The 242,500-nt window shown below is 36.9% G+C and overlaps 3 protein-coding genes and 2 pseudogenes across 6 annotated transcripts in view; 1 reads left to right on the top strand and 4 right to left on the bottom strand.

Moving 5' to 3' along the window:
* Positions 1–28,242, bottom strand: part of USP50 (ubiquitin specific peptidase 50) — a 41,994-nt gene extending 13,752 nt beyond the window's left edge. The window contains exons 1-6 of one of the 3 annotated variants that reach the window (XM_058737748.1): positions 28,006–28,242; positions 26,018–26,212; positions 25,576–25,771; positions 23,743–23,949; positions 22,345–22,487; positions 14,939–15,071 (exon numbers count right to left, since the gene is read on the bottom strand). In XM_058737748.1, coding sequence (XP_058593731.1) covers positions 14,939–15,071; positions 22,345–22,487; positions 23,743–23,949; positions 25,576–25,771; positions 26,018–26,212; positions 28,006–28,091 — 960 coding nt within the window. In that variant the 5' untranslated portion in view covers positions 28,092–28,242. The remainder of the gene's footprint in view (positions 1–14,938; positions 15,072–22,344; positions 22,488–23,742; positions 23,950–25,575; positions 25,772–26,017; positions 26,213–28,005) is intronic. The other 2 variants (XM_058737747.1, XM_058737749.1) reach the window with 2 other exon arrangements.
* LOC131515843 (small ribosomal subunit protein eS6-like) lies at positions 8,058–10,751 on the top strand (annotated as a pseudogene).
* Positions 28,243–39,320: 11,078 nt separating the features above from the next.
* Positions 39,321–163,130, bottom strand: TRPM7 (transient receptor potential cation channel subfamily M member 7). 2 transcript variants are annotated; one of them, XM_058737744.1, is made up of 39 exons: positions 162,999–163,130; positions 141,213–141,292; positions 134,182–134,220; positions 126,046–126,244; positions 122,556–122,769; positions 120,197–120,321; positions 118,367–118,538; positions 116,361–116,535; positions 115,283–115,406; positions 113,849–113,921; positions 111,958–112,058; positions 105,305–105,439; positions 94,325–94,378; positions 89,472–89,612; positions 88,956–89,090; positions 87,240–87,520; positions 85,988–86,216; positions 84,457–84,612; positions 84,236–84,379; positions 82,126–82,254; positions 79,985–80,263; positions 77,608–77,782; positions 75,231–75,357; positions 73,713–73,897; positions 72,899–73,031; positions 71,582–72,297; positions 68,599–68,669; positions 65,204–65,300; positions 62,062–62,132; positions 58,624–58,658; positions 57,103–57,128; positions 54,775–54,825; positions 54,627–54,692; positions 53,772–54,055; positions 53,545–53,627; positions 53,176–53,381; positions 49,854–49,905; positions 49,631–49,737; positions 39,321–40,817 (listed from the first exon to the last, which is right to left on the bottom strand). In XM_058737744.1, exons 1-39 carry the CDS (start codon positions 162,999–163,001, stop codon positions 40,687–40,689), a joined length of 5,604 nt encoding a protein of 1,867 aa, XP_058593727.1. In that variant the 5' UTR covers positions 163,002–163,130; the 3' UTR covers positions 39,321–40,686. The 2 variants fall into 2 exon arrangements, with proteins under 2 accessions (XP_058593727.1, XP_058593728.1); XM_058737745.1 differs by lacking the exon at positions 94,325–94,378.
* A 22,085-nt stretch (positions 163,131–185,215) lies between these two features.
* On the bottom strand, positions 185,216–238,858 carry SPPL2A (signal peptide peptidase like 2A). The gene is made up of 15 exons (XM_058737742.1): positions 238,614–238,858; positions 219,069–219,188; positions 218,571–218,753; positions 217,768–217,857; positions 217,150–217,283; positions 210,385–210,536; positions 206,762–206,858; positions 206,234–206,335; positions 204,971–205,052; positions 204,352–204,426; positions 200,432–200,488; positions 199,644–199,746; positions 197,966–198,043; positions 196,367–196,527; positions 185,216–185,509 (listed from the first exon to the last, which is right to left on the bottom strand). The coding sequence occupies exons 1-15, from the start codon at positions 238,677–238,679 to the stop codon at positions 185,435–185,437; spliced, it is 1,575 nt and encodes a 524-aa protein (XP_058593725.1). The 5' UTR covers positions 238,680–238,858; the 3' UTR covers positions 185,216–185,434.
* LOC131518349 (U6 spliceosomal RNA) lies at positions 226,914–227,014 on the bottom strand (annotated as a pseudogene).
* Positions 238,859–242,500: the final 3,642 nt, after the last annotated feature.

Genomic DNA, 242,500 nt, shown 5'->3' with positions numbered 1-242,500 from the left:
CCCTCCCGGTGCTGCAGGGCCCCTCCTGAAGCGGATCTCCGAAGGAAAAGCGAGCTGAGCCTGCCCCTCCCGCCCCTGTGCACCTTGCCGATCCACCCCAGCTAATACACCAGATCCCCAGCACCACAAGCCTGACAGTGTGCAAGTAGCCCAGACAGGCCACGCCACCCCACAGTGAATCCCACCCCTAGGAGAGGGGAAGAGAAGGTACACACCAGTCTGACTGTGGCCCCAGCGGTGGGCTGGGGGCAGACATCAGGTCTGACTGCAGCCCTGCCCACCAATGCAAGTTATTCAAGACAGCACAGGGGAAGTGCCCTGTAGTTCTGCACCACTCCAGGGACTATCCAAAATGACAAAATGGAAGAATTCCCCTCAAAAGAATCTCCAGGAAATAACGACAGCTAACAAACTGATCAAAAAGGATTTAAACAATATAATAGAAAGTGAATTTAGAATAATAGTCATAAAATTAAACGCTGGGCTTGAAAACAGTATAGAGGACAGCAGAGAATCTATTGCTACAGATATTAAGGGACTAAGAAACAGCCAGGAGGAGCTAAAAAATGCTGTAAATGAGCTGCAAAATAAAATGGAGACAACCACAGCTCGGATTGAAGAGGCAGAGGAGAGAATAGGTGAACTAGAAGATAAAATTATGGAAAAAGAGGAACCTGAGAAAAAGAGAGATAAAAAAATCCAGGAGTATGAGGGGAAAATTAGAGAACAAAGTGATGCACTAAAGAGAAATAATCTACGCATAATTGGTATTCCAGAGGAGGAAGAGAGAGGGAAAAGTGCTAAAGATGTATTTGAAGAAAAAATAGCTGAGAACTTCCCCGATCTGGGGAAGGAAAAAGGCATTGAAATCCAAGAGGCACAGAGAACTCCCTTCAGATGTAACTTGAATCAATCTTCTGCACAACATATCATAGTGAAACTGGCAAAATACAAGGATAAAGAGAAAATTCTGAAAGCAGCTAGGGATAAACGTGCTCTAACATATAAAGGGAGACCGATAAGACTCGTGACGGATCTCTCTACTGAAACTTGGCAGGCCAGAAAGGAATGACAGGAAGTCTTCAATGTGATGAACAGAAAATATATGCAGCGGAGAATCCTTTATCCAGCAAAACTGTCATTTAGAATAGAAGGAGAGATAAAGGTCTTCCCAAACAAACAAAAACTGAAGGAATTTGTCACCACTAAACCAGCACTACAAGAGATCCTAAGGTCGATCCTGTGAGACAAAGTAACAGAGACATCGCTACAAGAGTGAAACCTACAGACATCACAATGACTCTAAAGTCATATCTTTCTATAATAACAATGAATGTAAATGGACTAAATGTGCCAACCAAAAGACATAGGGTATCAGATGGATAAAAAAACAAGACCCATCTATTCGCTGTCTACAAGAGACTCATTTTAGACCTGAGGACACCTTCAGATTGAAAGTGAGGGGATGGAGAACTATCTATCATGCTACTGGAAGTCAAAAGAGAGCTGGAGTAGCCATACTTATATCAGACAAACTAGACTTTAAATTAAAGGCTATAACAAGAGATGAAGATGGGCATTATATAATAATTACAGGGTCTATCCATCAGGAAGTGCTAACAATTATAAATGTCTATGCACCAAATACGGAAGCCCCCAAATATATAAAACAATTACTCACAAACATAAGCAACCTTATTGATAAGAATGTGGTAACTGCAGGGGACTTTAACACCCCACTCACAGCAATGGATAGATCATCTAGACACATGGCCAATAAAGAAACAAGGGCCCTGAATGATACATTGGATTAGATGGACTTGACAGATATATTTAGAACCCTGTATCCCATAGCAACAGAATATACTTTCTTCTCGAGTGCACATGGAACATTCTCCAAGATAGATCACATACTGGGTCACAAAATAGCCCTTCATAAGTATACAAGAATTGAGATCATACCATGCATACTTTCAGACCACAATGCTATGAAGCTTGAAATCAACCACAGGAAAAAGTCTGGAAAACCTCCAAAAGCATGGAGGTTAGGGAACACCCTACTAAAGAATGAATGGGTAAACCAGGCAATTAGAAAAGAAATTTAAAAATATATGGAAGCAAATGAAAATGAAAATACAACAATCCAAATGCTTTGGGATGCAGCAAAGGAAGTCCTGAGAGGAAAATACATTGCAATCCAGGCCTGTCTCAAGAAACAAGAAAAACCCCAAATACAAAATCTAACAGCACACCTAAAGGAAATAGAAGCAGAACAGCAAAGACACCCCAAACCCAGCAGAAGAAGAGAAATAATAAAGATCAGAGCAGAAATAAACAATATAGAATCCTAAAAAACTGTAGAGCAGATCAATGAAACCAAGAGTTGGTTTTTTGAAAAAATAAACAAAATTGATAAACCTCTAGCCAGGCTTCTCAAAAAGAAAAGGGAGATGACCCAAATAGATAACATCACAAGTGAAAATGGAATTATTACAACCAATCCCTCAGAAATACAAGCAATTTTCAGGGAATACTATGAAAAACTATATGCCAACAAACTGGACAACCTGGAAGAAATGGACAAATTCCTAAACACCCACATACTTCCAACACTCAATCAGGAGGAAATAGAAAGCTTGAACAAACCCATAACCAGAGAAGAAATTGAATCAGTCATCAAAAATCTCCCAACAAATAAGAGTCCAGGACCAGATGGCTTCCCAGGGGAGTTCTACCAGACGTTTAAAGCAGAGATAATACCTATCCTTCTCAAGCTATTCCAAAAAATAGAAAGGGAAGGAAAACTTCCAGACTCATTCTATGAAGCAGTATTACTTTGATTCCTAAACCAGACAGAGACCCAGTAAAAACAGAGAACTACAGGCCAATATCCCTGATGAATATGGATGCAAAAATTCTCAATAAGATACTAGCAAATCGAATTCAACAGCATATAAAAAGAATTATTCACCATGATCAAGTGGGAGTCATTCCTGGGCTGCAGGGCTGGTTCAACATTCGCAAATCAATCAACGTGATACATCACATTAATAAAAGAAAAGAAAAGAACCATATGATCCTGTCAATCGATGCAGAAAAAGCATTTGACAAAATTCAGCATGCTTTGTTAATAAAAACCCTCGAGAAAGTCGGGATAGAAGGAATATTCTTAAAGATCATGAAAGCCATTTATGAAAAGCCCACAGCTAACATCATCCTCAATGGGGAAAAACTGAGAGCTTTTCCCTGAGATCAGGAACACGGCAGGGATGTCCACTCTCACCGCTGTTGTTTAACATAGTGTTGGAAGTGCTAGCATCAGCAATGAGACAACAAAAGGAAATCAAAGGCATCAAAATTGGCAAAGATGAAGTCAAGCTTTCACTTTTTGTAGATGACATGATATTATACATGGAAAATTCGAGAGACTCCACCAAAGTCTGCTAGAACTGATGCATGAATTCAGCCAAGTCGCAGGATACAAAATCAATGTACAGAAATCAGTTGCATTCTTATACACTAATAATGAAGCAACAGAAAGACAAATAAAGAAACTGATCCCATTCACAATTGCACCAAGAAGCATAAAATAACCTAGGAATAAACCTAACCAAAGATGTAAAAGATCTGTATGCTGAAAACTATAGAAAGCTTATGAAGGAAATTGAAGAAGATATAAAGAAATGGAAAAACATTCCGTGCTCATGGGTTGGAAGAATAAATATTGGCAAAATGTCAATACTACCGAAAGCTATCTACACATTCAATGCAATCCCAATCAAAATCGCACCAGCATTCTTCTCGAAGCCAGAACAAGCAATCCTAAAATTCATATGGAACCACAAAAGGCCCCGAATAGCCAAAGTAATTTTGAAGAAGAAGACCAAAGCAGGAGGCATCACAATCCCAGACTTTAGCCTCTACTACAAAGCTGTCATCATCAAGACAGCATGGTATTGGCACAAAAACAGGCACATAGACCAATGGAATAGAATAGAAACCCCAGAACTAGACCCACAAAAGGATGGCCAACTCATCTTTGACAAAGCAGGAAAGAACATCCAATGGAAAAAAGACAGTCTCTTTAACAAATGGTGCTGGGAGAACTGGACAGCAACATGCAGAAGGTTGAAACTAGACCACTTTCTCACACCATTCACAAAAATAAACTCAAAATGGATAAAGGACGTGAATGTGAGACAGGAAACCATCAAAACCCTAGAGGAGAAAACAGGAAAAGACCTCTCTGACCTCAGCCGCAGCAATTTCTTACTTGACACATCCCCAAAGGCAAGGGAATTAAAAGCAAAAAAGGAACTCTTGGGACCTCATGAAGATAAAAAGCTTCTGCACAGCAAAGGAAACAATCAACAGAACTAAAAGGCAACCAACGGAATGGGAAAAGGTATTTGCAAATGACATATCGGACAAAGGGCTAGTATCCAAAATCTATACAGAGCTCACCAAACTCCACACCCGAAAAACAAATAATCCAGTGAAGAAATGGGCAGAAAACATGAAGAGACACTTCTCTAAAGAAGACATCTGGATGGCCAACAGGCACATGAAAAGATGCTCAATGTCGCTCCTCATCAGAGAAATACAAATCAGAACCACCCTCAGATATCACCTCACGCCAGTCAGAGGGGCCAAAATGAACAAATCAGGAGACTATAGATGCTGGAGAGGATGTGGAGAAGTAGGAACCCTCTTGCACTGTTGGTGGGAATGCAAACTGGTGCAGCCACTCTGGAAAACAGTGTGGAGGTTCCTCAAAAAATTAAAAATAGACCTACCCTATGACCCAGCAGTAGCACTGCTAGGAATTTACCCAAGGGATACAGGAGTACTGATGCATGGGGGCACTTGTACCCCAATGTTTATAGCAGCACTCTCAACAATAGCCAAATTATGGAAAGAGCCTAAATGTCCATCAACTGATGAATGGATAAAGAAATTGTGGTTTATATACACAATGGAGTACTACGTGGCAATGAGAAAGAATGAAATATGGCCCTTTGTAGCACATGGACGGAACTGGAGAGTGTTATGCTAAGTGAAATAAGCCATACAGAGAAAGACAGATACCACATGTTTTCACTCTTATGTGGATCCTGAGAAACTTAACAGGAACCCATGGGGGAGGGGAAGGAAAAAAGAAAAAAAGAGAGAGGTTAGAGTGGGAGAGAGCCAAAGCATAACAGACTTTTTAAAAAAGGAGAACAAACTGAGGGCTGATGGGGGGTGGGAGGGAAGGGTGGGTGGGTGATGGGTATTGAAGAGGTCATCTTTTGGGATGAGCACTGGGTGTTTAATGGAAACCAATTTGACAATAAATTTCATATATTTAAAAAAAGAGGATAGGGCAAAAGATAGAGGGAAAAAGCATACAGATAGATTTAACTGTACTGGTCATGTTTATTTTTTTTTTTAATTTTTTTTTAACATTTATTTATTTTTGAGACAGATAGAGACAGAGCATGAGCAGGTGAGGGTCATAGAGAGAGGGAGACACAGAATCCGAAACAGGCTCCAGGCTCTGAGCTGTTAGCCCAGAGCCCGATGCGGTGCTCGAACTCACGGACCACGAGATCATGACCTGAGCCAAAGTTGGACACCCAACCGACTGAGCCACCCAGGTGCCCCTGTACTGGTCATGTTTAAATTTATAAGTTAGGTGATAATTTCACAGTTATTCATATTATGCTTAATGACTTCCATATATCTGACATATAGTCCTTTGTATTTATCGAATATCACATAATGACATTCAAAAGAAAAAGAAAGGGATAGAAAATATACAAAGAATATCATCCAAAAGAAAGCTGGCATAGTTTTATCAATATTAGGCTAGATAAATTAGTCTAATATTTCACTTAAAGTGAAATGCATTATTATGAATAGAAGATTCTCCGTATGATAAAACGAACAATTCACTAGATTGCACTAGATACAAAATTGCACACATAGCTTCAAATTATAGAAATTAAACATGACAATTACTAGAAAATTTTGACCAAAATCCAATCTTTTAACACACATCCTTCAGTTATTTTGAAAAAGCAAACAGGGGCGCCTGGGTGGCTTGGTCGGTTAAGCGTCCAACTTCGGCTCAGGTCATGATCTCGCGGTCCGTGAGTTCGAGCCCCGCGTCGGGCTCTGTGTTGACCGCTCAGAGCCTGGAGCCTGTTTCGGATTCTGTGTCTCCCTCTCTCTCTGCCCCTCCCCTGTTCATGCTCTGTCTCTCTCTGTCTCAAAAATAAATAAACGTTAAAAAAAATTTTTTTTAAATAAAAGAAAAAAGAAAAAAAAAAGAAAAAGCAAAAACTTATTAAGAGTATATAATATTTGAACAACACAATTAATAAATTATATCTAAATGAAATATGGAACCCTGAACCTAATTTAAAAAATCCTTTCAAGCACACATAAATCTCGGCCACAAGGCAAATATCAACACATGCCAAGAATAAATAACATTTGGACCACATTTCCTAATAAGAATGCAGTTAAGTTAGAAGTTAGCAACAAAACAATGATTTAAAAAATCATGTTTGTGGGGGTCTGCATGGCTCAGTCAGTTAAGCATCCAACTCTTGATTTCAGTTTAGGTCATGATCTCACAATTCATGAGCTCGAGTCCTACATCGGGCTCTGCGCTGACAGCACTGAGCCTGGTTGGATTCTCTGTCTCTCTTTGCCCCTTGTCCTCTCGTGCTTTCTCTCTTAAATAAATAAACTTAAAAAAAAATCATGTTTGGATGTATCATGTAAATGGATGTCAAAACAAAGTCAGAGTAGCAGGATTTATATCGGACAAACTAGACTTTATTCTTGTATTTTTTTTTTTTATCCTGCTTTGGTAACAGAGTATACTGGCCTCATAGAATGATTGTGAATGTGTTGCCTCTATTCCATTATTTGTAAGATTTTGATAAAAATTGTAGTAATTATTGGTTTAAATGTTTGATAGAATTTGTCAATGAAATCTTGTGGTCTTGGGCTTTTCTCTGCTGGCAGATTCTTGATTCCTAATTCAACTTTCATTCATGCTTTTGGTCTAAGATTTCCTACTTCTTGAATTCAAGATTGATGATTCAATCATGGTAACTTGGACGTTATCTGATTTTTTTTTCACTCTAAGTTATCTGATTTGTTAGTATATAATTGTTTATAGTAATCTGTTATACTATATTTCTGCGGTTCTGCTATATTGTTTTCTCTTCCATTTCTCATTTTGGTGTTTGAGTATTCTCTCTTTTTTTGTCTTAGTTACAGTAGTTAAAGCATTGCCATTTTCCTTATTTTTTATTGTTTGCAAAACTGGTCATTACTTTCAGTGTTATGTTATTGATTATTCTGGTCTATTTTATCTCTGATTTTCCTCTGTTATTTCCCTCCTCTACTAAATTTCAGCTAAGTTTCCTTTTTTTCTAGTTTCTTATGGTGTAACATTCAATTTTTTCTTAATAGAAGCATTTATAGCATAAATTTCACTCTAACATCTGCTTTTGATGCATCCTGTAGGTTTTGGAATATTGTGTTTTCTTTTTCTTTTGTTATAGGACATATTTTGATTTGCAGTTTGATTTCTTATTTGGTCCACTGCTTGTGTAGTATGTTGCTTAATTTTTAAATATTTAATATTTACACTGTAGATATTCCAGCTTTGTTTTATTGTTGATTGTTGCTTTTGTACAAAAGACTGTGGTTGGAAAATACACTTGGTATGATTTTAGACTTTTTTTAAAGTTTATTTATTTAGAGAGACAGCATGAGCAGGGGAGGGGCAGAGAGAGAATCTCAAGCAGGCTTTCCGCTGACCGTGCAGAGCCTGATGTAGGGGCTCCATCTCACAAACCAAGAGATCATACCCTGAGCTGAAATCAAGAGTCAGATGCTTGACTGAGCCACCCAGGTGCCGGATGATTTCAGTCCTTCTTAGGTCTGCAATACTTGTTAGGTCTCTTTTTTATGTGATTTAACCAGGGGTTTCTTCTGTATGTGCTTGAGGAAAAGGTCTTGGATGGAATGTTTTATATATATCTTTTAGAACCATGTATTCTGAGGTATACTTCAGGTAAGAAATGTTCTTGTTGAAAAAAATAGCTTAGGGTACTTGTTTAAACTAAAGTATATCAGGGGCAACTGGGGAGCTCAGTTAAGCACCCAACTTTAGCTCAGGTCACCATCTCACAGTTCCTAGGTTCAAGCCATACATCAGGTTCTGTGCTGACAACTCAGAGTCTGGAAACTGGTTCAGATTCTGTGTCTCCCTCTCTCTCTCTCTCTCTCTCTGCACCTCCCTCGCTCATTCTCTGTGTCTGAAAAATAAAATAAACCTTAAAAAAATTTTAAAAATAAAGTATATCAGAGGGGAAGTGGGGATGGGTGAAACAGGTGAATAAGATTAAGAATATACTCATGATGAGCACTGAGTAATGTTTCGAATTTTTGAATCATATTGTACACCTGTTTATATAAACACAGTATATTTGCTATACTGGGGTTGAAATTAAAAATATTTTAAAAATCATGTATGGAATTTTTTTACTAGTGGATAAAAAAACACTGTGGATAGAAACACTAGTGGATAAAAAAACACCTCTAACTAGTGGATAAAAAAACACTGTGTGTGTGTGTGTGTGTGTGTGTGTGTGTGTGTATTCATTCATCCCCATACATTTGAAGACATAGAAAAGGGACAATTTTATTTTTTAATTCCAGTTAGTTGGGGCACCTGGGTGGCTTAGTTTGTTGAGCATCTGACTTCAGCTCGGGTCATGATCTCATGGTTCACGAGTTCAAGCCCCACGTCGGGCTCTGTGCTGACAGCTCAGAGCCTGGAGCCTGCTTCAGATTCTGTGTCTTTCTCTCTCTCTCTGCCCCTCCCCCACTCATGCTCTGTCTCTTTCAAAAATAAATAAAAACAAATAAATAAATTCAAGTTAGTTAATCTACAGTGTAATATTAGTTTCAGGTGTACAATTTAGTGATTCACAACACCTGGTGCTCATCACAGCAAGGGCAGTAATTAATCCCCATCACCTATTTCAACTATCTCCCCACCCACCTCCCCCCTGTTAACAATCAATTTGTTCTTTATAGTTAAGAGTCTGTTTCAGGGCTCCTAAGTGGCTCAGTAGGTTATCAGTATGAATCTTGATTTTGGATCAGGTCATAATCTCATGGTTCGTGGGTTAGAGCTCCACATCCCCCCAGTCTGCAGCCTGCTTGGGATTCTCTTTCTCTCCCCTTCTTTTTGCCCCTCCCCTGCTCATGCTCTCAAAAATAAACATTTTTTTTAAAAGAGTCTGTTTCTTGGTTTGCTTCTTTTTTCTTCCTACAATCATTTGCTTTGCTTCTTAAATTCCACATTTGAGTGAAATCATATGGTATTTGTCTTTCTCTGACTTATTTCATTTCACATAATATACTCTAGTTTCTTTTTTTTATTTTTGAGAGAGACAGAGCATGAGTAGGGGAGGGGCAGAGAGAGAAGGAGACACAGAATCACAAGCAGGTTCCAACCTCTGAGCTGTCAACACAGACCCCGACACTGGGCTTGAACCCATGAACCATGAGATCATGACCTGAGCTGAAGCTGGACACTTAACCAACTGAGCTATCCAGGTGCCCCAACATACTCTAGTTTCATCCATGTCATTGCAAATGGCAAGATCTAATTCTTTTTGATGGCTGAATAATATTCCAGTGTTTGTGTGTGTGTGTGTGTGTGTGTGTGTGTGTGTGTGTATAATATTTTCTTTCTCCATTCACTAGTCAGTAGACATTTGGACTCTTTCCATAATTACTATTGTAAATAATGCTGCAATCAACATCAAGGGTGTATGTATCCCTTTCAATTAGCATTTTTATGTTAGTATTTTTACATTCTTTGGGTAAATACGTAGTAGCACAATTGCTGGATCATAGGGTAGTTCTATTTTTTTTTTAATTTTTAAAAATTTTTTATTTTTTGAGGAAGAGTGAAAGTGCATGTGACCAGGGGAGGGGCAAAGGAAGGGAGAGAGAGAATGATGAAGACAAACTCCATACCTTTTATGAAAAGTTAATGGCCACAGAAGGTGCTGCTGATGCTCTGGGTGAAGAACGGAAGGGTATGTGGTCCAAATCAGTGGTGGAAATGACAAAGAGAGCTTCTCCATGAAGCAGGGTGTCTTGACCCATGGCTCTGTCTGCCTGCTGCTGAGTAAGGGGCATTCCTGCTACCGACCAAGGAGGACTGGGGGGAAGAAGCGCGAATCTGTTCGGGGTTGCACTGTGGCTACCAATATCAGTGTTCTCAACTTGATCATTGTGGAAAAGAGGGAGAAGGATATTCCTGGACTCACTGATACTACTGTGCCTCATCACCTGGGGCCCAAAAGAGCTCGCAGAATCTGCAAACTTTTCAATCTCTTTAAAGATGACGATGTCCGCCAGTATGCTATAAGGAAGGCCCTTATAAAGATAAGAAACCAAGAACCAAAGCACCCAAGATTCAACGTCTTGTTATTCCACGTGTCCTCTAACACAAACATCGGCATACTGCTTTGAAGAAACACGATACTAAGAAAAATAAGGAAGAGGCTGCAGAAAATGCTAAATTTTTGGCCAAGAGAATGGAGGAGGCCAAAGTAAAACGCCAGGAACAGACTGCCAAGAGACAGAGGCTGTCCTCTCTGAGAGCTTCTACCTCTGAGTCTGAGTCCAGTCAAAAAGGAGATTTTTCTAAGAGTAACAAATAAGAGCAGACATCAAAAACAAAATAAAACGAGTTGGGCACTTAACCGACTGAGCCACCCAGTGTCCCTAATTTTTTGAGGAAACTTCACACAGTTTTCACAGCGGCAGCACCAAGTTTGCATTCCCACCAGTAGTGGTAAATGACCAGTTTTTGGTTTTTTTTTTAATTTTTTTTTTTATCGCTAAGCATACTTTGTTTTTTTTAATTTTTTTAAATATGAAATTTATTGAGCGCCTGAGTGGCTCAGTCGGTTAAATATGAAATTTATTGCCAAATTGGTTTCCATACAATACCCAGTGGTGCCCTCTCAATACCCATCACCCACTTTCCCCTCCCTCCCACCCCCCATCAACCCTCAGTTTGTTCTGTTTTTAAGAGTCTCTTATGGTTTGTCTCCCTCCCTCTCTAACTTTTTTTTCCTTCCCCTCCCCCATGGTCTTCTGTTAAGTTTCTCAGGATCCACATAAGAGTGAAAACATATGGTATCTGTCCTTCTCTGTATGACTTATTTCACTTAGCATAACACTCTCCAGTTCCATCCACGTTGCTACAAAAGGCCACATTTCATTCTTTCTCATTGCCAAGTAGTATTCCATTGTGTATATAAACCACAACTTATTTATCCATTCATCAGTTGATGGACATTTAGGCCCTTTCCATAATTTGGCTATTGTTGAAAGTGCTGCTATAAACATTGGGGTACAAGTGCCCACACCAGCACTCCTGTATCCCTTGGGTAAATTCCTAGCAGTGCTATTGCTGGGTAGTAGGGTAGATCTATTTTTAATTTTTTGAGGAACCTCCACACTGTTTTCCAGAGTGGCCTCACCAGTTTGCATTCCCACCAGCAGTGCAAGAGGGTTCCCATTTCTCCACACCTTGCCAGCATCTATAGTCTCCTGATTTGTTCATTTTGCCCCCTCTGACTAGTGTGAGGTGATATCTGAGTGTGGTTTTGATTTGTATTTCCCTGATGAGGAGTGACGTTGAGCATCTTTTCATGTGCCTGTTGGAAAATGGCCAGTTTTAAACAGAACTTTAAATATCGTGTTAAGGTTAAAAAAAAAAAAAAGCTTTTAGAAGACTCTAGGTAAATGTCTTTGTGATCTTTGGGTAATTCGTGGCATTTTCACTCAATAGAATACTATACAGCAATGAGAACCAACAACTACAGTGTACACAATATGAATGAATTCTGCAGAATTTTTAGTGGAAAGAACCAGACACAAAAAGAGTACCTGCTGTATTATCTTGTTTGTTTTTAAAAATTTTTTTAATCTTTATTTTTGACAGAGAAAATGCGACTGGGGGAGCAACACACAGAGAGGGAGAAGACACATAATCAGAAGCAGGCTCCAGGCTCCGAGCTGTCAGTGCAAAGCCTGACGTGGGGCTGGAACTCAATGACGTGCCAGATTATGACCTGAGCCGAAGTTGGACACTCAGGTGACTGAGCTATCCAGGTGCCCCTACGGTATTTTATTCTTAGCATTGGTGGAGGATAATGTGAATGCTTATTATATTGTCTCTTCTGTGCCTGAAATATTTCAAAATCTCAAAAATAGTCTTTCTAAAAACTTCAAGAGGGTTGAAGGAAGTAAACACTGTTAGCATGTTTGCTACTTTCAAATATTGGGAGGGACATCATGTATAAGAAAGAAAAAGACTTGGGACAAATGGAAGAAATTATGAGGAGAAAGGCAGACTTTTATGAACTATCAGAGGCAACATGAAATAGTGGCAAGATCAGAACTGTCTGGAGCCAGCCCGCCTCGCTTCAGATCTTGGGTCTGTCCTCTTAGGCTGTATGATTGGGGCAGTTTATTTAACCCGACTGTTCTGTTTCCCATCCTGTAAAAGGGGGATAATAATAGTCCTTACCTCACAGGGCTATAGAAGGACTAAAGGATATTTGCAAAGTGTTGAGAACAGTGCCAGGTACATAACAGGCACTATACATTTGTAAAGTAAGTCAAAACAAATCTGACAGATAAAGAGCCTACCTTGCAAAGCAGTAAGCTCTTCAAGGGCTTGTGCAAAGGCTAGAAAAATCTCAATTAAGGATGATGTAGAGGTATCCATTTCTGGTCTAGAGAAGTACTTCTCAAACTTCCATAGGCATTTGAATCACATAGGGATCTTGCTAAAATGCATGTTCTGAGTCACTAAGTCTGGGGTGAGCCTGAGATTCTTTATATCTGAAAGTCACGCTAATGCTGCAGGGCTTCCGAGAACAACAGCTTTAGGAACAGAGCTCTAAACGGCCTTTCCCTGTGGCCGTACATCATAGTTACAAAGATGCTTAGTTCTTACTTCTGATCAGTCATCAATTTCCAGTAAATTCTAAATATATTTGTCTTTCAAAAGCAACTTTTGGCCCCTCAGTTAACAATTTGTATTTTTCTTTAAATGTTTATTTGGGGGGGGGGGGTGCGGATAGGGGCAGAGAGAGAAGGAGACAGAGGATCTGAAGCAGGCTCCAGGCTCTGCACTGACAGCAGTGAGCCTGACACAGGCTTCGAACTCCCGAACCAGGAGATCATGACCCGAGCTAAAGTCAGACGCTCAACTGACTGAGCCACCCAGGAACCCCTTAACTAATAGTAATTTAAACACTGGAAGGCCTACCAATTTATAGGAGGTTTGGGGCAAATCTTTTCATACAAATTTGTATCTTCTCATAATGTTGATAATTATATACTCTTTTACAAATTCAGCTTTCTGACTTTGGATTTTCATAAAGAACAAACACTTATAATGAGAAATTTAAACAGTAAAATATAGGGGAGGCAGTTTCTATATCATTCTGGAATTCACAGTAGAAGCTATATTTGATCTGATAGAGGATGTCACTTTAGATTTCCAGTAGGGAAGTAAAAGAAAGAAAACCACATGTGAGAGCAGGATAGATAAGAAAGAAGGAGACTGTCAAGGCTTAAACTAAGAAAAAAAGGGGTCACGTGGGTGTCTCAGTCAGCTAAGCATCTGACTTTGGCTCAGGTCATGGTCTCGCAGTTCATGGGTTCGAGCCCGGCATTGGTCTCTGTGCTGACAGCTTGGAGCTTGGAGCCTGCTTTGGATTGATTCTGTGTCTCCCTCTCTCTGCCTCTCCCCTACTCGTACTCGTTCTCTCTCTCTCAAAAAATCAATAAACATTTAAAAATATTTTTAAAAAATAAACAAGGATCATTTTTTAAAGGTTGGAGGTATGGTTCTGAGAGGTTAAACAGGTTAAAAAGTGGGATGGACATTTTATAATGTATTAATTCAACAAGCTCAATAGGAGAATTAGATGTCTGTGTATCAGAGGACCCTGGTGAAGCATAGTGGGCTCTGCTGGGAGCTCTTTGATGCGCTCTGGGCCCAGCTGGACCCCCCAGGTTCAAGGGGAAATCAGGGTGTGTACTCAATCACTCTTAATACTGTGATCCAGAAAAGAAACCCAGAGAATGGCTTGGTGCCTGGGGATGGTCGACATTGTAGGAAGCTCTGGATGATTTGGTGTGAATTATACTCCACACTTTCCTTCCTTCAGGGAATCCTTAGTGACAGTTGACTTAGAGCCAAAGGGAACCCCTAGAGTTTCCTGAGGACTGGATAACTATAGACTGGCTATAGAGTGTCTCATGAATATTCAACACAAAGCTGCTGAAACTAACTTCTGCTGCCCCACAGCCCAACCTGCAAGTACCCCCAGATCTGAACTAGCCAATGAGTGGGGGGAAAGCCAGCAGGCAATGGACAGGACATTTTATTCTGTCATTTTTCTACTGTTCTAAGTCAAAGCAAAAAGTTCCAGCCTCTGTATTTTGCTTTAAAAAGAATATAGGAGAAGTGAGGGAAAGATAAGAGTAGGCATTCAAGGGATGCCTGGGTTAAGTGTCCAAATTTAGCTCAGGTCATGATCTCACAGTTTGTGAGTTTGAGCCCCACATCGGGCTCTGTGGTGAAAGCTCAGATGTGCTCAGATTCTGAGTCTCCCTCTCTCTCTCTGCCTCTCCCCGGCTCACTCTTGTGCTTCTCTCTCTCTCTCTCTCTCTCTCTCTCTCTCTCTCTCTCTCTCTCTCTCTCTGTCTCAACAGTAAATGTTAAAAAAATAAAATAAAAAAGAATAGGCATTCGAGTAGATAATTCTATAATTTTCTTTAAATGTTTGTTATTTTTAAATAGTTTCAGTATTTTACTTACCACAACCGCACAGAGGTTATATTTAGGGTGTTTCCGAAAAACTGGACAAATATAAGGACTAAGGTCCAAGTTTGTGAGTGGATAATGAATATCTGTCCTCAGTTTTCTTTTCATTGTACCCAGAATGTCAAATCTGGAGAGAGAATAAATGTGCAAAATACAAAGTAAGTTTGTAAATGACTCATTAGTGAAGTCTACATACCTTGGTAAATTCCAAGTACAGTTAAAAGTAATTTCTTACAAAGGTAATTTGGCACAGACCTGTACATAATTTTCCTTATCTATGTATACTTATAATCTCCACATTCCTTAGTGTCACCAGAACTGACACTGTTTGGGCCAGGGGTATGAGTCAGAGGGTAAGACATCACAGAATCAATCCAGTGAGAAGGCAACAGGGAAAAAGCCAGGCTTGACATCAGGGAGTAGAAATGACTTTGACTGACTCAGCTTTTCCTTATCTTGCTTTTTAGCACATGTTGTCTTGGCAATGCCCTTTTACCAGCTCTGAGGTTTGTTTTTTTAATGTTTATTTTTGAGGGGGGGGAGCATGAGCGTGGAGCATTGGGGGGGGGCGGGTAGTGGTGGCAGACACAGAGGAAAACATAGAATCTGAAGCAAGCTCCACGCTAATCAAGTTGTCAGCACAGAGCCCAACATGGGGCTCAAACCCATGAACCATGAGATCATAACTTGAGCCAAAGTCAGACACTTAAACAACTGAGCCACTCAGGCACCTCTCCAGCTCTGAAGGTTTTTTGTTTTTTGTTTTTAATGTGTATTTATTTTATAGAGAGCACGTGAGCAGGGGAGGAGCAGAGAGAGAGAGAGAGAGAGAGAGAGAGAGAAACACAGAATCAGAAGCAGGCTCCAGTCGCTAAGCTGTCAGCACAGAGCCTGACATGGGGCCCATGTCATCTCGAACTGCGAGATCATGACCTGAGCTGATGTTGGACAATTAACAAACTGAGCCACCCAAGCACCCCTCTGAGGTTTTATTTTTTTTTTTTTTTAAATTTTTTTTCAACGTTTTTTATTTATTTTTGGGACAGAGAGAGACAGAGCATGAACGGGGGAGGGGCAGAGAGAGAGGGAGACACAGAATCGGAAACAGGCTCCAGGCTCCGAGCCATCAGCCCAGAGCCTGACGCGGGGCTCGAACTCACAGACCGCGAGATCGTGACCTGGCTGAAGTCGGACGCTTAACCGACTGCGCCACCCAGGCGCCCCCCCTCTGAGGTTTTAATGTATCTTTAATAAGATAAAATTTTCTGCGAATCTTGTCACATTCTCGAATTGTTATATAGATCAGCAGTTCCCAAATTTGAACTCCTATCATCATCACTGGAGTTTTTTCAAAAATTATGTTTATTTTAGAAAAATGGCTGATTTAGGCCTGGGGCAGGAAAATTACTGCATGACCATGCTTATGTACCATAGCAAAAGAAAGGAAGATTTATACCCATATAAAAACCTATATGCTAATGTTTGTAGCAGCTATATTCATATCTGCCACAAATTGCTATCAGCCCAAACATTCATCAACTGATAAATGAATAAACAGTTGTGATACATTCACGAAAGGGAATACTACACAGCAAGAGAAAGGAAAGATCCACTAACTGATGCCACAACACGAATTAATCTCAGAAACATTATGTTAAGTGAAAGAAGCAGAACTCAAAAACAAACAAAAAAAACCGAAAACCAAAACCAAAAACAAAAAACAAAACCACACATGGTATAACACAGGACATTCTGGAAAAGGCAAAACTATAAAGACAGAAATCTGATCAGATGATTCCAGAGGCTGAGGGTAGGAGAAAGGGTGGATTATAACAAAATGTTTTGGGGTGACAGACATACTCTGTATGTTGGCTGTGATGGTTACATGACTGCATGCATTTGTCAAAATTCATAAAACTGTACACCTAAAATGGATACATTTTATAATTGCAATTATACTTTAATAAACCTAAACTAACTAACGGGCTCAGAGCAACAGGCTTGAGGGTCTCCCACTGGTCAATTTTGTGTGCGTGTTTTTTTAAATATATGAAATTTATTGTCAAATTGGTTTCCATTAAACACCCAGTGCTCATCCCAAAAGATGACCTCTTCAATACCCATCACCTACCCTCCCTTCCCTCCCACCTCCTATCAACCCTCAGTTTGTTCTCCTTTTTTTAAGAGTCTGTTATGCTTTGGCTCTCTCCCACTCTAACCTCTCTCTTTTTTTCTTTTTTCCTTCCCCTCCCCCATGGGTTCCGTTAAGTTTCTCAGGATCCACATAAGAGTGAAAACATGTGGTATCTGTCTTTCTCTGTATGGCTTATTTCACTTAGCATAACACTCTCCAGTTCCGTCCATGTGCTACAAAGGGCCATATTTCATTCTTTCTCATTGCCACGTAGTACTCCATTGTGTATATAAACCACAATTTCTTTATCCATTCATCAGTTGATGGACATTTAGGCTCTTTCCATAATTTGGCTATTGTTGAGAGTGCTGCTATAAACATTGGGGTACAAGTGCCCCCATGCATCAGTACTCCTGTATCCCTTGGGTAAATTCCTAGCAGTGCTACTGCTGGGTCATAGGGTAGGTCTATTTTTAATTTTTTGAGGAACCTCCACACTGTTTTCCAGAGTGGCTGCACCAGTTTGCATTCCCACCAACAGTGGAAGAGGGTTCCTACTTCTCCACATCCTCTCCAGCATCTATAGTCTCCTGATTTGTTCATTTTGGCCCCTCTGACTGGCGTGAGGTGATATCTGAGGGTGGTTCTGATTTGTATTTCTCTGATGAGGAGCGACATTGAGCATCTTTTCATGTGCCTGTTGGCCATCCAGATGTCTTCTTTAGAGAAGTGTCTCTTCATGTTTTCTGCCCATTTCTTCACTGGATTATTTGTTTTTCGGGTGTGGAGTTTGGTGAGCTCTGTATAGATTTTGGATACTAGCCCTTTGTCCGATATGTCATTTGCAAATACCTTTTCCCATTCCGTTGGTTGCCTTTTAGTTCTGTTGATTGTTTCCTTTGCTGTGCAGAAGCTTTTTATCTTCATGAGGTCCCAAGAGTTCCTTTTTTGCTTTTAATTCCCTTGCCTTTGGGGATGTGTCAAGTAAGAAATTGCTGCGGCTGAGGTCAGAGAGGTCTTTTCCTGTTTTCTCCTCTAGGGTTTTGATGGTTTCCTGTCTCACATTCACGTCCTTTATCCATTTTGAGTTTATTTTTGTGAATGGTGTGAGAAAGTGGTCTAGTTTCAACCTTCTGCATGTTGCTGTCCAGTTCTCCCAGCACCATTTGTTAAAGAGACTGTCTTTTTTCCATTGGATGTTCTTTCCTGCTTTGTCAAAGATGAGTTGGCCATCCTTTTGTGGGTCTAGTTCTGGGGTTTCTATTCTATTCCATTGGTCTATGTGCCTGTTTTTGTGCCAATACCATGCTGTCTTGATGATGACAGCTTTGTAGTAGAGGCTAAAGTCTGGGATTGTGATGCCTCCTGCTTTGGTCTTCTTCTTCAAAATTACTTTGGCTATTCGGGGCCTTTTGTGGTTCCATATGAATTTTAGGATTGCTTGTTCTGGCTTCGAGAAGAATGCTGGTGCGATTTTGATTGGGATTGCATTGAATGTGTAGATAGCTTTCGGTAGTATTGACATTTTGCCAATATTTATTCTTCCAACCCATGAGCACGGAATGTTTTTCCATTTCTTTATATCTTCTTCAATTTCCTTCATAAGCTTTCTATAGTTTTCAGCATACAGATCTTTTACATCTTTGGTTAGGTTTATTCCTAGGTTATTTTATGCTTCTTGGTGCAATTGTGAATGGGATCAGTTTCTTTATTTGTCTTTCTGTTGCTTCATTATTAGTGTATAAGAATGCAACTGATTTCTGTACATTGATTTTGTATCCTGCGACTTGGCTGAATTCATGCATCAGTTCTAGCAGACTTTGGTGGAGTCTCTCGAATTTTCCATGTATAATATCATGTCATCTACAAAAAGTGAAAGCTTGACTTCATCTTTGCCAATTTTGATGCCTTTGATTTCCTTTTGTTGTCTCATTGCTGATGCTAGCACTTCCAACACTATGTTAAACAACAGCGGTGAGAGTGGACATCCCTGCCGTGTTCCTGATCTCAGGGAAAAGCTCTCAGTTTTTCCCCATTGAGGATGATGTTAGCTGTGGGCTTTTCATAAATGGCTTTCATGATCTTTAAGAATATTCCTTCTATCCCGACTTTCTCGAGGGTTTTTATTAACAAAGCATGCTGAATTTTGTCAAATGCTTTTTCTGCATCGATTGACAGGATCATATGGTTCTTTTCTTTTCTTTTATTAATGTGATGTATCACGTTGATTGATTTGCGAATGTTGAACCAGCCCTGCAGCCCAGGAATGACTCCCACTTGATCATGGTGAATAATTCTTTTTATATGCTGTTGAATTCGATTTGCTAGTATCTTATTGAGAATTTTTGCATCCATATTCATCAGGGATATTGGCCTGTAGTTCTCTTCTTTTACTGGGTCTCTGTCTGGTGTAGGAATCAAAGTAATACTGCCTTCATAGAATGAGTCTGGAAGTTTTCCTTCCCTTTCTATTTTTTGGAATAGCTTGAGAAGGATAGGTATTATCTCTGCTTTAAACGTCTGGTAGAACTCCCCTGGGAAGCCATCTGGTCCTGGACTCTTATTTGTTGGGAGATTTTTGATGACTGATTCAATTTCTTCTCTGGTTATGGGTTTGTTCAAGCTTTCTATTTCCTCCTGATTGAGTGTTGGAAGTGTGTGGGTGTTTAGGAATTTGTCCATTTCTTCCAGGTTGTCCAGTTTGTTGGCATATAGTTTTTCATAGTATTCCCTGAAAATTGCTTGTATTTCTGAGGGATTGGTTGTAATAATTCCATTTTCACTTGTGATGTTATCTATTTGGGTCATCTCCCTTTTCTTTTTGAGAAGCCTGGCTAGAGGTTTATCAATTTTGTTTATTTTTTCAAAAAACCAACTCTTGGGGCGCCTGGGTGGCGCAGTCGGTTAGGCGTCCGACTTCAGCCAGGTCACGATCTCGCGGTCTGTGAGTTCGAGCCCCGCGTCAGGCTCTGGGCTGATGGCTCGGAGCCTGGAGCCTGTTTCCGATTCTGTGTCTCCCTCTCTCTCTGCCCCTCCCCCGTTCATGCTCTGTCTCTCTCTGTCCCAAAAATAAATAAACGTTAAAAAAAAATTTAAAAAAAAAAAAAAAAAAAAAAAACCAACTCTTGGTTTCATTGATCTGCTCTACAGTTTTTTAGGATTCTATATTGTTTATTTCTGCTCTGATCTTTATTATTTCTCTTCCTCTGCTGGGTTTACCCACTGGTCAATTTTGAAAAATTTAAACATCAAGAAGAATGATGATAGTAATGATATTAAGCACATGGAGTTTGATAATATCCAGGAGTCCAGAGTTATGCTAATTACAGGGTGAAACTATACCTTTAAATGGTGGGATATTATAGTCACTACTGTATCTAAGGATCAAACATAACATCACCAATAGTGGGACAAACTTTGATGATGTGCCTCCTGATGTAATGTGGTAACAAGTATAGAAAGTCACCTGGGCTGAATTCTTGCTTAAAAAAAAAAAAAAGTTTAGCTTGAGCCTCACTTGGATCAGCTGGAGGGAGAAGGCACTAGATTCTTCTCTGGAACCTCTCAGAAATGAATGCAGCCTTACAGACAGTTTGATTTTAGCCTTCTAAGACCCACATTAGACTTCTAACTACAAAACTATAAGGCGACCACTACAAACATTAAAATGCCAAGATTGCTATGAAAATAGAATAGGAGGATCTGAAGCTTACTTCGTTCCCTGGTCCCATTGGAGCAACTTAGTCAGAAAATGACCCGAAGCCTGGCATTATAGACTTTCCACAGTTAATCATAGAGAGGAGGCCACATGGAAAAGGGTAAGAGGGCAGAGTCCCAGTGGGGAACCAAACTTTCCAGAAAACTGACCACACAGGGGAGAGATACCACATGCATGTAGGCAGAGGAGCAGACCCCACAGCAGGCACCCTGGACACAGGGACCTGCACTGGAAAGAGTCACCATAATATCTGGCTTTGAAAACAAAACAAAAAGCCAATCTACTGAATGGGAGAAGGTATTTGTATAGGTAATATGTCCCATAAGGGCTTAGTATCCAAAATATATAAAGAATGGATAACTCAACACCAAAAAACAAATAAGAAAAAACTGAGCCTGGCTGGCTCAGTCAGTGGAACATGCGACTCTTGATCTCAGAGTCGTGAGCTCAAGCCCCACACTGGGGGTAGAATTTACTTAAAGACGAAACAAACAAAAACCAATACTCCAATTAAAAATGGGGAGAGGACCTACATCTCTCCAAAGAAGATATATATCAAAACCACAAGGAGATACCACCTCACACCTGTCAGAATAACTAAAATCAAAAAGATAAGAAACAGTGTTGGCAAGGATGTGGAGAAGAAGGAACCCTCGTACAGTGTTGGTCAGAAGGCAAACTGGCATAAACACTGTGGAAAAAAATTGAAAATAGAATTTTTAATTCTCAAAATTAAAATTAAAATTTAATTTAAAATTTTAAATTTAAAAAAATTTAAGAAACCTTAAAATTCAAAAATTCAAAAAATTAAAAATAGAATTACCATATGGTCCAATAATTTCACTATTGGCTATTTACCCAAGGAATACAAAAACATTAATTTGAAAAAGATACACACACCCCTATATTTATTGCAGCATTATTTATAATAGCTAAGATATGGAAGCAATCCAAGTGTCCATCAATAGATGAATGGATAAAGAAGTTGTATATATCTACAAGGATTATTACTCAACCATAAAAAGGAACAAAATCTTGCCATCTGCAACAACATGGATGGATCTAGAGGGGATAATGCTAAATGAAATAAGTCAGAGAAAGACAAATACCCTATTATTTCCCTCCGTGTAGAATTTAAGGAACAAAACCAACAAAGAAAAAGAGACAAAAAAAACCACAACAGACTCAAATACAGAGAACCAACTGTTACCAGAAAGGAAGTTGGTGGAGGGATGGGTGCAATGGGTCAAGGGGATCAGAAATACTTATCGTGATGAGCACTGACCAACATATAGAATTACTGAATCCTTATATGGTACACCTGAAACTAATCTAACACTGCAGGTTAGAGTTCAATAAAAAAGGTTCAAATGGCAGATTTTATGTTACATATATTTTATCACAAATTTTTAAAAGTTTGTAATGTAATATACTGAATAGCACTGAATCACACAGTTTAAATGATTATATTGCATGGTTGTCAATTCTGTCTCCATAAAGCCTTTCAGAGAAAAAAAAAATCTGTTCACAAAATGTCAAAATCCATACCTTTTTAAGTGAAAGATAATTACTTTTGGTGCTTTGGAAATACTGGCCCTCACTGCTGTTTCTTGCTTGGTTTCACAGAAGGAACAGTGGATTTGGTTATGCCAGGTCAGTGTATCTTGTTGAAAAAAACACTGGAGACAGTCCTGTTGAAGAAAAAAAAGCACTGGGTAACCAAACTGGATGGACCGCAGCCAGGCTCTCTGTTTTCAGAAGGACTTTCCAAGAGTTGTAGAAATGTAATCCTCAGCACTTTCCTCAAAGTCAACATATCCAGGAGGTACCCGTGTCTCAAGCTGCTGCCTGGATAGGTGCAAAATCTACCCGACAAAGGAGATGCTTCTTTCTTGCTTAGTTACTGAAATGGATCCAAGTGCCCATCTCACTTCTAATCTCTGGATCTGCATTTTAACCTTTCTGGTTTATAACAGAATAATACTGACTGTGCAAATTCCACTAAGCAAGTCAGGCAGCTGTTTTATGTGATTCATCTCATCACAAAAGTGATCTGGAGACTGAAAAATTACACTGCCCACTGTTTTGGATAATAAAGACCACAGAACACCCCGAATTAGATCCCATGCCCACCGGGGCCATCCTCAATGGAACCGGCAACCCTGCTCTGCAAACCATTAACCTAAAGAGAAAGATGAGCAGATTCTCTTTTCAGCAGACTTGCCAGCACCTCATTTAGAGTCTTCAAAATCTGTTTCCAGTAATCTTCAGCAGTTTGATCTGAGAACAAAGCCCAGTTCTAAATAAGTGGTAGGATTCTGTTCTCCAATTTGGTATGTGAAAACTTTTAGCAACAAATGTGCTTTCATAATTTAGGTAGAAAAAATATAAATGTGTATTTTTCTGCAAGGGAATGTATTCGTCCCTGCCTTCTAGCTGTCCCCTGCTTTCTATCACTATCCTTCCCCCTACCGTTTACAGATTAATTTTTGGTATTATGGTGAAGAAAATTCAAAAGGTAAACTAAGGCACTATATTCCATTCTATCTTTCCAACATATGCCACACAGCTTCCGTCCAAACACAAGAACTCAAAACCAAGTCAGAATCTTCTATATCTAGTTACCAACCTGGATCTACAGACCTCGAGGGTGAGGAAGGGTCACAAAATTTTTGCAAGAATGTATGAATTCCCTATATGCACCAAGCCATCTCAGCAGACTGAATAAGCCCTACCTGTCATTCCAATTTCACAACGAGGCTGTTTCATTGAGTACATTGGGAAATACAACTGAATTCATGCTAACTTTTGGCTGTATGTCACTTTCCTATCAAATGTTGTCATCATGGGCTTCCAATTTGTTTTAAGTTACAAAGCAGCCCCCATCATAATAGAAAATGTAGGCAACAGCCCTGAGAAGTGGGATCCAGGAGGAACCACACCTACCTGAAGAGAGCACTCATAATCGGATGGAATGGGGAGGCAAAGAATGGTGAAGACTTCATTCTTGTAGGTGCAGTTCTCACACTTCAAACACATGATGCTATAGTTGAGCTGCCCTTCAAACAGCTGGGTGATGATGGAGACCTCATTGGCAATTGTCTTCCTGCAGCACCTTGGAATAGATCCTTTTTCATATGATTTTCGATGGCACTGAGTCAAGGAACAAATTAGCCCTGAATCAACTACTGGTTATTTGAAAAAAAAAAAGTTTTTAATACAATGACTTGATTTTTTTCTATCACAATGATACATTGCTACCAAAAACCACTTAGTTTTGGATTCCAACAATAGAGTAAGCTCTTCTTAAGAGTATCTATTAGGTGTGATTTCTGATCATTCAGTTATTTTCCTCATAAATGACACCTAGCAATGATGACTCCCTACCCCTGGTAAGACACATGGCCGTGCCCCAGAAGCTGACAGCCTACAAAAGTGTGAGACAGGGTCTGGGGGACAGTACTTCTTGGGAAGAGGGTAAGGAAGCTTGCGAACTAGCTTTCAGCCATGCAAACTGACTTAAAGGTAAAATAAAGAAATTGACCTCTTCTCCAGCCCCTTCAGATTATGGCAGCCTGATTTAACTAACCTTACAGCCCAATTTGAATCTAGCTCATACTGAAAAGTAGCATTTCTGGGAGCACAGCCTGACTTGTTAGCAGTTTTAGGGCCGCAGTAGAATATACCTTTGGAAGATGCATTGACTCCACGGCCAGCTTTACTTCGGAGCTGCGCGCGCTGCGCTCCTTTGCCTTGCTGCTTTTATTACGCCCTGCTGCCAAGGTCTTCTACCTGATGGTAATTTAATGTCCCTAATTCCAACTTTGGGCTCGGGAACGAGAATGCTATTTATTTCAGATTGGCTGCAGATGAGGACCTAAGTGATTTTACTGACCACCACCCTCCCCTCTGTCAAAAAAAAAAAAAAAAAAAAAAAGTGCCGCCAGGTATATCTTATTAGAAAAAATGAAAAAAAGGAACTGAGGATTGCAGATGAGAGTGATTAATGGCTATAGTTTGTGATCTCTGATATTAAGTATTTCTTTAATATTAAGGATATTAACTTTGAAGTAAGCTAACGCCGGCACAAGGACACTGCATAAAACCAAGGACCTATCTTTGTGGAGTATGCGTCTCAGATCAAGGCTGAAGGCAGTGGGTCTCACAGATAAGGGCAAAACCCTTCGTTACTGGCGATCTCATGTTTTATTAAATGTATGTCCTGATCCAGTAAATAACTCTGGTTTGGAATGCTTGGCATGAAGATGAAACAGCAGTATTTAGATCTTTTAATTCCGAGCTTAATATTTTCTTGGGTTTGTAGTTACCAAGAACACGTACTTTAAGTTGTAAAGCTCTATATGTTATACCTCATGAGGACTATATTTGTATAAAAATGCAATTTTCACTTTAGAAAACTAGTCTGTGCAGATGTTATTTGCAAAGGGAACCGATTAGCGTTTCCTGCACCTGCTGATCACTGGAAACACCAAGTGAGCTTTACTAAAGGACAGCCCGAGAAGTTTTAATTCAATAACGCTGGAGTGAGGGTCTTAGAATCTGTGGCGTAAAACTCTTCCCAGGTGATTCTGATGATTCACTAAGTTTGGTAAATACAGACCAATTCAAACACTAACTTGAACGTCCCCCTACACATCCCCCAGCACCTGTGCTCAACACAGAGTGGGCAATATTGACAGAAGAAATGAAAGAATGAAAAATGAAAGTTGATGATAGAGCTGAGGTCTACCTTATTTCAAGTCCATTGATGTCACTTACCTTTTTCAGAGATTCATGAAGCTCATTCAGGACATAAATCAAGAATTCCTGGGCATCTTGTTGCGTTTTTTTCATGAATGCTGGGTAGAGGTTGCCAAAAGCTGACCGAAATATTTCTGGTGAGACGCATTCTGAGTCTCCAAGCCACATATCTGTCATCACGTAGGCAAACGCAGTGGCAACCTCACTGCAATCCCTTGGAAGAAGGAAGGAGAATATTTCTGGCTGATTTAATGAAAGGAAAGCACCTAAAAACTCAAGCATACCTGGCATCAGACTGAAAACAAAGCTCTGTTCTTGGTTGAACTTCCGGTCTCTGGGGCTCTGCGGCCTCTACTGACTTGTTTAGCCCTCATTAGGGACTTCAGAGGGCTCCCTCCCTCACCTCCCCTTGGGGGAGCAGGGGGCGGGGGCTGGGCGGCAGGGAACGCAAAAGGCTTACTTTTGAAGAGCAGTAATGTACTTTCCCGAGAGAAAGTATTCCACCAGCGGTGAAATGCTGCAGAGACACTGGAGAATGGCGTTCATGTAACACGTGTTGCCCAAGTTCCGCAGGCCTGTTACTCCCTGGGAATGGGGCTGGTTCTCCTCCACCTCCTTGACTGGAGAGCTGTCATAGTGATCTGTGCACTCTGCGCTGTGTTGGGGCCATGCAGAGAGAAAGGAGAGCATTTTGAGGGTACAAAATATGTGAAAGTGACAACAGACAACAAATCACTCTCAAGCTCATGATACAAAGAAGAGTCCTCAATGAGACTTCTGTCAAATACATTCCCTACCCAGAACAGAAGTACTCAAACTCAAGGTCTAAAATTGCATTACTTATTCTGGAACTCTGAACAGTGCCTGCAGCCAAATAAAGGGAGGTAGAAGATTCTTCCTGAAACCAGATCAAGAGGACAGAAATAACAGCCTTTCAGAGACCTAGAATTGCTTGGCTAAAAATGCACTTTCACTCTGAATATCAAAGTATTTCTTTTTTTTTTTTTTTTTTTTTCTCTCTGGGCCAAATAATTTAATGATTTGTAGTAACAGTAATGGCAATAGATAGTAGTTAATAAAAACAATAGCCATCATGTATTGAGCCTCACCAGTTGTTAATATGCATTTTCCCATTTAATCCTTTCAACAGTTCTATGGGGTAGGTATACTTATTTAAAAAAAATTTTTTTTTAATGTTTATTTATTTTTGAGAGAGAGACAGGGCACCAGCAGGGGAGGGACAGAGCAAGAGGGAGACACAGAATCTGAAGCAGGCTCCAGGCTCTGAGCTGTCAGCATAGAGCCCGATGCGGGGCTCAAACTCACCAGCCATGAGATCATGACCTGAGCCGAGGTCAGACGCTCAACCGAGCCACCCAGGCGCCCCCAGGTGTGCCCTGTTTTTAAATCCTGTTTTACAGAGGAGATATCACATTTAAGTGGTTTAGTCATTTGCCTATGATATAAGTATGTGCAGTGGTATGTGGAGAGAAGGAATACCTATCTACCTACCTACCTACCAACCTACCTGAGTTATTTGGATTTATATATCATATATTAAGAGAGTGTATGTGTAAACATACATATATATGGCATATGTACATATTGAGAGCATATACACATACTAAGGATATCAACATTAAGACCACATATATGTGTGTATAATATGTACATGTGTGTATGTATTCATATAAACACACATATACACAGAGAGAGAAAGAGCATAGGCTTTGTAAAGAACAGATCTTAGTTTAAGTCCTGACTCTGCCAGTTTCTAGTTACACGACGTGAGACACTTATATCTGTGTTTCCTCTGTAAAATAGGATCAATGCTACCATGTAGGGTTGTTGGGAGGATTAGATTAAATGATGTGAGGCACATGGCACAGATTGCATAGTTAATAAATGGCAACCTAAAAATATTTTTGAATAAGTGACTGATGTAGGCTGTTCCTAACAGTAAGTGTATAGAATTCGAGAATTCATGTGCACAGACAGGCCAGCACAGAGGAGAGAACAGGTTCCCAGGGAGTCCTCCTCTCTCCACACAAGCTTCCTTTTGTAATTTGACTATTGCTCACGGCAGCCCAGCATCTTTGTCCTTTATGATTTTTCTTCCCGTGTACAGTATCTAAAATTGGGTCTTCATGAGACAGTTACCTCACCTCAGTACCTCCATTTACAATTCTGCCAGTTAGAAAAGTGTTCACTATTACATGATGTTCATTTCATGTTTATTGACTGGGGTCATCGGAGGCCCTGGACGGCCCCTCTTTAGGAATATCTATTGCCTAGATATTAAACAACATCTTCCCTTCCTTTTGTGGGCCCTCCACTGGGTCAAACCTGGGGGAACCCTTCCAAAGGTGGCATGTATCCCCGACTCCTTTAACATGCCCCGCCCCCCAAATGAATTTAGCCAGAAAGCTATCGTAGGTAGTGGCTCACAGGACATAGTAGATACTGAAGTCATCTGCAGGGCAGGGCCGCTCTGAAGCCATTTTAGTGCATCTACGTTGGACTTTCACTTCCATTCAGGGACTACATCTAATTATTTTAACTTCATTTCTCTGAGCCTGTTACTTTAGCTCTTTTTGTTTGTAATAAATAATTTGTATGTTTCCCTCCCTTTTCAGTAGATGCAAACTGATTTTTATTTGTACTTCAGGTACATTCCAACTTACATTTTCCATACATCATAATCATTTCCATTCACCCTCAGGATTCTAGCATGTTGCCATGAGATACTGTTACTCAGCTGCTTAAAAACTTTAAAAACATTAGATTTCAGAGAATGAACTGAACATATAAGTTCTATTCCCCCATCACTCAGTTTCTCTTTTGTGTGTGTGTGTGTGTAATATATATCTTATATATTATCTCTTGTGTGTGTGTGTGTGTGTGTGTAATATATATAAGATACATCATATATATGTATAAGATAGATCATACATATATATAATATACATACACACATATATTATATATATGTATGATCTATCTTATACACATACACAGAAGATGTGTGTGTGTGTAATATATACCTTATATACCTTATATATTATCTCGTGTGTGTGTATGTAATATATATCTTACATATATATAAGATAGATCATATATATAAGATAGATCATATATAGATCTATCTAAGATAGATATATATAAGATATATATATGATCTAAGATAGATCTATCTAAGATAGATCATATATAAGATATATATATATATATATGATCTATCTTATACACATACACAGAAGATTTACCTCCATATAGTCCATTATGGCAACTCTGCCTCCTTTTGGTGCCCATCCCCATTCCCAGGGATCACATCACTCCTAGATCCCAAGGGAATATTTCTCACCCTGGGAAGGGAGGCAGTTGGACTTTGCTGCTTCTAAAAATGGATAGCATTGGGATAGACTGGAGTCTTTCTTTTTGTGGTCACCAACTACAGTCCAAAGAAGGTGCAGACATACATATACACTCCACTAAGACCACCCAGGGCAAATATAAAGTGTTCATCATAGAAGGATTTATAAACTGAGGGGCAGCAAAGCTCACAATCTTCCAAGCTCTCAACCCATTGTCTTCATAGAGAACCATTCTTAAGAAACCCTTCAGGAGGGGCGCCTGGGTGGCTCAGTCGGTTAAGCATCCAACTTCGGCTCAGGTCATGATCCCTCAGTTTGTGAGTTCAAGCCCCGTGTCGGGCTCTGTGCTGACAGCTCAGAACCTGCAGCCTGTTTCGGATTCTATGTCTCCCTCTCTCTCTCTGACCCTCCCCCGTTCATGCTCTGTCTCTCTCTGTCTCAAAAATAAATAAACGTTAGAAAAAAATTAAAAAAAAAAAAAAAAGAAAGCCTTCAGTAAAGAGGGACCCACCCCCAACTATGCTCTATCTGGATGAAGAGAGGTCAGAGAGTAGGTGCAACCATGCAACCTGGGTAGGGAAGTGGTCTTGCTAGAAAGGGGACCCTCTGGACCTCCAAAGTTGGTACCAGTTTGTTCTTTTTCTGAGCTAACTCAGAATCTGTGAAGAATGGTGAAGAAAGAGCCTTAGGGCCAATCCAGTTTGTCTTTTCTCAATTCTGCATTAAGTAAAATGAATGAAGTGATAAAATAACAACTTTTCAAAAATGTAAATTTCAGGAAAGATAAAGAAGGCTAAGAACCATAACAGATTAAAAATAAACTGGAGGGGCTCCTGCGTGGTTCAGTCAGTTAAGTGTCAGACTCTTGCTTTCAGCCCAGGTCATGAGCTCATGGTTCATGGGATTGAGCCCCGCGTCGGGCTCTGTGCTGACAGCACAAAGCCTACTTGGGATTCATTCTCTCTCCCTCTTTCTCTCCCTCTCTCTCTCTCTCTCTCTCTGCCCCACCCCCACTCGTGCTGTCTCTCAAGTACATAAACATTAAAAAAAAAAAAAAAGAATGATTGTTCTTCAATGTCTGTATATGTATCTTGGCAATGAGAGATGTTGCATTTTATGGCTATTTTATATTTGTGGTCTATTTAAAAGGGGTTCATGAAGTCACCTGAGTGGTGATTCCGCAGGACTTGAATCCTCTCACTCTGCTCCTTTGGTCAGAGTACTTCTCCCAAATACTTCAGTGTCTCCCCATCAGTGGAGTCTTGTTAAAATTTCATTTTATGATTGATGCTTATAGGTAAAAACACAACACATATTCATATGTTGATATTATATCCAAGGACCTTCCTAAACTCAGTCTATAATTTTTATATAGGTTCTTTGGATTTTCTGTAAACATTCAAGTCATCTGCCAAAAATAAGTCTTACGTTTTCCTTCTCAATCCTAATACTTTTTATTTCCTACCTTGTGAACTAATTAGCACCTCCAGTAAAATGCTGAATAGAAGTGGGGATAGTAGGCATCCTTAACTCACTCCTGAACTAAGAAGGAAAGCTCTGAATAATTCACCATTATGTATGATGTTTGCTAACGGCATAGGTTTTTTGGAGAATTGTCATCATGACAGACATTGAGAGTGATCAGGTTCTTCTGTATCTTTTGAGGCAATCATGAGAGTTTTCTTCTTGTAGTCTGCTATGATGGTCACATATTAAACCAATCTTCTGTTCCTCAGATAAACTTACCTTGTTAGTGGTGTAGTATTTTCACAAATTGCTGGATTCTATTTGTTAATCTTTTGTTCAAGACTTTTGTATCTATGCTCATGAATAAAAGGAGTTTTATGTTAGTGTTCTGTGCTGTGTAACAAGTTATCACAAACTTAGTGGTTTAAAACAACACACATTTTATTATCTTAGTTTCTGGAAGTTGGAGTTCAGACATGGCTTAGCTGGAATCACATATTGCATTTTGTTGTCATGTCTCTTTAGGTCCTTCATCCTATAATAGTTCTTATGCATCTCCTTGACTTTCAAGAACTTGATACTTTTCAAAATTTCTGGCTAGTGATTTTGAAGAATATCCCTCAGTTTGAGATATTTCCTAAGATTCATACTACGCATTTCTAATATCACAGAAGTAATGCTGTGCTCTTTTTACTGCATTGTACTAGGTGCTACGCATTTTTGATTTGTCTCAATACTTGTGATATTAGCTGTAATCACTCACAAAAAGTGAGGTCTGCCAAGTTTGTCTACTGTAGTTACTTTTCCCTTTTGTAATCAGTATCTTGTAGAGAGAACTTTGAGACAATGTAAATGATCCATTCCTTATCAAACTTTCACAAACTAGTTTTAACATTAATTGATGTTGCTTGGCTAGATTAATTATAACTATGGTGGTTGCCAAATGGTCGTTTTCTAATGCCATTATTCCAACTGCATTCATCAATTGCTACCCTGCTCTAAAGAGAAGCTTTTTCTTTTCCCTGTTTATTCTTTTAACCAGTGTGGACTCATGAATTCCTACTTTATTCGATGGATTATAATGTTACCATTATTTATTTTTGATATACAAAGTGCCTCAAGATTAGCCAGCAGAGGGCTCTTCAAGATGTTTTCTGTACCTGTTTGACGGGTCCCCATCATTCTTTGAACACTTCCTTACTTTTGGCAAGTGAGATCTTCCAGACTTAACCTGCCCCAGTCCTAGAGTTAGTCATTTCACGAAGAGCCCTGGTTCCTTTTAGAGAATAGTATTTAGAATAGAGATGCAGAAGCTAGATGTACTCATGCTATTGCGGTGTCACAACCCTATCGTCTTCAGTGTTTCCTTATGTGATCAACTCCTCTACATGTAACTCATCTGCTGCTGCTACCCTCCCAACCACATACACCACACATACCTCATCCTCACCCTGCTTTTCTGACACCTCACACAAGGCCTACCTAAATTGATCTCAACTAATGGCTTCTAAACTAAATTGTGAATGGATAAAAGAAGGAAAAAAAGGGATCTGGCTCTGTTATTGCCTGCTTCCTTCTTTGATGGATTACGTTTTTAAAACTTCCCTTCCCCTCAGACTCTTCTTTTTCTTTCTAATTGTCAAGAGATTGCACATTGTTTTTATATTCTTGGATTGTTTCCTTTAAATATTCCAACAAATACTCAAGGAGCCCTTGTTATCTTAATCTATCTGGGTCTAAAGTTGGAATAGCAAGGGATACCATTATTATCCCAACATACTTTTTTTAAATGTTTATTTATTCTGGGGGAGGGGGAGAGAGAGGGAGAGAAAGACAATTCCAAGCAGGCTCCGCGTTGTCAGCTCAGAGCCCAACATGAGGCTGGAACTCACAAACTGAGATCACAACTTGAGCCGAAATCAAGAGTCAGACACCTAACCAACTGAGCTATCCTGGTGCCCCTTAACCTATTTGGTTTTTAAGATCTGGATGGCTTGTCATAACTCTGTGTGAAATTTTATTCGGCTCCTTGAGATCACATACTGAGTCAGGATAGCAAGGGTTACTCATGCTTAAAATTACCTTTTGATCAACTAATATCTGTAACTTTACCCAGCTGGATGAGATCTTTAGTGTGCTTAACTACCATCTTCCCCTGAATCTTCTTTTAATATTTAAAAATGTTTTATTCTAGTTTACTTTAAAATTTTATATCATGTATAAATATTTTCCAGCAAGCATTTGAATTTGTACATTTTATGAACATTTGCTTTTCTCTATATCTTTTATCTCATGTCTTCCCATTTAGATTCTTTCTTTTTGATTGAGTAAATCCTTGATTAACATTTTCCAAGAAAGTGTGAACTTTCTGAGAATGCCATCACATGGCTGGGCTCAATGTCCTCCCTTTCTCCTAATAATATTGCTTTACTGCCTCTTGGATACTATATGACAGATGAAAATTCTTTTGTCAATCTGATTTTTTTCCTTTATAAACATATTATTATTATTATTATTAGCTACTTATTTGCAGAGTTATCAAACTGTGGCCTGAAGTAGGTACTTCTATTTTTTTCCTTTCTAGGTCTTGCATTCTGGAACTCCTATTAAATAGTTGTTATAGCTCATTCATTAGTCCAGAAAATATCTATTGTGCATCAGCTCCATGTTGGTCACTGGGCTAGACGTTTAGTAGTGAATAAAATACAATTCTTTACCTTCATACAGCTTACAATATGTTGATCATTTGGGTTTATTCTGCTTTCAACTCTTCCCACATATCTTGCATTGTTTTAACTTTCTTACACGTGTTACGATTGAGCACTTGTAAAGTTACTTTATTTGAATTATCTTGATGTTTTAGCTTTACATTTGTGCTCACGGCTACTTTTTACATCCTTTGTTCTAATTTCATTCTCAAAGTGAATCCTAAAAGTGCCTTCAAGAGATGAAAATGGAGCATACTTAAGCACTTTGGTGCAAATTATACACATCTACATATCTCATAAGCACGTGCTCATACTTTAACAGAAGAAGCTACAAGATAAGTTCTTTGTAAAGAAAAAATCACTCTCAGAACTTTCTGTATTCTCTGCCATGTCCTCCTTTCTTCATTGGAATTCCCAAGGTTAAAAAGGCAACATGAAGAAACCTATTATTTGAGTACATTTATGTGCTGAGTACTGCACCTTCACAACAATCTGAGATCAATATTATCAAAGAGGTTTGCTCAAGTAGCTGGTCACTCATGGAATAAGGGACAGAGCAAGAACGAAAGTCCAAGTCTATCCAGTTCCATTTTGCATTGCATACACAGCAGCTACAGAATTGGGAGACCCATAGATGTAGGACTTACCAGTACCTCATTTTTATTGCCAGATAATATTCTATCATATGGATTTATCACTATTTTACTTACCTGCTCACATGTTGTACACTTGGGTTATTTTCATTTTTTAGCTATTATCAATAATGCTGATATGAACATTCATGTATAAGGTTTTGTGTAGACATATTTTCATTTTCTTGGACATATACTCAGGTGTAAAACTGCTGTCATATGGTAACTCTAATTAACCTTTTGAGAAGCTTCCACTGTTTTCTTTGCAAAGTGTCAATACTACTTAAATCCCCACCAGCAATATATGGGCATTCCAATTTCTCCACCTGCTCCTTCTCAACACCTGCTGTCATCTTTTTGATTCTAGCTATCCTAGTGGGAGTGAAGTGGCATTCATTCCATTGTAGTTTTGATTCGAATTTCCCTGACGGCTAATAAAGACTTTTTTCGTGTGTTTATTGACCACTCCTATGTCTTTGGAGAAATGTCTACTCAATCCTTTGCCCAGTTTTATTTAATTTTTTTAATTTTTAAATTTTTGTTTATTTTTGAGAGACACAGAGAGACAGAGCACAAGTGGGGGAGGGGCAGAGAGAGCCTGAGACACAGAATCCGAAGCAGGCTCCAGGCTCCAAGCCGTCAGCACAGAGCCCGACGCGGGCTCGAACCCACAGACTGTGAGATCATGACCTGAGCTGAAGTCGGACGCTCAACTGACTGAGCCACCCAGGCGCCCCTCCTTTGCCCAGTTTTATATTGGGATGTCTTTTTATTATTGAATTGTAAGTTCTTTATACAAGTCCTTTATCAGATAGATTACTTGCAAACATTTTCTCCCACCGAGTTGTCTTTTCCTTGTTGATAGTGTACTTTAAAGCACAAAATTTTTAATTTTGATGAAGTTCAATTTTACTTTTTTTCTTTGGTTGCTTTTGCTATTGGTGTCATATCTAAGAAACAATGGCTTACTCCAAGGTCACAAAAGATTTACCCCTACATTTTCTTCTAAGTTTTATGAGTTGGCACTTACATTCAAGTTTGTGATCCATTTTGAAATAACTTTTGTATATGGTGTGAGGCAGAGGCTCAACTTCATTCTTTTGCATGTAGATATCTAGTTGTCCCTGCACAGTTTATTGAAAATTCTTTCCCCTTTGAGTTGTTTTGACACTCTTGTCAAGAATCAATTTACCATATATTATTTATATGTTGTAACACATGGTCTTGATTACTGTAGCTCTCTATGGGGAAGAGTATTTTAATAGCCTTTTTAGGTAATTGTGGATTCTTATTTAAGACAACACTAAAATCGGACAAGTGGTAGTTTCCTAAAGGTCAACTGCAGTATAGAATCTGAAATCTTATAAACTTTTCATACTCTGTTGGATCTTTAGATCATCTGGAAAATATTTGTTGTGAAGATTTCCAAATGTGGACATATTTCATTACACACTATCAAAAGTAACCATTGTTAAGTCAACACTGATTTCATTAGGAAAGTATTGGGAAGCTGTCATGTTACTGGTGTTAATAGGCAAGTTTTACCCAAATTCCAATTTTCTCTTGAAAATTCAAATTTTCGCATTAACAAGTACTATTATTCTTTGGCCAAATCCTCAAGTCTAAATACCCCTGGTTTGCCTGCCAGTCACTCTTTCAAAGTAGAAATGATGCGCAGTGAAAAAGTGCCTAGTTCATTTTCACTTAAGTGTTTTTTCTTCAAACAACCATTGCACTTCATTCTGTAGCAAAAGTTTTATGTGTTTCTCATTTTGCCTACCGATATTAAGGACATGTATTGAAGGGTCAAGATTAAGTAAAAATTAACTTATGACTTCAGCAAAGACATTTAAATGAAATATTCTTTTTTTTTAACTGTGGTGTTAGACTGAAGGACAGGACCACCATGTACAGTTTGGTGCTACAGCTTCAACTTGTGCTAAGACCCATCAATCATTTTGCCTCATCAGTAAAACTTTCAAAACAGAGAAAAAGGCAAGTATTATCTTAGGATTATAGAATATATAGTATTATTTGATCTTGTGGGGCCCCTGAAAGCCCTATGTACATTCAGTGTCTGTGGTCCATTTCCAGAACCACTGACCTCATCAATAGATCCAGGTAACGACCATCAAAAAGACAACCAGAACTGTGTCCCCTCATGGAACTAGACACCACCACCAAGGACTCATTCTCATCAAACACCTAGACTCTGACCAAGCCTTTAACTAACCATTTAAGGCATATTCAAGAGAGAAACACGTAAAATGGCACCTAAGGGAAATAATTAGCAAAATCTTGAATGTGAGAAACATTTTTTTTTAAGATTTATTTTTGAGAGGGACAGTGCAAGTGGGGGAGGAGCAGAGAGAAAGGGAGGCATAGAATCTGAAGCAGCTCCAGGCTCCCAGCTGTGAGCACAGAGCCCAAGGTGGGGCTCAAACTCACAAACCGTGAAATCATGACCTGAGCTGAAGTCGGACGCTTAATGGACTAGAGCCACCCAGGTACTCCTGGAATACTTTTTAGAACAAATGATCAGATTCTTCAAAAAATGAATTGGGGGTGCCTGGGTGGCTCAGTTGGTTGGGCAACCAACTCTTAGTTTCAGCTCACCTGAAACATGATCTCGCAGTTCTTGAGTTTCAGCCCCACGGCGGGGGGGGGGGGGGGGGGGGGGCACCTCTGTGCTGACAGTGTAGGGCCTGCTTTGGGATTCTCTCTCCTCCCCCCTCTGCCCCTCCCCTGCTAGTACACACAAACTCCTTCTCTCCCTCTCAAAATAAATAAATTGAAAAAGAAATGAATTGGTTGGTGGTGGTGGTGGGGAGTGGTTGAAGCCTATATATATCAAGAGACTTTAAAGACAAATAAAGATTAAATTACTTACACACTGCAGTTGTAAAGATAAATCAAACAACTGCAATATATAAATAAATCTTACCTGGGTCCTGACTCAACCAAACCGTAAAAAAATTTTTTTGGAGAACATTTTCTGAAATTGAGGAACTTAATTTTTGAGGCGTGAAGATATCAGTTCTCACACTTTAGAAACATATACCAAGACATTTATAATTAAAATGAAAGAAAAGTTCCATGGATGCAGATTGCCCAGAAATTCCAAGGAAAAGGGGCACCTGGTGGCTCAGTTGGTTGAGCGTCTGACTACGGTTCTATGATCTCATAGCTTGTGAGTTCAAGCCCCACGTCCGGCTCTGTGCTGCCAGCTGAGTCTGCAGCCTGCTTTGGACTGTCTGCCTCTCTCTGCCCTCCCCCACTCACTCTGTCTCTCTCTCTCTAAAATAAACATTAAAAAAGTTTTTCAAAAAAAGAAATCCCAAGGGGGGGGGGGGACACCAGGGAGCTAAATGTAGGGTAGGGCAGCACACGAAAGCAAGCAATGTTATTGTGGAGTGTGTAGCTTTTCTGAATAACCATGTCCTCTCCCTCCCTGCTCTCTGTTCGTTACCACTAAGGCAGAATCATGGACTCCAGTTAGAAATTCTGCTTTGAGGAATTTCCAGAGTGCAGAAGAAAATATATTCCAGAGGTTCAAAACCATAGCTTGGGATTTTCCCTAAAAGGCTCACAGATTGTCTAATATTAGAAATATTCTGTGGTACACATACTTATTGAGCACCTATATTCTATACAGCAAACTCCAACAAGGCACTAAGGGTAACATAAAAATAAATAAGACAGCTCGCGGTTGGTAACAGACCAAGTTTTGAGAGCCACACATTGGTTGGGAGGTTTCACTCCAGTACATAATTACTGAATAATTAATTAAGCGCCAGTTGTGACTATACAGGTACCTTTGTGAAATCTAGCTGGGAAACAATGAGAGCAGAAGGATCATAAAAATGCCCACACATGGATTCATCTTTTTCTGCAAATAATTACTTGATCTCTGAGTGATAAATGACTATTTATTGGGTACACTTGCTTTGATTGTCTGCTTAAACACATAAGATTATATATATCACTGTGATCTATCTTCCTCAAGAGAAAGTTTGGTATTGTAGAAAAACATTTAAAAATTCATGTTTTGTTTTTTTTCAGTATACGTATCACAAATTATGAACTATGCAAGGTGCTGGGTGATATAGTAGTGAAAAATCCTAAAGGTCCTTTCCTCTGTGAAATGTACAATCTAATGGGGTATATATCTATAAAACAACAGCCCAATTTAAGGCTGGGAAACAAGGGTAATTTTTATATTTTTCTTTACATTTTAAAATATTTACAATACAATGAACATGCATTACTTTAAAAATAATGAAGGCTCATAGATCCCCAGATAGATGAAGGCAAATTATCAGAGAACATCTATGTAAGACGTTTTAGGAAGTAATTTGGGGGACACCTGGGTGGCTCAGTTGGTTAAGCATCTGACTCCTGACTCTTGATTTCAGCTCAGGTCATGATCACAGTCCTGAGATCTGGCCTCGTGATGGACTCCGCTCCCTCTCCGTCTGCCCCTCCCCTGCTCATTTGCACTCTCTCTCTCTCAAAAAAAAAAAGTAATTTGGCAAAGAGATGAGCTCTGTTCTCAGCAGAATGACACTGAGAAGAAAATGCTAAAGAGATTATGCAAATGACACTTTCAGACCAGAGTAATAATGACGAAATTCAGTAATCTAAGGAAAGATCATACTTCTTTGGAATGAGAAATGTGGTCTTCGGGTAAACTGTTACTTTCCAGAATTAACAACAAAAAAAGGTTATCGGATAGATTTAGTTTGGAAAAGCAACCAGGAACTGGTACAGAAATCAATCATCACTATGCTTAAAAGTCAACATAACACAAGGCTCAAGAGCATACTCAAAAGCCAGTTTCCCGGGTTTGAATCCTAGTGCTGCTACATTCTAATTATAAGAATCTTAGGAAAGTTACTTTATCTAATGCTTTTATTTTCTAATTGGTAAAACAAGATAATAACCTATATTTCATAAGATTGTTTTAAGGATTAAATGGGTGTAAGTACTTTAATATAAAGCAGTTAGAGTAATGCCTGGCACATACTATGTGCTACATAAACACTGGTTACTATTAACATCTTATGAAAATAATCAACGTAAAACTAAATTTCAAAAGATAACCCATATCTCCATTTTCTTTTTTTTTTAAATTTTTTTTTTTAACATTTTTATTTATTTTTGAGACAGGGAGAGACAGAGCATGAACAGGGGAGGGTCAGAGAGAGGGAGACACAGAATCCGAAACAGGCTCCAGGCTCTGAGCTGTCAGCACAGAGCCCGACGCGGGGCTCGAACTCACAGACCACGAGATCATGACCTGAGCCGAAGTCGGCCGCTTAACCGACTGAGCCACCCAGGCGCCCCCCATATCTCCATTTTCTGACATAACAAGAAACAGACTGAAGAGAGAGAGAGAGAGAGAGAGAGAGAGAGAGAGAGAGAGAGAGAGGAGGAAACCAAGACCACATTAAACAATACACAGGACAGAAGATGAAAGGCGTACAAAATGGTTCATTGAAAAAAGCTGATACTCTGTAATTAAAAAAACACTCTGAAAACATGGATAATTTTTCAGAATGATTGAACTCAGTAAACATCTGTAAACAAGAATAAATTTATTTAATTTCTTTTAAAGATTTAATGATATACAAAATGTATATAGTATAATATCTTTAATACACTTTTTCTTTCTTCCCCTCCCCCCCATTAATATTAAACACTATTTAAACAGCTCATCTCTTCTTGCCTTGTCTGTATCTATGAGATACACTACTGAATACAAGTAAGATTTACACTGCTCCTTCCTAAATAAAAATTAAAATTAGTACCTAGGAAACAAAGAGAAAAAATCAAAGCGTAAAACCTTAGTCAGATGAAAGCTTTTCTTGTTGTTGAGTATTCAACAGTATCTGGGGCAGTTAAAGTACATTTTATTGGCATAAAGTTACATTGCAATCTCCCGACATCACATAATGATAATCCAACTCAATTTCTTAAATAAGTACCACAAACAATACTCATGTTCAGGTGTTCCTACACAATTTTAAATAGAAGCAAGAATTTATGTTTACATTCTGATTTGGTGTACTGTCAATAAGATCTTTGGAGAAGTGTGTAGCTTCCAGGTTGTCACTACAGTTACAGATAGGAAAAAAGCACTTAAACTTTTTTTACAAGGTAACTTCTCTTGAACAACGAGTTAAGTTTCTCCTCTGATATATTTAGGTTAGACCAGTCTACCATGGCTTTCTTCTACTTAACAATGACTTGAAAAAACAATGTTAAAAAAAAAATAACACTAATACTTTTGCACAATTTGGGCTCTATTTAACAAAAAAAAAAATTGGCTCCATCTTTAAATATGGAGCCTAATCCTGATTCATAAAGTCCCTCTTTGAAAATAGTTTTCAGCTCAGACTTCTTGTATCCCTATGGATCTAGAATAACAAATCATCTCCTTTTCCGTGGCCAACAAGCATCTAGTTGGGGACTAGTGACATCATCACTGAACACACTAAAACATACTGAGGAAGACGTCTGCCATTTAACCAAAAGGCTGGGTGATTTCTTCATTTCACTAGCTGAATGGCAGGAAACCAGCTGCCAATAAAATCTACACTGACACTTAACTTTGGTTAATGGTATTGCACCACGAGAGAGGGTGTCACCCTCATCAGAACAAAGTCAAATGAAATCTTCTGCTAAAAGAGCCCTTTAAAAAGTTATAAATACTAATTTTCCTTTACCTTTAAAATTTAACAGCTGCCAGCTGTATCCTATAGGGAGCTCCTGACTGACTAGTTTAATCAGGTCAAAAGAATACCGACCTTTTAACAGTGCCATAATCAGCATATTCATTTGCACACATTTTTCTCTATTACCAAACAATTTCCTCCTGAAGGAAAAATGACAAGGTAACATTTTTGTGAGGTGTAGGCAAAAAAACCCACAATTGATTCAGTAATATTATAACATCAGACGAATAGAATTAGTTGATTCTGATTCTTTGGTGGAATTTCCAGGCTGAAGAGTCAAATCTGAAGGTTCATCCTGAGGAAATATAATTTTATCAGGTGTATAGTCATTCCTCTTCAGATCTATATTCACACCCCCAACAAAAAAAGAAGAAAAAAGTCAGTATTTCTTAGAAATGAAAAGTTAAGAACACTTTCTAAATCAATTTTCCTCTAAATGTGCCACATCTATTTTCTAGGAGGTAGTTTTTAATTAAAAAGTCACAAAATATATACACATAAAAATGAAATCATTCATTCATTCAACATATAAGTATTCTGCTCTGAGCAAGAGTCAATAACTCATGTAAGAGTGGCAACACAGCAATAAGCAAGGCAGACAGGTATGGTTCCTGCTCCCATGGAACTTATATTCTTGTAGATGAAGAAAAATAAATAGAAAAATAACAGAATTATTATTAGTAACAAATGCTCTGAAGCAAACAGTCTGGTGAGAGCCAGACAAGAGATAGTATAAGCTGATTCTTTTATTAGACAAGGCTGGGCTGAAGAGGCACAGGAGGTAATATTTGAGTAAAGACTTCAATATTGAGAAATGACCTATCAAAGCTCTGAGCAGAGGGAAGTTTAACTGCAGACTGTAAAAAGGAAATGAACTTGGTATTTTTGAAGAATGGCAAGAAGACAGCATGGCTTGTACGTAGTGAATGAGGGGAAGACTAGTAGCAAATGGGGTCAAGCAACAGTTAAAGACCAAGGGTTATCAAAATATAGCCAGTGAGCCAATCTCACTTGCTGCCTGTTTTTGTAAATGGTTTTACTGGAATACAGCTATGCTCATTTGTTTACAGATGTTCTGTGGCTATTTCTGCACTACCATCATACAGCCAGGTAGCTGAGACATAGGCCATATGGTCCACAAAGCCTAAAATATTTACTACCTTGTCTTTTACAGCAAAGTTTGTTGACCCCTGATTTATGGGATGCAAGCTATGGTAAGGAGTACAGATTACAATGAAAATCTGGGGGCGACTGGGTGGCTCAGTCGGTTGAGCATCTGACTTTGGCTCAGGTCATGATCTCGCCGTCTGTGAGTTCGAGCCCTGCGTCGGGCTCTGTGCTGACAGCTCAGAGCCTGGAGCCTGCTTCGGATGCTGTGTCTCCCTCTCTCTCTGCCCCTCCCCTGCTCATGCTCTCTCTCTCTCTCTCTCTGTCAAAAATAAATAAACATTAAAAAAAAATTTAAAAAAAGAAAATCTGTTGGAAGGTATTAAGCAATATTAAGGAAGGAACATAATCAAATTTAAGTGTCTATTCTGACTGTCATGTGAAGTCTTGTTAGGGGCATTTGGCAAGAACACATGAAAGAAGTGGTGGCAACAAAGATTAAGAGAAATGGATAAATTCTAGGAAGATTTCAGAGCAGAGCAGACAGTGTTCAAAAGATTGGGAATGCAAGGTGAGAGGAAAAAACCAATTAACTTTTAGGTTTTGGTCTAAGCAACTGAGTAAACACTGGTTTACTCAGGGTAAAGCTGAGCTGGAAATGATGGGTGGGAAATGAGAGTCAAGAGCTGTGGAATGGATATACTACCTATAAAGATACTTTAGGGTAACCCAGTAGAGATGCAAGAAACTGAATATAGAAACAGGAGCTCAGGAAAGACAGTAAGTCTTCATTCAGTTAAATATGGTACTATCAGTATGCAGATTACACTTATAGCTATGGGATAGGATGAAATCATTTTGGGAATTATAGACAATAGTTGCAGAATTGGAAAACAATGCAGTAATGCCAAGTTTAACTTAAAACTAACCACAGTCATGCACATATCCTTATGCTTTTATCTCCATATAAAATAGAGCTCAGAATATGAACTCTCAGCTGAGAATATGAACTGTTCATTTTGAGTGATAGCCTATATTCAACGATCCAAATACATATTTGCTATTGTATGAGTACATTTTGATAAATTTTAAATTTCAAAGACTGTGCCAGTGTGGCCTTAGGGAATGCAAATTAATTTGTAGTTGTATTGTACACCAAGAACAATGGAGAGAAACCCAATTATAATTCAAGTTCTGAAAATGTTAACTTATGGTATAACCATGGACAAATTATCTGACTTCTAAAATGTTCTGGAAAATGACAGATTTGGGTTGGAGTGTTTTTTTTTTTTAATTTTTAAATTTTTTTCTTTTAACGTTTTATTTTTGAGACAGAGAGAGACAGAGCATGAACGGGGGAGGGTCAGAGAGAGAGGGAGACACAGAATCAGAAGCAGGCTCCAGGCTCTGAGCCATCAGCCCAGAGCCCAGACACGGGGCTCGAACTCACGGACCGCGAGATCGTGACCTGAGCTGAAGTCGGACGCTTAACTGACTGAGCCACCCAGGCGCCCCGGGTTGGAATGTTTTTAAGGTCTCTTCCAAGCTACGAAATCCTGACTACATTAGTAATTTAAAAATTAATTTTAAAAATAGATATACTACTTGAAATATTATTAGATCCAAAACCAAATAAACATTATATCTGGGCTACCTATTAATAAATTCACCACTGTTATGTTCTAGTTCTGGCTAAAATGGACTAAGGATATTCAACTCTATCTCTCCCACTGATTAGAAGTGAAAACCCTTCACATAAGCATAAAGTCACTATCTCAGGCTCCTGAAAAGTTAAGAACAGACATATTGAGGAAGGGGATGAAAACCTGAAGAATGGCCTAGCCTAGATTGGTGGTGAGTTTCCTGGGGTTTTTTCCCCCTCTCTTATTTTTCAAGTTTAGACTTACAGATAGCTGGCTTGATCTCAGAAATGTATAGTGAGCATGGAGAGAAAAAGCTCTAAGACTTTCTGACCAGAAGATCAGGAAGGGGGACTCTGTGGGATGGAGAATGTTGAGGGGAATGCCCTCTTTTTGCTCCTCTGGCCCTTACCTACAAGTCCCAGTCATGAAGAGGCACTTTTGAGGTGGTGGCACCTGGGCAAGCACCTACAATTCCAAGAGAAAACCTTTTTCTGGGACTACAAGAACTAAAAATAGGTATCTTTAAGAGCCAAAAAAATTTTTCCCTCTTTTTTCCTTACCATTTAGCATCAGAAATGGACTCAGTTGAAGGAAATGTGTGACAGCATAGGGAAGCCACAATCCTGACTTTCCAGGCAAAGTACCTTATCCATCCCCTGTACCCCCCACCCCTGTCCCGCTCCAACAACAACAAAAAAAAGGCCTTGAAAATCACAAAATATGGAATCATGGAAAGGAGGAAAATGGAGAGAGGGATACCCTAAATTTGTGTATGAAATCCCAAGTTCACCTTTGAGTGGCAAATATGTGAAAAGACAGCATAGGATGGGCTTTGAGGACTAAACTATGTGCTGACCTCCACTCAGTTTCCAGACTTGACCATGTTTGACACAGTGAGGCTGACCTAAGTAATACTGCAAAAGCTTTGAAAACTAAACTGACATTGGAATCACAGCTATAAAAGGTAGACTAGGACTTGTAAATTGAGCTTAAATGAGCTGTCTACTAACACAAATAAACAAAAATCAACATTCTCTAGAGGATTTTTAGTAAGAATGAGAATCTCCTCGTCAAAATATCTAGGACACATTCTAAAATTACCAGATACAAAGAACTAGAAACATCTCAAAGAAAAAGACAAGTGATGCCAACCTTAAGATTCTGATGGAATGATAAAAGACTTTAAACCAGCTATTACAACCATATTCCATGAAGTAGTGCAAACAAACTTGAGATGAATGAAAAAAACAAGTTTTCAGCAGAGAAATAATCAGTATAAAAGAACCAAAAGGAAGTTTATAGGACTGAAAAACATAATTGAAACAACAAATCCAGTGTGCGGGCTTAAAAGCAGAATGAAGAAATGAAGAGTAAGGGAAAAGTCTGTGAACTTGACAGAGCAATAGAAATTATTCAATCTAAACAACAGACAAAAAATAATTTTTAAGGAAATAACCAGAGACTCAAGTCCCTGAGAAACAATATAAACATGTCTAATATTCTTTTTTTTTTTTAATGTTTATTTATTTCTGAGACAGAGAGAGACTGAGCATGAGTGGGGGAGGGGCAAAGAGAGAGGGAGACACAGAATCAGAAGAAGGCTCCAGGCTCTGAGCTGTCAGCACAGAGCCCGACGTGGGGCTCCAACTTACAAACCGTGAGATCATGACCTGAGCCAAAGCCAGTTGCTCAACCGACTGAGCCACCCAGGTGCCCAAAAATGTCTAATATTCTTATTATGTGAGCCTCAAAAAGAGATGAAAAGAGATTGATGCAGAACAAATATTTGAAGAACAGCTAAAAACTTCCTCAATTTTATAAAAATCATAAATTTACAAATTCAAGAAGCTAAGCAAACCTGAACCAAGATAAACTCAGAAAAACCTACAACTAGACATCTCATAATCAAACTGCTGAAAATCCAAATTTTGAAACAAGCTAGATTATAATGATACATCACATATAGGGGAAGAACAATTCAAATGACTGTGGAATTTTCATCAGAGATAACAGAGGCCAGAAAACAGCAAACATTTTCTATGCCCTGAAAGAAATATCAACCTAAAATTCTAGATCCAGTAAAAAATAGCCTTCAAGAATGAAGGCAAAATATACACATTCTTGATAAGAAGAACTAAGAGCAACCACTAAAAAAAAAATAAACATAAAGATAAAACAATACGAAAACAGAGTGGGGGGGGCGGAAAAAGAAGGCATTAATCAGAAAAACAGTACAACAGAAGATCTGTATCTAATCACATCAATAATTATGTAAAATGTAAAGGGTCTGAAACACTAGTTAAAAATGGAAATTGTTAAGTAAAAAAAAAAAACAAAAAAACAAAACCCACAAAAAAACAAATTAAACCTATGACCCAACTATATGCTGTCTGCAAGCAGCCCACTTCAAATATAATTAACATATATATAAGGGGCTCCTGGGTGGCTCAGTCGGTTGAGCGTCTGACTTTGGCTCAGGTCATGATCTCATGGTTCACGGGTTAAGAGTTCCATGTTGGGCTGTGTGCTGACAGCTCAGTCTGGAGCCAGATTTGGATTCTATACCTCCCTCTCTCTCTGCCCCTTCCCTGTTTGCATGCTCCTGCTAAAAAAAAGAAGAAAGAAAGAAAGAAAAAGAAAGAAGAGAGAGAGAGAGAGAGAAAGAAAGAAAGGAAGGAAGGAAGGAAGGAAGGAAGGAAGGAAGGAAGGAAGGAAGGAAGAAAAAAAGAAAGAAAGAAAGAAAGAAAGAATGAAAGAAAGAAAGAAAGAAAGAAAGAGAAAGAAAAAGAAAGGAAGAAAGAAAGAAAGAAAGAAAGAAAGAGAAAGAAAAAGAAAGGAAGAAATTTATTTATAGAAGTAAACTTTTTGTTAGAAAAGGCCTCAAATCAATAATCCAAGTATTTTCCCCCCCAGGTTCATTTCTTATTATTTCTTTTTATTTTATTTTTTGTTAAAATTTACATCCAAATTAGTTAGCATATAGTGCAACAATGATTTCAGGAGTAGATTCCTTAGTGCCTCTTACTCATTTAGCCCATCCCCCCCTCCTACGACCCCTCCCGTAACCCTCGGTTTGTTCTCCATATTTATGAGTCTCTTCTGTTTTGTCCCCCTCCCTGTTTTTATATTATTTTTGTTTCCCTTCCCTTATGTTGATCTGTTTTGTCTCTTAAAGTCCTCATATGAGTGACATCATATGATTTTTGTCTCTCTAATTTCACTTAGCATAATACCCTCCAGTTCCATCCACGTAGTTGCAAATGGCAAGATTTCATTCTTTTTGATTGCTGAGTAATACTCCATTGTATGTATATATACCACATTTTCTTTATCCATTCATCCATCGATGGACATTTGGGGTCTTTCCATACTTTGGCTATTGTGGATAGTGCTGCTATAAACATGGGGGTGCATGTGTCCCCTCGAAACAGCACACCTGTATCCCTTGGATAAATGCCTAGTAGTGCAATTGCTGGGTCTTAGGGTAGTTCTATTTTTAGTTTTTTGAGGAACCTCCATACTGTTTTCCAGAGTGGCTGCACCAGCTTGCATTCCCAAATAATCCAAGTTTTTACTTTAACAAAGAACAAATGACCCAAAGCAAGTAGAAAGACAGAATAAAGAGAATAAATCAACGAAATTGAAAACAGAAAGTAGAGTAAAACAATGTAAAGAAAAGCTGGTTCTCTCAAAGTATCAAAAGAACTAATAAACCTTAGCCAGAATGGCCAAGAAACAAAAAACAAATTATCATAAGAAAGGACTCACGAGATCCCCAGACATTGAACAAATTAGTATATAAATAACCCTATGCCCATAAATTTGACAACTTAAGTAAAACAAACCAATTCCTTGAAAGACACAAAACTCACTAAAACTCAATTTAAAAAATGGATGACCCCTCGGGGGTGCCTGGGTGGCTCAGTCAGTTGAGCGTCCGACTTCGGCTCGGGTCATGATCTCGCAATTCGTGAGTTTGAGCCCCACATCAGGCTCTGTGCTGACAGCTCAGAGCCTGGAGCCTGCTTCAAATTCTCTGTCTCCCTCTCTCTCTGCCCCTCCCGTGGTCTCTGTCTCTCAAAAATGAATAAACATTAAATAAATAAATAATAAAAAAATGGATGACCCCAACAATCCTACATCAATTAACATATTAAACTGTTCCTTAAAAACCATCTGACAAAGAACTTCAGACTGAGAGAGTTTTACTTGACAATTCTATCAAACATTTAAAATGAGAAAAGTATCGATTCTATATAATTTGTTCCTCAAAAAAGAAGAGGTGTGAACATTTCTAACTTATTTTTAAGGTTAATATTATGGTGATACCAAAAGAAGAGAAAGATAGTACAAGGAAAAAAAAATACAAACATAGACCAATATTCTTCATGAACACAGATGCAAAAAGCCTCAACAACATATGAATAAAATGAGTCCAACAATACATAAAAAAAGGTAATATATCATGACAAAATAGTCTGTCCTGAATGCATGACTGGTTCAACATTTCAAAAATCAAGGCAATACAATGTACTATTAACCTATTAAAGAAGAAAACACAAATGACCATATAAACACATGCAAACAAAATATCTGACAAAATTTAATACCCATTCAGGAGAAGCATTTTCAAGAAACAAGAAGTGAAGAAAATTTTCTCAACCTAATAAAGTACATCTAAAAAACTCTTACAAGCTAGCATCATGTTAATGGTGGAAGACCGAAGGCTTTCCCTTTAAGATCAGGAACAAAGCAGATTCTACTTTCACTATTCCTTTCACTATTCAACACTGTATGAGAATTCCTTGCCAGTGCAAAAAGTCAAGAAAAAAGAAATAAAAGGCATATAGGTTGAAAAGGAATATAACTGTCTCTACTATCTATACAGAAAATTCCAGTAAGTTTACAAAACAAAACAAAAACAATTCCTAGAATTACGTTAGTTTAGTTGTAGGATACAAGGTCAACAAAAAACAAAAACAAAAAAACCTCCAAACAATAACAACAAAACTCAAACCAAACAAAAAAATAAACAAAAATTAAAAAAAAAAAAACCCCAAACCAAAGAAAAAACCCAAGGTCAATAAAGAAAGAAAAAAAACAAACACAAAAATTAATGGTCTTTCTGTACATTAACAATCAACAATTAAAAACAGTGGCATTGGGGCATCTGGGTGGCTCAGTCCATTGGGTGTCCGACTTCGGCTCAGGTCTTGCTGTTTGTGAGTTCGAGCTCTGCGTCAGGCTCTGTGCTGACAGCTCAGAGCCTGGAGCCTGCTTATGACTCTGTCTTCCTCATAAATAAACATTAAAAAAAAAAAAAGTAGCATTTACATGCTTACTATGTGCCTGGCACTGTTCTAGGTACTTCACAAATACTAATTCATTTAATTCTAAAAAACAAAACAAAACAAAAAACCTATCTCTATAATGTAGGTATTTTCTGGACCCATGCAACCTGGCTCCTAACTCCAACCTCTTAACTACTGAGTTATCTATCAGTCATAATGACATGGACATTAAAAAATACAGCTCAAGGGTTAAGTCTCAGGCAGAGACTTTTTTTAAAAAATTTTTAATGTTTATTTTTGAGAGAGAGAGAGAGAGAGAGAGAGAGAGAGCGCGCATGAGCAGTGGAAGGGCAGAGAAAGAGAGGAAGACACAGAATCAGAAGCAGGCTCTAGGCTCCAAGCTGTCAGCACAGAGCCCAACGCAGGGCTCAAACTCACAAATTGCGAGATTGTGACCTGAGCCGAAGTTGGATGCTTAACAGCTCAACCGAATGAGCCACCCAGGCACCCCTCAGGAAGCTGTAATTTTTAAAAAGTTTCACAGGGAGGCTGATACACACCAAAGAATGAGAACCACTGGTTTGTGCTATAGCTTAGATTCAATAACCTGTAATTTTTCAAATGTATAAATGAAATTACAATCCTGAGAGAATATATCTGAAGTTCTTGTTCCTGCTTCATGGGAATACTCCTCCAACTCTTTGCCAGGCTAACTTTAAAGTCTATTTAACCTTCAGTTTTAGGCAATCTGTCAGTTCCTCAGGTAGCACTCCCTGACCTCTTACCTGCTTACCTGTTCTATTTCTTCTGTTTGGCATTAACGACAGTCCTACCTGTTAATCCTGTCAGTATCTAAGATTTGACTAAATTCCATTGAGGTCAGGGATCATGTTTGTCTGGTTCACAATTGTACTGTTAACATCTAGCACAATTCTTGGCAGCGAGCAGACACATAATAAATGTATTAAATTAACAAACTTTGTATTTTTAAAAGCAATTAAAGAAAACATAGATCCATTTATTAAATAATGTGTATTTATGCCCTCAGCTTTATGAAGAATTGTAGTAACCAAATGTGCTAACAATTTATACGTTATACTAAGAAAATGTTTACCTGGAAGTTTAAGCTTTCTACAACAAGAATTACAGTGATGTTTTGCTCTAAAGTTTTTTATTGCATCTTCACCTAGATTTGCTGGGCCAAAAACCATATCACAGGATCTGTGGAATTGGTAGTTAAAAAAAGAAAAAAGAAAAAAAAAAGACAGTTTATGCAAATAGAAATGTAGAATTTGAAATTATAAAAATATCTTCATGAAATTATTAAAACTTATTACCTCTTTTCTTCTGCTTTTATCACAGATGGATCAGTCAAATTTTCACCCACACCTTTATATGTATATATAAAAAAAGATAATTTATATCGTATAATTGATACAAACATTGACATTTGCATAATAAAAATAGTTATGAGAGATTTTATAGCATCAATTATTATGCAATGTTAAATTATTCAAGAGTATAGGTTTTCTCTCTTGGTATTTCGTAACTTGTGACCTTAACACTGCACCTAGGACAAACTACAGCTCCCGCACCAGGAATAAAAGTTAATTGTCAGAGTTGGGAGATAGGCAGGTGGACTCCTGATGGCACTTCCTTTTGATGCAACAGGGACAAAGCTGGAAAACAAACAGTTTATGTGAACAGTTTACATGATCTCCCCCTTTTTCACCTTATTAGCAAAGAACATTTTGGAACACGAAGGCATAATTTATAGGCCATTTTTAAAGTGTTTCCCATTTTTAAAAATCATATACTACCACATTTATCTTCTTGCAAAATATTCAGGTTACATAAAGAATAAGATTGTGAACATCTTCCTTTACTTCCATTCCTCCCCAGAGGTACTAAAAGTGTAATTAAATATTTTCAGTCTTTCTTATCTATTTACTCATATAAAAGAATACCTATTGACCTACTACTCATCAGATTGGTAAAGATTAAGAATATTTAGTACTGGAGAGTCCGCAGAGAAATGGGAACTCATATACAGTGTTAAGTATGTGTTCCTATGACCTTTTGGAAAAATAACCCAGTGGCTGTTAAAATTGCATTCATGTCTTCTTACTAAGCCAATTCAGAAATCTACTTAATGGAAATGAAAGTAGCAGTACATGAGTATATTTGTTGCAGCACTGTTTACAGTAGCAAAAAAAAAAAGAAAAAAAGGGGGGGTAAATCATGCCACCCCTCCATACTATAGGTTATCATGCATGCATCTATTAAAAGCAGTAACTCAGATTTATCAGTAATGACCCAAAAGATGTCCATGATATATTGTTAGGTAGACAAAAACAAATCTCACACACACACTCTCTCACACACACACACACACACACACACACACACACACACACACGAGGCATCATCCCAGTTGGAGGAAAATCACAACACAAAAGATTAAAAATAAGGAAAAAAAACCCCTCTATTTGTGTACAGTATTTGTCTTCACCAAAGTTAGAGAAATAATAAAATGGGAAGACTTTTTAATATATTTCCATATTGTTTGTTTGTGGTAATCGTGTAAAATATTTTTTTAATGTTTATTTTTGAAAGAGAGAATGCGAGTGAGCAGAGGATGGGTAGAGAGAGAAGGAGAAAGAATCCCAAGCAGGCTCTACACTATCCATGCAGAGCCCGTGGGGCTCAAACTCATGAACCATGAAATCATGACTTGAGCCAAAATCAAGAGTCAGATGCTCAACCAACTGAGCCACCCAGGCACCCCTTGTGTAAAACAGCTCTATGAAAAATGGCTCCAGGAACACATTAATGTAATAATGTAATGTAAAGAACATTAAAACTACTTTGTTTACTGAAAATAAGTCCCATCTTTTATTTTCATTTATTTAAAGTTTATTTTTGAGAAAGAGGGAGAGAGAGAGAGAGAGAGAGTCAGGTGCTAGCAGAGGAGGGACAGAGAGAGAGGGAGACTGAATCAGAAGCAGGCTCCAGGCTCTGAGCTGTCAGCACAGAGCCCGACGTGGGGCTCAAACTCACAGACTGCGAGATCATGACCTGAGCCCAAGTTGGAGGTTTAACCAACTAAGCTACCTAGGCGCCCTTATTTTCATTTATTTATTTTTTTTAAATAAGCTCTATGTTCAACATGGGGCTTGAACTCACGACCGTGAGATCAAGAGTTGCATGCCCTACTGACTGAGCCAGCCAGGCACCCCAACTCCCATCTTTTAAATTAGGAATTCAGATAAAATCTGTTTGGCTTTACCTCCTATGCATGTTTGAAGATAATTAAATGACACTATTTAAGAATATACTTAAAGATCTTTTTTACTTAGTTGGATTGACCTAATAATACATATCAGTTTTCACTTTATATACTATTAAATCATTTATGTAAAATGATGAACTACTGAAAAAAGGGTAGCTATTTTTACAGATTTTCTTTCTTCAGCTTGATTCCATGCCATTTGCTTTTCAGCAAAATCCTTTATATCTGTGACTATATGTAACAAAAAAAGTCATCAAGTGATAAACATTCTAAATAACTGTTCTTATGTATAGATTTTGAAATCTGGTCTATGTTGACATTTGAAATTAAGGCTGCTCTTTCGGGAAAAAAATCATGGAATTTATAATAAGAAAGTACAACTCAGAGCGGGCAACCTGATCAGTTTTATTTTCCTCTGACCCTGCAGACAGACAATACTCTAAGCAAATGTGCCCTCTCCAAGCCACAATTTCCATTTTTTTCTTTTCCACATATGACAGATTCTGTCTACAAAAATGGTTATGATCAGTTTTTCCTTCCTTGTATAGATGCTACTCCACCCACCAAGTGCTGGAATCCATTCCCCACTTCTTGAACTGGGCTATCTTTATTATCTGCCTTGATCAGTAAAATGTGGAGGAAGAGATCTGGGCCAGTTCTGGAACTAATCTTAAGAGTTTCTGCTTTTTCTCTGGAGGAAGCTAGCTGCTATGTAAAAATCTAACTACCTGAAACTACCATGTTATGACAAAGGTCACAGATAACTAGCCACATGGAGAGATCACTTGGTGGAGAACTGAGGGATTCAGATGTCAGTGAACAGAAACCTCAGACATTTGACTCTAGTCATGTTGTTTATGCTTATTCTCCAGCCATTTGAACCTTCTGAGGAGACAGCAGAGATAAGCCATCCCCACCATGTGCCATCCAAATTCCTGAACCAAAGAACTGGAAACAAATAAAATGATAGTTTTAATCCCTAAGTATTTAGGTAGTTTAGTTCACAATAATAGATAACATAAACACCAAGAACAGGAACACATGCTACTGTTTTAAATAAACAGTATAGTTTTAAAAGACTAAAACTACATATACATCTAAGAGTAGAATAGTGGATTGCATGTGTTTCTGCTCATCAAAAAAATATATATATTATGTAAGTAATAATCAAGGAAGCAAAATCCCACTATTCAGGGCCCTGATGGCTATATGCTATGGCTGTTATTGACTTGCTTTTTTAACAGCTTTTACTAACCTGAGGTTTTACCTATCTATAAGTTAGAAGATGACCGTATATCATTCATAACACATGAACAGGTGAGAACCTACTGTACAATTTTAATTTAGCAATACTTTAATAAATTTACCTTGTAAATCAAGTACCAATAGCTCCCCTCTTGTATATTCATACGTCCAGTGGCTAAAGGCCAGCATGATTTCTTCCAGTGTATTAGTTGGTATAATCTCATCACCATTATTATTGTTGTATTTTCTAAATTCTCCAGTCATACATTCTTCCACAGCAAACCACTGTCCTGCTGAATGGCAATACAGCAGGAAAACTTCAAGGAACCTTATGAAAAACAGTTATAGATATTACTAGTAGTTTTGTTAATAAAATTCTAATTGAGCTTTTAAATGGGTAAATAATTAAATATTCAGCATTAATAACGAAGGTCAAAAGACAGTGGTATCCAGATAAAACTGCAAGATCTCAGAAAAATTTCAAGATTTACCTTGGAGAATATGGTATGGATTTGGGTTTCATTTGGTTGAAGGCAAATGTGAGCTTTTGTGCTGCTCTCTGTTGCTGAATTTCCTACAGAACAACAACAAAAAAATACACCAAAAAAATCCCCTTGCTGAACACTGACACTAAGAGGTTTTTTGGTTTAACATACTTTAGAAGACAAAACATGAACTCCAAATAATGTTCTACTGTTATGCATTCACTAGCACTTACTCTGAGACAGAGATGCAGAACTGTATCTTCCTTATAAATACTTGACCATGTGTTGACCACCTCAGGAAGAAAAGATTTGATAATATAAAGATGACCTGATTTGAGGATATCATGTTCTGACCAGGTACACTGTACTTTGACAGCTCTCCGTAAACCTCCTCCCATCTCCTCTTTACTTAAAAATTCTATTTTGGCACAGAGGCCAAGCTGTGACCAAGAAGACATGCTGTTATTCAGTATACTGGGTGAACTCTCTTCCAAGCGATACACTGTGACAGGCTCACCTGCAAGATGAACGGACACAATTTAAGGTCAAATTATGACCCTTTAAAATGACAAAGTAGAATAAAAATTGGCAGATATCTTGTTAAGATTAAGTAAGAAACAGAAAATGAACTGGACAAAGTTGTAATTTTATAAACAAGTTTAAGGGCAACAAATGCTCAGAAATCAAGAATCTACTAATATTTCTAAATTTATGTATATTAGTAATAATAAGCATTTTTGAAATTATGATCATTTTCAAGAAAAACTTTAAGAAAGCAACTGTTCCACAAAATTTGTGATGTCAACTTATCTATGCTTTCTATACTAAACAATGGGTTAAGATCCTTTCTTAATTAGAATACACTATTACTTCTGGATATGCCGAAAATACAGAAATCTAATATTTCTGATCACTCCTTCTTCTATTTAAACTATACCTGACTCTTGCTAATTAAAATTTATATGAAATTGACACTTCTCAACGTGACCCTTCCTTCTATTACCACCCATGTTCTACATCACAGCTAAAAATCACACTATTAATAAAAGGTTTATTTTCTCCTTCATTTCTTTACTATTTGGATTTACCTCTTGGAGGCACAGGTGTAAATGGAATGCTCTGGGATAATCTCATCAAATTATTTCTTTCCACAGCTGCACAAAAATGAGAGAAAAATAATGAAATCCTTTCTAAAAGCTCAAAATATTGTTAGATTTTGTTTTTAATAATACTGACCTGAGTAATAGTAATTTGTATCCATAACTGGTTTAAATGGAGAAGCGAGACCTAAAATGGCAAATAAACAAATGAAACCCTTTTAAAAGTACTAATGTGGTATAAAAATTTTTGCTCATTCTCATATAATCATCCTAAGTTCCCTTTATATAAGCTCTCTTCACTGAACAGAAAAAACAAATAGTAAAATACACTCATCATGTGCTTGCTCTATTATCCTTTTTCATTGTGCCAGATTAGTCCTAACTGTGCACTCAGATACCTGGAAGGGAAAAAGCACGTGACATTTCACACTCTCCTGTCATAAGCTGCGCTTTTCCCACACCCTCCACCCCCACTCAAAAAGGAAAAGATCTTTTAGTTTAGGAGCTGGAGCTTGTAACCAAGTAACCATTTTAGTGGGCTGACCATAAGAAGATGAACTTCTGGAATGTGAAACATACCCAAAAGCCCTTCCTCCATATTTAAATGTATTTGAGGATTTGACTTTTTAACTGTAATGAGAAGACTGGAGAATCAATTGAATTTGCCATGTGTTAAGTTTACAGAATATTAATGAAAAAGACCTTACTGTCTTGAGAAGAAAATCAGTCAATAGTTTTAATACTATGTAGGAAGTATAAAATATACACATTATATATATATATATTATAGGACTATATATACACATGTATATATGATGTATATATGTATGTATATATGTATATATGATGTATATATACATCATAGGACTATAGAGGAGGGGTACTAAATGCCTTCTGCTTGCAGAAAGGTTGAAGGATGTCTCAGAGAAAGGGAAGGGTTTTGAAAAAGAATAGTCTGGAAGACAGTGGTGTGGTCAGTGCAACATTTTCAGACACGGAACTGTTAAAGCACATGCTACACTTGAGAAACTGCAAGTTTTTTAGTATGAACAGAAACAGCAGTTTTCAAAACTAATTTTATACACATAAATATACATCACGTATAATAGATATAAATAAATTTACAATAAACATATATCAGAATCACCTGTGGGGTTTTTTTCACTGTGCACCTACCCAGATTTCACTTCAAAAAATTCTGTAGGTGTGTGTCAGCGTAAAGTGATTCTCCGTAAGTACTTGGACATGTAACCAGGACTGCAAACTAACGAGCAAGAGTACAGGCACGCCTGTAGGAGGTAAAGCTACAGAATCAGGGAATACCAAATAGTTAGGAGCCAAATATGCCATGCTAAGAAAGGACACGATTTTACCCAATGACAGTGAGGAAAATGTAAAGCAGAGGAGGATCAGTTTGGTGGAAGAATAGAAGACAGACTAGAAGGGAGATTAAGTGGCACAACTCTAAAAACCTATGGGACAGTAACAACTAAATGTGAACACATACATACCCTACCACCTACAAATTCCAGTCCTAAGTACATGCCCAATAAAAAACAAATACATATGTTTACCAAACAACATGAACAAGACTACTCATAATGGCACTCATGGTTCATAATAATCATACAATGGAAGCTACTGAAATGCCTATCAAATAACAGAATGGATACATTCAATAGATTCATATAAGGAAATACTATATAGTAATGAGAATGTGCAAACTACCACTATACACAAAAATATTGATGAATCTTATAAACATGTGTTAGGAGGAAAAAGCCAGACACAAAGTACATACTTTATGATTCCATTTATATATTCCATAAACAGAGACAAAACTATACATGTGTTATTCAGGGGCAGAGGTTAAAACACAAGGACACGAGGAGCTGGGATACTGGCAATATTCTGTTTTGTGACCTGGGTGCTGATTACAGGGGCATAGTTGCTTAGGGAGAATTCACTGAGAGGCTTATCTCTACCTTTTTTGTATGCATGTTATATATACTTCAATAAAAGGTTTAAAAAATGATGAAGTGTGAACTGAAAGCAGCAGAATAATGTATAGTGGAAGATGGAGTCTTAATATTTAAGAAGTAAATACAACAGGACTTTGTGAGTGCAAGGTCAAGGGGGTCAAGAATAACTCCTCAGATTTTACCTAGTAGACTGAAAGAGTATCATTCACTAAAACAGGGTATACAAGGGAAAGAGCAGACTAGGTCACAGGGACGAAGGGGGGTAGGATGACAGTAAAGATGTATCATTCACATGGTGAGTTCATGTATATGTGAAACTACTATATTGAAGAGAAACTAGCTGAACAAAGAACTTTTTACCACCTTGGCTCTTTCAAACACGAAGTCTGAAGTTTCTTAGCTAGAATAATGTGGTATTTGCTATAATATAACATCATATATAATCCTCATTTTTTTGCATTAAATCTACCATATGGACTCACCATTTAACGTTCCTTCTTCAGATGGCCTAAAGAAAACACAAAAAATACAAGTTGTGACACAATCTTTGTTTTGGCTACCAACACTTTGTAAAATTATGATTATTTAATATAACGTGATTAAAGTAATTCTGAGATCCAGATTCGCTTTTGTTTGAATATATGCCATTTCCCTTAAAGCCAATGCCAAATTCATATATGGATATAAATATATGTTTAATCTGTACTAAAAATCTCTTTCCAGCTCTTACCTTCTACCTAATATAAATATTTTATTATAGGAAGTATTTTGACCCTAGCATCATCCCTTTGCTGTTGATAAACTACTCTTTTCTCAGCACCCAAAAAGTGCTGACCAACTCCACCTTTCTGGGTACTTCTATGGCTCAACATTCTGTAAGACAAGGTTCTCTTGTTAGCTGAGTTAACATCAACTTCAGGTACCTATTCTGTATTTACATCCTATGGTTTTGGTTATAAAACACAGTATACTCTGAAGAGATCTGATTACAGCTTGATCTTCCAAGTGCCATACAAGGCCCAGAGCACCCAAAGAACTTGAACACTGCATACCCATGTGGCACCTGGTTTATTTTCTTCTCTATATATTCACATATATTTCTGATGCACAGAAAGCAATAGGGGAAACACTGTGGTTCCTTCTCAAATAGTCCATATCAGAAGGTAACTCTCCCATGCTGTGCTGACTGCTCAGAGCTCAGAGCCTGGAGCCTGTTTCCGATTCTCTTCCTGTGTCTCCCTCTCTTCTGCAACACCCACCCCCGGCCCCCCCACTCACTTTCTGTCTTTCTTTCCTTCAAAAATAAACAAACATAAAAAAAAAGATGACTTTTTTTGTAAACGTCCTCTGGAATCCTAGAATATAGTAATCATAGCATCGCCATAATGATAGTATAACTATATAAAATTGTAATTTTATTTATTTATTTATTTATTTATTTATTTATTTATTTATTTTTAATATATGAAATTTATTGTCAAATTGGTTTCCATACAACACCCAGTGCTCATCCCAAAAGGTGCCCTCCTCAATACCCATTAAAATTGTAATTTTAAATGTATATATTAACTCATAGTAAATGAGTTCCCCCCAATCTCTTCTATGTAAAGACAAGAGATGTTAAAATAAATAATCATCACTCACAGATAAAAGAGTGTTTTATTTATTTATTTATTTATTTTTTATTTTTTTTTTTATTTTCAACGTTTTTTATTTATTTTTGGGACAGAGAGAGACAGAGCATGAACAGGGGAGGGGCAGAGAGAGAGAGGGAGACACAGAATCGGAAACAGGCTCCAGGCTCCGAGCCATCAGCCCAGAGCCTGACGCGGGGCTCGAACTCACGGACCGCGAGATCGTGACCTGGCTGAAGTCGGACGCTTAACCGACTGCGCCACCCAGGCGCCCCTAAAAGAGTGTTTTAAAAGATGGTACAAAGAACAGAAAAAAACCCCAATAACTATGATACTTTTCAGGTTAACAATGAGAAAAGGCTTACTTACATTTCTCTGTTTGATGGTCTATCTTGTAACCAATCCTTTAGTCAAAAACAAACACAAACAAAAATTAAAGAAAAAAATCTCTCTAGAAGAAGCATAACTGTTTGTTTAACCCTGTTTTGTTTCCTATAGTCTGAAAAATTAATGTGAAGTCCTTATTTTATACAACTAAAAAAATAATAAATGGATATAATTACCATAAGACCATTCCACAAGGTAGAATAAAGAATTTCATGAGTGCTATTTCCTACAACATAATTACACTCTGGCTAGTTTCTTTACTTCTGATGACAACTTTATATTCTTATACATTTGTTTCTATGACTCTAAATAGTATGTGCTCATTGAAAAAGAAAAACACAACGAAGTAGAAAGAGTAAAATTAAAATCATGCATACTATAAACAAATCACTAAAAACATATAAGCATATCTCACTGAAGTCTTTTTCTGTATACGTGCATATTGTTTTTATTCTGTATTTTTTCCATTTAATTATAACTCTATAATTATATTCTCATCCAGTTTAGTAATTCTCTGTTTGGCTGTGCCTAATCTATGTTATTATAACCCCCACTGAGTTACTTTTTATTCTAGATTTTTATCTAATTTTTCAGGACTTTCTGAGTAGTATCTTTTCTTTTTTTCATATTTGTAATACCTTCTCTTTTATGGTTTTAGTCACCTTAATCATATTATTTTATAACTTGTAACCAGTAATTCTACTATCTCAAGTTGGTAGAGGTTTATTAATACTGTTTGTGTAACTTGAATCCCAGAAGTTCTGTAATTTCGCACTGTCAGGTCATCTTCAGTGGAACTTACTTTGTGGCAAAACTGTGCAGGGTGTGTCCTTCCAAAAAGGAGGAATTGTTACTGTGAAACTGTGTTCACTAACCCCCTTTCCTCACTGAAATAATTTTTTTAATAACATGACTTTCCATAATATAATCTATCTCCTTATAGCAGAATGTAAATAAAATGTTCTTGATGATCCAGGCTAATTATGAATACTGATTTCTATACTTGACTATAAAGGACCAATTTTTCTACTTTCTCCCAAGTTATTTATCTTGATGCCAGAGTATGCTTTTAAAGAGTATTTGTGGGGAACCTGGGTGGCTCAGTCGGTTAAGTGTCCGACTTCGACTCAGGTCATGATGTCACAGTTTGTGAGTTCGAGCCTCGCATCAGGCTCTGTGCTGACAGCTCGGAGCCTGAAGCCTTCTTCGGATTCTGTATTTTCCTCTCTCTCTGGCCCTCCCCAACTCATGCTCTATCTCTCTCTCAATAATAAATAAACTTTAAAAAAAAATTTAAAGAGTATTTGTAAAATCAAATACTACCTCAATTGGCTGGGAATGACTACATACAACCAGTTTCAATACAAACAGAGATTCCTACCTTTCTTTTGAATAAATTTTTCTGTAAAATTTCCTAACTATTATGCAGATAGTAATCTCTCTGACAATGGCCACAGCAACACTTTTTTTAGATGCATCTTCTGAGACAAGGGAAATAAAAGCAAAAATAAACTACTGGGACTACATCAGAAAGTTTCTGCACAGTGAAGGAAACAATCAACAAAACTAAAAGGCAACCTACAGAATAGAAGAATATGTTTGCAAAAAACATATCTGATAAAGGGTTAGCATCCAAAATATATAAAGAACTTATACAACTCAATACCCAAACAACAAATAATCCAATTAAAAGATGGGCAAAAGACATAAACAGATTTCTCCAAAGAAGACATCCAGATGGCAAACAGACACATGAAAAGAGGCTCAACATCACTCATCAGGGAAATACAAATCAAACCTACAATGACATAGCATCTCACATCTATAAGAATGGTCAAAATCAAAAACAGAAGAAACAACCAGTGCTGGTGAAGATGTAGAGAAAAAAGAACACTCTTCCACCACTGGTGGGAATGAAAACTGGTAGAGCCACTGTGGAAAATAGTTTGGAGGTTCCTCAAAAAGTTAAAAACAGAACTAACCTATGATTCAGTAATTGCACTACTGGGTATCTACCCAAAAATACAAAAACACTAACTCAAAGGAATACATGCACTCCTGTGTTTATTGCAGCATTATTTATAACAGCCAAACAATGGAAGGAGCTCAAGTGTCTAGTGATAGATGAATGCATGAAGAAGATGAGGTATAAATATAAATATAAATATAAATATAAATATAAATATAAATATACCACAGAATATTATTTAGCAATAAAAAAGAACAAAACTGCCACTCTGGAAAACAGTATGGAGGTTCCCCAAAAAATTAAAAATAGAACTACCCTACAACCCAGCAATTGCACTATTAGGTATTTATCCAAGGGATACAGGTGTGCTGTTTCAAAGGGGCACGTGCATCCCAATGTTTATAGGAGCACTATCAACAATAGCCAAAGTATGGAAAGAGCCCAAATGTCCATCAATGGAGGAATGGATAAAGAAGATGTTTTATATATATACATATACATATACATATACATATACATACACACATACAATGGAGTACTCAGCAATCAAAAAGAATGAAATCCTGCCATTTGCAACTATGTGGATGGAACTGGAGGGTATTATGCTAAGTGAAATTAGTCAGAGAAAGACACATATCTTATGACTTCATGCATATGAGAAATTTAAGACACAGAACAGATGAACACAAGAAAGGGAAGCAAAAATAATATAAAAACAAGGAGGGGGAGAAAACATAAGAGACTCTTAAATATGGAGAACAGAGGGTTACTGGTGGGGTTGTGGGGGGGGATGCGCTAAATGGGTAAGGGGCATTAAAGAATCCACTCCTGAAATCATTGTTGCACTATATGCTAACTAACTTGGATGTAAAATAAAAAAATAAAATAAAATAAAAAAAGAATAAAACCTTGCCATTTGCAACTACATGGATGGAACTAGAGTGTAGTATGCTAAGTGAAATAAGTCAGTCAGAGAAAGACAAATACCATTATGATTTGTTTCACTCATATGTGGAACAAAACAAATGAGCAAAGGAAAAACAAAACAAAACAGAGAGAGAGAGAGACAAACCAAGAAACAGATTCAACTATAGAGAACAAACTGATGGTTACCAGATGGAAGGTAGTGGGAGGATAGGGTAACTAGGGGGTGGGGATTAAAGACTACATTTATCATGATGAAAAACATAACATGATAAAAACAAAAAAAACATAGACACACATATACATACATACAAACAAATTCTTAACTATTCACACTACAGGAAGAAACTCTTTTCAAAGAATAAATTGCTAATATTCTAAGAATAAATGCACTAATGTCAGTTTTCTAAGGTAAAAATTTTTGAAAGCTAAATAGAACCTCAAATAAAATATCACCATCTTTTTTTAGTTCTTCTTTAATAAATATATATTTTAAAATACACATTTGTTAACTGAAATGTACAAACCGGTAGTAAAGCTGCTTTGGAATCTACTTCATGAGTTTCTTCTGTGGATGGCCTTCTATTGCTAGTTTCCACTTAAAGAAAATTAAAAAAAAAATTAGTTATACAACTAAAATGTTTTCAAACACGAAGTGTTTCAACACACAGTGTAACTTTCATAAACTAACTTATCCTCTCCCCAACACTGCTGAACATTAATAGTTAACATGAGGCCCACAGGCCTCTTGGCAGGACACCAAAATTATTCAATTTATTTTTGTAAAAAAGCAGTAAGAAATAAGAGTCTGAAGGAAAAAGTCTTAGTCTTCCTATTTCCAAATTTCTTGTGTATTCATTCTATCATGTATATTTTTTGTGTATGTGTGTACAATCACCATTTTTTTTAACCACAAAAAGTAGAATAATATATATTTTAGGGTTTTTGTTGTTGGTTTAACTTTAAGCTTGGAGATCTTTCCAGTCACAGAAAATTTCTCTATTCTATTTTGATGCTACACTGAACTTCATACTATGGCTGTACAGTAATTGTAGAGAATAACAACCAAACTCCTAACGGACATTTGGTATGATTTCAATCTCTTGCCATTCTAACATTGCAATTAATCATCTTATACATATTAATAGTCTTATACATACACTGTTTTACAATAATGGAAAAAATAGTTCATCTTTTCTGCCACGACTTAAAATGGCACCTGTCATATTTTGTTATTTTATCCTAAATAAATTTTAGAATTAAGCCTATTTTAAAAAAGTCAGGATGTTAAATTATTTTTTAAATTTTTTTTTAATGTTTATTCATTTTTGAGAGAGGGAGACAGAGTGCTATCAGGGGTGGGGCAGAGAGAGAGGGAGACACAACCTGAAGCAGGCTCCAGGTTCCAAGCTGTCAGCACAGAGCTTGACACAGAACTCGAACTCATGAACCATGAGATCATGATCTGAGCCAAAGCCGGATGCTTAACTGACTGAACCACCCAGGTGCCCCAAGGATGTTAAATTTTAAAGTAACTTATAATTCACAACTTTATGACACAGTAAAGAAAAACCTCAGAATGAATGAATGGTGATGGGAAATCTTAGAATGAAATTTGTATTCTAAAGTGTAGAGGCCAAAAAAACCAGACTGAAGTACATTAGAAGAGTCTGGGCAAAACTTTTTCTAGATGATGAAACTGATAGCATTACGTATCTGAATATCTTGAAGAAATGTAGCCCAACAGCAGAGAATCTACTGTTGATCTAGCCAAAATTATAACTATATGGTGGGAAAGAATAAATGTGTGTGCATGGGCATGCGTGTGTTTGTGTCTTCTGGGAACAGGAAGAAGAGGAAAAGTTTGATCCTTGTCTTCTTTAGTGGGAGGTCAATAATTATTGTTTAAAACTGAAATATGAGGATGCAAAATTAGAAGCGTGTTAACTTCAGAAATAACATCCATGTTACTGAAAATAATTTTTTTTCTTCTGTCCTAACCATTCTACCATATCTTTTTATTTTATTTTTCAGTGAGAATACTAAACAGGGACGCCTGGGTGGCTCAGATATCTGACTTTGGCCCAGGTCATGATCTCATGGTTGGTGAGTTTGAGCCCGCGTCGGGCTTTGCGGATAGCTCAGAGCCTGGAGCCTGCTTCGAATTCTGTGTCTCCCTCTCTCTCTGACCCTCCCTGGCTCATGCTCTCTCCCAAAAAAATAAAATAAAATAAATAAATAAATTTTTAAAAAGAGGATATTAAATAGGAATGAAAACAGCCAGAATCCTTGCCTTGGTTCCCCATCTGGCTTTCAACATATCATTATGAAAGAGAATATCTGTGATAACTTTCTGTAGATAACCCTTTATTCAGATTAAGGATACTCTATTCTAACTTTAGGAAGAGTTTTAATTATGAATGGATACTGAATTTCATCAAATGCCTTTTCTGCAGCTACTGAGATGAACAAATGATTCTTCTCTGTTACTATCATGCATCAATTATATATATATATATATATATATATATATATATATATACACACACACACACACACACACACATATATATATTCCCCTCCACCCCCAGGTAAGCTCTACACCCAACCCGGGCTTGAACTCACAACCCTGAGATCAAGAGTCACATGCTCTACTGACTGAGCCAGCCAGGTGCCCCTCATCAATTATATTTTTGATGTTAATGTTAAACCAACTTGCACTCCTGGAATATATCCAACGTGATACTGCTGTATACAAAAAGAGAATGAAAGGGGAGATGATGGTGACGGGGACATGGTAGTGATGTTTTTCTTAAGGAATCTTATAAAGGCTACATGTACATTAATGAAACGTTGACTAATAAATTTATACGCATATATAACCAACTCATAAAAAAGTATGTTATGGAAACATCCCCAGTCCATTTAATTCTCAAGTTAAAAATTGAAGGTGCAGAGCAAAATGTATGGTATGTTACTTTCTGTGTAAAAAATAAAAGGAAAGACTACTGTCACATACTATGTGTGTGAAACTCTACAGGATAAATAAAAGTAACAGTGGTTACATACAGGGCTGGAATGAGAGGGAGACTTATTTTCAAAGTGCTTGTATGTGTATGTATTTCAATTTTGAACCAAATAAATGTATTAACTACTAGAAAAAAATTTTTTTTAAGTTTATTTATTTATTTTTTGAGATACAGTTGAGTGGGGGAGGGGCAGAGAGAGAGGGAGAGAGGAATCCCAAGCAGGCTCCACACCGCCAGCATGGAACCTGATGTGGGGCTCAAACTCATGAACCTAGAGATCATGACCTGAGCTGAACCAAGAGTCAGACATTTAACCAACTGAGCCACCCAAGCACCCCTGTATTAGCTATTTTAAAAGTTAAATTAAAAAAATATGTTGACTAAATGATAATACTGATTAAAATAGATTTATAAAAAGCAAGTCTTTATATTTCATCTTTAGAACTAAACAATTTGTAAAAAATATCAGAATACTAGAATCGTGTGTTTTATTCAAGGTTGCAGCAACAATGACGGACCAGAATCGTCATTCTCTGACTCCCAAAACATTCACTGCTTAGGTGTGTGACATACGTAATAATACATTTAAAGCTTAAGTGAATATGTTTGGTAACATAATTCACATAGTCAGAGAACTTACCTTGTTCTGAAGGAAGAGGAATAGAAGTTTTGTGACATTCAGTAAATCCAGCATGAGAACTCACGTGTTTCAAAGTGTTTTCAGAAGGAATATCATTCTGCATATTACACATATACATAATTTAAAAATAATCAAACTGAATTTCAAATAAATGTTCTAAGTAGTTAGTATAAGAGACTCTGTTTCTATTTAGCTCAATATACTTTAATCTACCTAGTCACCAAAGGGTATACTACAGGTTACAGTTAATTTTCTTCAATGACCTTCTCAAAAAACTGCATCAAAATATCCTACTTGCTTATTGTTCATAAATCCATCTGAATGGATCCTTTTTCATAGTAATGTGATTTCATTAAAAACTTGGGAGAAAATAAAATATTTATCAGTTCACCCAAAAAAGAAAAAGCTATTTTACACTAATATTGATAGATTATAACAATTTGGAAGGTGGAAGAGTGGTTTTTTTTGGAAACCTCAGTAGGTTTCTTGTTGATTATATGAGCTGTTCATATAACCAAAGATCTATCTGCTCATTATTTGTCACATTTCAATTTTTTCCAAATTTGTTTTGACTTATCTATGATTTCCATTTTTTTGGTACTTCTATCTCTTCCCATCCTTCGTTTAATATCACCTCTTCCTCATATGTTTAGAAAGCCCTCCTGGTTTTACTGACTTGGTATTACTATTTTCTTAAGTTTATGATTTGAGCTTTTACATTTAAAGCTAGAATTCATCTGGGCTTATGAAGTGACATGAGAACATAAACAGGCTTTTCCAAATGTCTACTCAATTATCCAATTTGTATTTAATGACAAGGCATTTCCCTTATTGTCAATTTCTAATCCAACTCTTCTTATTAAATTCTTATTTGTAAACAAGTTACTTTGTAGTCACTAAAATGTTTAGCTAAATATTCATGTTTCAACTGTTCTACCTGTGTAATATTTTATAGTCTAATTCTCCCTCATTTTCTTCTTTTTACCTATATATTTTCCCAGATGAACTAACAAACTGCATTAAAATAATGTGAGGACAACCCAATACATTCACACTGTTTTCTCTTTTCAACTATAAACAATTCACATTATGCAACTTTAAAATATTTCCAAACCTCTACCACCTCTCAGAAAGAATGAATTTAAAAATGTTACTACCAAAATAAACTATTACTTTCATTTAAAAAATTACTTGTATCTCAAGAAAAGTAAGTTTTTCTACCTTTGATGCTCTGCACTCTTCATATACAGCTGATTTATACAGCCAAGTGAGAGGGCTAACATTTTTTCTGTAGTTACAGAGCAACTCCAATTTCCTTTCTGATTTTAGTTGTTTCTTTTGGAACCAGTTCTAGCTATTTATTTGCTTAAGTATTTTCCATCTATGACACAAGTTCCAGTATAGGATTGATGGTGGGCTTCAAGGTATTTGTAAAACTCCATATACCTTAATAGATAAAATTTTGTATATGTCCATTTTTTGGGGAAGAGGGTCTACAGTTTTCATTTGATTTTCAAAGGGGTATATAACACACAAAAGTTCAAGAACTCAAAGTCTCAGACCATCATGGGCTAGAACTCATTATTCTATTATTACAGTCTGAGTTCTTTTCCTCTAAGTTAATTACTCAAAATTGTTTAATTCAAAACACACCCACAGAAACTTGTAATTTCTTCTTACTTTTACCAGGAAGTTACCTGCTCACTTCAAAATTTTCAGCGCACTCTTGCTTTAAGTTCATTTAAACTCATTGTTAAAAGGCAAAATCTGTGGGGGAAACCTTGCCAGGTACCCTTTCCCATTAAGAAATATCCATTTATTCTAAATGACTTCTTATGTATATCAAGTGCTTCTTTATAGCAAAACGATGCCACCAGAATGTGCTGATGTAATTTTTTTTCAACTGCCATTGTGGTACTTATGAAGATAGTTTAAAAGTTCAGTGATACATATTAGACAATGACAGCCTAAGTCAGAGTAATTGTTACTTGGATTGAAAGAAACAGATAACTAAAAAAATATTTAGGAAACAAAACAAGTTAGACTTGGCTGTTGATTGGAAGAGAGACAGAGCAGTGCAGTTTTGCTCTCTAAACTAAAATGCTGATGTTATTAACAGAGGCAGGAAATACAGAAGAACAAATATATCTGCTGAGCAAGAAGATGATGAATTTGAGTTTCTGACTGCTGAGTTTGACAACTATAAGAGTTCCAACTAGTTAGCTCTAACCTTTTACTGTGGTGTCATGTCAATGCTCTAGTCAGAATCTCTCCAAAGATTTACTTTCCCTACATCTCTTCCCAGCCTTCAGTTTTCCTGTCTAAAATCCAAATGCAGATATGGCTATAATAAAATTCATGCTATTTTCAACTCTATAGCTAAGAAATCATATTCTTGGTTTCCTCTTGACTCCTTAATCACTTTACAAAATAGTTACTCTAAACCTTCTCTTTCTCAAGTACTCCCTTGTGGTTTCCATTAGTCTTACTGGAAAAACAAATGCCTTAAAAGATTCAACAAACTCCCCAGATTACTTTTTTATTCTCTTTAAGTTTTAAAAAAACTTTGTGTGATTTATATACAATGAAGCACACAGATTCTTAAAGAGTAAGTTAGAGAAAAGTTTTAGCATTCTTTCTCTCCAACCCAAAATATTTGTGTGACAATTCTCTTCTATCAGTCAGTCCTCCCATCTGAAAAAAGTTATACTTTTTATCTTAAGATTATCATCTAAGTGATCGATTTCACTCCATCTAGGTCTTTTTGCTTTTTTAAATTATAATTCCCAGTCAGTTCTTCCTCCCTGTAAGAAACTCAAAGATAAAACAAGAGATACAACTTAAAAAAAAACCACTGGTTTCCCTACTGGTTCCTTTCCCTCATTTTAAGACTCTATCATTATGGGTATTTATGAAAGCAACAGTTAAGAAGTAACTTTTCACTCACTGTTCTATACATTTAAACAGTTACTCAACAAATATTTATTGAGTATCTTACACCTGCACATAACAGTGTAGTTAGGTATATTCAGCTTTTTACTGATTGCTAGATTCCTTGACAGACATGGTTATGTTCTAATAAACGTCTGGGCCTGGGAAAGAGTTGAGCTCTGTATTTAGTGAATGAGAAACGTATAGGGAGAAGCATGTAGAAAAAGAGAAATGTTAAATTGGTGTTTTTATGTTCATTAATATAAGTGCAAACTATTTGTATACTTTTCAAATTCGATTGTTTCTTCTTTTTAAATGATGTATGATTTAAATATTTGGGATCATCATGTTGGTGATGGTCTCTGCTAAAACTGCATTTTTATTGGAACACTTAATTCAATTTTGAACTAAACCCCCAAATAGCAAAATAAAGTTGAATTGTGCTGTAATAAAGATTTACTTACAGATAACATTTCTTTTATTTTGTTTGATGTTTCTTTGAACTTCTGTAAATAATCTATGCTATCTCTGTGTCCTTAAAGAGAAAAAAAAAAAGATTACAACAAAAATATTTACTTTTTATCAAAATAACGTCATTGCTTAAAGTCTATATAAACAAGTGATTCATATTGCTTTCCAAGTAGTTTTGAGGGCTCTGAAGTTTCCTATAGATCTTTTGATAAATACTAAAAATATCTGTCAAGAAGCTGGAGAAGATGAGTAATTCAGTTTACAGTAACAGCAAAAGCCTAAGAGCCTTCTAAAAGAATCCAACATGTGATATGAATTGCTTGAAATTTAAAAAGAGGGAAGCGATCATTTCTACTATTAATAAATATAAAAATACATGGGGTGCTTGGGGGGCTCAGTCGGTTAAGCATCCAACTCTTGGTTTCGGCTCAGGTCATGATCTCATGGTTCGTGAGTTCGAGACCCACACCAGGCTCTGCACTAACAGCACAGAGCCTGCCTGGGATTCTCACTCTCCTTCTCTCTGCCGCTTCTCTGCTCTGTCTCTCAAAATAAATAAACTTAAAAAAGAAAGTTAAAAAAAAAAAAAAAACTACATATATGTTATACATATATATCCAAACTATATATACACAAATCATATATAAATATATAGATAACTAAGTATATCCATCCCAGTGGTAATATACTAACAGACTAAAAATGTGCTTTTACAGAATACATTGGGATAGATTTTATGTAGGCAAAGTTGTCTCTATAAATCCAGAGTAAACTGTATATAACCTAGCAGTAGAGATCAGTATGGTCTGTACCTAGATAACTTACAGGGTTGGCCTCCATGTGGAGATTTTACATGGACATATCATATTCATTGACTAATCTCAATACATGTTCCACGACTAGGTAAATTTCTAAGCTGGGAAAGCTCAAATAAGTATTAAGACAAGGTTAGGATGCCACCCGATGAAAAAATTCAAACCTGAAGAGACAGAGGGCATCACTCATGCCTCAGAACACTCTGGTCATGTCCACAAACGACCCAAGTTATTTTTTTAAGAAATTTTTTAAAAATACTTTAATAATCTAACAGGAAGACTCTTAGAACACTATATTCTCCCAAATGCAAGGAAACGTTAGCTCTATGAAGTGTTCCCTCTTCATCTTTTCCTTCCATATGATACACTGTCAACATTTAAATATGCTTAGGTCTCTCCATCATTAAAAATAAAACAAGTAAGGGGCGCCTGGGTGGCTCAGTCAGTTGAGTGTCTGACTTCAGCTCAGGTCATGATCTCACGGTTTGGTTTAAGCCACACATCAGGCTCTATGCTGACAGCTTGGAGCCTGCTTCGGATTCTGTGTCTCCCATTCTCTCTGCTCCTCCCCTGCTCACGCTGCCTCTCTCTCTCAAATAAACATTAAAAATAATTAAAAATAAACAAAACAAATAAAAAACCTTACACAAAAACCACATTATGAGTTCTTTCTTTTTATATTTATAGTAAGTTTGTTTTTTTTTTTAATCTTCTTTTTTAATGTTTATTTTTTGAACGAGAGACACAGAGCGTGAGCAGGGGACGGGCAGAGAGAGAGGGAGACACAGAATTCAAAGTAGGCTCCAGGCTCTGAGCTGTCAACACAGCCTGGCGCGGGGTTCAAACCCACGGGCTGTGAGATCATGACATGAGCTGAAGTCGGACACTCAACCAACTGAGCCACCCAGGCGCCCTGCCTTAATAGTAAGCTTTTAATTGCCCATCCCATCTGTAGTCTCCCTCTTTACATTTCCTCCTCTCATTCACACTTTATTTCAATATAATCTGGCTTCTGCCTCAACTGCTTCACTGAAACAGATTTCACAAAGGTCATTAATTTATTATTACTGCCAAAATAAATACATTTTCAGTCCTTATTTTACTTCAGCTAGCTGATGTGTTAAGAATGAGTCATTCCTGGGGCGCCTGGGTGGCTCAGTCGGTTAAGCGTCTGACTTCAGCTCAGGTCATGATCTCACGGTCCGTGAGTTCGAGCCCCGCAGCGGGCTCTGTGCTGACAGCTCAGAGCCTGGAGCCTGCTTCAAATTCTGTGTCTCCCTCTCTCTCTGACCCTCCCCCGTTCATGCTCTGTCTCTGTCTCAAAAATAAAAAATAAAAACATTTAAAAAAAAAAAAAAAAAAGAATGAGTCATTCCTTTCTGAAATGCTCTTCTCTCTGGGTATATAAATGGGTCGACCATAAATCTTCCACTTTCCAAGCAGAGTCCTGGTTTTCCCTATTGCCCTAATGTAATTTACTGTACCCTGTCACTCTCAAAAGTGTACTAGTTGGGCTGAAAAATTATATGGTCACCCTATTTATAAGACACTGATCTTTTCCAGTTATTTCTATCTAGCCTCCTCTGTACCTTTCTATTATTCCCCTAATATTTAACGTTTATGAATAACTCAGGTTCTGTCAACTAGTTAACTGAATTCAATAGAAGAGTCTCAAATTCAAAAGAGCCCAAGTAAGTTTTACATACAACTGTTATTATAGTAAATTCACCAAAGAAGAATGTGCCAATAGAACTATTACAGCTCAATTTCAACCTATTTCCCCGACTTGATTCCTTTTAGAAATTTTAGAACTATACTCTATGAAAAGTAGTCCACTTATCATACAAGTTCATAGTTTTATTAATTAGCTACTTATTTTTATTTCTAAGGTGATAATTATAATTTTTAATGTTTATTTATATTTGAGAGAGACAGAGCATGAACGGGGGGAAGGGCAGAGAGAGAGGGAGACACAGAATCTGAAGCAGGCTCCAGTCTCCGAGCTGTCAGCACAGAGCCCAATGCGGTTCAAACTCATGAACCGTGAGATCATGACCTGAGCTGAAGTCAGAGGCCCAACCAGCTGAGCCACCCAGACACCCCAGGTGATAATTAAAAAATAAATAATATTTATATACAAATGTTAGTTTGCCAAACTTACCTACAAATGCTCCAAATTCTACATTATCTCCTTCTGCAGCTTTAGAGCAAATAGTTTCTTGATCTTTGGTTATAGTTTCTGAGTGGCTTTTACAACTTGGCTGGGAAGGTGTACTAACAAAAAATTTGGTTGGTGGGGATGACAGATGTGGTATGCTATTAGATGAACTGCCTAATTTTTGATTTTTACTGAACATTTTTAACATTTCTACCCCATGTGGTCTCTGTCGCAGTTCTGGAGGAGAAATAGCACTTGGGAATAAGGCACCACAAGAGGAACCAGCCTCTGGGAAACTGAATTCTTTTCTCTGGGGTATTACAGGTAAATCCTGACCAAATATGTTACATTGGGTATCTTTTTCATCTTTCATAAAAATATTACAAAGAAAAGGATTAGTACTTTCAAGACCACCTTGAGGAAGAGAGGAGCTAAGTGTATTTACAACACTATGCTTTTTCCATACAGAAGGTCTTATAGGACCATCATCAATAAGGTTTTGAGCCAAATGTTTGGAAATACTCAATTCTCGTGTGATTTCATTGTGAACTTTGCTAGCTTCTGAAGCTTTCTGGGCAGTGAGTGTTTTTAATGTATCTACAGTCAGGGCTGAAAGATCTTGCAAATGGCCAATTTGAGAATCTAATGACTGTAATGATCTTTTTATATAGTTGACACGATCTCCAACTTCTTTAATTTGAATGCACATCTGCTCCACCCTGTAGGAGAAACACAGGCTTTTTATAAATGTTAAAAATTAATGTTTGAGAGATTCTTTCTGTAATCTCAATAAATGCCAATGGTAAAAAGAAATTTTACATGTACTCACACAAGGTAAGATATAAAATATGATTATTTATTTATAAAAGGCACACTTAATGTTTAAGAAGGATCCACTGCTAATTCTATTATAGTAAAATGCAAGATTTCATAAAACATTTTTGTTCCATAGGCTATTTATTATGATTTCTGCACATTAAAGTAACACACACACAAATATGTATAAAGCTACATATATAAAGAACTAACATTACCATCTGCTTCCAGAATGTAGCAAAGCCAATGGGAAAAAAAAATGCTTTAAAACAATAAGGATAGTTTCACTTTTCTCCACTGACTCTTCACTGTCCTCTATAACAAGGTCAAAAAATAACAAGAAATTGACTTACACTAAGTATTAGAAGAACTGAATTGTCTTCCAATATGTAAAACTATTATTAAGTTTACTTATTTGACAAACATAAATTGAACAATGGGCATGTAGAAGACATAAAAAAAACCCACTCTGACATATCAATTATAATTAAAAAGCTTCTGAACCTTTCAAAAGTGACACGAATTCTCTCTTCACTCCCAGAATGGAATTTGTCATCTTTTTCATTAAAATACATCTCAACACACTGCTCTTCAAAGTCATGTAGTTTCTTTTGATCTTCTTCTGTTAAAAAAAGTTCTAAGCAGGGAAAAGAACAAAAAAATCAATGAAGACTATCAAGATATCAAATTGCAGTCATGGGTCTTATGAATTATTCAGGGTTCATAAGACTATATCCATCACCTATATACTTATTCTCTTTTTACTGTAGTGTTTCTAAAGCACTGGACAGATATTTCCTTTTTTTTTTTTTCTTTAGCAGAATAGTTTCAGGTACCTCGTCCTCTTCTGATTTTCATTTTCCTATTAAATACTCTTAACCCTATCTATCTTTCTCTTTATACCTCCCCCTCATTTATGTAGGTAGAGGAATTTAAGAACCAATTTAGTAGAGCAGAAAACCATTGTAAAATTAAAAGCAAAGTTTGGTATGATTAGTCTCATGTAGTATACAGAATAAAAGTATTATTGTTCACAGAGCAGCAAAAACGGTTTATAGAACAGCAAATGTTATGGTTTCCATTATCATTTTAATGAAAACAAACAGACATACCACACTCAAAAGGAAGTTTAGTACTAAATTCAGTTTTATAGACATTGTAGTATACTCAAAATTCTTTTATGTTCAGACATATTCAACAGAAGTTTTTATAGTAACATTAGCCAATTAAGTCTTCTGAACAAAGTTAACACTTAGCCTTCAGTGTAGTACTGATAAGTGATAAAACACAAATATTTGCCTTAATATATTTTACTTACTTGGTCCATCTGAAGTCTTATCTTTTTTTCTTCTTTTACATATGCAGCAGAACAGAGAAACTATATGGCTGAGAATGATAAGTGGTGGAGGCAGAACTGGTTTCTCATGATAAGCCATAATAAAATGATAACGCTGGTACTTCCATACAATATTGGAAATTGCCTTTACTTGTAAATACACATTACTTGAATAACAAAGGAAAAAAAATAAAACAAACACAGTTAATCATACTTTAAAGTTTTAAATACTAGATATTTTATTATAATTCTGTTCTAAACAAGGATTCCAAAGAGTACTCTACCATACATAAACTAAAAGGCAAATGAGAAACTGGAAAAAATACATGCAGTAAGCATAAGGCACAAGTTTGATACTGTTGAAGGTCTTAATTATAAACTCCCAGAAAAATGAGCAGAAAATATGATCCTAAAATTTTAAAATTATATATAAATGACAAAACCATAAGAAAATAATAAATCTTAGAAGCAAAGTAAGCGCAAATAAAAACAATATACTTTTATGTACTATCAAACTAGCAACCATTAAAGATAACAATACCTAGTGTTGGCAGAGATTTGAGGATGCAAGTCTACTTTAGTTTAAATGCAGAAAGTCCTAAAAATGCATATATCAAACAGCTCTACTTTTAGGAAAACATACTTAAGGATGGATAAAAATTTAACCATATGGCTTTTGAGAACAAAAAAATTATAGACAAACTCAACAATGTAACATATTGGTTGAAAAATTAGGGTCTATCATGGAATATCAGATATTCCTGAAACTGGAGTGGGGTGCCTGGGTAGCTTCATCAGTTAAACGTCCCACTCTTGATTTTAGCTCAGGTCGTGATCTAACTGCTTGTGAGTTTAAGTCCCATATCTGGCTTTGCACTGACAGCTCAGAGCCTGCTTGGATTTTCTCTGTCTCTTTCTGTCTCTCCCCCGCTCACTGTCTCTCAAAATAAATAAATAAACATTAAAAAAAAACTGGAGAGGGGTATTTATTAATGTTGAATAATAGTCATGTTTTGCTTAATTAAAAACAGTATACAAAATATAAGAACATTATTTCTGAACAGAAAAGTATTCACAAATATTCATAAAAAATAACAGAAAGAGGTACACCAAAAAATATAAATGAGATTACTGATGAATTTTCTATTTGCCTTTCTGTTTTATATACTAAATGTATATAAATATACTTGTGTATAATTAAATGTGTATAAAATATATTTTATATATACTTTTATATATATATAATATATATATTATAAAATATAAATGTGTATAAATATACTTGGCAACATAGTAAAACTACCAAATCAAGGTTAAATTTATAAAAGAACTGCATGTTGATTTGAAAAAGCATGCCTTCCTATTCGTAATTTTCAAAGATAATTTTAATAGTTTAAGCTCTACGAAGTTTTTGTATTTGAAATTTTGTACATATCCTTCAAAATGAAAACTATATATTAAATGATCTCATTATAATAAGCAACTGCATAAAATTCTTACTTGAAAAATGCAATAAGAAGATTGACCATAATGATATACTGTACAAAGAGGTAGACCGCTTGAAGAAATGGAGTCAACCATGTCCCAGGACCACAGATTTGAGAGATAGTGGAATCATTTGCACACACTTTGGAAAGAAGAAAACAGTTTAGATATAGTATTCACACCAGTAACTATTTTAAATTACTATTTACATACTTTTGAAGGAAGTTTCGATTATGTAGAATCTGTTTCAGATTCTAGTAAAAGCTTCTGGGCAAGCAGTTGGAACACAAACTTAAAAATATTCCAACATAGGGGCACCTGAGTGACTCAGTTGGTTAAGCGTCCCGCTCTTGATTTCTACTCAGGTCATGATCCCACAGTCCTGAGATGGAGCCCCCCCATCAGGTTCTGTGCTGCATGTGGGCCTGCTTAAGACCCTCCCTCCCACTCCTGCCCTTCCCTGGCTTGCGCTCATGTTCTCTCTCTCAGTCTCTTTCTCACAAAATCCAAAACAGAAAAATTTTGTGAGGGATGTGGGTATCTGTTCTACCACCCTAATCTAGATGAGACGGTATACAGTTGTATTATGTATGAAATTCAAGGCAGGGTTTAGTTCAAGGAACATTACGTAGAATAAAATTCCCAGATTTAGCCACACTATAGCATTTCTGTAAGAAAAATAACAACTATAAAAGGGTATGGTAAACTCATAGTAAATTTACAAACATGAAGATTACTGAGTTTATCTTACTATGTCACAAAAGAAGGTTGAAAGAGTGGTTTAAGTGCCTCTCAAATAGATAATGATTAGATTTTAATTCCTTGGTTTTCATCAACCTCACCAGGAATGTTTCTGAAACCAGAACACAGCTGAATAAAAACAAGGAAGGGAAGGGCTTTAGTACCCACCAGGGTATTAAAAGAATAAAGCAAAATAATTTAAGTAGGGTAAGCATTAGAATTAAATAATCATGAATTAGTGACAAATTTTATATAAATGCTTATAATTAGCATTTGTTTAGTAATCATTTAAAAATATATACACCACTGAAACACTCAAATGCACAACGTTCTTTTGGTCTTAAAAAGCATTATGACTCTTGGGGTGCCTGGGTGGCTCAGTCACTTAAGACTCTGACTCTTAATTTCGGCTCAGGTCACTATCTCATGGTTCGTGTGTTTGAGGCCCGACTTGGACTCTGCTGACAGCAAGAGGAGCCTGCTTGGGATCCTCTCTCTGCCCCTCCCATTGCGTGTGTGTGCGCACGCGCTCTCTCTCTCTCTCAACATTTTTTTAAAAAAAAGCTTTAGGAATCTATTTCCATTCTATTCACATTAGTTTGACAAAGCAAGTACCCAAGGAAGAGAATGAAGGAGACTAAAAAGCTATATCCAATACTTTATAATACTAAACTAGAACTACATCAGAAAAAAAGCAGAAAATGAAAACCTGAAAAGGGCATTAAACAGGAAAGCATTAAACATAAAATTTGACCAGACTGGTAAAACCTCACAGTTTTAAGCAAAATCTGGTAACAACCATCCTCTAAATAAATAGGTGCCTAGGGAGCAACACAGGTATGGAGTGAGGGAGGAATAAAGATGAGAGAGACTATAAAAGAGATCAAGAGCAAAACTAACAAAACAAAGATCCTATAATGCAAAATAAAGATTCTATAATGCAAATGGGGAGGTCTGTAGAACATCCCTGAAAGCTGGCAGCATCACCTATGTTCACAAGCTATCTAGCCTCATGAGCTAAAACAATTTTAAAAAGTTTATTACCTGTGCAGTTGAATTTTGTAATTCAAGAGTTTATCCACTACCATATTTGGATTAGTTCTAATCCTATTACCCTCACCCCAACTGTTTCGGAGATAAGCAGGATGAAGCCAATGTGAGCTAATGAGTTTGAAAGAACAGGTACAATAGGGGGTTTCTGGGAAAGGGACATTTTACCCTTAAGAGAACCAAAGAAAACACTCTCTTTCCTCTACTAGTGACAGTCTTCCAATCATAAAGGAAACCTGTATGAATCAGACATTGTGATTACAGAGCAGTGGGATAATAAAGAACAAATGTTAACAGCTATGAATTAACAAACTCCAAAGACCACTACTTCTGAATTCTGTGTCACATGAGCTAATATATGTCCTTATTTTGTAAGCCAGGTTAGGCCAGATTTCCATTTATGGCTGAAAAAGTTCTAAAAATACTTTTTTCCAATTAATTTTTGTAGTTTTTTTCCTCCCCCTGGGCTAAACTAATGTATTTTGAGAGGGATTAGGTTAGTAATATTTTGACTTGTGAAAATATGTAATATTACTGTAATGCAATCTAACTTTAAAACATAAAATAACCAAAAGATGAATTTGTAAACATAAACCCTTACCATCAATTTCATATGCGTAAACTTCACCAAAAATCATCCAGTATGGATGAAAAACTATATCTTTAGCAAGAGTCCAAGAAGGTGCTTCACGAGGATAAAGTATTGCTTTTCTGGGAACACCAAAACTAAGTAATACAAGAGCCATAATCACTACAATGTAGAACATATTGGCTACCTGTTAAAAAATGAACAACGTTAAAATATATGGGAATTTAAAAACAATGACAATTATTCATGTTAAAATAGTTTTTAACGTTGTAATAGACAACTAGAATCTTTTGTATTTCTTTTTATTTCTAGTATTAGCATTCAGGAAAAATCTCATCACTACATAAACCTTAATGTCAAGGAGATTATGTAAAAATTGATTTGTGAAGCTAGACAGGTTCAGATCATTTTCTATACAATGAACCATATCCCTGGTTCCAACTGGAGTCTGCTTATCTTGAGTCCATGAAGATTTAAAGAGGTATAGACACATGGGCAGATTCAGGGAATCAATTTCCATATGTGCTCTTTCTTAAAATTGTTGTATTGTTATACTGGAGGTTCAGACTCGCTCTTCTACCTCCCTTTGATATTTGTTCTTTGCCCACTTCATATACAAAAAGGTGTTTGTTCTCACCCATCTTGAACTCCACACCATGGTGCCTTATCCTACACTGTGAAAACCTCCTAGGAGCTAAGTAAAACAATAAACTGAATTATCAGCATGGGTGTTGAAAAAATAAATGAAACTAATAAATGGTTAAAAAATCCTTTTACAAATCAGGTAGTCTGCAATTCTTTAATTTCAACAAAGTTGAAAAAGAGCCTAATTGAACTATCACCTAATAAATCAATAAAAAAAAATTTACTGTTAAATCACAATGTGAATTTTGGTATCATTAGTCAAGAATTCTAAGAATTAAGTGAAATCATTATTCAAGAATTCTAAGAGTTAATTTCTATCCACTTATCTAAGTGTACAAGTGCTCAGTATTTACATCTAAAAAAGTGAATACTGTCTTACTCCAACAACATAGTATTCATCCACAAATAATAATCTACAGGGGGAAGACCCACACAGATTAAGAGACTACATTTACAATAAATCTGTACTTTAATCTACTACAATAAATCAACCTAAATAATTATTATGACATTTGCATATATTTGCAATAAATTAACAATAATTCTGTATCTCCCCCTCTCTCTGCCTTTCCCATGCTCATGCTGTCTCTCAATAATAAATGTTAAAAAAAAATTTTTAATAAAATAAAATATAGTTAGATATAAATATTCTGTATAAGAGGAACATGGGCCCCATAAAATTATACAGCAAATAAACCTGATCTAGCAGAAAAAGATAAAAAAAACTCCCCTAAAAAAATCATGTTGGAGATGTGATCTGTAGGATAAACCTAACTTAGTCAAAAAAGCTAAGGATGTCAGTGTAGATAAGGGTAGTCATTTCTGGCAGAAAGAAGAACATAAGCTATAGTACCATGATAGGGACTACATTAAAAAAATCAGAGAAAAGCCTGTATGACTACAGCATAGTTAAGAGATCAAAAACTGGTTAAGAGATGAGACTTAGACCTCTGTGATGGGTATTGAAGAGGGCATCTTTTGGGATGAGCACTGGGTGTTGTATGGAAACCAATCTGACAATAAATTTCATGTATTAAAAAAAAAAAAAAAAGAGATGAGACTTAGAAAGCAAGGAAGATGTTTCTATTGGAAGAAACAAGGTAAAAAGTACATAAGATCTCTATCATTTCTTAAAACTGCATGTGAATCTATAATTAACTCAAAATTAAAAGTAAAAAAAGAAAAGCAAGAAGTCATACTGGGCAGGGTTTAAGGATTTCATTAAGTATAATGATCTCTAGGGGTAATGAAAAAGCTTTAGATTTTTTACAAAGTGGGTATGACATATTCAGATATGCATTTTGAAATTACTCTAGCTATAATATAGATTAAAGATAGGCCACAGTGGTTATGAGTAAATAGATTTTACTACATTACTGCAGGTGCCAGATGATGGACTGGTTTAGGGTAGTAGTAGTAGTAGTAAAGACGAAAAGAACTTCAACAATGGTAGCTAATAAACTTGTATTTTTCATTCTGATCTCAAATGCTTCTAGAAAGTAGCATTTAAAAACTAAAACATTTTAAGATAAAACAAAAAGAATGTGGTTTTCATAATCTTATCCCATCACATATTTTCTTCAAAAGTTAATATCTGGAGGAATGGCTGATTCGAAGTATGAAGCAAATAAAAATGAAGTAACATTCTCTAATTCAAGCAAAACTATGTTAGTAACAGGTTTTTATGATTTTAAGAAAACATATCAATAAACCCATGAATATTATTAGATGCCTCTCAACTTACCATTTTTCCAATCATCATTACATAAGGTCCTGCCTGTTGATTTACAGCTAGAAAGTCTAGCAAACGCACATACCAAAATATTATGTTAAGACAGTAAATTAATCTTCCAGCAACAAAAACATGATTATCATATGCATTCTCAAAGTTCCATTTTGCTCCAAATCTTAGTCCAAATCCAATGAAGAAAGAAATTATAGCAATTGTATCACTGATATTGAAGTAATCACTAAACCACACTTTAATCTTCTGGCTTATTTTCCCAGCTTCAGACATAAAGATCTAAGGATAAAAAAAAAAAAAAAAAAAAATCTAATTAAGCTGTTTAAGAAATCAGTTTCCTCCTATTAAAACATATACCAGCATTCAATTATAATATCACAGTAGAATTTTATATATTTTAATATTTCAAAGTATTTTTTTAAATTGAAGTACAGTTAACACATGTTACATTAGCTTCATGTATACAACATAGTGATTCAACAACTCTATACCTTATGCTATGTTCACAAGTGTAGCTACCATCTGTCACCACACAATGCTGTTACAATACCAATGACTATATTCCAACTATGCTGTACATTTCAGCCCCATGACTTATTCATTCCATAACTACAAGTTAGTACCTCCTACTCCCCTTCACTCGTTTTGCCAATCTCTCCTCTCCTCCTCCTCCACCATCACTTTGTTCTCTGTATTTACAGGTCTGTTTGTGTGTTTGCTTGTTTGGTATTTTTTTTGTTGTTGGATCTCATATATAAGTGAAATTATACAGTATTTCTCACATGGCATTTGGCAAAATATGTTTGATTATCTTGGCATCTGATGATGTATTTGACCCCTAAAACAATTCAGTAAGATATCAGAGACAGATACTACTTGTCCTCATTCCACATACATATATGTGTGTGTATATATAAACCCATATAAGTATGTATATATACCCACAAATAAATGACCTATTCAATCAAGGTCATCTTACTAATAATTTGAAAATCTCAAATTAGAACACAGTTCTCTAGAAAGTGAGATACTTCTGAAAGTTGTTTTATTTTTCATCGAAACAACAAAAGAATATCCTAGTAGAATCTTCCAAAGGTGTCTTCTTTGCAGAAAGTAAACAACTCAGTGGTTTAAGTACCTGTACTTATCTCTTCCCTTAAATATAAAAATTAAAAAAAAATTTTTTTGGGTGGGGAATGGTAATATATTTACAGCTTTAAAATTATAGTGTATATAAAAATAAGTACTGAAGGGGCGCCTGGGTGGCTCAGTCGGTTAGGTGTCTGACTTTGGCTCAGGTCATGATCTCATGGTTCATGAGTTTGAGCCCCACATCGGGCTCTCTGCTGTCAGCACGGAGCCTGCTTCAGATTCTGAGTGCCCTCCCTCTCTATGCTCCTTCCTGGCTTGTGCTTGCTCTCTCTCTCTCTTCTCAAAAGTAAATAAACATTAAAAAAGTAAGTATTGAAAAGTCTCCCATCCACTCTTGGTTCCTCAGCCAATTAACTTCCCTTCCGACTAGAGGCAACCACTGTTATTATAATTAAAAAATCCTTACAGAACTATTTTATGAATGTGCACTTAAAAAAATTCTTTGCAACTTACTTTTTTCATTTAACAATTTAATTTTTTCAAACATGTTTGTAAAACAACAGATTCCATAAATATATAAAACATGAACTCATGATCCTCAGATCAAGAGTCAGACACTTGGGGCGCCTGGGTGGCTCAGTCAGTTAAGTGGCCGACTTCGGCTCAGGTCATGATCTCGCGGTCTGTGAGTTCGAGCCCCGCGTCGGGCTCTGTGCTGACTGCTCAGAGCCTGGAGCCTGTTTCAGGCTCTGTGTCTCCCTCTCTCTCTGACCCTCCCCCGTTCATGCTCTGTCTCTCTCTCAAAAAAAAAAAAAAAAAAAAAAAAAAGAGTCAGACACTTAATCAACTGAGCCAGCCAGGCACCCCCACTGATTTCTATTCTTACGCCACAATTTTTAGAACAGTAAAAATAAACATGTTCTATAATGTCATCACCTACTGAAATGATAACACATACACATACCCATACCCATATTCATACCAAAAAAACAAACAAAACACCTTCCACACATATAGTAAGTTACTGGTAGGAAAAACTAAAGACATACCTCACGGACTTTCTCAATAGCATAGGTAAAAATATAAGCAATAACAATCCATTCTTGAACTGAAGGTAATCGTTCCATTTGTACAAGAACCACAAATGTATAAAGCATCAGAAATCCTAAGTATGCCAGCTAATTAAAAAAAATACAAAATATAAATAGTATTATGAAGTAAAATGTTTTACTATAAAAATTTTCAAACACACAGAAAAAGAGACTAAATGAACCCCTGTGAACTATCTCCCAGCTTCAATCATTAAAGTTTTAGAAGTAACTCTTCAGTGTATACACTGCTTTTATCAATCAAAATACAAATGGTTCCCAGAATATAACTGTGTTGTTCTAGAACTTTGATGACTTTTCAGTACTTCACACAGGAGAAATTATACAAGATTTATGTTCTCAGCATAGTTCATATAATTCCATTTAACTTATACCTATATATTAAATATATTATAGAAATTCATCACTATCGTCATCAAGAAACACATACTACCTGCTTCCTTCTTCCCCCAATCAAACAGCATTCCCAGAAATACAACTGGTATTTTCCTAACTCCCAGTCACTGTGGATTTGAATCCCAAGAAATGAAAACAGGTAAGAAAACCATTTTCCTGGGGCACAGGGGTGGCTCAGTTGGTTAAGCATCCCACTCTTGATTTTGGCTCAGGTCATGATCTCATAGTTCATGGGATTGAGTCCTACATTGGGCTCTGCACTGACCTGATGGCATGGGCCTACTTGGGATTCTCTCTCTCCCTCTCTCTGCCTTTCCCTGCTAGCATGTCACTCTCTCTTTCTTGCTCTCTCAAAATAAACAAATTAAGAACAAAAAAAAGCATCTTCCCTAGGTAAGGGATCATCCCACTTGTGATACTCTTAACAGAAAAGATTGAAAAGATTGGGGTAAAGTGATAAGATCTATGTATAACAACATCTGAAGAGTCATTTCATTTCAGAGGAAACCCAAGACTTAGTTGACCCTTAAACAACTGTATTCAAGAATCCTCACATCACTCTCCTTGCCTCTCCAAGTGTTAAAATAAGCCATATTCATGATTAAAGATATGGCAGGGTAGGGAAGTAAACTCCAATAAATAAGAAGAAAGAGATATCTCTATTTGGCCACCAGGGCTATCCATTTTTAAATAGTCACTCACATGAATGCAAACGTGATGAAAGTGAAAAACAATAAAATAATAACAAAATACACAATTTAAGAATTTTTCTGGGGGGCGCCTGGGTGGCTCAGTCAATTAAGCATCCAACTTCAGCTCAGGTCATGATTTGCAGTCTGTGAGTTTGAGCCCTCTGTCGGGCTCTGTGCTGAGGGGTCAAGGCCTGGAGACTGCTTCATTCTGTGTCTCCCTCTCTCTGCCCCTCTCCCACTCATACTCTGTGTGTCTCTCTCTCAAAAATAAATAAACATTAAAAAAAAATTTTTTTAAAGAATTTTTCTGGGAAGGGGAATAAAAACTCATTCACTCAACCCATGGTTAAAAGTTGGGACTAATCTCATATATTTCTTGAGGTGAGTCTCTCCCCCATGGACATATTTACCTGGGAGAAAAAACTGTTCTTTCAGAAAGCAAGAGAAAAGCCAATTATGTGTCAGATGATAAAACATGTACTATAGTATGATTAAGGAAATAAGCCGATAAATAAAACGATATGAATGACCTAGATTACTTCTACCTTCAAATTAACACTGCAAAAAGGTTCATTTCAAAAAGTCTACACATTCTCTGCAAAATCCTAAAGCACAAAGACATGTCTTTCTGACATACTGACACAGTGTCTCTTCTGGTTAACTTTTGCCAATGTTTTTGGTGGACAATTAGTATTTGATACCCACTTACAAAGGCATATGGTTATCACATTTTTGCTTAGAAAATTTCTAGTTTCAATTTGATCTAAGATTTGTTAGTGTTTATCATTTTTTATGATGGCAAATGAGATAAAACTAAGTTAAACATGTGCTCTTTTAAATGGAAAATGGCTTGTCAGTAATCTAAGTTATGTCAAAGTTAATACGGACTTTAGACCAAAGGTCCCCTAAAGCCTATCCTTTAAAACCGTTATGCTCATACAGCTTAAAAACATACAACATACCGTATTAAACCAGAATTTTACAATTGGTGCATGATAAAAGGCATAAAACTTTCGTGTAATGGGAAGCTTTTTTGATTTTATTTGTATCTCCATTTCATTCTTTCCTTCATTGCTGTCCAATATTCTTACTTCTTTAAACACTTCCTAAAATAAAAATAACACTTATCATATATTTATTCACAAAAAATTTATATTTACTTAAAAACAGTTTTCCTCCTTACCATGGGAATCTCTTCTGCTATGTTCTGAAAGTTGTTTTCGCTATCTTCCATTGTCATTTGATGGGCATCTTGAGATTGTGGAATATGAGACATTTCTGCCTTTGTTTTATATTCTAGCATTAATATGGCAGGTGGAACTAAAATGCTTAATATGACCTAAAAATTTAGAAACATGTAAGTTTACATTTTAAAATTAATGACCTTCAAGAATAAAAAGCTATTAAATATCTTGATTATTAGTTAGCCAGTTTGCCCCTGTTAGCATAGGGGAAAAAAAACTCAAAAACATGACTTTTTACTTACATATTATATTTAAAGAGGCCCAGGTTGAATTATTTTAAGGAGTAACAAAACATGTCAGTATTATGATTATGATGATATAGAAAAGACTTAATAATTATTATAGAATAATTATTATAGATGTGTCCTTTTAAAAAAAACCGTTCATAATTTGTTCAGAAAACACATTTTTGTTTAAATAAAATTAAAGCCTTATGAAATTGCTATGTGCATAATTTTATCCTAAATCTCAATGCAAGTGTTCCATGTCATAACATGATTATTCAGCTTGTGCCTCTATAAACAAACAAGTTTATTTGTAAAATTTTATGTATTATTGCAAAATCCTAAAACACAAAGAAATTATAATTGTGTATCAGGTTTTCTATTGGTTAATCTTTCACCATTATTTTTATTAGATGATCAGTATTTGTTACCCACTTACAATGGTTAAACTACTTGCCTGATTTCTGCCTTCTACATTTCTGTACCTTATTTAAGATATAAGATAACGAAAAGGAAAAGTTTAAAGTAGTATCTCTCACTGTGACGAACCCAAAGTACCAGTCAACATTTTATCCAAATTCTTAACCATAAAAACTAGGTACATCCAATATACTTCAGGTAAATTAAAAGTAACAAATTATTAAGTTAGTAGACAGGTCCTGAACTTGAGAATTTGAAATTATCTTTTCATAAAGAAGCAACTTTTTTTCATGCCTGCTCAGGGCTATAAACACCAACACTTCCATTTGTTGCCCTCATGCCTCTGGCTCAGAGAGAGGCAATAATCATTATACGTTACACTTGAAAAGGATTCAGAGTGAAGAATAGGGAGGAAAAAAGAGGCCATTTCAATTTTTTTAAATTTTTTTTTTTTTTTTTTTTTTTTTAACGTTTATTTATTTTTGAGACAGAGAGAGAGAGACAGAGCATGAACGGGGGAGGAGCAGAGAGAGAGGGAGACACAGAATCGGAAGCAGGCTCCAGGCTCTGGGCCATCAGCCCAGAGCCCGACGCGGGGCTCGAACTCACGGACCGCGAGATCGTGACCTGGCTGAAGTCGGACGCTTAACCGACTGCGCCACCCAGGCGCCCCAAAAGAGGCCATTTCATGCCACTTGAGATAAAACGCCAACACTGCCACCTCCACCATCCTCATAAATCGGGGCATTTTACTATATATCTGGGCTAATTCCTCTGTTCTTTTTATCTAATCACACACTATATACCAAATTGTTTCTAAATATACCTTGTACCAGGAATTTTTCCTCATATTCAGCCTTCCCATCCACATATCAGATAACAACATTTGCGTACAGGTGTGGGCTACAAAGGGTCTAAGTCTTGAAGAAACTGCCAACTTGAGGCAGGTAGAGTTACTCCAGTTTTTCAGTTCATAAGTGAGCAATTTCATAGCCATGGTTTCATCTTGTCTGAAGGACTGTTCCAATAATTCAACTGCGAGTTGACCAAAATCACTATCAAAAGATAAAAACCAAAACATTCATACTACCAAACTGCAGTTTTAAACATTATTCTTAAATAATTTCGTAACATGTTCCCATTTTTAATATTTTCACAAACACAATCAGGGAACTGTAAGGCATTAGAATCACAGCCCTATGTTTTCAGATATCTACTACTACGTGGATATCACAAAATATTAAAATATGTCATATTAAGAACAAGTCTGTAAAGGTAACTCTAGAGCACTTTCTCCTCATCTTGGAAATAAACCTGCAGCTTCACAGGAAACCCAAACTGACAATGTTCAGATGCTCTGTTCAAAAAGTCATATCTATATAGTATTTCAAACATAGAAAAGGGTTGATAGCCAGTAGAAAGACTAATGTGAACAGGGACTAACCTAATCATGAAAACACCTGAACCTTAGATACTCAGTAAGTAATTCTAAGATCACTTCTTGTTATTTTCAGTACAACTCTGACTCTCTTCCAAAGACAGTCCATTTTGGCAGAGGGAGGTCCTATTTTCTATCATAAAGTTTACTACAAAGTATCTTTTCAGCTTAATATTCTATTATTCCTCTAAGTGTAAACTTCTGTGAACTGTTTTACTCTTCAATATATGTAGTTCCACCTCTGAAATGCCCTTCCAGTTGAATTCATTTCCTTAGAACACAGTTCAAACCTCACTTTCTTCCTTTCCTTACCACTTCAAATGAAACTTTTCCTAATCGAATTAATTGCTAGTATGTGCAATTAATAAGATGACTTATGGATTTCTTTCTTGCCAAAATATTTAACTCTTGAATTTAAACAATATAATAAACCTCTTTTTACATGCATAAGCAGCAATGTTTCCTTCTGAATTAAAAAAAAATAATATATTTTAATTGTACCAATTATATATGTATATATATATATATATATATATATATATATATATACATATATACCCACATAGTGCATGACACTATAACCTCCATTTAAATATGATCTTGATGTATTTTTTAAATGAAATGATAAAATCTAACTTACTTAGAATACTGTTTCAATTCTTCCGAAGTATCATCTACGAGATCACTCTGCTTTGCTTCATATGCCATTGAACGATAGATCTTACAGGCAACTAATGCTTTAGCCATTGATTCTTCACCATGCTGCCATAAAAAACGGGCCATGACCTGCCTCTTCATAAGGCAAGCCCAAATTAACAGTTCATTAAGTGGATAAGGAAAGCGCTTGGTTTCCGGATCATCAATGTCTACGATTTCATCTTTGGCTCTTTTTTTCTTTCCTTCTTCCACAGCTGTATCAATCTTCAAGGGAAAACAAATGTCTAAGATTCATTATAATAAGGCCATATGACGTTAATCTCAGAATTTTATAAAATCTCCTTTGTACTGTTCAACTTCATACAACTGCACAAATCAAAATAGTATAAATTTTATATACTTGATTTTATTATAGCTCAAATTTTACCAAAATGTTATTTCAAAAAAAAAAAAAAAAGGTATTTGCATCAATAGACACTTTTCCAAAGAAGACATCCAGATGGCTAACATATATATAAAAAAAAAAAAATGCTCAACATCACTCATCATCAGGGAAATATATATCAAAACCACACTGAGATATTACCTCACACCTGTCAGAATGGTTAAAATTAACAACTCAGGCAACAACAGATATTGGCGAGGATGCAGAGAAAGGGGTAAGCTTTTACACTGCTGGTGGGAATGCAAACTGGTGCAGCCACTCTTGAAAACAGTATGGAAGTTCCTCACAAAATTAAAAATAGAACTATCCTACCACCCAGCAATTGCAGAATGAGGTATTTATCTAAAGGATACAAAAATGCTGATCTGAAAGGGGCACATGTACCCCAATGTATACAGCAACACTTTTGAGAATAGCCAAAAGTACGGAAAAAGTCCAAATGTCCATCAACTGATGAATGGATAAAGAAGACATGGTGTATATATATTCAATGGAATACTACTTAGCGATGAAAAAGAATGAAATCTTGCCATTTGCAATAATGTGGCTGGAATGAGGGTAATATGCTAAGCTAAATAAGTCAGTCAGAGAAAGGCATGTCATATGATTTCATTCATTGGTGGAATTTAAGATACAAAACAGATGAACATAAGGGAAGGGAAGCAAAAATAAGATAAAAACAGAGAGGGAGACAAACCATAAGAGACTCCTAAAATATAGAGAATAAACTGAGGGTTGCTGGCAGGATGTTGGGCGAGGGAAAGGGCTAAAGGGGCAAGGGGCATTAAGGAGGACACTGGATGGGATGAGCACTGGGTGTTATAAGTAAGTGATGAATCAACAAATTCTATTCCTGAATGAACAAATAATTAAAAAATGTCTTTGTAATAAAGTTTTCCAAAATTAAAGTGCCTAAATATTTCAATATCTGATAAAACATAATTTTAATGAAAGACAAGTTTGGATAAGACACATTGTCTTGCATGTTGTTAATCAAGTTAAAGTGGAATAAAAGGAGGCAGTTTAGCATTTATCAAAATATTTAAAAATTTTTATTATCACAGCTAAATACAAAAACTTAATAGAATTGTTAACTCATACTGAATATCTTTTTGTATATGGGAAAATAAATAATCAAAAATGTATCTACAAACATAAGTTGATTCTTACTAAAACAAGCAATTTTTTATTTCATAAATACTAGTAAATTAGAAAGAACAAAATTCAGAAAGGGTAGTATTTATGCAAACATACCTTTGGTCGATAGGGTTGTGCTGTTTTAATGAAATGATTGTGTCTCATTTTTTCCTTTTTATCTGCCCTATTGCCAAAAGATTCATGACTCTTGCGCAACTGAGGAGTACTGCTGGAGGTATTTCGGCCAGACCTCTGAAAATGTAAGCTTATTCGTTTTTACAGACTTAAATATACTAATATGCTATAAAAATTCAATAATCAATCCAAATATATATATATACACACACACACACACACATGTATATGTGTATATATACACACACACACATAAATGTATAAATATATACATATACACATACATACATAAATGTGTGTGTATATGTATACAAAAATGATTTTAGATTTCGATTACAAAATATTTCTATGTATCTTAGTTGAAAAAAACCATTTTTAAGACGATGTTACTTCACTGTTCTTATATTTGGTAGTTTTAAACTTTTAAAGTGTATGAATTTTTAACTTACAAAGGGTATAAAGTACACATATAAACCACCCCTCCAAAATATTACATACCCGATTATTTCCACCAAGACTATTATAAATTAATCGAAAACGTTTCCGAGTGTAGGTGCATCTGTAAGTTCCTCCCATAAGATATTCAATAACGAGTCCTATATCAATTAGGGTGATCTTATATCCTGGAGGAAGATTTCCCTGGAAACAAAACATTAGTTTTAATTTTTTTTTTATGTTTATTATTTTTGAGAGAGAGAGAGCAAGCAGGGAAGGGACAGAGAGAGACGGAGACGCACAGAATCGGAGGCAGGCTCCAGGCTCTGAGCTGTCAGCAGGGAGCCCGATGCAGGGCTCGAACTCACAGACCACGAGATCATGACCTGAGCTGTAGTCGGCCACCCAAATGACTGAGCCACAAAAGCGCCCCAAAAACATTAGTTTTAAATAAACAAGATATTTCTCAATATTTCCATTCATGCCTATAAAGACACCTACTCTCCAAAATGACAAATGTTTACTTGTTACAGGAAGCTGGGGTTGGTTGCAGCTATCTTTGCAGGAGAAGGGAGTAACTTGGTCCTCCATTTCCTCTGTAAGAAGAGATAATTCTGAAGTTCTGAAGTCATAAGGTATGCTCAGGACAGAAGTATGGCTTGCAGCAGCAGATCCTTTATCTTTCCACTGCTCTAATACTTCACACATAGAGGCAAAGGAACTTCTAAGAGCCAAGTATTCCATTTTCACTGTGGCACATACCATAAATTGCATTTTCCTGCAAAAATAATGCTATAATTGCTACTTATGTTTCCAAATAAGCCCATAAGTACTTATAAGTATTTTTTAGCCAAAATTATATTGGCTATATTATAGGTTACACAAGTTTTTATAGCCTCATTGAAGATTTAAACTACCACTTGTAACACTGTTTAGAACTAAGACTTCATTTCCCTAGGATATCAATTTACAAATAAACTCCTGGAACAGGAGCCATTTGTGAGTTTGGAAACACTGCCTGTTCAGAATCAAATATTTGGTTAATCTCATTAAATAATCTTAAAAGGGCTTAATCATAAGATGATTTACATATATCAACTAATTCTGCCCTTCTACCATCACCATTCTTTCAATTTTCTTAATTATCACCTCATGAACTTAGTACTTTAAAAAACGTTTATACCGTGGGGCACCTGGGTGGCTCAGTCGGTTAAGTGTCCGACTTCGGCTCAAGTCATGATCTCACAGTTTGTGAGTTTGACCCCCACATCAGGCTCCGTGCTGACAGCTCAGAGTCTGAAGCCTGCTTTGGATTTTGTGTCTCCCTCTCTCTCTGCCCCTCCCCCACTCATTCTCCCTCTCTCTCTCAAAAATAAACATTAAAAAAATGTTTATACCTTTTATAATTTGGTTTCATCTGTGAAGTTTTACATTTCTAGATACTTATATTCTTTAATCTCCGATTTAAGAATAAAAAGTATTTTCATCTTAGGTGTAAGATTTTTGTTTTTGTCTTGAGCAACCTCAAAATATACTTTATGAGCAAGGATGTCATATACGATATTTTTATTTTTATTTGTGAAGAGAGAGCATGCAAGTGCATGAGGGAAGGGCAGAGAGAGAGAGAGAGACAGAGAGAGAGAGAGAATCTGAAGTAGACTCCATGCCCAGCACAAGCCCAACAATGGGACTGATCTCACCACCTGAAATTATGACTTGAGCTGAAATCAAGAGTTGGACTTTTTTTTTTTTAATGTTTATTTATTTAGTTTTGAGAGAAACAGAGCATGCAAGTGGGAGAGGGGCTGAGAGAGAAAGAGAGAATCCCAAGCAGGCTCTATACTGTCACCACAGAGCCCAATGCAGGGCTCAAACTCACTAACCATGTGATCATGACCTGAGCCGAAATCAAGAGTGGTATGCTTAACCGACTGAACCACCTAGGCACCTCTGTCGAATTAAAAAAAATAAAACTAAAGGGGTGATCAGCTCAGGTCATGATTGCATGGGTTGTGGGATGGACCCTGAGTATTCTCTCCCCCTCTCTCTCTGCCCCTTCCCCACCTGCACTTTCTTTCTCTCAAAATAAATAAATAAACTCAAATTAATAAATAAAAAATTTGACAAGGGTGCCTGGGTAGCCAGCTCAGTTGGTTAAGTGTCTGACTCTTAATTTCAGCTCAGGTCATATCTCACAGTTCACAAGACTGAGCCCCCATAGGGCTCTATGCTGAACATGGAGCCTGCTTGGGATTCTCTCTCTCCCTCTCTCTCCTGCTCTGCTCTCTCTCTCTCTCTCTCGAAATAAATAAACAAACATTAAAACATTAAAAACATAAAAACTTCACAAATGCCATTAGGATATGGTCCCATTTAAATGGGAAATAAAGTTACAGGAAATGCGAGTTATCTAAAAAAACAATAAGCAGTTTCTCAAACTATACAAATACTACTTATAACACTCAAGTTATTAATTTGAATTGAAAATAGTCAATTATGGGGCGCCTGGGTGGCGCAGTCGGTTAAGCGTCCGACTTCAGCCAGGTCACGATCTCGCGGTCTGTGAGTTCGAGCCCCGCGTCAAGCTCTGGGCTGATGGCTCGGAGCCTGGAGCCTGTTTCTGATTCTGTGTCTCCCTCTCTCTCTGCCCCTCCCCGTTCATGCTCTGTCTCTCTCTGTCCCAAAAATAAATAAAAAACGTTGAAAAAAAAATTAAAAAAAAAAAAAAAAAAAGAAAATAGTCAATTATTGCCTTTAGGATTTTTCACTTACAGAAATAAAAAAATTTGGCTTATTTAGTATAGCCACCAAGCTAAAGGTAGTGTATACTAAATCTCATATTTGTTTCTAGAATTAACAACTACAGTTCTTTCTGCTAACCCACGTAAGTAAATCATAACGCAAATGTGTTTTAGAAACTGCTGGACTGGCACCTGGGTAGCTCAGTTGGTTAAGCGTCCAACTTCAGCTCAGGTCATGATCTCTCAGCTCATGAGTTTGAGCCCCTCGTCCAGCTCTATACTGACAGCTCAGAGCCTGGAACCTGCTTCACATTCTGTGACTCTGAATCTGTCTCTCTCTGCCCCTCCCCAGCTCATGCTCTGTCTCTCTCTGTCTCTCAAATAAACATTAGAAACCCGTGGACTAAAGGTCTCTCCCATCACTCAAGCGTCTAGGAAGAAAAAAAAAAAAGCTTTAATTATTTAAACAACAAAACAAAAAAACAATGTGAAATGTCCAGAATAGGCAAATCCAGACATACAGAAATTAGATTAACAGTTGCCAAGAGCAGGGGCAGAGGAGTAGAGAAAGTAGAATAAGGAGTAGAGAAAGAAACAGGAATGGAGAGGGACTGCTAATGGGTTAGTCTAAAATTAGACTGTAGGAGTGACTGGGTGGCTCAGTTGGTTAAGCAGCTGACTCCTGGTTTCAGCTCAGGTCATGATCTCACAGTTTGTGAGTTCGAGCCCCCACTGGTCTCTGTGCTGACAGCACAAAGTCTGCTTGTGATTCTCTCCCTCTCTCTCTACCCCTTCCCCACTCATGCTCGGGCTGCCTCTCTCAAAATAAATAAATAAACTTTTAAAAAATTTAAAAAAAAATTTGTAGTCACAGTAGCACAACTCTGAATATACTAAAATCCAATGAACACTCTGAATGAATTTTATGACATGCAAAATTTTTTAATAAAGTTATAAGGGAAAACACCTGGAAAAAATTGAATTAAAGAAAAAATATTTTTAAGTATAATAAAGTCTAAGTTTTTCCCATGGGAAGCTAGTTTAGTATTAAATAAGTGACAAAACACAAAAAAAATCAAAACAGAAAATGACATTTCTATTTTAATTTTTCAGTTATTTAATAGTACACTTACATATACTAACAAGTAAAAGTTTGAAGAATTCTAGAAAGCATTTTAGTTCAGAAACTACAAAAATATTTCAGTTAATTAAATGAATACCTTTTCACCTAGGAAAATAAAACTACTGGATACCAATATTTTATTTTATTTTATTTTATTTTATTTTATTTTATTTTATTTTATTTTATTTTTTATTTAAAAAAATTTTTTTTCAACGTTTTTTATTTATTTTTGGGACAGAGAGAGACAGAGCATGAACGGGGGAGGGGCAGAGAGAGAGGGAGACACAGAATTGGAAACAGGCTCCAGGCTCCGAGCCATCAGCCCAGAGCCTGACGCGGGGCTCAAACTCACAGACCGCGAGATTGTGACCTGGCTGAAGTCGGACGCTTAATCGACTGCGCCACCCAGGCGCCCCTGGACACCAATATTTTAAATGACTATAAAGTTTTTAATAGATGTCTAAAACTATTAATTTACAAAGAATCCCAATAGAAGAGAAGGGAAATATTAGTACATCCAGTTTAGTCCCCACAGAATGGCTTTAAACCACATGACAGTGCTACATATTCCACCATGACCAATACTGAATATGAAAAGAGAAACCATGCACACATGAACGCAAACATTTCAGCACTTTTGGCAAACTCTGCCATGAAGATCATCATCCAGTGTTTCCCTCAATGTCTTTATTCAAAGTCCTCTAAGGCCCAGGAAACACATTTCTTCTGAACACAGACAAAGAAGATACATTTTATCAATAATCTTCCTTTATGGACCAATGAGCATTATGAAATTCATCACAGTCTATCTCAGATGACTAGAAGCTCACAAAACTTGGTCTGAATATAATTAACTTTCCTTTTTGTTGATTTCTGGTACACTATTCTCTTTACTTTTGTTACCACAAATGTAGCCCTTATTTTACCTTGTTCTAAAAAGTGTCACTTTATTGCTATTTTTGAGATGGACATTACTTAAATGTGTTTTAGGAACAGATGAAATGTAACCAAATTTTTAAATTGCATTTTCAAAAACAAAAATAATCTCTTACCTGTTTGACATCCCGAACAAGATGAAAAAGCATTGGATTAGTTGGACCTTGTTTCTTTAAGGAGAAAAAATCAGAGCGAACTATTACTTTCTTCTAAAATAATTTAACAACTTCTCTTTTTGTTACTTACTGAACTTTATCAACCTTCTTGCCCAAATCATATTTTCAGTTAAATAAATTCTGTTCATAAAATGGAGCAAAGAAAAAGATATAATCATTTTGTATTGTCATATTTACCTTCATTAAGATGTGTAATTTGTTGTTTTACTTATGCAGAACACAAATTTATAATCATGAAAACATTTAAGTGTCACAATTATATCTTTAATCTACATTTCTTTAATTGGTAATGGAGCTTTACACTCTTCTTATTAAAATGTACCTTGTTTCTGCCACTAAATCAAGTTGCATCAATACTTTAAATATTTTGGATAATAAACTTCAAAAATTTATATATGTCATCTTAATTTCCACCTAAGGAAGTTAAAACGGAATACTTACATCCATAAATACCTTATTATCTTACTTCCACTTACGTATACTATTAGACTAAACACAAATGTCATTTTTACAGTAATCTTATGTTGATGGTGTCCTGTATTTTGAAAAAAAACCCAGTGTGTATGTCCCCCATCAAGGCTGAGGTAAATGGACCAAAAATGTATCCTAAACTTTTTAGACAGTGGTCTGATCCATCTGAAACCTACTACAGTGAATTCTAGGCAGCATCACAAATCAAGACACTTATTTTCAATATTTTAAATCTATTGTTTAAAAGAAATATCAAATCAAATTTTCCTCCCATCACTGTGTTATTAATTTTTAAGAGGTTATTATAGTAATCAACTCAATCTACTTAAACATTTTGACCACATATACTTGGTAATAGATTTTCAAATCTCAGTGGGTAAACCTCTTATTTCTTTACAAATACTTTCTCTTTTAATTATTTTTCAAATGTTTATTTATTTTGAGAGAGAGAGAGCATGAGTGAGGAAGGGGCAGAAAGAGGGGGGAAGGGAGAGAATCCCAAGCAAGCTCTGTGCTGTCACGTTTGTGTAGCGCTCAAACCCACGAACTGTGAGATCATGACCTCAGCTGAATACATGGGTCAGACGCTTAACTGACTGAGCCAATTAGGTGCCCCCCAAAATATTTTCATTTCAAAATTCTGTATAATATCTAAAGATGACTGTAACTAATATTGTGTATATTGTGTATTTAGCCTTACTTTGCTCTTTCTTTTTACAATATATTTTAAATTTTATTTATTTATTTAGAAAGAGAGAGACAACAGGGGAGGGGCAGAGAGAGAGGGAGAGGGAGAGGGAGAGAGAGAGAGAGAGAGAGAGAGAGGAAGAGGAAGAGAGAGAGAGGTAGAGAATGAATCCCAAACAGGCTCCGCACTGTTAGTGCAGAGCCTGATGCAGGGCTCGAACTCATAACCATGAGATCATGACCTGAGCCAAAGTCAGACACTGAACTGACTAAGCCACTCAGGTGCCCTCTTTTTACTATTTAATCTATCCACTCAGAACCTAAGTTTTCTCTGGCAATTCTTCCTTGTATGTTAATTTTTTAAAAATAAATACAAAGTATTTCATATTTTTAGGTATTAGCAAGTTTCATTATATTTTCTCTAACAGTATATAATCACATAGACATGCAATATTTAGAATTCTATTTTATCTTAATCCATTACTGTTTATTCATTATATTAATTTCTTAGTATAAAGGAAATATATTTTAATACAGCAGTTTTCAAAGTGTGTCCAGTTTCCCCTGATGGCCCCCAAGACTCTTTCAAAAGGTCCATGAGATCAAAAATATTTTCAGAATCATGTTAAGATATTTGCATTTTTTCATTCTCACTCTTTCAGTGATTAGTGTTTTCCAGAGGCTTCTTGATGTATGATATCATAAGATTAAATTCAAAAGCAAATATAAGAATCCAGTTGTCTTCTATGAAGCCTGATACTAAAGAGAATTGTAAAACAGTATATGTATTCTATTCTCTTCACTTTTTTTTCTCGAAAAATGTTTTTTGTGTTAACGTGACAGATTATTATTGTTACCTAAACACAAACTAATATTTTAAAAATTTCTTGGTTTTACATTCTGTAATATGGTAAGTATCGAGACACATAAACAAACCCTTTTAAGAACAGCTCTTTTGGGGCGCCTGGGTGGCTCAGTCAGTTAAGCGGCTGACTTCGGCTCGGGTCATAATCTCGCGGTCCGTGAGTTCGAGCCCCGCATCAGGCTCTGTGCTGACAGCTCAGAGCCTGGAGCCTGTTTCAGATTCTGTGTCTCCCTCTCTCTCTGACCCTCCCCCGTTCATGCTCTGTCTCTCTCTGTCTCAAAAATAAATAAAAACGTTAAAAAAAAAAAAAAAAAAAAAGAACAGCTCTTTTAAGTCCCCAATAATTTTTATGTAATAGGACACTGATACCCCAAAAGTTTGAGAGCCACTACTTTATCATATTATATAATCCCTTAACGTTAAAAAAATTTTTGTCAGTAACTGATGCTGAAAAGTTTATCTTAAAAATTTGAATTATACATTAAAAAAATTACTTGCCTTGCTAATGGGATCAATTTTTATTTTTATTGTTTTATATCTGGTTTATATTTCAAGGATAAACCTTACTTCAGCACAATGAATAATCCTTTTAATTTTTATATTTGTTCACTAGAAACAGAAGGTCATCAAAGTTCAATGTAACTGTGCTAGACATTATTAAAGATAAAAAATGGGGGAAAAATAAGGATATAATCCTTATTCAAAAAAAAATTTATAATCCACAGGGGAAGATACAATTGTCCTCAACTAACTACCTCAATGAGCTTCATGGAGGCAGCAGCATGGCATTTGAACTATGTTCTTAATAATGAATAAAATTCCAGTAAGTAGAGAGTAGCTGAGAGAAAAACACACTGCAGTGTGTAAACAAGAACTGCTTTTTTGTTAAGTTTATGTTTTTGAGGAACAGTAGGAAGACAACGTAACAAACATTTATGGAAAGGTACGGGTGGGAATAAAAGGCCAAGTGAAAGAGCTATGACAAAATTTCAAAAGCTGGAGAGCTTTGAAAATCAAGCAAAGAGTTTGGGTATTATTTTATACACACTGGGAGCTATTAAAAGTTTTTTATTTAAATTTTACTTAAATGTTAGTTAGCATACCTTGCAAAATTGGTTTCAGGAGAATTCAGTGATTCATCACAAGTGCCCTCCTTAGTACCCATCACTCATCTAGCCCATCTCCCACCCACCTCCCTCTGTCAACCTATAGTTTGTTCTCTATCATTAAGAGTCTCTTGTGGTTTGTTCCCTCTCTTCTCTTCCCTTCCCCTTCCCTTTTATTCATGTTTTGTTTCTTAAATTCCACACATAAGTGAAATCATATGGTATTTGTCTTTCTCTGACTTATTTTGCTTAGCATTAACACATTCTAGCTCCATCCACATCATTGCAAATGGCAAGACTTCACTCTTTTAGATGGCTGAGTAATATACCATTATATATGTGTGTGTGTGTGTGTGTGTGTGTGTGTATATACATATACACACACACACACACCACATCTTATCTATTCATCAGTTGATGAGCATTTGGGCTCTCTTCATAGTTTGGCTATTGTTGATAATGCTGCTGTAAACACTGAGAGGCATGTACCTCCTTTGAATCTGTAGTTTGTATCACTTGGGTAAATACCTAATAGTGCAATTGCTGGATTGTAGGGTAATTTTATTTTTAGTTTCTTCCATCCTTGCCAACATCTGTTGTTTCCTGAGTGGTAATTTTAGCCATTTTGACAGGTGTGAGGTGGTATCTCATCCTGGTTTTGATTTGCATTTCCCTGAAGATGAGTGATGTTGAGTATCTTTTCAGGTGTAGGTTGGCCATCTGGATGTCTTCTCCGGAAAAGTGTCTATTCATGTCTTATGCCCATTTCTTCACTGGATTATTTGTCTTTCGTGTGTTGAGTTTGATAAGCTCTTTAAATATTTTGGATACTACCCTTTATCAGATATGTCATTTGCAAATATCTTCGCCCATTCCATAGGCTATCTTTTAGTTTTGTTGACAGTTTCCTTCACTGTGCAGAAGATTTTTATCTTGATGAAGTCCCAATAGTTCATGTGTGCTTTTGTTTCTTCTGCCTTCAGCAACATGTCTATTAAGAAGCTGCACCAGTCGAGGTCAAAGAGGTTGCTGCCTGTGTTCTCTTCTAGGATTTTGATAGGTTCCTGTCTCACATTTAGGTCTTCCATCAATTTGAATTTATTTCTGTGTATGGTATAAGAAAGTGGTCCAGTTTCATTTTTCTGCCTATCCCCATCCAGTTTTCCCAACACCATTTGTTGAAGAGACTCTTTTTTTTCCATTGGTTATTATTTTCTGCTTTGTTAAAGATGAGTTGACTATATGGTTGGGGAGTCCATCTGTGGGTTTTCTACCCTGTTCTGTTGATCTGTGTGTCTGTTTTTGTGCCAGTACCAAACTGTCCTGATGACTATAGTTTTTTGTTTTTTTGTTTCTGTTTTTGTTTTTGAGAAAAAGAGAGAGATGGCGCAAGTGAGCAAAGGGAAGAGAGAGACAGGGTGCCGGTGGGGTGGGGGCGGGAGCGGAGCTCATGTTTTTTTTATCTGAGGCAGGGCTTGTGCTCACCAGAAGCAAGGCTCAAGCTCACCCGATGCAGGACTCAAACTCACGAACCGTGAAATGATGACCTGAGCTAAAGTCAGATGCTTAATGCCTAAGCCACCCAGGATCCAGCCTAAAGCTTTGTAATAAAGCTTGAAATCTGGAATCATGATTTGTTTTTTTTCTTTTTCAGTATTGCTTTGGCTATTTGGGGTCTTTTGTGGCTCCTTACACGTTTTAGGATTGTTGTAGCTCTGTGAAAAATGCTGGTGGTATTTTGATGGGGATAGCATTGAATATGAAGACTGCTTTGGGTAGTATAGACATTTTAACAATGTTTGTTTTCCAAACCATGAGCATGGAATGCTTTTCCATTTCTTTGTGTCCTCTTCAATTTCCTTCATAAGTGTTCTATAGTTTTCAGAGTATACATCTTTTACTTCCTTAGGTTTATACCTAAGTATCTTATTGTTTTGGGTACAATTGCAAATGGAATCAATTCCTTTATTTCTTTTCCTGCTGCTTTGTTATTGGTGTATAGAAATGCAACAGATTTCTGCCCATTGATTTTATATACTGCAACTATGCTGAATTCATGTGTTAGTTCTAGCAATTTTTTGCTAGAGCAACTAGCAAATTGCTAGAGCAATTTTTTGGTGGAGTCTTTGGGTTTTCTACATAGAGTATAACATCGTCTGCAAATAAATAGTGAAAGTTTGACTTCTTCCTTGCCAATATGGATGCCTTTTATTTTTGTTGTCTGATTGCTCAGACTACGATTTCCAGTACTATATTAAATAGTAATGATGAGAATGGACATCCCTCTCTTGTTCCAGACCAGAGAGGAAAACCTCTCAGTTTTCCCCACTTGACGGTATTAGCTGTGGGTCTTTTATATACAGCCTTTATGATAGTCCATCTATACCTACTTAGTTTTTAACAAGAATGGATGCTATATTTTGTCAGATGATTTTTCTGCATCTATTGACAGGCTCATATGGCTCTTACCCTCTCTTTTATTAATGTGGGGTATGTATCAGATTGATTGATTTGCAAACACTGAACTACCCCTGTAGCCCAGGAATAAATCCCACTTGATCACAGTGAGTAATTCTTTTCATGTACTGTTGGATTTGATTCGCTAGTACCTTTTTTTTTTGTTTTTACAATTGCTAGTATCTTGTTGAGAATGTTTGCATCCATGTTCATCAGGGTATTGTTTGTAACTCTCCTTTTTAGTGGGGTCTTCATCTGATTTTTGAATTAAGGCAATGCTGGCTTCAATGAGTTTGGAAGTTTTCCTTCCATTTCTATTTTTAGAACAGTTTGAGAAGAATAGGTGTTAACTCTTCTTTAAATGTCTGGTAGAATTCCCCTGGGAAGTCATCTGGCCCAGGACTCATTTGTTGGGAGATTTTTGATTACTGATTCAATTTCTTTGCTGGATATGGGTCTGTTCAAACTTTCTAGGCATATCATTTTCATAATATTCTCTTATAACTGTATTTCTGTGGTGCTGATTGTGATCTCTCCTCTTTCACTTGTGATTTTATCTATTTGGGTCCTTTATCTTTTCTTTTGGTAAGTCTGGCTAAGGGTTTATCAATTTTGTTAATTCTTTCAAAGAACCAGCTCTTGGTTTTGATTTTTTTGTGTGTTTGTTTCTATATCTTTTATTTCTGCTCTAATCTTCATTATTTCCCTTATTCTGCTGCTGCTGGCTTTAGACTTTATTTGCTGTTCCTTTTCTAGCTCCTTTAGGCGTAGGTTAGGTTATGTATCTGGGGCCTTTCCTGTGTCTTGAGATAGGCCGGAATTGCACTATACTTCCCTTTTTGGACTACATTTGCTACATCCCAAAGGTTTTGGACCACTGGGTTTTCATTTTCATTTGTTTTCATGTATTTTTTTAAATTTCTTCTTTAATTTCATTCTTTAGTAGGATATTCTTTAATGTCCATGTATTTGAAGGCTTTCCAAATTTTTTTGCGTGGTTTACTTCAAGTTTCATAGAGTTGTGACCTGAAAATATGCATGGTATTATCTCAATATTTTTGTACCTGATGAGGGCTGATTTGTGACCCAATACATTATCTGTTTTTGGAGAATATTCCACGTGCACTCAAAAAGAATGTGTATCCTATTGCTTTAAGATGAAATATTCTGGGGCACCTGGGTGGCTCAGTCAGTTAAGCGTCCAACTTCGGCTCAGGTCATGATCTCGCGGTCCGTGAGTTCAAGCCCCGCGTCAGGCTCTGTGCTGACTGCTCAGAGCTTGGAGCCTGTTTCAGATTCTGTGTCTCCCTCTCTCTGACCCTCCCCCATTCATGCTCTCTGTCTCAAAAATAAATAAACGTTAAAAAAAATTAAAAAAAAAAAAAGATGAAATATTCTGAATGTATCCGGTAAGTCCATCTGGTCCAGTATCATTCAAAGCCATTGTTTCTTTGTTGATTTTCTGCTTAGATGACCTGTCCATTGTTGTATATGGGATGCTAAAGTCCCCAACTATCACTGTATTATTACCAATGAGTTTATTATTAATTGATTTATATACTTCGGGTGGGTCCAAGTTGGGGCATAAATATTTATAACTGTTAGATCTTCTTAATGGATAGAACCCTTAATTATGATATAATGCCCTTCTTCATCTCTTTACAATTTGTTTTAAAATGTAGTTTGTCTGATTTAATTATGAATACTGTGGCTTTCTTTTGACATCCATTAACATGATAGACAGTTCTCCATCCCCTCACTTTCAATCTGCAGGTGTCTTTAGGTCTAAAATGAGTCTCTTGTAGGCAGCATATAGATGTATCTTGTTTTTTTTATCCATTCTGATACCCTACATCTTTTGATTCTCCAGAGAATTTAGTCAGAGTGATTACTGAAAGATATGAATTTAGTATCATAGTGTTACCTGTAGAGTTGGTGTTTTTGGTGATGCTCTCTGGTCCTTTCTACTCTTTGTTGCTTTTAGTCTTTTTTCTCCCCCCTCCACTCAAAGAGTCCTCCCTTAAAATTTTCTATAGGGCAGGTTTAGTGGTCATAAACTCCTTTAGTTTTTGTCTGGGAGACTCTTTATCTCTCCTTCTATTCTGAATGACAGCCTTGCTGGATACAGTATTCTTGGCTGTGTATTTTTCCGATTCAGCATGTTGAAAATACATTGTCACTCCTTTCTGGCCTAAGTTTTGTGGACAGATAATGCTGTGAACGTGATTTGTCTTCCCTTATAGGTTAAGGACTTTTTCCCCCATGCTGCTTTCAGGTTTCTTTCCTTGTGTGTGTATTTTGAGAATTTGACTATGGTATGTCTTGGCAATGGCTGGCTTTTGTTGAATTTAATGAGAGTTCTCCATGCTTCTTGGATTTTGATGTCTGTGTCCTTCCCCAGATTAGGGTAAGTTTTCAGCTACAATTTGCTACACAAACTTTCTGCCCCTTTTTCTCTCTCTTCATGTTCTGGGACTCCTATGATACAAATGTTATTACATTTAGTAAATTGCTGAGGTCCCTAAGTCTGCCTTCATGATCCCTGACCTTTGTTTCCCTCTTCTTTACAGCTTCATTATTTTCCACAATTTTATCTTCTGTATCACTAATTCCCCCTCTGCCTTGTCCATCCTCATTTTTATGGCCTCTATTTGGATCTGCATCTTGGTTATAGCAGTTTTTAAAACATTTATTTATTTTGAGAGAGAAAAAGAGCATGTGAGCAAGCAGGGAAGGGGCAGAGAGAGGGAGATAGAGAATCCCAAGCAGGCTCCATGCTGTAAGCACAGCCTGACATGGGGCTCAACCCTACAATCCACAAGATCATGACTTGAGCTGAAATCAGGAGTCATATGCTTAACTGACTGAGCCACCCAGGCACCTTGTTGCTATAGCATTTTTAATTTCAGTCCGTGTAGATTTCGGGTCTTTTATCTCTGCAGAAATGGATTCTCTAGTGTCTTCTATTCTATAGAAGCTATATAGTGTCTTCTATTCTATAGAAGCTATTCTATATAGCTTTTATTCCCCAAGCCCAGCTAATATCCTTATAATCATTTAAAAAAATTTTTAATGTTTATTTATGAGAAAGAGAGACAGAGCGCGAGGTGGGGAGGGGCAGAGAGAGAGAGAGAGAGAGAGAGACAGAATCCAAAACAGGCTCCAGGCTCTGAGCTGTCAGCACAAGAGCCCGATGTGGAGCTCGAACTCAGGACCGCAAAATCATGACCTGAGCTGAAGTTGGACGCTTAACCAACTGAGCCAACCAGGCACCCCTAAATTCTAGTTCAGACATCTTACTGCATTGATTAAATCCTTGGCTGTCATATCTTCCTGTTCTTTCTTTTGAGGTGAATTCCTCTATCTTGTCATTTTTGATGACAAAAAACAGTAATAACAGAATCAAATAAAAATTTAAAAAGTAAAAAAAAAAAAAATCACATAATGGAAGCTAGATCCTAGGTGTGTTTTGGTCTGCTTGTTAAAAGAAGCTTGGAAGACAAAAGAGAAAAGAAGAGAGAAAAAAATATATAATAAAAAAAAAAACAATAAAAAGGCCGCCTAGGGTGCTCAATCAGTTGAGAGTCCAACTTATTTCAGGTATGGCTGTGTTTCAAAACCCCACATTTTAGAGACCCCTATGGCTCAAAGCCATCCTCTGGGGAACGGTCTTGCTGTGCTATGTCTGGGGCCGGCTTGTCCCGGAAAATGGTTGCACCACGGTGCATTGGCACCAGCTCGAGTTTATGGTAAATAACAATACACAGCTGGTACCAGGGTTTACTGCCCTCAGCCACATCTCTGTTCCTATACAGGTGATTGAGGTGGCTTGATGGTGACCACTGGGTGTTTTGCTTGTGGAGAGGCCATATCACCTCTACCAAACGCACTCCAAGCAGGGGAACTGCTTCTCCCCATGCGACCTAGGGGATCCTCAGACTGGACAGCCTGCTCCCAGGTCTCCACCCTGCTTCCTCACTGGAGTAGCACCAGAGGCTGACCTCTGAAACTTCAGACTCTGTGCTCCGCTGTTTATAAAAGACTGGCAGTAATGAAACCCTCTCCTTTTTCCCCCATTAGTGGTTTCAGGGAGCAGTTTTTTCTTGTGCAGTCCTCTGTGCATGTTTTCACTCCTTCTCTTTAGACGCTTTTATAGCGAGTGCTTTCTTGCACAAACCCAATACACTGCTCTCTCTCCCTCTGTCTTTCTCCTCCCTGGGAAAACAGCTCCCTCCCATGTGAAGCACCACGGCTCTTCTATCCCCCAATTCACCTCTCCACACCATGTACCTGCCGTGTTCTCTCCCTCAAATTATTCAGATTGTTCTGTTACCCTCAGATCAATTTTCTAGATATTCAAATGGTTTGATGTCGATCTAGCTGTGTTCGAGGGACAAGACAAGCCCAGCGTCTCCTTACTACTCTGCCATTTTAAACCCCCCTCCCCCACCCCCACGGATCTATCAAAAATTTTTAAATTGAAGAAAGACATGGTAAAATATATGATTATAAGAATAATTAGTTTAAAGAACTAATTTGAAGAAAGGATAAGAAGATTAGACTACTGAAGTAGTATGACTGCTATAAAGACAAGGTACAAAGACATTAGGAATGAAAAGGAGATAAATAAGTAGAAACTGATGAATGGACAGACAGCTTTGCAGAGAAGTCAGATTTAGAAAGCTAGGATTTGGTAATAGTGCACTTCAAAGTATAGCTCAATTAAAGCTGGCAACATGGAAAACCAATAAGATGGCAGTATTTACTCTCTCCAATGCTAGACATGTGAAATTTCAAAATGAAATGATTTCAAAAGGCTTTGTAAGGGGGATAGTTTTCAGGAGCTCTTTAGAAAACAATGAAAAATGGTATGTAACCTAAAAGGGGGACACCACAAGGTCAAAATCATGAAAAACAAAAAGGATAAACAAAAAAACAATGTGTAATTTCTCTATTACAAAAAGGCATCAATAAAAATTTAGTGTAACAAATGACGACCAAGAAAAAAGAAAAAGAAGGAAATACAATTATTCTGTAATTAAGCTGATCCTAGAGTTTTAAAAAGGGGCGAGGATAAGGAAAAGACAGGCTTATTAACACTTTACCTTTTCCCTATGTTGCCACGATGACAGGGAAAATCTCCAGAAACAAGGAAATGGTTTCAGATTGTCATATAGCACACTAAGACTTACAGGACACTAAGACTGGCTGCAATTTTTTCAAGTAATCAAGCAAATCATTAAAGGTTTTAGCAGAATTGGATATGTTTAAGTAAAATGACATTTCCCAAAGATAACAAAGCTTAGTCAACAAAGAATTTTAACACACACTTACTGTGTTGTAAAGTTCTTCCAGTCTAGGAATGGTAAGGAATTTATGCATGCTTACTCCATTTTCAATAAGTAGTTTTACAAATGCAACTCTATCCATTACAAGAGCATCAAGCATAGCTTGTTCCAAGGATCCAACCTAAAATATCAAAATTAGTGAATATATTTCACACATTCTAATTATACAAATAATTCTTAATGCAAGTCCTAGGATTTATACTTATTTGTTCTTGAATAGTTTTGGAACAAACTAAAAAGGTACAAAATAGTAAAAGGCTAGAACTTAAGGTATAAAGGGAATAGAAGAAAAGACCTCTCTATACTAGCATTCCCCAAAGAATACTCCATAAGCACTATTTCTGCAGGAGAGAAGTGTTACATATTGGGGGGGGGGGGGGGGGGAGAAAGAATCCATCATCAAGTAAATTTGGGGAAAAAAATCTTAGAGCAATGGTTCTCAATGTTTAGGAAAGGTTTTTTGAACAGATCATTTCACTATTTGGGGGCCATTACTAACATTCAAAGGATACCAGATATCATGCACTACGCCAGACAATTTCACTCAGAAAGGACTGGCCGATATCTCACACAACTTTGTTATGCTGTTGGACTTTCATGTGTGAAAATGCAATAATTCTGCTTTACATATAAACACAAAGTATTGTCATAGTTTGTTTTGCAATGAAGTTTCCAGAAATACAACATCATATTAGTTACATAAGATGGTACTTAGTTTTCTTTAGAACTTTAACAGAAATTATTCACCATTAGAGAAAAATTACATCTCCTAATAGCAATATAATTTGTGCCATTTGAGTTTAATGTAAACCATGTACGTCAGCCAGTATTTTTAAGCTGCCCCTTTTAAGTTTTTAGGGACTCTTTATAGACTTCAACAGACTCTGAATCAAATGCTGTTAAATTAGTGGAGACACAAATATAGAAATTTCAAGTATCATTAATAGGGTATTATATTTTATTTAAGAAACAATTTTTAAAAATCATTTATTTTTAAGAGAGAGACAATGTAAGCAGGGGAGGAAGAGAGAAAGAGGGAGACACAGAATCCAAAGCAGACTCCAGGCTCTGAGCTGTCAGCAAACAGCTCGAACTCACAAACCGAGAGATCATGACCTAAGCCGAAGTCAGACATTTAAACAACTCAGCAACCCAGGCGCCTCATAAAGGGTATTTTATTAATAGAACACTAATATATTTAATATTAATGCATTTAACATTAATATATTTTATATGTATATTAAGATATTTTAAATATCTCATATTATTGCCTCTGTATATTTTTAATATTTTAGTACCATATGATAAAATAAAACTTTGTGGGGAAAATCAGTATCAAAATTATTGGCTGTTTTTTGGGTTTTTTTTTTAACCTGTTGTTTTTCAATTTATTCTGATTCTGTCTGCATAAGTTTACTAGATAAATGTACAACTTCTCTACAGCAGCTTCTATTACCATTTCTCCAATCTGTCCTCTATTTCCATCTCTTAGCAAAGGATCTGGTCACCAAGATCTTCTTAAGGATACTAACTAAATGCACACTTCATACATGATGGGATTTCAACATGGAAGATATGTTTTCTGCAGTTTTTAAGTATATTTATTTATTTTTTGAGGGTAAGTGCACAAGCAAAGGAGGGGGGGGCGGGGAGAGAGAGAGAATTCCAAGTAGGCTCCAGGCCATCAGCATGGAGCCAAACATGGGGCTTGATCCCATGAACCGAGAGATCATGGCCTGTGTGGAAATCAAGAATAAGATGCTCAACCAACTGAACCACCCAGGTGCCCATGTTTTCTGCAATATTTTTTATCACTCAGCTCTATGTCACAACAAGGGAAATATTTTGACATTGCACTTAAAAATAAGGCCGAACTAATTAATAACACTGTAAAACTTATTCAATTTCTCCTATTAATAGCCACTGATTTATCAAGGCATGCTATTCTTATTTTAGGATTCTTTCTCTTATCACATACAAATAATTCTCATATGTTATTACTTATTCTAACTACTTTTGCTCTAATTCCTATTTGTTCCTCTTCTTTGCTCTTTCCTTGTCCTGTAGTTGTCAATGGGTATTTTTCTGCTCCCCACGGAATTTAAATTACCAACAACATTTCCATATTAGCGTGTACTCACAACTGCAGCATTTTACACGGATTCTACATAAAATAAGTGCAAGCATATAATTATTTATTATGCTATTTATGTTTCCATTCTTAAGTATCGTCACATTGAAATACCTATTTTTATTATAAATGACTTTCATTTGTCTTTATACAATATGGCATTATATTGTTTTTTTTCTTTAGCATTTATTTATTTTGAGAAACAGAGCACAAGCAAGGGAGGGGCAGACGGAAGAAGAGAGAGAATCCCAAGTAGGCTCTACAATGCCAGCTCAGAGCCCAACACAGAGCTCCATCTCATGAACCGTGAGATCATGACCTGAGCCAAAACCAAGAGTTGGATGGTTAAATGACTAAGCCACCCAGGCTCCCCAATATATTTTTATTTGTATAGTAAGTACTTGATAAAATTTTTTTTCGTGTAATAAAAAGGGCATAATGAAACTTATGTTTTAAAAAAGAAGTGTTCTATCTGAATTGAGTTTATAACCACTGCCCAAAACAACAATAAAGCCTTACGAAATTTTCACATCTGAAGAAAAAAAGGTTTAGTTAAAGAAAAAGTATTTGCTTTGTTCCGCATTTCTTCATACACTCCATGCGTAACTCTTAACAACGAAGAGGAAAAACAAAAAACAATAGTGCTGCAAACTCTAGTATAAAGTAAAGCACAAAATCAAATAGGTAACATTGTGTTTAATGAATCCATGAGATAAACCATATATACACAGAAGATGATGGCTTTTTCCAAGTCTTTACACTTGAGATAAAAAAATTCAATGAAGCTATTCAAGGGACTAAAAGGTTGGTTTACTGTTAAAGAGTTTTACCACAGCTGATCAACATTAATTTCTTCCTCTGAAGTCCTGTAAGAATGGAAGTGACTAAATACTTTTTTATTATTTATAGGAAATACATCTCCATGGTTTAAAAAAACGATCAAATACCAAAAATGGCATAAAATGAAACTTTCTCTCTTCTGCCCATCTTTATACAAACATATCTCATAGTAATAGTTTCCAGAAAGGTTCTATGACTACACAGTGCATGCAGATATGCCTGAATGTGTGTACATCCAAAAACAGAATTTGCTACAAAGAAGCTCATGCTGTGCATACTTTTCTCCACTTTGCTGTTTACGTTTCATAGAAAAGATTTAGCTCATCCTCTGTAAAAGCTGGATAAAAATTCAATGTAGGGATGAACATTCAATTTGCCAAATTTCCTATTGATTCAGACATATAACAAAAATTTATCAAGCATTTACTATGTGCCAGGCTGTGAATATAGGAGGTAAACAAAAATAGTCTTTCTTCTATAAAATTTACTATCCAGGAGTAGAGAGAGAAATAAATAGCTAAGATATATAAATGATTTCTCACATAGTGATAAATACTAAAGAAAAAAAATGGCAGAGAAGAACACAGAAAATGCTGTCATAGGGGACTTCTATTAAAATAGGGTAGACAATAAAAAGCCTACTTGAGGAGATGTTTGGTTAGAAACTAGAAAAAGAGGGGTGCCTGGCTAGCTCAACCGGGGGAGGATGCAACTCTTAATCTTGGGGCTGTGAGTTTGAGCCACATTGGGTGTAGAAATTACTTAATAAATAAAACTTAAAAAAAAAAAAAAGGGAAACCAGAAAAAGAAAACGAAGCAAGTCTAGGCAGGCATATAAGGGAATAGGATTCCAGACCAAAAAAACCCCACAAGTACAAAGACAGGAATATTATTGGTATGTTTTAAAAACAGTAAGAAGACCAATATGGTTACATAAAAGAGTGCAAAGGGAATAGTGGTAACATGTAAAGTAAGAGAGGCAGTAATGGTGCAAATGATGTGAAACCCTATAAGCCATCATAAGGGCTCTGGACTGTGCTCTGCATAAATGTGATATGATCCATCTTCTGTGTAATAGGAGAGGAAGAATGAGAGTAAGGAAACAAACAGGATGCTACTAAAACAATAAAGAAGAAGGGTGACAGTAGATTGAACCACGATGATAAAAAAATTGCATATTTTAAAGTAAATATGAAAACATTTACAAATGTTATTGAACTGGAATATATGAAAAAGAGAAAAGTAAAAAATGACACTAAGGCTTCTTATCTCAAAAACTGGGAAAAGGTTGTTGCCGTTTGGTTAAAATGAGAAAGACCACTGAAGGAACTAGTCTAAACATCTGATATAACACTATATTGAATTATCTTGTACATATAGGAATATTTCTTTTTTTTCCTTTCTTTTTTAATCTTTTGACCCCCTTCACCCATTTTGTTCCACTTCCCCACCCCCTCACCTCTAGCAACCACCAATCTGTTTATATATTCCACATATAAAAGAGACCATATGGTATTTATATTTCACCTAGCATAATGATGTCAAGATCCATCTATGTTGCTGCAAATGGCAAGATTTCATTCTTTCTTATGGCTGAATAATATTCCATGTATTCCATACAATTACCTTATCCATTCATCCATCAAGCCAGGAAACAATGAACAAAATGGCAATTAGTACATACCTATAATAATTACTTTAAATGTAAATGTACTAAATGCTCCAATCAAAATGCATACAGTGGTTGAATGGATTTAAAAAAACAAGACTCATCATCTCTATGATGTCTACAAGAGACTCACTTTAGATGTAAAGTCATACACTAAAAGCGAAGAAACAGAATTAAGATATTCCATGCAAATGGAAACCAAAAGACAGAATAGGTATACTTATCTCAGACAAAACAGATTTTAAAACAAAGACTGTAATAAAAGATAAAAAGGAAGGGGTCAATCCACAAAAAGATATAACATTTGTAAATATTTATACATCCAACATAGGAGAACCTAAATATGTAACACAATTATTACAGACACAAGGGATTAAGAGACATCAATAATGATAGGATACTTTAATACACCCCCCATTATATCAATGGACAGATCATCCAGACAGAAAAATCAATAAAAAAAAATTGGCTTTCGAGGCGCCTGAGTGGCTTGGTTGAGCGTTCAACTTCGGCTCAGGCCATGATCTCATGGTTCATGGGTTCAAGCCCCACGTTGGGCTCTGTGCTGACAGCTCAGAGCCTGGAGCCTGGAGCCTGCTTCAGATTCTGTGTCTCCCTCCTCTCTCTGCCCCTCCCCTGCTTATGCTCTGTCTCTCTCTGCCTCTCTCTCTCGAAAATAAATAAATGTTAAAAAAAATTTTTAAAAAAATAAAAAATTGGCCTTCAATGGACTTAATAGATATATACAGAACATCCTATCCAAAAGCAACAGAACACACATGTCAAGTGTATATGGAACATTTTCCAGGATTGATAACATGGCAGGCCATAAAACAAGTTTTGATAAAATTATGAGGACTGATAATCATCAAGCATCTTTTCCAACCACAATGGTATTAACTAGAAATTAATTACATGAAAAAAATTGGGAAATTCACAAGTATGTGACGATTAAACAACATGCTACTGAACAATGAATGAGTCAAAGAAGAAACAAAAAAAATCTTGAGACAAATAAAATTGGAAATACAATAAACCATCATTTGTAGAATGCAACAAAAGCAGTTCTAAGAGGAAAGCTGATAGCAATAGATGCCTACCTCAAAAACTTCTAAAAGTCTCAAACTTAACTTTATACCTCAAGGAATTAGAAAAAGAATAAACAAAACCCAAAGTTAATAGCAGGAAGGAAGTAACAAAGATTAGAATAGAAATAATGAAACATAAACTAAAATGACAATAGAGAAGGTCAATGAAATCAATGAAACCTAAGAGCTAGTTGTTTGAAAAGATAAACAAAAAGCTGAGAAATCTTTGGCTGCACCCATCAAAAACAAAAAAAAAAAAAAGAAGAGGACTCAAAATCAGAAAATAGGTGATGCTACAACTGATACCAGAGAAATATAAATGATTTTAAAAGACTACTATGAACAATTACACACTAAAAAATTGGACAACCTAGAAGAAATGGGAAAACTCAATCTACTAAGGCTAAATGATGATGAAATGGAAAATATGAACAGACCAATTACAAGTAAGAAGATTGAATCAGTAATCAAAAACCTACCAAAAAACAGAAGAGCAGGACCAGACAGCTTTCTGGTGAATTCTACCAACAATCAAATCCTTCTTAATCTCTTCCAAAAAAATAAGGAGTGAATTCTTCCAAACTCATTTTATGAGGCTAGCATTATCCTGACAACACAAGAAAATTACAGGCCAATATCCCTAATAAACAAAGATGTATAATAGGGCACCATATCTAAGATTTCTTTCAGTTCTAGGATTTTTAGTGATGTATACCCTATAACAAAGGTTTTATCATGAGCAAAACAGAACTTAGGAAATCCTAAATGGATCTGCATGTCGTAGAAATGTTTAGCTAAACCAATCTTGCATTTTTGGCAGACAGGTAAAATATCAATTCAGATCACATTTCCAGCAACTACTTTGTTATTATGCAGTTTAAGTGAATTACATTGTGTATATATTTACATACCAGCCACTGCTGTCCATAAACAAACACATGATTTTTGGCAATGTCAACTCTATCCCATGCCAGTGTAAGGATAAGCTGGTCAAATGCTGATGCATTAGTGCCTAATTGAATAAAGAAAACAGTTAATAAGTTCAATTAATTTATCTCCATTAAAATGTGAACACTTATGAACCTTTCCCATTTCCTTTTAATTAACTTACACAGTTCATGTCAGCCACTGCTCAGAGGTAGCCGGTCTCAGAGAGAGAAGGTTACCCCAGGGCTTAGGACTTTTATTTTCCAACTATAGAAAACACACAGCCTCATTTACTGCAAACACTTCAGAATGCAATAGGAATAAAACAAAAATTACCTGTTTCTATCACAAAGATAGTACTATGTTAGAATTATGAAAAATATCCTTACAGGTGCTTTCCTGTACGTATATAAATTCATACACATACTTTTAATTGTTCATGCAAAAGTACATCCTACGATACAAAGTATTCAGTAGCCTACTTTATGTGTCTTAATATCATACCCTTAGTTCCTTATAATAGTACATACAGATTAACCTCATATACACATTAACAATACTTTTTAAAGGTGAGCTAAACTTGATTCAACAATAACACTAGTGGGAATTCAGGTTATTTTGAATTTTTTGGTGAATATATTTTTAGGTACATGTTTGTTTAAATAGGATGACTGTAGAAGCCAAAATGCTGGGAAGAAGAATACATACTTTCAAACTTTTAATATACTGCCAAAATATGTCCCAAAAAGGTTATAAGAACCTTTCAATGGTATAAGAATACCCAGGAGAGTAAAATGCTTCTTTTATTAATATTTACTTTAATTATAATATTGACCATCTTTCCACATTTTTCCCAAGCATTTATATTATTCTGCTAACATTTTTACTTAAATTCAGACTCCTTTTCCCATGAGGTATTCATCACCTTACTATTAATTTATAACAACTCTTTGTGGTCTCTCCACAATCCTATTCCTTAATTTCCTCATCTATAAAATGAAGAAATAATAGGAAATCTGTCTCTTAGGGTTGTTATAAGATTAAATGATAAAGAACGTAAACCACTAAAACACAATGGCTAGCATAAAGAAAATTATATGACAAATATTGAGTTCTCTTTTTATTTTTTATATGTAGGCAATCCCATTTATTGATTTTTCCCTTTACAGTTTCTGAATTTCCTACTACTTATTATGTCTTTTTCCCAAGATGTAAATAGGTTATATTTTATTACAGTATTTTTCAAATGTTTAATCTATTGGCAATTTATTATGGTCTAATGTTTGGGAAATTCTTGTGAATGCTTAGTGCTCTTTTACTCTGCTCTGGCCACTTCACTGCATACCTGTGACTTTCAAGTACCCATCCAGATGAGACACGGTTTTAGCTTCTAATTTTTAGGAAGATTTTTCACCGTAATTGTTTGTTTTATGAGTTGGATGTCTTTGGCAAGATATGTGAGAGGACAACAGTTCAATGTGATGTGTATTAACTCTTTAGTCCTCAAATATACCACTAGTTTTCTTTCCAAACTTCCTTTCAGAATGAAAACAGCATGTTTAAGAACATACTAATTTCTATCAACCAATACCTTATTACCTTTAAACATTTATTTTTCAGTCAATTAAAAATGTGACACATTCTTAACAGGATAATTAAATGGGTCTGGTGGCATACACCTTTCTAAAAATTAAAAAATTTTAAAAATTTCTGCAAGACAAAAACAAAAGCTCATTTGCTGACAAAGCTAGCACTGTTACCTTCCACAAAGAATAATTACTGAAAAATTCCCCCAAATTCAGCCAAATTAAAAGTCCTACCTTATATAAATAGGCTATGAATAAGATCTTACAAATAAAAAAATTTAAATCTTACCTTTCAGTAATGCAGTAAGTATTGCTACATCTATATCCTCATGTTCATCTGATCCAATATGGAAAACCGTGATCTATTTAAAGATCAATTCATAATATTATGCCTTTACATTTTCAAAGCTAAGGCATAAGGTATACAAAACAGAAACTAATTTCAAACCATATAAGAGATACCGTTTTTTGGGGTTTTGGTCAGAAATTAACTTCATTTCAACAAAAGACCCCCACAAAATTAAAAAATTTTCTCATCTACCAAATAAAAATGGCAAATATACTCAAAATGTTTAGTTTAATATTATATTCACTTTCTGACCTATTTTAGGTCCTTTACTACAATAAGCAACTTATGGCCTGAGAATATAGATTACATATCTGAGTAAATCTTGACATTATTTCTACAGAATGAACATTTAATTCAAGTAATATATATGTGTGTTCTTGAATGAGAAATGTTTTATTTATTCAATTTTTAATTTTTTTTTTAATGTTTATTTATCTTCAAGAGAGAGGAAGACATAGAGCTCAAGCAGGGAAGGGGCAGAGAGAGAGGGAGACACAGAATCTGAAGCAGGCTCCAGGCTCCGAGCTGTGAGCACAGAGCCCAACGTGGGGCTTGAACTCACGAACTGCGAGATCATGACCTGAGCTGAAGTCAGACGCTCAACCGACTGAGCCACTCAGGTGCCCCGATAAATGTCTTATTTAATCCTTGTACTGGAAATGTCTCTGAATTATCTGAAGTGAAACACCACTTGAGAGATTTTTATTTAATAACATTTTTCATAAAGTAAAAGATTATTATAATCCCATATAATTTTTTCCTTTCAACTAACTTTATTGTGTATAAAAATGAAATACATGAAACGAAACAGATCAAACCATGTTATCATCTACCTATTATAGTTGTTAAAAATTTTATCTCTGAAAACTTAAGCCCATGTTTAGATGAATGAAATTAAGCAACACTGATCTTTAATTTGAGCACTGAGTCAGAGTAAAATAAAATCTTTTCTAAATATTTTTTTTTAAGACTTTTTTTTCAGTAATCTCTAGACCCAATGTGGGATCAAATTTACAACCCTCAGATCAAGAGTTGCATGCTCTACCGACCAAGCCAACCAAGAGCTCCTACAGATATATTTTGGAGAAACCATTAACAACTCTTGACAGTTCTTGCTTGATTCTAGATATAATCTGTGGAGGTCTAGTTATTAAACTTTTCCCAAAACAGAAATGCAAATGTATGTCTCAATACCATACAGAAACCATAGTCCTTCTATGATATCCCTCCATTTGAACAAAATAATAAATGACATCTTTGCATGGTTAAAAAATATTTTAAAATTTTAAATCCAAATTTAAAACAAAAGTATTTCACCAATTTATAATGTATTTTGAATGAAATAAAGAGGGTTATTCTGCAAAATCTACTTACAAGCTCCTTTCTTTTCATGCATTCCATCAGTGTTTGAAATAAATGAACTGCTTCACTTTGGCCAAAGTTAAATGTTTTTTTGATCGTTGAAATAATATCAGGCTCTGCTGCATCAGGAAGATTGCTGGAGTGAAAGGAAACATAACTTAATTCACTGATTTCAATTTCTATTATTTGTAGAATCTAATATGAAGTATAGATGAATCTATGTTAAGACCTTTAACATACTGTATTAATATTAAGTACTTCACCCTGAGTGAAATATCCTCCTTCATGAGACTCCCAACTGCAAGCCATATGGGGGGAAAAACGGGAGTTATTTTTCTCTTTGTATTATTTAATTGTTTTACAAGGCATGTGTTGCTATAACAGTACTCACATTTATAAGATACTGTATAAAGATAATTATAAGATATTATTATGTATTAAGCAATACTTTGCCAAGATATCTTAAACACGACCGACCACATTCACATTTTCTCATTATATGGCTCAAAAATATAATGACATAAAACATTATAAAATACAAAAATGAAAATTCATAGTGAAAGTCTCCCACTATCTTCCATCTGCCCAGTTCCATCTCAACTGCTTTCCTCTTTCCATGTATATACTTTGGTAATCTTCCAAAATCTAGTACGGATACCAACCTTTCTCAGCCACAAACTGTTATGTAGATATACCATAATTTGTTTATCTAGTCCTCTTGATACACATTCTATTTTGTTCCAATCTTTTACTTTTACAAAAAACATTGTAATGAGTAACTTTTTATAATCTGTGTATATCACACGTGTAAAAGTACACGTATACCAACAATTCCTAGAAATGGAACAAAGGGGTCAAAAGATACATGCCTCTGTATGTTTGATAGATCTTACAAAATTGTCCTCTATGAAGACTGTTATATTTTAATTCATTCCCATAATGTATAAGACAAGCTATTTCCTCAAACCTTAAAGGTATTATTAAACTTTAAATTTTCATGTTCATAAAATACTGAAATTAATCCAATATTCTAAAAACCATAAGTCTCTTTACATAGTTATTAAAATCTTTTTTGCAATCACATACTTACCCTCCTTCTTCTGTTTGTTTATGAATATAAGCCAGTAGATCTGCAGCTCTGCCTGTTCCTTCACAAACAACGACTGGAACAGGAGGACTTTCCTGAAGGTATTCTAAAACTGTGAGGATGACATTTGGTCCACCCTCAAATATAAGTGCCACCACAGGGACACCTTGTCCAATTCCTTAACAAAGTAAAAGATTGCAAGATATCAGGCAAAACATAGAGCAATTTAATCTTATTTTTTTACTTAATCAAAACCAAAACAAAAATAAGCCAAAATATAATTTCTTATACGACTGTGCTGACTTCACTTTATGTACTCAACATGATACCAAATCTTGCATAAGTTAAACACCGAATACATTACTTTTTCATTAAATTAAAATCTGTTCTAAATGACAAAATTAGAAATACAATACTTCTATGATTAGGCATGCACTAGAATTTAGATTCACTGAAAAGTAAAATTTATTTTGTATATTTCACTAATTGGAACTCTTGACAAATAATTTATAACACCAATTTGTTTTTCTTTTTAAGATTTTTAAAATTTTTAAGTAATCTCTACACACAACATGGGGCCTGACCTCACAACCCTGAGATCAAGAGTTGCATGCCCCACCCACTGGGCCAGCCAAGACACCCCTAGTTTGCTTTCTAATACTGTGGGAGTTGAACTTCTAATGTATATTTGTTTTTATTCGTTTTTAAAATGTGTATTTCTGATTTCAAATGCAATGAGACATTAACATAAAAATTAATGAGTCAGGACTACCTAAATGTAACTGATAAAAAAAAAAATCCAAGACCTCTACAAGAGTAACAGAAAAGATTTAGTGAAGAATACCAATTTTTGTTTTTACAATAACTTGCAGTGAAAGAATCCCAATACACATAAATGTAGGATTCTAAAACATTCCTGAATTTTAGGAGAGGATATGACTCCAACATAATTTGAATGCACCCTTCTATAATTTTGTATTTCTATTTCACTTTGTCACAAAGCCCACCTTCTTGGTGTCTTAGGACTATAAAATTTCTTCTTTTTGAAAGAGAAATCTAGAAGTTGAATCAGAAAGTATGACCATGGTTGGAAAGGCAGACCAGTGTCAAGAATATCAATTTTTAAGACACAGCTACCAAAGAGTTATACCTATTCATGTTATAAACTTTAAACAAGATGAATCTTACTTTGCAATAAAGTATCTTTTTTTCCTTTTTTCCTCTTCAATCTTGAATTTCAAGTCATGTATTAGAATACATCACACATTAAGAATATTTCTGAATTCCTTGGGCTGCAAGGGGATTACAACAGCAACAGAGCTTCCAATGAACCTTTGTGGCTTTGGCTGCAATATGTGAATACCCTATTTGGGCTCAGACTTCCTATTTGGCCTAAGATCAGTCCTTTTTTTTTAAATTTTTTTTTTAAAAAAAATTTTTTTTTAACGTTTATTTATTTTTGAGACAGAGAGAGAGACAGAGCATGAACGGGGGAGGAGCAGAGAGAGAGGGAGACACAGAATCGGAAGCAGGCTCCAGGTTCTGGGCCATCAGCCCAGAGCCCGACGCGGGGCTCGAACTCACGGACCGCGAGATCGTGACCTGGCTGAAGTCGGATGCTTAACCGACTGCGCCACCCAGGCGCCCCTTTAAATTTTTTTTTAATCTTTACTTATTTTTGAGAGAGAGAGAGACGGAGAAGGAGTGTGAGCAGGGGAGGAATAGAGAGAGAGGGAGACACTCAATCTGAAGCAGGCTCCAGGCTCTAAGCTGTCAGCACAAAGCCCAAAGCAGGGCTCAAACTCATGAACCATGAGATCATGATCTGAGCCAAAGTCAGACGCTTAACTGACTGAACCACCCAGTCGCCCCTAAGATCAGTCATTTTGGTTGTTCTGTATGTTGTCTTGCTACAAAAGGAAATAAACCCTCCGAAGAACCTTTTTAGAATCTTTTTAGAATCTAGCCTAGAATGATCTCAACAATAACAAACTTATAAATTCCCTTACTAGCATGAATTCTTTGCTGATTAATAGTTTTTTCAAGTTCTCTTCTCAGTCTGACTTCTGCCCCATACTTTCCAACAGTGCCATCATCCACCAATATGAAATGGGAATGTAGATTATTCAGAACATTCAATTTGCTCAGAGGGTTCAACAATGTTTGATAAGGAGCAACCACCTAAACAACAGCAAACATGAGTTAGTGGGCAGGATTAATTATAATATAAAGAAAAAATAACTTTGAAATAACCTATAAAGGCAAGTAAGAGGTAAAATTCTATTTACAATATAGTAACAAATAGAAAATGTCAAAAAAAAAAAAAAAGGTGTCAAAAAGCACAAGCTTTTCTTTTTTAGGTTCATGGTTTTTTTTTTCTCCCAACACTTTTTTTTCCAAATTTTTATTTAAATTCTACTTAGTTAACATACAGTGCAATACTGGTTTCAGGAGTAGAATTCAGTGATTCATCAATTACATACAACACCCAGTGAAAAAGTACAAGCTTTTAAGCAACTGAAAATTAACCAACAATGGGTTGAACCATACAACTGTATTTCATCTCATTTCAGAATATGTATTATTTTTTAAAAGTTTATTTCTTTATTTATTTATTTTGAGGGGAGAGGAGAGACAGAAAGGGAGAGAGAGAATCCCAAGTAGGCTCCAGGCTGTCAGCACAGAGCCCAACGTGGGACTACATCCCATGAACCTTGAGATCACGACCTGAGCCAAAACCAAGAATCAGACGCTTAACCAACTAAGCCACCCAGACGCCCCTAGAATATATACTATTTTATTATTACATGCAAAGGAAACCGAAAATAAATAAGTAGTGTGAATAAACTGTTAAGTTATTAGTGAATAAAGAGCAATATACAAAGGACACTGAATTAGAGCAATCAAATGTTATATTGCTATTTTTCTAGCCCTAAGTAGAATCTTTAAATTTGATAATAGAAATATAATCACACTTGAAAGTGATCATTATAATTCAGTAATTCTTTTTTAGTAGTCTCTTGACAAATAGTTATAACCAATTCACATGTCCTTAACCTATTCAAATAAAACACTAGCAACTGATTACTACTCTTAGTGACAATAAAATTAATTCTTAATGTCATTACAAATTTAATTTCAAAGACTGGCATCATTTGGAAGAGTTGTGAAATAGCTATACAAAATAGAAACCGAAACATACTAATAATATTATACAGGGCACCTGGGTGGCCCAGTCATTTAAGCATCTGACTTCAGTTCAGGTCATGATCTCATGGTTCGTGGGTTCGAGCCCCACTGTCAGGCTTTGTGCTGACAGCTCGGAGCCTGAAGCCTGCTTCAGATTCTGTGTCTCCTTCTCTCTCTCCCCTCCCCCACTCAAACTCTGTCTCTCAAAAAAATAAGTAGTAAACATTAAAATTTTTTTTTTAAATAATATAATGCCAATTACTTATATCTATGAATGCATTTTTGAAAGGATAGTAAGAAAACCTCAAGAAATTAACTTAAAAAACAATTTTTTTAATGTTTATTTTTGAGGGGGGGTAAGGGGCAAAGAGAGAGGGAGAGACGGAGAATGTGAAGCAGGCTCCAGGTTCTGAGCTGTCAGCACAGAGCCCAATGTGGGGCTTGAACCCATGAGCCATGAGATCATGACCTAAGCCGAAGTCAGATGCTTAACTGACTGAGCCACCCAGGCACCCCAAGAAAATACTTTTTAAACATAATTTGAAAAGTATAGTATGATCATGAATGGTTTAAGTTGACTTGCACTATTCTTACTCTAATTTTGTTTATACAGAAGTTCAAACATAAGAAGTTTTTTAAATCATTCTTACATCTCTCCCAACAAGATCATTTCTGTTTTCAATCACTCCCCATGGAGCTATTCCAATAGTGCAAATCTTTCGAGATGATCTGGAAGCATGTTCTTTGAGGGCATCACCAACATGTTTTGCCACACCTGTTTATACAAAATTTATTTCACTTTATTTGAAAGTAGTTATTGTTTTCAGAATAATCCTGTGCTCAATCTATGACACTATAATTGGTGATATTTTTCTTTATACAAAGATAAAAAGCAACGAGGTCCAAAAGACAAACTGATGAAAGAAAACACAAGGACCAAAAAGAAAACAAACAAAAGAATCCCACAAGGTCAAATCACTACAACTGCCTGAAACACACGTAAAAATAACTTTTACCATGTTGTTAGGCCTAGTCCTCTCTTAGATTCCTCATGTAAGTAACTGTAGTTTGTTATTGTTCTACATATCATCTAAAAAAAAAAATGAAGAGTATGGCTCAGGACCATAAGCAACATACACACACACACACACACACACACACACACACCAAGCAACTACAAAAGTTGTCCAACTGAATCAAAAATAAGGAAAAAAGTAGAAAAGATAATTCAAAAGAGCATATCACTCCTCATTATCACTTGTTATTGGCTGAACTGGATCTTTCCCAAAATTCTTATGTTGAAATCCTAATCCCAGCACCTCAGAATGTGACTGTATTTGGAGACAGGTCCTTTAAAGAGACTATACACTGTAAATGAGGCCCTAACCCAATCTGTCTGGTGTCCTTTTATGGAAAGGAAATTTTGGACCCAGAAAGAGATACCAGGAATGCACATGCACAGAGAAGAGGAAACAGTGAGAAAGTGACCATCTACAAGCCAAGGAGAGAAGCCTCGGGAGGAGCCAAACCTGCTAACAACTTGATCTTGGGATCTCCAAAACTGTGAGAAAATTTATTTTGCTTAAGCCACCCAGCCTGTGGTATTTTGTTATGGAAGCCCTAGAAAACCAGTGCATCACTCAATTTGATTTTTATAATGCATTAGATCTCCTTCTTCATCTGGATTATGGAAATAGCCTCTTCACTGGTCTTCCAACTGCTGCATTGCCTGTGCATAGTCTATTTTCAAAACATCATCCAAATGATCTTTGTTCTTGTCAACTCTCTGCTTAAACCTTCCCTTCTTACTCAGAGTAAATGTGAAAGTGCTTGCTTGTAATGGCCTATAAGGTTTTATATAATGATGTGCGTTTGCCCCTGCTATTCACCACTCTACCCCAACTCACCCCATCCCATCACCCACCATACCCCCATACCTTTCCAACCTCATCATCTAGCCTTCCTTATTCATTCTACTTACCTACACTGTACCCTTCTTACCATTCTTCCAACAAACTAGCAGTTTCTTTTCTTTTAAATACTCTGTCCCACACTATTCTTATCTTGCTCCCTCATTTCCTTCAATTTCTACTCAGATGTCACCTTATTAATGAAGCCCCCTCCACCATCCTTCACCATCCTTCCTCTATATTTCATATGTCTCCATAGCACTTATCATCTAACATGTAATAACATATTTAGTTATCTGTTTGTTATCTGCATCTCCCCTGCTAAAATATAAGCTCCACAAAGGTAAATATTTTCTTTGCTTTGTGGAATGGTAGATCTTTAGCATCCAGAAGAATGCCTGACATACAATGAGATTCAAAAACCAGCTGCTGATAATGAATTAAATGTCTGCAAACAGTAATAATTATATTTTACTTTGGACACTAAAGTTAATCTGCCATTTTTAGATCTAACTTATATATGTGGTAAAGAAGACTTGGAATGAAAAATTATAGTATATTAAAAATTAATTTTGAAAGCTACTTCTTACCACTGCCTAGGCAATGGACTGCCATCCTGGGTTCAATTTACCAGTAGTCAGAGAGTGACAGGAGTAACACTTGGCTCTATAGTAGGGGTCAACAACCTTTTTCTGGTAAAAGGTCAAATAATAAACATTTTAGGGTTTGCAAGGTAAACAGTCTCTGTCACATCTATTCACCTCTGTTGTTGTAGCGCAAATGTAACTATAGATAATTCAAAAACAAATGAGTGTAGCTGTGCTCCAATAAATCTTTATTTACAAAAACAATGAGTGGGTTGGATTTGGTGCCTGGGATCATAGTTTGTTAATACCTGCTCTACAGTTATTATTTTTAAGACTAAATGAAAATCAAATACTTCTACAATTACCATTTATACTTAGGAACTATATAAATTATTTAACAGAAAAAAATGAATATACTCATATTTGGTGTTGACTATTATTTAAAATATCTAATTAATATTATGAAACATTTATAAACACACTAAATAAAATTGGTATAATCATCACATTACCTGTATTTACTCCTCCAGTTAAAATCCAGGCTCCGGTTGTAACTGCAGCTTTAATAAGACCCTTTCCAAGCAGCTGCTTGATTCGTGGATGAAGCTCAAATTTCTGCATGCCTCCATGCACAGAGATAACAAGTTTGGGTAATTCCATTTGCCATTCTTTAAGCAGAAGTTGTAGAATGACTTCAGGTTTGGTGTCATATGATAGTCTCACATACTAAAAAAAGATTTTTAAAAGGACAAAATAACTGAATATGTTCATAGGTTTCATAATTCTACATTATACAACTTAAAAAAATGTTATTTAGATCAGATTATTATTAAATAGATTTGACAGGTTGCTTTTAATGTACTTAACACTCCTAGGAATAAACAATAACAAATGATTTTAAAGTTGGAAAATCATTCTGTAAGAGCTATAGAAGCAGTGGTACTCAAATTTTTAACCTTTAAAACAAATATTTTCCTCTTTCTGTTTATATAAACTCAATTACTCTTTATCTATGCACAGTATTTAATGGTTTGGTGTAACTATGAGTATGCAGTAGTGGGAACTGCTAAGGCTAGCTACAGTGATGATAAAAGGGAAAAAGAGAAAAGAATAATGAAAAAAAATGGAAGCTTCTACAACTCTTGCTATAAACAGAGGCAAATACTGTATTAACTTTGAAAATTATGCCAATGATCCAGTCTATTTATAACAGAATTTTGAATATGCAGTAAAATAACAAAAATATTTTTTTACTCAATATTTCAAGGTGTTCAAATGGATTCACAAGTTTAATTTTTGAAAAATTCTATAGAAAATAAGCTGTCCCATCTGTGGTATAATTTACTCTTGTTTGAAAGGTTAAGAAAATTATCTTTGTCTTAAGTGACATCATAAAACTTACTTGCTATGACCACTCTAATTCATTTTCTCTAATGTGTTTGTATGATTTACTGCATAAGAAATCTGAAATATTCATATGTTGGAAGAAAAACATTAAAAAAAAGGTTTTTTAAAAATGTTTATTTATTTTTGAGAGAGAAAGAGAAACAGTGCAAGCAGAAGAGGGGCAGAAAGTAAGGGAGACACAGAATCCCAAGTAGGCTCCAGGCTCCGAGCTGTCAGCAGAGGGCCTGACACAGGGCTCAAATTCACGGACCACAAAATCATGACCTGAGCCCAAGCTAGACACATAACCAACTGAGCCACCCAAGCACCCCAGAAGAAAAACATTTTTAATCATCTCTAAGAAAGGTTCCTTGCAAAACAATATATTGCCCACTGCTTTACAGAGCTCAAATACCAATGAAAAATATTCTAAAATATCAAAATCCAAAATGTCAGAATTCTACAAAAATGAGAACACTCTAGAGAATGCAATGAGATTTGTTCTATACGAGGTCTTCCCACATTAGTTTTAAGTCATTATTATATTTGGGTACATAAAATTGTGTTTAGAAAACAAATTAAAAAAAAATTATTTAAGGAATAAATAAGGAATTCCACTTTGGACAATGGTAGACTAGACTGTCTTGAATTAACTCTGCCCCTAGGAACAGAGAAGCTAGAAAATAAATAACGCTTTTTTTAAGTTTATTTAGGGAGAGAAAGCGCAAGTAGGGGAGGGGCAGAGAGAGTGAAAACCCCAAGCAGACTCTGCACCATCAGCACAGAGTCTGAGAAAGGGCTTGAACTCATGACTTGCAAGATCATGACCTGAGCCAAAGTCTGCACTTAAATGACTGAGCCAGGAGCGCCTGGGTGCCTCAGTCGGTTGAGCGTCCGACTTCAGCTCAGGTCACGATCTCACAGTTGATGAGCTCGAGCCCCACATCAGGCTCTGTGCTGACAGCTCAGAGCCCAGAGCCTGCTTCAGATTCTGTGTCTCCCTCTCTCTCCACCTCTCCCAGCTCATGCTCTGTCTCTCTCTCTCTCAAAAATAAAGATAAACATTAAAAAAATTAAAAAAAAAAAAATGACTGAGCCACCCAGGCATCCCATAAATAACAGGTCTGAAAGCATCAGAAAGCTACCAAGGCCATGAAAAACTGGGATCCAGATCCGAAAGAATAGGAAAACTTGGAGAGATGAATCCACCTTTAGCACTGCTTTTCCCAGCAAGGCAGGGAGTTAGAACAAAGAACAACCTGAAGGGTGAAATGTTGGTGAATCTAAACAAATAATAATTATGTTTGGGGGGTTTAAAATTATGCCAACAAAAGCACATAAGTCATGAGAGAAATAAATGCAGTTAAAAAGTATTCTGAAGGTCCTTGCACTGTCCAAAAAGTAGTAAAAGGACTAACTTACAATAAATTAAAATGCATTTTGTAGTGTTTACTATAAGATTAATCTATAGAAAGGGGCACCTGAGTGGCTCAGTTGGTTAAGCACCCAACTCTTGATTTTGGCTCAGGTCATGATCTCACAATTCATGAGTTCAAGCCCCGCACTGGAACTGTCAGCACAGAGCCTCCTTGGGATTCTCTCTCTCCCTCTCTCTCTCTCTCTCTGCCTTACCCCTGCTCATTCTCTCCCTCTCTCTCAAAACAACCAAACAACCAAACAAACATATAAAAGATTTAATCTACAGAAAAACAATGTATCAATAACATGCTAATAAAGAAGGAAATAATAAAAAAAATACTTAATCCAAAGCATATAAGAAAGAAAAGGGAATAAAGAAAAAGTGCAACAGTAAACTAAATTTAAAAATTATGTGCTTCTTAAAAAGAAACCTCTTGGGGCGCCTGGGTGGCTCAGTCGGTTAAGCGTCCGACTTCGGCTCAGGTCATGATCTCACGGTCCGTGAGTTCGAGCCTCGCGTCGGGCTCTGTGCTGACAGCTCAGAGCCTGGAACCTGTTTCAGAATCTGTGTCTCCCTCTCTCTCTGGCCCTCCCCCGCTCATGCTCTGTCTCTCTCTGTCTCAAAAATAAATAAACGTCAAAAAAAATTAAAAAAAAAAAAAAAAAAAGAAACCTCTTAAACATAAGGAAAGGTTAAAAGTAAAAGGGAAGAAAAAAAAACTTAGCTATGCTGATTTAAGAAAAACCAGACACTGGAGGCACCTGGATGCCCCAGGTGATGATCTTGCAATTCACGAGTTTGAGCCCTGCATTGGGCTCTGTGCTGACAGCTCAGAGTCCGGAGCCTGCCTCAGATTCTGTGTCTCCCTCTCTCTCTGCCCACCTCCCACCCCCAGCTCGTGCTCTGTCTCTCCCTCTCTCTCTCAAAAATAAAAACATTAAAAAAAAGAAAAACCAGACTTTGTCAAAAAAAAAGATGAGATTAAAAGACATTTCATAATGATAAAAGGTTCAATTCACCAAAAAGATATGATACTTCTATATTTATATGCACCTATACAAATAACTTCAAAATACATAACAAAATGGCTGAGACTAATTTCCTGACTTACTGTTACATAAATCTTCAGACAACAAATGTATATTATTTAGATAACAAGATAAATGAAATTTTAAAAAATCAAGTATGTGACATACCTTAGCTCTATAGGAATGAGAACCGCCTTGAAAATTTATGACTCCATAAGCATCTGTTGGGCTCTGTTCTGTATGCTTTTCCACAGACCATTCTTCTAATGTCTGATTAAAATGGTCACCCAATTTCACATCTGAGTATTTCATGGCAAGACTTGCAGTAAAACAAGCATGTTGCTTGACCAAACGACCACAAAAACACCTGAAGTAAAGAAATTTTTAAAAGATCTTTCAAAAAAATTAGTCAATGGAAAACTGAATTAAAATGAACGAACCAATGAAGAGTATAAAAATAATTTAACTTTTTAATTTTACAATACCAATAAGTTAATACCTTCAACATAGCATGAAAATAGTATAAATACATTTGCTTTGATGATGTAGTCCTCTAACTTCAGTGTGGGACACCTAAAAAATGTAGTATAACCACATAATAGAACAGTATTCAGCAGCAGAAAGGAATGAACCACTAATAAACACAATATGGATGATCTCAAAATTATCATGCTGCACGAAAGAATCCAGATGCCAAACAAAACATATTTCTATGATTTCATGTATATAAAGAATTCAAGAAAATACAAACTAACCAATACAGTGATAACACTGGTGACCCAGGGCCAGGAGCAGAAAGAGCAATTGTATTCTACCTAGAAGCAATTATTGGACACTACTACATAGGAAGGCGGAACCCAGTGGAGCCCGTCAGTCTCAATGATTTGATAAAAAAATCTTAACTGCAGTTTGTAGAAACCAAAGGAGCTAGATTTGTAGGGCAAAAAACAAAGAGAGGAGTGAGCTACATGAGAGAGTTCCCGATTTTTGCAGAACGGTTTCCTTGAACGTGAATAAGAATAAACTACCCAAAGCAAACAAGAACTACAAGACAACAGTAGGCCAAATAACTCCGGAAGTTCATAAAGGGCAGGGAACAGTTTGTGTGTCACCAGCCAGAGTACAGATCTCAATCAATATACAAGACCTATAAAAGGGTCATCAGAAGAGTAATGCCTAGTAGAAGGGCTAAATTAGACCTAGACCCACATGTGCCATGACAAACTAGAAAAGCAAGACTTGAAATGATCAAACTGATTCAAAGTAACTTAATTCCCTGCTAAAACAAGCCCAAAACTCCCTAACAGAAAATGACAAAATCCAGCACCCTAAGACATAAAGTTCATAACGCATAGCATCCATCAAAAATTACAAAGCATGCGCAGCACCTGGGTGGCTCAGTTGGTTAAGCATCTGACTCCTGATTTCGGCTCAGGTTATGATCTCGTGGTTTGTGGCACTGAACTCTGTGTTGGGCTCCAAGCTGACAGCATGGATCATGATTGTTATACTCTCCACTCTATCTGCCCCTCCCCTGGCTTGATCTCTCTCTCTCTCTCTCTGAAAACATTTTTTTTAATTACGAAGCATGCAAAGAAGTAGGAAAATAAGTGGGAAACAAATCACTACATGAAGACCCAAAATTGTACAGACATGGTTGAATTAGCAGAAACTGAAACAACTACTATAAATAAACTCCATTAAAAATATGCTCTGGGAGGTGACCAGAATGAAAACATGACCACAACCAGGGAGGAACTGGAAAAAAAAATTTTTTTGAGAGAGAGAGAGAGAGAGAGAGCATGTGCTCGCGCGCACACACACACACACACACACACACACACACACACGAGTTGAGGAGGGTCAGAGGAAGAGAAAGAGAGAATCTTCAGTAGGCTCCATGCCCACTAGAGCCTAACTCGGGGCTTGATCTCATGACCGTGGGATCATGACCTGAGTTGAAATCAAGAGTAGGATGTTAACCAACTGAGCCATCAAGGCACCCATGTAAAACACTTTTTTAAAAAAGGCCGAACCGGGGCGCCTGGGTGGCTCAGTCAACGGTTGGGCGGCCGACTTCAGCTCAGGTCATGATCTTGCGGTCCGTGAGTTCTAGCCCCGCGTCGGGCTCTGTGCTGACAGCTCAGAGCCTAGAGCCTGCTTCATATTCTGTGTCTCCCTCTCTCTGACCCTCCCCTGTTCATGCTCTGTCTCTCCCTGTCTCAAAAATAAATAAACGTTAAAAAAAATAAAAAATTTAAAAAAAAAAAAAAAAAAAAAAAAAAGGCCAAACCAGGGGCACCTGAGTGGCTCAGTTAGTTAAGTATCTTACTCTTGATCTCAGCTCAGGTCTTGATCTCAGGGTTGTGAGTTCAAACCCTGCACTGGGTTTCATGCTGGACATGAAGCCTACTAAAAATTAAATTAAATTAAATTAAATTAAATTAAACATGCAACTATAACATCTAAAAATAATATCTGAGCAATCCCTAACAAAATAACACCACCATTCTTCACAGAGCTAGAACAAACAATCCGAAAATTTGCATGGAACCAGAAAAGACCCCGAACAGCCAAAGCAATCTTGAAAAAGAAAACCAAAGCTGGAGGCATCACAGTGCCAGACTTCAAGATGTATTACAAAGCTGTAATCATCAAGACAGTATGGTATTGGCACATAAACAGACACTCAGATCAATGGAACACAATAGAGAACTCAGAAATGGACCCACAAAAGTATGGCCAACTAATCTTTGAGAAAGCAGGAAAGAACACCCAATGGAATAGAGACAGTCTCTTCAGCAAATGGTTCTAGGAAAACTGGAGAGCGACATGCAGAAAAATTAACCTGGACCACTTTCTTACACCATAATACACAAAATAAAATGGATGGATGAGAGACCTAAATGTAAGACAGGAGGCCATCAAAATCCAAGAGGAGAAAGCAGGCAAAAACCTCTTTGATCTCAGTCACAGCAACTTCTTATGCCACACATCTCCGGGGGCAAAAATGGAACTACTGGGACCTCATCAAAATAAAAAGCTTCTACACAGCGAAGGAAACAATCAGCAAAACTAAAAGGCAACTGACGGAATGAGAGAAGATACTTGCAAGTGACCTATCAGATAAAGGGTTAGTATCTAAAATCTATAAAGAACTTATCAAACTCAACACCCCCAAAAACCAAATAATCCACTGAAGAAATGGGCAAAAGACATGAATGTCTTCTCCAAAGAAGACATCCAGATGGCCAACCGACACATGAAAATGCTCAACATCACTCATCATCAGGGAAATACAAATCAAAACCACAATGGGACACCACCTCACACCTGTCCGAATGGCTAACATTAACAATTCAGGCAACAACAGATGTTGGCAAGGATGCGGAAAAAGAGGATCTCTTTTGCACTGCTGGTGGGAATGCAAACTGGTGCAGTCACTCTGGAAAACAGTATGGAAGTTCCTCAAAAAACTAAAAAATAGAACTACACTACAACCTGGCAATTGCGCTACTAGGTATTTATCCAAGGGATACAGGTGTGCTGTTTCAAAGGAAAACATGCACCCCAAAGTTTATAGCAGTACTATCAACAATGGCCAAAGTATGGAAAGAGCCCAAATGCCCATTAACAGATGAATGGATAAAGATATGGTATATATATACAATAGAGCAATCAAAAAGAATGAAATCTTGCCATCTGCAACTACATGGATGGAACTGGAGGGTATTATGCTAAGCGAAATTAGTCAGAGAAAGACAAATATCATATGACTTCATGCATATGAGGAATTTAAGATACAAAACAGATGAACATAAGGGAAGCAAAAATAATATTAAAAACAGGGAGGAGGACAAAACATAAGAGACTCTTAAACATAGAGAACAGAGTGTTGCTGGAGGGGTTGTGGGAGGGCAGGAGCGCTAAATGGGTAAAGGGCATTAAGGAATCTATTCCTGAAATCACTGTTGCACTATATGCTAACTTGGATGTAAATTAAAAATTAAATAAACTAATTAATAAATAATAAAATAAAAATAATATCTGAAATGAAAATGCCATAGGGTAAGATTTATAACATATAAGACACCACAAAGAAAAAAACCCCGTAAACTTGAAGAAATAGCAAAAGACTCTATCCAAACTGAAACAATGACAGAAAAGACTGGAGGGGAACAAAAGGAATAGAACATTAGCAACCTGTGGAACAATATTAAGTATCTCAACACACACACATAATCCAAGGCCCAGAAATGAGGGAGTGGAAATAAAAATTTGAAAACACTAGGCAAAAATCTGAAAACTATTTGAAAGACAAATTTGAGCAGTTCAATAACAACTAAGGAAAACAAGCTTAAAGAAATCACACTAGGGCACTGCTGAAAGCCAGTGATAGAGAAAATCTTAAAAGTAGAAAAGTAGCAAAAAAAAAAAAAAAAGAAAGAAAAGTAGCAGAGTACAAGTGTCACAATATGTGCCAAAGAACAAAGCTAATTATGACAGCAGACATCCTATAAAAAAATCATGCAATCCACAGTCACTGTGGTACAGCATCTTTTTTTTTTAAGTTTTATTTATGTAATCTCTAAACCCAACGTGGGGCTCAAATTCACAACCCCAAGATTAAGAGTCGCATGCTGTTCCAAGTGAGCCAGCCAGGTACCCCAACTTGTTTGCAAAGCATCTTTAAAGTAATAAAAGGAAAAAAAAACAAAACTCCTTATCAAATCAGAATCCTGTAAGACTGGAACAAAACTATCAGCCAACCAAAGTGACTGAATAGACATTTACAGAACACTCCACCAGCAAAAGAATAAAAACTCTACTTGAGTGCACAGGAAGTATTCACCAAGATTAACCATATTCTGGGCCACAAAATAAGTCTCAATAAACTAAAATAAGGATGGAAATCATATAAAGTATGTTCTCAGACTAGTGAAATTAAACTAGAAACCAATAGGGGCGCCTGGGTGGCTCAGTCGGTTAAGCGGCTGACTTCGGCTCAGGTCACGATCTCGCGGTCCGTGAGTTCGAGCCCCGCGTCGGGCTCTGTGCTGTCCGCTCGGAGCCCGGAGCCTGTTTCAGATTCTGTGTCTCCCTCTCTCTGACCCTCCCCCATTCATGCTCTGTCTCTCTCTGTCTCAAAAATAAATAAACATTAAAAAAAAATTTTTTTTAAACTAGAAACCAATAAAAGAAACATACTGGGAAAATCCTCAAGTTTTTGGAAATTAAATGACACACTTTTTATTAACTCATGGATCAAAGAAAGTCACAAAGAAACTAGAAAATATTTGAAAAAATGAAAATAGAAATAATACCAAAATATGCGGGATCTAACTGTACAGTGTTTAGTATAAAAGCTAGTGTATTTATATGCATACTTTGCACTATAAAAATATATAGGATAAAAATTTGTAATATATAAATTAGAAAACAAGATCTGCAAGCAATACTAATCTAAACTTCCACCTTAAAAAACTAAAAAGGGCAAATTAAACCCAAAGTAAGCAGATAGGAAGAAATAATAAAGAGAACATAATGAAATATGAAAAGAAAAGAAAAACCAATGAAACAAAAAGACCAACAAAATTCAACATCTATTCACTAGAAACATTTTCAGCAAACTAGGAAAAGAGACAACTTCTTCAACACAGATATCCTCATACTTACTAAGCATTGGCCATGAGTACTACTCACTACATCCTGAGTCCTGTGAGTCCTTCTAGCTAATCACCAAACCTCAAGGTCATCCTGGGGACACTTGACAAAAGTAGACAAAATATATGAGATAACTGTTTTTAACTACTGAACAAGAGGTACTGAGACTTCAATCCCTGACATGAAGAAAAATATATGAGGTGAGTCCCATAAATGCACCACACTGGGGCAGTTTCTCAACCATTATGCACTGAGATAATGCCCAGGTAAAAAATGGCAGTGTCAAGAGCTGAGGAAGGAAGCAACAAACAGAATTCCAGACTGCTGAAACAGCTAGAATTTGTAGCAGGGTACAAGAGAAGAGAGAACTATAAAGAGGGAGAAAAGAAACTTGCATGAGGAGTCACCATGGGTTCTTGGCCATACACTGAGCTGGATCTGTGTTAGTCAAGACTTTGACACCAGCAGAAATCACTTGCTGTGGGTCTGAGAACGGAATCATAAAGAGCTGGGAAACACTGCAGTTTTAGCTCAGAGTGAAAAGCCATACTGGGCATACTGGGAATCCTGGGCATTCAGCTGAGACCCTAAAAAGGTTATACCTTAGGAGTACAGTCCACATTCTAAGACTAAGTTCAAAATAAATATAGAACTGCCCTAACAAAGAATAAAATCAAGCCTGATAGGACAAAATAATCTGCCAATAATTTAATCACCTGTCAAAACAAAATTCAAATTCTTCAAAGGAAGACAACATAGCCCAGAACTCCTGAGGTGGATCATGCAAACACAGAGCATATAATAAAAATTACTATATATATTAAAAAGCAAAAAAAGTGACTTGCAATCAAGAAAAAAGTAAATTCAATAATTCAACAGAAACAGACCCTAAATGACACCTGATGTTGGAATTAGTAAAAAAAATTTTAATGCAGATGTTATAAATATGTTCAAAGACTTCTATAAATAGAAGATGATGTGATAACAAGGATACAGACAGGGCATCTCAGTAGTGACTTAGAAACTGTAATAAAGAATCAAAAATTTTAGAACTGAAAAATATAATACACAAAAAGTTCACTGGATGGGCCCAACAGCATTATTGGTGACTGCAGAAATAATTAGTGAAAGAAAATATACAAAGCTATAGTAATCAAAGAAAAAAAAGATTAGTGAATTTTAAGACATATCAATACAAATGTTCTACTTTAATCCGCATTTTAATTATGAATTTTAATTATTTAATTAAAATAAAATTTTAATTACAAAAAAAGTAGGGCCTCAGTAACCCATGGAAAATATCATACAATCTAACAAAGGTATAACTGGAGTCTCAGAGGGAAGAAAGAGAGAATGGGGCAGAAAAATATTTTAAGAAACAATGACTAAAAACTTCCCAATCCAGTGATAGATATGAACTTGCAAATATTACTGCAGAGTATATACAAAGAGAACCACTCTTAGGCACATTGTATACCTGCTTCTGGAAACTAAAGATACAGAAAAAAAATCTTTAAACTAGCAGAGGGAAAAAAGATGGCATTACATACAGAATAACTACACTAGTGACAACTGACGTCTCACCAAAAACAAAAGCCAGAAGACAAAATAACGTTATCTTTAAAGTGCTGGAATGGGAAAATGGTCAACTCAGCATTCTACATCTAGAGAAAATATCCTTCAAAAATGAATTAAAAAAAAAACCCTGAAAAATATGAAAATACATTTTCAGATAAACCAGTTTGAGAAAATTCACCTCCACTACCTGCATTATATCAAACACTAAAGGAAGCTCCTCAGTCTGAGTGGAAAGATACCAGATGGAACCTCACATATAAAGGAAGGAATGTATAAGACTGGAAATGGTAAAACAACTCAATATATCTAAAATGAATTCACTGTGTACTTTTCTTCCTAGCCTACCTACCAGAGACCTTCTATTATTACTCTTCTAACCCTTCATCAGATCTTAATGAACAACATTACTATTTACTTAGAGAAGTTAGAAATTTAGGTACTATCTTCAAATCTTCCTTTCTCTACACATTCATCAAATCCTATTGAGCTTATCTCATTCATCCCTTCAAATATGTCTACCTCTCTTCATCATCATAGCCACTATATTAATTCAAGCTCTGATTTATTCCAAAATTACTCCAAAACTTTCCAAACTACTTTTTTCTCCCAATAATCTCCTCAAAATGCCAACTGCTTTTACCAAAGAAGAAAAAAAAGAAAACAAAATCAAAACTATGTGGCACAGTATATAGTTTAAATGATCTGGTCCCTACTTATTTCTCCAGCTCACATCTTTCCAATATCCATATTACATTCTACATTCTACAGTTTCCTGACAGAACCATAATCTCTTTCACTGTCAGGCTTTTCCACATCCTATTCTCTCTGCCTAAATCACTTTTGCTCAATCTTTACCCAACTAATTCACATCCAGCTTTAGAACTCTGCTCATGTAGTTTCATTGGAGTTTCACACCTTATCCTTTCTCTCCCAACTCTGAGTAAAGTAACCCTCAAACATAATAACCTGTGAGTTTTATCCCTTTTTATTCTAACTGATGCTTTTAATAGATTTGTTTTATTTTTCAAAATTTGTGCAACAGAGTTATGTTATTAAACTCACCTGACAAGTTGCTGACAAATTTGACATCCTGGAAGGCATCTATAAAACAAGGTAAATTATTTATTTCTTAAGAGTTAAAAAAAAATAGTTTAAACTATATAAAATCTATGTAATAGTACAAAACAAAGGAAAATTACATACTTAGTTTAATTTTTCAGTACATATCATAGGTCATTTATACCTTGATATATATATTCAAATAACTATTTTTTTAACTCACATATAGTTTCCACTTTTTTTTTTTTTTAATTTTAGAAAGAGAGAAAGCACCAGTGGGGGAGAGAGTCAGAGAGGGGGAGAGAGAGAATCTTAAGCAGGCTCCACCCTCAGCGTGGAGCCCGATGCAGGACTCAATCCCACAACCCTGGGATCAGGACCCGAACTGAAATCAAGACTCAGATGCTCAACTGACTGAGCCACCCACGCGTCCCTCCACATTTTTTAAATTGTAGTTGACATACAATGTTAGTTTCAGATATACAACATAGTGATTCAACAATTCCATACATTAGTCAGTGATCCCCAAGATAAGTACAGTCACTATCTGCCACCATACAATGTTATTATAGTATTATTAACTATATTCCTTATGCTGTACTTTCCTCTCATTATTTATTTTACAACTTAAGTTTGTACCTCTTACTTCCCTTCACCTATTTTACCCAATGCCTCACCCTCCTAATATTTAAAATAGCTTCCATTATTTTAAATACAATTAGTTGTGACAAAAACCAGAAACTATAAGAGAAAAAGACTGATAGATTTAACTACATAAAAATACACTTTGTTACGTGGCAAAAATATGTCACTCATAAAGTCTAAAAAGAAACTGAGGAAAAAATAATTGCAGGCAAAAGGTTAGTTTCCCTACTATATAAAGAGTTTCACCAAATCTACATAAAAAAGGAAAATATATGGATACTTCATGGTAAAAACACATATGAAAAGGTATTTGATTAGAAAAGATTTTTTAACCTTTAAGACAGTATCTTGGAAAGAACAGAGATATGTAGACTCATGTTGGTGGGAGTACTGATACAATCTCTATGGAGGGCAATTTGGTAATACCCATCAAAATGAAAAAAATGTAAACTCCTTCTCAAATTCTAATACCAATACTAAAAGTATAGGCTAAAAAATATTTGTAGCAATATACAAGGTTGTTCATTCATTACAGCATTTTTTTCCCTAATACAAAAAGAAAAACAGAATAGCTAAAATGTTCGTTAACAAGGGACTACTAAAACAAATTATAATCCAGATAAATAATTTAAAAGGATGAAACAATTAAGAAAAGTGGTTACTGGCAAGATAATAAACACAGTGGGTTAAATGGTATGTAATTAAAAGGGGAGAGGAAGGAGTAAATACACATCGGCTAGGACATGCAAAGACCATGCAAAGACAGTATCTGGCTATCTCTGAAAGGTATTCCAAGAATTAGTAACATTGGTTTTCTTTAGAAAAGGGAACTTATAGTTAAGGCACAGTGGTAGAAAGGACCCTTTCACTTATAAATTTTGATATCTTATAAACCCATGTATTAAACCTATTTATATGAACAACTGGGTGGCTCAGTAAGTTAGGCATCCGACTTTGGCTCAGGTCATGATCTCACTGTTCATGGGCTCGAGCCCATGTCAGGCTCTGTGCTGACAGCTCAGAGTCTGGAGCCTGCTTCAGATTCTGTGTCTGTCTCTCCCCCACTTGCACTGTCTCTCACTCTCTCTCAAAAATCAATATTAAAAAAAAATTTTTTTTAATTAAACCTATTCATAAAAAAACTAATTTTAAAACTCAACTAATGTAGGGATGCCTGGATGGCTCAGTCGGTTAAGCGTCTGACTTTGGCTCAGGTCATGATCTCGCAGTTTGTGAGTTCAAGCTCCGCATCAGGCTCTGTAAGGACAAGCTCAGAGCCTGAAGCCTACTTCGGATTCTGTGTCTCCCTTTCTGTCTCTCTCCCTCTCGAAAATAAAAATAAAAAATAATAAATAAATAAATAAATAAATAAATAAACAAATAAACAAACCTTAAACAAAATTTCAACTAATATAGAAGGAAATGACCAGCTATCACTGTTTGAAAATTATGCCTCATATGGATGGCTAAAGCCAAAGATACTTAATAACAAAATGAGACTTAACACCTAATGAGTACTTTTATTGTTTCTACTGCAAAATGAAATTAATGAATTTATAGGAAATAAACTCCATATTAATAATATAATCTACTTTTTTAATAAATCAAAAACAATTTCCTCCCAAAGAAAGAACAATGTCTTACTTTGAAATGACACACTGAACTAAGGAGATCTAAATTCTAATCCCACCTTTATGAATTATTAGTCATGTGACCTGGGAAATGTCACTTCTCTCTGGTTAAGAAATGTAGTATTACATTGTAACAAAACATCTATAATAATTAGAAAGAAATTCAAATTGATTCAAAAAATAATGACTGAAAGAGACATTAAGATGATCTGTTTTGGGGTGCCTGAGTGGCTTAGTCAGTTAAGCATCCAACTCTTGATTTCGGCACAGGTTGTGATCTCATGGTCATGAAAATACAGCCCTGTGTCAGAGATTCTCTCTCCCCCTCTCTCTTTGCCCTTACCCTGCACATATGCATATACTCTCTCTCTCTCAAAAAAGAAAAAAATAATAATGTTTTAATTATCTAAAAGACATTTACAGAACCTACAAAAAATTGAATATAAAAAGATAAAAAATGTTTTCTCAAAAATCAAATAAATGCAAATTTAAAACATACACTATTTTCTACTTAACACTTTTTCTTGAAGATAATGAAAAATGTTACTCTAATCAATATTTAATAAAGTAAGCATTCTTGTCACTACTGGTAATAATATATATTGCTTTAATCCTTTTAGAAAGTCTTTTGGCATTACATACCCTAAGAGGGGGAAAAAACCTTAAATACAGGGGTGCCTGGGTGGCTCAGTCAGTTGAGCGTCCAACTTTGGCTCAGGTCATGATCTCACGGTTTGTGAGTTCAAGCCCCACTTCGGGCTCTGTGCTGACAGCTTGGGGCCTGGAGCCTGCTTTGGATTCTGTGTCTCCCTCTCTCTCTGCTCCTCCCCTACTCACACACTGTCTCTCTCTCAAAAATAAATAAAGATTTAAAAAAATTAAAGGAAAATAAAATTGACAAAACTTGTTTATTCTGATTTGTGGTAAGAAAAGAAATTAAAAAAAAAAAAACCTTAAATACAAAAAAAGTTTTATCCTCTAAGGTCTTCATTATGGCCTAATTTTACTTTATAATGGCTAAGAATTGAAAACCACCCAAATCTGCCCAACAGTGGAACAGGTATGCGAATTATGGCATATACACTAACAGAATATTAGTATTACCATTCTTATAAAATATCTGCAATATCAAAAAATATATTACTATAACATTTTGTTAAAGAGCATATACCATATTTTACAGACTAAATGTAGCAGTATTTTAAAACAAAACCTACTGAAGAAATATTAAAAGTAAATGAACCAAAATGTTATTAATAATGACTGCCTTGACATATTGAAACTCTGAGTACTGAACCAACTTTCTGATTCTCAAAAGTTTTCAAAATTTATCATGTACATGGCTCTTCTAACAGATATTTGTTTAAGAGAGACATATATTCAAAAAAGAGTTTTCTCACTGTCAAAGAGAAATGTTGAATTCAAACAGCAGGTTTATGAAATGTAACAAACAGAAGGTTTAGAAATATTAAAAGTAAATGCACCAAAATGTTATTAATAATGACTGCTTTGACATATTGAAACTCTGAGTACTGAACCAACTTTCTGATTCTCAAGTTTTCAAAATTTATCATGTACATGGCTTTTCTAACAGAAATTTGTTTAAGAGAGACATATATTCAAAATAGAGTTTTCTCACTGTCAAAGAGAAATGTTGAATTCAAACAGCAGGTTTATGAAATGTAACAAACAGAAGGTTTAGAAATTCCATTCAACAAATATTTACTAAATACCCACTATGAACAATAACAGTGACAGATGCTATAATTTAAAATACACCAGTTAATAAAAAATTACCCATTTCCCTATTTTTCTAAAACGTTTTATTATTGATGTATAGTTGACATACCATTGTTATATAAGTTTCAGGTATACGACATAGTGACCAACTATACTGAAAATGCATACCACAATAAATTGTTCCATTATTATAATATTACTGACTATACTCCTTATGCTGTACTTTTTTTTATCTCTGTGACTTATTCATTTTATTCATTTATTTCATGCATCTCCCCACCACACCCCTCACCCTCCACCCCATCTACTCTGGAAACTACCAATTTGTTCTCTGTATTTATGAGTCTATTTTTATCTGTTCTGGTTTTCAGAGTCCATATATGAGTAAAATCATACGGTATTTGTCTTTCTCTGTCTTACTTATTTCTCTTAGCATAATACCCTCAAGGTCCATCCATGTTGTTACAAAGAGCAAGATTCCATTCTTCTTTATGACTAAGTAATATTCCACTGTATGTGTATACACACACCACACACCCACACCCACACCCACACACACAGTATCTTCTTTATTTATCTATTGATGAACACTTATGATGCTTCCACAGCTGGGCTACTGTAAATAAGGCTGCAAGAAATACAGGAGTGCATATATCTTTTTTAATCAGTGTTTTTGTTTTCTTTGGGTACTAAGTAGTGGAATTCCTGATCAAATGGTATTCCTATTTTTAATTTTTGACGACCACCACACTTTTTCATGGTCACTGTATCAAATTACATTCGCACAAATAGTGCAAAATGGTTCCCTTTTCTCCACATCTTTGCCACCACTTTTTATTTTTTGTCATTCTGATACTAGCCATTCTGACTAGTAGGAGATGAGGATAGCTCATTGATTTTTTTTTTTCTTTCCATTGAGGCTTTGATTTTCATTTCCCTGATGATTAGTGATGTTGAGCATCTTTTCATGTATCTGTTGGCCATCTGTATGTCTTCTCTGGGACAATGTCTATTTGGGTCTTCTGCCTGATTTTAATCAGACCATTTTTTTTTGCTGTTGAGTTACAGACGTTTTTTATACACTTAGGACACTAACCTCTTACCAGATACATCATTTGCAAATATCTTCTCCCACTCAGTAAGTTGCCTTTTGTTTTATTAATGGCTTCCTTTGATGTGGAAAAGCCTTTCATTTTTGTATAATCCTAATAGCTTATTACTGCTTTTGTTTCCCTTGCTTGAGGAGACATTTCCATAAAAATGTTGCTAAGGCATATATCCAAGAGATTACTTGCTTATTTTCTTCTAGGAGTTTAATGATTTCAGGTCTCACATATAAGTCTTTAATCCATTTTGAGTTTATTTTTGTTTATGGTATAAGAAAGCAGTCCAGTTTTATTCTTTGCATGTAGCTGTCCATTTTTCTCAACACTATTTGTTGAAGAAATGGCTTTTTTCCCCACTGTATATTTTTGCTATCTTTCTCACAGATTAATTGACCATATAAGCATGGGTTATTTCCGGGCTCTCTATCCTGTTCCATTAACCTCTATTTTTGTGCCAGTACCATACTGTCTTGATTACTATAGTTTTGTAGTATATCTTGAAATCTGGGATTGTGCTAACCTTCAGCTTTGTTCTTCTTTCTCAAGATTGCTTTGGCTATATAGGGTCTTCTGTGGTTTCATATAAATTTTAGGTTGATTTATTATAGTTCTGAATTTGGCTATGTTTTGATAAGCGTCATATATCAAATGGAAGTAAAAGTTGCAGAGAAGTTAACTGAGCAGAGAAGAAGGTTTGGCAGGAGATGAGAAAGGTAAGAAGACTCAAAATTCTTTCTCAACTAATTTTTCCTAAGTGCCTGTAAAGAGAGGTTCTCTGTATGCTAGGAACTTCTCTGCATGACAGGAAATAACTCTATCTTTGATTTGCCCTTTTAAACTTTTTTCTATTTTTATGCCTCAAAAAAAAAAAATTAAGAAAAATGTTACTTCAGTAAATACCTCAATAGGTCAACTTTTTCTTGAATTTTAACTAGCACCTTTACTTTAAAATTTTTCTATTACCAAAACCATTTTAAAGACCAAAAAGTCAATTAGAGATGCCTATAACCTCTGACAACAGGTTTTCTAGGAGATGCTGAGTTCTATCTATATTTTGGCAAACAAATACAGCAACTATTAGGTTTGCATTGGTTTCTTTTTTTTTTTTTTTTTTTTTTTTTTTTTTTTTTGCATTGGTTTCTTTAGCATGAACCACAGTGTTGGGTACTCAAAAGATGTTTAATAAATACATACATATTTTTAAGTTCTCATTATCAGTGAATCAGTTAAAAATGAGTCTTAACTGCCCTATCTTTGTAACATACTAGTATGATCTGGGGGAGTACAGGGATGGGGGAATACTCTGAAGAAGTAAACATCATTAAGAACTCCAGGGTGCCTGTGTGGCTCAGTTGTTAAGCATGTGACTTCAGCTCAGGTCAGGATCTCATCGTTTGTGAGTTAGAGTTGCACACATCAGGTGAGCTTGAGCCCTGCACTGGGTGAGCACAAGCCCTGCTTTGGGGTAAAACATGAGCCCCGCTTTGGCTGAGCCCCAGTTCTCTGTGTCTCTCTCTGCCCCTCATGGGATCCTCTGCCCCTTGCTCACTAGCCCCCTCTCTATCTCTCAAAAATACAAAAAATAAGAACTCCAGAATACTGATATTGTGCTAAGGATATCTCCTTCTCTCAATCTTAAATAATTAACAGCATGCACAAAAGTTAACAATAATTATAACTATTTTACTAATTTTGGCTTTTATCTGTACTGACAGCTCAGAGCCTGGAGGCTGGAGCCTACTTCTGATTCTGTGTCTCCCCCTCTCTCTCTGCCCCACCCTTGCTCACGCTGTCTCTCTCTCAAAAATAAATAAGCATTAAAAATAATAATAATTTGGTTTTTAATAAGTAAACTCCAATATAATTTACAGCTAAATTTCTAGAAGAACCCAAGAAACAAAGGTATGCTTACCTGTGAGGGTCTTTGGAACTTGGTATAATATATACACATTCCCTCTTCGTCAAAGTGCTTTCTATCCAGGATTTCTGGGACTGAAACAAAAAGTTTTAAAAGATGGTTTATAAATTAACCCACCAATACTAAAGTAAAATAATGTAATGATAAATACATAAAAACAAATAATTCCATACTATTTAATTTTTTTCCCAATCTACTAAATATTTACCATAAGTATATAGTAAAGGCTTACTGAAGATAGCATACCTAAAATATCAGAATGAGTCCATTCAAGTCCATTGTTATTTGGATGACTAAATCAACATGCTGTGAAGATACTATTGCTTCATATAATGTGAGGAGGAAAATCAAGTTTGAGATTCCCACTATGGGGCAAAAACCTCAAGAGGGGGCAGTATGATCCTGGGAAATGGATCATTTAAAAGCCAATTAAAAGTGACCGTCAGAAAAAGATATCAAACAAATCCTAAAAGAAAAATATCAGGAAAAATTGAGACTAAACTTCAACAGAGATAGGGCAAGTTATTACATGATTACAGATGTCTGATTCACCAGATTGCTGTAACAATCTTAAATCTGAATAACCAAATCAATAGTCTCAAAATAAATAAAGTGAAAATTTAACAGGGAAAATAAGACAAATTTAGGATCACAGTGGAAAATTAAAAAATTCCATCAATTACTGTAAAATTTGAAATAATTTTTAAAATTTAAAAGATATTTTATTTTGGAGAAAGAGGGAGTATGAGTGGGGGAGAGGGGCAGAGGGAAAGAAAGAGAGTATCTTAAGCAGGCTCCACATACAGCATGGAGCCCGATGCGGGGATCAATCCCACAAACCATGAGATCATGACCTGAGCCTAAATCAAGAGTCAGATGCTTGACCAATTAAGCCACCCACACACCCCTAAACAATTTTTTTTAATTAATTTTTTATATCACTACTTAAGCTTCTCCCTGGATCCTTAGACTCTTAGACTCTGGGTCGTTATCCTGCTACTGGCGACTGATTACAAAAGGATGAGGCATTATGTACTGGGACAGACAAAACTCTATAAATTATAATAGATTAAAGACCATTGGTTCCATCCTCCATGTAATATATCAGTATTAACAGGACAGTACAAAAAGGAAGAGCCCATGTTCTAAAAGGAAACCTCTAGGAGAAGAAACATAAGACAAAATTATGATGGGTGAAGTTTTGCAGGTGCCTCTCAAATCCTTCAGGGACCCTAATGATAAAACTTACTCTGTCCCCCAAAGCTAATTCTGGTACCAAAATTCTGTCTCTCCATCCAAAATGTCCATCTCCTAGGTCAATGGTTCTTTATTTAAATATACTCACTTAGGTAGGAGCAAATTATACCATAATCTCCTGGTTATAAAAAAACACAGGATGACCACTAGAAGTCAGGACACTGAATCAGCAAAATATCTTACATTCTAAAACTCACTTAGCATAATCCCTCCACCATTGCCTAACTACTCCATAACTATTCCATAATATAACTAGACAAAAACAAAACAATGACCTCTAGTTTCACTTTAAAACCCTGACCACAGGGGCACCTGGGTGTCTCAGTTGGTTAGGCGACTGACTTTGGCTCAGGTCATGATCTCACAGTTCATGAGTTCGAGCCCCACGTCGGGCTCTGTGATGACAGCTCAGAGCCTGGAGCCTACTTCAGATTCTGTGTCTTCCCCTCTCTCTACCCCTCCCCTGCTCATGCTCTGTATCTGTCTCTCAATAATAAATAAACATTAAAAAAAAAAACAAACCCTGACCACAAACCTCAAATGCTCCTTAATGATGCCCAATAATCGCACAATATTTCTCTGGTCCATTTTCTCATTCTCCTGTATGATTTCACAGTATTTCCTTCTTTCCTCAAACCTCTTACCCTCCTTTCCCATTCTTGATCTCAAAAGATGACCTCACTTCCCATTTAACTGAGCAAATTTAAGCAACAAGAACATGTACAATTTCCATCACATCTAGCCACTAATGAGCCCATATATTCTGCTTTCCTTCCTGTGACTATGTTTACTTCTATTTAAGTCCAACTACTCCTCTTGCATCCTAGGTCCCACACACCTCACGAAGTAAAGGTCACTCTCTACCAATTAATTTTTTTTTGTCCTTTATTAACTCATTCCCATCAACATGCAACATGCTACCAACTCTCATTTTAAAAAACAAACACAACAAACTTTTGTTTGACCCCACCTTCTCCTCAAGTTAACATTCCATATTTCTGCCTCCACCTACAGTACAGATCACAGGTAAAAGTTTTTCCCTCTTTTCTTTTCCTCCCATGCTTTCTAAACCCCACTCCAGTCAGACTTCCAAGCCAACCATTCTTTCTCTAAATCCAAAAATCAATTTTCAGGACTAATCTTCATTGATATATCAGCAGCATTTAACAAAGCTGATCATTCTCACCTACTTAAAACATCTTCATGAGTTAGTTTGGTTTTCTTCTCTTCACTGCTCACTCCTTCTACCTCCTTTGCTGATTCCTCCCTTTTTCTCCCCAATCTTTGGAGTTCTTTTCCCCAATTATATTCACTCACATCCAGTTTATTATCAATAACTAGATGACTCCCAAATTCATATTTCTACACTAGCTCCTTCCCTAAACTCCATGCTCATATATTCAACTGCCTACTCAACAGCTTTACTCTGATGTCCAAGAGGCATCTCAAACTTAAGATGGGGTATCTGGGTGCCTGAGTTGGGTAAGTGTCCGTCTCTTGATTTCAGCTCAGGTCATGATCTCATGGTTCATGAGATCAAGCCCCGTGTCAGGCTCTGTGCTGATAGCATGGAACTTGCTGGGCATTCTCTCTCTACCTCTGTCTCTGGCCCTCCCCTGTGTGCATGCTCTCTCAAAATAAACAAACAAACAAGACGGCCTAAACTGAACTCACCTTTCATTGAAACACTTATTTCTTATATAGTCTTCCCCATCTCAGTAAATGGCAACTCTATTCTTCCAGTTCTATTTTTTAAGGCAAAAATCTCAGTGACATTCTTGATTTCCTCTTTATCTACTTCCCCTATAAAACCCCATGAGCAAAATCTGTCAGCTTGCCTTCAAAACACATCCAGAATCCAGCCACTTCTCACATCTTCACTGCTACTATTGTGATCCAAGCCATTACCACCTTTTGCCTGGCTTACCAGAAATCACTCTATCACCCTTGCTACTTTACAGTCTATTCCTCAAGAGAGATAATCTTTTAAAAATATGTCATTATGTCACTTCTCTCTCAAGACTCTCCAATGCCTTCACGTCTTACTCAAGAGTGTTATAAAAGCCAAAGTCCTTACAATAGCCTTTAAGGTCCTAGTGCTTTGCATCTCTGCATCCTGCTTCATTACTTTGATTCTATCACCTCCTTCAAGTATTTGAGCAAATGTCACTTTCTCAGTGAGGCTTACACTATTTAAAAATGCAATTTCCAACACCATCCCTCACAGTCTTATGGAACTACAGAGTAATAGGGCCATCATCCCCAGGATCACATTTAAAGCACTGTCCTGAGAACCAAAAGATCTGGCCATGTCAGTTTAAACTACCAGTATATTATTCCTAATCTAGACCTTTCTCCCACTCCACAACCATACACTGAAACTAAGGCAGAGCACATGTAACTGAAAAGACAAGACATTTCATGGAATTTCTGCTTGTAACTTAAAAAAAATATTTGGTAGTGCTACTCTAACATGATGATGTGAGGCTGAACTTCTACCAAAACCAACTTAACCTGCTGCTTGAAACTCATGAAATTTTCATTATGCTATTATTAAGAAACGCAGGATTCAGGAGTAGTGCTGAAATTACATTGTGATTTGCTTATTTAAAGTCTGCATCTCTTAGGGGCGCCTGGGTGGCTCAGTTGGTTAAGCATCTGACAGGCTCAGGTCATGATCATGCCTCGTGAGTTCGAGCCCCACATCGGGCTCTGCTGACAGCTCAGAGTCTGGAGCCTGCTTTGGACTCTGTGTCTCCCTTACTCTCTGCACCTCCCCCGCCTCTCTCAAAAATAAACATTAAAAATATATATAAAGTTTGCATCTCTTAGACAAATTGGAAATGGTTTGTAAAAAAAGAAAAGGCAGGTTAGTGATTGTACTTATTGCTATACGCTTATTGCTTGTTCACTTATTAATATAATTCAGATACAGATAATATGGGAAAGTTTGGTCATTTTAAACATAAACTTACTATCACCCAGCAATTCCACTCTGAAGTATCTTTCCAAGAAAAAGAAAAACATGTCCACACACAGACTTGTATCTGAATGTTCACAGAAGCAATATTCGTAAGAGGCAACAAAATAAAATATCCATATAATAGTATACTACTTAGTAAGAGGGACAAGCTAAGGATAACATGCAACATTGCTACACCTCAAAAACATTACACTAAGTGAAAAAAGGCACATAAGATTATGTAACTGCATTTGCATGAAATTTCTAGAAAAAGACAAAAACATAGGAACTGTTAAGTTTAGTAAATGCCTGGGGCTAAGAGTAACAGCAGTGATAAACTGCAAACACATACCAGGAAACTTTGGGAGAGGACAGAAGTGTGCTAAAACTGTATTGTGGTGGTTACAAAACTAAATTTACTAAAAGCCATCAAACTTGTATACTTACAGAGGGCAAATTTTAGAGTATGTGCATTATACCACAATAAAGCTACTTGAAAGGCAGGGGAGGGTTAAGAAACATATAAAAACAGAATGAAGAGAACAAATGTATGTTTAATGAGAGTTCCAGAAGGAGAAAAGGGAAAGAATGTGCAAAGGCAATGTTTAAAGAAATGATAAGAATTTCCCAAAACTGATGAAAAACGATTTGCAGATTCTGAAAACCCAACATGAAGATAAAGAAAAAAGTTATTAAAAGACAATAAATTCAGAATAAGTTAGAGGTAAAATATTCCAGCAATGATCTTCTATTACGGTTACAAGTTTATAAAACACCTCAAGCCATATGTTTTCAAATACAAAGTGGTTGTTTTGCTGTGTTTTGCTTTGTTTTTAGTAATCTCTATACCCAACATGGGGCTCCAATTCACAAACTCCAGATCAAGAGTCACATGCTTTTCTGACTGAGCCAGCCAGGCATCCCTGACAGTGGTGTTTACAATTTGCTTTGTATAACAAATGAAGATCAAAGGAGTACAAACCCATGGGGGCAGGGGTCTTTCTAGGCTCAACTAGAAATAAAGACACCCCCCCCCCAAAGACTCTCATAATCCCATAGCTACATTTGGCATGGCCTCTTATAAAAATAGATTGGGGTGGGGCGCCTGGGTGGCTCAGGGTGTTAAGTGATGGACTCTTGATTTCGACTCAGTTCATGATGTCATGGTAGTGAGATCAAGTCCCAAGTTAAGTACTGCATAAGCCCAGGGCCTGCTTAGGGTTCTCTCCTTCTGCCCTTCTCCCACTCACACATGAGCACTCACTCGCTCTCCAAATAAGTGAACATTAAAAAAAGGGGGGGGGGGGTGTGCCTGGGTGGCTCAGTCAGTTGAGCATGTGACTTCGGCTCAGGTCATGATCTCACAGTTTGTGAGTTCAAGTCCCACATGGAGCTCCACACTGACAGTATGGAGCCTGCTTGGGAATCTCTCTCCCTCTCTCACTGCCCCTCCCCCACTCATGCTCTCTCACACTCAAAATAAATAAACTTAAAAAAAAAAACAAAAACACTGGAGTCACAGACTACCAACAAGGCAGCATCAACTATTCCTGTTTGGTGGGAGTCTCTGGATCAAACATGCAACAGACAGCTTAAGTGCAAGGTGACAAGATACACAATGAGCAGGTACAGGATCTGCCCTTGCCTCATAAACCTCAAAAGCCAGTATCTCTTGTTAACAGCTTCATAGATGACAAGGTCCCCCACAAAGGAAATGCCCAGTACAGGAGTCACTGAACAAAGGGAAACCCAAAGCTATGACTTACTTTTCTATTAGCCAATATTTTTGGTTTCCCAATTCACATAAATTTACCCATATGTCACATAAAAAATGTTGCCTAAAAACACAGTTGACATTGTATCTTTTGTAAACCCTTTGCCCAAAGTGCATATAACAAGAGGTAACTTTAATTAGTAGATAGTGCGTTTTTCAGGCACTGTTCTAAATGTTTTATATGCGTTAACTCATCCTATTCTCACAGTAATCCTATGAATTGGGTGCTATTAGTATTCCCTCATTATAGATGCACAAACTAGTTAGACACAGAAGTTAAGAAACTGCCCAAAGTCACATAGCTAATTGTTTGCCCTGACTCCAAAGCCTCTACTAACTTTTCAAGAGAAATTTAAGATAAGCATTTCAAGATCACTTGATGATACGCTTTAAATAAGCCACTGAGTAAAAATACATTAATTACTTTAAAAGGGGAATGCCTAGGTTTAATTTTGTGTATAATTTTCTGAACAAGGATTGCTTCTTGGCCCTTTGACTAAGATCAAGGGTAATTTTCTGAACATGGGGGGGGGGGGGCGGTGAAGAACAGAAGGGCTAACATACTTCTCCCAAAAGGTATTGTTAATTACTAACTACTGCTAACCAGTATTAGCTTTCCCCCTATTCTGTTCCTAGCCTGCCTAAAGCAACTTCAGCTATAGTTATTCAAACAGGGTTGGGATAGGGGCAGATTCCAACAATTTGGACTGCTCTACAGCAATGAACTAATGGCCCAGTTAAGTCTAAATGCTGGTTTGCAAAACTTTGGATATGTACCCATTGAAATACTCACAAAAATGAGTCACAGGTATATACTTTTCATAGCTATGCCTTCCTAACTAAATGTTAATAAAAATATTTCACATTTTTATTTAAGAGACGGTTCTATATGGAAAATAAGGAATCCCAAGTAGAATTTAACATTAAGAAATGATCAGAGCTCTGGATAGGAAGATTAATTAATTAGGGAGACAAATAAAAGTAAACTAGAGCCACCAGTATTTGTGGGAGGGGCAATAGGGTTCTGGACTAGTAAAGGAATGGATACAAGAGACAATTTCCAAATCCTTTACTTTAGCATGATGCCTTCGGGGTTTGTTTTTTTTTTTTTTAATTTTTTTAATGTTTATTTTTGAGAGAGAGAGAGTGACCACTAGTGGGGGAGGGGCAGAGAGAGAGAAGAAGACACAGAATCCAAAGCAGGCTCCAGGCTGTCAGCAGAGAGCCCTACGTGGGGCTGGAACTCACAAACCTCAAGATCTTGACCTGAGGTGAAGTTGGGCGCTTAACTGACGAGCCATCTAGGCTTCCCTGCACGATGCCTTTTTTAACAAAACTACAGAATGATTATTAATATAGTCCTGGTTTCCCATCTTTTCTTCAAATTCACTTCTACCATTATTTTTCAACAAACGTGTGCAACTTACTGGGTCCCTAATGAACACCTCTTCTCTTAAACTGATGTTCCTTCAATTTCAACGTTTTTTTTTTTTTTATTTATTTTTGGGACAGAGAGAGACAGAGCATGAACAGGGGAGGGGCAGAGAGAGAGGGAGACACAGAATCGGAAACAGGCTCCAGGCTCCGAGCCATCAGCCCAGAGCCTGACGCGGGGCTCGAACTCACGGACCGCGAGATCGTGACCTGGCTGAAGTCGGACGCTTAACCGACTGCGCCACCCAGGCGCCCCCCTTCAATTTCAGACTTAGAGAAGTATGGCTATACTCTAAATGGGGCATCAGCAAATAGTGATGGTAAATGTTTTAGGCTTTTAGACCACATACTGTATCTGTCATATATTGTTTTGTTTTTTAAACTTTAAAAAATGTAAAAACTGGGGCGCCTGGGTGGCTCAGTCAGTTAAGCATCTGACTTGGGCTCAGGTCATGATCTCACCATTCACGAGTTTAAGCTCCGTGTCAGGCTTGATGCTTATAGCTCAGAGCCTGGAGCCAGCTTCAGATTCTGTGTCTCCCTCTCTCTCTGCCCCTCCCCCACTTGCACTCTGTCTCTCAAAAATAAACATTAAAAAAAATTTTTTTTTAACGTAAGAACCATTCTTACCTCAAAGCCATACAAAACAGGCCTTGGCCACATTTGGCCCACATGGCATAGTATACCAAGCTATACTCTGAATCCCACAAAAATATGGACTTACACATTCCTACTGAGTCCATTCAATCCAAAAAGCATGTGCCAAGCCCTTCAAATTATTCTCCTACAGTGTTTCTTGGACATTAATATCCCTTCTACCCAGTTCTACAATCCCAATAGATCCTCGTATTAAGAGTTGCTTTTCAATGAGGGGGAAGAAAAAAAGGTGGGACTGAAGAATTTTAAATGTTCATTAACAAAGTTATTTTTCCTGTAGGAATTTCAAAAGAAAAAAACACTTAAAATAATCATATATTTATAGATATTGTATCATCTATAAATATATATAAATCATATATAAGTCCTATATAAATAAAATAAATGAAATAAATAAAAAAATACAATAAATCATATACAAATTGTATATATATAAAACAATAAACCCTAAACATCACTGAGCAAAAAAATCTAGTACTTTGAGTACATATACTAGTTTTTTTCCAGAAATAATGGTCTTTTCCAATCACCATCAACCTAAGACACTTCAGCCACTTTTAGTATTCATTTTGTAACTACTCAAAATAGGAGTGCTACTGAATTTTAGGACACAACACAAATCTTGCTCACAAATTAGTTTCATTTTATCATTCTTTTTCTAAACAGATAGCCAGGGGCACCTGGGTAGCTCAGTTGGTTGAAAGACCACTCTTGATTTGGGCTCAGGTCATCCCAGGGACATGGGGATCGAGCCCCACGTCGGTTCCACACTCAACATGGAATCTGCTTAAGATTCTCTCTCTCCCTCTCCCCCACTCATGCACACACTCTTTCTCTCTCTGAAATAAAAAAAAATAAAAAATAAAAAAATAAACAGCCAGTGCTGTCCTTTCAAAACCTCAAACTTTCCATAGTAGTTTCTAATTGGCATATCCATCCAAAACTTTAGTGAAACTGTTTACTAAGTAACTTAAATCGTGTCACTCTTGATGCTCACAAATTTTTACCAAATTTTGTGTCTGTAGGGACATCAATGACATTAGCATGTTTCAAGACTATCTCTTATAGCTTCCCCTAACTTTAATATTCACCAATTCTATTTCAAGGGCTTGCGGTCTTCTCACTTTGTGTAGCTGTCAAATGTAAATATATGCTCTCCACACAAAGCATTCCTGTGCATGGCCCTCATTTATTACATTAGGGACTGGCCTCATACACCTGAGAGTCACATACCCCCAGGTGATGGTTATAAATCCCTCCCAACGATAGGTTTATGCAAGTTTTGGAATTCTGAGTTTCTTCCCTGCCATCACATACCCAATGAAATGTGCATGGATTTTAAACATATATTTATTTCTATTTTTATACTTCTCTTCTCCTTGTTTTGCTGGGCTGCATTACTGAATTTTACCAAGAGGTGGCACACTATGAACACAAACCAGAAAATTCCTAAACTTAAATGTTTTAGGTAAAGTAAAAACTAACTATAATCACAGAATGTTAGCACTAGAAATTAACTTAAAAATCACTTCGTGATCTTCAGTAGTGAAAGAGCAGAAATTCTGGAGTCTGAGTAACTGGAGTTAGAATTATAGCTTTGTTGTTTACTATCCATGCAACCTTAGGCAAGTTTCTGACGTTGTAACCTAATAACAATACCTATCTTATAATGTCGCTCTGAAGATAAAACAAAATGATCCACGCAAGGCGTTTCAGCAGAATGCCTAACACACTATCAAATCTCAACAATGCTTCAAAATTCCTTAAGTTATAAATTCTTCCTGTCTACCAGCAATAAGGGGCACACATACATTATAAATAAACCCTCTAACCTCATCCACTGTCTCCATAAATTAGTACCAGCATATCTCCTTCCCACCTACATGCTAATGGTAAAAATTGGGGGAAAAAATTAAAGACTGCTTTTTTCTACTTCAAGATAACAATTGGAAATCAATCTACTTTTAAAACTAAATACACTCTATGATTCTATATATTAATATTAAAAAGGAGCTGCTAGCTATGTTAGCTCTAGCAGACTAACCCTCCCACAAATAACAGCCATAAACTTTGGACAAAATAAAAACAAAAACAAGCAAACAAACAAAAAAAAAACCAACTAGTTTACATACTAAAGACCCAAAAGCAGGCAGAAATTGAATGGAGTCTATTAAAAATGAAAGGACAGCACTGAATGAGTTTTCCAGTTTTTAAGGCTTTTCTGGTAACAGGCCCCACTCCATACCTACTGAACAGCTAAGACTCCAATAGAAATCCCAGAGTCTTACTGGCTTAAAAAAAACAAAATATCAAGCTCAAGGTGACAAAAGCAGTTGGAAAGCAATGGGAAAAGTCCTTCAAAGGAGAAAGTCACATAAAGGGTGCCCCAACCTATGGCCGACCCATGAAAAATGTATACACAGTACAGACTCCAAGCAGCCCAATTAAGAATAAAAGAACTGAACGGACACTTTGGCTGCCCACCATGAGACAGAGTATGGAATCTGAGTACAGTCAAGTAAATCAACTACTATCTTAATCTATTCTGAGTGCCATAACAAATACCATAAGCTAGGTGGCTTAAGCAACCAAAATTCACTTTCTCACAGTTATAGAAACTGTAATCCAACATCAATCAAGGTTCCAACAGGGTCCGTGTCTGATAAAGACTCTCTCCTTGGGCTGCAGACAACTATCTTCTCACTGTGTCTTCACATGGTACAGGGCAAGCTCTCTGGTGTCTCTTCTTATAAGGGCCTTACCCTCATGACCTCATCTAACCCTAATTACCTCCCAAAGACCCCATGTCCAAATGCCATCACACTGGAGGTTAGGGCTTTAACAAAGAATTTAGGGGAGAGTGGCACAAACACTGAGTTCATAACAACTACTTTAAAAAGAATCAAGTCTTCAGAAGGGGTATAACAGAACTCAGGAGTCTAAAAGGTAACATTCACAGTGTCTATTACACAATTCAAAACGACTAGACTTAAGAAAAAATAGGAAAATGTGACCCACACTCAAAAAAAAATTAAAAAGGGGTTTACATATTAATAAAATGCATATACTTAAAAATTAAATGACGTTACAGACCTAGAAATTGAGTTATGTGAAAAATTTGTACACAGGTCAATATGCTTGCCAACAATGGCACAGACAGTGACAAAGAAAAATTAAGGCTAGCCTAAAGCAAAATGTTGAAATAGGCTGGCACTCTGACTTCCTCTATCTTTCTCCCTCTATCTAGAGCCCAACTCATTTGACCTGCTGGCATTCTTAAAGGCCGTTACTCTAGAGTTCTGCTCTTATTCTTAATTGGCTGCCAACTACTTAACTAATTCACTAATAATTAGGTATCACTGGTAATTCAGATGTGAATTCTCTGAGAGGATCTTAAAGACACTACTGAAAAGTCTCTGTGGAATAACAAACAGTTGAAGTTTTATATATTAAAAAAATTAAACTGAATCAAATTCCGACTATAACTATGTTTGTAAAGAGAGTCTTATTACATCCAACCTTATTTTCTATTTTGCTTTCCTGCTGACCTCATGGAGATTGCTACTCTGGTTGTTTAACAGTCCAATATTACCCTAGACTTATGGAACAGAAAATGTTTGATGAAGAACTGTGAGCAGTTGCCATCATGCTATATCTTGGGAGTCTACGGTACTAAATAAATGAAGACAAGGCACAATTGAGTCTAAAATGTGGCCAACCTGAATCTAGCTCAAAGAGTAGTAATTTTTTCCTTATGTATTCTAGAAAGAGTCTTACCTAGAGTAATTCATTTTAATATAAAGAATTATTAATAAAATGAAAAGGGATCGACACTCATCAAGATAAAAAAGATAATAAGCATGTTGGCCAAGGGCCACCTGGATGGCTCAGTTGGTTAAGCATCGAACTTCAGCTCAGGACATAATATCATGGTTTGTGGGTTTGAGCCCATATGGGGCTTTGCACTGACAGTGTGAGGAGCCTGCCTGGGATTCTCTCTCTCTTCCTTTCTTTCGGCCACCACTGCCCATCACCCCCATGAACTTAAAAAAAAAAATAAGCATGTTGGCCAAAAAAACTTTTAATTTTTTGTTATTTTTTTTAAAGAGAGCGAGAGAGAGCACGAATGGGGAAGAAGGGCAGAGGGAGAGGGAGCAGAGAAAATCTCAACTAGGCTCCACACTCAGCACAGAGCCTGACATGGGGCTCAATCCCACAACCCTGGGTTCATGACCTGAGCTGAAAGCAAGAGCTGGATGCTCAACCAACTGAGCCACCCAGGTGCCTTCACATTTTTAATTGTTTATGCTAAGTTATTTTACCTAGACACCTAAGAGTGCTAAAAAAACAAAATAAATATACCGACACAGGAACAGACAAACAGAACAATGGAACAAGTTGCTTGGAAACAAAAACTTACCTTGAAGGAAACTTTTGTTGTGTGATGGAGAGAACAATATGAATTAGGGGAAGATATGATTTATTCTGTGTATATGAACTATCACACTAAATCCAAAAATGAATACTACATGGGGGCGCCTGGGTGGCGCAGTCAGTTAAGCGTCCGACTTCAGCCAGGTCACGATCTCACGGTCCGTGAGTTCGAGCCCCGCGTCAGGCTCTGGGCTGATGGCTCGGAGCCTGGAGCCTGTTTCCGATTCTGTGTCTCCCTCTCTCTCTGCCTCTCCCCCGTTCATGCTCTGTCTCTCTCTGTCCCAAAAATAAATAAAAAACGTTGAAAAAAAATTAAAAAAAAAAATGAATACTACATGGATTAAAGTCAAAATGTGAGAAGCAAAACTTTAAAATTTCTACCAAAAAAAAAAAAATAGAATAACTTTATGACCTCAGGAAAAAAAAAGGCACATGCTATAAAGAAAATACTGATACGGGCACCTGGCTGGCTCAGTTGGAAGAGCATGAGACTCTTGGTCTCAGAGCTGTGAGTTTGAGCCCCCCATTGAGTGAAGAAATTATTTAAATAAACTTTTTTTTTTTAAAAAAGGAGAAAATACAGATAAATTATAACACTAACATTAAAAACCAATGTACATCAGGGCACCTGGGTGGCTCAGTCAGTTGAGCATCTGACTCCAGGTTAGGTCATGGTCTTGTGGTTGGTGGGTTCAAGCCAACGTCAGGCTCCGTGCTGACGGCTCAGAGCCTGGAGCCTGCTTCAGACTGCTTCAGATTCTGTGTCTCCCTCTCTCTGTGTCCCTTCACCATTGCGCTTGGTCCCCCCATCTCTCTCTCTCTCTCAAAAATAATAAACATCTGGGTCGCCTGGGTGGCTCAGTTGGTTGGGCATCTGACTTCGGCTCAGGTCATGATATTGTGGTCTGTGACTTCTAGCTCTGCATTGGGCTCTGTGCTGACAGTTCTGAGCCTGGAGCCTGCTTCAGATTCTGATTCTGTGTCTCCCTCTCTCACTGCCCCTCCCCCACTCACTCCCTCAAAAAAAAAAATGAATAAACGTTAAAATTTTTTTAAAATATAAACATTAAAAAAAATGTACATCAACAACCTAAAATAAGTAAATAGCTTACCATTAACCAAGTAAAAAGTTAAGAAATTTTTACTCTACTAGCCTTTTCTACAGGCTAGAAAAGATATTTGTAGCCATAAAGTACCACCCAAAAATATGCAGAATACATAAAGAACTTCTACAAGTAAATAAGAAAAAAATAATCCAATAGAAAAATGAGCAAAGACTATAAATAGGCAATTCATCAGAGACAAGTAAACCATAGCCAAAAACTCATAACCTGAAATAATACTCAGTATTAGTGGTCAGTAACATGCAAATTAAAACAATGAGGAACTACTTCACATTCATGAGTCTGGCAAAATAAAAGAACCTAATCAATGAAGTGTGGCAAAGATGTTGGCAGAATTGGAAATTCTCATATACTTTATAGGGAGTATAAACCACACAACTACTTTGGTCAACACTTTGGCAATTATCTCTAAAGTTGAAAATGCACCCACCCTACGATTTACCAATTCTACTTCTAGATATATGCATCTTAGAAAAATTCTCACACTTGTACATTACATTAGATGATACATACATGCACCATTATTTGTAAAAAAAAAAAAAAAAAAAAAAAAAAAAAACCCAAATGCCAAACAACAGTAAAATGGACAGATACTATATTCTATAATGGAATAGTAAACAGCAGTTAAAAGAGGTAAACTAAAAAGCTGCTCTGAGCATGCACGGGGAGGATATCTTACAGAGAAGTAGTAATGTTAACTTTGAATGAGAACAAAGATAAAAAAAAAAGTAAATAAAAACAAAATGAAAGTGGTGAACTAGACCTTACCTGTATCATTAATATGAATAAACCTCCAAAACCTAATGTTGATTTAAAAAACAAACAAATTCCATGGGGCACCTGGGTAGCTCAGTTGGCTGGGCCTCTGACTTCGGCTCAGGTCATGATCTCACTGTCTGTTGGGTTCAAGCCCCGCATCAGGCTTTGTGCTGTCAGCTCAAAGCCTGGAGCCTGCTTCAGATTCTGTGTGTCCCTCTCTCTCTGCCCCTCCCCTGCTCACACACTGTTTCTCTCTTTCTCTCAAAAATAAATACAGACTTAAAAAAAATTTTTTTTTAAAGTCCATAAAGGGGCACCTGGGTGGCTCAGTCAGTTGAGCATCCAACTTCAGCTCAGGTCATGGTCTTGCAGTTCATGAGTTCGAGTCCCACAGTGGGCTCTGTGCTAACAGCTCAGAGCCTGAAGGCTGCCTCAGATTCTGTGTGTGTGTCTCTCTGTCCCCTTCCCCTGCTCATGCTCTAAATAAATGTTAAAAAAAATTTTTTTTAAAAAGTCCATAAAAAGATGTACGTAATTACATATATATAAAACTACCAGGAACTACTATGTGTTATAATTCTATAATACAGAGAGAGACAATACTACATATATACAACATATATAAGATATATAATATATATTTACAACTACAAAAAGCAAGCAAAGGAACAACAGGAGATAGTTATGTCTGCAGAAGTGGAAAGTGGAATGGGATTTTGATGAAGTACTTGGAAGTTTCAATTTTACCTCCAATATTTTATTTCTCAAGCTGGGCGGTAAGTACATAGACTGCTATTACATTACGATCACACTTTTATCGATCTGAATTCCACAACAAAAAACAATTACCAAAGAATTCAAATTATATACATTTATTTAAAAATATTATGTACCTGTAATCAAACAGTACAATTTAAATTCTTCACTTTTATTCCTGTCTCCTTGTTACCTAATATTTTTGCCAAAGCAACAGAATCTGTTGAATTAAATGGATCCATCACATTAATCTAATTCAATGACCACTGATATACTTTCAGATGATGCCACAAAAGTTAATCTGAAAAAGACAAATCTAAAGAAAACATTAGGACATTCTCTATTACACAACTCCAGCCTTCATATTGTGAGTAAACCCTACCAATCTATTCTCTATCTCTGAGTATTTGTTAATACACTTATGTTAGATTTTCACAGTTTTTATGAAAGAGTTCTACCCATCACAGAAATCTACTTAAGGAATTTCCAATCTACTAAGGATTCCTTCTGACTAGTAAATCTCTGCACTTCGACAATGTATACAATGTATATGATGCATACAACTGAATTCTGAATAATTTATCTTAAGGATATTACATAGAAATTTGGTAATAAAGAAAATTCTAAGTTTTACAGCATATGAAGAAAAAATATGGTAAATAAATTTTTTTAAGGTAACACATTCTTCATGACCTTAACTTTTGAAGTACCTGGGTGACTCAGTCAGTTAAGCATCCAACTCCTGACTTCCACTTAGATCATGGTCTCATGGTTTGTGAGTTCAAGCCCCACATCAGGCTCTGCAATGACAGTGCAGAGCCTGCTTGGGATTCTCATTCTCTCTCTCTCTCTCTCTCTCTCTCTCTCCCTCTGTCCCTACCTTGCTCGTGCGTTTTCTCTCTCAAAATAAATAAACTTTAAAAAAAATTTTTTAATATTAAAAAAAATGACCTTAACTTTTTAATTAACATAACACTTGCCATCTTAGATCTCACAAATATACATGTCTCTGAGTATCAAGGTCCTTCTCCAAGTGCATAATTTGGTGAGTCAATTATCTACTGTACCACTTACTGGCCTAATGACCTTTGGTTGAGTGATTTTGCCTCTCTGTTCCTTCCATAAATAATGGAGAAAAAGTGCCTACTTCAAGAATTTTTTTTGAGAGTAATAACATGCAATAATATATGTAAAACATTTAGAACAATGACCACAGCTAAATGCTACTACATGTTAGCTAATATTATGAAAATCGGTCTAAAGCCTGTTACACACGTTTCTAAATCAAGAGTACCTTCTGGGTATTAGGTATTGTAAATTATACTCTTAAAGACAAGGAAGACCACTGGTTTATATACCCAAGGGTAATTTATAGACCTATAATTCTAGTCTAGTTAATGTTTATCCAATCTCCTTACAGTAATAATCTGCTTCTCAGATAACTTTCCTTCTATTCATTCCCAGCATACTACCAAATTGTCAGAGGAAAATAGGTAACTAAGCCTACTAACTTTCACTTTGCACATATTTTTCAATCAGTGAACTGTGGGCTCAGGTTGCTATATTCCTAATAATGATGTGGCTCAAAAGTGTTTTTCCATGAGGAGCTGGGTTTCTAAAAGTAGTGGTTTCCAGCAGTCTGGTAGCTAGATAGTTGAGGTGTTTAGTAACATTTTTTCATGATGCAAAGAGGGACAAATAGTGTCTCACAAACTTTAATCCTAGTATTCTCCTGATATCAAGTAAAGATTATCATCTTCTTTTTACAGACAGAGAGGGTAACAGCAGTGCTCCTAAAAGAGTATGATTTGGCAGAGATGCTTATGTGAAGAGCCAAGTCTACCAACTTCAAAAAAACTGCCTACCACCATACATCAAAAGCGTCCCAACTCTTGATGGTGGCTCCGGTCGTGATCGTGCCATAGTGAGATCATGCCCTGTGTTGGGCTCCAGGCTGAGCATGCAGCCTGCTTGGGATTCTCTCTCTTCCTCTCTCTCTAACCCTCCCTTGCTTGCTCTTTCTCAAAATAAGTAAGTAAACTTAAAAAAAATAAAAATGACATATATCTAAGTTCTTTTATATTAACACACATTAAGTGACTCAGTTAATATCCCTACAGATAGCCAAATAATGCTCATTCTAAACCAATCTCAACTACTCTGAATTTGGGTACCTCCAGGTACCAAATTTAAAGCAAGCATTTAAGAAGCAGTTGTGAAAGGAAGGAAGGAAGGAAGTCAGAAAGAAAGAAGGAAAGGAAGAGAAAGAAAGAAAGAAGGAAAGAAAGAAAGAAAGAGAAAAAAAGAAAGAAAAGAAACTAAAATGTAATCATATACTGAAAGGTTACTACAAAAAATAAGAAAAAAGAAAAACCTAGAAAGAAATAACAGATCAATAGCAATAATCATCAATGGCTACTACTAAAACTATGTAAGTGTCTAACCAAGAAATTCACAACTGATCAGGCAGCTAACACCACCAAACCCACTGATCAATCCTAACAAGAGAAAGAAAAGAAAAGAAAAAAGAAAAAAGAAAAACAATCAGAAAGCATGTGCTTCTTAATGTGATGCAATACAAGATACATAGCACGATCTGTGAAGCACTCTTGCCAAAATATCATACCACAATCTGATCAAGTCTTTAGATTAAGCACAGGAAATAGAGAAACAAGTTACATCACACTGTATGGATGTATCGAACAAAATCCAAGCTGTGGGAAATTCTACAGGACAAATGATCTGGATTTTTCTTATTAAATAAATGGTAAGTGATAAGACCAAAAAAAAAAAAAAAAAAAAAGGAGGGGTTACTAGAGACTGAAAGACTTATTTATCAACCAAATGCTATATGGAATTCTTTGGATTCTGAATTAAACAAGCCAACTGAAGAAAAACATGAACCAATCAGGGAAATAAGCTGAATATTTAATTATATTAAAGAATTGCTCATTTTCCAGGTGTGTTAATAGTACTATGGATGTATTAAGAGTCCTTATCTTTTTAGAGATACACAGAATGAAGCATTTATAGATATGTCCAAGATTTGCTTTTAAGTGATCCTATTTAAGGGGGAATGGGAGTGATAATAGAGGAAACAAAATACACATTTCAAACTGTCAAAACTGTCATTGATATATGGTGATTGATTTTCCTATCACATTTCTGTATGTGTGAAATATTCCATATTAGAATGTTAAAGAGAGAGAGAATATCAGAGCACTAGACCAAAAATATCTGATTGGTGGAACTCTCAAACTTTTGCAAGTGCTTGTGCGTCAACAGACTTTTATAAAAATCAAAACCAAAAATGTACATTTTAAGTACTGCCTTTGAGTATTAATTTGCATATTTTAAGTAATGACTTCAACTATAACACATTTTCATTTTATGTCGCGTTCTTATTACTGACATTTGCCAATACACACATACTTTACTCCGCAAAGTAACCAAGTTCTGAATATTCTATCTCCTAAACATCTCAATCTGTTCCATCTTCTACTACTTCATTTCAAACCATTGACATTTGGTCGGAGTCTTGCTACTGCCTCCTCATGGGTCTCTCTTTTCAATTTAAACACACACCATTCACCTTCCATATTGTTTCCTTAAGTGGATCCCATACATCTCCAGCATGAAATCCAAACTTCTTCACATGACATACATTGCCCTCAGAAATCTGGTCCTTGTCTGTCTCTAGAATACTCCCACCAGCATCCCATACTCCACTCATTCATATCTACATAGAGTATTTGTACAGTAGTTCCCTGAATAAACTAAGGATTTTCTTCCCTCTAACCCTCAATTCCCTTGGACTAAAACCACCAATTCAATGCCCCTTCTATCTCCAGTTTAATTCCAATTCCTACTGCCTCTACAAGGCTCTAGTACTATCAGCTTTTGGGCAAACCCACCCAGACTTTCCTTTCTCTCCTTGATTACCCCGTATTTTCAAAGTAATCTATGCAATGGTATCACACTATCCTCCTAGTTTTTGCCTATCTGTACTGCCTTCAAAACTATTAAGGTATCACAGTGTGTGCAATACAGTAGACACTGTTTATGATGTATGCACCTTCCACTGACAACTAGATCTTTTATAAATAACTAGAATGTAAGCTGTTTGAAAGTGGAAAACTTGTCTAGCACATATTTGCCGCTCCAGTGCCTATGACAGTGCTTGGAATATATTACCCACTAAATAAGCGATTACCAAATGAATAAAACAAATTATTTCCAATAGCCACGGCAGATAATTTTGTACAAAATTTGATTCCACTCCAGGTTTTTAACTTGTGTTTCTTGGTATTTTGTTTTATATTATTTTATGGTTAGCTATTAGTTTTAAAGCTTTTTAAAATGCAGAAAAATTTTGTATGCTTTCTTTTAGTGTCAAAGAAGAAACTGATTACCAGAAAGAAACAAATGCTTTAAATAAGAATTTACAGGGGCACCTTGGTGGCTCAGTCGGTTAAGCGTCTGACTTCAGCTCAGGTCATGGTCTTGCCGTCTGTGGGTTCGAGCCCCGCGTCGGGCTCTGTGCTGACCGCTCAGAGCCTGGAGCCTGTTTCAGATTCTGTGTCTCCCTCTCTCTGCCCCTCCCCCGTTCATGCTCTGTCTCTCTCTGTCTCAAAAATAAATAAAGGTTAAAAAAAATTTTTTTAAATAAGAATTTACAGTAAGAATTATACAGTGTAGATACAAGATACTTCAGTGAATTTTCAGGTCACAGTGCTGACCTAAAATTTGAGGGGGCTCAACAGATTATTATTGGACAACCTCAGTTTTCAGTTTTCACTATAATTTAATTGGAAATTTAAAAAGAAAAAAAATTCCAGAACTCAATAGCAGTCAGGACTCAAGTATGTAAAAACTAAAATCAGATCCTAAATTTCAAATTTTTAAAGTGAGAATTTCTCTCTGTAAAATCAACAGGAATGTTAGCATGTACAACCAACAATGAGTTCACGTTATGTGCCAAGGATGGTGCACAACTTATGTATACCAACATACCGTCTGGGGGAGCACATCTGCTATAAAAAGACTGGACATAAATGGAAAGAGAGCAGGAAAAGGAGAAACTCAGACCACATCTTAATTTTTGGAAGCTGGGTTTCAAAGCATGCAAACAAGACATTAAGAGGCTGAGTTTGAGAAGAGCATCTAAGGTAAGACTAAGAAATTATAAATTTTCACTAGAAAGTCATTAGAAACAAAGGTGTCTGGTTGTATGAATAAAATATTAGGAAACAATGCCTTTGAAGGTGATGAATCATCTCAATTTCCATTTTCTAAGGTATCTAAATGTTTTTTAAGATACTGAAATGATAATGTTCAAATTTATACTATTTACCATAAAAAGAAAAACTAGACACATCACCGAAGATTCAGAACTAATGGTTTGCTTTTTTTCATACAAAAGGAACTCTCATTCAACCCCCCCCCAAAACATATTCTCTTAAAAATCCATGTAAGTAACAAGTTAAAAAATCTGGCATCAGTAAAGAAACTTAAACCCTTCTTTCAAAATTAGGAAAAAAAGTAAAACGACGTTTTTATTGACTTTACATTACCAAAGAAGGTGGAAAACAGTGTAAGGTGCATTATTTATTCAAAGTATAACTATATTCGTGGTTTCACTTTTGTATGGCACCTAAATTAACTTCTGCTGAAAAGTAAACCTGCCAGACTCCAGCAGAGGGAGAGTTGTTTGCACGAAACCAACAAGTTCAAGTACTGACCAGAAAAACACCTCGCTCTTCAAGTCCCTGTAAATTACTTTCTTCGTAAAAAATCTTCAAATTTGATCCCTGGCCTTAACAACAACAACAACAACAACAACAACAACAACAACAACAGGCTCTAACGAAAGCTGCAATGCACCGCATCCCTCTCGCCACTCTGCACCGTAGGTTTAAAACACAACTAACCCTTCTCTAGAGCAACAGATGGGGTTGTTAGATATAAATCCAGACAACACATCGCCTCGATACCTCCAGCAGCGCCCCCCAATAAAAATGTTTAATTCTTGCTAAAGAAAACTGCAAACCAGATCCACCGTCAATACCGTCAAACCCCTCCTCTTTGGCTCCAAAAGGGAAACGTACCTGTGGAGTATCTACTGCGCAGCAAACAAGGCACAGTTCCAATCCCGCGTCCTCTATCCCTTTTTTGTTCCCTCCCAGCCCTCCTTCCCTTTCCAAGCAGAACTTTAGCAGAGCATTTGGCTCCCTTATCTGCTAGCAACTGGCGCCAGGAGGAAGGCGCTCCCGGGAGATGCGGAGGTTGAGCCCTGCGTCTGGCGCGCTGCGGCCGCTCTGCTCATCCAGGTACTCCCTGGCTCGCGCTTCTGCCGCCTCGAGCGGTCCCTGGTCGGAGCCAGGGCTCCGCTGTGGGGATTCCCGCGGCGAGCCGTCGGGCGAGATTTGCTACCTGCTTCCTGCCCCTCACCCCCGAACGAACTGAACTCCTGTCCCGCCGGGGCAAGTCCGGAAGGCAATAGGGGTTCCTTAGCCCCAGGCAGCATGGCCCCGGACACACACTGGCCGGTCGGGTCCCCCCCCCCCCTCCCTTCCGCAACCCCCAGGACTATTCCCCCGCCGGGGCCTGCGTGGGTCCAGTACCATTCTCCTCACGGGGCGGACTCCGGAAGGGCAGCAACTCCACCTCCTCCTCCTCCGCGGCCTGTAGCCATCTATCGGGAAGCGTCTCCGGAGGCGGCAGCAGAGGCCGCCGGACGAGGACAGCCCAGGGAAACCTTCTCAGAACTAACTCAGCTCCGGCACTAGCAGCAGAAGCTGAGTCTTTCATAATTGTGCGACCAACTCCTCCGGGGGACTGGCCACAGGGACGCGCCCGCGCCCGCCTCCGCCGGCGACGGGGCTGAAGACAGACCACGTGAGGGGCGCGTCGTGTGCGTCGCCGCCCGCGGGCTGGGTCACGTGAAGGGCGCGCGCTCCCTCACTTCCAGACTGCCTCTCTGCGCGCCGCGCGCACGCGTTGGGCACGGGAGCTTCTAGCTCCAGCGCTGTGGGTTTCCCGGGAAGGGTCGGCTGTTCTCCCAGGGTCTCCAGTGTATACTTGGGCGGGACTCGCACAAACATCTGTGTCCCCTCCCGGGATGGAACTGAAGGAAGCAATAGTGGAGGATTAAGGTTCTGGGCCTCCGGGATCCTGCCTGGAGTTGCGGCGTAGTCTCATCACCGCTAGCGGGGCCTGGCCTCCCCCCCTGCGCTAACAGGGCTTGGCCACTGCCTGTGCTCTGCTGCGTTTCCGAGCCCCTTCCCTTTGCGTTAGACAGGGGCCTTACTCTCCTCGTCCAAAATGCCAAATCATGTTCTCTCTCCAATTTACCCTGTTTCTGCCAGAAAAAATTCTCCCATATTTAACTGTGGGCTGCATCCTTTCCCTCCGGAGATGTCGCCCACAGACAACTCATACAGCACGTGCCTTAACCAAAGACTGCAGGTTGCTCCTGGGTCTAATACCTCTCTGCCTTTTCTTTTCCTTTGCTAACACACCAGCCAAGGTTTGACAATTATCGATAGTTTACTAAGTTGTTTTTTACACATGATTCTTCTCCCGAGGAAAAAATTGGTCCATCTGATCCTCTATTACCTGATTTTATCACACCTCTTTTTTAAAAACAGCTTTATTGAGGAATAATTGACATACAATAACCTACACATATTTATTTATTTTTTTTTCAACGTTTTTTATTTATTTTTGGGACAGAGAGAGACAGAGCATGAACGGGGGAGGGGCAGAGAGAGAGGGAGACACAGAATCGGAAACATGCTCCAGGCTCCGAGCCATCAGCCCAGAGCCTGACGCGGGGCTCGAACTCACGGACCGCAAGATCGTGACCTGGCTGAAGTCGGACGCTTAACCGACTGCGCCACCCAGGCGCCCCTAACCTACACATATTTAAATGTACATTTGGGCAAGTGTTGACATATGTATGCACTTACGAAATCACTATGACAAGCCAGTGAACAAACTCATTACCCCTCAAGGTTCCTCCGCAGTTTGTAACTATAGATTCGTTTGCATATTTCATGGTTTTATATAATGGAATCATACAACATGTACCTTTTTTTTGGTCTGGCTCCTTTCACTCAGCATAACTATAACTTAAACATTATGATCATGTTTATATATGTATGTTATGTATTATGAACATAATCTTCAACAGAATTAATCTGCCCATTGTTTTACCTAATACGCTTTGGCAGTTCTTGTGAGCAGTCTTCAAGTACTGTGTATTCCTTCCCCATCTGGCAGGTCCAGCAGGACCAAGGTTTAAAAAAAAACAAACAAACACTCATATGTGTCATACCTTTCCTACTAGATTATCAGCCGCTTGGGGCAGGGATTTTGGCTAATTTATGCATACATTCAATAAATGTTTATTTTCTAGATGTCAGCTGGGCCTACTCACTTACTGCCTGAATCAAGTTTATAATCTAGAAAGTGGAGAAAAACCAGAAAATCAAAATACAGTGAGATGAGAGTGCTTTGTTTTCCTCAGTCTCCGTGACTCTGGCCCTTTTTTGCACCCACAAATGCTTCATCCCTTGCTTGGATGATGTAGAAAGGTAATAATAGCTCCATGGCACTTGATCTCCAGAGCTCTTGCTAAATTGGAGCATTTAGTTCACAGTTAGAAATGAGAAATATAATTCATCTTTAATTGAACTAATGAAAATAAAGTCCTTAATTTACAGGTTATCAGAAGCCCTGAAGTTCAACATGCTGATTTGCAGTAAGTAATCAATTCTGGAGGACGAGTTAATTCTTTAAAAAAAAAAAAAAAAAGTACTGGGGCGCCTGGGTGGCGCAGTCGGTTAAGCGTCCGACTTCAGCCAGGTCACGATCTCACGGTCCGTGAGTTCGAGCCCCGCGTCAGGCTCTGGGCTGATGGCTCGGAGCCTGGAGCCTATTTCCGATTCTGTGTCTCCCTCTCTCTCTGCCCCTCCCCCGTTCATGCTCTGTCTCTCTCTGTCCCAAAAAAAAAAAAAAAAAAAGTTGAAAAAAAAATTAAAAAAAAAAAAGTACTTAGGGGGTTCTGTGTGGCTCATCTGACTTGGGCTCAGGTCATGATCTGACAGTTTATGAGTTCAAACCCTGCATCAGGCTAGCTGCTGTCAGTGAGGAGCCCACTTTGGATCCTCTGTCCCCCTCTCTTTCTGTCCCTCCCCCTCTCGGACTCTCCCTCTCTCAACAATAAATAAACATTAAAAAAAAAAAAATACTGAGTTCCTAAGACTATATTAAGAATAGTCCTCTTTAATGTTCAGTGATGAATAAAGATGGATGTGTTCAGTATTTAAGAAAATGTTCATTAAATGCTCTCTTTCTGTCTCACTTCTTTCCCATAGGGGCTCTGTTTCCATTTTGGTCAATGACATCTCTAATTCCCACTCTCAATGAATCATATACTGATTCTCCTTCCTATCCTTGCCCAGTTATTTGCAACAATTCAACAAACATTTACTACTACACTCTTTTTAAAGCACTAAGTGAAGTGTTATACGTGATTTTAAAAAAATGGAAAAGCATGGTACCATACCAACTCTTAGATTTTTTATTTGTGTATTTAGAATGTTTTTCTGGGGCACCTGGGTGGCTGAGTCAGTTGGGCAACTGACTTCGGCTCAGGTCATGATCTTGTGGTTCACCAGTTTGAGCCCTGCATTGGGCTCTGAGCTGACAGCTCAGAACCTGGACCCTGCTTCAGATTCTGTCTCCCTCTCCCTCTGTCCCTCCCCCACTCGCACACTGTCTCTGTCTCTCTCAAAAATAAATAAACATTTAAAAATAAATAAATAAAAGGGTCACCTGGGTGCCTGGGTGTCTGAGTCGATTAAGTATCCGACTTTGGCTCAGGTCATGACCTCATGGTGTGAGATGGAGCCCCACGCTGGGCTCTGTACTGACAGCTCAGAGTCTGGAGCCTACTTGTGATTCTGTGTCTCCCTCTCTCTCTTCCCCTCCCCAGCTCGCACTCTTCTCTCTCTCTCAAAACTAAATAAACATTTAAAAAATTAAAATAAATAAACAAGGGGCGCCTGGGTGGCTCAGTCGTTTGGGTGTCTGACTTCAGCTCAGGTCATGATCTCGCAGTCTGTGAGTTCGAGCCCCGCATCGGGCTCTGGGCTGACAGCTCAGAGCCTGTAGCCTGTTTCAGATTCTGTGTCTCCCTCTCTCTCTGACCCTCCCCTGCTCATGCTCTGTCTCTCTCTGTCTCAAAAATAAATAAATGTTAAAAAAAATTTTTTTTAATAAAATAAATAAATAAAATGTTTTACTTTGAGATAATTGTAGAATTATAGGAAGTTGCAAAGAAATGCACAAAGAAGTACAAATAAATTTCCCCAATATCCCTTTCCCCTCCCCCCAGCATCTCATATAACCACAGCACAATATCAAAACCAAGAAATTGACATTGGCAAAATCCACAGAGTTTATGCAGATTTCACCAGTTATACGTGCACTCATTTGTGTATATGTTTGTGTGTAGCTCTATACAATTTTGTCACATGTGTAGCCTGGACTAACCACCCAAACAATCAAGATGCCCAGCTATCACCATGAGATCCCTCATGTCACCTCTTTTACAGCCACACCCCTTCCATCTCACTCCTAACCTCTGACACCCACCAATCTGTAACTCTAGCCCCATAATTATGTCATTCACAATTGTTACCTAAATGGAATCATGCGGGGCGCCTGGGTGGCTCAGTCGGTTAAATGTCTGACTTCGGCTCAGGTCACGATCTCGTGGTCTGTGAGTTCGAGCCCCGCGTCGGGCTCTGGGCTGATGGCTCAGAGCCTGGAGCCTGCTCCGATTCTGTGTCTCCCTCTCTCTCTGCCCCTCCTCCGTTCATGCTCTGTCTCAAAAATAAATAAAAACGTTAAAAAAATTTTTTTCTAAATGGAATCATGCAATATATATCCCCTTGTGGCTAGACTCACTAAGCATAATTCCCTGGAGATCCATCCAAGCTGCTGCTTGCACCAGCAGTTTATTCTTTTTCACTGCCGAACAGTACCTCATGCCATGGATGGACCACAGTTTGTCCATTTACCTTTTGAAGGACATTTGGGTCTCTACAACCAAAGCTGCTATGAATATTTGTGTACAAGTTCCTCTATGAAAATAAGTCTTCATTTCTCTGAGATAAATGCAATTGGCAGGCTCTTCATAAGTCCATTTTTAGTTTTTAAAGGAACTGGTTATATTTTGAAGATAGAGTCCAAGGATCACCTGACAGACAGGATGTGGGTGTGAGAGAAAAGAGAGCGGTCAAGGATAGTTTGAAATGAGCTCATATGTAGAACAGCGGTAGAACATAGTAGCAGCTCATTAAATGTTGGCTACACAAATGACCGCAAACACAACGCAAACGAAATGAGAAAATCCATGAGACACCATAAGCTACAGACATTGCCTTAGAAGGCATTAAGAGTCACTCTTGGGAACTTAGTGCATGGAAATCCCTTTGATTATTTCCATGAAACTGAAAAAGAAGAGTCCCACTTCCTCTTAGAATATAGAAAGCCACAAGAGAATGTCACATCCATTCTAATGAGAAAAAGGCAAATAAACCACAAAACTATGATTTTTAAAACTCATCAGAGAACTGAGGTCATCATAGGCAACAGAAAGAACTGAATTCCAAAGAATTGCAGGTGTCTCCTAGGAAAGACAAGACAAATGATGTTGCTTTGGGTGAGTGAAAGTGTCTGTGGGCCGGAGAGAGTTTACCACCACCTACCCCTTCCCCCTACCCTCCCACCCCCACCCCTAGTTCTTTCCCTGAAGGAAGATTGGAGGCAGTCAATCCTCAGGTTTTCAGCTGTCAGTCTAGTACATGCATTCTCAATGTCAAAAGGGGTGATATTATCTACTTCAAGGAAGTGAAAACTGATTCTTAGGGCAGGGGGTGAAAAATATTACTCTTTTTACATATAAAGCACAGGTGTACACATAGTACATAAATAAACATTACAGTTTCATGAAGGGAAGGATATAATTAGGAAAAACATGTCTAAAAAAGACTCCATAGTGGAGTGATAATAAAAAAAAGGGAGGGTGAGAATGATCTAGATACAGAGATAGATACAAGCCTAACTCATAATGAAGATAAATGTTATAATCGCTGTGGTAGCCAACCTCCAACGGGGCCCTCAATGTTCTTCACTTGCTGGTATTCTCATCCTTGTGTAATCTCCCATATTGAATAGGACTGACCTATGTGGCCGATGGAATATAGTGGAAATGGCAATGTGTCAGACTTCCAAGCCTTGGTCATAAAAGACATTTTGGCTTCCACCTTGTCAGGAGGACAACTGCCATGTCAGGAGGACACTCAAGTAGTTCTTGAAGATGTACAAGGGATGAGGAAATGATACCTCCTGCAACAACCAAAATTAACTTGCCAGCCATGTGGGTAAGCCATCCTGAGAATGTATCCTTTAACCCCAGATAAGATGTCAGATGACTGCATCCCCAACTGACATATCCTCATGAAAAACTGTGAGATAGAGTCACTGCTAAGCCATTCCCAAATTCCTGATTCTTGGGAACTTTGAGAAATGATAAGTGTTTTTTGTTCTTTCAAGTTATTAATTTGGGGGTTATCTATTATGCAGTAATATATAACTGATAAAAAATGTTATACAAATAAGGCACTATGCAGTGGTAGAATCTAATCACCAGCTGGGAATATTTGCAAAGCTTGGGGGCCCTAGAATATGAATTGAGTATTGTGGGAAGAATTGGAAAGGTGTATGTAGAAGTATAGTAAGGTGTTCTAGATAAAGAGAATCCTCAAACAGAGGCAGAGAGGTACAACCATGTCATATCAACCTTTTTAAGTGATAAAAGGCTTGGACTCCAGTAATATAAACCCAAACAGCGTCTTCCTTAGAATTAATTTAGTAAGAATGGTCCTTAAGTCTCTTCTGTATTTAAAACCCTTCAGTGGCTCTTATTGCTCTTATAACAGGTCCCAATACCTTAGTATCTGATCCCATCTTATTTTTCCAGTTTTATCTCTAGTTACTTCTCCTAGCCCACTTCCCATACCCTTCAAACGTACCTTATCAGTACTCAACTTGTAAATTCCTTCTTTCAAGATTTTTTTTTTAATTTCCTCCCTACAGCACACTGAATCTGAGTTAGGTGCTCCTTCTATATGCTCCCATTGTACACTATATTCCTTGTAATAGCATTTCTCTCCCTGTATTCTAATTACCAACTTACATGCCAATCCCCTCACCTCCTGCCAACAAATGTTCAAGGAACCTAATCTTATCCGTCTTATTTACCAGTGTATCCGGGCTCAATGACACATATGGAGGAATCATCCAATAATATTTGTTGAAGAAAAAAATAAACCTACTGATAGGCCAGATTCTACAGATATACCGCAGTCCTTTGATTCAAGCATGCAGAGTTTTATCAGATTAAGACAAAGTGCTATTCTTACATAGGAAAGGGTTACAGGAAGTGGAGCAGAACATGGAAGTCTGTGTTCTCACAGCATATTTAATTCATCAGCCATCCATTTACCCATCACATTTGTTGAACATCTTCTGTGGAGTACACAGTGTGTGCTAGGTTACTTCTTAGGTGGCTCAGGCCTTGTGCTACTGTTTGTAACTCTTTCTTTAAATGTTTCATTCTAGGAGAACTTGGGTGGCTCCATCGGTTAAGTATCAGACTCTTGATTTCAGCTCGGGTCATGATCTCCTGGTTGGTGAGACCAAGCCCAGTGTTGCTCTCTGCACTCACAGTGTGGAGCCTGCTTGAGATTCTCTCTCCTCTCTCTCTCCACCTCTCCCCGCCTCTCAAAGTAACGAAATAAAACTTTAAAAAAATGTTTTATTCTAAAACTGACTACACTGGCCTTAGTTTCTGAGTGTCCAATACCCTAGTCACATGGTCTGTTGAAACAACTGAGATATCCTCTAAGAAGCTAGAAATAAGAAGGACAAAAAGAAGATGGAAGTAAGAGAAATATAAAATTAAATTACTCTTATGAAATCAATTTCCTAGACATCAATTCCCTTAATACTATCCATATCCTTGTCTTCATTTATCACCATGGATATATAAATATACCTCAGTTTGAGGACCACTGCCTTAGAATACTAACTCTGATTACCCCCATGATGATTAAGTTTGGGTGTCAACTTGACTGGGACATGGAGTGCCCAGATTAAACACAATTTCTAAGGGAGGATCTGTGAGGGTGTTTCTGCACGAGATTAGCATTTGAATTGGTATACTGAGTAAAGCAGATGGCTCTCCCCAGTGTGGATGCGGCTTCTTCCAATCTATGGAGGACCCAAATAGAACAAAAAGGCAGAAGAAGGCAGAATTTATTCTCTGCCTGACTGATGAGCTGGGACATCAGTCATCTCCTGTTCTTCACTGCAAATACGTCACCAGCCCTCTGGTTCTCACAGCTATACCACCAACTTTCCTGAGTCTCCAGCTTACAAACAGCAAATAGTTGGATTTCTCAAACTCCATAATTTCATGAGCCAATCATATATATATCAGTTATGTTCTCTGCAGAATCTGGACTAATACAACCCATCTTCCATCTTACTGCTTCAATCTACTGATATATACACAATTTTATTGTACGGAATTACAATAGTGTGGTCAACAAAAGGTTTTCAAGTAAAAAAAATTTTCTTATGATAAAATGGTATCAGAAGTGAATAATTGGGGGCGCTTGAGTGGCTCAGTCGGTTGAGTGTCCGACTTCAGCTCAGGTCATGATCTCACGGTTCATGAGTTTGGACTCCACATCGGTCTCTGTGCTGACAGCTCACAACCTGGAGCCTGCTTCCGATTCTGTGTCTGCCTCTCTCTCTCTGCCCCTCCCCCACACGTGCTCTGTCTCTCTCTGCCACTCAAAAATAAAGAAAACTAATAAAATAAAGAAAAAAAGAAATGAATAATTGAAATTTGAAATTAAAACACAATACCATTTACATTAGTACCGAAAAATGACACACTTTGGTATGAATCTAACAAAATATATATAAGATTCATATGAAGAAAACTACAAAATTCTGAGGAAAGAAATCAAATAAACTCTAAATAAATAGAAAGATACTCTATCTACGTGGGTAAGAAAGCTCAGTATTGTCAAGATATCAGTTCTTCTCAATTTGATCTATAAATTCAACATAATTCCAATCAAAATCTCAGTAAGTTACTTTGTGGAGTACCAACTCCACAAATACCAACAAGCCATTTCTAAAGTTTACATGGAGAGGCAAAATACTGAAAACAGCCAGCACAGTATTAAAGGAGAACAAAGTGGAGGGCTGACATGATACTACCTAACTTCAAGACTTATTACTAAGCTACAATAATAAAGACAATTTCTTCTTTGTTTTTGTAATTTAAATTTGTTAACAAATATATACAATACTTGGTGTTGCATTCACATTTAGAAACTTTCAGAAGCACATTTCACTGATTTAAATGCAAACATCTGCAGTGGGGATATTCTAAATATTAGCAGATTTTCTGAGGTTTTAGGGTATTTAACAATAAAGAGGCTTAATTTTAACCTAGAAAAAATATTTCTAGAATATTCTGAGTTTATTGTAAGTTGTACTATATCTGAAGTAACAATAAGTAGTACAACTTCTGAATGATTAGTATCTGTGACGCTCATCAAGTTTTATGACTTCCCAGAATTCTTTTATTTAATGTTTATTTATTTATTTATTTATTTTAATGTTTATTTATTTTTGAGAGAGAGAGACAGAGCACGAGCGGGGGAGGGGCAGAGAGAGAGGGAGACACAGAATCCGAAACAGGCTCCAGGCTCTGAACCATCAGCACACAGACTGACGCGGGGCTCGAACTCACGGACCGCGAGATCATGACCTGAGCCGAAGTCGGACGCCCAACCCACTGAGCCACCCAGGCGCCCCTGTTTATTTATTTTTGAATGAGAGAGAGACAGAGCTTGAGCAGAGGAGGGGCAGAGAGGAGGGAGGCACAGAATCCGAAGCAGGCTCCAAGGTCTGAGCTGTCAGCACAGAGCCCCACGTCGGGCTTGAACTCATGAGCCGTGAGATCATGACCTGAGACCAAGTCATGCTTAACCAACTGAGCCACCCAGGCACCCCCCTATAATTCTTTAATACATGTTTTATAAACCTTGACATCCACACAAATATAGAGGTTTACATTCAGATGAATAAAGCAGGTTTACAATAAAACAATTTGAAAGCATCGAAGTCTTTACCTCCCTACATTGAATGGCTAGCTAACATTTGTGGAATGGTATCTATTATCCAGTTGTTGTTCTTGATACACTTAACATGTATTAAGTCCTCTCAACTCCATCAGCTAGGTATCCTTATTATTGTCCTTCTTGTAGAGAGGAGGAAACTGAGGCACAGGACAGAGCCAGGAATACAACCAACACAGTCTAATTCCAGAGTTTATGCCCTTAACCTTTTTCTGTATTACCCTTTGTGACAATGAAAACAAAAACAAAAACTGAGAAATTGGTCACTAATAATCGAGAACAGATTATACTTGATTCAGTCTTTCACAAAAACTTTTCCTCAATCTATTTAATGAGCTAATTAAAGATCTTTGTTTTCTTCACTAGGTCCAAATAGCTGGCTTATATAAATGTTTCCACAGTAATCACGCTTTGACCTTTCCCTGAATGGATTTGCCACCAGAATAAGTCCCTGGGCAACTGAGAAAGAGACACTGTATCTCAAAACTGAAGAGGAACAACTTAGAATGCTGGCAACATGAATATAATTCAAATCAATTAAAGCATCAAAACAAAAAGACAGCCAATATATGAAATGTTTATTTTTTGTAAATTTTCCCTGTCACCTAAATTAGACACTTATAAATTTGGAAAATCCTTTGTTTATGTAAGCAGAGAGTGATTAATCCAGTTCCAACAAATTGTGTTGTACTTTGTATAGAGGATTAATGGATTTTCTTCCTGAGGCTTTCTTTCAAAAAAATTAACCTGGTTTGTAAGAGGAAAGCTTATATAATGGCAAACAAAAATACCTGGAATATTTCAAATATTAATCTCTAACCCCAATAGCTTAGTACAGTGCCTGGCATATCATTGGTATTCAGTAAATAGTTCTTGAATTATTGAGAGGATGAAAATTGGGCTTCTTGAACTTTATTACATGCAAATATGTCAATTAGCTACATAATATACAAGTTAATACATATTTTTTGTACCTTTTCTTTGGCCCTAGTTTATTTTTTTATTTTTTTAAATGTTTATTTTTGAGAGAGAGAGAGAGAGAAAACGTGAGTGAGGGAAGGGAGAGAGAAGGGGGACTGAGGGGAAGCAGGCCTTCCCTTCTGAAAGCAGTAAGCCCGATGCAGGGTTTGAACTCATGAACTGCAAGATCAAGACTTGAGATGAAGTCGGATGCTCAGTTAACTGAGCCACCCAGGCGTCCCTGGCCGTAGTTTATTTTTAAAAGAAAAAAAAAAATCTCTTCCTAAAGCTTTAAAACCCTACCCCAAGAGACTGTATTTGGGCAGAAACTAGAACCAATTACCAGTAGCCATAGAGAGAAATTCCCCCTTGAGTTGAACAAAGCCTTTGTGTTGATGAGGAATGTTCTTGCTGGGACTGTATAAACTGCTCTGAAGTGTATATAAGTCTATAATGAACGGATGACTATCTGGGTAGAGTTTAGAGGGGTCTGAGACTAAATGTATCCAGCTATAATGAACAGTGGTAATTTTCTTAAAACTAATTTTGATGTTGGAGCTACCCCTAAATCATTTGATTCAACTATTTCCTGGGAAAATAAAAACAAACAAACAAAAAGCACCCCAAACCAAAAACTATGAGGTTTATGTAAAAAATTAATCTTTCAAACAAACAAACAAACAAACAAACCACAAAAAAACCCTAATCTCTGAATTTCAGCCTTAGGCAGAGACTTACTTAATCACATAAAACTGAGAGATGAACAATCAGGTTTTACACATTAGTGACTTTGGATTTCAGAGATTATGAGACTGTGTTGTAGATTTTAATTTTCATGGTTAATGTTTAAATTATTAATTGGTGGTTCTATTAGTGAATTGCTATCCATTTGCATAGACATATCAATGTTTCTGAGCAAACCCAAGTAGTAAGATATATAAAAAGATAAGTCTGTTCAAACTCGATTATCTAGTTTGAAACAGCTGTTTGCTTTGATATTTATTCTGGTTTCTTAAAAAAAAAAAAGGTTTTATTTACATAGGATATTGGTAAAAAATTGAAAACAAGGAATCTCAAGAAAAAAATCTCATTTTCTGATACTGGATATCATTATTTCTGTCCTATATTAGCATTGCTAACATATATATCCTAATTTAATAGCAATTAAGATTTTAGCATTTCAAACTCTCAACAATAGCCAAATTATGGAAAGAGCCTAAATGTCCATCAATTGACGAATGGGTAAAGAAATTGTTGTTTATATACACAATGGAATACTACGTGGCAATGAGAAAGAATGAAATATGGCCTTTTGTAGCAACGTGGATGGAATTGGAGAGTGTTATGCTAAGTGAAATAAGTCAGGCAGAGAAAGACAGATACCATATGTTTTCACTCTTATGTGGATCCTGAGAAACTTAACAGAAGTCCATTGGGGAGGGGAAGAAAAAAAAAAAAAAAAGAGGTTAGAGAGGGAGGGAGCCAAAGAAGAGACTCTTAAAAACTGAGAACAAACTGAGGGTTGATGGGGGGTGGGAGGGAGGGGAGGGTGGGTGATGGGTATTGAGGAGGGCATCTTTTGGGATGAGCACTGGGTGTTGTATGGAAACCAATTTGACAATAAATTTCATATTAAAAAAAAGATTTTAGCATTTTAAGATCATTATAGGAAGTTCCTGAAATGGAAGTTAAATGTCATTAAAATGGAATTACTCTAAGTATATATGTCTGTTTATGTGTGTCAGTATGTGTATACTTGCCGCACTATTCTTAGGAGATTTTCATCTTGTTTCATGAAAGTCTCAAAGGGATAACACACAGGTAGCTAATCTTAACCTACTATACTTTAAGATCATAAAAGCCAATTATAGTATACATAAGACCCTAAGTAAAACTAAAACATGTAAAAACATAAAATAACTAGGGAAACCAGCTATTCACTGTATTAATTGACTCTGTGCTTTGAAAAAGATTTAAATATAACATAGGTGTGTAATACCAAATGATTATAAATATACAGCTGAAGAGTAAAAATATGAGGAGAGATGCACATGAAAGGAAATTGAACATACACCTAATTTTGCTCCCTCGCAATATTACATGAAACAGTTCTCCAAAGAAAAATGAAAATTTTTGATAAAAAATGTCATGCAGGTGGTGTGTGTGTGTGTGGGGATTTCATTCCTACACAAGAGTAGAAACAAACACCCATCACCCAGCTTCAATGATTATCAAGATTTTGCTGCATTTGCTTAATCTTCTTCCTTTTTCTTATTGTTTAGCAGAAGCTGATTTAACTTTTTTCTTTCTTTCTTTTTTTTTAATATTTATTTAATTTGGAGAGAGTGCAAGTTGGGGAGGGGCAGAGAGAGAAGGGTACAGAGGATTCCAAGCAGGCTCTGCTGACAGGCTGACAGCAGTGAGCCGATGCAGGCAGGGCTCGAACTCACGAACTTCGAGATCATGACCTGAACCAAAGTCAGACACTCAACTGACTGAGCCACCCAGGTGCCCCAAAGCTGATTTCACTTAAAGCGGATCATGGACATGATTTAATTTAAAGCAGCTCATGGATATCATATCATTTTGCTCCTCTATATTTCAACATACATCTCTTTTGAAAAATGGACTTCATGACATTATCATATCTAAAAAAAATAAACAATAATTATTTGGTACTGTCTTTTATCTGGTTCATTACCAAATTTTCCTAGCGGGTTCACAAATGTCTTGTTTAGTTGGTTTGCTGAATTGGGATCTAAACAAGGTTTACACAGGGATTTGGGTATCATGTCACAGAAATTTCTTTTAATTTACAGCAGCTCCTCCTTCCTCACTTTTCTCCTCTATGCTATTGATTTATTACAAGAATCAATTCAGTTGTCTTTTAGAATGTTGCATATTCTGTATATATAAGTTTGCTCCCTTGAGTGTCATTTAACTTGTTTCTTCATCCTCCATATTTCCCATAGTTAGAAGTTCATGCTCTAAATTTGATTAGATTCCAGGTTATTATTTTTGGCAAGAACACTTCACAGTGCTTTGTGCTTCATAGTGTATTGAAAGGCTTATAATGTCTGGTTGTCCCACTTTTAGTAATGTTGAGATTTATCTATGATTTCAGGTGCTGACAGCTTACACCTTCCTTTTATCTAATGGTTTCATACACTGATGATCATTGCCTAAACCAATTATTTCATTCAGGGTTGCAAAATGGTTATTTTCTAATCCTGTCATTCATGAAGAATCACAGATCTGCTTCCCTACTTCATGTAGCTGGGCAAGTGTCCCTCCCTGACTCTGGTAGAAAAGTGGAGTTTTGATCCTTGGAGAGAGTAAAACAGGAGGTCTCTGGCCTTGAGGATCCAGTCACAATTGAAGGCATGCATAGGTAACATACTGGAAATGGTATTTGAATGAATGTTTACATAACGAATGCTAAGACTGTCAACTCTTTCCCCAACCACACGACTCCAGGAGATTGGAAGAGATTGTTCTTCAGGAATCTGATCATCCCAAGAGAAATACTTAAAGATACTAACCTCAGGCTTTCCCAACAGCAAAGCCAGACAATGCTGGCTCATCCTACAATGTACCTTTCATTTAATAAGCCCCTCTTATGTGCTCAGAGTATCCAATGGGTTTTTAGTTTCTCTTAAACATGAGCAGAAAAACAAAGATTACCTTTCCTCTGAAGAAAACTTCTAATTTTTAACATACAGGATGGAGTTGAAAGAAAGCAATGGCTATACACAGATAACAGTTCCAAAAACAAGGAAGCAAACAAACAAAAAACCAAATAAATAAAAGCCCTATCCATTCATATTTTCAGAAATAAGAGAATATATGGCACCAATGAGACAGCAATTGGATGCTATAAAAAATAAAGTGTCAGAAAGCAAAAAAAGAGCTCTTGGAAATTAAAAACATGTTAGCAGAAATAAAAAATTCAAGAAAAGTTTAGAAGATAATGTTAAGGAAATCTTCCAGATAAGGGGCAAAAAGATAAGAGATAGAATATTAGAGAGGAAAGGTAAGACAAATAGAAGATTAGTACGGAAGGTGCAACATCGAAATATCAGGGCTTCCAGAAAGAAAGAACAGAGAAAATGAAGGGGAGATAGTAAGAATGAAATTATTTTAAAATATTTTCCAAAATTGAAGGATAGAGGTTGCTAAACTGAAAGAGCTCATTGAGTGATCAGTATAATGGATAAAAATATACCCATACTGGGAATAAATATAAAAAAAATACACACACACATCATGTATGTTCTAAGAATACTTTGGAATTCACTTACACTACAAAGTGTCCATTATTTATCTGAAATTCAAATTTAAATGGGCATCCTGTACTGTATCTGGGAATCCTACATTGACTTTGTCATTACCAGTATTGGCAATTCTTCATAATTATAATTTGTAACAATCCACTCAGATCACCACTGCTCATCTATTCAACTTCTGATATTCCAAACCCAACAATCACTCAACAATATAGGGACAAAATGCATTTATCCTAACACTTTTTCACTGTCATTCATCACCCACTCAAATCTTCATGTCCTTCCTTACCCAGCTTAAATTTCAAAGGTAATAAGTTAAATTCACTCCTTCACATACATCCTATATTCCCTTCTTCCTCTTTAAACTTCTTGAATTTGCTTGGTTAAGTCACAAAGTGTGGTCCCTAGGCCAACAGTACCTATGTCACCTGGGAACTTGTTAGAAATGGGCATTTTTGGTTGGGTCCTACCTCAGACATGAATTTAAAACTCTGGGACCGCAGCCAAGCAATCTGTGGTTCAACAAGGCTTCCGGTTGAGTCTGATACATGGGGTCTCACATTTTAGCATGTGAAAGATGACCTGTAAAGCGTGTTAAAAAACCAGATTGCTGTACCCAATCCTCGGAGTTTCTCTTTCAGTATAGAGTGGAGACAAAAATCTCACATTTTTAACAAGTTTCAAATGATGCTGTTGCAGAACCAGGAACTGCACATTGAGGTCCTGCCCCTATAACAATCATTCTCTCACCTTTTAAAGATAACTTTTTCCTTTCTCTTCAAACTTTCAGGGCACCTGGGTGGCTCAGTGGGTTAAGTATCTGACTCTTGCTTTCAGTTCAGGTCATGATCTCATGGTTTGTGGTGAGCCCGGGTGGCACTCCATGCTGAGAGTGAGGCGCCTACTTGGGATTTTCTTTCTCTCTCTCCCTCTCTGTCCCTCCCCAGCTCATGCTGTCTTGTGTGCATGCTCTCTCAAAATAAATAAATAAACTTAAAAACAAGCAAACTTTCTTCATCTCCTGAAACTGACTCTCAGCTGATGACCCTGATCAGGACTTTGCTTGCAGAATATAAAAGCACTCAAAATAGAAATTCTCATGCTCCCACCAATCACAAATACCTCTCTACCTGCATCTGTATTCATATACACCACCTAATCTCCAGTTTCTGGAGAGGAACCCCCCATGTTCCTATCTAATGCAAGCCCTTCCACTTGGGCAGTAGATCCTATCACCCCTGGCCTACTTGAGATAAATTGACTTCATTCTCTGACTTCTTTCCTACATCATCAAAATTTCCCTTTCTACTGGATCCCCATCAACATTCAAACATGCTGTTATTTCTGCCTCTGTCAAACCACCCTTCCCCAAATCCAAACTTCTTGACCCCATTTCTCTTCTTTCTTTTAGAATAAAATTCCAGAAGGGAATCATCTGTACTTGTTTTTTCTACATGTATCTTTCCATTCCAAACTGTGAGTCCTAAACTGAGACTTGAAGGGTCTACACTGATTGTGTGTGGAAGGTGGGACTGTGCACCGAAGTTTCCTACAAAGAGGAGGGCAGGAATGGAGAAGAAAACGATGGGAGATTAAGCTAGATAGGCACAGGGGCTACACTAGTCAAGCTCTAAAAATCACAGTAAGGAATCTAGACTGTTCTGAGACAAATTTGGTGTTGTTAAAGGTTTTTTTTAAAGCACTTGAGTTGCATGATCACATATCCATTTAGGAAAGAGCACTGGCTTATGATGTAGAAGAGTGATTGATAGCAAAATTAGCATTTGCAAGACCAGTTAAGAGTTTGTTCACAGTATAGACGGATTAAATTGAGTTCACGGCAGTGGCGATGGTGAATACGAGGATTGAGAGACATTTGGAAGACGGAATGGAGACGACTTGGCAATTGCATTGGTCTATTTTATTTGCACTGATCAGGGCTGGAGTGGATTTTGTATAGGAATTAATTGGTGAGGCTTTAATTGAAAAATGTTCCAAACACATAAATTTGTGGATGAAGCATTTTTCATTTGTAAAAAAAAATTACTTGGTTTTCCATAGCTAGCAGGGCCTATTTATAGGTAAACATTACTTAGAATCTGATTGTTACCTTTCCCACTTAATCTAGAGAAAAAATCCTCTGATCCAAATTGAAGTTTTTAATAGAATGACATGTCAAACCATACACTTTCATCTGCAACTAAGACTGTTAAGAACTCTTAAGAGAGCTGGTGAGAAATCAGTACCTTACTACGGTTTACAAAGATCTCTCTCCAGAATTCTGCTAAGTTTGGCTATTGCTGCCAGAGCAGTGTCTATTCTGAGAACTCACATGCAGGCAGTTGAAATTTCCAAAACTTTTTTGCTAAGATAGTTTGTTATCATTAATGTTGCCTAGAATTGGTCATTGTTTTCAATTGCTGGTATTAATGCTTTTCATGATACATTATTTTTACCTTTATTTTTTTTTAAGTTTATTTTGAGAGAGAGGGAGAGAGAGAGAGAGAGAGAGAGAACGAGCAGGGGAGGAGGAGCAGAGAGAAAATCCCAAGCAGGCTTCAACTCTTCAAGACCATGAGATCATGACCTGAGCTGAAATCAAGAGTTGGGACCTTAACTGACTGAGCCACCCAAGTGCCGCTGGAGTCTAGGTTTTATGCCTTTGCCTTATTTTAATTTGTTGTGGGTCATTTGGGTAGGGGCCACAAGAAATATTAAAGTTGAGAACTACTGATCTAGACTCTTAGGGTTACAGAAATGGAAATGATGTGAATATAAAATTTAGTCCTACTCCTATTTTCTAACAAAACAAAATGAACTTCAGGCTAATAAACATAATTTTTAAAGAACATAAATTAATTTTATTTAAAGACAAAAACTTGAGTTGGTTATTTTTCACTCCCACTATACACATTAAACTGTTTATAAGGCTAACTACCTAAAGAAAATATGAATAATTTATTATTTAACCATATGTTAGTATGAATACCTATTAAGAGTCAATAGACTTTCGTGATTTGTATTTTGAATCTTAACAGAAGCATATCATAGAAAATGCAAAAGGTGTTAAGAGTATACAGTGAAAAATAGATCTCCCTCTTAACCCCTGTGCCCTAGCCATCTTACTTGCCCTCTTCGTAGAGACAGCCACTCTTTCCAGTTTCTTATGCATCTTTCCAGACACATGGATATTTGGGCATATGGGATGAAACAAGGTTCCTCTGCGCAGGGCATGGAGAGGAATGGATTTCCTCAACATGTGGTCAAGACAAACACATTAGAGATCTGTATCTGAGCCAACCACATCTGAGTTAAAAGAATAGTACGATGGCAGCGGGCATCTTAGTAATTTGTGACACAAATGCCATCAATGTTCATTTCAACAGGTAGGATTCCTTGGTTAAAAAAAAAGTCTATAATGCATTTATTCAATAAATACTTATGAAGGGGTATTATGTATCAGTACAAATTTGCAATAAATGACACTTATGGAATCTAGATTTTATGGACAATTTGTCAGACTTAAATAACTATACAATTTCATAAGTGATGATTACCATTTATACTTTATGTGAACACGATCTGGTATACTTTTATTTCATTTTCAATTATTTTCACCATTAAAAATAAAACAAATTTAAATTCTATTTTAAAATATAATTTATTGAACACCATAATGAATTCAATACATTATAAAATTGTTTTTCTTGTCAGTATTGGCACATAATGAAGTTTTAAAGCATTGCTAAATTAACACTTGAAAAAATTTTAAATTTTAAATCTGTTCCATAAAAAAAATAAAGACCAGTAGTGTTATAAAACTATTAATTTGCACCAACTTACATATCAAAGTGTTAAAAAAAGAATTCCACACTCAAACCATCATCATAGAAGTAAAAATTCTATCATATGCATTTTTAAAAACGTTCTCATTTGAACAAAATACAAGAGAAGATATCAAATAGGCAAAAACTTTACAATGATTTGTCCTACTGGGAAATTTTACAGGCTAAGCAGATAAACTTTAGATTAAAAAAAAAAAAAATCCATACTCCAAAGGAATAGAAGTTTACAGTATTTTTTATGTAATTTTCTAATCAAAGAAACATGACATTAAATATTCTACATTTGTTTCCTCTTTGTTGCCTCTTAATTGACAATGAGGACTATTCTAAAAATTTAGTTTAAAAATACTTTTTCCACCAATGAACATTTTCATAGATGCAAAGGCTGTCCTTAAGTAAGGGAACATTAAACAAGGAAATTTATATATATGGTCTTCACTATAATATGGCCTGTTTATTACTCTGTCAATCATTTTTACTCTGAAATTTTAGTAACCCAAACGATGAGTACTGCACAATTTCTTTCAAATTCCAAAAGGCTGAGTAATTGATTTAGGTCACTGGAATTTACAGAGTATCTTTCTTCCAGGAAGCAAAATGTACTTATATTCAGTATTTCGGTTTCATTTATATTACCCTCTCCATCCCCCTTTAGAATTGTCCTCTGAGATAAATAGAGCACTGAAAATAAAAAGTTTAAAACTGTAGAATAGGTTATTTGGCATCATCTTGAATAAATTCAACTTTTTTCCTTATTAATGGGAAAATATAAAACCTTTCAAACCAGTGCATTCTACCTGTCTGAAATGCAATTCCTGTGTTTTTGAAATCTCATTGGTGGAGATCAGCCTGAAATTCTAGAAATCAAGCCTAACTAAAATTAGTTCAAATGTCTTTAGTCAAAAAAACAAAAAAACAACTGTTTGCTTATACCTATGGCAGAAATCAAAAGAGCAAAGAAAAACTAGAAAGTTCATTTGTATTTACTCTAAATTTACCATTTCACCAAAATCTCTACGGACATGAAACTAAAATCTATACATGCCAACAGCAGAATTCTCTTCCTTCAAAAGTAAATCACAGATTCTACAAAGGTATTGCTAATCTAAAAAAATCTACAAAAACACAATGTATTAGAATATCAAGGTCTTTCACCATTAACCTCACATTTATCTTTGCTGGTCTAAATTAAAGTAAAAATCACCTACCGTACAATTTGAGATATTACTTTGTTTGATACGCTACAAAATGTTCACAGGGAATTTCTAAAAAGTATTTTTTTTCTTGCAATATATCTCACTGTTGTAAAGACATGTTCAGGAAAAAACCAACTCTATTTCCCGACAAGTTATAGGTGGTGGGAAGATGAGAGAGGAAGAAAGGACACGCGTGGCCTTTTAAGGAGCAATTTTCATCTCTCATCCTTCCTTAATTTTGATTTCCAAAATAAAATATTTCCAGCTAGGTTGCTAGAGAGGGTCTTAGAATATAACATAAAGTTGACATCGAGAATGGAGAAACTTGGAGAATTTCACTCTGTTTCTTATTTTTATTAATCAATAGGATCTCAATAGCAAACTAGAACAAAGTTTTACTTCTTTGATAACTTACGGTTGGATAAAGTTGAATTTGTATCAAATAACTAAGATTTAAGATTTCTAGATGTAAAATGCTCTTCATAAAATGTGGTTGAGGCTTTAAAGTATCAGAAAGTTGGGATGAGTACAGATAATTTTACTAAAAAAGCTCTATTTTGGCAAACATCTTATTGATATTATAAATGAAAATATAGCCGGAGCTTTAAAATGGCACTTAATCTGTTCTATCAGAGTCTGCCAAATAAATTAGATTCTTTGGAAAAAATTCAAACTTGATATTATGGAGGCAAAATTAAGATTAACTCTTACTTGTCAGATACTTACCTGTCATATTGCCATAAACCAAAGGACCCATAAGCATACTAAGTGGAAAGAGGGGCTCATTGTCAAGGGAGCTGCTCTACCTACAGTTTACTCAGCAAAAATTAATTAAACAAAAGCAACTAATTGCCTCAAATGTTAAATTTACTTCAAACATAAATGCTTTAAAAAGCATTAGCTTTATCTTTTAATCAGAGAAATGGTCTAAGGATGAAAGATCAGACTTGTTCACAATTTTGTACATTACTTGCAGGGAAATGCAAAATCCTGTTGTTGCAGTCACTCATCATTTGGGAATTTTTTTTTAAATGTTTATTTATTTTTAAGAGAGACAGACAGAGAGCACAAGTGGAGGAGGGGGAGAGAGAGAGGCAGACACAGAATCTGAAGCAGGCTCCAGGATCTGAGCAGTCAGCACAGAGCCAGACATGGGGCTTGAAACATGAAACGTGAGATCATGACTTGAGCTGAAGTTGGACGCTCAACTGACTGAGCCACCCAGGCACCCCTGGGAATTTCTCAAAGAAAATAAACGACAGTAGAAAGATACTTTGACTTCTGACTCCCAGGATAATGTTCAAGGCCACATTTGAGATTTGGCAAAGAATGAGAAAGATATTTTTCAAGTTGGAAGGTACCACCAGGTACCAGAGTGATTAATTGGTCTAAATTACTCATTTTGCAGATGAGAAAACTGAGATTACAAGGGTTTTAAGCTAAGACAATTTACTCAAATTCTTTTATTGTCATTAAATTGAGACTAACCCAGCCTCCTGTCTTTTGTGTCCAATTCTTTCCTCTGGAGCACACTTTGTATATTAGTAAGTCATCCTCCATCAAAATATTAAAAAATTAACAGTACTTTCCTATGGGGAAAAGAGTGGGAATTAGGGGGAAAAAAAGGTGGTGGATGAGGGGGTAAGAAGAGATGGTTAGGGATGTTACACTCACACAATGAGCCACATGTGTTAATATAAAAGTTGACTAAAAAATACTTTACAAAATGTCAAGCCTTAACACCAAAAGAACCAAATTCCAGAGGTAAGAAATACCATGGTGAAATTGAATGTTAGTGTAGAAATTTAAGCTACCTCTTCAAGAAAAACAGACCACTGAAAACTGAAGACTAGTTCTATATATTATGTTTCTTTATATCTGGAAAAATATTTTAATATAATACATAGGCAGACTAAAGTAATTCAGATTTTCAAGTTTAAAAAAAGACTGGGATTTTTAAAAAAACCTTATGCTACAAAAATACGCATTTATAGATATTCCCAAATCCTATTTTTCTAACCTCTGCAGTGAAAAGATCCAAAATTTCATCGCTGAACTGCCTTCTAGCATGATCTTAAACAGTTATTTCTATAGAGCATAAAGTTAATGTAATTCTTTACAGTAAAATCTGTTCATAAACTCACCTTGACAGAAATACTTTTATCTATCATTAAGAGTTGAAAGAAACAGATTTTAGTAGAGGGGTGGGTCAAGACAGTTTTTTAGAAAAATATACTGTGTATAATAGATCTTGAAAATTACACAGACCATACGCTTTTATTTAATGTGAAGGCACAACTTTAACATAGTTAAAAGCAAATGTATTTCAACTATTTGATGTAATTGTCAGTACCAGATCTTTAAAAATATATATTTGCAAGCATATCATTGAAGCTTCTTTCAGACTGTCAATTCAAAAATCAATTTCAAAAGTCAAACTCTATTTGTAGAAAATCAATTGACAGGTCTACAAAATATTATTGTTGGACATTCTGTTCACCAGCAGCCACAGGGCTTTCTTCATTTGTTGCATAGTCCAGGTGGCCCATCACCTAGGCACAAATAAAACAAGTTAGGAAATGCAAATTTTCAATTTGCCCTCAATATTCACTAATTTGGCAAAAGGATTCCCACTTTTTAAAAAGGACACAGAGTACTCCCTGGGACTGAGCACTCCTTTTGGAGCAATGTAGTGGCTCAACATCCATGCTCTAAGAATAAGATCAGGGTGACAGAGAAAGCCTCATCATTTGACTCGGAGCCAACCTGATGAACTCTTTCTTTAGATCTTCTACTATTTCCATTTCCCAATATGAATTGCCCTTCATGGCAATGGGAACTCTACCACAAAAGGAAGATATTCCTGATGCTTAATCTAGGACACTATTCCGGGCAGTGTTCACTCCTAAAGGTAAAAAAACTAAAAATGACCCCACAAGTCACTTTGAGAATACCTGCTGGTTTGGGGACAGTGTAACTTGGTTGATGCCTTGAACTGACTGTAAGACAATTTAAGAATGATACTTGAGGGGTGCCTGGGTGGCTCACTTGGTTAAGCATCTGACTTCGGCTCCGGTCGTGATCTCACAGTTCATGAGTTCGAGCCCTGCACTGGGCTCTGTGCTAACAGCTCGAAGTCTGGAGCCTGCTTCAGATTCTGTGTCTGCCTCCCTCTCTGCCCCTCCCTCACTCGCACTCTGTGTGCCTCTCTCCCTCAAAAACAAATAAAACACTAAAAAAAAAGAATGGTACATGAAATTATGGAAACATTGTATGACAAACATTTCTACTAAAAACAAATATACTGAAGGTACTTAAAAGGTCAAATGAGTATCTGAAAATAAAATCAAGACTACATTTGCTATAGACTACTTTAGAGGAATTACCAGTTAAACTTTTCTCAAACGATCACTTCAGCTATGTTCCATATTCCTAAATAAATCTTTTCATATTTGGGAATGAAAGAAGAAGAAACTGCTTACATGTTTTCAGTTTCTTCTTCAGATAAACTTGCTTAAAAATAGAAAGAAAGTACCCACTGTCTTTGTGAAGATTGTCAAAGATTTTTAGATTAGTGATTAATTTTCGGTATTGTGATGCACATTTTCCCTTCTTTATCAAGAATTAGAAGAAAGACCAGCAAGATAAATATTCCTATTTTTGTAAAAGGATTCTAAAAGCTTCAGTGTTTTTTGGAAAAGGAAGCAGAAGGTGGAGTCATTTCCAAACGGGGTCTCTGAACTTGCCAGACAAGAAGAACACAATATGAGCTGAAGCTTCTGCTGACAATTGTCTCAAGTAACAGAGACAGCTTATAAAACCCAAACCTGCCAGTACTCTACAAGTCATCTCAAGGCCAAAGCAGTTTTGAGGTCCTTTATTTGCCAAAGATATTCCCTACATTAAGACAGTTACATGTTCGTAGCACTTCGAGGGGGGGAAGGTCCAATCAAGAAAGGTTAACATATTTACCAAACATTTCACTAGATGAAACATAAGATGAAGTTGTTGAACTGTTGATTTTAGTCATAGTTCAAATGAGAGACAGAAAGGAGAAGCATGTAAGATATATTTAGGCTCCTTTTCTTCTAGCAATTTAGAAGCTCTGAGGATAAGAGGTTGGAGCTGTGGGGAAAGAGAACTAAGTGGCCTCAGCAGAATGGGTGCTGGGGAAATCCTCTTTCTTCCCCAAGACCTGCTTACCCTGGCAATTGTACCCTAATGACAGCCTATACGTTACCACACACCTCTTCTTTCCTAAACCTCAGTTACCTCACTGGCACTATAATCTAATTCCTTACTACATAAGCAATGTATTAGATTAAAAGAAAAACTTTCAAAATCAACTTATTAAGAAGTAAACATCTGTACTCTTTATTTACTTTTCTTTACTGACTTTTCAATGAAAGCAAAGCAATACAGAAACATAAAGCATGACCTTGAAATAGGTTTGTATGTATGTATGTACGTATTTATTTATTTTAATGTGACTTCTTTTTGAGAGAGACAGAGTACAAGTAGGGGAGGAGCAGAGAGAGTGAGGGAAACACAGAATCCAAAGCAGGCTCCAGGCTCTGAGCTGTCAGCAAAGAGCCTGATATGGGGCTTGAACTTACAAAACCGTGAGATCATGACCCAAGCCAAAGCCAGATGCTTAACTGACTGAGGTACCCAGGTCCCCCAGATAGGTTTTTATTTTTAAAAAACTTTGGGGGGGTGCACCTGGGTGGCTCAGTCGATTGGGCATCTGACTTCAGCTCAGGTCATGATCTTGTGGTTTGTGGGTTTAAGCCCTGCGTTAGGCTCTGTGCTGACAGCTCGGAGCCCGGAGCCTGCTTCAGATTCTGTCTCTGTCTCTCTGCCCCTCCCCTGTTCATGCTCACTCATGCTCTCTCTCAAATATAAAATAAAAAACAAAAAAATATTTTTTTTTTAATTTTTTATGTAGGCTTCACACCCAGTGAGGAGTCCAGTGTGGGACCTGAACTCATGACCCTGAGATCAAGACCTGAGCTGAGATCAAGTTGGATGTCTAACCAACTGAACTACCCAGGCACCCCAAAATAGGTTTTTAAAAACATAACAAAAATTAATATAGATAATAAAATTAACTGGCAAAATTGGTATAGTTCTTCATAATATTTGTAAATAAGCAAGGTCGATTTGGAAAGCTGACCATTGGGTCAGCTTGCCTGGCATTTACTGATAGTTCTGCCTATCTATAAGTGAACCAGACTCCAGAAACACTCTAATAAAACTATCATTAAAGGGGGAGAGGTAACCGGAGAGTTGTTGATACTAAAGCAGTGTTGTTCTAAGTATCTCTGTATTCGGACTTGTCAGTTACAGCTTGTGACTTCTAAAAATAATTAGAAGCACTAGTGACATTTAACAGAGACAAACCCACTGTTTACTGGATATCAACAAACCGAACACTTACTTCCTATCCAGAGTCAAAGAGCCCATTGGAGATTGCTGCATAACTCTAACTCCACTGATTTAGAAACAAACAAAAAAATCCCCTAAAATGATGATTTCTTTTAGTTGTTCTTTATGCCAAAGTAATTATGCCACTGCTTGATTTTTCTCTCTAGAGAAAAAACACCTTTATTTATTCTACACTAATTAGAACTTAAGACTTTGAGTACAATCACATGGAATTGAATACTGTAACTCTTTTTTTTTTTTTTTTTTTTTTTTTTTTTCAACGTTTATTTATTTTTGGGACAGAGAGAGACAGAGCATGAACGGGGGAGGGACAAAGAGAGAGGGAGGCACAGAATCGGAAACAGGCTCCAGGCTCTGAGCCATCAGCCCAGAGCCTGACGCGGGGCTCGAACTCACGGACCGTGAGATCGTGACCTGGCTGAAGTCGGACGCTTAACCGACTGCGCCACCCAGGCGCCCCTGAATACTGTAACTCTTGAAGCATTCATGAGTTGAAGCATTAAAAAAAAAGCTGAAGTATTTTCTTGAAGCATTCAAGAAAAAAGTTCATAGTAAATAATAGTGTAAGTGGCTTTGAATTATAGGAAAATAATATACAATTAAGATCTCCAAATTAGTAATATTTTAGTGAAATCCTATAGAAATGTTACTTCTTTTGATCAGAGAAATTAATGGAAAGGGCTGAAAGACTCTAAGTAAAATACTAAAGTACTTCCAGGAAGTCTCAGTTTTAGAAATAAATGGAGTATAATTTCCCCTTTGGAAAAAAGTATAAAAAGGCTAACCATGACATTTAAAAAATCTCCAGTGCACATATGTGGATCTTGAGAAACTTAACAGAAAAGCATGGGGGAAGGGAAGGGGAAAAAAAGTTAGAGAGGGACAGAGAAAAACCATAAGAGACTCTTAAATACAGAGAACAAACTGAGGGTTGATGGGGGGTGGGTGAGAGGGGAAAGTGGGTGATGGGCACTGAAGGAGGGCACTTGGGGTGAGCACTGGGTGTTGTATGTAAACCAATTTGACAGTAAATCATATATTAAAAAAAAAAAAAAAAAAAACAACCCAGTGCCAAGGCCTGCTTTTTACCACCACTCTTTTTTTTTTTTTTTAATTTTTAAAAATGTTTATTCACTTCTGAGAAAGAGAGAGAGAGGGACAGAGACAGAGACAGCATGAGCAAGGGAGGGGCAGAGAGAGAGGGAGACAGAATCTGCAGCAGGCTCCAGGCTCTGAGCTGTCAGCACAGAACCCAACACAGGGCTTGAACTCACAAACCATGAGATCATGATCTGAGCTGAAGTCAGATGCTTAACCGACTGAGCCATCCAGGTGCCCTGATTTACCACCACTATTCTTGAACCCACTCTAGTATCAGGTATTGGAATGAACTAAATGATTAATAGCATAAACAAGTATGTCACCACCTTAGATTCTGGCTTTATTTTATATTACCCGTTTTGTATTTGATTATGTCACAAAGTAGCAAAAACTGTTGGCACTTGCAAAAAGAAATGATTATATATAAAGACTGTAAAGGTACTAGTCTAATTTAACGTTTAAAAGTGTCTCACTTTTAAACACAACAAACTTATAATAATTTTGGCAATTTTATGAGGGCTGCTAAAACACAAACTTACACACATACACACAAAAGTGACTAAAGGTCAGTGGATTAAGGACTGAACATTACAGATGCTTTTCATGAAGAATTTCAATAACACTAATGGAGAATTTATAGTGTATAAAAGACTGTTATCAGCAGTGTGGGTTCCTAATACCTATGAGATAATAACTCACTGAGGAAGGTATACATAAATATCTACACTGTGAAGCAAATATTAATAAGTATTTAAAACACAAAATCCATAAAAAATATGGGGAAAGGTGAATCTAATTTCAAGTGGAGAACTCTTGAGTATCTGCTTGGAGAAGGAAGATTTTGAGTTGGGAATACTATAAGAGATATTCTGGAAACCATCTGGCAATGCTATGAAAATAATGGAGGCAGAGGGAGAGAAGGGAAAAGGTTATGACACTGCTAGCCTGAGAGATGAACCAGGAACTACCTAAGGGTTGATTTCAGGGCTGACCCTCAGGTGTATCTTACACTGGGTCAATACCTTGTCTCCCCCTGTTTTACCAGACTTTTTGAGGTTCCAGGTTGTACTTTCAAAGCCTCTGCCTAGCCTTACCTGATCTCATCCACTTGCCTACCAAGCCCTGGGTAGGCATAGCCCTGGGCTAACCCACCACTATGGATTAGATTTTCCCACCTGCCTGTAGATCCAACCTCATTTCATGGATGAGGAGACAGTCATAAGAGATGATGTGACTTGGCAGAACTGATTCCAAGGCCTATAATATACTGTTTCCCACAAATGTCAACATTCAAGCTAAATTAATTTTGAGTTTAGCTACTTTTTTTTTTTTAAATAGGAAACTGCTGTATATATATACGTATATATATATATATATATACATATATATATGTGTATATATATATATGTATATATATACGTATATATATATATTTAAAAAAATTTTTAAATGTTTATTTATTTTTGAGGGACAGAGAGAGGCAGCGCGCAAGTGGGGAAGGGGCAGAGAGAGAGGGAGACACAGAATCCAAAGCAGGCTCCAGGCTCCGAACTGTCAGCACAGAGCCCGAAGCGGGGCTCGAAACCACGAGCTGTGAGATCGTGACCTGAACCGAAGTCAGACGCTTAACCAACTGAGCCACGTAGGTGCCCCTGAACTGCTGTATATTTTAAAGTTTATTTATTTTGAGAGAGAGAGAGAGAGAGCGCAAGTGAGCGAGCGAGAGAGTGAGAGAGAGACAGCAGGAGGAGCAGACAGAGAGGGAGGGAAAAGAGAATCCCAAGCAGGTTCCACACTGTAAACGCAGAGTCCAATGTGGGGTTTGAACTCATGAACCATGAAATCACGACCTGAGCCAAACCAAGAGTCAGACACCTAACTGACTGAGCCACCCAGGTGCCCCTAATTTTACGTTTAAAGGCTGGACAAAAGTAGTGAGACATTTTCTTTTTCACAATAATGGGGATAACTTTGTGAAGGCATTACATACTATAAGTTTCAAAAATGCTGGTTTTCTAAAAAAATGCTGGTTTTCTAAAAAAATAGATTCTCTCCTGGCAGCAGTCTGTAATATTCTGCAACTAGCTTGCCTAAAATGTCAGCATGTGCCTTTTCTTCATATTTTAAAGTCTAGTGTACAGTGGGAAAATGACCACATTTAACAGATTTCTTTTTCCTCTGAGGCTTGTGATGGCTATCAAATCTTTTTGCAAACTGAGTTAAACGAACTAGATTTAACAAACACCTTAAGTTTTAATATTCAAACTGGGAAAACAGAAATCTAGTTAATGAACTGAAAAGTAACAGCCAAGCAACAAATAAACCAAAACAGAAAACCCAATTCCTATAAATAATAGCAGCAAATACACAGTGTTTATGATATGCCAGGCCCTATTCTAGGCAATGTGCATATTGACAACAACCAACCCTCTGAAATAGGATGATTATTATTCTTTTTTACACTGGAGGAAACTGAGGCACCAAGAAGCTAAGTAACTTGTCTTAGGCCATGTAGCTAATAATGAACAAAATCAGAGTTCAAACTTCGGTAATCTGGTACCAGACTCCACACTTTCATTACTAGGTGCTATTTTATATTCTGAATATCTTTACTTAATAGAATGATGACATCACACTCCAAAAGTGAGAAGTGTATAATCAAAGTTGTCTTACTCTTTTTTCTCTTAATCTTTTTTCTTAAAAAAAAATCTTTTTTTAAGTTTATTTTTAAGAGAGAGAGAGACAGACAGAAAGTGTGAGGAGGGCAGGGGCAGAGACAGAGGGGGACAGAGGATCTGAAGCAGGCTCTGTGCTGACAGCAGACAGCCCGATGTGGGCTTGAACTCACAAACTGTAAGATCGTGACCTGAGCCGAAGGCAGATGCTTAACCAACTGAGCCATCCAGGCATCCTTTTTTCTTTTTTAATATAGTTAAACAGTAAAACAAAGTTAACAAGCTGCCTCCCTGTCCACCCCTCTCCACCCCTGCAATTTGTTTTACCTTTTTGGGTATGTTAAAGTGAATTTTCCTACAACCAATTGTCTTATTTAGCTTCTATGTTATATGATTAAGGCCCTGGAGTCTGCCCTGCTGGGGTTATTTACTACTGCTTTGTGTCAGCTCTAGTGGTCTTCCCCTTCATAGGTAGTTACTGTGAAGCAGAATTCTAATTTTTTTCAAGATCACTATTTTTAAGAATGAGAATGAAACTTGAATGGTCTAAGGCAGAGGAGTTGTTCATAGGGAATATAAATGCATCCCTTGGTTGAATTCCTTCCTTTTTTTTTTTTTTTTAATTTTTTTTCAACGTTTTTTATTTATTTTTGGGACAGAGAGAGACAGAGCATGAACAGGGGAGGGGCAGAGAGAGAGGGAGACACAGAATCGGAAACAGGCTCCAGGCTCTGAGCCATCAGCCCAGAGCCTGACGCGGGGCTCGAACTCACGGACCGCGAGATCGTGACCTGGCTGAAGTCGGACGCTTAACCGACTGCGCCACCCAGGCGCCCCTTGAATTCCTTCCTTACCTATCATCCTCTTTCCCCTCAATAAACATCATAGAGAGAAAGGAGGAAAGGTAATAAACCAGAGAGAAAGTGAGCTGTATTTTCAAAGAAACACAATGTTATTACATTTACGTATATGACATCTTTAAAATTCAACTATTTATAGTGTGAGTTGGCATAAAAAGATCTCCACACAAAATGTTCAAAGTAGTTGGCCCTAAAGGAAGGGTGGGGCAGGTGGAATAGTTAGAAAAGGATGTTCTATGTTTACTTTAGACACTTTTGTATTACTTGTTTAAAGAATGTAAACATGCATTACTTTGTAATTAAAACACACACACAAAAAAAGAAAGTAAAAACAGGATTAGGGTGTATGTAAAAATTTTAGTTCATTAATTGCCACTAATAATATTAACCTATTAATCATTATAATAGAACAAGGATAATCAGAAATCCTTCAATGAACATTTTTTCACATCAACTTTGTCCAAATGTTTAATCACTTTCCGGACAATCCCTTGAAGAGAAATTACTGGGTCAAAGGAAATGGTAAAATACAGTACATGTGTTTGAGAGTATTACATAGCCATTAAAATGATTTTTTTAATAAGGAATTTAAAAATGAAATAACACGCAGTGAAAAAAACAAAACAGAGAACTCTTTGGAGTATGGTATCATCTACCCACATATGCATTTATCCAAGAAGGCACACGAGGAAACTCACATAAATCTTAAGAGCGCCCACCCTCGAGGTGGTGGAATTATAGGTGGACTTCCTTTTCTTGTGTTTTTCTGTATTTTCAAAATTTCCTGTAATAATCACACATTTTTAAAATAAAATGCTCTAAAAGCTGTATTAAAGGGGAAGGAAAATTTTATAAGTAAAAATGCTGGTGATGAAAATAACAAGACACATACTTCATTCTGTAAGACAGTTATATGTGTTCTCATTAACAGTTCCGAATTTAAATTCTAACCTAAAAATTTAATGTCAACCCTAATCAAAATCTCCTTATGTTGCTCATCTTCTCTGTCCTGCTCTACCTCATAACCAGTGAATCAGATAGAAACTTCTTGCTCACAGTTCTGTCCCGAGCTGCTGCTTCTCCCTCTGTGTTCTCACTCGGTGCTTCCAAATTTCTGTCTCTAGCTAGGTCTGTTTCCTGCACATCAGGAGACATTCATTCATTTGCCTATTATTTCTCTCTTCTTGTTGGTCCTATAGGTGCTCTGAAATGTCCAATATTGAATTCATCACCATTTTCCTCAAACCTGTTGCCCTTCTTTATCTCTGTGAATGGTATCACATCTACCTACTCAGTTACCTAAGGCAGAAATCCTGATTCCATTTCCTTCTCTTCTCCCTATACTGACACTATCACTGTATTCCATTAATTATGACTCTAAATTTCTCTGGACTTCGTCCTCTTCTTTTGATCTCACTACTGTATTGATTCTGGCTACTATTGCCCCTGATTATAATAGCTGCTTTAAGTTTTGCTCCCTTCTTCAATCCATTTTGTAGATTTCTTAAAACCCTTAAATGGTCTATGTTCTCAAGAGTTCAAAGACCTCTTTGAAGGTCTTTGGCTTATAAGACCTTATGGGCTGTCACCCCTGTTTCCTTCTCCAGTTTTCATTTCCTACTGTTACTCAACATTATAGTCATCCTAAATTTCACTCAGTTTCTAGAATGTGCCATGCTCTCTTCCCTCTGAGCCTTTCAAGACATGGTTCCTTCCACATGGAACACACGGCTCAGGCTTCAAGTTTCAACACATAAATTTAACATTCTTTAAGCCTTCTCTAAATCACCTTTGATTCTGTCACAAAACCACAAGCACTGGGTATCCCATTGCTAGCTTTCATGGCACCCTATATAACAAATAAATACATTTATCATACTTTGTTAGTGACTATCTGCATCCTCCACAAGCATCTCACTTTCAAGAGGCCATGAGAGTAAGACTGTTTCGAACTTGTTCATCTTTTATCACCAGCACCTAAAATAGTACCTGGCTCACAGAACTGCTCAATTAACATTTGCTATATGAAAATAAAACTATTCTAAGAAAATGGTTATGAAGAGCACTTTCTGGGATGTGGCTTTCAAAGGCTAGAAGTAGAGTGTATGTTGTAGGACATACTTTAATTTTTAAAAATCTATAAAAACAAAAAATTGTGTGGGTGTCTTCTTCATGTAAAAGTTACATGCTATTTTACTGGCTTAGTCAAGGGCCTTGTAGCCATAATTCCATGCGCATAAACATAAGTTGAGACAAAGGCATTGTGAGGTAGGCAGGGCAAGTATTATTATTTTAACCAAATTTCAAAGGAATTACAAGATTTACGCAAAAGAATTCTAGACCACTGTTTCTTCAAATTATAGTAGTCTAACTTAATGAGTTAATCACCTCTTGTTAAATAAAGATGATACCGTAGACCAACTGCAAGATGGATATGAACTTTGAACTGTTTACCTACTAACAGAATTGCAGCCACCCACCCAAAGTATCTCTATTTTTGTTCATGTGACCACTAACACACATGTATGAGGGTGGATGGAGGATGGTAGTTTGTTGTAATAGGCAAAGCAGAGCTAACTGCCTCATGAAAAAAATCAATGTGATGACCCTGACCTTAGTAAGCTAGAGTTTCCCAATCCCCTTTAATTTCAATGGAAACAAATTTTACTGGAATATCAAGAACATTTAGAAAAAGGAGAAACGGGCTTAACTGTAATGAAGAAAAAATGCAAACATAACAGGTTCTGATACCATGATTTCCTCTGCTCCAGGAATTTTACAGAAAGGTCTGTCTTGATCCATTAATCTGAAATGGGTACCCTATTGAATTTAGTTAGACCCTTTTAGGTACTAAAGAGAATAGAATTTTTATCTGCAAAACCTTAGGAATCTATCTATATAAATAAATAGCTAATATCAGACTCAAAAATTCCGTACTTATAGTTTTATTTTTCATGAAGCCTACTTTCCTGTGCAGATTTGAAAACTTATGTTGAAATGCTGTTGTGGTTTTCCCTGATGCCCTCCCACTGCTTCTTGGTAGTCTCACCTGGAGTCACCAGGATTTTGGCATCAGATGAGATGAAAACTGATGATGCAGCAGGTGGACAGTAAGGGAGTAATGGTGGAAAAAACTTGGGACATCCTGACAGATCCAAGGTAACTTCTGGGCACATAAAAGCTTTGATGTATATATATATATATGTATATATATATATACATATATATATATACATATATATATATATAGGCAGTTCCCAGCCAAAGTTAGTCACTGAATTACGTCCTAAGATAACTTGGTAACCAAGATAGAAGCAGCACATACCTGATAGCCGTTACCTTTCCAGAACTTTTTCATTTCCTTACGTCTCCAAGCAACAACTGAGGCAGTAATAAGTGTGCAAGGAACTAAATAGAGGAGAGCAGGTTGCCCCTTTTTCATCAGCACCAGAACCACAAATGTAAGTATCATGCCAACAGAATAGGCTATAAGAAGAATACCAATTATCAGTCATTTCTACATGCTACCAAAGGCAGATTTTGACTCCCTCACTGAAGTGGTGGTTTTCAAATATTTCTAAGGATATTTTTGCCCTATGACTTTTTTCCTAATTTCATCATTTTCCTAGACAGCAATTAGGAGAGACATTCTACAGAGCTTTTGAAAATTTGGAAACTAGTTAGTATTTCAATTATAATTACCCTAATCATCAATCATTGATAAAGACAGTAATTCAAGAGTCTCAATTAGTCACTGTTAAGGATGGTAAGTCATTGCACATTTTGGATAACTAAAATCTGTACCAAGGGGTACTAAAAGTTGCTTTGAAAAATCTTCCTAATTTTAATTATATACTTCCTGGGCTTCAACAAGTGCATACCAAACACCATCAGATCTTTCCTTAATGACTGAGGGTCTCATCATGAACATGGGATCTCAGAACATTGGAGCTAGAAGAGCCTTGACAGACAATTCAGTCTACCTCCTGATTTTATAGATGAGGCAATGGAGGACCAGGGAAGTTAAGTGAACTTCCCAAAATTATACAGCACAATGGACAGAGAACACTGTAATCTGCTTTTCATTGAGTGTTCTTTTATTCTATCACACTGACTGGTGCTGGACTTTAATATGTTAATGCCCTTAGACAGTATCATTCTTAAAATCCTTAGACTGCTTTTCTTATTTCTTTATGTTTTTTTTCTTTTCGTCATCATTTCATTCACTTAGCTGTTCTTTCTTGCCGTCAGGTACCTGTTTCTAGTAATACCCTTCTCTATTGCTAGTGTACATTCTTAAGTTACTGCATGTAACTCCACTATGGAATTGAAAACCTTGTTAGCACAGTATGTAAATGGCTCTGGTACAGGCTGCTTACCTAAGAATAAAGAACTTTGGTGTACGAACTTTGAGATACCTGTTTGATATGCTTAGAAGTATTTTTTGGCTTACTTCCTATTCTTGTCTGTTCTCAATAATGGAAATAAAGGGATAAATGACAATTACTTCTGCTGTCCTAGGTTAGATGTTATTGTGCCATAAATTCATTTATATACATACACATTTATTCATATAGTATTTTAAGAAAATCTAATATTATACAATTTATTGATTACTGATGTGCCATATGCTCTAATAAAGCATGTAAAATATGCTTATATCTAATAAGCTAATAAAACTAATAAAGCATATAAAATATGCTTATATCTAATATAAAACCTACTGATTTACTTTCATATATAATTTTTTTAAACCTCAAAAACTTTATGATATAGGTATTAAAGTATTATTCCTTTTTGATGGAAAAACTTGTCTTATTAGTTAATGATGAAGAATTAGAATCCCGGACTCCTTATTTTGACACCTCTACCTTTTCCTACAGACAATATAATTCAAACATAATAGAAAAAAACAGAAGTTTACCAATTGTGGAGGAAACATAGTATATAGAAGAAGAACCAGTCTGAACATCAAATCTTCTACAGTATGCAACCAACAGTCCTAAAAAACAAAAAATAAATTAAAAAAAACAAGAAAACCCAAACTCCACATTATTTTCTTAAAACAGTAACAGCAACACAAATTTAACTGCAACAGCACACACTGCATTATATTTAACCTTCATTTTTATGCCATGAGAACATTAAAGTACCCACAAATTCTGGACAAAATTATAAATGCTGATTTTTTTTTAACTTAATGCCATTTTTAAACATTTTTCCAAGCCATTAAACAATCTTTAAAAACATGATTTTTTATTAGCTGCTTAACATTCTATGATATGGAGAAAATTTTTTATTATATTTCTGTGGTATCAGTTGTATTGTCTCCTCTTTCATTTAGAATTTTAATGATGTAGGTTCTCTATTTCTTAGTCTAATTGAAGGTCTGTCATTATTAGCTTTTTAAAGGACCAACTCTTAGTTTCATTAATCTTTTCTACTGTTTTCCTGTTCTCTATTTTTGCTGTATTTTATTATTTCCTTCTTTCTGCTAACTTTGGGCTTAGTTTGTTCTTCTTTTTCTAGTTCCTTACATGTAAAGTTAGGCTGCTTATTTGAGGTTTTTCTATTTTCTTGATCTATGTGCTTATCACTATAAACTTCCTGCTTAAAATGCTTTTGTTGTATCTCATATATTTTGGAATGCTGTTTCTCTTATTATTTTTTTTAAAGTATTTTTTAATTTCTCTTTTAATTTTTTCTTTGATGCTTTAGTTGTTCAAACTATTTTGTTTAATTTCTATGTACTAGTGAATTTTCCAGTTTTCCTCCTGTTACTGATTTCTAGTTTCATGCCACTGTGGTCAGAAAATATACTTGGTATGTAATTTCAATCTTCTTAAACTTGCTAAGATTTGCTCTGTGGCCTAACATGTGATCTATCCTAGAAAATGAACTAAGAGAGTTGCTGCACTGGACTCTGCCATACCAACTCACACGGCAGAGCTGTTAGCTTCTCTCTATCTGGCTTTACTATGTAAACTAAAAGTCTTTTTCAGAAGCAGCCGTACTTTTTACCCTTCACAGGCACTTAGTACAGAGAGACTGCAAGAAAAGCGAGGAAGGACAATCTCTCAGCTGATTAGCAAAGACTTCTAAGTCTTTTACTTCTAAGCTACATTATTAATGGGCTGGGATTAAGTTTACACTGTAGGTTGCCCAGTGAGGAGAATATGCAGACCTGCAACAACTATCAAAGAAGACAGACCATATGCTCTATTTTTTTGGTATTATAATGCCATATAACTATTATTTTAAAATAGAAGTAATAGAAATTACAATACACTTCATATTATTAAATTCAACTTTTGAAGAGTTTTATTATAAACTTTCTTGGGGAAGTAGGTCAAACTGATTCTAGGTGCTTCCTCTAAGAAACTTTTTTTGAGCCATGGGAGATATCTTTGGTTGTTACCATTTGGGCTTTTTCTTCTACCCCTTGAAATGCCTTTTTTTTTTTTTTCCTATCTTGGTCATTGACCCAGCTCTAGCCATAGCTACAAATACTTAATACAGAGTGGGTAACTTTCAATAGATAGTAAATGTTGGCGATTTTAAACCATCAGTATATTTGTACTGAAATTGTTACTATTGCTTACCTGGTACAATAATGTCTCCAAAACCCAGTATTGAAACTGGCATGAGGCACACACTCATTACTGAGAAATAGGCCAGCTTTGGTACCCTGATGACTACCGGTAACTGTAATTATGGGGGGGAAAAAAAAGGCACCAATAAACTTCTTAGGAATATTTACCCACATCTCTTAGAAAGGAAAGGATATGAGAGTAATTGTTTTAAAACTTTTAAATAGACATTTTAGAAGAACTTGAAATCAGAGAACATAAACTATACATATATACTCTGAATCTAAAGAAAGGTTGAAAGAAATAGATACACAAGTTTGGAAAAATGAAACCCAACACACATAAGGGTTGACAGTATTAATCTAGTATCCCCGCATCTAACCTTTTTTTTTCCCTTTTTACCAAAAATCGGACTGAGGCCTTGACATAGATTTTTAAAAATTTTTTATTATTTTTTTTTTTGCAATCTGGATTTTTTCCCCCAAAGAAGAATCTTGTCTCAGAGGGTATGATTTAAAGTCCAATGAACATATCTGAAATACAATCCTTACTTTCTCATGGGGAGCTGAGGGTTGAGCAGTGGCTTCCACCAAGTTTCCATCATTCTAGGATGAAACCCAAGTCAATAGGTATTTAATAATTTAGAATAACTAAGAAAAGGGCTATATTTTGTGAGAAATAAAGTTTTACAATACCTTAACATGCACTACATGACCAATGAATTATACAGGAAGGCAAAATTATTAACTGGACACACATATATACGCTGGCAGCCATTTCTATTTAATTGCCATCCCTACCTTTTCATTATTTCCAAAAGGTCCAGCTGCAAGTTCAACCATGATGCTCTCGCCATTCTAAAATTGAGGAGGAAGATGAAAGAAATTGCCCAATCACTTAAAGAGAACAATCTACCAGTATTCAAAAATAATTTGACCCCATGGCTAATGGCCTACAGAAAACTGATGAAAAATGGGCTGTAGAACACTTTTTTCCTAAAAGAGTCTAGCAAAAATTGGAGCCACCTAAAACAAAATTCACCTAGCATATGGCTTCACACTATTAGAGCTCAACAATGATCAGAAACTAGCAGATAAACTACACACAGATTATTCAAGTGAAGCTTTGGGCAGTGATCTGTACTGACAACTAACAGCTACTAGCATTTTTAATAGGCTATAAATTTTAAGTGCTTGTAGTTACATTATGTCATATATTATGTGCCCTTAGTCATTTTTAGCAATAACAATGAATAGAGACACAAGAAATATTAAAATCTGATTTGTAATAAATATTGGTAACTTTCTTTGAATAAAAAAGACTTTTGACATTCTGCCTACTTGCCATAATAACAATGAAGCCAAACTTGAAAAGACCCAGTCCTAAAGAACTTGAGAAGCATCTTAAGCTTGTCTCCTGTCCAGTTTCAGCCTTGCCAGCTTTTTATGTCCCAATCAAAACATTAACCTTAGCTGAATTTCATCCATGGTATCTGGCTAAGGCCTTTTTATGTGGGCTGTGCGAGGAGTTCCTTAATAGTTCCTTCCTGATAGCCAAGTCTGTTGTGAAAGGGAAACATTTGGAGGTAGCAAATTAAGACTGCTAGAAGCATCCATCTATACTTTACATTATGATGAGTATATCACCAAATAGGTAGTGGGAAGATAAATAAATGCTGCATAAGGAGAATTTGATCAACTAGTTATAATATTTTCCATGTGGGTGGGGAACACTGGAGAAATCACTTTAGTGTTTTTAAGAGGACTTCACTGATACCTGAGCTGAGTAGAAAGGATACAATCTCTAGCTACAGAAATCTTTTCCTCATGTTAAGCTTCAGGTTACAGAAGGGTTAAGTGTCACAGGAGTTTAGGAAAATAGACTAATATTAAATACAGTTCCTTATAGCAAATTACCATAATGTGATTTAATTTCTAGACAGAGTACATTTTGGTTCATTTTCTGTTATTTTAAACACTTAAGTAAAGACCATCACTGACATCCTCTCCTACATTCAAAGATATCTAAGTAGTATTTGTAAGATACTATACCAAGTTATAGGGTGGGTGGAAAAAAAATGAAGACAGGTTCTTATAGCCGGCCTGTTCAGCTTACTCATTAAAACTCTACTAACACCAGAGTTGAAAAATAGGTTTCAAATGCCCAATGTTTAATCCTTAAAATTTTCAGTTAAAAAAAAACCTCAAAAATCAGAAATTATACATGTAATCTTTATTTTGAGTTACCTACTAAGGTAAGGTCTACAGCCTTAATAAAAACAAGCAAACCAAACTCAGAAGAAGGTGTTAAAGTAAATCTACACTAGTGAACTTCAAAGAGCACTTCTAATTTTTTACACCAGGTCAGATTACTAGAAATCACATTCCTGATCAGTGGGAACTAATATGGAAAAAAAAGAAGATGAAAAATTCTCTAGGCAGAGAATAAACAGAGAGGGCTCATAGACACCTTTATTATTATCCTGTATCTTTAAAATTCTGAGACTCCAGTATTAAAACTGAATGGAAAAAAATTTTAAGGGTTTAGTTACAGTTCATATCTATATCCACTGTGTAATAAACGTGTCATATGCTAGGATTAGCTGCTGATTTATGAGAATGGCTTTGTACAGAAAATGCTTTACTTTCATTATGAGACCCCTTTAGAGTGACTTACAAAAACATTTTTTTGAACCGAATAAATTGATACAAGATGGGATAGCTATAGATAGAACTTAAAAAAATGCTTTCGGGTGCCTGGATGGCTCAGTTAGTTAAGTGTCCAACTCTTGGTTTCAGCTCAGGTAATGATCTAATGGTTCATGGGTTCAAGCCCCACACTGGGCTCTGTGCTGGCAGTGCAGAGCCTGCTTGGGATTCTCTGTCTCCCTCTTTCTGCCCTTCCCTCATACTCTGTCTCTCTCTCTCTCTCAAAAATAAATGTTAAGGGGCGCCTGGGTGGCTCAGTTGGTTGAGCGTCCGACTTCGGCTCAGGTCACGATCTCGCGGTATGTGAGTTCGAGCCCCGCATCGGGCTCTGTGCTGACTGCTCAGAGCCTGGAGCCTGTTTCAGATTCTGTGTCTCCCTCTCTCTCTGACCCTCCCCCGTTCATGCTCTGTCTCTCTCTATCTCAAAAATAAATAAATGTTAAAAAAAAAATTAAAAAAAAAAAATAAATGTTAAAACAATGCTTTCATTAATTGACATTTTTTGTTATAATCCATAATACTAATTCTATGCTTTAAAAAGGTTACTTCTGCTCAACAAAGTCACTGAGTCAAATGGCTCATCATTAAGGCACAGAAAGATTCTAGTTAAAATGGTCCAGTTAGGGGCGCCTGGGTGGCGCAGTCGGTTAAGCGTCCGACTTCAGCCAGGTCACGATCTCGCGGTCCGTGAGTTCGAGCCCCGCATCAGGCTCTGGGCTGATGGCTCGGAGCCTGGAGCCTGTTTCCGATTCTGTGTCTCCCTCTCTCTCTGCCCCTCCCCCGTTCATGCTCTGTCTCTCTCTGTCCCAAAAATAAATAAAAAACGTTGAAAAAAAAAATTAAAAAAAAAAAAAATGGTCCAGTTAGCTCTAATTTGGGGCAGTTAACTATGTTTACTACCTACTTGCATTTTAGCTCCCAACAGGGCACATGTTTGTGCCACATATTTATGCTATTATAGCAAATAGTAAAAGTGCAATTTTACAGTGATTTCACAGATGACAGGGGCTAAAGAATAAAGAACTAATGGGAAAAAACATAGTGATTATAATATCAGATATTGAATATGGGAGAATGACAAAGGATAAAGAGATGATATAAAGTTACAAAATAAGACTCAACATAAAATGGGGATATTGGGAGAACTGAGCAATAAAATACTCACAAGATAGGAATTGAGATAAGGCAGAAAATCATGACAAGTAATGAAGGACTACCACACTCACCCAACACCTCTCCCTTATTCTGGGAACGGCAATGCCATTTTATGGAAGAGCTAGTGGCAGGGCTGGTTTAGGTGAACCAGGAGCTGTCAGCTGCTGATTCTAACCTCATAGAAAAAGCCAGTCTACGACAGTGAACAAATGGACAGAAATGGAAAGGGAGAGTATATGCCCCTGGGTCTAGTTTCTCCTGAGGCCCAGCCCCACCCTGGCCTCTGGTGGATAGAGGAGGGGCTTTGGATAGAGGAGGGGTCCTTTCTGATATAGAAAGGTTACAGTGGGTTCTGTCAGTTCTGCCCAAAAGAATTCTACTGACGGAAGAGGAAGGCTGGAATGCTAGCCAACACTCCCTCATGGAACGGATTAGGAAACAGAAGCACAAAGTGCTGAGTGACCTGCCAGGGTAACAAGGTTACAGAGCCTCACATTAGGTGCTCTTTCTTAGTCTCAAATTAGGGGTACAGAAAGGAAAGCAGCAATGACACATTTTCATTCTTTTTGCTGTTTATATTATCTATGGCAAACACTTATTGTTTTATAATAAGAAAAGTTACTTTAAAATGAGTAGGAAGAAAATTTATGTTCTCATGATTACCCAGGAGATACTTTTCATTTAGAATAACTTAAAGGCTTAAAAAAATCCCCTAGTAAAAGGCCAATTTCAATGACAATTTTTTGAAAGAGAATTAGAATGCACTCAATGGTAAATACCTGCAAAATCAACAATCTAACAGCAGGTTTAAGATTCTCATCTTTTAGCATGTTTCTCATGGATTTCAAATATCATACCTTTGTGATGAATGGTGTTATGAAAACAAAAAATACATCATAGAGGAGGAGAAGGCCTAGCAGTATCACACATGACTGTTGAAAAAAAAAACAAATGTAAAGGTCAAATTTTCAATATCTAAATTAAGAGATTATACTATTTTGCAAGTACAAATAGACACGTGAAATTACATTTGAACACTAGTTTTTGAAATGTATTTAACAGTTATTACTATTTATACTTTTATTCTACCTATCACATTAAAAATTTTATCTTCTTTATCCTATTCTTTAAAAAAAAATGAATCACTAAGTCAAAAAAATGCTCTTCGTTGATATTTTGTCTATAAGGATTTTGTGAAACTGACATATTATACAAATGATTAAAAATATTTTAGCTACCAAATCGGTGGTTGGCTGAGGCTGGCTATTAGGACTGATAGCAAAAGGGCAGAACAGAGCTTTTGAAGAGATGAGAAATGTTGTATAATTAAGACGGTGGCTACAAAATCATTCATTTGCAAAACTTTAATAAACTGTACACTTACAATGGGTGCATTTTATTGTATGTAAATTATACATTAATAAAGTTTTTTTAAAAAGAAAAAATTATTTTAGCTAGCAAAGTAGTATACTTTACCTTGAAGTTGGGTAACTTCAGTGTTTTAATTAAATTCAGACAGAAAGCAATCCCCAAGATATCCTGTAAAATCCAAGCCCACCTAAAATCAAAAGAAGTTACTTTAATTGGTTTATGTAGTTATTTTTAGATGGGACTTTTCAAAAGAAATAGATCACTAAAGTGATATCATCCAACTGCTATGATTTGACTATTTGATTACTAAACAGCAATTATAATGACCAAAAAACCTCTCATATGCTCCATATTTATCAGTTTACTGTCCTAGAATAACGAATACCACTATACTAAGAAAAAGTTGAAAGGCTACCTCAGAATATATATCAGATATAGTGCATACTTATCTTTAACATTTGAACTTATACACAGGTCCCTTTTAGAAAGGTAGCTCAAAACAAAGGATATTAGTGTTAATATGCATCCAGAGAGCTACAATCTAAAGGAAATAAGATCTATGTAACAGACTCTACAAGGAATTGATATGCATAATTATCAACTGAAGCTGCCTAAAATTGTATACGCTTTGCTTCCAAATTTTAGGCTATAAGTGGTTCTGGGCTTTAATAATTTTATTAATAAACCATTAAAAAGTTAAAATTTTTTCTGGTTATCCTTCCTGCAAATGGACAGATATCTGTGTATTTCCTCTCTTACATAAAAGATGGCATACTCTAGATATCCTTTTCTCACTTAAAAATACACCCTTAGGGGGCGCCTGGGTGGCTCAGTTGGTTAAGCATCCCGACTCCTGATTTGGGCTCAGTCGTGATCTCACAGTTCATGAGTTCAAGCCCCACACTGGGCTCTGTGCTGATAGCACGGAGACTGCTTGGGATTCTCTGTCTCCTCTCTCTTTGCACCTCCTTCGCTTTCTTTCTCTTTTTCTCTCAAAAATAAATAAATAAATAACCATAAAAAAAAAAAATACACCCTGGAAATCACTGCAAATCAATTCATAGAGACCTTCATCCTTAACAGCTGCATTGTACTTGTGTGGGTATACCATACCTAGGTATATTTTTGAAGCCTATTTCAGCTTAGATGTTTAAATCATAATACATATTTCCTTCTCTATATGACCTTGAATCCATTAGCATAAGATCTGTTTATTTAAGTATTTATTTAGCTTGTTTCAAGACTATGGTATTCTGGGATAAAAGCAAAAAAAAAAAAAAATCCATACTAACCAAAATGCATAATTATCATGCAAGATATAAAATAATGTATTCTTAATCTAAGAGCAAATACACTGAGTAGTCATACCTATCTTCATTTCTAAATACAGCCCAAACAACAGATATTGCTACGCATAGTCCAGAGAGAAAGATAAGTCTCACTTCAATGCTTTTGCCACGAAATGTAATCCTAAAAAACAGATCAAAATAGGTTAGTTTACTCTGTAGATGAATTACAATGTTCATGTAATATGAGAAATGGCAAATGTTAACCACAGTCACAAGAAAGTTATTAAAATATCAATTTAAGTTTTAAGTACAACAAATGATACATCAAAAAATCTTTTATCAGTTCAACAGAACTGTCTGTGGTGATGGAAATTTTTCAGATCTGTGCTGTCCAATATAGTAGCTACATGTGGTTATTAGCATTTGAAATGTGGCTAACGAGACTGAGGAACTGAATTTTTAAATTTATTTAATTTTAATTAACTTAACTTTAAACAGCCACATGTATATTGGATTGCACAGGTTTAAAACAGCACTCCTACTTTTCCCTGTATCATTTTAAATTACAAATACCAACATTATAGAATTCCTTGTAAGAGATACATACGCGCATTGTCCACAGGGTATCTTACGAATTAGTGCAGCAAGACAGTTGTACAGACTCATTGCTGAGGCTATGCAGAAAATTGCTATCATAACATAAACTAGAAAAAAAAAAACAAGACACTAAGTTATATGAGAACAAAAGGAAATGTGATAAGAAAATATTTATACAAGCAATATTAAGGTTTAGCTTTCTTACTGAAACACGATACTTTCAATGCAGTGACCATACTATAATTTGAATAGGTTACTAAACTGAAAATATTTACATCTTGAGTTTCATTGAAGAGTGGGTAGGATTGCTCAAGGGCTGAAGCTGTCTCTACGGTTTCTATCATTCAATGATTCAAACTAACATGTCTGTTAAAGATGTTTACAAAGTGAGTTGTAGATATTTCTAAGTATTTAAATGTAAGGAATGGACAAATTAAGAAAACAATATATGGTGCCTGGGTGGCTCAGGTGGTTGAATGTCTGACTTTGGCTCAGGTCATGATCTCTCAGGGTTGTGATTTTGAGGCCCACATTGGGCTCTGTGCTGTCAGTGCAAAGCCTGCTTTGGATCTACTCTCTCTTTAAAAAATAAACATAGTATATGTATAAATATAGTATAAATAGTATAATAGTTTAAATAGTATAAAAATAGTATAAATGTTTTTAAAAATAGTATAAATAGTATACTATTTATAGTATAAATGTTTTTAAATAGTATAAATGTTTTTAAAAATGCAGGTTAAGGATGAGAACTGACACCTACCTTAGACATTAACCATGCTATCTATATTTTCCTACGGTGGAATTTATCTCTAATAACTTGATCTGTGGTAAAACCAAATCCATTTAAACAAACTCTGTTATGCTATGAAACTAAGGTAGTTAAAATTCACAATTATTTTTCTATATTAGCTATAGTTATTTGACAATTATTTAAAATTACATTTAATCTCCTTATTCCTAAACAGGGGAAGAAATGATTGTACTTTAAAATAAAATATTCACTTTCTTAGCTTTCTCAAAATTTCACAATGGAAATACAAATTTTACCTGAATTTTTCAAGTTCCACTAAATTTCAGAAAATTATAACTCTGTGTAGGTGAGAAAGAGAGTAATCTAGAGACAGTAAATCAATCTTTCTTCTTTTTTTCTTTTTTTTTTTAAATTTTTTTTCCAACGTTTTTTATTTATTTTTGGGACAGAGAGAGACAGAGCATGAACGGGGGAGGGTCAGAGAGAGGGAGACACAGAATCGGAAACAGGCTCCAGGCTCCGAGCTATCAGCCCAGAGCCTGACGCGGGGCTCAAACTCACGGACCGCGAGATCGTGACCTGGCTGAAGTCGGACGCTTAACCGACTGCGCCACCCAGGCGCCCCTCTTTCTTCTTCTTTTTAACCAATACAGCTTCTATTGCATCTTTAGAATGTCACAAAAAAGCCTGAAAAATCACCTGGCATCTTGCTGTTTCTGTAGCTGGACAACTTAGATCTTGTTCACGAGTCTGCAAAACTATTCCTTTTTTAGAAACACAGCTACCATTCCCCAATTTTCTGATATCCTTGTTTTCAACCATTGGCCCCTTTCTAATTGGTGAACTTGGACAAATTACTTTTTTAGTTCCTTGTTACTTGTTATTACTAGTTACATATGGTAATGTAAGCAGTAAGAAAGACAGTAAAAAATTGCCAAGTTATGTTTGGCAAATCATACACCAAAGGTTGCCCACCCAAGTTTTAAAACATAGGCAGAAATCATGCTCTTGAGACCCAGAGTTTTAGGTATTATATTCAATGCCTACTATACTAAGAAAATGATTAGGCATGGGAAAGAATCTGGTTAATATAACAATCTTTAGTCACTTTCTTGAACATGACTTAACATTAAATGGTAAGGGGAAACCTCACAATTTGATACATTTCATATATTAAAAATGGCAGCAACTTTAGCCAAAAGGAACCATAAGGAACCAAAATAAAAATAAATTTTGCAATATCACATAGATTTAGTCAGTCATAATTAAATCCCATGTCCTGGAATAAACCATGAGATTTAACGATCTCCCTCTTACATTAAAAATTACATTTATAGGGGTGCCTTGGGTGGCTAAGTCAGTTGACCGTCTGACTTGATTTCAGCTCAGGTTATGATCCCAGGGTCCTGGGATTAAGCCCCATGGTAGGCTCTACACTAAGTGTGGAGCTGCTCTCTCTCTCTCTCTCCCTCCCCCGCTCTGCCTGTCTCCCCGTTTGCGTTCTCTGTCTCAAATAAAATTAAAAAATTAAAAAAATTATTTATAAACAAGGCTTTTTAAATACCAATAAGTTTAAAGAAATTTCTCACCAAAAATGAAAACATGCTTTAGGGTAGGGTAGAGGAATCCCTTTTCAAAGATCACTAATTAACTGACTTTGGGTCAGACGCAAACTGAAGGCTGTGTATTAAATTAGAAATATAAGCTGCACAATGACAATGTAATAGAAATAACTTTCCTAACATCTATTCTCCCAGCAACAGATTGAAATAGGAGTGACATTGAAATAATTAATTTTTCTTTCATGTTTTAATGTTTATGGGGGGGGGGGGTGGCGGAGGTAGATAGACAGGGAGAGAGAATCCCAAGAAGGCTCCATGCTCAGTGCAGGTTTGATCCCACAAATCGCAAGTTCATGACCTGAGCTGAAATCAAGAGCCAGATGCCCAACTTACTGAGCCACCCAAGCACCCTGAAATAATTCTTTTTTCTAATTGGAAATATATGTCATAGTAGACAGGAGAAATTAGACAATAAGCTGAAACTAACCTCAGTTTTCTAGTCCAGAAAACTGTACTAATATTCTCTAAATAAGCACTACAGTCTGTAGCAGTTTTTACGAAGGGTTTTTGCCAATTCTTATCAGGCACACTGCCCTATATCCTGGTCCCCTCCTCTTTGTGCTGTACATCAGCCAGAGATGGCAAATTTCCATTCTTTCAGGCTACTAGCAAGATAGTTCAGGGGATGGGCAAGACCATACAGTTCCTACCCCTACCTTCTTAAAGGAAAAGTATCAGTTACTATCTAGACCACAGGCAAGTCCTTGCATGTTTGTATGTCTTTAGATGTAGTATAATCCTGACTGTTTATACAAGCAAAACAAAATATGAGCAACACATCTTGATTTGCAAGCTGACAAAAGAACAAACTACACTTTGGGAGTGAGCAGAGGCAAATCAATTAGCAATTTGAATAAACTTCAAATTCAGTTTAATAAACTTTTAATAAAGTTCAAAAAATAAAGTTTTAGTGTGCTGCTTAGATACTGGGCTATAAAGCTTTATGTGCAGAGAGGGAAACTTAGGGGTCACAGCAATTCTTTCAAGTCATATGAAGTAGTGTTCTTATCTGAAGATGTAGTATATTTTCTTTTTTTTTTTTCTTTTTTTTTTTTTTAAGATGTAGTATATTTTCAATCTGAGTATTTTTTATCCCAGAGTAATGGAGATCCTAACACTTCTGATAGTTTAAAAAGTTAGTATCACTTTTTAATTATTTGCTTAAGCTTTCCAGGTAGAATACCTTAAAGGAAATCTGGTGAAGTAAATGAAAAAATTGTATGCTGAAAGTAGCAAATATAAAATAGGACTTCTTACCCAACCATTTGTAGAAGAAATAAAGTAAGACCATCATAACACAGCAGATGACCACAAATATTACAACTGTTAGAGGACTAAAAGTTAAATATTCTTCCTTCTTTCTCCTCATTTCTCTATCTTCAGTGTTTGTCACGGCCTTCATGTTCTCCCTGCATAAACATACACAGGAACTTGAGAAAATCTCTGCCAGGTACAGTTATTTTTAAAATTGACCTCCAATACCAACTTAAATTTGTTTCTGACTACAAAGTAATATACTTTAAAAAACTGCACACCAAACAAATAGAAAATACTTAATCTAGCAAGTAAAAGGTCCCTATAAACTCTATGCTCCAGAGACGATCTATTATTAATCACTAACTTCTGAAACAACACTTTTTTCTTTTCTGGAAGCAAAATTATTGACACAGATGATATTTATCACATAAACAAATTAATGTTTGTAGATGTTTATACTATCTAATTTGAAAACTATATTGATGTAATAAATTTCTGATGATAACCAATTCTTTTAACATACTTATTACCAAGTTACAGACAGTAAAGTACTTCTAAAATTAGCTTCTCTTACAGGTAAACATTAAATTCTTCTTTCAATCAACTCAGTATTTACTGTATACCTGTTCTGTGCTCATCAGGATATTACAAAGCATTCAAAAGAAGTTCAAGACATAGCTTTCTCCTACCTTAACATAGCAACAACCCTTGCTAAGCCACACAGCTAATAAAAGCAGAGATAAAAGTTGAAGAGGGGTCAGTAGTGTCCTTTGTTGAGCAGTCTCTGTTCTGTCATCTTATTGTCTCATCTCAGTTACATGGAGCCCTCTATATACTTTTTTACTTCTACTCCCTTCAGCTCTGATCAACTAAACTCTCATTTCCTTTGCTTACACCCTGACCCTTCTCATCAGGTCTGGCTCAATACAAACTTCAGGTTAAAAAAAGTTTACTTCTATCAAATTGTCCACTTGCCAGACTGCTTATTTACCAACATACCACTTTCTTATTAGAAAACTGTTGACTAGTATGGTCACTACATTGAGTATTTGTGACTCAAGGGAGGCTGCCTGGGAAAAGAGCAGGGAAAGGGTCTGGGGACAGCCACACCAGCACATTCTGGCAACTGCAGAGCTGGATGTGAAGGTATCAACAGAAGTATCAATAAAAGTGGTATCTGAGTGGTAAAAGGTGCCAACCTTTGGTATCTGTCATTGCAAACAGATACACTTAAAGCTATTTTTATCACAGTGAAAGATATATATATTCATATATAGCACAATGAAAGATTTATATATTCCTATTCAGTAAACCAGTAGAACACTTTAAAGGAAAAGATAAATATGGCAAAGTAAAAAGCACCAGGCAATTTTTGGAAAGGAAACATATACTAGATTTATATCATATAAAATACAACAATTCATCTTTTAAAACACTATATTCCTAAGTAGCTTAAGAGCTATGTATAATGAAAAGCTAAGCTTTTTTTCATGCCATCTTGAGTTTATGGAGCTTGAGAACCAATGATTTCATTATAATAAGACTTTAATTCTCAGTTTTAAACTGAACCAAGGCATCTTTCCCTTCTGCATAAGGTACATCTTTCATTTGGCAGGTAATTCTGACTTACGAATTCCTGTTCTGGTAAATTTTCCCTTTCCTAAGTTTTATTCTCTTTCCCCTTCTCTTTTAACTCTTTTTACTTGCTAAATGACAGTCCATATGTTCATTTTTAAAAATTAAGATCTCATTGACATATAATATTAATTTCAGGTATACAACATAATGACTTGGTATTTGCATACATAACCAAATGGTCACAATAGGTATAGTTAACATCCGTCACCACAGTCACATTTTTTTTCTTGTGATAAGAACTTTTAAGATCTACTCTCTTAGCAACTTTCAAATACACAATACAGTCTTACCAATTATAGTCACCATGCTGTACATCACATCCCCAAGAGTTACTTATTTTATAACCAGAAGTTTGTACCTTTTGATAACCCTCATTCATTTTGCCACCCTCACTCCCTGCCTCTGGGAACCATCAATCTGACTCTCTGAGTCTCTGAGTTCCTTTTTTGTTTGCTTCCACATATCAGTGACATTATACAGTATTTGTCTTTCTCTGTCTGACTTATTTTACTTATAGCACAGTGCATTCAAAGCCCATCCATGTTGTTGCAAATGGTGCTAATGTTCTTAATCATTCTACTTTTTACAAAACATTTTTCCTTTTGTCACTGATTCATCTTCTCTTTCTTGTATTATAAGGTCAGGCCCCTCACCCACACCCACACATACACTTAGTTCTATCTTTATTTTACTCTTCGAATCAGCCATCTCAATTTCAAAATTCATAATCTCGAAAGAGAGAATTAAAAAAAAAATTTTAGTGTTTATTTATTTTTCAGACACAGAGAGACAGAACATGAGCAGGGGAGAGGCAGAGACAGAAGGAGACACAGAATCTGAAATAGGCTCCAGGCTCTGAGCTGTTAGCACAGAGCCTGACACAGGGCTTGAACTCATGAACCATGAGATCGTGACCTGAGCTGAAGTTGGACGCTTAACCGACTGAGCCACCCAGGCGCTCTTTGAAAGGGAATTTTAAAAGCAGCAAGAGAAAACATTTATGTACAAGGGAAACCTCATAAGGGTATAGGCTGAATTTTCAACAGAAACCTTATACAGGCCAGAAAAGGGTGGCATGATATATTCAAAGTACTGAAAGGAAAAAATGTGCAACCAAGAATACTCTATCCAGCAAGGCTATAATTCAGAATAGAAGGAGAGATAAGGAAGTTCCCAGACAAACAAAAGTTAAAAGAATTCATCACCACCAAACCTGCTCTACAAGAAATGTTAAAGGGGACTCTTGGAGTGGAAAGGAAAGACCATAAGTGGGAGTAAAAAAAAGTAGGAAGCACAAAAGCAGTACAAAATAAGTATATCCAAAAAAATCAGTCAAGGGACCCACAAAATCAAAAGATGTAAAGTATGCTATCATATACTTAAAACCCGGGAGGTGGGGACAGGAGTAAAGAATGGGTTCAAATGTAAGTGACCATCAAGTTAACACTAACTGCTATATGCAGATTTACATATAAACCTAATGGTAACCACAAATCAAAAACCTTGTAAAACATATGCAAAAAACAAAAAGAAAGCTGGGGCACCTGGATGGCTCAGTCGATTAAGTGTCTGACTCTTGGTTTTGGCTTGGGTCATGGTATTACAGTTTCATGGGGTCAAGTCCCACATTAGGTTCTGTGCTGCCAGCACACAGCCTGCTTGGAATTCTCTGTCTCCCTCTCTCTCTGCCCCTCTCCACTCACGCTGTGTCTGTCTCTCTCAAAATAAATAAATTAATTAAAAAAATAAATAAAAAGAAAGGAATCCAAGTATCTCACAAAGAAAGCCAACTAATTGTCAGAGAAGAGAGCAAGGAAAGAAACAGAAAAGAACCAAAAAAAAATCATAAAAAGAATAACAAAATGACAATAAGTACATATCTATCAATAATTACTTTGAATGTAAATAGACAAAGTGTTTCAATCAAAAGATAGAGGGTGACAGAATGGATAAAAAAAAGAAGAGCCATCTGTATGCTGCCTAACAAGAGACTCATTTCAGACCTGCAGACACATGCAGATTGAAAGTGAAAGGAAGGAAAAGCATTTATCATGCACATGGGTATGAAAAGAAAGCTGAAGTAGCAATACTTATATCAGAAAAAATAGACTTTATTATTTTTTAATGTATATTTATTCTGAGAGAGAGAGTGGAGGAGGGGCAGAGGCTGGATGGGGCAGGGAGAGACAGAAAGAAAGAAGAGAGAAAGACAGATAAAGAGAGGGAATCCCACGCAGGCTCCATGCCCAGGGCTGGGACTCAATCCCATGACTGTGAGATCACGACCTAAACCAAAATCCAGAGTCAGACACATAACTGATTGAGCCACCCAGGTACCCTAGAAACAAATAAACTTTAAAAACTGTAACAAGAGACAAAGAAGGACACTATATAATAATAAAGGGGACCATCCATTGAGAAGATATAACAGTTGTACATATTTATGCACCCAACATGGAAACACCCAAATACATAAAACAGTTAATAACAAACAAAAAGGAAAGAAATGAGAGTAATACAATAATAATAGGGAACTTTAACAACCCACTTGCATCAAAGGACTGATCATCCAAACAGGAAATCAACAAGGAAATGGTGACTTTGAATGACGCATTGAGCCAGGTGGATTTAACAGATATATTCAGAACTTTCCATCTTAAAACAGCAGAATACACATTCTTTTCAAGTGCACATGGAACATTCTCCACAACAGACCACATATAAGACCACAAAACAAGCCTCAATAATTAAAAAAGATAAAAGTCATACCAAGCATCTTTTCTGACCACAATGCTATGAAACTGGAAATCAACCACAAGAAAAAAGCTGGGAAGACCACAAGTTAACATGGAGGTTAAATAATATGCTACTAAACAATGAATAGGTCAACCAAAAAAATCAAACAAGAAATAAAAAATTACATGGAAACAAATGAAAATAGAAACAAAAAGGCACAAAATCTTTGGGATGCAGCAAAAAAAGTTTTCAGGGAAGTTTATAGCAATACAGGCCTATCTGAAGAAGCAAGAAAAAAATCTCAAACAAATAACCTAACCTTACACCTAAAGGAGCTAGAAAAAGAAGAAACAAAGAAACTCAAAACCAGCAGAAGGAAGGAAATAACAAATAACAGAATAGAAATAAAGGAAACAGCAACTAAAAAACACAAAACAATAGAACAGATAAATGAAACCAGGAACTGGTTCTTTGAAAAGACCAACAAAATTGATAAACCTTTAGCCAAACTCATAAAAAAAAAGAGAGAGAGAGAGAGAGAGAGAGAGAGAGAGAGAGAGGACTCAAACAAAATCACAAATGAAAGAGGAGAAATAACAACCAACACCACGGAAATACAAAGAATTACAAGAGAATATTATAAAAAATTAAATGGCAACAAACTGGACAACTGAGAAGAAACGGATAAATTCCTAGAAACATACAATCTCCCATAACTGAATCAGCAATAGAAACTTTGAACAGACTGAGGACCAGCAATGAAATTGAATCAGTAATCAAAAAACTCCCAACAAACAAAAGTCCAGGACCAGACAGCTTCACAGCTGAATTCTACCAAACATTTTCTTTTTTTTTTTTTTTTTTTTTTTTTAATTTTTTTTCAACGTTTTTTATTTATTTTTGGGACAGAGAGAGACAGAGCATGAACGGGGGAGGGGCAGAGAGAGAGGGAGACACAGAATCAGAAACAGGCTCCAGGCTCCGAGCCATCAGCCCAGAGCCTGACGCGGGGCTCGAACTCACGGACCGCGAGATCGTGACCTGGCTGAAGTCGGACGCTTAACCGACTGCGCCACCCAGGCGCCCCTCTACCAAACATTTAAAGAGAAGTGAGTATCTATTCTCAAACTATTCCAAAAAATAAGAGGAAGGAAAGCTTCAAAACTCATTCTATGAGGCCAGGAGTACCAAAACCAGACAAAGCCACCCCCACAAAAAAAGAGAACTGTAAGTCAATATGTCTGATGAACATAGATGCAAAAATCCTCAACAAAATATTAGCAAACCAAATCCAACAATAAATTTAAAAAAATTCATTAACCACAATAAACTGGGATTTTTGTTCAGAATGCAAGGGTGGTTTAATATTCAGAAATCAATCAGTGTGATACATCACAGTAATAAGACAAAGGGTAAGGGGCGCCTGGGTGGCTCAGTTGATTGAGCGTCTGACTCTTGATTTTGGCTCAGGTCATGATCTCGCGGTTTGTTGGATTGAGCCCTGTGTTGGGCTCTGCACTGACAGTGCAGAGCCTGCTTGGAATGCTCTCTTTCTCCCTCTCTTGGCCCCTCCCCTGCTCATGTGAGCGTATGTAAGCACATGTGCGTGCACACACGTTCACTCTCTCTCTCAAAATAAATAAACGTTAAAAAAAAAAAAAGAAATTACAAATAAACTTCACTTAGTTGCAAATAAGTCCTTTTTAATGGAACCTACAGACCAATTCACAAGATGAGTATACTGTCCTTTACGCATAAAATAATATGATCGAAGCACATTTTTAAATTCAGAGTTGTAAATATGAACTGATCCTTTTAAACAATGTTGCCTGTTTTAACCCAGAGCCAAAGAAACACAACTGTAAGAAGGCTGGTTTCAGGTTGTTACTAAACAGGAAAATCTAAATTTTATGCACATTTAGAATTTCTATATTTAAGTAAAATGTGAACATGCTTCATATCCTTAGAATTCCTAAAGCATTAAACAGAATGATGAAGTCACACTGTAATGACTGAACTCAGGAAGAGCTGAAACCCCCAGCCCTACCTTCTCTTGCTTATTTTCTTTCAATCTAAATAAATAGGCACATTAGGACACTAAGTGTCTTCATCTTTTCTGTGAGAGATAATTAAACATTTTAATTTTAAAAAGCCTTTGATGTAATTTCGATGTTATCCTACCAGCAGAAGGGTTAGAGGAAGCTATGACTCCCTTCTTCTCAGTGAAAAGTTAAATGTCCTACAGGAGGACAAACCTGCAATCTTATCTCATTAGCACTATATTCTGAGGTCAGGTAAATTTTAAATGTTGTTAACATGATTGAAATGATTATCAAACAATAATTTTTTTAATCATCTATCTCAAAAACACTGAAGTTTAGTTAAACTTACAATTCAATTAGACCACTCCAATAGCCTCCTAATGCCACAGTGAACACAGCAATTACAAAAATAACTACCATAGTATAGTCAAAGTTGGGCCACGATGGAGAATACATTTTCACAGTAATGTTATCTCCAAGAGTCTGAAAGGCAAAATAACAGTTAAAACATCAGAATTAGTTTTCTTTCTACTACAGCCTATGGCAGCAATACTCTCATTTCACTCTGAAAATGATACTATACGTTACAAAATCCACAACACTAGAACCATTTTTGACAACATAATGTATTCTCTTGTCATAACTATGAGGCTATACTTCGGTTTATTAAATCTTGAAAGTTCAGTGTTCCACACAATCACATCTTGTCAGGGATTTAAAACTACGATAAAGGATATAACAGAGATTATTAAAAAAGTCAAAACAAATCACTGTCTTTTCTAAAGTCAGGGCTCTGAAGCACCTTGTGCTCACTGGGAGATAAACATTTCCCAAATAAAGACCTGATTGGCCTTTATAGCTTCTTGTTAGCAAATGGAGCATATATAATTTAAATTTATTATCAATAGTTAAAAGTAAAGAATTGTACTATGTATAAACTTTGTATAATACATAATTACTAATGTACCTGCTTCATATCTTTAAAATCTTTGTAGTTTATAAATGCAATCACTATTTTCACATCATGAAATTCAGATTTGTTCCCTGAGGGAGGAAACTGAAAGAAAAAAACATATTATGAAAACTTATGAGCTACTAGTATATTTACAGAATAAAATACACATTATTCCATTAAATATAAACATTATATCTTTTTTTTAGTTATAAAACAAAGTTTCATATGTTCTTTCTTGATATAATAGTAAGAGTTCTCAAACTGGAATCCTTTTAGCATAAACTTAAACTGACTTATATGTAGGTATATCATGTGTGTGTGTGTGTGTGTGTGTGTGTACACACATACACAGACATGTTTGTACCTAACGAATATGTTAGGACAAAGTCTTGTTCAATTTAGGAATAGAAAAGAAATTACAGGGGCGCGGGGTGGCTCAGTTGGTTAAGCGTCTGACTTCATCTCAGGTCATGATATCACGGCTCGTGGGTTCAAGCCCCACGTCAGGCTCTGTGCTGACAGCTCAGAGCCTGAAGCCTGCTTTCAGATTCTGTCTCCTTCTCTCTCTGCAGCTCCCTTGCTCGTACTCTCTCACTCTCTCAAAAAATAAGTAAACATTAAAAAAATTAAAAAAAAAAAAGAAATTACAAAGTTTTCCAGTTCAATGCCTATCATTGCCAGAATATTTATTTTAAAATAACCCTATAATGGGATTATTCAAAACTTGGCCCATAAATTACATACCAAAAAGATAGTTCAATTCCTGTGAAATTTGATACCATGAGTTCAAGAGTTACTTAAGTTTTACAACTTACTAGGACACTGTTATTGGCAACCAATAATGCTTCAGCACCTCCTGTTTTTGCAATTCTGGCTTTTTCAAGAAAATGGCAGGTTCCCCACTGTACCACAACTGCTTTGCTCTTTATTCCTTCAGGTGGAATATCAGAAAGATTGCACAATGGTGTGGTAGTCAGATTCATCAAACTGATGGAAGTCTGAAAAGATGAAATGTCTTTAACATGATAAAGATCATATTTCATAATAAATGCATTCAGTGACAAAGTATCAATATTGGTTTAATACCAGGTTCTTTTAAATTAGAAATATTTTATGACAACCAGGCTTTGAGTTAAGTATTTTAAAATTCCCTAACTTGTTTTTCCCACAGACAGAAAAACATGTAAGGCAAAGCAAAAAAAAATAATTAATCATCATATATTACAGCTAGTTCACACACTAAAATATAATACTCATTCTTGCCTTTCAATAATTCTATGTTTACAAATAAATATTAACTGTGATTTACTTACTGCATTTTCTAGGGTACTTGGAAGATCTGTCCAATGAGGGTTATAGAGCATGCAGTAGTCCTTAGACGGTACAGGTTTGCCATTTCCAGACGCATGCAGGATTGCTTCCTGAGCAGCTGTCTAGGACACGAACAATAATTTTTACACTGGTAATAATCTGGTTTGCCAACAACAAAACACTTTAATAATGCTATTTATACATAAGGTTTGACAGTACTTCCTTAAGAGGGAAGATCTTCCAATGAATTTATTTCTTATTTGAGGAAACACTTAAGTTATACACATTTGCCCAGAACACATTCTTTTAAGGAAAATAAGTCACTTTCTTACGGGGACACAATTATGACCTTGCTATAAGAGCTATATCCCGGGGCGCCTGGGTGGCGCAGTCGGTTAAGCGTCCGACTTCAGCCAGGTCACGATCTCGCGGTCCGTGAGTTCGAGCCCCGCGTCAGGCTCTGGGCTGATGGCTCAGAGCCTGGAGCCTGTTTCCGATTCTGTGTCTCCCTCTCTCTCTGCCCCTCCCCCGTTCATGCTCTGTCTCTGTCTGTCCCAAAAATAAATAAAAAAAAAAAAAAAAAAAAAAAAAAAAGAGCTATATCCCACAGAGGATTCTTGTTGTGTGATAACTTCAAACTCCCTTCACACCCTAAAACTTTCTTTCTCAATCTCTTATGAGTTATTACTTCATTGTTTTTTTAAAGTTTCCTTTTTTTTATTTTGAGAGAGAGGGAGAGAGAGGGAGACGGTGGGAGGGGCAGAGAGAGAAGGAGACAGAATCCCAAGCAGGCTCCGTGTTGTTAGCAGAGCCCAATGCGGGGCTTGAACCCACAAACTGTGAGATCACAACCTGAGCCAAAGTCAAGAGTAGGACACTTAACTGACTGAGCCACCCAAGCACCCCAACTTCAGTGTTTATGTAGTGCATTTAATATTCCTCAACCTGCCTTGGATGTCCACTCTCACCATTGTTACTTAACACAGTACTGGAAGTCTTAGCCTCAGCAATCAGACAACAAAAAGAAATAAAAGGCATCCAGATCGGCAAGAAAGAAGTCAAACTTTTGCTATTAGTAGATGACATGATACTCTATGTAGGAAACCCGAAAGGCTAGACCAAAATATTGCTAGAACTGATACACAAATTCTGTAAAGTCTCAGGATACAAAATCAATGTACAGAAATCTGTTGCATTTCTATACACCAATAATGAAACAGCAGAGAGAGAAATCAAGAAAGTGATCTCATTTACAATTATACCAAAAACCTAGGAAATAATCTAACCAAAGAGGTAAAAGATCTGTAGTCCAAAAACTATAAACACTTATGAAAGAAACTGAAGATAACACAAAGAAATGGAAAAACATTCCATGCTCATGGACAGGAAGAACAAATACTGTTAAAATGTCTACACTGCCCAAAGCAATGTACATATTCAGTGCAGTCCCTATCAAAATAACCACCAGTATTTTTCACAGAGCTACAACAAACAATCTTAAAATTTGTATGGAATCACAAAAGACCCTGAATAGCCAAAGCAATCCTGAAAAAGAAAAGCAAAGCTGGAGGCATCACAATTGCAGACTTCAAGCTATATTACAAAGCTGTAGTCATCAAGACAGTATGGTATTGGCACAAAAACAGACACATAGATCAATGGAACAGAATAGAAAACCTAGAAATGAACCCACAACTATATGGTTAATTCATCTTCGATAAAGCAGGAAAGAATATCCAGTGAAAGTCTCTTCAACAAATGGTGTTGGGAAAACTGGACAGAGACATGCAGAAGAATGAAACTCGACCACTTTTCTTACACCATACATGAAACTAAATTCAAAATGGATGAAAGACCTAAATGTGAGGTAGAGAACTGTCAAAATCCTAGATGAGAACACAGGCAGCAACCTCTTTGATCTCAGCCACAGCAACTTCTTACTAGACATGTCTCTGGAGGGAAGGGAAACAAAAGCAAATATGAACTATTGGGACCTCATCAAGACAAAACTTCCGCATAGCGAACAATCAACAAAACTAAAAGGAAACCTCTGGAATGAGAGAAGATCTTTGCAAATGACACATCTGATAAAGGGTTAGTATCCAAAATCTATAAAGAGCTTACCAAATGCAACATACAAAAACCGAATAATCCTGTGAAGAAATGGACAGAAGACATGAATAGACATTTTTCCAAAAAAGACATACAGATATCCAAGAGACAAATGAAAAGATGTTCAACATCACTCATCATTGGGAATATATAAATCAAAACTACAATAAGATACTACTTCACACCTGTCAGAATGGCTAAAATTTAACAACTCAGGGAACAACAGGTATTAGCGAGGATGCAGAGAAAGGAAATCACTTTTGCACTGCTGGTGGGAATGCAAACTGGTGTGGCCACTCTGGAAAACAGTATGGAGGTTCCACAAAAAGTGAAAAACAGAACTACTATGCGACTCAGCAACTGCACTACTAGGTATTTATCCAAAGGATACAAAGACACTGATTTAAAGGGGCACATGTACCTTGATGTTTACAGCAGCACTCTCAACAATAGCCAAATTATGGAAAGATCCCAAATGTCCACTGACTGATAAATGGATAAAGAAAATGTGGCATATATACATATATATGTATGTACATATATGTGTATATCCATATATGTATTATATATGTATATGTATGTACGCATATACATATATACATACATATATATGCATGTATGTACACACATACATACATACATACATACATACACACCATGGAATATTACTCAGCCATAAAAAAGAATTGAATCTTGCCATTTGCAACAACAAATGATGGACCTAGAGAGTATAATGCTAAGCAAAATACATCAGAGAAAGAATAATACTGTATGATTTCACTCTTATGTTGAATTTAAGAAACAAAACAGATGAACATGGGGAAAGAAAAAAAAAGAGGGAGGCAAACCATAAGAGAAACTGTTAACTATAGAGAACAAACTGAGGGCTGCTAGAGGCAGACGGGTGGGGGATGGGCTAAATAGGTGATGGGAATTAAGGAGGGCACTTGTTATGATGAGCACTGGATATTACATGTAAGTGATGAATCACTAAATTCTCCTGAAACTAATAATACACTGTATGTTACCTACCTAGAATTTAAATAAAAACTTGAAACATAAAAAAAAAAAGAAATACCTCAACCTGTCCTAACTTCCATATTCTACCAGTAAAAAAAAAAAAAAAAAAAAAAAAGTACATTATTATTTCTAAGTGCTACCTGTGAAAGAAATTCTGAGAAACTACAACTCTCAAGTCTTCAAGATTCTGCAACTGCCTATTCAAAAAGACCAATCCAGAGTTCAAAGAGAGGAAAAAAGAAGAAATGAAAAAATGTTCTGTCCTTTGCCTCATTTCCCACTACCTGGGAAAAAAGGCAGAGAAGAGCCAAGAAGTAACTGAAAAGAATAACTAATGCAGATGGGGTGGGAGTGGAGAGTATGAAATGAAGAAACACTCTGAGATAATTAGAATACCACACCACATCACAATTCCCTTCGAACCTGAACTGATCCAAATCCTTCCTCTGTCCTCCTCTGAACAAATCTTTCTCTAAATCTTCTTAAAATTTTTAAAAATAATGTTTATTTTTATTGTAATTTTTGAGAGAGTGTGTGCATGCACACGCACGAGCAGGTGAGAGGCAGAAGAGAGGGAAAGACAGAATCCCAAGCAGGCTCTGCGCTGTCAGCAGAGCCCAACGCAGGACTCAATCCCACAAACCTTGAGACCATGACCTGAGCCGAAACCAACAGCTGGACGCTTAACCAACTGAGGCACCAGCCACCCCTGAACAAATCTTTCTCTAAAACGTACAAGAAAAAAGTCTGCTTGGCAAATAAAGATAATGTACCAAGGCTCTACCACTAAGGCATGCATTAGGCTGAACTACATAAAATTGCTATTTGACCATTTTTGTATAAAATTGGTAATTTCGTCACAGGTCAATCTAAATTTATACAGTACAAAAATACTCTAATCCATGCTCTCCTACCTAAAATCTCCTCTGAACATTTGGGATTAGAAGGACTTCTGGCATATTTGGGACTTCATTAGCTTATGGATCTAAGCAAGTGTAGGGAATTTATAAAACATACTATCACATTACACGGAATAATGAAGACAAGGAAATTATTTGTGGAAAAAAGAAATGTTGTTTTCATTCAGCTGTTTCCATGTTGGTCATGAATGGATTTATTCGACAGCAGAGGTGAACCAATATCCTAAATTCTTACTATACACTAAACTATTTGTAGGTTACAAACTATACAAACTAAACAGTATATTTAGGTTTTTGCACACATATCTGATCTACTATTACTGTTTTACTAGTGAGGACTCTGAGACTTAGAGAAGTCACTAACATAACTTACATAAGTTATACAGCAGAATAATCAATTCTAACTATAGAGAGTAACCCTGCAGATAATCGTGAGGGATGATTAAGTTTAGGTTAAACATTTTTTTAAAAGAATTCATAAGTGAATTGGGTACTTCTTTTTAAAAAAAATTTTTTTAATGTTTATTCAGTTTTGAGAGAGAGAGAAAGAGACACAGTGTGAGCAGGGGAGGGGCAGAAGAGAGGGAGACATAGAATTCGAAGCAGGCTCCAGGCCCCGAGCTGTCAGCACAGAGCCTGACACAGGGCTTGAACTCACAAGCTGTGAGATCATGACCTGAGCTGAAGTTGAATGTTTAAGTGACTGAGCCACCAAGGGGCCCTGAATTGGGTACTTTTTAATGAATCCAACAAAACAGCACATGATGTCCTAGGATGTCCTGGATTAGTGATGTTGAGTTTGATTATTTGATTAATGTAGTAACTGCAGGATTTCTCTAGTATAAAGTTATGTATTTCTTTCTCTTTGTGACTGGTTAGAAAGTAATCTGTAGCACCATGTAAACAGTTCAACAACCTCTCACCTAGTTTTAGCCTCCATGATAATCCATGCTTGAATTAAATTTTACATATTACATTGGGGGTTGAGAAATGGTCATTGTTTTTTAATACTGTAATTCCTTCTGCATTTATTAGCTAGTATTCTTTAAAAAAGAGCTTTACTCTCTCCTTCTACTACCTTTTGCTTGGTATCACTAGAGGTTCACTGATTTTTAAAAATTTAATATAATAGAAGCATTTGTTTGATGTTCAAATTGTCCCAAATTTGGTCATCAGGGCCTCTTGCAGCTGGCTCTTTGTATCCTTTGACAAGACCCCATTAGTCTTTGAGGACTTCCTTATTTTTTGGCACAAGATGTCCTAGGCTGACTTTATTCTTTACCTGCCACAGGTCCCAAACCAGTCATACTACTAAGCTCCTTGTGGAGAAGAATGGTATTTAGATAAAGATTTGGGTTCTAATTATACACAAAGCTGAAGTGGTGCAGCCTTTAAATAGACAATTGGTAGTATCTATAAAAAATTTTAATACATAGAATCCTGATTCATATCCTACAGATATATTATAGAGAGCGCAGAAATAAGCCCACGTGTATATGGTCAATTAATCTATGATAAAGGAGGCAAGAACATACAATGGGGAAAAGATAGTCTCTTCAACAAATGGTGCTGGGATTACATGGACAACAACAAATGGGCAACTACATGCAAAAGAATGAAACTGGCCATCTTTCTTCCTTTCTTTAACAAATACCTGTTTATTTAAGTAATCTCTATACCCTACGTGGGAGTTGAACTCATGACCCTGAGATCATGAGTCACATGCTCTTCCGACTGCGCCAGCCAGGCACCCCCAGACCACTTTCTTGTATCATACACAAACATAAACTCAGAATGATTAAAGACCTAAATGTGAGACCTGAAACAATAAAACTAGAAGAAAACACAGGCAGTAATTTCGTCATCAGTTACAGAAATATTTTTCTACATACATGGCATTTTGGAATTTTGTTTGTTTGTTTATTTATTGGGTATGTGAGAGAGTGAAAGCAGGGGAGGGGCAGAGAATCTCAAGCAGGCTCTGCACTGTCAGCACAGAGCCCCATGCAGGGCCTGATCCCACCAACCATGAAATCATGACCTGAAACAAAATCAAGGGTCAGTCACCCAACCACTGAGCCACCCAGGCACCCTGTCATTTATAAGCTTCAACATTCTCAACTTTAACATACAGTTGTTATGAAGATTAAGTTGGATGATGCAATTATTTGCACATTAAGCTCTTAGTAAATGGTAACTAATAGTAATAACTATTCCCAACTATTAGTGGGAAGTGGGGATAAGAGGTGATAGCTAAAGGAAATGGGGTTCCTTTCTTTTTCAAAAAGATTTTTTAGATCAGCTTTAGGGTCACAGCAAAACTGTGCAGGAGTACAGAGTACCCACATACCCATGCCACACACATGTACAGCCTCCCATTATCAACATCTGCACCAGAGGGGTACATTTGTTACAATAAATAAACATACAATGACACATCATTTACATTTAGGATTTACTCTTGGTGTTGTACATTCTACACATTTTGACAAATGTATGCTATGTATCCACCATTACAGTATCCTATGCAATATGGAATAGTTTCACTGCCCTAAACATCCTGTGTGTTCCACCTATTTGGTTTCTTTCTGAGGTGATGTAAATGTTTTAAAATGGACAGTATTAATGACTGCACATATCTGTGAATACACTAAAAGCCACTGCATTGTACACTTCAAATAGGTGAACTGCACAGTATGTGAATTATAGCTCAATAAAGCTGCCCTTCTCCAGAGAAACACTACACAAGAAATTACAGTCTTACCAGGAAGATTGAAAACAAACCTGAAACAGATAAGCAAAAACATAATGTGATTAGTCAGTCTCTAATAAAAGCTTTAGTGTTCCTATGGTGTTAAAGATGTAAATTCTTGGGCCCTATTCCAGATCTACTGAATCAGAAACCCCCAGGCAGTTTATTTTTACAAGCCCTTCTGGAGATTCTTTTACTTGTAAAAGTTTGAGAACCATAGCTACAGGAGCAGTGCTTAAGATTTATTATACACACATATCACTTAGCAATCATATTAAATGGCAGATTTTGATTCAGTAGGTCTGGGTGGAGTGTGAGTTCTACATTTTTAACAAGCTTCCAGGTGATGCTGATGCTGCTGGTATATGGACCACACCTTGCTTAGCAAGGCTCTAAGAGAACAGAGTAGTGGAAACCACATTACTGTCAGTCAATTAGTAGGGAAGCATAAAGAAAAAGGCTTGAAACTCAGTATCCCCTTAAGCATTACAAACACCAAATTAGGTGAGACTTGTGGTCCACCCACATGCTACTGGTGTTAGATCGCTTGACAAAAACCCTACCCCTACGGTGTAAGGGCAGAATACCTTCCTTCACATCTTCCAAGTTACAGACATGGTGCTAAACACTGAATTTTCCTTTGTCATCAACTGTGGTCTGGCCTTCTATGACTTTATTCATTCAACCTTTAAAAATTATGCTTGCATTTTTTTTTTTTTTTAAGAACAGAAATTATCTTACAATTCTGAAGGTTACAAGTTGCACACAGATCTCATTGGGCTAAAATCTGAGTATTGACAGAGCTGCATTCCTTCCTGGAGCTCCTAGGGACAAATTCCTTTCCTTGCTTTTTCCAGCTTCTAAAGACTGCCCAAGTCAGTTGGATCATGGCTCCTTTTCTCTGTCTTCAAAGCCAGCAATTTTGTTCTCTCTGATCGTTCTTCTATAGTCACATCTCCCTGACTCTCTTCTTCTACCTCCCTCTTAGTTTTTTTTTAAATTTGTTTTTAAAATTTACATTTAAGTTAGTTAGCACATAGTGCAAAAAAGTGTGGACGAATTTGCATGTCATCCTTGTGCAGGGGCTGTGCTAATCTTCTCTGCATCGTCCCAACTTTAGTGTATGTGCTGCCGAAGCGAGCGCTGTATTTGCATTTTCAATCAGTAATAAAAACATTCTCTTAGTAAAAAGCTGAGTATCAAGAGCTTGAAGGGATTTAGACAAAATATTCTAGTGTCTTCATTTCGTGGCTCAAACAGGTCCCCAACGACCAAAGTGAAGTGGTCTCGGGGGCCAAGATTAGAACTGGGCTCTCCAACACCCAGACCAGCAGTCTTCAACTCTGCTACCACTTCAGGTTCCCTCATGCAGTTACATCCCCAAGCACCTCTTGGCGCCCAACTATCACTCTCCAGCTTTAACACTGGTCACCGGGATGCCCGCATTAGCTGTTAACTCCCTCTTCCGTGATACTGGTATGGGTCTTCTACCACCACTCAAGCTCCTCTAATTCCCCATTAGTTCCTCCCACATTCTAAATATCTGAAACTCTACGTCATTTCCTTATAGTCTTCCAAATAACCCCAGTTCTGGGGCTCTGGGCTTCATGGAATTCCTTTTCCTACGACAACTTCTTACTGTTCGCCCTGTATGTTCCCTCTTCACATCAGTTCCTACAAGTACTGGTTGTGGACTCAAGCTTTCTTCAGGGCAATCAAGTCATCTATTTTATACCACTGTTGCTCTATATTCACATCTTACTTGATCCTTACCACAAGGTAAGTAAGTTTACTAGCCCATGGTATGAACTGGTGGTCCCTTTTTGGACTCAAATTTGTCTCCAATAAAACTTCATGGGATTCTCTGTTGCTCACGAACAGTTCCTATTACTTTATCCAGAACACCTGACTTCAAGCATATTCACTATCATCTTTTCAAACCAAAAACTAGTGATGTTTAAGTGTATCTTGATGTTACAGTTACCTATTCCTTTGCTTATTTAAATAGCTTTGGCTATGACAAGTGTCAAATGATTACCAAAGGTCTAAAAAAGAACAACTACAATGATGTATATACTATACTCACATCCTTGCACATGTATTAGATCCCCATTTTCTGAGACCAATCAGACCTTCAACAAAGGGATATGTATAGGAGCTTTTATTTCATCAGTATACTTACAGCAAGTCAGTCTCGCACTGACCTTCATGTCCCTGTCTCTTGGGAGTACATCCATGCTTTACATTCTAGTCTCTAGGTAGTTCCAACCACGGGCATTTGAATTCCTAGCCTCTGTTCCAACAGCCTCCTGATGCTGACTCACCAGCCCAGTATTAACCTACTGAGAATAGGCCTGCTCTACTCCTGTCCAAGCTAATAGCGCAGTTCAAGGATTCTTCTTCGACCCTGGTTCCCAGGTTTTATGTCTTCCACCTTTCTTTCTTCTTCAAAAGATATCTTCTAGCATTGAATCTATTTTCGAAACTTAAGTCTTCACATATGCCTTTGGAAAAAACAATTCTAGCTAAAAATTTATCTAACATACTACCACCTACCCTATATACATGTCATTCTTTGGGTCTGCCAGAGCTCTGTACCTTGGCCCATTGTCACCTGATCAAGTATAGCTCTGAATAATACAATGTTAATCTTTTCCCATGTGTATATTTAATTCCCTTAAAAAGCCTCAACATACTTGTCAAGCATGGTTCTTTTTTCCTGGAGATTATGCTCAGTATTCTGTGCAGCAATTTCTTTCCCTTTATTATAGATCAGTGCTTCTTGAACTTTAATATTCTTTTTTTGAAAACTTTTTTTTTTAATGTTTACTTATTTTTGAGAGAGAAACAGACAGCATGAGTGGGGAAGGGACAGAGAAAAAGGGAGAAAGAATCTGAAGCAGGCTCCAGGCTCTGAGCTGTCAGCACAGAGCCCATCACGGGGCTCAAACTCACAAACTGTGAGATCATGACCTGAGCTGAAGTCAGCCGCTCAACCAACTGACTTTTTAAAAAAATTTGTTTAATGTTTATTTATTTTTGAGAGAGAGACAGAGAGCATGAGAAGGGCAGAGGCAGAGAAAGACGGGGACACAGAATCCATCTCAAGTCGGCTCCAGGCTCTGAGCTGTCAGCACAGAGCCCAACACAGGGCTCAAAATCTAGAGCTGTGAGATCATGACCTGAATAGAAGTTGGACTCTTAACTGACTGAGCCACCCAGGCACCCCTTAAACTTGAATGTTCTTATTAAAATGCAGATTCTGATCCAACAGCTCTTAGGTGGAGCTTGTAATCATGCATTTTGAACAAGCTTCCAGGTGATGCTCTGATACTGGTCCACAGAGTACATGGGTATATACTTCATCATGAATAGCAGTGAAACTCACAAGTCTTCCAGACATTACTGAGATCCTCCTAGGAATTTTCTCAAGAGGTGAGTCACACTGTACCTGCAGTCTGCTGTTATAGCCAGTGTTCATATTTTGGCCAGTAGTTCCCCCATCTCACCCAAGAGTTCCTTCAAAACTCTTCAGTATATGCATCACTGGGTCCCAGCTTCCCCATCCCTTTCTACATCTGTCAATTAAACCAGGTTCATGTTATTTGTATTGTTATCCATTAGATATATGCAACCCTTCAGTTTCAAGGGGCAGTGTGTGAATGTAACTGTAATTCTCTCTCCAATTAACCCCCTGGCAATCTTCCTACATAAAATCTACAAATTAAATTATTTCTGTATTTTTAGACACCAAATACAAGAACTGGGGCTTAGGAGCAAATTTTGTTAATAAATAGAATTTATCTATAATGAAAATGAGTAATTAAAGAAAAAAAAAGCTACATTCCTAAACCAGAAGATATAAAGTTGCAATGTAATCACTGAACGGTAAATGCAATAGGAGCAACAGTCACCTATCACCCTTAAATCACTGCAATGTAGCGGGTATCCCTTTCTTTATAAACATCTTTCTCTTTACACAGTTACATAGTTAATAGCAATACAATAAAAGAGCTGAAAGGGGTCTCTACAGGAAAGATAGAGTTGAGGTTGTGTGTCTTGAATGATACATTCCAAAGTTAGGCCTAAATAACTTTCTAATCATTCACCATTATATATTTTCTATGCCTGTTTTCTCCCTGTTAAGTTATGTAATCAACAACCTACATCGTTTCCATTCCTACTTCCAGGATTCAAAGTTTAAGGAAATGATACACTGGAAGTGACTAGACCCATACCCATAAAGATTAAGCGTAATCTTAACTACTTATTTAGTGGCCCAGTGGGTGCTAGGACATTAAATAGGTATTCACAGGAACTCAGAGGAGTCTATGGGCCATGGTAAAAGTAGAGCCAGCATCATTCCTTGCACTCAGAGAATCTGGGGATATGTAATGTTTAGGGGAAGAGGTATTAGGTATGGGAGACATTTATTTGATACTTTGCAGTCTATGAGATGCTAGGGGAGACAGCAGAGAATGAGTCCAGTAGAGTTTCTCCTTCATGGGGATTATATTTTACTGGTTACCTAGATCTATCCTTCTGCTTGGTTTTCCCTAAGTAATCTTAGTACCTAGTGATATAACTCAACTGTTACAGAATTTATGATTTACACTAGAATTCACAAGTTCAAGTAACTACAAGGCCAGGCAGGTAATATAAGTGCATAAAAAGTTGATCTAAGGCCATAGTGCATATTAACATTTGGCAAATTCTGACCTAAAAACAAAAATTTTTAACAAAACTTTAGTATCTGGGGATAAGGGTCTGTACCTGGAGACTTTATGGTCTAGAATTTTGTAAACAGACCCAATCTCAGGTGATTTTTAATCAAAAAGGCGATCAAATATATAATAAATATGACTTCTATCTTTAAGCCCTTTCTTATGAATAAATTTACAAATTTATCTGATTAGTCTTCTGATGTATTTTTGATTTACAAGAAAACATTAATGACCAACTTAGTGGAAAAATATCAAGGAATGTCTAGAAATCCTGGTTTCTACTTGTCTTTTTCAGGCCTTTCTGTATGAACTAGGACAAGTCATACCTTCTTGAACCTTCTCAGGATTATTTTGAGAGGAGATGCATGTGTAGATGTTACATTTTCACAGCCATCAGTGACTTAGAAAGTAAAGAGTGGGATGCAGAATCCTCAGAGATAGCTCAGAGGAAAGAAGGCAAAAAGAAAAAAAAAGTTGTGAAGAATCTAAAAGAAAATGTCTAATATCGGGCTAATATCGGGCTACCATAACAAAATACCACAGACTGGGTGGCTTAAATAACAGAAATTTATTTTCTCACAGTCTGGAACCTAGAAGTTCAAGATCAAGGTGCCAGCATAGCTGATTTCTGGTAAGGGCTCATTTCCTAGCTTGTAGATGGCTGCCTTCTCACTGTGTCTTTACATGACTGGGAAAGAGAGCAAGGCAACAATCCCATCATAAGGGCCCCACACTGATACCGCATCTAAACTTAATTATCCCCCAAAGGCCCCATCTCCAAATACCATCACACTGGGGGGTCAGGGCTTCAACGTAAGAATCTGGGGCACAAAATCCAGTCCACAGCATTTTGCCTCAGGGCCCCCAAATTCATTTCCTTCTTACAGGCAAAAAAATACTCATTTCATCCCAACAGCCCCCAAAGTCTTAACTCAGTCCAGCATCAACTCTATAGTCCGAAGTTTCATCTAATATCATTTAAGTCAAATATGGGTGAAAATTAAGATACAGTTCATTCTAAGGCAACATTCCTCTCCAGCTATGGAACCAGACAAGTTATATGCTTCTTCTTCTTCTTTTTTTTTTTTTAATGTTTATTTATTTCTGAGACAGAGAGAGAGCATGAGTGGGGGAGGGGCAAAGAGAGAGAGGCACACACAGAATCTGAAGCAGGCTCCAGACTCTGAGCTGTCAGCACAGAGCCTGACGTGGGGCTCGAACTCACAAACCGTGAGATCATGACCTGAGCCGAAGTCAGTCGCTCAACTGACTGAGCCACCCAGGCGCCCCAAGTTATATGCTTCTAAAACATAATGTAGACATTAGCATTCCAAAAGGGAGAAATCAGAAGGAAGAAAGTAGTGACAGGACTCAAGCAAGTCCAAAAACTAGCAAGACAAATTCCATTAGGTTTTAAGGCTCACGAATAATCCTTTCTGGCTCAATGTCCCACCTTACAGGCCCACTGGGGTGGGAGCATCACCTCCATGGCCCTGTGGAGTCTGGTCCTCAAGGCTTCCAAAAGAAGCCATAAGGGCTGTTGAGACTGAGACAGTGGCCTGATGGTATGTGAATTGCCTTTGGGGTCATTTCTCCTTCTTGAAGAACAATCCACGTTCACAACCACAGAGCTCCATCATCCCATTTTGTCAAATCCAAGAAGTCCAACAGCCTTTCTTCATTTTGTCCAAAGTCTGTATTTAGTTCAAACTGGCAGTATGTTTGCTCAAAAATCCTGAAACTCTTTATCAGATGGTTTTCTAGCCACACAGTATTCTTTGCAGAACAAGCTTCATTTTTTGCAATATGGATGGGCTGAGAAATTTTCCAAATCTTCAAATTCTAGTTATTTTTTCCTTAACAATTCCTTCTTTAATTCTTCTCTCTCCATTTGCATTTTACTATAAGCAGTCAGGAGGAATCACACTGCTCCATTAACACTTTGATTAGAAGTCTCCTCAGCTAAATATCTAACTGCACTGCTCACAATTCTTCCTTCTACAAAACACCACAACACAGTTCAAAGTTCTTTGCCATTTTATAACAAGGATTGCATTTCCTCCAGTTTCTAACACCACATTCCTCATTTTTGAGACTCTACCAAATTGTCATATTTCTAGCAAGCATCTCAAACCTCTTCTAGCCTCTACCCTGTTACAAAGCTGCTGACACAGGTTTAGGTATTAGTGAAGTACCCCACTCCTGGTACCCAAATCTATCTTAGCTTGGGCTGCTATAACAAAATACCAGAGTTGGTACCTTGAACAGAAATTTATTTTTCTCACAGTTCTAGATACTAGAAGTCCAAGGTAAAGGTGCTTTCTGGTAAGAGCTTTCTTTTTGGCTTGTAGACAGACACTTTTTTGCTGTGTCATCACATGGTGTGTGTGTGTGTGTTGGGGGGTGAGTATTAGGGGAGAGAGAGAGAACAAGCTCTCGGTTGTCTTTTACTTACAAGGCGCCAATCCTTCACAAGGGATCTACCCTCTGACTTCATCTAAACCTACTTATCTCCCAGAGGCCCATTTCCAAATACCATCACACTGGGGGGTCAGGGCTTCAACATATGTTTTGGGAGTGGTGGAGAAGGGATACAATTCAGTCTACAACATAACAGCTCAGCATGTCTCTGATAACTTGGGTAGCAGAACATACTTCTTTTCCTCAGGAGCATGAGAGAGGAGGGCAGAAAAGAAAGAATTAAAGAAGATTCTTTGACTTGGTGTAGTATACCAAAGGAATGCAGATTTCAGCAAGACATTTCTCTGCTGGGGATCCTGATTATCACTTCACTGTAATAGGTTCAAGATGTAGCTATGTAATACTTCAAATTCTTTGAAGTAATGAAAAAATGAACAGAACTTTTGTAAAAACATGGAAAGGATTCAGGATTCTTCAGAGAACTCTGAAGCAATTTTAGAAAACAGATCCAGGCTAAACTTTTCTGATTTTCTTTGAAACATAACTCTGTGACTGAGTCCAAACACTGTGAAATAAAGGCCTAATAGTTGTGGCTAGGGATGGGGCTTGGGCTGGGGAAGCATGACTGCGAAACAGAATCATGGCAAGGCCAAGAGAGAACGAACTACCTACCACACACTCTTCATTTCTAGACTTAACAGGTTTAAGGGTTTAGAAATCACCAAAACATCAGATGTACTGAAGCCTGAGTTTCACATACACAGTGAGGTCACAATGATGTAAAGAGGACAAGATGAGGAGGGTAGGCTACATGATGGCGAAAGGCCTTTCCAATACTAAATCCTCTGTGTTTTCTACAAGGATGCGGCAGTGGATTCTGGAGATTATGTGCTGCTATTTTGTGCTGCTTGTGGATGAGGATAGTGGCCCTGTTCTTACATAACTAGAGGGAAAGTTGGTAGCAGTGCCAGCTGCAAGAGCCCAGAAAAGAGAAATGAAATAATTAAACTGGCATCACTAATTCAAATGAACTCAGAGAGGCCACCTAGAGCTGTAAGATTAAGGAAGAGTAATAAACTAGGGCTTCAGGGAGAAAATGGTAAGAAGAAAAAAAATCTGTAAGACTTCAGACAGTGTTGGAGGAAAGGAACTAGGTATCCAGTAAGTAAGCAGAAAGGAGAGAGAGTGCTCCTGCTGTGGAAAAGTATACCAGATTTGAGTTCCTCAGAAAAGGAAAGAGATTGTTTCAGGAAATTAAAGGAAGAAAGGGTCAAGAAGAAAACAAATCCACTGAAAAAGGCTTTACATATCAAAAAGATCTCACCAATGGATGCAAAAATCCTCAAGGAGATACTAGCCAACCGGATCCAACAATATATTAAAAGAATTATTCACCACGACCAAGTGGGATTTATACCAAGGATGCAGGGCTGGTTTAACATCCAGAAAACAATCAATGTGATATATCACACCAATAAAAGGACAAGAACCACATGATCCTCTCAACAGATGCAGAGAAAGCATTTGACAAAATAGAGCATCCTTTCTTGATAAAAACACTCAAGAAAGTAGGGCAAGATGGATCATACCTCGAGATCATAAAAGCCAAATATGAAAGACCCACCGCTAACATCATCCTCAATGAGGAAAAACTGAGAGCTTTCCCCCTAAGGTCAGGAACAAGACAGGGATGTCCACTCTCACCACTGTTACTCAACATAGTATCTGAAGTCCTAGCCTCAGCAGTCAGACAACACAAAGGAATAAAAGGCATCCAAATCGACAAGGAGGAAGTCAAAACTTTCACTCTTCACAGATGACATGATACTCTATTTGGAAAACCCGAAAGATTTCACCAAAAAACTGCTAGAACTGATCCATGAATTCAGAAAGTCGCAGACTATAAAATCAATGCACAGAAATCGGTTGCATTCCTATCCCCCAATAATGAAGCAACAGAAAGAGAAATCAGGAGAATCAATCCCATTTACAACAGCACCAAAAACCATAAAACACCTAGGAATAAACCTAACCAAAGAGATGAAAAATCTCAACACTGAAAACTATAGAAAGCTTATGAATGAAATTGAAGAAGACACACAAAAAAATGGAAAAATATTCCATGCTCCTGGATTGGAAGAACAAATATTGTTAAAATGTCGATACTACCCAAAGCAATCTATATATTCAAAGCAATCTCTATCAAAGTAACACCAGCATTCTTTACAGAGCTAGAACAAATGATCCTAAAATTTGTATAGTACCAGCAAAACATCCCGAATAGCCGAAGCCATCCAAAAAAGAAAACCAAAGCTGGAGGCATCACAGTCCCTACTTCAAGATGATTACAAAGCTGTAATCATCAAGACAGCATGGTACTGGCACAAAAACAGACACACAGATCAACGGAACAGACTAGAGAACCCAGAAATGGACCCACAAATGTATGGCCAACTAATCTTTGACAAAGCAGAACGAATATCCAATGGAATAAAGACAGTCTCTTCAGCAAATGGTGTTGGGAAAATTGGACAGCAACATGCAGAAAAATGAACCTGGACCATTTTCTTACACCATACACAAAAATAAACTCAAAATGGATGAAAGACCTAGAGGTAAGCCAGGAAGCCATCAAAGTCCTAGAGGAGAAAGCAGGCAAAAACCTTTTTGACCTCGGCCACACAGGGGGCACATGCATCCCAATTTTTATAGCAATGCTATTGACAATAGCCAAAGCATGGAAAGAGCCCAAATGTCCATTGACAGACATACATACATACATAGACACACACACACACTGGAGTATTACTCAGCAATCAAAAAGAATGAAATCTTGCCGTTTGCAACTATGTGGATGAAACTAGAGGATATCATGCTAGGTGAAATTAGTCAGAGAAAGACAAATATCATATGACTTCACACATATGAGGAATTTAAGATACAAAACAGATGAACATAAAGGAAGGGAAGCAAAAATAATATAAAAACAAGGAGGGGGACAAACATAATAGACTCTTAAATACAAAGAACAAACTGAGGGTTGTTGGAGGGGTAGGGGTAGGGACCCAAAGGGTAAGGGACATTAAGGAAGACACTTGTTGGGATGAGCACTGGGTGTTTTATACATAGGGGACGAATCACTGAAATCTACTCCTGAAATTATTGCACTATATGCTAACTAACTTGGATGTAAAATAATAAATAAATTAATTACATTAAAAAAAAAACTATCTTTGGTGAAGGATCAGTTTTGTTTCTGCGGTTATGAGTGCTTCTCTCCATGTTTCAAGGACTGATCCTGCGGTAAAAATACAATAAAAATAAATAAATAGAAACAGGAGGGGCGCCTGGGTGGCTCAGTCGGTTGAGTGTCTGACTTCAGCTCAGGTCATGATCTCACACTCCCTGAGTTCAAGCTCCGCATCGGGCTCTGTGCTGAAAGATCAGAGCCTAGAGCCTGCTTCGGATTCTGTGTCTCCCCCCTCTCTCTGCCCCTCCCCTGCTCATGCTCTGCCTCTCTCTGTCTCAAAAATACATAAAAACATTAGAAAAAAAAAAAAACCAGAAACAGGAAATAAAAATAGATGTACAAAATAATACAACAAAGGATGCCTTTTTGCTCATTTTGCTGTTTGGGGGTGAGCAGGGAGAGGAGATTATGATGATTAGATTATGGAAGTCCAAACTATTTTTATTCCTACAAATTATTGCCTGAATATCTAGCATATCTTTATCCTCTGCTTCTTCCTCCTATAATTCTTTCCCTTGTCCTCCCCACATAGATACAAAATCCTGGAAGAAAAGAAATATACCAAGTCCTGGTTTATGATAAATTTTCACTGCAACATTACTTACATTTTTTTTAAGTTTCCTAATATAGCCTTGTAAAAATTCTTTAAGCTCTAATTATCTTACATAAACATTCTAAAATGAAAAAAAAAAAGATTTTGTCAGTATATTCGCAGTCACTGGCACAGAGCCTGGCATATAATAGATGCACATTAAATATCTGCGGAGGAAAAGACAGTTGCCGCGTCCCACAACAGCCCTGAAAAAATTGTAGGCTAGCTACAATTTAGAATAGGGACGACCTTTAGATTTGTTAAGCCCTTGAAATTACACAAAAATTCTGCTGTCATCTTTTAGTGAGAGGGCTCAGGGGCTTTTGATAAGAATTTCAATGTGAGTTATAAGCAATTGATATATTATTAAATTAATTATAGTGTTGACAAAAGATTAGTGGGAATGTGATATATAAGGTATATTCCTAAAATTAGCTGAAGTGGCTCAAATGAAAATTTGCAAGAGTGCAAAAACACGCAGACAAGTTGTATATCTAGGTTATAGTTTTATGTGTATTTACATACTACCTGAATTATCTTTTAGACATACCATATATGGCAAACTACACCTCAAAGCTTCAGACTAACACCGCCACTTTATTGTTCTTTTTAAATTTTTTTTTCAACGTTTTTTATTTATTTTTGGGACAGAGAGAGACACAGCATGAACGGGGGAGGGGCAGAGAGAGAGGGAGACACAGACTCGGAAACAGGCTCCAGGCTCCGAGCCATCAGCCCAGAGCCCGAAGCGGGGCTCGAACTCACGGACCGCGAGATCGTGACCTGGCTGAAGTCGGACGCTTAACCGACTGCGCCACCCAGGCGCCCCTTTATTGTTCTTTTTATATTACACTTCCCCTCCACCTCACAAAGACAATTTTTAGATACATTATCTTCCATGTTCCTCATGTTGCCTAGCAAAGTTATGAATACACCAAAGGCACTTAACTATTTTACATTCTGATTTTGGTTTTTTAATAAATGTTAAAGATACTTTTGTATTAAATATATTCACTAATAGTAATTCTTTAAACAGCAGAGGATGCAAAATACACTGTATCAGAGAAGTTACATATTCTAATGGAAAGAATTAGACAGGCACACACTATACCAATTCTGTGTCGATAAAGCTCCCAGAAGTTTCCAACCTGAAAATCCCTAAGTCAAATTTCCAAGAAATATAAAAACTGAAACACCAAACACCAAACACCCCGTCCACCCACCCAGCAATCAAATGAGGCGTAGCAGGAACTACAAGAGGAGGAAGACAAAAAAAAAAAAAAAAAAAAAAAAATCATCTGTATTCGAGCAATTAAACTAAAGTGCAGTCTTTGAACCGCTGAACACCCCGGGAGCACGTATAATGTTTTTCTTCTTCCAGAGGGTAAAAAAGAGCAAGATGCTGTAAGACGGGCTACACGATAAAACTCAGGAGGTCAATTTAAAATGCCCGGAACAGAGAAAAACTACAGACAACCCCGAAGGTCAAAGTAGCAGGAGGGGTTCCACAGAGAGCTTTCTTGGGGTGGGTATTTCGAAGATTTCAAAAGAGGGGAATGGGGGTGGGGAAGGAAGGCAGGAGAAACGAGGCTGAAGAAGGGGCGGCTGGCAGGAAAGAGAGAAATGGGAAGGGGGGCAGGCCACTAGGGCGCACGCACTGGAGACGCCGGGTAGCAGCCCGGGGGTGGGGAGGAGAAGGGGCAGGGAGACCCGGCCCCGCCCCGGGGAGGCCCGAGCGCCCGGCCGTCCCCCTTACCAGCGGGAGCAGGAAGCCCCAGAGCAGGGCGGTCGCGGCCAGGGGCAGCGGCCGCTGCGGCCCCATCGGACTGCTGGGCGCCCGGCGGCGCGGCGCTTCTCGGCTGGTACAGTCTCCGGGACCCGCCGCGGCGCTGCCTCGGGGGCCGGCACGGACGGGCGCGGGCGGCGGGGCTGGCTGGGCAGGGGCCGCCGCTGCTGCTGGGGCCGCTATTGCAGCGCCGACTTCCTCTTCCGGCCCCGCCCAGAGGACGCGGAAACCCCCGCGCGGGGCACGTGGAGTTCGGATCCGCGCGCGCCGCCAGTCGGGCGGTGTCCGCGCTCTCCCGTCCCGGTGATGGCAGGCAGCCTACTGTGGGTCTGGGCGTGTCTCTTTCCAGCTGCCTGACCTGAACTCTCTCCAGAGTCTGGGGAAGGGGGGGGGGGTGGAGGGGGATACCGAAGCAACTTTTTCGATACCCTCTTCCTCGTAGGAGTCGCCGTGCGCCTGCTCTATACCCCAGTACCTACGCGGCTGCCAGGGCCAAAAATCTACGTGCGCTGAGCCTTAAGGCATCTGCTTACCTGCAGGTCCCTGTCACTCACACTTACATCCCCAGTCCGTCCACTGTCTCCAAAACCGCTGTGACCTCCGTATCCAGGCCACCGACTTTTCTCTCCTCCAAACTGGTCTGTTTACACGCTGGGCAGTGTAAACATAGCAGTCCTAGATGTAAATCAGATCATGTCACTCCCCATCACGCTTGGAACAACATCGAAACTCTATTCTGTCCTACAAAGTGTACATAATATGGTTCCTGTCTTCTCTGACTCCAACTTCACTACTTTCGCACGCTTGCTTTACATCCACATGGGCCACTTTTTCTTTCATCTTTCGTACTCTTCTCAATACCGGTTTGCTGGCGTTCAGTTATCAGTTTAAATGTCACTTCCCCAGAGGAAACTTCCTGACATACCCCATCTAATGTAGCCATCCAGTCACTTTTATACCACATGGCTTACTTTAATTGTCTGCAAAGCACTTTTCACTCATATTCTTATTTATGTGTCCATTTATGATGTCACCTCCCACTTACTAACAAGGAGTGTCTTTGCTTTGTTAACTGCCATATCCCTTGTACCTATAATATCAGGTATAAAGTAGGTCCTCAAATATTTGTTGGATGAATAGTTAATACTGAGCACTGAATAGGATGCTGTCCCTGCCATTCCACTGCTGAGTTTAGCAAGGGACACAGATGTGTGAGCAAACATAGTTCAGGGTGAATAGTGACTCTTTTGTCTGCACAAGATGCCTTGGGAGTATCAAAGGAACACATAAAAGAGATGCCAGGAAAAGTTCCAACCTAAGCTGAGTCTAGAAGGGTGAGTTAATTTTAGCCAGGCAATGGGCAGGGAAAGGGGGAGACTTCCAGGAAGAGTGAACCATTAGTGTCAAAGCCAAAGGTGACATTGGAGGAACTGCAAAACTTGGGCTTGGCTGAAGTTATGAGTGGTGAAAGATGAAGTGAGAGAAGGGGGCAGAGGCCAAATCACAAACAGATTGGGACGTCCTGCTTGGGACTTTAGGCTTCATCCAGTTGTTGGAAAACAGATTAATAATAATTAGAGCAGTGACAACTTCTGGTGTAGAAAGCTCTCTGTGATGGCAGGCAGAGTGGCAGTTGGATTGAAACAGGGCAAGAGTAGGATCCAGGAAACCTGCTGGACAGCTGTGTAACCTAACCCAGGCCAGGGATAGTGAGGGCCTGGAAATGGAGAGAAGGAGGTGGATCAGAAAGATTTGTAGCAGAATTTGGTAACTGAGACGACATGGGAGATGAAGGAGAGGGAAGATTACTAGGATCCTGTCCTGGGCCATTTATTGAGATGATTGCCATGGGAGTTCGGTGGGGGTGGAGGGGAGATAAATAGTTTGGACATGTTTTGAAATACTTGTGGAACATCGATGTCAAATGTCTGTAGGTTGATGGCTAGGTAGGTTGGTCTAAGCTTAGTAGCACAATGAGGCCAGAATACAGGTCTCCTGCCCGTCAATCCTTAACTCTTTTTACACTTTCTAGCTGCTGAGGGCAAGTGAGTTTCCTCTTTAGTAAAATGGCTATGATGGACTAGATGACTTCATCTCTAAATATTCCCTCCTGCCCATAGTGGCACTTTGCCTAGTGAATCTCCAGCGTGGCTCCTGAGGCTGTCTAAAGATCTCTGGTTTTCCTGTCTACGTTTATGCCCACTTTTCCTTTTCAATTGGAGAATATTTTGTGCTTGCAGCCAAAGAAACTGTGTTATAGGCTAGTTCTTTGTGCAGTCTCTCTTTGCCTGCTTTAGTTTTCTCAGCTGAGAAATGTGGACAGTAATACCTGTACTGCCTGCCTCACATGATCGTTGTAAAAATTACATGATTTGTAGTGTGAGTAAAATTAACTCTGAAAAAAATTTTTTTTAAGTAGAAGGAGGAAAGGGAGAGAAGAAGAAAGAAAAGAAAAATAGAAGCTATGTTATTGCTGTTGCCCAAAGTATCAGCACTTATGACAAATCATAATTCTTCTGCCAGAATGGTGTCTTCTGGGTCAAAGTCCCTATGCGGGATGAAGTGAAGAAAACTGGGAGAGTTAATGGAAGATTAAAAGATTCTTGTGTGATGACTGCTGGAAAGGCTGTTAAAAGTTATTTGGCATATACTTCTGTAACACATGAATCTCCCTGCAAGTCTTATGTATGATAAAGAGTACCAAGATAGGGGTGCCTGGGTGGCTCAGTAGGTTAGGTATCCAACTTCAGCCCAGGTCATGATCTCACGGTTCATGAGTTTAAGCCCCACATTGGACTCTGTGCTGACAGTGCAGAGCCTCGAGCCTGCTTCAGATTCTGTGTCTCCCTCTCTCTCTGCCCCTCCCCTGCTTGCACTCTGTCTCTCTGTCTCCCCAAAATAAATAAATATTTTTTAAAAATGTTTAAAGAGTACCAGGGTAAGTTTCAGTCATTATTTTTCTTCCATAAATAAAACTATGTATAAAAATCCAATTACAGAAAACAAGTATCATTAGATTACAGATCATTTTGATTTCTAAATATACTTAGTTAATGGAATTTTTTTCCAATGATAACAGATAGAATGTTGTAGGTTGTTGGAACTTATGTTTTCTTCTAAGAGTTTTATAGTTTAGGATCTTATGTTTAAGCCTTTCTTAAAAATTTTTCATTTTACTTATTTGACAGACAGAGAGAGGGAGTGAGTAGGGGAGAGGGAGAGAGGGGAGAGAGAGAGAGAGAGAGAGAGAGAGAGAGAGAGAGAGAGAGAGAGAGAGAGAGAGAAAGAGAAAATCTTAAGCAGGCTCCATGCTCAGCACGGAGCCCAACATGGGACTCAATCCTGTGACCCTGGGATCATGACCTGAGCCGAAATCAAGAGTTGAACACTCAATTCTTGAGCTACCCAGGTGGCCCAAGTCTTTAAATCATTTTGAATTGATTGTAGGGTTATCACTCTTTCAGTGGGAGTAATGATTACCACCTCGGTCTCAGTAATTATTTTGCCCACAGATTAAAAAGCTGCTTAGAGTTTCCTGGTATTCCTTTTCTGTAGAAACTACCTGGCTTTGGTTACATGCTTTCCTTCTCTAATACCTGTTTATGAGGCATTTCTCCTTGAGGAGAATATGTCACTTGAATTCTTCCTAGTTTAAAAGAGGGAACTGGGAGTAGATAGGTGAGCCATCAGCTATAGTTTCATCACTAGATATTCTGTTCACCTGTTCACATATATTTATTACTGTTATTGACAGAATTTCTCCCCATTGGACTTATGTCAATCAGTCAAACATAGTTGCCACTTCCTACATGAGAGGTGAATTTAAATATTAACTTGGCTTCTTAGGGCAGAAGAGT

This window comes from Neofelis nebulosa, chromosome 7 (assembly GCF_028018385.1).
Source record: "Neofelis nebulosa isolate mNeoNeb1 chromosome 7, mNeoNeb1.pri, whole genome shotgun sequence".
Lineage (NCBI taxonomy): Eukaryota > Metazoa > Chordata > Mammalia > Carnivora > Felidae > Neofelis > Neofelis nebulosa.
Note: the sequence above shows the minus strand (reverse complement) of the source record. Positions and strands in the feature narration are given on the sequence as shown.

Excerpts from the sequence above, each read along its gene's own strand:
- TRPM7 (XM_058737744.1), bottom strand. Across the intron at positions 54,056-54,626 it reads TACACCTGTGCCTCCAAGAG|GTGAGCCTGTCACAGTGTAT; the intron begins GTAAATCCAAAT and ends TTCATCTTGCAG. Across the intron at positions 53,628-53,771 it reads TTCTGCATCTCTGTCTCAGA|GAAATTCAGCAACAGAGAGC; the intron begins GTAAGTGCTAGT and ends GTTGTTCTGTAG.
- SPPL2A (XM_058737742.1), bottom strand. The coding sequence starts at position 238,679 with ATGGGGCCGCAGCGGCCGCTGCCCCTGGCCGCGACCGCCCTGCTCTGG. Across the intron at positions 205,053-206,233 it reads GTATTTAGAAATGAAGATAG|GTGGGCTTGGATTTTACAGG; the intron begins GTATGACTACTC and ends TTTTGATTTTAG. Across the intron at positions 196,528-197,965 it reads CTATGTTTCCTCCACAATTG|CCTATTCTGTTGGCATGATA; the intron begins GTAAACTTCTGT and ends TTCTTCTTATAG.